This window comes from Carcharodon carcharias, chromosome 8, assembly GCF_017639515.1.
Source record: "Carcharodon carcharias isolate sCarCar2 chromosome 8, sCarCar2.pri, whole genome shotgun sequence".
In the NCBI taxonomy this organism is placed as follows: domain Eukaryota; kingdom Metazoa; phylum Chordata; class Chondrichthyes; order Lamniformes; family Lamnidae; genus Carcharodon; species Carcharodon carcharias.
This window is the reverse complement of record NC_054474.1, coordinates 46,222,971-46,511,328: the sequence shown is the minus strand read 5'-3', so window position 1 is coordinate 46,511,328 and position 288,358 is coordinate 46,222,971. Positions and strand designations below refer to the sequence as shown.

Genomic DNA, 288,358 nt, shown 5'->3' with positions numbered 1-288,358 from the left:
TGCCACTGGGCAACGGTGGTTAAGGGAGTGAATACTTGTGGATGGGGTGCCAAACAAACAGGCTGTTTTGTCCTGGACGGTGTCGCACTTCTTGAGTGTTGTTGGACCTGCACTCATCCAGGCAAATGGCAAGTATTTCATTATGCTCATGACTTATGCCTTGTAGATGGTGGACAGCTTTGGGGAGTCAGGGGGTGAGTTACTCGCTGCAGGATTCCTGGTCTGTGACCTGCTCTTGTAGCCACAGTATTTATATGGCTAACCCAGTCCAGTTTCTGGTCAAAGGTAACCCCTGGGATGTTGAAAGTTGGGGATTCAGCAATGGTAATGCCATTGAATGTCAAGGGTCGATGGTTAGACTCTCTCTTGTTGGAGATGGTCATTGCCTGGCACTTGTATGGTGTGAATCTTACTTGCCACTTGTCTGCCCAAGCCTGGATATTGTCCAGATCTTGCTGTACTTGGACATGGGCTGCTTCAGTATCTGAGGAGTTTCAAATAGTGCTGAACATTGTGTAATCATCAGCAAACATCCCCATTTCTGATCTTATGATGGAAGGAAGGTCATTGATGAAGTAGCTGAATATAGTTAGGCCTTGCACACTCCCTGAGGAACTCTTGCAGTGATGTCCTGGAACTGAGATGATTGACCTCCAACAACTACAACTATCTTCCTTTGTGCTAGTTATGACTCAAACCAGTGGAGAGTTTTCCCCCTGATTCCCTTTCACTCCAGTTTTGTGAGGGCTCCTTGATGCCACATTCATTCAAATGCTGCTTGATGTCAAGGGCAGTCACTCTCACCTCATCTCGGGAGTTCAGCTGTTTTGTGCATGTTTGTATCAAGGTTGCAATGAAGTCAGGGGCTGAGTGACCCTGGTGATCCCAAACTGAGCATCAGTGAGCAGGTTATTGCTAAGCAAGTGCCTCTTGATTGCACTGTTGATGACCCCCTCCATCGTTTTACCGGTAATCGAGAATAGACTGGTGGGGCAGTAATTAGCCAGGTTGGATTTGTTCTGCTTTTTGTGTACAAGACGTGCCCTGGGCAATTTTCCACATTGTCGGGTAGATACCAGTGTCGTAGCTGTACCGAAACAGCTTAGCTAGGGACACAACAAATTCTAGAGCACAAGTCTACAGCACTATTGCCAGAATATTGTCAGGGCTCATAGCCTTTGCACTGTCCAGTGCATTCAGCTGTTTCTTGATATCATTTTGAGTGAATCAAATTGGCTGAACACTGGCATCTGTGACACTGGGGACCTCCAGAGGAGACCGAGATGCATCACCTACTCAGCAATTCTGGCTGAAAATTGTTGCAAATGCTTCAGCCTTATCTTTTGCACTGATGTGCTGGGCTCCCCTATCATTGAGGGTGAGGATATTTGTGGAGCCTCCTCCTCCATTGAGTTTAATTGTTCACCACCATTCACTACTGGATGTGGCAGGACTTCAAAGCTTAGATCTATTACATTGGTTGTGTAACCGCTTAGCTCTGTTTATCACTTGGGGCTTTTTCCGGTTGGCACGCAAGCAGCCCTATGTAGTAGCTTCACCAGGTTGACACCCCATTTTTAGGTATGCCTGGTGTTGCTCCTGGCATGCCCTCCTGCACTCTTCATTGAACCAGGGTTGATCCCCTGGCTTGATGGTAATGGTAGAGTTGGAGATATGCTGGGTCATGAGCTATAGTTTGTGGCTGAGTACAATTCTGCTGCTGCTGATGGTCCATAGTGCCTCTTAGTTGCCAAGTCTTGAGTTGCTTGATCTGTTCGAAATCTATCCCATTTAGCAGGGTGATAGTGCCACTCAACACGATGGAGGGTATCCTCAGTGTGAGGAGGACTGTGCAGTGGTCACTCCCCCCAAGACTGCAGCAGACAGGTTGGTGAGGATGAGGTCAAGTATGTTTTTCCCTCTTGTTGGTTCCCTCATTACCAGCCGCAGCTATGTCCTTTAGGATTCAGCCAGCTCGGTCTGTGGTGGTGCTACTGAGCCAGTCTTAGTGAAGGACATTGAAGTCCTCCACCCAGAATACTTTTTGCACCCTTGCTACCCTTAGTACTTCTTCCAATTGGTTTTCAACATGGAGAAGGTTGTTGGTGGGGGTAGAGTGTTGGTGTTGTGGGAGGGACTTCATGCGGTCCAGAATCAATGTTGAGGACTCCCAGGGCAACTCCCTCCTAACTGTAAACCACTGTGCTGCCACCTCTGGTCTGGCCAGCTGGCGGGACTTTTTTTAGCAGTTTGATAGGAAGAGTGGCTTGCTAGGGCATTTCAGAGAATATTTAAGAGTCAACCACATTGTTGTCCATCAGTCTGGAGTCACATGTAGGCCAGGCCAGGTAAGGACAGTAGATTTCTTGCCCTAAAGGGGAAGTGACAATGATTTCATGGACATTATTAGACTTTTAATTCCAGGTTTTTATTGAATTCAAATTCCACCATCTGCCATGGTGGGACTCAAACCCAGGTCCCCAGATCGTTAAGATAAAAGTAAAATACTACGGATGCGGGAAATCTAGAACAAAAACAAAAATACCTGGAAAAACTCAGCAGGTCTGACAGCATCTGTGGAGAGGAAAACAGTTGACATTTCGAGTCTGTATGACCCTTCATCAGAACTAAGGAAATAAAGAAATGAGGTGAAATATAAGCTGGTAGAGGAAGGTGGGACAGGTAGAGCTCAATAGGGAGCTAGTGATAGGTCGAGGCAAAGAAGAGATTGCCAAAGATGTCATAGACAAAAGGACAAAAGGGTGGTGATATTATCTAAGGAATGTGCTAATGGGGACATTAAGGGTAGCAAGCAGGACAAGCTAGTGGCAGATGGCCCTAGTGGGGGTAGGGTGGGGGGAAGGGATCGAAATGGGCTAAAAGATGGAGATGAAACAATAGATCGAAATAAATTTAAAAATAGGTGGGAAAAGAAAAATATGTGTAAAAAAATTATAAATTATTGGAAGAAGGGGGATTGGAAAGGGGGTGGGAATGGAAGAGAGAGTTCATGATCTGAAATTGTTGAACTCAATATTAAGTCCGGAAGGCTGTAAAGTGCCTAGTCAGAAGATGAGGTGCTGTTCCTCCAGTTTGCGTTGAGCTTCACTGGAACAATGCAGCAGGCCAAGGGCAGACATGTGGGTATGAGAGCAGGGTGGTGTGTTGAAATGACAAGCGACAGGGAGGTCTGGGTCATTACTCTGGGTCTTTGGATTATTAGTCCAGTGACAATACCAATACGCCACCATCTCCCCAAGTTCAATTGCTACTTTCAAAAGAGAATTGGATAAATACTTGAAAGAGAGAAAGTTTCAGGGCTATGGGAAAACATCAAGGGAGCGAGAATAATTGTATTGCTCTTTCAAAGAACCACCACATACATGATGGGCCAGAGGGCTGCTTTGTGCGGTAAGATTCTGTGATTGTAGCAATTATCTTTGTCATTATGTAAATAAATCTTCCATATTTGGAATAATTAATGCATAAATTCCTTTTTGTCTCAGCAGCTGAAGCAGCATATCACTGCGAGTAGAATTCTAAACCTGTGTTAACCCATTTAATTTGAAGCAAACTAGCTAAATGTAAAATCATGGTGATTACTGCTTTTAGTTTTACCTTCAGCATAAAATGTTGAGAAGAGGACAGGTATTTCCCAATAGCAGAAAAATGAAATTAGACAGCAACTTGTTCCAGGTTGCTGTCAGATCTTCTAGTTGCTAGTTACAGAACCTCAAGGACAGAGGTCTACAAATTAGATCTCTCACCTCTTGGCTACGGATGCTGAATGACATGTCAGCTCTTAAAAGAATAGAAAGGGACAGAACAATTTTAAAATAGCTTTATTTTTATGTACACAAGAACAACTTGCATGTAGTTAACAAATTTAATGTAAAACATCCTGAAGTGTTTCAGAGGTGAAAAAAAACAGATACTAAGTGGTGATGGGAGAGGATTTGGGATGCTGACCAAAGGCAAGATCAAACAAATAGGTTTTGAATAGGCTTTTGAAAGGAGGAGGTGGAGTCATAAATAAGGGGAGGCTTAGTGAGAGCATTGGGTCTAAGTGGCTAGCGTTTAAAGACAAAAGATAGAGCACAGAGAATGGAAGTTACAAAGGAAGCCAGAGGTGGAAAAGCAAAGTGCAGGAACATCGATCTGAATGAGGTTACGCAGGTAGAGGATAAATTTCTGGAGAATTTAGATTCCTCGTGGTTGTGAAGGTCTCAAGGATTTTGAAATTCATGCACAGGGGCCTAAGGTAGCCAAATGAAACTGTGTGCACAGGAATAATGGAGGAATGGGTTTAAACAGACAGGATGCAGGCAGTGGAGATTTGGACAAAACTTCTTACCTTGGTTCTTCGCTCCAGATGACATGTCAGCACAATGGACCGGAGTGTATAATAAAGAATAACATTATTCTAAACAAGTTCTCAAACTTCCTTACATGCATTCCAATCACCATGACTGGGTAAAAATAAGGAATAAACGTATTCACATCAGCAGCTACTGTGTAACTGGCCATCTCATACCTTACATCCTCTGAGCATTCTTTGCAGGTTTTCTAAGAGATCAGTAGTGGTTTTCTTTATGGTCCACTGTAAATAATGCCCTGAGGACATTGACTTCAGATCTCTAGTTCGTTTGGTTGCCTTAATCCAAGGCTGTACAGCTTGCTCTTTAAGCTATTCAGCGGCGGACAGTGTGAAGCATCTTGACTCCCATCTGTGCAACACCCTATCTGTGCTCTCAAAGCCATAAACTGATCAGTGCATGCACCAAACCGCTTAGAATTTTATACTCTCAGTCAAGTAATCGGATTTTTAAATAATCTGTAACTATTTCCAGAAGTCAATCCCCTAGCATTAAAACACAAAGACCATCAAATGTCTGTTACGCTTCTGCTTATCATCCACATTCAGTACATCTTCAAGCTTGACAATTATTCCTCCATAAGTATTGAAGAGATCCTTTGTGGCTTAAATTTTTGCTATGTGCTTCAGGTGTTAAATCATTCACACCAAAAATTGCACATTTTATAATAGCAACAGGATTGACACAAGGAAATGCAACAAACTTATTCCCACTTACTAAGCCACAAGTCTTCTGGACCATTCATTTTGTCCCATTTGGAGGACTGATAACAACTGAAATGCTTTGATAAAACTATTGTCGCCCTCATTCATCAATAAAGTAATGGAAGGGGTCATCAGCAGTGCTATCAAGTGGCACTTGATTAGCAATAACCTGTTCACTGACACGCAGTTTGGGTTCCACCAGGGCCATTCAGCTCCTGACCTCATTACTGCCTTGGTTCAAACACAGACAAAAGAGCTGAACTCCCAAGGTGAGGTGAGAGAGACTGCTTTTGACATCAAGGCCGCATTTGACCGAATGTGGCATCAAGGAGCCCGAGCAAAACTGGAGTAAATGGGAATCGGGGGAAAACTCTCCATTGGTTGGAATCATACCTAACACAAAGGAAGATAGTTGTGATTGTTGGAGGTCAGTCATCTCAGCTCCGGAACATCACTTCAGGAGTTCCTCAGGGTAGTGTCCTCGGCCTAACCATCCTCAGCTGCTTCATCAATGACCTTCCATCCATCATCAGGTCAGAAGTGGGGATGTTCACTGATAATTGCACATCTGTGACTCCTCAGATACTGAAGCAGTCCCTGTCAAAATGCAGCAAGGCCTGGACAATGTCCAGGCTTGGTCTGATATGTGTCAAATAATATTCACGCCACATATGTGTCAGGCAATGACCATCTCCAACAAGAGGAAATCTATCCATCGCCCCTTGATGTTCAATGGCATTAGCATCAATGAATCCTCCACTATCATCATCCTGGGGGTTACCATTGACCAGAAGTAAAATGGATCAGCCAAATAAATACTGTGGCTACAAAGCGGGTCAGAGACTAGGAATTCTGTGATGAGTAACTCGCCTCCTGATTCCCCAAAATCTGTCTACCACCTATAAGGCACAAGTCAGGAGTGTGATGGAATACTCCCCACTTGCCTGGATGAGTGCAGCTCCCACAACTCTCAAGAAGCTTGACACCGTCCAATACAAAGCAGCCTGCTTGATTGGCACCAGATCCACAAACATTCACTCCCTCCGTCAACAACTCACAGTAGCAGCAGTGTGTACCAGCTACTAGATGCACTGCAGGAATTCACCAAGGCTGCTTTGATAGCACCTTCCAAACCAATCACCACTACCATCTAGAAGGACAAGGGCAGCAGATAGGTAGGAACACCACCAACTGGAAGTTCCCCTCCAAGCCACTCACCATCCTGACTTGGAAATACATCGCTGTTCCTTCGCTGTCGCCGGGTAAAAATCCTGGAAATCCCTCCCTAACAGCGCTGTGGGTGTGCCTATGTCACATGGACTGCAGCAGTTGAAGAAGGCAGTTCACCACCACCTTCTCAAGGGCAATTAGGGATGGGCAATAAATACTGGCCTAGCCAGTAATGCCCACATCCCATGAATGAGTAAAATACATAAGAAATGGGAACTCTTCAGGCTGTAAAGGTCTCATAGACAGAAGGTCCAAGTATTGGTCTTGGGAACATATGTTGCTTTTAATGCACATGATTTTGGAGCCCGGGGGGTAAAATTTCCACCGCTAATAATTTTAGTAAAAAGTATGTTTACCTTTTTAGTAAAATTGATGGAAGAAAGTTCATTCCCTAAGTTTGCTTGTGATATCCAAATAAAAGGTAAGCTGCATATTGAGGAAAATACAACCAGAATCAAAATGATTTAGATCTTGAACCTGTAGCTATGCTTAAATGTACAATAATTAGAGAACAAGGTGCTGAAAGAGTTACAAATAGAGCAATGATACTGTAGACTGATCAGAAAAGGGATCTAAAGATTATGGTGGATAAATCTAAGAATCTCAACACAGTGCTTGGCTGCAGTAAAAGAAAAACAGAATAATGTACTAGATTGAATTAGCAAAAGCATAAAATATCAGGCTAAATAAATTGTCAGATCATGTTTTGGGCAGGCTGCATCTGCGTTACTGTGTTCAGTTCTCAGCAGTCTTACAAAATCAAATTCCTGGTAAATGAGGCTTCATTTGAGAACACAATTTTGAAAAGTTATTCTCTGGTCAGCTATTCATAAGGAGCACAATGTCAGGAGGGTAAAAAGGTAAGCAAAATTGTCTCTGCTATCAGAAATTAAGTTATGAGGAAAATTGAAAGTAGTTGAGCTGATCTCCTTAGAGAAGAGGGAACTTGAAAGGCAACCTATTTGGATTATGCAAGATTATGAAACAAACTAACAAAACTGATCCAGCAAATTGTTCAGTACACCATATAGTTCAAATTCAAAGTATGTGATATAAAAATTTAAAAGCTAGTATTAAGAAAAGTTGGTAAAATTTACTCATGCTTTTGCCGTATTCAGGATCAGATACTGTATGTAATACTCTCATTACCAACTTCCTAATCACCATCCCACATAAACTCCAATTCATCGGGGGCTATACATTCTATCCTTTGCTACATTTTGCTCACCTATCACCCTTGTTTTCTCTTTCCCCTAATTGCTTCCCATTCCTTGGTGCATTTATTTAAACGTCCTTGCCATCACCTGTAAATCTATCCATGGACTTGTCCCACCCATCTTTTCAACCTACAGTAGCTCATTATTCCAGCTCATATCCTCTGCCTTTCCAACCCAGGCTTCTACATTTCTAAGATAAAAACAAAAAACTGCGGATGCTGGAAATCCAAAACAAAAACAGAATTACCTGGAAAAACTCAGCAGGTCTGGCAGCATCGGCGGAGAAGAAAAGAGTTGACGTTTCGAGTCCTCATGACCCTTCAACAGAATCTCTCCCTCCATCTGTTCCACCATCAGTAGTGGAGCCTTCACTCACCATGCCCAGTTTTCTGAAACTCCCTCTCTGAAGCACCCTTTTTTGCCACTTCTTCTCACTTTACAATCCTCCAACCGTCAAAAAGGCTGATGTTCATAAGCAACGGCATAGTGTACCAATTAAATTCAAAGTGATCCTACAGAACAAACATGGGATGTTTTCCAACATTTCTGATGCTTAGTTGTTTGGTAGTATGGAACTTGAATATTGCTTAAAAAAGAGACCTGCCTAAACTTTTCATCTTGCACTCATCAGGACATTTCACAAGAGTATGAACAATAAAGGGAACAATAATTTAAATGGCATGAGAAGAGAGTGCTAACGGTTGACAAGTGGACCTTGATGGCTAGAGGCATTGCTATGGAGAAGGCAGCAGGGAACAGTTAACTGCTAAGCTTTTATTCAAATTCAAAGCAGGCAGATTGGCTCTGATTGGTCACGGCAGTGCCATGAGGAATGAACCAGGGAATGGCTGGTAAAAATGATTTGCAAATATTTCTTTTTTTCTAGATTCAACAGTGAATTGGGTTCATAACTAGCATTTTGTCTAAAGTCAACTCTAATGGCAATACATTTCATAAGTGTTTCAAGATTTGAAAATATTAGATGGTATCCAAAACAAGATGAGAAATTTAGAGGTCTAAGTGAACAGTGTTGATTGGTACCACCGCTGTAGAACTGCCAGACACAAATTATCCAATCAGGATTGAGCAGCCTGCTTTGAATTTGAACAGAAGTTTAGCAGTTAACTATTCCTTGCTGCATTCTCCATGGCAATGCCTCTACCAATCAGAGTCCACTTGCCAACCAATCAGCACACTCTTCTCATGCAGTATAAATTGTTGTTCCCTTTACTGTTTGTAATCTTGCGATCTGTCCTGACGAGAGCAAGTTGAAAAGCTTAGACAGCATGTCTCTTTTTCAGCAATACTCAATTTCTAACACTGTTCAGTGAGGAATCATTGCATTGAAATCATTACATTGCATGTGAATTCAATTTGGTATTCCCCAATAAAACATACATTTAAATATGATAAAGTTGGCAAACCATTGTGTAGTACCAGGTTTAAGAAAAGTTATGTTCCAATTAGATTCAAATTCAGCAGTTGCAAAGTCACCGAATATAAAACTACCTTTTAAATATTCTGTAAAAATGATTTGAAAATATTTCTTTTTTTCTAGATTCAACAGTGAATCAGGTTCATAACTAGCATTTTGTTTAAAGTCATCCCTAACAGGAATACATTTCCTGAGTGTTTCAAGATTTGAAAATATCAGATAGTATCCAAAACAAGTTTAGAGGTCTAAATCAACAGTGTTGATTGGTACTACTGCTGTAGAACTGCCAGACACAAATTAACCAACATTCTGAAACCTACCGTTCAGCAGGTGGGAAATTTAGAATACAGTCAGCAGAGGTGGAACACAGTCTGATCATTTTAACTATTTATTGCTGTCTGAAACAACAAACTGTGCTTTCAAAAGCAGAAATTGTTCATTCGCATTTTGTTTTGAATTAATTATTCCATTATACCAACATTAGTTCATGAATAATGAAATCTTAAAATGTGCCATGATATTGTCCAATGCGATTATATCAGGTCATGCTGACACAGGCTTTTATATGTATAAAAAGAAAGACAGTTGATTTTGAACATGATTAGTTGATTTTGCTGGCTATTTATATTTGCTAACTGCAACGCTGCATCCCTGATAAAATGAACAATCTGCTAAATACTGTAGAAGGCAACATGGAAAGGTGCTTACTCTTGATCCAGTATAATTACCATTTAAAACAACTAACTGGAACTTGCGTCAAATGGAATCGAAAACAAAAATATCATACATAAAATTTGGGAATATTGAATTCTGCAGTTCATCTGCAGCTGTACTTGACCTCACTTTGTGGCCTCAGGTGTTTAAACACTCTAGGCTTTATAGTTGAACCATTATTACACTTATTCTACAGCTTGCTAGATGGCTAATATGATAAATGATCAGATGTTAAGCAATAAAGATGTCAGCTGATCTAAACATGGATAACTCTTGCCACAATTTTGTTAGAAAACCAATGTTTAAATGTCAATGTCAGGTTTGTATCCATCAACAGTAAAACGCCACAAGGTGTTAGACTTTGAAAATAAATACAGAGCGGTGAAAGAACGTTATTAATTGCATTGTTGCAAAATTTGGGTGGAACTTTCAAAATGCAGAATTCAAGATGAATAACAAATAAACACAAGTGTGTTAATGTTATAAGCAACATTCTTACTGCTCACCCTAACACAATCTTTTTCACCGGATCTGTAGTTCGAAATAAAAGGCAAGTATTGAGGATGCTGGAAATCTGAAATAAAAACAGAAAGCTCTGGAAAAACTCAGCAGGTCTAGCAGCATCTGTGGAAAGAGAAACAGGGTTAACATTTTGAGTTGAATGACTCTTCTTCGGAATTGGAATGTTACGGGTTTTACCCCAAAACCTCACTGTCCTTCCCATGGCACCTTCCCACGCAATCGCAGGAGGTGTAACACGTGCCCTTTTACCTCCTCCCTCCTCACCATCCAAGGCCCCAAAACTCTTTCCAGATGAAGCAGCAATTCACTTGTGCTTCTTTCAGTTTGGTCCACTGTATTCGCTGCTCACAATGCGGGCTCCTCTACATTGGGGAGGCCAAATGCAGACTGGGTGACTGCCTTGAGAACACCCCTCTTCCCTCCACAAGCATGGTCCCTACATACTGGTTGATTGCCATTTTAATTCACCACCTTGTTTTCATGCACAAATTTCTATCCTCAGCCTGCTGCAATGTTCCACTGAGGCTCAACACAAGCTTGAGGAGCAGCACCTCATCTAATTACGCACTTAAGCCTCTTGGCCTCAGCTTTGAGTTCAACAATTTCAGACCATGAGCTCCATCTTTGATTTTTTTTTTAAACCCACCGCCAGCCTCTGTCTTGTTTTCATGTTTTTGTTTTCAATCGGAGCTGCATTATTCTGCTATTAACACCTACTGCAGACCAGATCTTTATTTTGCCATTGACATCTACTCTGGACCAATGTTTTGTTTCTTTACTACTACCATTATCACTCCCTTTGCCTTTTGTTGCATGACATCATTGTTACTTAATCTCCCCCGCTCTCTAATTTATTCCAGACCTCCCCGATTGATCTATAATCCAAATTGGTTTTTGAACTGTAATCATTAAACTAGTTAGATTATTTCATAAAACATCAAGGGCTAGATTTAATGCAGTTCATCACAGCGAGAACAATGGCAACTGGGCCCACTTTATCATGGGAGAGGCCCCATGTCAGTCTCCATGCTATGGTAAAATCTCCTCTGATTAAATTGGAAGGGGCTGGCATGGGATTCCAATTAGGTTCATTAATACATCAATAGACACCCATTATTCCTGACCCCACTGTGATTTAGTGGATTACCGTAAAGCTTTCCTGCATCCTCGGAAGGCTATTCAGCAAATCTGAGTGGCGTACCAGGGGTGTCCCTTATAATGAAGCACTCTGTGCCCAATTGAGGGACCTAGCATCAGGTTGGCAGGGGAAGGGGGCAAGGAGTCGGGCGTGTTTGTTTGAGCAGCTAAAAGGCACACCCTGCCCTTGCCCCCAAACTCCCCTCTACTGCGACCCCCATCGCATGAACTTCATCCCGTCTTCATTCACCTTTGATCTGGGGACCCACGATAATCCTGGGCATCTGGTGGGTGCATTGCTGCCAGCTGTTAACACCCCTGCTGGCATGAGAAGCTACTGGCCTCTTGGTGCCACCAGGGACCTCAATCGATGGGAAGATCTGATTGTCACCACTTAAGTGCTTGAAGGGCACTTGCTTCCATTCGGCCACCCCTACAGAAATGATGGGATACCCCGCCAGTTCTCCAACCAGTGGGCAAGACCCCTATTGGCTGACAAAGTTCCAACCAACAGTTGCATCCTGCTATAAATAAAAACAAAGTACTGAAAATGCACCGCAAGTCAGGCAGTTTCTGTGGAGAGAAAAAGAGTTGACCTTTCAGGTCAGTGGAACTGGAAAAATTCAAGATGCAGGTTTTAAGCAAGTATAGAGGCAAGGAAAGAGAAGGGGGTGGTGGTGTGAGGAAGGAACAAATAGGAAGTGTTTCTATAGCTAGTGTTGTAAAAAAGGAGGTATATCCTCCTTCAATCCAACCCCGCTGGACTTCAACACTGATTTCAGAGAAAGCTGCTCTGCTTGGATTTCACCCAGCCTGGGTCAAAAGTTCGGGCGAGGCAGGCATGGAAGAAATTTGGCGTAGGCAAGTGGGCACTGAGTAGCCATTCCAAGGATGTTATGGCCCAAGTCTTTTGTTTTTTCTTCCTTTTGCTGCCTCTATAGTTGCTTAAAATCTGTTACATTTCTAACTTTTTCCAGTTCTGATAAAAGAACTGAAAAGTTAACCCTGTTTTCTCTCCATATATGCTGCCATATATGCTGCCTGATCAAGTGAGTACTTCTGGCATTTTCTGTTTTTGTTTTCTGATTTCCAGCATCTGCAATATTTTGCTTTTATTGTAGTTCCATATTGCTTTTCTTCACAGTTTTCTCCCAAAAAAGCAAAAACACACAGGGATAACCAGAACCCAAGAACATTTACTTTTGTTCACAATAATCGAACTTTAGCTCCCTTGGCATGAACGTTCCTGTGTCTCTATAGAGTGCATGATCAACACCATACAGGACAAAGCCGCCTGCTTGATAGACAACCTATCCACAACCTTAAGCTTTCACTCCCTCCATCACCAACAAGCACGATGTGTACCACATACTAAATGCACTGCAGCATCTCATCAAGTCTCCTTTGACAGCACCTTCCAAAACCACGAACTCTACCACCTGGAAGGACAAGGGCAGCAGACAAATAGGAACACCATCACGTGCAACTTCCCCTCCAAGCAACACACCATCCTGACTTGGAACTATATCAATCCTTCTATATCATTCTTTCACTGTTGCTGGGTCAAATTCCTGGAAATCCCTTACTAACAGCACTATGGGTGTACCTAAACCACACGAACTACAGCGGTTCAAGAAGGTGGCTCAGCACCACCTTCTCAAGGGCAATTAAGGATGGGCAACAAATGTTTGCCTAGCCAGTGATGGCCCCATACTGTGAAAGAATAAAAGAAATGATGGAGATGGGAAACTATTTTTTAGGGACTGACCAAATTGACGGCAGTTTTTTTCAGTCTTGTACTAATGTTCCTGTAATTCACATCAATCACTTACCTACTCTTCTGATGTCCATTCAACCTCTATTCCTGTATTTGTGCAGACCACAAATTATATTTGCAACATGCACCAACGAATTGCTAATTTAATGAAGACTTCCTGGTTTCTCTTCAAAGTCTTTTCATTGTGCTGATAATAGGACTAACAGTTTGATCATATTATGCCTAATCTATGTATCAGAGAGACCCAGCTTGTAATAATCAGCTGCAAACATACTTCATGTTCAAAGCTTTCTATCCTGCTTTTGTTTGCTGGTGTTTCCCGTGGTTTTCCATAATCTCAAAATCAAAGGCAAGTTTATACTCAGGAGAGCTGGGCAGTTTTTCAACCTTAGAAGCTGGAGAAAAGTGCTGGAAGACGTGTTCCTGAACTCCTATTTGCTGATGACTGTGACCTCATGGATCATTCCAGGGATGATATGTAAACAATTATAAACCACTTTGCTGGTGTATAATTTCACATGACTAACAACCTTAAAATGATACTTTTCCAACTTCCAACAAGATCCAGGCACCAATCGTAATCACTTTCAGTGACCACATGCTTCAAGGCATGGACAGATTCGCCTACCTGGGTAGCATTCCATCAAAAGAAGTTGGTCAAGAAGCATCCTGCAGAATCACCAAAGCCAGCTTAGCTTTTGGCCAACTCCATTAGCACTCTGGGACAAAGGAAACATCAACATCCAAACCAAAATATGCAGGGCTGCTTTTCTAACAACTCCACTTTGTGTGTGAAACGTGGATAACATATGCACACCTTATTAAGAAACTGAGTCACTTTCACTGAAGCTGCCTGAGAAGACTAATGCAGATCAGGTGACAAGAAAAGATCCTTACTGTTTTGATCATAAAGACATGGCTACATTGGTCAGGTCATGTGATGTGAATGTCTGATGGTTGAATCATGTTGATCTTTTATGCAGCATTAACTGAGAAGCAATCTCCTGGTAGGCAGCGAATGAAATGTAAAGAATGCATAAAAGGAATTGTGAAACTGTGCTAAGTAGATGTGCGTAAGTGGGAACAACTTGCTCAAGATAAAAAATGGTAAAAAAGAATCATCCATGAAGGCAACTCCTACTATGATTATTCTGGCTCTTCTTCAATGTCAAGAGGTCAAATGAGTACAATAAAATACATGATACAAATAGAAACCATAATCAATTATAAATAATTATTATTGTATCTTCTTTGATTCACAGTTAATCAGTATATGTAGAGATGTATTCCATCTCCCCTCAAAAGCGCAAAGTATTTACATTGACAAATTGCCAAAGTCCAGTGCAAAATCCTGGTGTCACTGTCGCGTAACTCACTGGGATAGTTGCAAAGGAAGCAAGCAGCATGTGATTACCAAAAAGTGGCATAAAAGGCTTGGCAGCATTACAGTAATTTCCAGCTAATATCCACATACTGCTTTCATATCACACTAACATACTTTGTTTGTTCAAATTAACATAGCAATGAGTCGAGTCTTGGATGGCAACACTATGAAATAACATACTTTTAAGCTGATAAAAACAAAAAGCTGCGGATGCTGGAAATCCAAAACAAAAACAGAATTACCTGGAAAAACTCAGCAGGTCTGGCAGCATCGGCGGAGAAGAAAAGAGTTGACGTTTCGAGTCCTCATGACCCTTCAGCAGAACAGGAGTTACTTTTAAAAATTTAGCAGTTTTAAAGAAACATTATCAACCAATTTACATTAATATAAACCAAAAGACTCATTAACAGGTGTAAAGTTCATTTAAATAAACCTAATTCTTTTAAAACATGACTTTGTTTATTTCAGGATGACAAAGTAACTGGACTTTAGAAGAGCACAGCTTTATCCAAAAAAAGCTCCAGCTTAATTGTTGCCTACACAGACAAACTGCCAAACACACATGCACAGAAATCTAATATCAACCCATGGTATTATTGTTAATGGCCAGTAACAAAGGGCCCATCTCTTCTCCCTCTCATAGAGATGACATTGCATAGCTCTATGGTTGAGAGCAGCTACCCTTTGCTGCTCAGCGCAGAGACTATTAATAGGCTATTTGATTCCTGGGGGGATTACATCACGTCTGAGCCTAACCTTGTCCTCACCTGATGCTCATATATGTACAGTTCCAATATGGTTACTTGTTAGCAATCAAAAGGAGCCTTGGCTATTTTCCATTCCTTCGTGGGCCAGGCATTTGAATGTGAACTGCAATTCCCTGTTGTTACTTTCACCCAGAACAACTAACTCACTGTAGACTGAAAGCAAAAGACCATACAGGGCATTCTTGATCTGTTAATATCACACAAAGTAACTTCTTCATTGGCTAGGTTATCAAGAGAGCACTTGATCACAATCTACAAAGTTTCACTTGGGCGAACTGGGGGCCCAGAACCAGAATTAAAATGGCACAATAAATATACTGGTGACAATGGAAAACCACAAATACTTGCCTGATTATAAATCTCATAATAGTTCACAGACATTGTCATAATCTGAGAATATGTGCCATGTGAATCCTGGAATGAGGCCAAAGCATTGAAAACTCTTCTATGTACCCAATATTTGTGTTCCATAGGGCAGAATTTTGCCATTGATGGGGGTGCTCGGCGGGGGCGGGCAGGGGAAGTCGGGAAGCCAATTAAGGCCCTCCCAGCATGAAATGCGAGCGGCAGTGTTGCCCTGTGCGGGCAGGGGGGGTGGGTAGTGCGAGCGGGCTGAGCGTGAACTTCACAAGTGCATGCAAGTGAGCGCTGCATAATCTCCCTGAGGCACGGAGGCTGCCTCAAGGAGATGAAGAGACATTTTTAAAAATTAATTTTAAAAAAATGTAATGAAACATGCCCCCTCATGTGGCTCTATCACATGAGCAGGGACATGTTATTAATTAAATTTTAAAACTTTTATTTTATTATTTGCTTTTGGAAACCTCATCCCACATGTGGAGGCAGTGAAAAATTTAATTTAATTGATTGTTTAATGGTCTTAACAGGCCTTTAAATTGTCGGTGGAGGGCTGCCGACTCCAGTGCGCACCCGCCAACCAAAATATCGCGCGACTGCGTGTTGACATTGGTACGCTCAACACGTGTCATTTCATGCTCGAGCGGGTCGGGCACGCACTCGCTCGCCGAGCGAAAATTTCTGCTCATAGTCTAAATGTAATAACGTCTACGCTGAACTGAAGGATCATCGACTTTGCTGTATCATTATCAGTCAATAAACTTGCAATCAGTTAATTACAATAAATATATGCTATTATAAATGTGAGTAATGATATAAAAACATTTTCTACTGGTGATAATGCTAGGCTAAATTTACTTTAGAGTTGTACTGCTGTTGATGCACATATGGACAGAATTTTCCAGTCGTGTTGTGATGGGGCAGGGCCGGAAAATGTGCTGAGCTCCATTGTCTTGGGCAGGACTGGAAGCTCCTGCCAGCGGGAGGGTTGGAAAATTCCAGTCATAGGAACATAAGAATTAGGAGTAGTCCATTCAGCCAAATCAGCCTGCTCAATCATTCAATAAGATCATGGCTGATCTGATTGTGGCCTTAACTCCATTTTCCTGTACTAAACCCCCCCAACCCCCACCCCCATAACCCGTAACCCCTTTATCAATCAAAAATTTGTCTAACTCAGACTTGAATATATTCAATGACCCAGCCTTCACTGCTCATTGGAGAAGAGAATGCCAAACACAAACGGCCCTCTGAGAGAAGAAATTCCTCCTCAACTCTATCTTAAATGGGAGACCCCTTATTGTTAAACTAGTTCTAGGTTCCCCCATGAGAGGAAACATCCTCTCAGCATCTACCCTGTCAAGCTCCCTCAGAATCTTACCTCTTTCAATGAGATCCCATTGCATTCATCTAAACTCCAGTGAGTATAGGGTCAACCTGCTCAATCTTTCCTCATAAGACAAATTCCTCATCTCAGGAATCAGCCTAGTAAATCCTCTCTGAACTGTGTCTCCTTAAATAAGGTGATCAAAACTACACAGAAATTGAGGTGTGGTCTCACCAACACGCTGTACAATTGTAGCAAGACTTCCCTACTTTAATACTCCATTCCCCTTGCACTAAAGGTCGATATTTGTTTGCCTTCCTATTTACTTGTTGTACCTATGAAACCCCTCTGTGCTGCAGCAGTCTGTAGTTACTCTTGATTGCAATAACATTCTGTTTTGCTATTCTTCCTGCCAAAGTGGACAACCTCACATTTTTCCACATAATACTTCTTCAGCCAAATTTTTGCCCACTCACTTAACCTACCTATTTATATCTCTTTGCAGATTCTTTGCATCCTCCTCATATCTATCTTTGTATCATCAGTACATTAGGTAACAATACAGTCGGTCCCTTCATCTACATCATTAATATAAATCATAAATAATTGAGGCCCCAGCACCTTTGCCACTTCACTTGTTACAGTTTTCCATCCTGAATATGACCCATTTATCCTGGCATTCCATTTCCTGTTAGTTAGCCAGTCCTCTATCCATGCTAATATATCAAACCCAATGCCACAAGCTCTCATCTTGTGTAGTAACCTTTTATGTGGCACCTTATTAAAAACCTTTGAAATGTATATAATTCTGACAGGGCTGGACAGACTGGCTGCAGGGATGATGTTTCCCCTGGCTGGGGGATCTCAGAACAAGGGGTCAAAGCCTGAGGATAGGGGTAGGCCATACAGGACTGAGATGAGGTGAAATTTCTTCACTCAGATGGCGGTGAATCTGTGGAATCCTCTGCCACAGAAAGCTGTGGAGGCCAAGCCACTGAATATATTTAAGAAGGAAATAGATACATTTCTAGTCACTAAAGGCTTCAATAGGTATGGGGAGAGAGCGGGAGATATGTTGTTGAGATAGAGGATCAGCCATGTTCATATTGAATGGCGGAGCAGGCTCCAAGGGCCAAATGGCCTACTCCTGTTCTTATTTTCTATGGGCAGAATCATTCCAGGTTTCCACAAAGTGCGGTAGCAGATGATAAAAAAGGATGCTTTTTCTGCTGGTCGTAATGGCAGGTTTTCATACCGTGTCGTCACATTCTCAACGCATCCCGCCTCATAAATTAGTGCATTCACAGGAAACACGCCAGATCACTGGCGGGCTCAGATTTGCCCGACACACTGTGACCTCAGCGCTTCCTCGCTCCGAGCATCATATTTAAAGTGCACCAGAGCGCCACCTACTTTATGTCTCCAGACCAGGACTGCCCCAGGCTACAGGTGACCCTGAAATTAAGGAAGACAGCTGCCCCCAAATTTAGTGATGCCTCTCTGGGGCACCTGCTGGACGCAATGGAAGGCTGCCGCATCATCCTCTACTCCTGCTCTGGCCACAGGAGATTCACCAAAGTCACCAATCCGGGCTGGGAGGCAGTGGCAGCAGTGATCAGTGCCACCAGAGCACAGAGGAGGTCAGCCATCCAGTGCAGGAAGAGGATGCCTGCTCTCATCCATTCCACCAGGGTAAGTCAATCACATCATCCCTCTCAACTCACACACTCACAAAACCATCACACATCCACAGGGATCTCACAGGATAGGTAATAGCTAATATCTAAGGAACAAAAGTATGCATTGCAACACTTATACATTCCATTCTGGCGCAAAAACACAACAAGAAATGTGGCCTAACCATGGCTAACAAAAGAAATAAAGGATAGTATTGGATATAAAGAGGAATCATATAAAATTGCTCAACAAAGTAGCATGCTTGAGGATTGGGAGCAGTTTAGAATTCAGTAGAGGACCAAGAGATTGATTAAGAGGGGAAAGATAGAATATGAGCGCAAACTTGCAAGGAACATAAATGCGGACTGCAAAAGCTTCTATAAGTATGTAAAAAGGTTAGTAAAGACAAATGTAGGTCCCTTACAGTCCAAAACAGGGGTATTTATAATAGGGAACAAGGAAATGACAGAGCAATTAAACTACTTCAGTTCTGTCTTCATGGAGGAAGACACAAATAAATTCTCAGAAATACAAGGGAACCAAGGGTCTAGTGAGAAGGAGGAATTGAAGGAAATTAGTATTACTAAAACAATAGTGCTGGAGAATTAATGGGACTGAAAGCAGATAAATCCCCAGGGCCTGATAATCTACATCCCAGGATACTAAAGGTGGTGCCTATGGAAATATTGGATGCATTGCTTGTCATCTTCCAAAATCCTATAGATTCTGGAGCAATCCCGGCAGATTGGAGAGAGAAAAATGTAACCCCACTATTTAAAAAAGGACGGAGGGAGAAAACAGGAAATCACAGGCCAGTTAGCCTAATATCGGTAGTATGGAAAATGCTAAAGTCTATTATAAAGGATATGATAACAGGACACTTTCAAAATATCAACGGGATCAGACAAAGTCAATATGGATTTATGAAATCATGTTTGACAAACCTGTTGGAGCTTTTTGAGGACATAACTAGCAATATAGATAAGGGGGAACCAATGGATGTGGTGCATTTAGATTTTCAGGAAACTTTTGATAAAGTCCCACCTAAGAGGTTAGTGTGTTAAGTTAAAGCACATGGAATTGGGCATAAAATATTAACATGGATTGAGAATTGGTTAGCAGACAGAAAACAATAAGTAGGAATAAATGGATCTTTGTCGAGTGGCAGGCGGTGACTAGTGGGGTATCGCAGGGATCAGTGATGGGGTCCCAGCTATTCACAATATATATCAATGATTTGGATGAGGGAACCAAAAGTAATATTTCCAAGTTTGCTGATGACACAAAACTAGGTGGGAATGTGAGTGGAGGAGGGTGTTAAGAGGCTTCAAGGTGATTTAGACAAGTTGAGTGAATGAATAAATAAAGGCATTTGCAGTATAACAAGGATAAGTGTGAAGTTATCCACTTTGGTAGGAAAAACAGAATAGCAGAGTATTATTTAAATGGTGATAAATGGGGAATTGTTGATGTACAAAGGGTCCTGGATGTCCTCATACACTAACCACTGAAAGCGAGCATGCAGGTGCAGCAAGCTGTTAAGAAGGCAAATGGTATGTTGGCCTTCATTGCGAGAGGATTCAAGTCAGGGGCAAGGATGTCTTACAGCAGCTGCACAGGGTCTTGGCGTTACCACGCCTGGGGCAGAATTTTCTGCTCGTCGGGTGGGAGCGCGCCTGATCTAAACGAGCGTAAAATGATGCGCGATGACGTCGGGCAAGCATCCCGGTGTCATTGCACACTAGCATGCTAGTTTGAACGCAAGAGTTGGCAGTGTGTCTGCCAACAATTAACAGGCCTATTAAAGCCATTAAAAATCTAATTGAATTAAATTTTTCTTTGCCCCTCCAACCTTACAGTTGGCAAGCAGGTGAAAACACCAAGTGGCCTTTGGAGTTTTTGCGAAACCTTATCCACAGGCAGGGTGAGGTTTCGATCCATCATTAAAAAAGAAATAAAAATCTTTCAAACTAATTTCTAACATGTCCCTTACTAATGTGACAGAGTCACATGATTTGGGCCAAGGGGTCAGGCCAGGGCCCTCGGGCACTCGGAGGGAGAAGGAGCGTCAGCTGGACACCCCTGGGTCATCCAGTCAGGAGTCTCAGAGGCTGTCCTCTCCCTCTAAGTCCCCTTTAACTGTGACCGCCTCAACCTCGTCCTCTGTCACTGCAGAGGGAGCAACTGGCCCATAGGAGAGCAGCCGAAGCAAGCCAGAGGCAACAGGACCAGCCATGGTGCAGGCTGTCTCCACCCCTGCTGTGGATGACCGGGCAGCACCTGGAAGAAGTGGTTGGCCTAGGAAAGTTAAGAAATTCTGATCACAAATGGCTGCATGAGTGAACTAATTTTGTCACTTTATAATCTGAAAATATATTCACTTTCACTGAATAATGTGTAATGTTGTCTTTCAGCTTCATTTATAGGCTTCACGAGTGCCCCCACTACACTCCCTCCCACCCCACACACAGTTCAGCCGCATGCAGCCGGCCCACGAGTGATTCTGGAGGGAGAGGTGTGTGTGTGTGGCAGGGCCTTTCGGAGACTTGTGCTAGCATTCTCTCATGCACACAGATCCTTCATCCATTACACTCACCTCACAGTCCTGAGCATTTCAGTGCTGCCTGCTAAGGCTCTCTCTCAGAGATAAAAACAAAAAAACTGCGGATGCTGGAAATCCAAAACAAAAACAGAATTACCTGGAAAAACTCAGCAGGTCTGGCAGCATCGGCGGAGAAGAAAAGAGTTGACGTTTCGAGTCCTCATGACCCTTCGACAGAACTGTTCTGTCGAAGGGTCATGAGGACTCGAAACGTCAACTCTTTTCTTCTCCGCCGATGCTGCCAGACCTGCTGAGTTTTTCCAGGTAATTCTGTTTTTGTTAAGGCTCTCTCTCAGTTGTCCATCTGAGCTGACCTGCATCTCCACCCACCCACTGATTGCATACCCATGCAGCACCTGTGCCTGTCACTTTTGATTTGCACAACATGGTAGTCGTTAAGTTTCTGAGCAGCTCTCCTGTCCTTCCCCCCACCCAGTCACCCATGTCCTTTCCCCCATCACTGCTGACCCCCTGCATCACCTCCACCCCCCCCACCATCACCTACCAACTCAAACCCTTGTCTTTCCAGAATGTCCAGGTGAACGTGCACATTCCTGAGAATCCCACCCCCGTCAATTTGACCTCACCAACCTCCTCCTTCCCACCCCCAGGATCTGTGTCTGCCTCCAAGTCCACACCAACCGCCCTCGCCGTTCTTTTTACCATTACATTGCACCTTCAACCTCTCACCCTTCCAGCTCACTCTGCCACCTCTCATACTCACCATTCACTCCCACCACACCTACCCTCAGTTCACTCCCCAGGAGACAGTCAGTGACTCCACAGACCTCTCCCTTATAGGTTCATCTGTACATCCCCCCCTTACTCCCTCCTCCACTCTTATTCTTTCCTCCACCTTTAATCCCTCCTCCAACATTACTGCCAAAACCCCACCACCCACCCCCCCCCAACATGTTCCTCCCCCTAGACTCTTTCCCCCTTCTGAACACCCTCACTCCGAACTCCTTCCTATCCCTGGACCCTTTCTTCCTCCTGGACTTTTTCTCCCCTCCTAACTCCTTCCTTCCCCTGAACTCCTTCCCCCCTCCGAACTTCTTTCCCCCTCCAAATTTCTTCCCCCCTCCGAACTCCTTCCCCCCTCCGAACTTCTTCACCCCTCTGAACTCCTTCCCCCCTTTGAACTCCTCCCCTTACATGCTCTTCCCCTCTTATACCTACCTCCCTCACATGCTGCATTCTCCTCCATTACAACCTCCTTCCCCTGTACTCCCTCCTCCCTCTGCCTACTTCACCTCTACCCAGACACCTTCATCCCCTTCTTCCCAACTTCACCTTTCCCCAACACCTTTGTCTCCCCACCCCCTCCAACATCACATCCCCGGTACACCTTCATCTCCCAGTCAAACCTAGCCCTTCCTCTCCCATGTGCTTGCTCACTTTTGCACTTAGCATGACTACCTGTATTTAGCTGAAATTCTGCAGAGCTGGGTCAGATACTGTTGATTCGAGAAACAAGTTTCAACCAGTGTCATGAAGCTATTAATGTATATATTATTGGAAAGTATTTCTCTTTTAAAATAGAGTTTTAGTCTGTAGTGATGTCTTGATTGGATTATAGCCCGCTAGTCTGGGTGCTTTGATGTGTACCAGTTTTAAGCTGTAAGAGAGGTAGAGCACATTTGTATTTTTTGAATAGAACATTCAAGAAGTGGGGTGAAATCTGACACCTAGTGAGCAGAGACCAAGCAATGTGTTTATATTGCTAATAAAATTGATGCTATGAAAGGTGTTTTGTTGTTAGAAGAGGCTAGTGATACAAGGATAATTTACATTCAATGGGCTGTGCTAGGTGTAACTTCAGCTGTTTTCATGAGTGCAGACCAGAGGCAATGTAAGATCAAAATAGCTGTAAACCTATAACTGTCTCCATTGGATCCAAAGTGAGGAGAACCTCATTTTTAATTTATAAGGTGAAAATGCTTTTCGCTTTGTGTCTGCTGAAAGCCTATGGGTTGCTGTTGCCTTAATGGAAATTAGTCTGGGAATTTGTTAAAAGTTATGATAGTAGTAATTTGTAGCCATGTGTATGTGTTTAATGTGTTGTAACTTAATAAAATGTTTCATTTAGTTTATTATAAAAACCTCTCGAGAACTGATGGTCTGATTCCTGAATTTAGAGCTGCATCCCAAACATACCACTTAAAATATAGGTTATGACAGTTATTTCAAGTTTTTCTCTGGGATTTTTAAATAACTCTGCTTTACCGAAAGGCTGTCTCATAACACTACCTACCTGCTTTCTTTGTATTTACTTAGTCAATTTTGGGGTGCATTCATGTGCAAATGGTACTAATACACAGGTGCCAGGTTGCCCAGACTAGCAAAGTCAAGACATGTTGTCTCACAGTAGTTCAATTGTACATTTGGATCACTATAATTCCACATCAGTGTAATGCATACTTAAAAAGTATTCAGGTGATCCTGTGACTCCTCAGAGATTTAGAAACTTCCGTTTTGATATAATGAGAAAACCTGTGTTCCTTTACCTGTTCTCACATTGAAAAGTAGCTGCCTAAAGAGCAATGCTCTAGTCACCAATCCAATCACACTTGTTCAGAGCTTCTTTACCATTAATCTCAAGTGCCATTGGCAGCAATCCAAATTTGGTGGTAGAACTCCAGCCTGCTAGTTGCACATCCTTGGCTTCTTCTGCAGACACCATAATGGTGACTCTAAGCGCAATATTATTGCAGACCTACATAAATTAATAAGTATTGAGAATAAAGTGCTGTTTAGCACTTTATTTGAGAAATTAGCAGCCGAGACAGAGTGCAATCCTGGGAATTTGGTAAGTGAGGGAGGACAAGCTGTTCTGACCTCTTACAAAAAAAGGAGCGGTTGAACAGAGTGAGCAGGAGACCAGCAGTGTCACCTGAGAGCTGAAGCCTGGAAACATTAGTTAGTTGAGCAGGTAGGTGAGTTTTAAGGTTTTTTTATGAACAGGGCAGTAGTTTAAACTGGTGCTGGGAAGGTAGAAGTGTTGCATTAAATTTATAGCTTCATTAGTTAAACCACTCCATATAACTACAGATAACCATTGAGTCATATTCCTAAACCTAATTTCTCAGATAAAACACTGTAAAGATAGCAGAGTAGGTTGTAACCATTGAAACATCCATGAGAACTGATTTACTGAGAAATAGTTCATAATAAACTACGTACAGGATGACGTGCCTGTTCAATGTCCTCAGGGTAATACCCATTTATTTTCCAGTTTAATATGGAAGTGTGTGTGTATGTGTGTGTATATATATATATATATGTATATATAATGTGCTGTATATATTCCATCATAGTTATACAAAGGTAAAGTAATGATATGATTTTAAAAAGTAATAATCTTCATTCACGTTAATGTAGTGCTAAGTTTGTGAATCGGGCTCCTTTGCTGTACCACTCTCAGTTCAAATTGTTCCAAATAGCACGGTTTAATAAAATCAGCAGGCTTAACTTACACCTTTAGCTCAGGAACTCATTTAAATTAGCAATGTCATAAAAATTATGCACATTTACATGATGTTACAAAGATAAACATAGAATAGGGAGGCGGTGTCACTCATTTAGCTGATCGAGGCAGTAAGTTCATCATCCGCACCGCTGCCAGCCACCCCTGTCCTTACGTCGAATTGGTAAACACAGAAAGCTTGCTTCACCTTCACATTTGGTGATCTTTACAAACTGTTACATACAGGGCTGAAGTGGGAAAAGACAGGGAATTATAACCATCCAGGTTCTACAGTAAACTTTGATGTTAAAATACATCGCAATGCATTTTATATAGGAACAGGAGTAGGTCATTCATTCCTTCCAGCTTGTTCTGACGTTCAATTTGATCATGGAGCTGTACCTCAGCAACATTTTGTCATGTTCACAGCAGGATTGAGCACAATTATGAACATTTAAACAAGCCTTGTGACAAAATAAATCAAATATTAAGACAATCTATACAGTCTTTATATCTCTTTTGTTGTCCAGCAAGAAGAGATTCCTCCCCAGTTATCAATACGCCATAAAGATGATCGGGGTTTATTCATCGGACATTTGTACCCCATGAGCTTCATTTACAGATATTTACTCTTACTTTCTAACTTCAGGTCTTCGAGGGCTGAGAGCGATTACACCTATCTCATAGGTTAAGATATTAAAACACGGCGAATAAAACCAAAGCAAAGAATATTTAGCATCTCTGGTACGAACAGAATATCAAAGTGCATTAATTAAATCTGAAATGTATTTCAAGTGTGAGGAGGGAGCTGGTGGTGGTTGTAACGCATGGAATTTGTTTCTGCACTTAATACCTGGGATCAATTTCATGTCCAATTGTTTTCTGTGTTCATTACCGTCAATATTGATGATCATCAAATACTACGTGGTAGTGGTAACTGTTGCCCCTAGCGTCTGCTGCCTTTTCTCTACAAGAGTCTACAGCCTTTAAAAACAATCGACCGCCAGTGATTTGTCATTTACACATGACCGCATGTACTGCAGATCCCTCTACACTAATGCAAGTCTACAGTTTACTTGTCTATAGTGTATTTCTCACTTTATCCCACTTTACCACAGGCAGGGTAGGTGTCTGACCCGTTACTTTAACAACTCTCATCGCTCATATGAGTCAAGAAGGTTTCATCTTAGTTTGACCTGGTCCTGCAAGGATCCCACCGCCGAACTAAAATGTCCTTGTCTGTCATAGCATAATTAATTGGTGACGTGAGTCCTGTCTATCAGTCGGTACCAAATCCACTCCGACCCTGTATCTCCAAAAACATTGAAAGTAAATGCAGAATGGCGATAGAGTTTGTGTGCCCACTGAATGTTTCTACCGGAAATCGATTGTTTTGGTACGAAGGTAAAATGATTACAACTATCACAGAAATGCAATCAAGTTAATTCTTTCACATCTTGGTTGTTATAAATACAAAGTGTTGCTGCATTTGATTTTTAGACAATCGATGCCATTTGGAGTGGCACAGAGGACATGCTAAATGAAAGGGGAGGTTTCTCTTCTCTGGTTATCTATCCCTTGCTGGTTTAGACTTTTTAAAATTGAATTCTCTATTTAATACGTCATCCGAGCAGAAACTCCGGTTGTGTCGGTGGTGACGTAACGAGTCCTAATTCAACGTCGCCTGGACACTCCTGGTAACTTGTTCGAGATAACAAGCGAGGCTTGAAGGAGGACCTTGGACCGCCAGTGAGAGGACAGAGCAGGCTTCAGTCAAGTTGCTGCAGATTAAAGCACAGGGCATGAGCAGCGGCAAAGCCTCTTGGTGCTTATGTCAGTCAAACTGTCAAGGAACAATGTTGTTCGAAGGAGCCACCTCAACCTGTCCGGACCTTTTCTGCAATCTGGCGACGAGCATCACCCGCCTGGTTACACATGCAGTGAGTCCCAGGATCTAGAGCAAAGCAGCGGCGACCGCTCTTTGGGACAGCAGCACATGTAAGTACTGGTGTGGGCAGCGGCTTCAGCTCAGCCTTATGAATACTGGCGGCACAGACCGAGCTTCGGTTGTGAACGGTGATGAAAGTTTGCTCTCTCGGTTGCATGCTGTTTTGATACGGCTGCTGGCAGCTTTTGCATTTGTAGTTGAGACACGCAGCATGAATTCACAGAAATCAGGGGCGAACAGAGCTGCTCCGTTTCATGTGAAGCTTTTTTCGAAAGGGAGTTGGTATAACTAGATAGACACCACTTAAAACAATAAAACTTGTTTGGTACTGTCTGTCTGGCCTTAAAAAAATGGAGACACCAAGGGCACGCTTGCATCTTAAATGAGTATAGTATATGAAGAAAACGCCTGAGATCATTGACCTGTTACTGCCGCTGATTATACATCTATCTGTCTGTATAGTTTTCATTCCATCAATATGCATAGGTCGTGTCTTATCTTTCCCTGAAAATCGTATGACTAAAATGATCATAAAACAATAAGCGCTACAATTGGTTTTCTGAGGTGAATCCTTCAATTCCAGTCACTCTGACAAGTAAAGGTAAACAGCCGCCCCCTGCTGACAACAAGCCTTGTCATTAGCTTTGATCAAGAGAGTACATTACCTCGAAATTCCTCTTTTGCCCATCTCCCCGTGTATAATAGTCACATTTGGGGTCCTGGTGTTCTGGAGCGTGCGTGTGAGGGCGCATTGGTGTAACTATGAGAATTAAAAGTATATTCCCAGTGCATATAGAATTATCTCCACGGATACAGTACAAGGATTGAACAATCGGAAACTGCACGGCCTTATGATATATTGCTGTGATATACTGAGAATAGCAGGACTTAAGCATGGGCCTACACTTAAGGAAAGTAAATCATGAGTTGGGGGAAAGCTTTGACAAGCCACAAACGTAAGTTAAAAGACTTATTAGCTGTGTGCCGGATGGGGTAAGTAAGGTTCTCTCCCGTATGAGACTATAGCGGATTTTGTGGGTTGCCTGGAATATAGGAAGCTCTGCAGAAACTGTACATCACAATAAATCAACCTGCTAAGACAAGCTATGTCACGCGGAGTGGGCGTGAACACTTATTTGAAATTAATTAAACTATACGCATGAATAGTGTAACATTAGCGACAGTATGATGTAGTTGCTGCCTCGGGGAATAGCGTGGATTGATAGCAAATGTGTGTAGTTTCAGGCTTCTACCGCACTCGAATTAAAAACCCTCTCTACTGCTATGACATTTTCATTTACCACACTTGTTGCCTTTGTGATTTCCGCTGAAAAGATGAAGGACGAGAGTCAGCAAGTCTTAGATGTGATCCTTTTTCCATATGTTTTTATGTAAAACCTGGCCACTGGGAACACGGTTCTGCCCAAGGTTCTAATTTCGTTCAGCTATCGCCGAAAATCTGGAACAACAGTTTGGCAATTAAACGTTTCAAGATAAATGAAAAGCCCCCAAACTATAACAAGCTGGAGTTGGATTTCAATTAGACTTCATGACAAAGGTTTGTTTTATGTGTTCTCCCCCTCCTTCATTTGCCTGCAGCAATGTTTGCCTCTAAAGAAACTCTTTTCTGTCAGCTGGCGAGCGCGATCCGAATCAAGGCAAATTTGAATCATATGTAATATATTTAGTATTCATGATATTTAATATCAACCTGTGATCAAATGTTGATAGATGTACTTGGCTCAAGGCAAGCAACGGAGCCACCTCCTATGATCTCCAAAATGTAACATCTAATCACATGGTCGTATATAACTCATTCTTAGCAGTAACTGGGTTGGAAGGCTGAAAATTTTTTGAGACACGATAGCTTAAAAGCCAGATGCTCGTGCTTTCCCCGATTGATTGATGCATATTTTGATGAACAAAAGTTGCAATATGTGAAAAATGAACACAACCTTTGTTAAAGGACTGTAGCTGTGAGAGGGTGGAGAGGAAACAGAGCTAACTTGGAAATTTGGTGCAGAGGGTGGGCGCTGCTTTTTACACCATTTTTCAGCTTCCAGTCACCAGTGAGCGTTTGAAGGCATTAGTTAGGTGAGCAGGTGGGTGATTGGTGAGTTTTAAGATTTCATCCCTCTAAACAGGCACAGTAGTTTAAACCAGTACTGGAGAGATACAAGCGTTGTATTAAATTTATAGATTAACTACTTAGTATAACTACATACAAAAGTTGAGTGATATTTCAAAACTTGAAACCTAATTAGTTAAATAAAACACAATAAATATGGTAGGGCAGGTAATGTGTTGCCGCTCTAGCATGTGGGAACTGGTGTGATCAGCAGCTACCACATCTGCAGCAAGTGTCTGCAGCACGAGGAACTTTGCTGATGAGCTGAAGTCCAAGCTTCGGACACTGTGATGCATCAGGGAGGGGAAAAGTTACCAGGGCAATTTGTTCCAGGAGGCAGTCACACCACATATGCTAGATACTCCTGATTTGGCCTGTGGCAGGGACAAGAGGCTGTGACTACAAGTGAGGCAGGTATGGGGACCCAAAAGGTAGCAATGGAGGAGCCTCAGCCCCTGCAATTGTCCAAAAGGCTTGAGGTTCTAGCATCTTGTATGGACGAGAGCAGGGACTGCGGGTGGATGAGCAAACTGACCATGGCACCTTGGTGCAGAGCCATTCAAGTGGGGGGAGTTAAAAGGAATGTCATTGTTGTGGGGACAGTATAGTTAGAGGGATTAATATGGTTCTCTGCAGCTCAGAGCATGAATTCCAACGGCTGTGTTGCCTGCCCTGTGCCAGGGTTAAGGACATCTCCTTGGGGCTGGAGAGCAACTTGGAGTGGGAGGGGAAGGATCCAGTTGTCATGGTGCATGTGGGTACCAAAGACAGAGGTAGGACTAAAAAAGAGGCTCTGCCAAGGGAGTATGAGCCGCTAGCGGCTAAAATTAAAACCAGAAACCAGGCCTACCTAAGCCATGAGCAAAATGGCATAGGGTAAATAATGTCAGAGAGATGGACACATGGCTCAAAGAAATAGGTTTCGATTCATGGGGCACTGTCCAGGGGAAAGAGGAGAGCTATACTGTTGGGATCGTCTTCACCTGAACTGCTTTGGGACCAGTGTCCTAGCAAATCATTTAACTAGGGATGTAGGGAGGGCTTTAAACTAAATGGTGATGGGGGGAGGACGTTTCACATGAGGAGATATTTGGAAAGTTAAAGAGAAAGGTCAAGACAATAGTGCAGGGTAGAGTTACAGCTGATGATAACCAGAGTGTGACAGGAAGTGGCAATGAGTGGTAATAAATTGGTAATGAGTAAGCCTGATATTTAGTATTGGATTTGGAAATTTAGGATATCTGAAATATCAAGTTGACTCGCTCATTGCAACTTGTCATTCAAAGCTATCTCCACTGTGCTAAAGGCAGATGCCCATCATGCAGACTTTGGACAATAGTTTCTGAAAGGAGTTACTTGGAGGCCAGTTGTGCAAGTGCACAATTATATATGATTAATCAAAAATGATATATCAATGTCAAAAATCAAAGCTGACAGGCCAGTGCATAACTGAAAGAGCTGCACTGTCAGAGGTGCCATCCTTTGGATGAGACATTAAACTGAGGTCCCATCTGCCTGCTTGGGTGGAAGTAAAAAATCCCAGGACATTATTTCGAAGAGGAGCAGTGGAGTTATCCCTGGTGTCCTGTCCAATATTTATCCCTCAATTAATATCACAAAAACACTTTATATGGTTATTATCATATTGCTGTTGTGGGCGTTTGCTATATGTAAGTTGGCTGTCATGTTTCCTACATTATAACAGTGACTACACTTCAAAAGAACTTCATTGGCTGTAAAGTGCTTTGAGATGTCCGGTTGTTGTGAAAATCACTATATAAACGCAAGTATTTCTTTTCTTTCTTTCATTGGCTTGGTTCCTCCTTTAATTGGTTGCAAGAATAAATTAAGTGCTGCTAAAGTTCTGCTCTTGAAACTAGTAGAATTTTCATTTGATTGGGATATTGTCTGTAAACATATTGTGCTTAGTAAGAGGGTGGGAGTACATTCACATGTTTTACAGTGAATTGTGTTACTTCCTATTTTGTTTATGAAGAGTTCCCAATGCTTGCTGTCTACTGAGTGAGGGTTCAGACCAATGCTTGCCAGTTGCCTAACCACCAATCAGAGACTACTCTTCTGGTTGAAGTGACCACTTTTCAAGTTGGCTTCAAGATGACATTGATGATTGAAATTAGGTCAGTTCTCTGTGAGGGAAATTGGAAATTTGATGTGTTGAAGTTAAATCTACTCTGTTCCAGAGCACAGTTGATAATTGAGTGACCTGTCGAGATAGATCAATCTCTAAGGGATAGAATTCTTCTCGCTTAGTCAGACAACCCTTCAGTTCAATATATTGATTTAATGCCAAGACCTGGTCCTACCTGAATAAGCTGTGGGAAGCTTTCTAGAGATCTGTACTATAACTTGGGTAATTTTAGTTGGTTAAACTTCCACAATGTCTTGCATACACTTGGAAATCTCTTAAGCCTTAGCTGTTATGAACCTCCACTCTCAAGTTATCTGAGCTTAGGCAACTGGGGCTTTTCACCATAGTCAAGATAAATGAAAGGTCCCCAAACCAGAACAACTGGAGTTAGATTTAAGATAGACTTGGCAAATGTTTGCTTTGTTTTCTTTTCTCCCCATCTCCTTTAATTCTCCGCAGCAATTGCTTGCCTCTGCAAAAGTCTCTTCTGTAAGTTGGGTAGCTTGATGGGTATCAAGGCAAATCTGAATCATGTGTAAAATATTTAATATTAACCATATTTAACATCATCCTTCGGAAGGTTTTGTCTTGTAGTGATAGCCTCTGAGCCAGGGGCACTGGGTTCAAGTCCCACTCCAATGCTTGATAGCCAAAACCTGGTGTTCATAACATAGTTAAACAGGTTGAGTATCAGCTTATAAATCCTTCCAACATACGCCAATGGCAAGCAGTAAGAGAGGGAGAGATTCCTGCTCAGCCATCTAATGGAAAGAAAGCTATCCATAGCTCCAAGCTACAACATATATGTAAAGGCATGTGTTGCCACAGCAATTTTGACTCCTTGGGGAACCAATTAGCTCAGTTGGCAGGACAGCCAGTGTGAATCAGATGGGAGTCAGCAGCACAGGGTTTGATCCTGTTCTGGCTGGGATGGATTCGGGACTTGCCTCCTTGCCCTGCCTGTGGTGGAGGTTGCGGCACTATAGGTCAGACCTGCCTTCAGGCAGAGACTGAAGGAGAAGACCAATATCATCCTGTGATTAGATGTTGGCAGATGTACATGCATCACAGTAAGCAATGCATTGTGAAAACAAAATAATCTGATGTGAATTTTTCAGTCATTTAGGTTTGAAGATTTAAGCATGGTAATGGATTTTCATGCATGTCAAACACCTTGCTGACTGAAAACGGACAGCACAAGTGAATAGAGTACCTGAAATTGTTCAGATTTTTTCTTGCCACTAATTTAGAAGTTGCATAAGCATATTTATTTTAGTGCCTTCACTAAAACAATGTAGAGAGAAAGTTTAAACAAATCCATTGAGCATTCGTATACTAGCCTTCCAATGTGCTTTGATTTTCATATTTCATCACAATAATGCTATGCCCCAGAATTTCCTGAAACCCTTTGTCATAATTCATTGTAAAAGTGAAATTGTGTCTTTTATCTCTTGAAGAAACTTGCGAGCAACTGATTTATACCAATTTTATGCTAAAGAACCGCCTCACGAGAATTTTTGTCACTGCGCTGCTTCTGAGAAAAGGCAACCAAACCCTTTGCCACTTATTTACATAACTCCATCCTTATGCAACAATTAAGTTTCTTGAATTTATGTGAATCAGCACTGGCAATGACCCACACCCAAATATTTAGCAGCAGCACAGACTGAAGCATCAAGTATCAGTGTAATTGAGATTTCTGGTGCGTAATAGTGATGATCTTTGTGACTTGTTTATCTTTTTTCTTCTCAAGGGAAATTAGGGATGGGCAATAAATGCTGACCTAGCCAGTGACACTCACATCCCATGAACGAATAGAAAAAAGTTTGGTTTGCCAACAATGCTCACAACCCACGAATGAATAAAACAACATTTCTTACTGAGATCTGCTCTATACTTAATCAAAGTCAGTCTTAGTGCACCCAAACATTTTTAGAACAATATGCCCCCCACCAACACACATTCAGAAGGACTAAGTAGCTGGCAATGCTTCCCCAATTGGCATATGCTTGTGCTGTAGAATAATGGAAGAACAACAACGTAGGCAAGAAGCTCTGAGAGCAAAGTGTCACAGTCAAAGACAACAGCCCATTCCCTATTGCCTCTAAGCTGCACTTGCACTTGTATTACACCAGTTTTTAACATAACATCAGCAAATGGGCCCCAGGAAGGAATTCTGCATCAATTCCTGTCAGCTAGTTCTGTGCAGAAACTGGTGCTAATTCCAGCATAATTTCTGCACAAGTGTACTTGGAACATTCAGAGTCTATTTATATCTCCAATTTCTGCTGGAAAATTGCATTTAATGGTGAGCCAAGCTTTGATGTTGCAGCTTAATGAAGTTTCAAGCAAGAACATTACCAAAAATAATTAACGTGTTTAACTATTAAAAGCTGTTCTGTCATGACAATTGTTAATTATTATTTCAGCAAATCTGATAGTCCAAAACTATAACAGGTAAAAATTTATTTATAATAATTGTTACATCTATTATTAATCTGCATTAAGTGGTGCTTATGAAACAAGAAGATCTCATGCCACAGGATCATATCGTCAGCCAGCTGATTTTAATTTCTCATTATTATGCTAATTAAATTGAAATTCTGAAAATGGGGCTCATCAAGCAATGAGTAAATATATTGTGGGTGATTTATTTGAGTGTTTAAAATTATTTGTAAAATTATATTCCATTTTCAGTATGGATAGCTCTTATTATGATCCATCCGCTACCTAAACTAAAATCAGCCATGTGACAATAGTATTTTTACAAAATGTGTATACACAATGGATGGAATCTTACCACCTTGGCCTCTGGCACAATGGTGGAACCGTTTTTAAGTCACCAACCTGACCTCCTGATTATGCGGGGCTTGTGGTTGCTGTTTACCAAACTAAACCATTTAAAAGCCCACTTCTAGGGCTCTCTGAACCATTAGGGAGGGCAGGTGGTCTAATGTCAGAGAAAGGATTTCTGTTTAACGGGATGTTCCAGAAAAGCACAGTAGGACTTGGATTTTACAGGCTTCAGTGCCCATTGGAATGGAGGGGAGACTTGTAAAGGATGCCCCCTGGGTCTCTCTGTCTTACCTGGGTGTCCAGCTGAAGTGGTGCTGTGAGCTGAGCTCTCCAAAGGACAGAGGGAGAAGTCAACCTTTCCAACCAAGCAGCTGTCTCCCAAGCATGGAAGAAAGAGAACAACCTATCCAACCAAGCAGCTGTAGAAGGAACTGGCTGAGGAAGTCAGCAGCTAGAGTGTGGTCCCTGTCATCAAGTATCCAGGACCTCAAGAGGGCATGACAAATGGAACTCACCGGCCCTGGACTGCTGGATTTGCTTCCTTTTTGTTTCCTTCACTGCCGCTACTCTGCCTTGTCATTAAGACATCGTGACTCAAAGCGTGATGCAGCTTGATAGACAAGCTGCCATCATTTTAAACGATTGGTAACAAGCTACTCTCTGGAACATTGGCCATTTGAGAGTTGAGAAAATAGGGCCTGACGGGAGAGATGCTTTTTAGCCATCTGGACACACCTCATCGGACATCCTGCCCCATGTGCCCAAAGATTGTGGGGAAAGAATTGGCCTGTTCAGTCACATGAAGACCCATGGGGAAACCCATGACCCTGAGTAGACGTCATCCTCAAATCAAGGGACAGCCAATGACAATGATATTGGGTCCCACGGTCTGACTTGTCAAGCATTCTCCTGCACAGCACACCGGAGGACACACATCTTGCAGCTCCACTCATTCCTCTTCCTGCAGGCAACTCTTATCCCATTTGAGCAGCCAACACTCATACTTACCCAATCCATTGCCATCTTGTGCCCATGCCTCACTGTCATCCTGCACAAATTGTGTTCTTTCTTCCTCTGCACAGAAGATATTAGCAGCACTCACACCTCCCTCCTTTGTCTCCTTTCACAAGAGACCACACAAATTGGCAAGAGGCAGAGACACAGGGAAGGTGGGTTTTCAGAGGCTGGGCACCTGGCCCACAGGGAGGGAGGTCCTTTTCCAGGACAATGCACATGTAGGCCGTGACCTGTCATGTGAGCCTGAGCCTCCTAAGGTGTTCATTCTCCTGTGGCTGCTCAGATCTTCTCTTTGTCTGTGGATCCTGTTTTGGGGTCTCACCTCCTTCCAGCTGCATCGCGGTGGCCATTTTCTCTACCCTGTAAAGAGGCCTGTGGCAGAAGAGAAGGCAGCTGGTGCTGCTACTGCTGCTGTAGTTACTGCTGAGGCAGTTGGCGGTGGTGAGCACCCTCTAACAGAAGGAATATTTTGAACAGTAGGCGTTCAACCTGGCATGGCTGGAGCTCTTAAGTGAAACTGATCAAAGCCTTCAAAGTTTGTCAGTTTCACTGAAAAAGCTCCCCCCCTCTCCCTCCAGTTCACTGGCTTTCTCCAACCTGCAGGATTGCAGACACAGCATGAAATTCATGTGCTGCTGGGAAAGACAGAAGTCATGCACAAATTCACTCCTAATTGCCTTCTTAATTACTTCAATTGTCTTCCTGCCTCAGCCATGGGGGTTCTTTGCTATACTCCCAACCCATCCCTGCGGAAGCTGGAAGGGAAGCAGGATCATGTCAGGATCTTGATACAAAATCATCTTCTGCAATTTTTCTGCCCCACATGTCACCAAACCTGCCTCCGCCAGCCTCGGAAAATTCCACCTAATGGCTCCAGAAGTCAAATAGTCGTGCATATTACATGCATGAAGTACAGAATTTCTAAGATAATATGATCAGAACTCACTTGCTTTTACTTTTACACTTTCTCCTCTGTCAAAAAATACAGTAGTAAAAACCCAGAGAGACCTGGAGTAAAGATAATGGTGCAAGAAGCCTGATACAAAAAATGCATATCAGTTAATATCAATTAACCCTGATGTAAACTAAATAGTTTGCTATTAGTGGGAGCTTAAAAGCACTGTGATGCACAGGCAAACTATTTTTACATGGGGAAAGCAGGTGGGGAAAGTGCTGGAATATAGCCTGTGACAGCAAGCACAGGACAGAATTGTAGCAATATTTGAGGATGGAGGTGTTAAGCTTACCTCAGAGGCTAGTGAGATCAATGGTGGGTTTGATGACTTCTATGCCTTACTATCTACCTCATGATCCCCTTCCTTCACAGAAAACATACAACCACTTTACCCATCCCTCCTCACTCAGAAAGTGATCTGGTTCCTGAACTTTTCAATCTGAGCCAGGATATCTAAACATTAATATAATGCTTCAAATCAGGAAAAGATTCAACAGCTGTCTTGTGTGTTCTACAAGATCCTATTCCTTAACTACCTTGGTGAAATATTTCCTCAATATTGAGGAAATGGACATTTCCCGGATACTTGTTAAATAGTTCTAATCACACTAATACACAACAAAGGCAAAAAAACCCACCCTCCATTCATTCTGTGGACTCCAAAACCTTGCTCAACAGCAAGTATAATATACTGACTAAAATCCAGTGAGCAGAGTAGACATTTGTCTCACCAGGTTGTATATGCAATTTCTAACATAATATCAGACAACTATAAATGTGGTATACCATAACAACATCGACAACTCCCCATCGTACTATTTTGTCTAGACAAAGGCGACTAGAGTGATGTAGGAGCTCATTCTCGTGGTAATTAGACAAATGGTCTTTGGTTAAAAAAAAATTCAAGAAGTGATTTGAAAACCTGTGCTCCAATCTCAACTGTAACACACATACCAATGACATCAGCTCCCTTCTTTCTCTCTCCAAATGGGACTGATGTCCCAACCACACTTCTTCTTTGAGCATGTCAATGTGACCCTGACAGCAATGTTAGAATGACCTCAAATGTACACTTAGTACAGGCTGAAGGATCCAAGCATGAAATGTTACTGTACACCAACAACGTATCCTATAAATCTAACCCCTACATCTCACTCCCCACATCGTATCAAAAAAAATCACAGTTTGGTTGGCTGCAAGGATATGGCTTTAATGAGTCAAAAGCTGAGGGCTCATCCCTCATCAAGGATATCACACACATATTTACAAGTCATGAAAGTTATAGAGGACCACAGGTTGCTCTCTCATTAGAGCGACACAACTGGTGGTGAGTTTACCTGAGGGTCACCTCAGGCCAGGGGCAAGGTTGAGAAAGCAGGGCCTTCATGGAAGACCTTGGCCCATATAAGAATTGAACCCATGCTGTTGGTTTACATCACAAACCAGCTGTCCAGTCAACTGAGCTAACTAGCCAGTAGGTTTAAAATCTAGGCTTAATCCTAATTCTGAAACTTGTAGGAAAGAAACTTTACCACTAACCCCGCCACCCCATCCATTAACCCCACCCATCTCATTCACTGTCCCATTCACAGGAAGTATTGTTGCTGAGCTAGACAATAACATTAATGTACTCATTTGCCTCTTCTATTTTAAATGTTGCAGGTCATGTTCCCATCACAGCAGTTCTGAGATATTGACAGGTAAACCTCCAAGTTGCTATACACAAACAATGACCTGAAAAATGCCTCCAATGCCTGCAGATCTCTAGACATGAAGAAGCACTCAGTCTTCCCAGTCTGAGGCATTACTATTAGTATTCCAGTTTCTTGAAATTAATGCCTGGAATTTAAACTGCCACACAACCCATTCAAAACAATCCATGGCACAATGTGTCCTTTGTTAGTCATCTGCAAAGGCTGACAGGCACCAGGAAACACCCTTTGAAAATAGTGATATGATCAGCTTGAAAGAAAACTTGGCTCTTTGAAAATATCCATTGATCCTGTCCCTGATCTGATTCAATTGTTAACTTCCAGACAACAACATTAACAACAACAATTTGTATTTCAAGTGCTTTAGCATAGAGAAATATCACAAGGTGCTTCACAAATTACAAATAGACCTAAGGAAACAGACACTGAGCCAGGAAGGGAGACTTTAGCAGCCCAAATATATGGCTGAAAAGAGTAGTTTGTGAGAAGGTTTATACATATAAGGAGTGAGAGAGAGGTGGAGTGTGTTAAAGTTTGGGGCTTGAATTATAGTGGAATGAAGCAGCTTGAAGGTTCTGCGACCATTGGTAAGGCAAAGGGAGATGGGATCCATAGAAATCAGAGAAGCTAAGGGCCGGATTTTCACGGAGTCAGGACAAACCTGGAGACCTTTGAAAAAGTGATGGGTGAGACTCAGATGCAGCAGTCCTGCCCCCAGATCCTATTTTTGCCAGCAGGGAGAAGTGGATGGGCATGAATCACATAGACAGGAAACCCAAGCCCAGAAGGGCGTTTTGAAATTAGTGTGAATCTCAATAGTTTTCGCTGTTCCATGGACCTTAACATGCGGTGCAGGTATCACAAATTTATGCAGAACTTGTAAATGCTCTTGAAGGACAGCTAAGGTCTGTTTAAGTATCATGTTCTGAGGTTATTTAAATTCCCAACCCTATAAAAACAAAAAAAGGCTAATGCTGTAAAAACAAAACACCGGCTGCTGGACTGCTTCGATTGACAAACCATTTGCTGCATGGCAGGAAAAAAACTTCCATCTGTTCCAGCAGTTTCAATAGAGTTCATTATTGACATTTCCCAAGGTCTAATATTACAGCTAAGGTCATTTTGAATGCTTGGCTGAGTTTCAAAAGCTCAAAAAGCACTTAGCAGAGGGCTTAGTTCACCTACTGATTGACAGGTTAAGGAGCCATTATTGGATAGATGTCTGTTTTTTTGTAACAGATTGAACACTTGAGGGGACTTGAAATCTCTGAATGATTTTCATGAATGATGGTTTTTCTCTGTATCAAATGTATATGAGTGAGAATGTTATTATATTGTTAGAAGTTTTTTTTCATTTCCGCACGACTCCTGAGGTCTGCCCATACTGGGTGAATAGCTATGGAGGTGGCAATGAATGGGGTATGTGGACAAGGCGGAGGAATGAGGGGGTGTGAGGGGTGAGGACTGCACAGCCAAACATCTTCTAAGACAACTGGAATGAACTTCTAACCAGCCCACCTCAGCATTTGCCTGCCCCTGTGGCCACCTATGATTTGTTTTTGGGGTCAGCTAGACTGGCTGTATCCCACCCCCACCTCACCAGAGTGAAAATTGGATGTAATGGGGCCCTTTAAGCCAAGACCCTTAAAAATTTTTGACTCAAACTACCTGCCTCAGTAACGAAAATCCGGCCTGAAGTATCCGTGAGGAGATATAAAGCTGCAGGAAATTTTTGAAATCGGTAGTTCAAGATCAAGGATAGATCTAAAAATAAGGACGTGAATTTTAAATTTAATATGGTGGGAGTGGCAATGAATGTAGTTCAGCTGGAGCAGAACTTGTACAGCAAAGTTTTGAGCAAGTTAGAAGTTTATGAAGGGTGCAGGATGGAAGGACACAAGGAAATCATTGGAATAGTTGAGCGTGGAAGTAGCAAAGGCATGAATAAGGGTTTTCGAGGCAGATGGCTAGAAGTAGCGATTATAATATTAAAAATAATAAAATAATCAGTCTTGCTGAACGATTGGGTGTAGGTTTGAATCTTAGCTCAGGATTTGTAAATGGTCTGGCTGAGCCCGAGACTTTGACTACATATTGGAATAGAATCGATGGCAAAGGAACAGAATTTGAATGGTTGATGGATCTGGTTTATTCAATATTGAGCTGGACAAAGATATCTTTAGACAGTCTCACAGTAGGGTGGCTGAGAGTGGTGGTAGAAAGTGGTGTCATCAGCATTTATGTGGAAAGTGATCTCATGCCTACATATATTTTCACTAAGGGGTGGTATATAGATAAGGAAAAGGAACAAATGTAAAATAAATGTTTGGAGATTCCATGCATGAGCAGGGAATAAAAGCTATTTCTGGAGTTGCACTGGCTACTGGGTGGGTATGAGGGGAACTATGGAAAGTTGTCCCACAGACCTGAATGCTGGAGTAGTGTTGGAGGATAATGGCTTGACCAACTATGATGACGGCTGTGGAATGGTTACAGATGACAAGGCGTGATAATGCACCAGAGTTGCAGAGGATATTATGGATAGAGCAATTTCAGTGCCACGGAGAGGATGACAACAGAACAGGCATGAGTCAAATAGGGAGTTGAGAGAGACACACATTCAGAATGTGAAGGTTTCAAATCTGGCATGATAAAGGTATCACTAGGCCAAGACCATAATATGACCTAGATAAATCCTCCTAATAGCTATCAGACAAATTTCATGTCACCCAACATAACTAGTGCAGCACTACTGCCTCAAAAGTGAACCCTACCTCAAGGACCCAGCCATACTGAGAAAAGATATGATGAAAGCTGAGGTCCCAAACCTAGTTTCTACATTCCCCAAAAGACCCCTGCAACCACACCTTCACAGTTGCCTCCAGTACAGAAGACAGAGTAAAATCCTGAAGCAATTCTGGGAATAAGGCCAAGGAGGCCAGAGAGGAGAATAAGAATGGAGACAGGAAGAAAAACAATCCCTCACTTACTGCAGAATTCACGAGACCCAACTCAATACATTATTTACAGCAACTGTTTCCTAAATTCCACTCCTCCCTAAGAGAAACTGTTAGAGGCACAGTGCTACATTAATTTTGTTTCCATCCCACCATAGCCTCTCATTCTCAGAGATCACAGTGGAGTGAGTGAAGACTTGTTTAGTGAGAGGGAGAGTATTAGGTGTTCATTTTGATCTTAAATTTTGCTCTTAAAATATAATCTAGCCTGTAATTAACAGTGACTGGGAAGTACCACGTAAGCAGGCGAAGTTCTTTCTTTCTTGCAATTTAGGGGAGCTGAGTAGTTAATAAGCTAACTGGGTAAATCTATTACTGTGGCCTCAGTTCAGTTTACTATAAATTCAGGGCTCTTTAGTGCAGCCTTGGCAAACGGAGTGCAGCTGAGGTAACTGACGGAAGACTGGGATGTTGGTGAGAGCGGGAGTTGTGGGAAGGTGTTTGTTTCCTTTTTCTATCTTTCTCAGCCTGTTGGTTCTTGCTCCACTAGAAGAAAAGGAGCTAGCTGTTTGGTATCTAGTAAGTGGGTAAGTTCTATTCTATTCCTAAGGCTTAAAATAGTAGACAAATTGGCGGTAAGGTTAATAAAACATATTTTAAAAAGCAACATAAATAAGTGATTAATAGAATTAAGTAATTATTTAAAACATATTAAGGATGGCAGGACAGGTTATGTGTCAAGGCTGCAGCATGTGGGCGCTCCTGGATAACATTGTGATCCAGAGCAAAGACGTCTGCAACAAGTGTTTGCAGCTTGAGGAACTTTGGCTCAAGAGTCCTTGAGCTGGAGGCTGAGCTGCAGACTCTGTGACACATCAGGGAGGGGGAAAGTTACCTGGATGCTTTGTACCAGAAAGCAGTCATGCCACTTAGGACAGGGTCTTCTGATTTGGTCACTGGCCAGGGACAGGAGGGTGTGACTGTGAGTGAGGCAGGCAAGGGGATCCAGAGGGCAGGAATGCAGGAGTGTGAACCAATGCAATTGTCCAGTAGGTTTGAGGTTCTCTCAGCTTGTTTGGATGAGAACAAGGGCTACAGGATGATGAGCAAACTAACCACGGTACAGGAAGCCATCCAAGTAGGTGGAGCAAAAGGGAATGTAGTGGTAGTAGGAGACAGTATAGTGTGAGGGATTGACATTGTTCTCTGTGTTGCCCGCACGGTGCCAGCTTCATGACATCTGCTGGGCACTGGAGAGGAACTTGCAGTCGGAGGGAGAGGATCCAGTTGTCTGGTTCATGTAGGTACCAATGACATAGGTAGAACTAAGAAAGAGGTTCCGCGTAGAGAGTATGAGGATCTAGGCACTAAACTGAAAAGCAGAACCTCAAAGTTTATAAGCTCTGGGGAAGATGTTAAGAATCGATCATAAAAGAGGTTATAGCTGGGCACTTAGAAAAGCTCAAGGTCATCGGGAATAGTCAACATGATTTTATGTAAGGGAAATCATGTTTAACCAATTTATTGGAGTTCTTTAAAGGAGTAACATTGACGATGGATAAAGGGAAGCTGACAGACATACTGGATGTCCAGAAAGTATTTGATAAAGCGCCACATCAAAGGTTATTGTGGAAAATAAAAGCTCATAGTATACGGGGTAACATATTAGCCTGGATAAAAGATTGGCTGGCTACATGGAGTATGCATAATTGGGTCTGGTTGGCAGGATGTGATGTGTGCAGTCCTGCTGGGTCTGTGGTCTGTGCTGGGCCCTCAACTTTTTACAGTTTACATCAATGACTTAGATAAGGGGAGTGAAGGCATAATAGCTAAGTTTGCAGATGTCACAATGAAAGGTCGGAAAGTATGTTGTGAGGAAGACATAAGGGGTTTGCAGGCCGATGTACATAAGTTGAGTGTGTGGTCAAAAATCTGGCAAATGATGTATAATGTGAGAAAATGTGAATTTGTTCACTTTGGCAGGAAGAATAAAAAAGCAGAATATTATTTAAATTAAGAACGGCTGCAGAATTCCGAGGTGCAGAGGCACCTAAGTGTTCTCGTGCGTGAGTCATAAAAAGTTAGTATGCAGGTACAGCATGTATTCAAGAAGGCTAATGGAATGCTATCCTTTATTGCAGGAGGAATTGAACATAAAAGTAAGGATGTTCTGCTTCAGTTGTACAGGGCATTGGTGAGACTGCACCTTGAATACTGTGTGCAGTTTTGGTCTTCTTATTAAGGAAGGATGTAAATACATTGGAGGTGGCTCAGAGAAGATTTACAAAATTGATACCTGGAATGAATGTGCTGTCTTATGAGGATAGATTGGACAGGCTGGGCTTGTTTCCACTGGAGTTTAGCAGAGTGAAGGGTGACTTGATTGAAGTACATAAGATCCTGAATGGTTTTGACTGGGTGGGCGTGGAAATGATGTTTCCTCTTGTGGGTGAGTTCAGAACTAGGGGCCACTGTTTTAAAATTAGGGATCGCCCTTATAGGACAGAGATGAAGAGAATTTTTTTCTTAGAAGGCTGTGTGGCTTTGGAGCTCTGCCTCAGAAGGCCATGGAGGCAGGGTCACTGAATATTTTTAAGGCAGAGGTAGATAGATTCTTGTTAGGCAAGGGAATCAAAAGTTATCAGGGGTAGATGGGAATGTGGAACTCAAAACACAAACATATCAGCCATGATCTTATTGAATGGCGGAGCAAGCTTGAGGGGCTGAATAGCCTACTCCTGTTCCTATTTCATATGTTGTATGATGCGACTCACGATCATTGTAAATGTAGACACTGCTGGAGACCACAGGACAATGCATTCTGCAATGCTGTGCATAACAAATATGGATGTAAGCACTGTGATGCATATGTTGGAATTTTGTAAGTACTAAAGGGACCCCTTCTTGGAGTACCCCACAGGCCGCATATCACCCCCAAGCACCAGAATGTCCCTCAGGGAGGTAGCCAAGTACCAATTTTGATCAGCACCACAAGCCAACAAAGGATTTTTTTCTCTAATACAAAAGCAATGTTCTGTAGATGGTAGAAATCGGAAATAAGAACAGAAAATGCTTGAAATACTCAGCATGTCAAGCAGCATCTTTAGAAAGCAAAACAGAGTTAACGTTTCAGGTCGATGACCTTTCTGATGAAACCTTAACTCTGTTTCTCTCTTCACAAACGCTCCCTGGCCTGCTGAATATTTCTGGCATTTGCTGTTTTTATTATTGAAACATTTTTTTTTATTTGACCAGGTGCATATATGGTATCAATTGAATCTGAAGCCCAAGGAACATCAACAATTTACCATGACTCCAGCAAAACTGTAGAGTGATTTTCTTTTTTGCTTTTCTGAATTAAAAATTGAAATTTCTGAAATACATTGCACTGTTTACAAATATTTTAATAAACTATTCAATTTGCAAATAACCGTAAAGTAGGCAAATAATGCTGTTTATGGTCCTTAGCTTCATGAATATATTCAATTAAATCACATTGTCTGGTCAACAAATATTCACCAAAAAAAATCTACACTCCAAGAGCTTTTTACAATTAGAAACTGGATCCTGGCCTTTACCAGTAATTTTCAAGGGGGCTGGGGTGAAGGGCATATTTAGCAATCAAGGGGAACTGCAATAGTCAGTATGTCAAGTGAATGGGGGCATACCTGCTACGATTATAGGGTACAGAAAGTTTTTTGTGGCAGGACAGGTGAGATGTAGCCCTTCGGCCAGAATTAAAATTAGGTGCCCCACCACCCCCTGACCCTCCCAACCACTTGACCCAGAATGAGGTTAATGGACAATCGCACAACGGCATCAAAGCCTGCTGGTTTTTGGCTGTCAAAGTCTAATATCCAGCTTTATCCCTAAAATGTAATGGGATATTGATTTTATATCAGCTTTCACAAATGATAATACTTCTCTAGTGTCTCATGATAGCTGAATATTCGAACTAGTAAAGTTGGACTTCAAAAAAATGTTGTTGCAAATATCTAGTTGATAATTCATATGTTTTAGAATATAAATTTTAGCTTTAGGAACTAAAGTGTTAAATGGAAGATAAATGGAAACACTTGGTTAAGAAACTGGTATGCATCTAATTTATATGCAAATCAAACAATTGAGTAAATTGCATTTAAAAGGTAATTTATATCTACCAAGGGTCAGAGGTAGAAATGTAAAGCTTGAACAATAAATAACCCAGCTCTGGGCGTGTAATGGAGCCAGAAGGTCTACCCTTACTTTAATAACTACAGACCCTTGTGCAATTAAGCAGATTGCACAAATGATTGAACAATTTCATTTAAATGAATGGCAGGTCAGTCTCCTTTTCTAATTCGTTATTTGAAACATCTACTTTTCTGAACTTGGGTTGTAATATCTGAATAATGTAAGGCAAAACTCTAATAAAGAATATAAATCCTCCTTAATTTGAATGCAATATCCTTGAAATTACTGTTCCTGATATGAGGGTGAAATAAGGAAAATGCCTGTATTTGAAGTCAAACATAGTTTTGATATAATTAAGAGTTGAAATGGAAGCTTTTGTTCATTATCAAGCTTCAGATCAAATGGAAATTACAATCCTGGGGCTGGATTTTCAGCCCAGGCTGCATGGGCTGGGATCCAAGGGGCAGGGCTAAAGCCAACATGGCTGGTTAAAAGCCTGCTGATCGAGGTCAATTAAAGGAGGCCAACTGGGGTTTTTCAGTCAGCCTCCAGGTTCTTTCAGGTGGTGGGGCCCAATTTAACTGCCTGGAGGTGCAGGCCCCACCCATACTGAGGGTGGAGGAGCAAGTGGGGGATGTGGGGGCAGTGCTCCAGGCAGGCCTAGAGGCCCTCTCATCCTGCCAGCCCAGGCACAGAGCAGCCACAGGCCTCCCTGTGGAGATGTTCTCCATCCCAACTGTGGTAACCTGGCTACAAGATTCATTTTTCAACTTGAAGTTATAAAAAGTTGGAGCGAGGATGTCTCCATTTTGAATCACCCTCCCCTTTCAAGTTGGAAGGCCTCCGACTGGCCCTCCAGCTTTGAGAGCCCACCCGACATCCTTAATTGAACAGCAAGCCCATTTCCAGGTTATTTAACGGGGTGACCCACAAAAATCAAGTCCTGCGATTGTTTCCCCTCTCCTTGGGGCAGATCCAGGACATGGAAATGGTCCCAAACTGTTGCCCACCCACTCCTGACCCCAGTGTAAAAAAGGCTTTTTGACCTGTAAGATATAAGTGTTAATCAAATTGTACATGGTCAAAATATTTGCAGATAAGGGAGACCTGGACCAAGTGCTAACAGTTATTCATCAGCTTCCATCAATGGAGTTCATTTTCATCTGAGCTTTTCCCAATGATGCAGTTACAGCACCAGAACAGGAGAAGCTCTGAAGAAATTCACTGCCATTGTAGCTTTGAGCTTATAATTAACTGATATCAGTGCTCAAAAGCCTTTGAATCTGATATTTCTTCAGTACCGTAGTGAATGGATCATCAGGCTGAGAAGCAACCTATCAATTGTACCACCCACATACAACATTATGTTAGAATATCTATAAAAAAACTCTCAAAACATCTTGATAATTTTTGCACTGAGCAGGAAATACATTAAATCTTTATCATTGCACACATTGTAGTTTTAGTTTCTTGCTGTTCCTTCCAAGCACATCCCATTTAGGAATATCAGAATCTCTCCTTCCCCAATTCATCAGCCATTAAAAAAAACATAAATTTACAGCAGGAAGAATAGAAAAGCTGTATGTTAGTTAACTGGAGAGAAACTCTGAGGTACAGAAGGATCTGCGGGTCCGGGTACATGAATCACAAAAAGTTAGCATGCAAGTGCAGCAAGTGATTAGGAAGGCAAATAGAATTGCTGTTTATTGCAAGAGGAGCAGAATATCAAAGTAGGGATGTTTTGCTACAGTTGTACAGGACATTGGTGAGGCTACACTGGGAGTACTGTGCACAGTTTTGGTCTGTTCATTTAAGGAAGGATATAAATGTGTTAGAAGCAGTTCAGAGAAGATTCACTCGACTGATACCTGGAAGAGTTGAGGGCGTGGTTATCTTATGAGTAAAGGTTGAATAGGCTGGGCCCTTATCCTTTGGAGTTCAGAAGAATGAGGGGTGATCTTATTGAAACATATAAGATCTGGAGCGGACCTGACAGGGGAGGTGTTGAAAGAATGTTTCCCCTTGTGGGAAAGACTACAACTAGTTTAAAAATAAGGGGTCTCTCATTTAAGATGGAGATACGGAGAAATCTTTGTCTTTCAGAGGGTCATGAGTCTTTGGAACACTCTTCCTTGGAGAGCAGCGGAGGCAGGCTCATTGAATATTCTTAAGGCAGAAGTAGATGGATTCTTGACTAACAAGGGAGTCAAAGGTTATCAGGGGTAATCGGAATGTGGAGTTGACACCACAATCAGGTTAGATCAGCCATGATCTTATTGAATGACGAAGCAGGCTCAAGGGGCAGAATAGCCTGCTCCTGCTTCTGATTCTTACATTAGTATGTAAAATGAAAAAAATCCCTCAAAATACTTGAAAGTTCATTGATTGTGCAGTTTCCCAAGTTTGTAAGAGAGAAAAACATACCTTTAGGCCTCAAAATTTGTTTTCTTCTTTCTCAGGAATGTTTCAACTAAATTTGAAATAGGTGGCCTTTGCTGCAATTGGCTGCTACCTTGTCAATCAGAAGGGCCCAATATTTCAATTTTAACTTCCAGCTAGGCTTAAATCATTTAGAAAAAAAAGTTTGAAATGCTCAAACATTTTCAATAAGAAACATAAGGGACTCATTGCTTTGCTTTCTAAATGTCAACTAAACAAAGCACAGGTGCTTTTAATCGCAGCAGTTGTCTGAGAGTTAAAGATCAAGCAGTTCATAACAAAGAACAGGCAGTTACTAATGTTTTCAATATAAAACCTGTCTGGAATAAAACTTTAAGAATATAATGTCCAGTTTGTTTCAAATGCCAGAACTTTCCATTCCCGTTGGTGGCGAGCATCATGGTGGGTGGGGGAGCAGTAGAGAATTCAGCAGGAGGGCAGAAATCGGTTCATGCAGGCATCAAATCATCATGGATCATCTGATGGTATCCGCCATGGCAGACTGCAAATCCTGCTGGAGGCCGGTGTGCGAAGGTAAGGCCAAACCTGAATCGACCACCCATGCCGGATTTACAATTACGCTGGAGGGAAGACACGCCAGCCCAGAACACGCCTGGACAAGCGTGACGTGTAGGAGTTGGGGCTTACCTTTAGGGTCTTGCTCAGATCACGGACATCCAAGGAGAAAAAGATGCTGGAGTCCGACAGCTACCTGTTGACCCTTTCCTTCTTTGAGGGTATCAACACAACGTAATGGACAAAGGTATATGTTCACAGAATCTTAATCAATTTTAACCTTTTATTTAATACTCAAATCACTTAAGACATACAAGCTTTTAATCATACACCTTTAACTGATCACTCTTATTAATCCCTGCTTACAGTAAATCACAAGACTCATGGCTTGGACTTACATGCTACCCATGTAAGATGAACTGGCCAGGCTCCCTCCGATGCGTCGTAATCTCCTCTGAGTACCGAACTCAGAGTCTCTCCTTCGTGATGGTTGTTCCCGGGTTGTCGCTGCTGAGGCTTCAAAACCTCCTATTTTTATATATTTGCTTCTGGTCTCCAGAATGTTCGAGAAGGTTACATCATCCAAGACCCCATGACCTGGAGGTCGTCCTCCAATTCAATGGTCGTTACAAACAGGATGCATCTGTTCTTTGTTGTTCCCTTTATCTGTCCTTAACTTAGCGAGCTTTACCTCCAGAGGTTTCATGTTGAGCAACCATTAGCATGAGGGCACCACCAAGCACATCTTCCCTTCACCCCCCTATCGGCATTCCATAGGGATTGCTCTCTCCGGGACACCCTGGTCCACTCCTCCATCACCCCCTACTCCTCAACCCCCTCCTATGGCACCACCCCATGCCCCGCAAAAGATGCAACACCTGCCCCTTCACTTCCTCTCTCCTCACCGTCCAAAGGCCCAAACACTCCTTTCAAGAGAAGCAGCATTTCACTTGCATTTCCCCCAACTTAGTCTACTGCATCCGTTGCTCCCACTGCGGTCTCCTCTACATTGGAGAGACCAAACGTAAACTGGACAACTGCTTTGCAGAACACCTGCAGTCTGTCCGCAAGAATGACCCAAACCTCCCTGTCGCTTGCCATTTTAACACTCCACCCTGCTCTCTTGCCCACATGTCTGTCCTTGGCTTGCTGCATTGTTCCAGTGAAGCCCAACGCAAACTGGAGGAACAACACCTCATCTTCCGACTAGGCACTTTACAGCCTTCTGGACTGAATATTGAATTCAACAACTTTAGGTCTTGAGCTCCCTCCCCCATCCCCACCCCCTTTCTGCTTCCCCCTTCCTTTTGTTTTTTTTTTCAATAAATTATATAGATTTTTCTTTTCCTGCCTATTTCAATTATTTTTAAATATTTTAAAATCTTTTATGCTCTCCCCACCCCCGCTAGAGCTATACCTTGAGTGCCCTACCATCCATTCTTAATTAGCACATTAGTTTAGATAATATCACCAACTTTAACACCTATGTGTTCTTTTGTTCTATTGTTGGTGATATCTTTTGATGATCTGCTTCTATCACTGCTTGTTTGTCCCTACAACCACACCAACCCACTCCATTTCTCTCTCTCTCTCCGCGGCCCCCCCCCCCCCGCCCCCCCTACCCCCCCCCCCCACCACCCCCCCCCCCCCACACAACTAAAACCAGCTTATATTTAAACTCTTTCTTGGCCTCGAACTCAAGTTCTGTCGAAGGGTCATGAGGACTCGAAACGTCAACTCTTTTCTTCTCCACCGATGCTGCAGACCTGCTGAGTTTTTCCAGGTAATTCTGTTTTTGTTTTGGATTTCCAGCATCCGCAGTTTTTTTGTTTTTATTACCGAGGGGTCTGCTCAGCAGATTAGTTCCTCAAGCTGCAATCTCAGTCTATTCCACAATCCTTGGTTCGTCCTCTGGAATGGCCACTTTCCCATCATGCCCTGAGGGCTTTACTTGTTAGCTATAGACCCCCTTTGATCCATTGAGCATTAGCAAACTGGATCATCAAAGAAACCTCGACCATACTCCAACTTGCACAAGCAGTCATCCAAGCCCACTCTGTGTTACAATTCTTCTTATTATACTAGATTCAGATACCATTAGCCCGCAATGTATACAATCAGTCTCAAGAGTCCCTTTATTAATAATCTCTCATTTTGTTAATACATCGCTCAGCAGTTTATCTGTTATCTTACTATCAACTTCGTCCATCATTCGTTCGCGTTTTCATACATACAGTTCCATATCCATTACTCTTTGCATTTCCACTTTCCAGCATTTAAACATAATTAAAATGTATACCTGGTATATCAAAATCAGAATCATAATAACAATTACAGCATGAGAAGCAATTCTTATCCATGAATGTATCTGTACATTTGTCCCCCAATCCCAAACATCATCCCACCAATTACTCTCCTTAATATTGCTAATATCCTTAGCTATTCCTGCGATGTTTTGTTCAACTTCTAGGTAGGTCACAAAGGTTTTAGTTAACTCCTCCTTTGTTCTCGTCAAATGTTCGGGCAATATCTTGATTTCTGTCAAATAGTTCTCCCTATAATTTTTAAGTTTCCCTTTTATTTCTTCTGTTACATTCACATCAACTTGTCTTTTATGAATGTCTACTAACTCTATCCTCTCTATCCTGGTTAAATGAAGGTATAGTCATCTAATTTGGGCTGGGCACCACTCTGGTAATTAGATCCCTGATATATTCATGATTACAGACACCAATTCATGATGTACGTTATCATATAAAACCTTTCCCGCATCTCTCAAGACCATTGTCTGGGCCCTTAGTTAGTATAGGACAAGCCTCAGGAGTTGTGAACAGAGTCTCAGTAGTTTGTTCTACCATCTGAGGTGTGGTAGTTAGCCATGAGGTGGTCTAGATTATTTTGGGCACACACCAAACAATTTTCCACATAGTGCTTCACATCCCTGTCCATGTTGGGACACCAACACAAGCTTTTAATTTGCTCAGTGGTTGTCTCTATCCCCTGGTGCCCCTGGATATCATGACATTGGCATATTACTTGATTGTGGTCTTGGGTTGGTACCATGTACCATCCGTCCTTTAGGATGATCCCTACCTTAACTTGTATCTTAACATTCCACATGTCATATGATGCAGGGCATGCTCTGTCTCGGATTTGTTTTAGGTCATTATCCATACATTGGGTCTCTACTAGGTCCTCAACCTTAGTGTGGCTGATCTTGACTGCGCTTACTTGCTCACCTACTGGGGATTGCCATGGTTTTCCTTCTCGGGTACCTAGTTTTGCCAATTCATCTGCTCATACAGTCCCATCAGGGGATGATTTATGGTAAGCTTTCACTTTGACTATACCATATTCTTGTCCTTGGGCTGTTTGGATAATGTGTTTCAAGAGGGGCGCAGATGGTAAGGGTTAACCGTCTGCTGACACAAAACCTCTCGTTTCCCAAAGAGGCAAGAAATCAGTTAAACTGCTGCATACATACATGCTGTCTGAATATACACTTATCAGTGGGGGAAAATTTTCAGGGTGGCTAACCACATATGGTACTGCTGCCAACTCTGCAATCTGAGCACTCATTTTAGCTGGCAGTTTTAGAGCTCTCTCTGCTAGCAGGGTACCTTGGTGGTCTTCTGCATAGATACCACATCCTGTTTTCCTAATTCCTCCTCCACCAAAAATTTTTAGGGTCTGACTGATGATATTGTCCCCTCCATACCCAGACATGTGTAGGACTTTCACAGCCGCCTGTAAGTTATTACATTTATCGGTCATCTCTACCGCTGCCTGACGGGCAGTATCACGTTCTCTGGTTACCAGTTCCATTTCCTGATGTGCCTTTTCATCAGCCTGGAACTGATTCAGATGTATCAGATGCATCTGATTTTTTTTGTTTCTCATCCACTACTTCCTTTTGTAATTCACATACAGTCTGTCTTCCAATTTCTAATTCTTGCATTAATGCTTTTTTCTCTTGCATTAGTGCCCTTCTCTCTATTTCTCAGTGTTTCTGTCCAGCAGATCCTGGACCCTCCAACATCTTGTCTGCGTAATCGACCCATTTGGGCCATTTAGAGTTTAGGTACTCCCCGAGCACCCTCTCCCACTCTGGCATCTTACTCGCCATTTTCTCCATTTGCCCACTACGTTGGTGGCTTGAGCACGCTGGTGACTTTAAGTCGATCACTCAATTCATGCCACCCAGGGACACTAAAAATGTTGACCCTTTTCTTCTTTGAGGGTGTCAACACAACGTAATGGACAAAGGTATATGCTCACAGAATCTTAATCAATTTTAACCTTTTTTTTAATACTCAAATCACTTAAAACATACATGCTTTTAATCATACACCTTTAACTGATCACTCTTATTCATCCATACTTACAGTAAGTCACAAGACTCATGGTCTGGATTTGGATAATACCTGTGCAAGGTGAACTGGCCAGGCTCCCTCTGATGGGTGGTAATTTTCTCTGACTACTAAACTCAGGGTCTCTCCTTCGCGATGGTTGTTCCTGGGTTGTCGCTGTTGAGGCTTCAAACCCACCTATTTTTATACATTTGCTTCTGGTCTCCAGAATGTTCGAGAAGGTTATATCATCCAAGACCCCATGACCCTGAGGTCATCCTCCAATTCAATGGTCGTTACAAACAAGATGCATCTGTTCTTTGTTGTTCCCTTTATCTGTCCTTAACTTAGCGAGCTTTACCTCCAGAGGTTTCATGTTGAGCAACCATTAGCATGAGGGGTCTGTTCAGCAGATTAGTTCATCAAGTTGCAATCTCTGTCTTTTCCACGATCCTTGGTTTGTCCTCTAGAATGGTCACCTTCCCATCATGCTCTGAGGGCTTTACTTGTCAGCCATCCAACTATATACTGGACCCTGAGGGAACACGTGAATCACATGCTGGTGGATCCTCATTTATGTGGCTACACCGCAAAGCAACTATCAGAAGCTGGGAGGTCTCCATGCAGCAGCTTCAACGTTGCTGAGACTTTGGAACTTCACGGACTTCCCACAGGCTCACACCATTTTCCACAGTCTCCATTGATGCTTTGGACCTGCTTCGGAACTTCATGGACTTCGCCATGGGTTGGTATGGATGAAGTTGGGGAGGGAAGGAGAGGAAGATCTAGGTGTGATTTGGAGAGGAAGGTGCATGGGGCAGTTGAGGTTGGGGGTTGCAAAGGTATTGGGGGGTGAAGTTGAAAGGAGGGATGCGAAGGTTTCGGGGGGGTGAGGTTGGAAGGGGAAAGGAAGGTGTGCAGGGGGAGGAGAGAATATGGGGGGATGAGGGTGTAACTGGGGAGAATGGTGTAATGGGGGAGGAAGATGTAAGAGAGGGAGCTTGAAGTGGGGAAGGTGTCCGGGATAAGGTGGGAGTTCTGAGGGGGGAAGATGTCCGTGGGGGAGAGGGACCTCGGAGGGGGGAGATGTCCAGGAGGAGGAGGAAGTTCAGAGGGGGAAGGTGTCTGTGGGAGGAGAGAGTAAGTGTCAAAGAAGCTTTAAGGGTGGTGGAAGGTACTGTGGGGGTGATGGAATGTCCAGGTAAATGTGCAAGGAAGGAGTCTGTGGAGTAATGACTGCCTCATGGGGAGCGAACACAGGGTGGGTGTGGTAGGATAGAATGGTGAGTGAGAGAGGGGGCAGAGGGAGCCAGTAGAGTGGGAGGGTGCGTCAGTACTGGTAGAAGGGGCGGCGAGGGTCGTTGGTGGTGACACGGAGGCAAACACAGACCCTGGGGGTGGAAAGGAGGAAGTCAGGGAGGTCAACGTGGTTGGGGGTGGGATTTTCAGGAAGTAGGGAACATGAATGTTCACCTGAACATTTGTGAAGGAAAAGGGTTTAGGCTGTAGGGTAACAGTGGGGAGGTCGAAGGTGATGCCAGGGATAGACTATGATAGGGGAAAGGACATGGTGAATGGGGAGGGAAAAGGACGAGGGAGCTTATCAGAAACCACTAGAACCATTTCACACAAATCGAAAGCGAGCGGAGCCTCATGTTGGACGGGCACAGGTGCTGCATGGGAGTGCGATCAGTGGGTGGGTGGAGCTGCAGTTCGGCTCAGACGGACAACTGAGAGAGAGCCCCAGCAGGCAGCACTGAAAATCCTCAGGACAGTGAGATGGGTGTGATGGAGGAAGGCTCCGCGTGCGTGGGAGAGTGCTCGCACAAGGCTCCAAAAGGCCCTGCCACACACATACTTCTCCCTCCAGATTCACTGCTGGGCTGGCTGTGTGCAGCTGAACTGCTAGAGGGGAGGGGTACAGGAGGAGGGCTCGCTTAGCCCGTAAATGAAGCTGAAAGACACCATTACACATTATTCAGTGAAAGTGAATATATTTTCAGATTATAAAGTGACAAAATCTGTGCAGCCACTTGTGATCAGAATTTCTTAACTTTTCTAGGCCTGACACTTCTTCTGGATGCTGCCCTGACATCTGCAGCAGGGGCGGAGACAGCCTGTGCTATGGTTGGCCCCGTTGCCTCTGATGACTTTGACGTGCGTCCTCTGGAGAGCTGAGGCCTTGAGGGCCCTGGCTTGCTTTAGCTGTCCTCATGTGTGCTAGCTGCCCCCTCTGTGGTGACAGAGGATGAGGTTGAGGGGGTCACAGGCAAAGGGGACTTGTAGGAGCAAACAGCTTCTGAGATCCCTGAGTGTATGACCCAGGGATGTCCAGCTGCCACTTCTCCTCCCTTTAGGTGCCGAGGGCCCTGGTCTGACTCCTTGAATGGAAGGAGCACCTGGAGGGACGTCAAGTGCCTCATTTCCCCCTCATGATGTCACTGCAGGAACTTACTCATGGCTACCGTGATGGAGTGTAGGACTGCACACATCTCCACGTTCTGTTGGACCAGGGTCTCCATGATGTCCGCCACCCTTTCCATGGAGACATCCACAAGTGCACATGTGGGCACCACTTCATCAGAGAACAGCTGGACGCAATCCTCCAAATCACGTGGCACTCTGTTGAGGGCTTCCAATAGCTCTGCGTGATGTTAACCTGCCTTCTGCTGAATCTCAAGGACGTGTTGGAAGGCCAAATCCAGAGGCTTACCATCTGACTGATGCCTGACAGATGCCTCTTCCCCAGCAGTCCTCCGAGTGCCGGGGAGCTCAGCTGAATCTGCCTCCTCCTCCTGCAGACACATGTCTGTGCGGTAACCAGCAGATTGTGAACCTGAGCCTGCTCTAGATCTAGGTCCCATCGAGGTGTGTGTCTCTGCACTGACACAGGGTGTGGGTAAGTGCTGTGACTGGTCTTCCAGACTGTTTATTTCCAGCTTTTCAATGGACTGGGCATCCTCCTGGATGGAGCTGAGGGACTGACTGGCTGAGGGTGTCAGTTCCTTGGCAGAGCTCCCTGTAAACCAAAGTAGAGATAATTAGTGCATATCAGCACAGTCAAAAACAGGAGAGTACTCACAATTGCGTTGAGAAAGGGATGATCTGGTGCAGGATCCTCATATGGGTGTTTGCCGCTGACCTCGCCATCATTACATGCACAGTCCACGTCCTCACCAGTCAATGTGATGGCACACTGTTCAGTGAGGGGCCTAATGTTGGTCACCCCACCCCAATCAGGGACCTCTCCCTCCTGTTGTGAGCCAGCTTCTCCCGCATGAAAACATATGGAGGGAGTGTGAGCAGGACGCATGCCACAGCAAATGATAAGGACGCATGAGATATTTGTGTGGTGAGTGGAGCCATGGACAGGATGAGGACGCAAGTTCAAGATGATATGAGCCTCATAGAGATGTGAAGGTGTGTGTGAGAGTTAGTGGTGTTGTCCCTTGAGGCATGAGATCCCTGTGGATGTATGATTGGTTGGGAGTGTGTGTTGAGAGCAATGAGGTAGTTGACTTACCCTGGTGGAACGGATGGGATCATTCATTCTTTTCCTGCGCTGGATGGCTGACCTCAGTGTACCATTAGTGCTGACCACCGCTGCCACTGTCTCTAGGTCGGATTGGTCTGGTGGACCCCTGGGCAGCCAGAGCGGCATTAGAGGAGTATGCGGCGGCCTTCCACTGCATCCAGTAGGCACCACAGAGTGAGGGCTGCCGTCACCTTAGACCAGACCATTTGTCGCCTGGAACAGTCCTGGTCTGTAGACATGGGGTAGAATTTTTGGGCCGGTGGACGGCCAGAATCGATGGGCCCGGGAGCAGCCTGGGAACAGGTCACCACCCATGATCAGCCCCTGACCACAATTTCACGCTGGCTGGCCAATTAACGGCCAGCTAGCATGAAAGGCGTGCTGAAAGGCTCAGCGTTATTTCATGCTTGAGTGTATCGGGCACACGCCCACATGCCAAGCAGCAAATTCTACCCATGAAGTTAGGCTATGCTCTGGTGTGATTTAAATATGGTGCCCAGAGCGAGGAAGCACTGAGGTCACGGCGTGGGAGGCAAATCCGAGCCCACCCGCCAGCGATCCAGCGCGTTTGCTATGAATACATTATTAATGAGGCGCCAGGAAGTGGATGATATGGGGCCAAAGTCCGCCATTCGAGCCAGTGGGTGAAATATCATTTTTCACACCTGCTACCGCACTTAGTGGAAATCTGGGATAATTCCGCCCATAGCCTTTTGGGAAAACCAAAGAAAACCCTTACAGCTCGGTTGACGGAAGCCATCTCTTCAACTCACAGAAACCTGCTGATGCATGTAGGGAAATCCCACAAACAGCCTTTGCTCTAAGTGCACAGATGTAAATCCCTTCAATTCTTCAATGGAAAAATGTGCAAGATCTAGTCGTTTAAAATAGGCACTGAAGTAAAAACTTCATAAGGTTATTAAATATAAAATAGAATTCACTTCAGACTGAACAGTGTTGGTATATATTGGTCTCTGGCCTGTAGATTTCTTGAGTCCTGCAAATGATGAATTTTCAAAAAAACTTAGTCATTTCATTTTGAAACATATACTTTAATATATTTAGCTTATTTAAACCCCTATCGCAGTGAGTAGAGGCTTTAGGCCATGAGGAGAAAAAAATAGCAGGTCAATTTTTCTCAAAAAGCACTTTGAGCTTTTTGATTGGCTCACCTTTCTTGTATGGATAGTTCATCCTAACTAAACGTTCATGATTTTTCACAGGTCCTAATCATTTTTCATCTGTAGTTTTCTAGTCACTTTCTGCACATTTAAATTGTGTATTATCTATCTACTCAGTTCTACTGTTTACTTTAATCCAATTATTAAATTGTGACAGTAAATTGTAACAATGTAAAAATGCAATGTCAAAAGTGGTAAAAATTATAACAGCCACAAGAGAAATTACAAACACGAAAACCTAGATTTTGCAGTCAGCAGTGAATTGACAATGCTTCCATTGATCTCGAAGAGAGCTACCCTCAAAGATCTAGCAATCTCTGTGACGTAGATTTCACCAAGTCAAGGTGATCACCCTGTACCAAGGAATAGTGATGTCATGAAGCAGGTAGCCCCGTCACCCTCTCCCCACCACCGCCCGTCTCCAAATCCTACTTCTGCAAAAATAGCTGAAAATCTAGCCCCAGCAATACACCCTATGGTGAAACATTGAATCTCTGACAGCAAGCTTTGGAATTCTGTGTTTAACTGCACATATGTGGGCTCCAGATATTGCTGCCAGTTTCTGACAGTTGCTGGCACAAATGCTGACAGTTTTTCTGTCATTACTATCACAAAATCTAGGTCAAAGATTGACAAATGTAAATTTTAAAGTCTCTAACAATGATGATATAACAGCTGTTTCAAAAAAAACACCATTTTTACATAGCATACTGGAAATCAAATAAAAACAGCAAATCATGCCTTTCAAAGGGGAATTGGATAAGCATCTAAAGAGAAATAATTTGCAAGGTGACTGGGAAATGGCATGGAAATGGGACTAGCAGAGTTGCTCTTGCAGAGAGCTGGCATAGACACAATGTGCTGAATGGCTTCCCTTTGTGCTATAACTAGTCTATGATTCTGTGATTTTATGAATGCTGGAAATACTCAGCTGGTCAGGCAGCAACTATGGGGAGAGAAACAGAGGCAATGTTTCAGGTCAGTGACAGAAAGTTAGTGACAGAATTTAAACATTTACAGAGGCAGTGAAGTGGTGGGGGGTTGGGGGGGTGCAACAGAAGGACAGAAGGCAAAAGAGATTAGATGACACAAACTGACAGTGCAAGGCAAAGAGTTTTGGTAATGGGAAAGTAAAGAAACATAAGGAAATTTAAATGGGAATAGCAAAACCATTACCAACAACTGCTTTCTGAAAAAAATGGGACAGAAATTATGATCGAAATTTTGAACTCAAGAAACTTGAGGAACAGCACCTCAGAATTCCATCGAGTTCCTACAGCCTTCTGGACTCAACTTTGAGTTCGACAATTTCAGAACGTATTTAATGGACCTGCCCACCTTAAGGCTGGTGGGCAGGCCAGGAGCCCCAATGGGAATTAGAAAAAGCATGAAACCTCATCCACGGGCAGGATGAGGTTTCATGTAGGTTTTTAAAAATTTAATTGAAGTGTTTTTAAAAGTTATGGACATGTCCCAACTCATGTGACAGTATCAAATGAGGGGACATGTCAGGGAATTTTTTTTTTCTATTTTTAATATTTTTTAATGTACCGCCGAACTGCCTGAGGCAGCACTTAGCCTCAGGGAGATGGGTGCACTCTTTTGTGCGCATGCATGAAAGAGCACACTCTTGGGTTTAGGGATTCGTCCCCCCACCCCCCCCCCCCCCCACCCCCTCCCCCCCCACCCCCACCCTACCACCCCCAGCGCACAGGGAGCGCTTAGCACTTCTGTGCGGACATCACGCTGGGCGGGCCTTAATTGACCTGCCCACATAAAATGGCAGCACGCCATCGACTGGGGGCGGTGATCTGGACCTGGGAAAATTTATTAATTTTGCTTCCCAGCATCCATAGTATTTTGCTTTTATTACTTACTCTGTGTCACTCTAACTAGTACTTGAAGTCTACAACCATTATTTTACATACAAATTACTTTTCTTCATACAATCCAAATCTTATATTTCTTTTTGTATGTGCATCTTTATGGGCAGAATTTTCCCCCGTCGGTGGGGGGGGGTTGGGGGGGGTGGGGGAGTTGAAGACCGGGCACCACAAATAGACTGTATACCATTTAGAGCAAATATAATAAGGAGGAGGATTGCATTTTAGAAGTGGAAATGATTTGGACAAGATGGAATTTCAGTCTAAAAATGTTTAATGTGAAGATAATAGTTTCAAATAAAATAAAAATGTAGCTATCTTTGAAATCACTAATAATTCTTGAGGTTTCTGCTGATTTCAATTTTTTCACATTAATTGTTTTCACAACTCCATAATCATAGAGTGTGATATGAAGCCAGCAAAGTCAGGTTACGTTGTTGACTCTGTCAGTGTTCTCACCCATTGACAGTGAAAGGCTGTGCCTGTGCACTTGGGTTCAGCTCACTGTTTCTAAATGCAGAGTTTAATTAGGAGAAAATCAGGGGAGTAAAGTGCTCTTAAAACTTAAAATATTCAAAATTACATTTTAAAATTGGGTTCACATGGGACAGCAGTTTAATCCAATATATCTGAAACCCATAACTTTCTTCTGGAATTAGTCTCACTGTTCTTTCTTTTAGAGTAGTCCTATAGTTAAATGGCTTCTGAGATCCATGAATTAAACTACTAGATTCCCATCAATGTTCACCCTTAAGTACTTTTCACTGAAATAAAAGCATTTGCGTAACTGGCCAATTATGGTATTTAAGTGCTTTGAGCCTCCTGCTGGCCAACAGATTTCTTGCCATTAATCTTTCTATTCAACTGCCTTGTATCAATGGTTAAAAGAGTCAAACTTTGAATTAGAAAAGACAGTTTTGTCTGGATGCTTTCATGGAATGTATATTGGAAACTAGTTGTGACTTATATTCTATTTTGAAATATACATTTACTGAGAGCAAAGTGAGAGCAGTTATAGCAATTGGAGGAGCTAGCCCCCTCAATAAAAGCAACCTTTCTAAATACTGGAGGAGAAGAAGATACTTTGGTACAGGTAACATTATAAATATTCTATTGAATAGCCAAAGTTCATACCTAATGGTATTCAGTTTGCTGTGTTTATTTTTTCATATGCTTTTAATTGAAAGAAATCATTTATTTCAAATGTATTTTTTTATTGCCCTGAGAGAGTCACTGCATGGAATTATCAGTAAGCTAAGAGTTGAGGGACCAAATATGTTACCTAAATTAAAACTGATCCCTTTGTTAAATTGGCCTGAGAACCAAGTGATCTGAGAAAAACCTGGCAGCACCTGATTGTTCATATTGAATGGATTGCTATAACTTGGGAGGCAGAAGGATGATGTTCATCCAAAGAGCATACTTGAAATAGACACCATGAGTAACCTTGTGGAGCCCTGAACAAAAATGGCCTCGCTGCAGACTGCAGCAACTTAACTATGGCTGGAGTCACATGGCCCAGATGGCTTTTTGGCACTGCACAAGATTGCAGGAGAATCAGATGTATTGTCATCTTCAGAAAGGACAGAATGTGCTTCTTCCACGTGACACTGCTACTTGCACAGGGTTGCACCTTAGCGCTCCCACTGCGCTGCATGAGAACAATGTAGCAGTGATATGATGTCTTGGAAACTCCTGTCCATGCTGTCCTTCAAGCCTAGTAAGCTGTAGGAGATAGTGGATCTCATAGCCTGAACAGCAACTGAACAATTGAGTGTCCATCAAAATTGCTTTTGCTACATTCATTGTAATTGAGAGACCCACTGTAATCTGCATAAAAGTGACCACACCTCCATGGCTCACTGCAATGGGTGAAATTTGCAAGAACTTCACACAAGTTGGAGGTCAGTTCCTCTACACTGTAAAAAATTATACGCAGCTCCCTGGCAGGCAGTGCAATGCAGTAAATGGTTGCCAGTTTACAGCTCTGTCAATCTCTTATTGGCAAGCTTTCATCTGTGCCATCTACAGTGGGGCTAGGATGTAAACTTGCACTCCATAAAGCTAGTTCCTGAGAACTCCTTTCCACCTCCTTTGCTCCTGCTCAGTTGTGCCCAGTGATTGACCCAAAGCTGACCCCTTCAACAAACCCTCTAAAGTACAAGGCATCCTGATTTCTGTGCATGTGTGACAGCAAGGGGCAGTGCATCTTCCAGAACAATCCTCCACATTTTCATTTTGCCAGGGCCTAGGACTCATGATGAGCCTGGAAGGAGGAGAGGGAGAGAATGAAATAGACAAGGGTTTGTACTTAGTGGCAAATGTGAGCAGTGGCAGTTGACTTATAGCACCTGGTTCTCATGCAGAATGTGTCATGGAGAAAGTTCAATGAGAGCAAAAAAGTGGGGTAAGATGGCCAAATAACCTACAGAACCTGTCCTTCAGAGTTGGCACCTGCTATGCTTCTGGCTCACCTCCTGGCCATTACATCCATAGCAGCTTAAACTCTTATCAGTCTGGCTTGTGCTAGAACCCAGATCAGGGAGTGTAAAGGAAACGACTAAGTACTTGATCTCTGCTCACCATTTCTGAATTTTAAGTAAGTTTTATTAGGAGATAACCAGAGGTGCACAACTCTGTTAAAATTTAAAATATTCTAAATGGTAATTTAAATTTGAGTCCACATGGGACAGCAGTTCAGTGCAATATATCTGAAATCTATAGCTACCTCCTGGAATTGGCTGCTGAGTCTCATGAATATGCTACAAGATTTGCATCAATGTTCATCCTAAACTACTTTTCACTGATGCAAAGCAGTTACCTAACTGCTACCTAACCTAATCTAATTATAGTACTTAAGTGTTTTTTATTGCTGGCTCACCCTATTGATTTTTTTTTCCAAAATACTAATTGTCAGGTAGGCTTGTTATTCACATCTTCTTGAAATTAGCAAATACAATACCAGTGTATTCTTTTATATCTTTTTTCTTTTGTAGTTTGGATAACAGCGACATTCAAGCCATGCATCGGAGGCACACTACACTTCGTGAGAAGGGAAGGAGACAGGCCATCCGAGGTCCAGCCTACATGTTCAATGAGAGGGGTAAAAACTTGACACCTGAAGAGGAACGCTTTCTGGATGCAGCGGAATATGGAAATATACCAGTGGTGCGCAAGATGCTGGAGGAATCAAAGACTTTGAATTTCAACTGCGTTGACTACATGGGGCAGAATGCTTTACAACTTGCAGTGGGAAATGAACATTTAGAAGTAACAGAGCTCCTTTTGAAAAAAGACAATCTTGCGAGGATCGGTGATGGGCTACTGCTGGCAATTAGCAAAGGTTATGTGAGGATAGTAGAAGCAATTTTAAATCACCCAGCCTTTGCCCATGGACATCGTTTGGCCATCAGCCCTCTTGAGCAAGAACTTCGGGATGATGATTTCTATGCCTACGATGAGGATGGTACACGTTTCTCTCAAGACATCACTCCTGTTATTCTTGCTTCTCATTGCCAGGAATATGAGATTGTACATATACTTCTGCTGAAGGGAGCACGGATTGAGAAACCCCATGACTATTTTTGCAAATGCAGCGAGTGTGCTGAGAAACAAAAACGAGATTCATTTAGCCATTCCAGGTCCAGGATGAATGCATACAAAGGATTAGCAAGTGCTGCCCATTTGTCTCTATCAAGTGAAGACCCAGTCCTTACAGCTTTGGAACTAAGTAATGAACTAGCACAATTAGCCAATATTGAGACAGAGTTTAAGGTAAACCATTTTAGTTCTTTTAAGCATCCTCCATATGTCCCATTTGGTTGCCAAATTTAAAGATTAAAAATGCTCATTGGAACATGTTTATTCAAGAGAAATTTCCATTACCGTCAATTTGCCTTGAACCTGCTGCAGCTGTAATATAGGCCTTGATTTTCACTGAGTCGGGATGACTTGGGAGCCCTTTAAAAATGATGGGCACATCTCAATTCTGTGATTCCCAACCCCATTCTAGGCTTTCCAATTTTCACCAGACCTTTTAAAAGTGCAGGCTGGGGTCAAAAGCCTGTACCCTGTACCCCTGACCTGTCCAGGTCCATTGTGGAGATAGGCATGTCCTAGTGCTCCACAATGTTCATGGAGTCAGGCCAGCTTCTCAGAGTCGTGGTTCACGGTACCTCAGAGAAAATGAACATTTGTGTAATTGACAGCAGGTGTCAGCCAAGCAATGTTTTCTCTGGGGCTCATGTGTTTAAACAGACTAATGGATTTCTGGTTCTCAGCCAAGCCACATTATGTATTCTTGGCTGAGAAATTATGAGGCTTGTTAAAGGCACTCAGTTTGAAATTTTACAGCCCAGAGTGCTTATTTGTGGCATTCACCACTTGAGAGGGAAAAGAATTTGGACCATGGCCTGGTTCAGCAAGTCTCTGTCCCTTTTGTTTTTGTTTTGAATATCTTAAAGTTCCACAACAAATGGAGACAAATGTTTTTTTTCCTCCTCAGCTTGCACAAAACCTCACTTACAGAGTGAAAAGGTGTAGCAATGTCCTTTCTACACATCCCCCACTCTGCTGAAGCAGGCACCCCTAATATGCCAAAAGTGGCACAGCTGCTTGCCCAAAATATGCTACCCTGACACAATGATTTGGGACAGTTAGGGAAAAACTCATGTGGCAGAAGTCCAAAATGCGATGGTGTAGCAGTACCCAGGGTAATACTCTTGGGACCCAGGTTCGAATCTTGCCACAGCAGATGGTGGAATTTGAATTCAATAAAAATTTGGAATTAAGAGTCTAAAGATGACTATGCAACCATTGTCGATTGTTGTAAAAACCCATCTGTCCTTAAGGGAAGGAAATCTGCTCTACTTACCTGGTCTGTCCTACATGTGACTCTAGACCCACAGCAATGTGGCTGACTCTTAAATGCCCTCTGAACAAGGGCAATTAGGGATGGGCAATAAATGCTGGCCTAGCCAGTGGTACCCACAGCCAATGAATAAAAAAAAAATCCAATGTTGATATCACTCCTGAATCTTAGTTCCCTCTCATCCAGCTAATGATTGCTGGTTTAGTCCTGTATATAAATTATTTCTTTTTTATGGTAATTTAATATCCAGATTTTAGCATTAGTATTTCAATCTCAATTAGCAATGCTCTGTATCTCTTCCCTTAACATTTGTCTACAACCGACTACTAGTAATGTATCTCCTAACTGTGTAGTATAGTGTAGTAACTTGTGTTTTGGCTGCTATTGCAGGATTTTGTAGCTTTGATGATGAACATACTTTACTAAAGGATGGTGCAGCTTACAAATTTTTCCATTGTCATTGTGCACTTGGCAGGGAGATTTTTATTTTAAATGTTCTTCTAATTTTACAATTTTCTCCTGTAAATGGTGACCCAAAATTAATTGCTGTTGTAAATGTGGCACCCATTATATTGGATAGGGCTCCTCTTGTAGGGATCCAGGGCGCATGCTAAAGTAATTTAAGACATCTGTAAAATTTTAAAATAATGATCCTATACTTGTAAGCTGTTTTTTAATGTAATTGGGCTGTCCCAGTGCCTGACTCATCACGTGATAAATTTGCTCAGCAACTTGTGGCAAGGACTCTTCAATAGTGCTATTTAAAGGGCTCCTCAACAGGTTAGTCACTGTTTTGTCCTTTTTTGGATACTGGGTAACCTCTGGATGTTTTCCGTGCTATTTTATGACTTCTACAAATTTCTGATTTCTGCTACACATGTTTTGATAGGCTGACTGCTTTTGTTTGCCTTCAAAACAGTTTTACTGGAGTCATGGGTAGGTTTGCCTTTGGGGCTGAAGGAGTCGGCGAGCAGCCAAGACCACAGAATAGAGTAGGAGCAGCTGGCAAAAGATGGAGAAACAGGTCACTGTGCAGAAAGTCATGCCCACAGCAATTCATCAAGGAGCAATCTTCTAATTTAATTTCACTGAAGAGAAATGTGTCAGATGGCCCCAGAGGAGGCCATCATCCGGCTATGTTACCTCCTGCAGCCATAACTCAAGCTTTGAATCAGGCTATAGACAGTTCCGCAAGTGACTGTAAAGTTACCGTGGCCCTTAACCTTTATGCAACATATTCCTTGCAAGCTGCAGCTGAAGACATCAGTGGCATCTTCCAATTTGCAGCTCATCATTGTATCACGGTTCTCTATGCCAGAAGGAATACCTACATCTCTTTGCCAATTTATAGAGCAAAGTAGAAGAGAGCTGTAGACTTTTCCTGTATTGCCAGGGTACAAGGTGCCATACACTACACCCACATTAATTTGGGTGCCCCCTACCACCACTCTGACATTATTTTGAATAGAAAGAGTTTCTGTTTTCTCAGCATCCAGCTGGTTTGTGAACAAATGCAGCACACCATATCTGTGCCTGGTTTCCTGGCAGCAGTCATTATTCAGTCATCATGCGCCAATCCTCTGCCACCTTTATACCAAAAAAGTTTGCAGGTCACAGGCTGGCCACTGGACACCAAGGACCACCTCCATCAGACGTGTCTCAGAACTCCTGTCAAGAGCCCAGACCTGATTCCAGAGATGGCCTACAGTGAGACCAATGCTGCTACCAGAAGGTTTATCAAGCAAATGGCTGATGCGTTGAAGCTGCACTTTGGCTGCCTGGATTGTTCAGGAGCAGTTTGACACAGCTCTCAGCTTGTGTCCGAAGTTGTGGTCGTCTACTGAATGTGGCACAAATTTGCAATAACGAAGGATCACTCATTACCACCACCAGTGTAGAAAGAACTGCAGAAAGAAAAGGAGGAGGAGAAGGAAGAGTAGTATGGAACAGGAAGAGCAGAAGGAATGTTGACCATCAGTGTTCCTTGCTGCCATAGCTTTTAGACAGCAGCTTATCCAAGAGGGCTTTAAATAAACCATCCTTCCCATCCTGGTACAACAACTGCCCCACAATTCTTATTTACTACCTTACTTACTACCACCATCCGATTGCCTTTCTGCAGTCCAGGTTTATGAGCCTTGCCCGCACTTCAATACAAATAATCAAACCAACACAAAATCTAGAACAAAACAAAGATTGTCCAGCACCTCAATTCAAACAGCGTGTGATATTTAACAGAAATAATTGATAATCATCCTTTACAACAAGTATAGCGCTCAATTGCTGTGCATGACTTATCCTAGCCTTCCTATGGAGTATACCCCAAGGCTTTGACGATGGGAAGCCATGAGCTTCTATTGAGAATACTTCAGAGGTTCCTGCTGGATGAGCAGCGCTGGACATTGAGAGCTTGGCCGTAGAATGCAGTATCTCAATCAGAGCCAGAGTTGTGTAGTCCAGTTGGCTGTGTGATACTAACAAGGGCACTGAAGGAGTAGATGGTGTGGGAGCAGGCATGCCATTATCCTGAGAGAAGATAGCGGCTGCCTCTCCCATGGCATCTTAGCACCCTGATAGCTCTGCATTAGACTGTAAATGTGATGTAATACTTGGGAGCCTCTGTCAACACTAGCACCAGAGCCAATTATGGAAGTAGTGTGAGCTGCCAGCAGATGCACCACCATAGTGGATGCCACTGTCATGTTTGTGGAGCAAACCACTTGCTCTATGTTGGACAGAATGGTCCCCATGCTCTGTGCTAAGGTCTGACACAGGTTGGAGCTGGACGCCTTCAAGCTCTGAACTATTGTATGTGTGAGCTCATTGGTAGGCTGTCCAATATACTCCTGCATTCCCATCAGCCTGGAGTTGAGTCCTCTGCAACAGAGTTGGCACATGGCCTTGTTTACTGATGCACAGACACCTGTAGCATCCTTTTTTCTTAGTTCCTCTGGTCACTCTTGTGGCTAATGATTTACCATGTGAAGACCCTTTCTTTAGTCTGCCTTCTGAAGTGTGCACGGTGTCTTGTGAGCTGATGGACATCAGATAGCTTTAGTGTGAAGGAGACCAGAGAGAGAAGTGTCTTATGAATGCAGCCGCAGTTTGTCACATAGGTCAGGATTTCATGGGACAGTGGTAGCCCCATCCGCCAAATGGAAAGTCAGGGGCAACCCTGCCTTGGCCTGAGATGGGAGCCCTGACCCAATTTTATATTATTTACAGTTAAGTAACTTGCAGCAATATGCCAAGTGGAAAAGTGAAGTTTCGAAGCAGTCCCAGCTGAGAAACTGAGATGCCAAATTAAGGCGCTACAGTGTCATCACTGGTGGGAATCTGACCCAATTTTACATGCAGCCAATTAAATGTCTGCCAGCGAGGCTCCCATCCCCCAAGAGCTGCCAGCCAATCGGAGAGCCAGCAGCTTTTCAGCCCTAACAGCACCACCTGAAGCAGTGGCAACTGTTGAGACTGTAATCAAGCAGGACCAACAATGATAGAGGAGGCCCTGGAATCCAGATGGGGTCAGACTCACTTGGGCCAGCTAGGCTGGTCAGTGAGGGTAGTGAAGGGTGCTTGGTGAGGACAGGAGAAATGTTTCCAAGGTGGCAGCCCTCCCTCTCCGAACCCACTAAGAGGCCACCAGGGTATACCTGGATGTCTACACATGTGACAATGGACCCCCACTGCCAGTAAAATCTAGCACCTAGTGGGAGGTGGCCCTTAATTGGCCACCTACTGGCCTCAGGGCTGGAGGGCCCTCCACCACCTTCCCCACCACTGGTAAAATGCTAGCGGTGGCAGGAAGACAACAGGCACGCCATTCCCTGCATCCCATCTGACATTTTGCACCCCCCCACCCCCCAACTTCCAGAAAGCTCCCTGAGGCCCTGTAAATCCCAGCTATCAGGTGTTCAGGGTGGGAGAAAAATAAAGATATAAATAGAGGATGTGTGCCACTCAACAGAATCTTGACTCTTACCCTTAATAGCTAGTATGCTTTTTTCCACAAGCGAGGATGTGCGGGCAGGCTCAGGTTCCTCTCAAGTTGTGCACAACCTTCTGCAAAAAAGATGGAAGTGTGCTCGGGACATCATGAAGAAGTTTAAGAGAATACGTCATTGTGAAATATGTAGGGTGTAAGGTGTGAGGTGGCGAGGGTTGCAGTAGTGTACATATCGTAGTGAAATAGTATATTGGTTGGGAAAGTGAGGGTTGCAACAGTGGTGAAAGTAGGAAGTAGGAGAAGGAGGAGAAGAAAGTGGAGTAAAGTGTGGTGCAATGATAGTAGGAGAGTGAGGGGAGAGCACTATTGCGAGTAGTGGGACTTCAGCTGGTCCATGAATGAGGAGAGGAATGGAGAGAAATTGAAGGGATAGGATTCTTACCTTGGCAACTCTGGTTAGATCATTGAGATTTTTTTTTTAGCACTGAATCCATGTCCTGGCAGCTACACTCCTGACATCAACCCAGCCCTGACATACTGCCCTCTGAGAGAAAAAAATCTCCATCTTCTGGTCCACCACCTAGACGAGGGCCTCCAGCACTGCATCAACAATAGTGCTGGCTATATGTCAGGCGCATAATAATGAGCTGGGAGAACTAAGTTAGCATAGTCCCTGCAAACACGTGAATAGGCAACAGCAGTGCATACCCTGCCTTCTGCATATCTGTTTTTAATCGAATCTGTTGGCCGATATCTCATATTGGCCTTTAGTTCATTGAGTAGTATTGGTCCTCTTGGTTTTCACCTTAGTTTTTGTGGAAACTTAAATAGTGGTTTCTCAAGCAAGTTGGCCAAAGGAGCCATCACAGATCATGGTGACCTTGTATTCACCTGACATCTGTGCATGACTCCTGCAGGAATCACTGGGTAAAAATCAGGAGTGGGATCCTAAATGATCTTGTCCCTCCCTTTCCTGAGATCAATTTTAGTATCCCCACAGATCGAGGTCAGGGCATGGATCGAAACTGCAGTATTTTGGTCTGTGTGGCTTAACACCACAAATGGAGAACTTACCCATAACACATTAGAAGAGATTGTATTTTACATCAAGTGCACAGCACAGAAACAGACCATTCCGCCTGACTGGCCTATGCTAGTGTTTATGCTCCACACGAGCCTCCTCATCTAACCATATCTGCATATCCTTCTCTTCCTTTCCCCCACCTGCACATATTTAGCTTCCCCTTAAATGCATTTTGCATCCTCTGCAGTGAGATGCCAGTATGTTGCATGTTTGCTTTGAATAGCAGACGCAATCACTGCAAGTTGCTTGTTCCTGTAACCCATGGTTAAATATTCCTTCAAATTTAAAATAATTTTTATTTACTTCATTCAACACTCAAAAAATTTTGTGAAAGCACCTAATGATCTAATGACAGTAATGAGCTTCAAATCATTTTAGTACTTGGCTTTGCCTCATGCCTAGGACAGTCAAACCCTAATGCGCGTACAGTTCAGTAAGTTATAGAAATGCAGGGCATAATCACACAATGACAGGCCCATAAAATTGCAACAGCTGAATTGATGTACTTGTAAATATAACCAAGTGACTGCAGTACTTGGCAGAATCAAAATTACACTTTAAAAGTGTGATTAATCTATTGGATTTCGTAATAACTCAGACGCTTAAACTGAATACCTTTTTATGCGTTGTACAAATGAGTTATTTCGATCTACATTTTCAATGAAAAGCAGACCAAGCAAGTGCAGTTCAAGATTTGTATTTAAGTGTGATCATTTGACGAAACAGTTGCATTTTTACCAATATTTATGAATAGAGCAGAATATCATGTGATAACGTTTATCAAATTTGATTTTAGTATGAAACAAATTAATTGTCAAAAATTACAGTTCACACTAATAAGAAGGTGATTTATTTTCAGAGATATCAGTCATATAATTTGCACTGCACTGAAGATTGGATTTTCTCAGGTGTTCTCCAGATTGTCTGCTGTAACTTCACCTAAAGTTTGGCAGACACCTGAGAGCAAAACGTGTTTTGTTTTAGTGAATCTTCTACCAAAGTCACAGTGGACAATTAGAAGAATTCCCCGTGGTGCTATAGAGTCATCTACCTCTTCGAAATTTAGGGAGAAATTTTTACCTCAAAAGTGGGTGTGTTTGGGTCGGTTAGAGGCTAAAGATTAAAAACTCGAATTCCAGCTGAAACCCGCCTCCAACACTCCCATTTCCAATTTTAACAAGGCCGTACGGTGGGTGGGCGATGGAACTGCTCCAAGGAGGCAAGTTAGCTCTTTAGATATTATAATGAGGCTGCGAGTCTTATTGTTACTACCCATTTTGTAATTAAGTTTGGAAGTCCAGGTTTCCTGAGCCTCAGGAAACCTTGCAGCTAAACTTTTGGTAAGGACCATCAGATCCTGTTCATTCACCTGCTGGATCCAGGGTGCCTTCCTGGACAACACCATGCAATTGAGCACTCCACCTTTCTTCTGACCTTCACTCAGTTCCACGCCACTCGACTGGAAGCTCAGCCAGTCAATCAAGCTGGCTTCCTGACAGGGAACCTTTTGGTGAAACTCCACAGCATGTGAGGAACCCCAGTGTCTGGGTTCCCAATGCTTCACTGACACCACCTTCCCCCACCCCTTCCCATCCCTTACTGGTTAGGTAAATTCAATTCCCGTCTTTAGTTACTTTTGTTGAGGTTAAAATCCAAATTCAATTCCATGCTGCAAAACCATTTGTGAATTAACTTTAAAAATAAATCATGATTCATATCAGAGGTACATTTTGCCAGTGCTAGAGACATTTTTCATCATCATCCATCAGGCTGGCTTGCAACCATTTCACAGCAAATTACAGACAACAGAGAACAAAAGAATCATGCGCACTTCCCTTGTAATTGAATGCTGCAGGAGGTGTTGGGCAAGAAATCGACTCATTACTTAAATATTAATAAAAATTCTTAAGTTGGCTCTGCAATTCTCCCATGAGAGGGCTTCAAAGCAGCCATCCAGTGAAGATATAGAAATGAGATAACAAATAGATAAATTGAATATGAGTATAGATTTACTGCCAGAAGTTGCAACCCAGGAAGAAAACACAAGAGAATAAAATCTGGCTAATAGTTCTTAAATATCCTTAAATAGATTTGATAAGTAGATTAAAATAGTAATTTTTGGCACCAAATCATTCATTTTGGAAAGGTGACCATCCAAGTCAATCTGAATGCAGGATATCATAGGACAAAAGTTGGGGCATTAATTATATTCTGCTTCTGGTGTCTTTAGCATGTGATAATGTAGAATTATACAACACAGCTAAGGAGGTCCTGTAGAGCAGTGGATAATATCCCTGCCTCTGAGTGAGAAGCTCCAGGTTTGAGTCCCACAACCCCAGGACTTGATGGCCAAGGGAGGTGTGTTCACAACATAGCCAAACAGGTTGAGTAACAACCTGAAAATCCTTCCAACACATGGCAGGCAATAAGAGTGGGAGAGATTCCTGGTCAGCGACGTGATCATGATTCATAGCTCCAGACTACAACATTCATGTAAAAAGTGCATGTTGCCACACTCAGAACTCAGACTTCCTGGGGGATCTGTAACACAGCACAGATACAGGCCATTCAGCCCAACAGGTATATGTCAGTGTTTATACTGCACAAGCCTCCTCACATCTTCTTCATTTCACCTCACCCATATAACCTTCCATTCCTTTTGCCCTCAAGCACATATCAAGCTTCCCCTTAGATGTATCTAAGTTAATTGTTTCACTCCATATGGTCACGAATTCCACTCTACATTCCCACCACTCTCTGAGTAAAGAGCTTTTCTTGAAATCATTTTCAGATTTATTAGTGACTTTCTTATATTTATGATTCCTACTTTGGATCCCTAATTTTGAACTCCCATGCATGTGAAAACAGCTTCTCTACCAAACCCCTTCACAATTTTAAAGACCTCGATCAGGTCACCTCTCAGCTTTTTTCTTTTGTAGAGTAAAGAGCTTCAGCCTGTTAAATCTTACTTGATAGTTATACCCTTGATATTCTGGTATCTGCTTTGTAAATTTTTGTTGTATTTCCTCCAGTACTTCTATTAACCTTTTGTAATATGGGCCAGAATTTTCTTGTCGGCGTGGTGGGGGGGGGAGGGGGGGGGGATGTTGGGCCCTGAACACTGACACGTAAAATGATGCACGGTGATGTCGGACGAGCGTCCCGACGTCACTGCGCACCGTCATGATATTTAGATGGGTGGGTGGGGGCGCGATGTTCTTGGATGCGCGCCCGCCATTAATTAATCATGCCTTTGAGGCAGCAATTGATGGCAATTTTTCAGGGCTGGTGAGATCTTCAGGACATTGCAACGGGCAGGCGGGTAGGAGACATTTGCATAAACCTCATCCACAGGTGGGATAAGAGGGGTGAGTGGGGTCGCGACTGGTATCTGTTAGATATTTAATTGTGAAAGTTACTGATATTTGCCTGTGTGAGCAGGAATATGTCAAAACTCTTCGCAGCTGCTTGGACAAGAGTAGCGGCCTTCAGGTCAGGACTCTACGGGGAAGATCATTTTGGGGCCTGCAGGTTTCAGAAAGCCTTCCCTTAGCCTGGGAATGGGAGTTGTGCTCTCCACTGGAGGCACCTCCTCTGAGGAGGAAGGAAGGGAGTGAGGACCAGAAGGGGGAGGAGGCCAGGAGTCCACATTCAGCCTCCAGAGGCACCACCTTTGGGAGGACAGGTGCAGGCACAAGGGATGCAGGACCAAGAGGAAGTCCAAGGCAGGAGGGGCCGCAGAAGATGCCACTATCCTGCTGCCAGGGTTTACAGGTGGCGAAGCAGCTACCTCAATATGTCTGAGGTGCAGTGCCGAAGGAGGCTCCATCTCTCAAGGGAGACAGTCACCTCCATTTGTCAGATGATTGGGCCCGGGATCTCCGCTAACTGTGTGGGTGGGCACCCCATGCCAGTCACACTGAAGGTCACGGCTGCCCTCAACTTCTCTGCCTCTGGGACTTTCTAGGGATCAGTGGGTGATCTTTGTGTAGTCTCCCAGTCAGTTGTCCACACTTGTATCAAGCAGGTGACAGATGCTCTGTTCAGGCGGGCATTGACTTTCATCAACTACTGCTGGGATGAAGCCAGCCAGACACAGCGAGCCAGAGGCTTCGCAGTGATTGCTGGCTTCCCCCACGTCCAGGGTACAATAGACTGCACACACATGGCCATCAAGGCGCCAGCGGGTGAGCCTGGTGCCTTCGTCAATTGGAAGGGCTTCCACTCCATGAATGTGCAGATAGTGTGTGACCACAGGATGCTGATTCTACAAGTCTGTGCAAGGTACCGAGGCAGCTCCCACGATGCTTACAAACTCAGACACTCGCAGGTGACAGGGCTCTTCAGTGTTCCAGCCCGGCTGGATGGATGGCTGCTGGGTGACAAGGGCTATCCCCTCAAAAGATGGCTCATGACACCTCTCCACCATCCAAGAACAGAGGCTGAGCAGCAGTACAATAGGAGACATGCTTCCTCGTGGAGACAGTTGTGGTGGAGAGAACCATCAGTCTTCTCAAGATGCGCACCCGATGCCTGGACCGTTAAGGGTGCGCACTCCAATATCCCCCAGATCGTGTGTCACTGATAATGGCTGCATGCTGCATTCTGCACAATCTGGCAGTGCAAAGGGGAGGTGCAGTGGATGAAGAAGATATAGATGCAGATGCTTTGGCTGTAGATGATGAGTCTAGCAGTGAGTCCAAGGATGAGCACACACAGGAGAATGCTGAGGGGGTAAACGCTGATCCAGGCATCCTCCAGGGAGGCAGGGACACCCAGGAGGCTTTAATCCAAAGAATCTTCAGCTAGCCCACCACAGATGGACCTCCAACACATGCCAAGGCTGCAGGATCCATACTCAATATCTGAGTGCTAAATCTGCCTGAATAGGAACATTAACCTAAGGGCCTTGTCAATAAAGCTCAATATCAAACAGCTCACTCATAACGTCATGGGTTCCCGTCCACCTGCAGAAATAAGGAATCACCCTGAGCCATGCTTACATATCAGCATTTAATGATATAACAAAATGAAGTTCAGAAACAAAAAAAAGGCGTTGCACCTCACACCAGGTGGTCATGAACTAATAGTGGGGCAGCATAAGAGCACCAGTGAGAAACTTGTGTTGTGCCTAAGGTGCCTTACCTTTACGCTTATGAATGCTACGTCTTGGTGCTCCCCCCTCGCTGGCACTGGCATCTGAGACAGCCTGCTCGCTCTGCTGTCCTGTTGGCCTCGATGACTTTGGCGGCTGTCCTCCGGCGCGTGGAGCCTTTGATGACCCTGCCTGGGAGGGAGTGGCCAGCTCCATGGTTGTCATCTCCCCAGTCACTGCAGCCTCATCGGATGCCATGGTCACTGGCAGAGGGGCGGAGGAGCTGCTGCCCTCATCCAGAATGTCATGAGAGGAGCCCACAAAGATGACAGGCAGCTGCTGCTCTGACATGAGGTCGCTTCGGACCTCTCTGCTCACCGTGGAAGGATGGGCGCCATCCCACACTGGCACTGACTAGCTGAGGTCGATGCTGCTGTGAGGGCTTGCAGATCCAAGCGCAACCCCAGGACGCCCTGATTAGTCTTCTGGAGGAGCCTCTCCACGAGAGTCGCCACTCTCTCCATGAGGCTCATTGCATTGGTGATGCTCTGTGTGGACTCTTCCAGCACGGGCACCATGCTACACATTGCCTCATGTATCTCTGCCAGATCCTCCCGCATACTCTGCTGCACTTCCAGCATTTGCGGCCTCACAGACGACCCCAGAGGCACATCATCAGCTATCGACTGAGCATGTTCCTGGTTCCCAGCAGTCCTCTGACTGCCGGCGTCATGGGCACTCTCTGTTTCCGCCCGCACCTCAAGTGAGTGTGAAGTGCCCTCACTGCTGTGCCCCGGGAGATGAACTGATGATCTAATTCCCACCGAGGTGCTAATATCTGCACTGGTGCCTGCCTGGCAGAGATGATGTGACGCTGGTGAATCAAAATGTTCGGGGCCCTCGGGCGTGAGAGGTGGCCCCACTGCCTCCTCATCCCAGCACTGCTCCGGTGAAGAACAAGGACATTTCTTTAGTTAAAGTGCAGACAATGTCAATGTGCATTCCTGTCCCCCGGATCATTATGTGCTCATCCTTCCATAATCAATGGTCAACCCACGTTGCAAATTTCAATCACTGAGCATTCAGCAGTGCTATGGCTGCTGGGACACACATGGTGACCTCAGTGCTCAGCAAATATACCTCCCCATGGCATCCCAGCCTCACCGCCACTGGTGAACCTGGGCTCATGGCGCCTCTTCAGATTCATGGCCTGCTGCTCGAATGGAGCCACGATGGCCAACTGGCCTTGGCTCCGCCAGTCCGCATCTGCTCGGCAGAATTGTGTGCAGTCTTCTCTTGAAAAGGAGAGAGGAGCATTAATTAGTCCAGCCTGTACCTGGATTCCCATCACATCCCTGTCCACCCAGCCAGAGTGGGACATTGCAGGACTCCAGTTCTTCGTCACCCCGCAGCTGCTGCACACTCACGCAAAGAAGCCAGGGCTGACCCTCTGCTTGCCCACATGCTGCCTCCATCATATTTGGCAGCACAAGGTGTAACCTTGCAAAACAAGGAGGCACAAGCATGTGGAACGCAAAGACCAGCAGATGGATTGGTGCCCCACCACCTGGAAGCTCCCCTCCCAGCATGTTAACACCCTGACTTTGACATGCTTTGCAGTTCCAGCACTCTGCCTTGGTGCAGATTCTTGAGTTTGCCCCTGAATCTATACTCTGGGTGTCAGTGTCACACATGCTGCAGGTGCAGAACCCATCTCAGCACAACCCTCTCAGGGTGAACTAGGCATGGGCAATATCTGCTGGCCCACCCAGCGAGGGAAACATGCCGTGAAGGATTCAATGCTGTAGCTGCACTCAGAGTTGTTGAGGTGGGGGCACCTTGGGGGGACAGGCTGACGGCTGCACTAAGTGACCTCTGCCAACGTGGTACTCACCCTTCCTGAGCGCAGGAGGTCATTGAATCTTTTGCAGCACTGGACCCATGTGCGTCGCACCACATCATGGGAGCTCACACTCTCGGCCACCTCCTCCCATGCACGTTTGGTCAGGTGAGGGGGCCTCTGCATCCTGGCCCTCAGAAGCAGGACCTCCTGCTGCACTGCCACCCTCTCCAGGAGGGCAGCTAGGCCTCTGGACTGGCCTGCTCACCAAAAGCCCTCTGGTGAGCCCTTCTATCTGCCACTGTGAGCAGCCTTGCAAAGGCTGCCAGCGCTTCATTTAAACAGGCCGCCGGGTCGCCATCGGACCCGATGGTCAGTGCACTCCCGCTATTGCCCGCCTACTCCCACTATCCTCAGGAGTTGGGCATTATGCTGTAAGGCCCGCCTGCGTAAAATGGTGGCGCAGACCCGATCACAGGTGGCGATCGGGTCCACACCATCCCGCGTCCACTCCCACTCGGCTGGCCCGACGGGGAAAATTCTCCTCATGGAGACAAGGACTGTGCACAGTACTTTAAGTAGGGTCTATCTAACCTTCTATTTAAGTTTAATATAACTTCTCTGCTTCTCAAGTATATTCCTCAAGAAATAAACCCCAGTGCTTTGTTTGCAGTTTTTCTGGCTTTGTTAAACTGGCCCACCTGTATCACTAGATCCCTTTACTCCTCCATCCCAGTTAGACATATTTTCCAAGGAATATGTAACCTCCTTAATCCTTTTTCCAAAATGCACCACCTAAATTGAAACTAATTTACCATTTGTACACCCATTCTACAAGTTTGTTAATGCCATCATGTATTTTGTCATAGTCCTCCTTACTACTATAGAGCCCAACTTGGTGTCATCTGCAAATTTTGAAATTATACTTCTGGTTTCAAATAATTTATGTAAATAATGACCAACTGTGGTCCCTACGCTGATCCCTGTGGAATACCATTTTCCATCTTCTGTCTGTCTAAGCAACTACCTTTAACTCCTATTCTGGTTTCTCTTTTGTAGCCAGTTTGCTATTCAGTCTGCTACTTGGCCAAACTTGTCATGAGTCCACTATGTGGTACCTTTATTCAAGATTTTTTAAAAATGTATTACTCGTCTACTCTATCTGTTTACCTCTTCATATAATGTTATTCAAGCATGATCCTCCCTATGGAAATCCATTCTTTATGATGCTCAGTCTGGGGTATTACAGAGTTGTCTAATTCTTCCATAAAATAATTTTTTCAAATCAAGATTCCCAGATGGGTAACATTTGTGAACTTGCAGACATTTCAGTCCCCGTGATTCCCAAAGAGTTCTTTAATACATTATTACACCTACAGAGAAACATATGACTTTGCAAACGTGCATATCTCTAAATCCTCTATTTATATGTTTTAGCTACAAGCTTTGAGTAATTATTGGTATAACAACATTACTGATAAAACAAATTCCAGAATAAATGAGACACAATCAAATATTTAATTAAGCTCAATTATAATTCTGTGTGGTCACTCAGTGTATGATGGCTGTTACAGTTTCAATGTCATTTATGTTGTACAAATGTTTTGTATCTTGAGACCATACAGCAAGAATACTGAAGACAGCCCAATGACTCTTGAGTGATGATGTCACAAATAGAAGTTGTTCATCACATGTGGAATTAACTGTACATTCCATTGTGTATTGCGTTGTACAATTTATACAGAATGTAATTTTGTCACCACTGATTTATTTTCCCTTTACAGATATTATATCAAGTTTCTACAAAAGCTGTATATGTGAATCAAATGCTCCCAAAATAACCCTATTGGAACAATGCAGAGTTACACTTTCCAAATCCTTAAATCAACGTTCTGCTGAAAGAACTAACCCTCGGGCAGAAATTTTTTGCTCGGCAGGTGGGCGCACGCCCGACTCGCTCAAGCATGAAATAACGCATGTTGACGTCGGCTGAGCGTGCCAACATCAACACACAGTCACGTGATAGTTCAGTCGGCGGGTGTGCACCGGAGCCAGCAGCACTCCCGCTAACAATTAGAAGGCCTGTTAAGGCCATTAAGTTATAAACTAACTTAAATTTTTCGCTGCCCATCCAACCTAATGGTTGGTGGCAGACGAAAAGGCTAAGTGGCCTTTGCACTCTTTTGGAAGCCTCATCCACGGGTGAGATGAGGTTTCCAAAAGCAAATTAAAATAAAATAAAAACTTTAATTTTTCATTAATAACATGTTCCTGCTCATGTGACAGAGTCACATGAGGGAGCATGTTTCATTCCATTTTTATTTTTTTTTCATATCTCTTCATCTCCCTCAGGCGGCTTTGTGCCTCAGGGAGATTATGGGCAGAAATTCCCCCCCGTCGGGGGAGGGGTTGTGCTGGGGCAGGCGGGGGCAGGCGTGAACCCGATCAGAGCCCCCGATCGGGTCCGCGCCGCCACTTTACTTGGGCAGGCCAATTAAGGCCTCCCCAGCATGACACATATCCGGAAGCGCTATGCACTCCCTGTGCGGGCGGTTGGGGTGGGGGGGGGGTGGGAATTCTGAGTCCGGGCCTGCTCCTGTGCATGAAAGAGTGCAGGTGGAGATTAGTTTAAGTTCTGAAAAATTTAATTAAAGAAAAAAATTTTAAGGACGTGTCCCCTCATGTGAAAGTGTCACATGAGCTGGAACATGTCCATTAATTTTTTCAAAAATTTTTTTAATAAACCCTTCACGAAACCTCATCCCGCCCATGAATGAGGTTTCATGAAAAATGCAAAGGCCGCCTGGGCTCTTCGCCTGCCCGTCAACATTAAGGTTGGACGGGCAGCATTCTTAACAACTTTAATTACTTTGTTAATGGCCTTAATAGGCCTTTGACAGTTCGGCGGGTGCGCAGCCGATGTGGCTGTGCCCCTGCCAAACTGACAACCTAAATGACGCGCGGTGACATCAGGACACACGCCCGATGTCACCGCATGTCATTTTACGTGTTGGCGAATGGACTCTGCCTCCACTCGCCAACCCGAAAATTCTGCCTTATGAAGCAATCACTTGCGCACATGCACGAAGTTTGCGCTCGGCCCGCTCGCCCTCCTCCCCTTGCCAGCACGGCAGCGCTCAGCACTGCCACTCACGGTCCGGTGCCAATCACAGGCGGCGGTTGATTTCCCGACTGTCCCCATCTGCCTCTGCCGAGCCTGCCCGCCAAGGGCAAATTTCTGCCCCCAGCATCCCTCTATTTTGTTTGCCCACAGTCTTTCTTTCCGTTCCTACAGTACAACAGTATCTATGATTCAAACATAATTCATTGGCAATAAAGCACTTTGTGGTGTCCTGTGGTCGTGGAAGGCACAATATAAGTGCAAGTCCTTCTTTCTTCTTTATTTGCTTCTTAAACTCAGCCACACAAATCCTAGGTGAAAGCGACATTCAAATTATCCCTGCAGCTCTGATACATTTTTGTGGTTATATCCTGAATTCTGCCCTTAGTATGAAGCATTCCTCCACGTTTAAGTGGGAGGGATAAAATCCCTCTGAGTAGTTAATCCAGCTAAGAAACTGAGACAAAATAAAAACGCCTTGAAATTCATATCTTTTCCCCAGTTGCTAAAATTACTTTTATCCACAAGAGGGATAAAACTTTTTTCATCAAATTAGTTATTCCAATTCAGAGAAATTAGAGGTTGATACTCAGAGTAATACCTCCTCCACCCTAAATCCATAGGATTGTTTCATTAAAGTGCTGTTGGAATTTTACTGTTACAGCTAAACTAGGCTCCAAAATTTCAGCCAGTGATTTTCTTGGGATTTTAGGCTTACTTAACAATTAGTGAAATCATCTACTTTAAAGTGTTTCTGATGTTTATTTGGTGTTTCACTGGTCTGTGCTAAAATCAGAAGCAGCTTATCTAACTGTGCTAATATTTAAGAACATGCATTTGATCTTTTCCAACCATCAAGCCAATTAAGGATACCATGATGCTTTTTCTGGTAACAGAACTGAAGTGGACTACACAAATAGGGTTAAAACCAAAACAAAAACAGAATTACCTGGAAAAACTCAGCAGGTCTGCTGACATGTTTCATGATCTTTTGACTTTCCCACTGGAAAATTTTGGAAAAAGAGTTACATTTTTATGTTGCGTTTTAAAGCAAAGTGTTTGCATACAAGTTGTGAAAAAGACTTATGATGGGTAACCAAGATGCTAATGTGATAACTTCCATGCTGTTTCCTTGTAGATTATAACAAATAATCAATCCATTTGTTAACCAGTCATGGTATTCAAAAAGCATGTCACATCCACCATATTATAAAGTGGTTGATCCCTTTTTTGGAGTCCAGACAGGAAAATAATACAGGGATACAAACATTTCCTGGATGGAAATGCTGCAAAGACAGTCAAGTTTTTAAAGAAAAAGCTGAAGGTTTACATGATGGAAGAGGTTAGGTATGCTGGCAGACGGTTAAAAATCTTCCTATTTAAGTGAAGTAAGGTGGCCTAATGATGTGGGGAAACATTGTATAAATTGTTTGTTTACAGATTGAATTTGAGTCCAAATATAATTTTTATTCTGTATGTAAAACGTTACTGTCAAAGAAAGCAGATTATCAATTCAGCTTTTTATTACCAGGGGCTTGCTTGGTCAGCCTTCCGGAGGATTGAAGAAATGCAAATAAAAATACATATATTAAATTCACTTCACAAGGGTGCACTATCGTTACAAGTAGCTATAGAGCAATGTGAGTCAATTTCCATAAACATATCACATTCATATTGCGAATAGAAAGTACTAGCACCACTCAACACAGGAAAGGATCTAGGGTAGACCTGGATTTGTAACTGTGATACTATTAGACTCCTTTCCTTCAAATATCTTTTACTAATGCAAATATTCTATGATGGCAGAATCTTGTTGTGGTGTCAGGGGTCTCGCCTGCTGGCTGGAGAGTTGGCAAGAGACTTGCAGTGCCACTTTTCAGGAAGGCCCATCGAATCACAGATCAATCAGGCAGTTGTGAGGCTACTGGCAGCCTTTGCCTGGAATAAAAAGCCTAGGGGCGGAAAGCCAGCCAATTAGAGGCCGGCAGAACTTGCATTCAATAGTGCCGCTGAGGGGGCCGTGTCTTCCAGAAATTTACCCCAACACCCCCCAACCCCCCCGGAGTCCCAGGATCATGGAGGACCCCAGGTTACAGGTAAGTAATGTGGGGGTAGCAGGATTGGAAGTAAGGGCAGGGCCTTACTCAGCACCTCCCCCACTTCCCAGTGTCCAGGATCAAGCACAATTGGAATACTGAAGACAACCCAATGACCCTTGAGTGATAACATCACAAATAGAAGTTGTTGATCACACGTGGAATTAACTGTCAATTCCATTGTGTATTATGTTGTACAATGTATAAAGAATGCAATTTTGTCACCACAATATTGATTGATGGAGTCCCCCCCCGCAACCCCCCACCCCACCCCCCCCGACCCCCCACCACCACCTTCCCCCCCCCCTCCCCCCCCCCACCCCCACCCCCCACCCACAGAGGTTCACCTATCATGCACGCCACATGGTGACAGGCCCACTTGCAGCTGGGTTAATCCCAATAGTGATGGGATGAGGCCCTTAAGTGGTCATTAATTGGCCACTTAAGAGCCTCAATTGGCAGCGTGGTAGGAAGGGCAAGTATGGGCCTTCCCATAGAACTTAACTCTGGTGGAAGCGGAAAGGTGGCAGGGTTCAGGTTCACCACTATCCTGCCTATCTAAATGCCCTTCTACCTCTGAGCTTGGTACCAGAAAGAGCAGAAGATTCTGCCAGATAAATCAACAGCTTGTTCTATACATAATTGTTTTTGAATTTTTCATTGTAAACTTGCTCAATACAATATAATCACTGCTTTAATAGGAACAAATGTGTTAACACAGGATACTTGTTATTATGAAAGGTAATTTCACCTCATTTTGAAATCATACAATCCAGGTAGGCCAGGATTTTCTGGTCCCACTGTGACGGAACCGACCATGGGGGATGCGGTGGACCAGCCAAAGGTCTATTGGGTGGCATTTTACACCATCGCATTGGGCGCAGGGCTGTAAAATGTGGTGAGCGGTTCAAAAGCCCATTGACTTCGGTGGGATCAGAAGATCCCGGCGCCAGGCGAGGCTGGAAAATCTCAGCCATGTGTTTCAATCACAATGTAGGAGGACCCATGATATTTAAAAAGAGGCACATGACACAGATATTGTAGAAAGTGTTCATTCGTCAAATGCTCTGAAAATTTGCAGTCCCTCTGCTACTTTCATATAAAATGTGAATGAAATACCATCATGGTGAAGAAAAGGCAGCATGAGAAGTAATCAATATGAAACTTTCATTCTAAATCACCGAGCAAAGCCTACGGTAAGTTTTTTACAATTTGGACTTTAACTGATTATAAGTTAAATGAATTTTAACCTTGGAAATAGTACTATAAGCAAAAAGTCTTTTTTTTTGCAGTGAAGTTACTCAGTAAAAATTTGTGCCAATAAATTTGAAAATATGCATTTATAGCTGCACAACGTTAGTTTTGTGAAATAAATAATTGACAATACAATAAAATTGTCCTTCAGAAAACAGTTTATATTTTATTCACAGCTGAATTCAGACTTCACAGCCTGAGAGCTTAGTGAAAAATCCTTTATGGGGTCAGTGGAGCCCAGATACTCCCCACAAGATTACTTTCAATTGACTCCATGGGAATCTGCTCAAGTTTGATATGTGTGAGTGTCACATAAACTATACTGAGCAACACTGCTAAGATAATCAGGAAGTATTATTGAAAAACAATTAGCAATGTATCTAGATCTGCACGCATCACTCAGCTCAAATTTGAAAGAATATGAGTTCTGACAAACAAGGATAACTTCTCCTTTGACAAATCTGTCAGAGTTTTTTGAGGCTGTAACTTGTAGGATGGTTAAGGGGAACCAGTGGATGTGATATATTTAGATTCTCAAAAAGGCATTCAATTCGGTGCCACCCAATGAATTATTATACAAAATTCGGACTCATGAGATTGGGGGTAATATATTGGTATGGATTTAGGATTGGTTAATAGCAGAAAACAGAGCAGGAATAAATGGGACATGTTCAGGTTGGCAGGCTATAACTAGCAGGGTACTTGGGATCAGCTATTTACAATCTATATCAATGACTTAGATGAGGGGACTGAGTGTAACTTATTCAGTTTGCTGATGATACAAAGTTAGATGGGAAAATAAGTGGCTCAGAGAATGCAAAGAGGCTGCAGAGTGATATAAACAGATTAGATGAGTGGGTAAAAAAATGGAAGATGGAGTACAATGTGGTGAAATGTGAAGTTTTCCACTTTAGTAGGAAAAATAAAAATATGATTTTTTTTTGAATGGCAAGAGATTTGGTGCATGCTTTCATATAGAAGAACCTGAGTGTCCTTGTATATGAATCACAGTAAGTTAGTATTCAGATACAGCAAGCAGTTAGGAAGGGAAATGGTATGTTAGCATTTGTTACAAAGCAATTGGTGTATAAGAGTAAAATAAGTGTTGCTCCCATTTTACAGGGCATTTTTTAGGCCGGATCTGGGTGCAGTTTTGGTCTCCTTACCTAAGAAGGGAGTGCAATGAAGGTTCAATAGACTGGCTCTGGGATGAGGAAATTGTTTTATGAGGAAAGATCGAGTAGATTAGGCCTATATTCCCTAGAGTTTAGAAGAATAAGAGTTGATCTAATTGAACTTATAAAATTATTAAGGGCCTTGACAGTAGGTGCTGCAATAATGTTTCCCCTGGCTGGGGAACCTAGAACACAGGTTCACAATCTCAGAATAAGGAATTAGCCATTTAAGACTGAGATGAGAAGAAATTTCTTCACCCAAGTGATTGTAAATCCTTGGCATTCTCTACCTCAGAAAGCTGTGGATACTCAGTCATTGGGTATTTTTAAAACAGAGGTCAATAGATTTTTAAGTACCAAGGGAATTAAGGTATATGAGGATAATGCAGGAAGGTGAAGTTGGGGTAGAAGTTTGGCCATGATCTTGTTGAAAGGCAGAGCAGGCTCCAAGGGCCAAATGGCCTACTCCAGCTTCTATTTCATGTTATGTTCCACCCGTGTACTTTATGGTTACATGTGATGGGTAAAACAGTAATCTTTGACTGATATGTCCCTCTCGCCTTTGATGCCGCTGTGATGGGAAACTCCGTATGCTTGTGTGCGCTCAAGAATTTACTTCCCATATGGATTTCAATTGCACAAACTTTTATTTTTACACTTTATGTCGTTTATTTCTCCTCTGAAGTCATGATTCCTTCCTGTTGTTCAAATTTTGTGGGAAAGATATGGAAAATCCATCTGTGGAGATATAAGAAAGACACGGTTTTGTTTAATTCATGTTTGATCATACATAAACTGAAGGACTACATGAATACAAAGCTTTGCAAAAAACTGAACATCAATAACTGAATGTAACAAAGCAACTGATAATAAACCAAAAATATTTCCCCGTGCTTTAAGATCTGAATTCTATATTATTGCAATGTATATTACACCATTAATAACTGCAATGATTTAAACTGTTGTAATTGAAGTAAAGTAAATGGTTTCATAAAATAATGGATGCAGCAAAGTCAGTTGTTCCACAAAATGGAACTGACATATTGTTTTGTTCCACAAATTGAGAAAGATTGTTTTTTCCTTATTTCACTTTTTTCCCTTATGGAGGCACTTCTGGCTCATTCTTTTTTGATTGAATTCTTGTCCATCCATTTGATAGTTAATGAAACGCTTCTTGCAACTTTGGAAACATTTCTTTCTTAGTTACAGTGATCTGACCACAATAACAAAGACAGATACTTTGTAAACTGCACAATGACAAGTTTAGATTTTGACTTCTGATATTTTTATGCCAGTAATAAAATAACACCTATTAGAAAATCTAGGCCTTTGAGTGCTGCATCAAAATCAATTTGCCTACACTCCATGTCTTCTTTTGGTTTTTGCTATCCAGGTGGAAAATAAGTTATTTACTCCTGTCAAATTGTTAACAAGAAATCAAGAAATATGGGTTAGGTGATACCAAGCTTGGGGTTTAAAAGGCTCCAGATTGTAAGAGGAAACAAGACTGAGGGAAGTAACTGGTTCCGCAGTCTTGAAATCCTAGGAAAGACTTTAGGACAGTAAGAACGCAGAGGAGGAAAAGCTGAGAGGATTGCATATTTGATGCTTGGGAAGACATCAAAGGAAAGTTCAGTAATGACCATAATAGTATAAATAAAATTGAGTTACAATAAAGGTTTACAAAGAGAGGAAACTTGGAGATTCTAGCTGAGTTCAGCAGCAGGAGTTCCACAGGAGTTCTCCCTCTCCTCTGTAACTTTGGCAGAATGCCCAAATATGGCACTTGTTGGACACATCCCAAGGAAACTCCTGCCACAGATATTTAATTTTCAGAAAGTATCATGGAGAATACCAGCTGCTAATTTTCCTGATTGAAAATTATCATTTCCGTCAAGTATTCCAACACATTGGAAGAGGTGAATAGCCAACAGATAGCCAGGACCTCCAGTGAGCAGTGATTTGTATTGAAATGTATCTCTTCAGCTACTGAAAACTAGCCACTTGTCCTGCAGAAATTTCATTTTTCTTTTTCTTCTCCTGCCCTTCCCAATTTTTTTCCCTTTCTATCCTAAATGAGTTGACTGAGGTAGTCGTGCAGCACCTCAACCAGCTGGCTCACATTTGAGCTCAGGCAATTTCTTTTGGATGTTCAGCTTTAGGCGGCATTACAGCCAAGTCCAATGCTGTCACCCCTGACACAGATGTGCACTTTCTATCAGTGAATAGTACTCCAGAGGAGGGACAACAGCTAATATGGTCTTAGTTAATTGATATTCAGGCCCTACCTCCCAATCAGCAGCACGGACCAGGGATCGAATCAATACTTACCTCATCTTGTGGCTTAGTATCCCACTAAAATTAATTTTCCTCATCTTAAACGAGTAATACACAGTGGAAAATAGGATCTTTTATTAGATAAAAAATACAGAACTTGAACTGGGTTAGCAACTGATTGCAAGTAAAAGCTAATGTGTGATCTAAAGCTACATATAGTACTGAAGACTATCAACTGAAATCTGGATTGAAGGGAATGGCAGGGCACTATCCAAAAATACTCGAGCGCCATTCCATCTTAAATTCACTGAGAATTATCCACAAAACCCATGAATATTTATTTCTGTTATTTGTAAACAAAGACATGTTAAATAGTTTTAGAAAACAATTCAAATTATTATCAATACTTTTGACCTTCAGTCTATTGCAAGGTAAAGCATCTGCACACTGGAGAAATGCCAATAGCAAGAAGCAATAATGCATCCAAAAAGAGAAAAAAAAAACATAATCTAAAAAAGGGTGATAATAATTTTCCACTTTCTGAAGCAATGTTCTGATATATCTTCTGATTCCTGATTCTGTTGAATGCTCAATATTAATTATCTTATGAAACCATATTCCGTTACTTCTATACAACATATTTGACTTTAGCATTGTGTAATATGCATTGCAATAATATATATGCAAGCTCTTAAAACACAGAAATTTTGGTCATTTGCTTTTTTATATGTTCAATTGTCATAATTGATGTTCAAAATTTTGTAAGGTCAGTGTGATATTGCCTTCAGTTTATGCAAAATGACCATGAATTCAACAGTTTTTTTTTCCCTCATCTCTCCACAGATAATTGTTCCACCCTTGGAGTCAACAGAATAGGACACAGTCTTTATCTTGGAGGTGACAGCTAACCAGGAACAAACTGTTAAGGCTGAAGAATGTGACCATATCTAAAATCAAGAGCAAAACACATGCAGGGAAACGGCCTTGGACTATGCAATTGCACAGCAAGTGCCAATCTATCATGTGGAAGGATCTTAAACAAGACTTTTACAGGTTGAACTCGCAAAGTGCATAGGTTCTGTCCCTCATCTTCAATACAATGTAATTAAGAAAATACTCAGTCCAATTTGCCTATTGATCTGGATAAACATATGGAGCTGTTCAATGTGTTTTAAAACAAATGTTTGAAAAGTTAGTGCATTTTAAAATGCTTTTGCTATCATAAAGGTGCAGTTGGCACAACAAGTTCTTTCTCTAACTAAAATGATGTACGTGTCTGTACAAAGCAGACAGGTATTGAGAAACATGACAGGGCTCCAGCCTGTGGTACTCCAGATGTGGAGTGAAGCTGCCATAAGAAAATTCAGCATCACCAACAGATCTATGGAAAGCTAATTCTGTTATCTGTTTTAACTGAACCAGAAGCAGCATCAGAAAAATGCAAGATACAAATATATTAGTTATGTACCCCAAAAAATGTATTTTATATTTAAAAATAGTGCTACAAAACTAGATGAGGGAATGATTATTACAAGCACTTCAAATAATCCATGTAAGCCTTCAGCTAGTACAATGCAGCTCCTGGGCTCATCTAAAATAGCTCTTTCTGATGGACAACCTAAATGCCTTCACTAGCATACAACTGTGTAATACACATATGTGATGTAATATTTAAATAAATAAATGTAGAATGTAACTGTACAATGTATCAGAGTCAAATCACTAGATATTTGTATTTATAAAGGTTGATGCAAAGATTTACAGATTTATGTAGTAAATTTTACATTTAAAAATGTTACTCTTACTAGATTTGCTGTTATTCTTTATTTGTATAAAGATGTAAGTTGTAAAATGAATTGATGTTAATTTTTATGATATTTAACATAAATATTTAAATACTCCTTTGAATGAAAGGATAGAAAAACTCCCTCACTTCATTTCCTTCATAATTTTCAAAATGATAGTATTTTTCTTTTATAGCAACAGGGCAATCTCAATGAAGCATCACAACCTGTTTTATTTTTTGGAATTATCCATCACATTCAGTCTTGCTTAAAACTCTGGGTCCTGTGCTAAATAATGTAATGTGTAACAGGTAATTTAGGGATGGGCATTAAATGCTGGCCTAGCTATAAATGAATTTTAAAAATTAAATTGTCCCATTCTACAAAAATACATCATTTGTGACACTCAACTTTCCAAATGCAAATTTTTCAAAAAAAGTCAAATATGATAAGGCAGTGTTATAATTACATTGTCAAGATTTAAGTTATGAAAAATTGATATTCAGTAATGTATTGAAAAGTCATCTGTTTACCACATAATGAAAAAATAACTTGAACACATATAATATATACATTTATAGAAATTATAAATGTACTGTTAAGTTTCAGGGAATAAGACTTTTCCTTTTTACAAACTGTGCTTTTTAAAACCGATCTGCTTAAAGGACATTTAAAATTTAGGACGAGTATCTGTTAGAAGTGTTCCCTCATTAAAATCTGGGAAATCTATTCATTTTTATACCTATTTTTTATATTACAATGCAGTTGATTTTCAGACTTTACAAAGATCCACCTTTTTAATTCTCCTTTTTCTTAGAGACATACCTTTGAAATGAGGAAGTGGCTACCTGTGTCCAGAGCAGCTCAGAATCACAGAATCCGAATTGTTACAGCACAGAAGGAGGCTATTTGACCTATCTTGTCTGCTCTGGCTCTCCAAATGAGAAATGCACCTAGGCCAGGATTTTATCGCCCCACCACAGCGTGTCTCCCCCCTGCCCCCCCGGCAAATGCAGCGAGCCATTTAAATCTCCAGTTCGGCAGGACCGTAATAACTCACCAGGTGATTGGGGCTGTAAAATCCTGGCCCTAGTGTTATTCCACACTTTCTCCCCATGACCTTGTACATTCTTCCTTTTCGGATAATAACCTAGTTCCCTCTTAGTGCATTGCATTTTCCTAATGTCTCCATTGCTTCTTTTTCCAATTACCTTAAATCTGTGCCCTCCCATTCTCAATCCTTCCACCAAAGGGAACAGTTTTCCCTATCTACTCTGTCCAGACCCCTCATGACTTTGAATATGTCTGTCAAATCTCCTCTCAAACTTGTCCAAAGAAAACAGTCCCAACTTCTCCAATCTATCTACATAACACAAGTTGTTCATCCCTGGCACCATTTTCATGAATCTTTTCTGCACTCTCTCTGATGCCTTCACTTCTTTCCTAAAATGCGTGAAATGTGTGCCCAGAATTGGATGCAATATTCCAGCAGTAAGTCTTATATAGGTTTAACATAACTTCCTTGGTCTTGTACTCTATGCCCCTATTAATAAAACCCAAGATACTGCATTCTTAATTAACCGCCGTCTCAACTTTTACCGCCACCTTCAAGGATTTATGCACATATACATCCTGGTCCCTCTGTTCCTGCACTCCCTTTAGATTTGTACCCTTTATTTTATATTGTCCCAATTCATTCCAGTAGGAATCAACACATTAGACCACCCTGGTGGCTAATCCTGAGCTACTTAATGCAGTAAAATACTTTGCTGGCTAGCCACTGTTGTATGCTCAGATGGTATTCAGGGCTTGAGTAGATCCAGCATGACTCCCAGATCACTGCAAAATGCCAGTCTCCATTGAGTACAATGGAGCCCTTCTGGGATGTACACAGTCTTTCCAATAGAGTTCTCTTAGGATGCATATACAGTCCCTATTGAGACAACGGCCCAGATTTTTGCCACAATGGGAGTCCACTACCAAGCATGACACTACCCATTTTCACAGAGGCGGGATTGGGGGTGGGTGCGTTTCACGTAAGTGCATGTTACATAGGCAGCTGGCCATTTAAATCATCAACTGCCTCCGCTGAAGTGGAAATTTGGTAGTACATGAGTGTGAAACCAGTCTAGACCTGGTAAGAGCAGGTCTGAACTTTATTGATTCATTTGGATAGCCAGGGTACCCCTTTGGATAGGTGAGATACCCCTTTGGATCTGCTCCTGAGACACCTTTGGTGGAGGTCAGGTGCCCTTTGTAATTGTTAAAATTAGGCGTAAATGTGAATAAAAAGTCCATAAATTCATCACTGCCAAGCTCAGTGGGTCCATAAAAATCGACTGTCAAAATTGGCAGAAGCACCTGCCAAGGGGAGCTGCCAAGCTGTCAGGCACTTAAAAGTCCTGTCCTCTAAACCTTTCAAAAAAAATCTGGAGTGTTAATAAATATCATTGCTGTTTCACTTTCTCTGTTGCCATAATCCTGAGGGCTTCCATAACTGAATTAGTGTTCCATGACTGATTTCACAACGATACATTATCACAGTAGGGTGCCTGTCATTTTACAGTTTGGTTGACAGCTTCAAGTAGACTCTTGATTATAGACTCTTTGATGTGGGACTGTAAATTCCAATGCTCGTTATAAGGGATTGTACACTTGAATGAAATGCTTGCCTTTATTTAGTTGAAGGAATGTAAATGTAGTAAATGGGTTTTATAAGAGTGTTTTTTCCAATATAGTGAATTCTGCAATAGACACTTAGAACTTTATCTTACAGAACTTTATTTTAAATCATCTCTGCATGTGTCCTGATGCCTGCCCATGGTGGATACTACGTGAATTTGCATGGCCAAAGGGTGGTTGGTGGAGGGGCATAGGTTGGCATAGGGGCTATGAAGGGCCATTGGGGTGGGTGCAGGGGCCTGGTTGGCATAGGAGCTACAAAGCATCATGGGGTGCAGGAGGTATAGTTTGGCATGGGGGTATGAGGGGTCATAGGAGTTGTTTAGGGGGGTATGAGGGAAAATGGGGGATGTGGGCATGAGATGGCATGGGTTGGCATGGATGAGGCATGGAGAGGGTGTGAGGGATCAGGGGCTTGAGGAATGTTTTATTTTCTTTAATATTTTGGACACAGTGCCTGAGCACCGAGAAAGGCCTTTCACCCAGCCTGCTTCCGCACCCAGCATCCTCCTCGGCTCTTCCAAAGTCACCAATCCAGCTGCCCCCTCCCCCCCACTCCCCTCACCCCCTCAACAATCCCCACCGTACCGAAAATTTGTCCGGGCAGCCATTTTAAAGGCCCAGTCACGGAGCTGGGAATTCTCCTATCTCAGTGCACCTGACCCGGGAGCTAAAGTCTGGGCCTGTCACTTGAGTGCCAGCAAAGGGGAATCTCTTTATGAAGTGTGTCTGCACTCATGCTGTGCTCTGGCTGTGGTATTGATCTTCGGCTGGGCCTGGGATCAGGTTCAGATCTGGACAAAATGTTTATGATGTTAGGGGCTCTGAAGTAAACAGCTAGCACATCAGAAGGATTTTTCTAATTTTGTTAGACGTCCAATGCTTGGCTGCTGGTCATACGAATAGAGCAGCTCAATTTTTCATATATATTTTTACTTCTGGACTGACATCAGAGTCAGATAAACATACTGTGCTTACAATTTCAGGAGTGTAAGCATCATCAACAAACATCCTTGTTCTGTGTATGTCTATGAAGTCAGCAATAGTTTTCAGGGCACCAAAGCATTAGCTCAGCTGAAGGACAGTATAACCCCAAACTATTGCAATTTGCACACCTAATAATCAGTAAGTGCAATGCAAAAGCAGACAGAATGGGATAACATAAGCGAAAATAAAAGCATACTTGCACATTTTATAAATGTTTAATTATATTAGAACTGGACAAAAATCTTGACAGATTAACAGAACAATTATATAAATATTAATTTATTATGCAAGTATATATACAGGAATGGTTGAGAAAGAAAAAATAGTGAAATATTTCTAATTTATACTGTGCTTTATAAATCACAGTAGTCGTATTTTACTTTAATTGTAGTCTGGTTTTCTGTTTTATGATGCTGATCTATAACTGAATCTGATTTACAGTTTCATGACGTACAAAATATGGAAGATAGTCTTAAACCTCAATAAAAGGTAGCTGTGGAAGTGAATAACATTGAAGGAGAGTTTTTGATGGGTGTGATGCTTCATTTCATAAATATTGATCAAGTTATAATTCCATTTTTTGTTTGACACATGTTCAAGAAGTTTTTTAATAATATAATTTTTCATTGCATCTCTCTGTACTATATGAAGTGGACCAGGTTAAATATCCCTCAAACGCCTCCTTAATTTTCCCTGAGAATCAAAGAAACTTGCAGCACAGAAGGAGGTCATCCAGAGCATCGAGTTTGTGCTGGTTCGTTGAAAGAGCAGTCGTGCTTAGTCACCTCTGTTGTGTGTGTTATAATGATATAAAAGCACCAATCGCTCAAAAGGGATTGTGCAACATGTTGGCTCATTTATTAAGGACAGGCACATGTGAACATAGATTCACCTACACTTATGTAATGGTAGCATGCTGTCTTGTAAAGATCATGCATGATCTCTTATCTTTTTTATTCTATTCCTCTCTTTATAAGGCCAAGTACACTACTTGTATTTTGAAAACATCTCATCAACTTGCCCTGCATCTCACCAACCTTATTAATTACACTAAGGACTTTTGTTTTTATTCATTCATGGGGTGTGGGAATCGCTGGCTAGGCCAGTATTTACTGCCCATCCCTAATTGCCCTTGAGAAGGCGGTGGTGAGCTGCTGCAGTCCATGAGTCATAGGAACAGCTGCAGTGCTCTTAGGAAGGAGTTCCAAGATATTGACCCAGCGAAAGTGAAAGAACAACAATATAGTCAGGATGCTGTGTGACTTGGAGGAGAACTTGCAGGTGGTGGTGTTCCCATGCATTTGCTGCCCTTTTCCTTTTAGGTGGTAGAGGTTGCGGATTTGGAAAGTGCAGTTGAAGGAGCCTTAGTGAGTTCCTGAGGTGCATTTTGCAGATTGTACATATTGCTGCCAACATGCATAGGTTGTGGAGGAAGTGAATGTTGAAGGTGGTGGAACGGGTGCCAATCAATCAGACTGCATTGTTCTGGATGGTGTCAAGATTATTGAATGTTGATATGGCACAGCTGATGGTAAATGCCGAGCTGCTCAAATCCCACAGGAAAACTTGAAACAGCTGCAACAACTGTTTTGCAATTTGTATTTTTATTCCAAGATATATGCCTTAAATTCAGTAGTAATAACTCCACCAAGTCTAAAACAACATTAAACATTTTTTAATAGAAGAAAAGATTTTAAGCACGTACATAGACCTACAAAACACTACTACAATAACTCCTAAATCTCCTAATTACTCTAGCTCCCAGTTACATCTCTGTTAAGGCAACAGTAAAACAAAATAGGTTTTAACAGACCCAGGCAAAGAACACAATGCCCTGAACAGTGATATTCCCAGTGAGTTTTCTTAGCTTCAATTCCCGTAGATAGCAATTTGCACCATAGAAGCTGGAGGCTTTTCACACTTGTGTTAGACCTTAGAATGTCTTCCTCCTTACACATAACCTCATCTCCTTTATCCATCCCTTTATAATGTAAATTCCATTGTTCCAATGTGACTTTGCAACTTTACTTTTTTCCATAATATAAATCTTCCAAAGTATTCATGTTAATAGCAACCTTTGGGAAAAATAACACACTGTTTGGCTTAACTTCTTATGGCTCGGTGTAACATTTCATCACCTCTTTGAAATTCAAACTACTCTGGTTTATCCACAAATGCAAATGTTCCTCATACCTCACATTCAAAAACTTCAGCCATATTTATGTATTTAGCATTTCAAACCTAGCTTCCCTTTTGATCATTCAAAAGCTCCAGAATAGCTGTCTCTAATCCAGTTAAATCCCTCACACATACACGGAGAAACCAATCCGAACCCCACTATTAACCTACCGTTATAATAAATCACAATAATATCACGAAAATTATTACATTTTCATGACATCCCCGCCTTACTGGAAAATGAACTGTCATAAGCTATAAAGACAGCTTTATTTTCTTAACCCATCTTATATTACCTCCTATACTTATCCATATAGTTACCCTATTACATTACCAGATGCATGCATTAACATAATATATATACAAATCCTTGGTATCAACAGGAATCATTCCAGTCCAGTGTCCAGGGGCAGAATCTTCTGTTCAGGGACCGGGGGACAGCGCCTGCTCGCCAGCAAGTCATTTAGATTTTCAGTTTGGCGGGCACGCAGCCGACTCAGCTGCGTGCCCGCCAACCTGTCAATGGTCTATTAAGGCCATTAAAAATGTAATTGAAATCATTAATGAACCTGCCCGTCCAACCTTAAGATTGGCGGGCAGGCCGGGAGCCCTGGCAGGCTTCTGAAAAAACATGAAACCTCACCCACGGGTGGGATGAGTTTTCATGAGGGATTTTAAAATTTCAGAATATCTTAAAATAAAAGTTATGGATATGTCTCAACTCTTGTGACAGTGTCACATGAGGGGACATGGCAGTGAAATTTTTTTCTCATCTTTATTTAGTGTTTCAAACCTGAGCCGATCTCCCTGAGGCAGCAATTTGCCTCAGGGAGATCTGTGCACTCTTACGCGTGCACGCGCAAAAGACCACACTCCCAGCTCAGGGAATCCACCCCCTGCCCGCACAGGGACCGCTTCGTGGCGGACGTCATGTAAAATGGTGGCGCACCCCCAACCGGGGGCACCAATCAGAAACCTGCCTGCCCACGCCCAGTCCTGCACATCCCCCCCAATAGGGGGAAAATGTTGTCCCAGGTTTTTAAACCTCCAATTTTCCCTTCTCAGCTTCTAATTCTTGACAATGCATTTGCAATCAGATTTTCTCGTCCAGTCACATGTATAATTTGTAGATTAAATGATTGCAGTAATAAACTCCATCTGTGTAGCTTTGCACTTCTGTCTCAAAATTTGCCCAGAAATTTTAAAGGATCGTGGTCTGTATAAACAATTGTTTCTGATGAATTGTTTGCAATGCAAATCTCAAAATGCTGAAATGCTAACACTAGACCCAGAATCTCCTTTTCGATCATTGAATATCTTCTCTGTTGTACATTCAACTTCCGTGAAAATTACCCTATCGGTATCTCAATTCCAGTGTCATCTTCTTTTAGCAATATGGCCCCAATGTCTATATCACTTGTGTCAACAGCCAACTTAAATTGCTTTGCCTGATTGGGTACTGCCAAAACTGATATTGTAGTCAATATGGTTTTCAAACTGTCAAATGCCTTCTGACACTGTGTCCATTGAAACTTCTTGTTAATTTTTAATAGTACGGTCAATGGAGCAACCACACTGCTAAAATTTTGTACAAATTTCTGGTAAAACCCATTCATGCCTAGAAATCTCAAAACTTCTCATTTTGTTGTAGACAACAAATAACCTTGGATTTCACATCTCTCGGAGCCACCATACCATGTCCAATAGTATGGCCTAGATATGTAACTTGCGCTTTTGCAAATTCACTTTTAGCCAAGTTCATTACCAAATTAGCTTCTTGTAATCAGCAAAACAATTCTTCCAGATGTTGTAAATGCTCCTTCCATGTTTGACTGAAAACTATCAAGTCATCAATATAAACAGCACAATTGCTCAGTCCTGCAATTACTTTGTTTGCCAGTCTTTGAAATATTGCAGGAACATTAAGCATACCAAACAGCATGACTTTAAACTGATATAGTCCATCTGGCATCACAAAAGCCTATATCTCCTTTGCTCTCTCCAATAACGGTACTTGCCAATATCCTCTTAGCAAGTCAATCTTTGTGATAAATTTTGATTGTCCCACTTTCTCAATGCAATCTTCAAATTGTGGTATAGGACCTGAATCTGTTTTTTTCCACTGCATTCACCTTTCGACAGTCCACACACAGTCTTTGTGTTCTATCCCGTTTTGGTACTAGCACAATAGACAAACTCTAGTTACTGAAACTAGACTCAATGTTGTCAATTTGAAGCATGAATACAATTTCTTTCTGTATTTCTGATAACTTTTCTGGATTTAATCTATAAGGATGTTGCCTTATTGAAGTTGAAACTTCTACAGACACAAACCATGCAAAGCTAAATTTGTCCTCCCCAGCTTATTCCCACAAATAGCTTTGTGTGACTTCAATAGCTTCTTCAAATCACTTTGACACTTATCTGGAAGGTAACTGAATATTATATTTAAATTTTCAAATACTCTCTCATTATCCAATTTGATTAAAGGAAAATCAATTTCAGAGTCCTGCAATTTCTACTTTTCTATCACCACTAATACCTCTTTTCAATCCTCTTCCCTGTCATAGTATTTTTAAGCATATTTACATGACACAGCCTCTGTTTCTTTCTTCTATCTGGAGTATTTATTAAATAATTCACTTCACTCAGCTTTTCAATCCTGTAAGGCCCTCTAAACCTTGCCTTTAACAAGTCACCCAGTACTGGTAGCAGAACTAGCACTTTTCCCCCAGCAACAAAACTATGAGCTGTGGCTTTCCTGTCTACCTTCACTTTCATCACTTGCTGTGATATCTTTAAATGTTCCCTAGTCAATTCTGATGCTCTGTCGAATCTCTCTCTCTGAAGTTTGATACATAATCCAGGACAGTAGTTTCCGAATTTTGACCTATCAATTTCTCATGAATCAATTTCATTGGTCCCCTTTCCTCATAACTATAAACTAGTTCGAAAGGACTAAAACCAGTTGATACATTAGGAGCATCCCTAGTAGCAAATAACAAGAATGGAATTCCCCTATCCTAATTCTGTGGATAGTCCTGACTATACGCCCTCATCATAGTTTTTAAAGTTTGATGACATCTTTCCAAAGCCCCTTGTGACTCAAGATGGTAAGCTGTTGAGTTAAACTGTTTTATCACCAAACTGTTCTTTACTTCCTTAAACAGTTGAAATTTGAACCTTGATCCGATTGTATTTCTTTACATAACCCGTATCTTGTAAAAAATTTACACAATTCTCTTTGTTGTAATATTTCTCAAAGGCATTGCTTCAGGAAACCTGGTAGACACAACTATTGTCGGTAAGTACGGATTTCCACTTTTAGTCTTAGGGAGGGGCCCTACACAATCAATTATGACCCTAGTAAAAGGTTCTTCAAATGCTGGAATTGGAATTAAAGTGCTGGCTTAATCACTGCTTGTGGTTTCCCTACCACCTGACATGTGTGGCATGTTCTAGAGAATTTGGCCACATCTCTATACAATCGAGGCCAACAAAAATACTTCTGTATTTTTGCCTGTGCCTTTCTAATTCCTAAATTCCCACCCACCCACCCCCACCCCCACATTGGAATTTCATGAGCTATTTTTAGGATCTCATTTCTATATCCAAATGGTATAATAATCTGATGTACTTCCTTCCAGCTTTCATTTGTTGAAACATGATAAGACTACAATTTTCTCATTAAAACATTACCCTTAAGGTAATAACATTCTAGAATACATTCTGCCTCTGTTTCTGAGTAAGCTGTCTGATATAAATGTCCTATTTGCATATCCTTTTCCTGTAATTCTACCAACTGCCTTGAGCTAAATACCTCAGCTGCAGTATCCTCCATTCTTTCTTCCTAAACAAACTTATCAAAAACAGTGTCAGCTAATTGGACTTCCATGCCTTCTCCCTGCCTTGTAACTTCCTGTTCTTCCTGTTTTAACCTGTGAGCCCATGATCTTGTTATCACACAATCTGGAAACAATCCAGATGCTCTCTCTGTAACACTTCTGTGGAGAACACATCTACAAGCTGCTCAACTACCAGAGGTGTCACCCACATCTGGGACCCAGCTCTATCATTACCTAAAATAAATTGAACTGCTACAATGGACAATTTTTTCACTACTCCAACAATTACCTCACCTGTTTTCCACTTAGTCTTTAAATTTACCTTCCACAACAGAATAGGTTTAGCATCTCCATGAACCCCACTTATTGTCACCTGTTCCTGCAATACTCCCTCTCGACAACAAATATCACTATCCCACAACATTAGGGATTGACTAGCCCCTGTGTCTCTTAAAATTTTAACATTTTACCTATGTTTACCTGTGTACACGTGGAAAGACTTTCCCTTCACATACAAAATCTTTAAACATTTCTACAACCTGCTCCTCAGAACTCCCTTGGGTAAATTGTGAACACATTCCCACTTCTTTAGCTATTGCTGATTCTTCCTGTTTTACCTGTACACAAAGTATTGGTTTTTCCTGTGCCTGAACCTCAGAACCCACAGTACTTTTACTTCCAGAACTTTTCTGCACCCCAATAATCCCAAAAGGTTTTCCCTGTAATTTCCAACTCACTGACTTTGTGTGTCCAACTTTATTACAATGAAAATACCTCAATTTTTGAGTGCCACTTCTGCCCTCAGCACCTTCCTTTTCATCCTCAGAAAAAAACTTCCTGGGAATTTCCACCTACTCCTTCTCTTCCCTGAGTACTCACCTTCCTTTCACCTTCCCACTTTCTATCCTTCTCTGATTTAAAAGGGTGACAAAAATGGTTTATCTCTATGAACTAACTCATAATCATCAGTTATCTCTGTTGCTTGTCTTACCATTTCAACCCTCTGTTCCCCCACATGAGTTCTCAACACTGAAGGAATTGAGTCTTTAAATTCTTCCAGAAGAATTATTTCGAAGAAATGCATTGTTGTCTCTGTCTTCAATGCCCGTATCCACTGGTCAAAATACTTTGTTTTACTCTCTCAAACTCAGTATAAGTTTGCCCAGGCTGTTTTCTCATATTCCTAAATTTCTGCCAGTATGCCTCAGGAACCAACTCATAGACACTCAAAATAGGCTTTTTTTTACCACATCATAGTTCACCGACATTTCTTCTAACAGTGAAGCATAAACCTCATGTGCTCTACCCACCAACCTAGATTGTAACAACAAATGTCCAGTTTTCCTGTGGCCATTTCATTTGTTTAGCTATCTTCTCAAATGAAATAGAGAATGCTTCAACATCTCTTTCTTCAAACTTTGGAAGAGCTACAAATTTAAATGTCTCCCTACAGGGTTCTGATCTGGAAATAAGTCCTTTCACACCTTCTGGTGGCTCTTTTTTAACTGTCAAAGTTTAGGTTGGAATTCTCTTTCTCTCTCTCTCTCTCTTTCTACTGCCTCTAGTTCCAGTTTTCTCATTTTGAATTCATTTTCCTTTTCTTCCAATTCAATCTTTATCACTTGCAATTGAATTTGAGCCCATTTCAATGATCATCCCTCGGAGAACTCAGTCTTTCGGGTCTCCTCCAATTTCAAATGCTGCGCTATTCCTTCAGTTATGTCTGAGTAATCCTAATTGTGACTTATCTGCCAATTCCATTAACATAGCTTTATTTTCATTTTGTAAACAAGCCAAAGTTGTAACTTCAACTCCCAGACAAGTCTTAACAACTGCCAAAACCATATTGCAGTCTCACTGCTTCAAAAAAAACCTCACACCAACTCCTGAATTCAAAGTGCTTCTCGTACTCATGATCTTAAGATTCAACAACTCAAAACCAATCAAGGAATTTCAAATATATCCCGCAAAGAACCCTCAATTTTGTTATGGCACAGCGGATGTTAACTGCCGAGCTGCTGAAAACCCAGCAGGGAACTTGAAACAGCTGCCACAGCTGTTTTGCAATTTGTATTTTTATTTCAAGATGCATGCCTTGAATGCAGTAATAGTAAGTCCACCAAATCTTAGAGGTTTTTTACAAAACTACATTAAACATTTGTTAGTAGAAGAAAAAAATGTAAGGACACACATAGGCCTACAAAACACGACTATAATACACCTAAATTCCCTAATTACTCTAGCTCCTAGTTACACCTCTGTTAAGGCAACAGTAAAACAAAATAGATTTCAACAGACCCAAAGAAAGCACACAATACCATGGACAGTGATATTCACAGTATGTTTTCTTAGCTTCAGTTCTTGTAGTCAGCAGCTTGAAGCAGAGAAGCTGGAGGCTTTTCACACTTGTGTTAGATATTAGAATGCCTTCCTCCTTACACATAACCTCATCTCCTTTAGACATGTTTATCCCTTTTTAATGTAAATTTCATTGTTTGAATATGTCTTTGCAACTTTATTTTTTCCATAATATAAATCTTCCATCGTACTCATATTATCAGTTACCTTTGGGAAAAATAACACACTGTTTGGCTTAACCTCATATGGCTAAGTGTAACACCTCATCATCTCTTTGAAATTCAAACAACTATGGTTTATCTAAAAATGCAAATATTCCTCACACCTCACATTCAAAACCTTTAGCCATGTTTACGTATTTAGCATTTCAAACCTATCTTCTCTTCTGATCATTCAGAAGCTCCAGGCTAGCTGTCTCTAATTCAATGAAATCTCTCACACACACACATAAACACACAGGGCAGAATTAACCTCGATGGGCTGGCGGGCCCCACCAGCTCAGCGGCAGGCAGGCAGCCGAACTCCACTGCCAAAACGGACACTGCCGCCATTTTGAGTGAGCAGGCCAATTAAGGCCCGCCCAGTGGCCTGCCCAACTATGCCCTTCCTGTGCGAAGCTGGGGAGGGATTCCCCAACTGTCAAAGTGTGCTCTTTCACGCATGCGTGCGAAAGAGCGCTCTGCTCCCTGAGACTAAGTGCTGTCTCAGGTAGATCAGTGAAAGTCTAAAAAACATCAAAAATAGCAAAATAAAAAAATTATTAACATGTCCCCCTCATGTGACAATGTCACACAAGATGGGACATGTTAATAAATATTACTTAAACTTTATTAAAGATTTTTTAAACAGACATGAAACCTCATCCCGCTGGTGGATGAGGTTTCATGTTTTTTCTCCTTCCCGCCAGGGCTCCTGGCCTGCCTGCCAGCCTTAAGGTTGGACGGGCAGGACCTTTAATTAGCTTAATTATCCTGTCAATGGCCTCAATTGGCCATTAACAGCTCGGCGGGCGGACAACTGATTTTGCTGTCTGCTCGCCTTCCTGAATATTTAAATGAGGCAGGATGACGTCAGGGGTCCCGCCCCCCAAATCACCAACAGAAAATTTCTGGCCACAGAGAAACTAATCCAAGCCCCACTATTAAACACCTTTACAATAAAACACAGTAATATTATGGAAATTATTACATTTTCATGACAGAGTATTCCATCATACTCCTGACTTGTGCCTTATAGATGGTGGACAGGCTTTGGGGAGTCAGGAGGTGAGTTACCCGCCACAAAATTCCTAGCCTCTGACCTGCTCTTGTAGCCACAGTATTTATATGGCTAGTCCAGTTCAGTTTCTGGCCAATAGGAAACCCCAGGATGTTGATAGTGGGGCATTCAGCGATGATAATGCTATTGAATGTCAAGGGGTGACGGTTAGATTCTCTCTTGTTGGACCTAGTCAAAGCTTGGCCTAGATCTAGGTGCATGTGGCCATGGATTGCTTCAGCATCTGAGGAGTCATGAAAGGTGCTAAACATTGTGCAATCTTTCACAAACATCCCCACTTCTGACCTTATGATGGAGGGAAGGCCAATTATGAAACAGCTAAAGTTGGTTGGGCAAAGGACATTACCTTCTCCTGCAATGATGTCCTGGAACTGAGATGACTGACCTCCAACAACCACAACCATCTTCCTTTGTGCTGATATGATTCCAACCAGTGGAGAGCTTTCCCCGATTCCCATTGACTTCAGCTTTGCTAGGGCTACTTGATGCCAAGGCCTGTCATTCTTACCTCACCTCTTGAGTTCAGCTCTTTTGCCCATGTTTGGACCAAGGCTACAATAAGGTCAGGATCTGAATGGCCCTGGTGGAACCCAAACTGAGCAGTTTAATACTGAGTAAGTGCTGTTTCATAGCACTGTCGATGATAGCACTTTCCATCACTTTGCTGATCGAGAGTAGACCGATGGGGTGATAATTGGCCGGGTTGGATTTGTCCTACTTTTTCTGTACAGGACGTAACTGGGCAATTTTCCACATAGCCAGGTAGATGTCAATGTTGTAGCTGTACTGGAACAGCTTGGCTAGGGACGCAGCAAGTTCTGGAGCACAAGTCTTCAATTCTATTAGCAGAATGTTATTAGGGCCCACAGCCTTTGCAGCATCCAGTTCCTTAAGCCATTTCTTGATATCACGTGGAGTGAATCAAATTGGCTGAAGACTGACATCTGTGATGCTGAGGACCTCAGGAGGAGGCTGAGATGGATCACCCACTCAGCACTTCTGGCTGAAGATGGCTGCAAATGCTTCACCTTATCTTTTGTGCTGATGTGCTAGTCTCCCCCATTATTGAGTATGGGGGTATTTGTGGAGCTTCCTCTTCCAATGAGTTGTTTAATTGTCCCCCACCATTCACGACTGAATATGGCAGGACTACAGAGCTTAGATCTGATCTATTGGTTGTGGGATTGCTTAGCTTTGTCTATCACATGCTTCTTCCACTGTTTGGCATGCAAGTAGCTCTGTGTTGTAGCTTCACCGGGTGGACCCCTCATTTTTAGGTATGCCTGGTGCTGCTCCTGGAATTCCCTCCTGCACTCTTCATTGAACTAGGGTGGATCCTCTGGCTTGATGATAATGGTAGATGGGAGATATGACTGGCCATGAGGTTTCAGATTGTGGTGGCATACATTCTGCTGCTGCTAATGGCCCACAGTACCTCATGGATGTCCAATTTTGAGCTGTTAGATCTGCTCGAAATCTATCCCATGTAGCATGGTGGTAGCACCTCATAACACGAGGAGGGTATCCACAATGATTGTGCTGTGGTCACTCCTACTAATACTGTCATGGACAGATGAATCTATGACATGTAGATCGGTGAGGTCAAGGTCAAGTATATTTTTCCATCTTGTTGGTTCCCTCACACCTGGCGTAGACCCAGTCTAGCAGCTGTGTCCTTTAGGACTTGGTCAACTCAGTCAATAGTGGTGCTACCAAACCACGCATGGTGTTGGACATTGATGTCCCCACCCAGAATGTATTCTCTGCCCTTGCTACCCTCAGTTCTTCCAATTGGTGTTCAACATGGAGGGATACTGTATCATCAAATGAGGGGGAATGGTAAGTGGTAATCAGCAGGACGTTTCCTTGCCCATGTTTGACCTGATGCCATGAGATATCATGGGTCTGGAGTCGATATTGAGGACACCCAGGCAACTCCCTTCTGACTGTATACCACTGAGCCATTACCTCTGCTGGGTTTGTCCTGTCCCACCAACAGGACAGGGATGGTGATGGTGGTGTCTGAGACATTATCTATAAAGTATGATTCAATGAGTATGACTATATCAGGCTGCTTCTTGACTAGTCCGTGAGACAGCTCTTCCAGTTTTGGTACAAGCCCACAAATGTTCGGAAGGTGGACTTTGCAGGGTTGACAGGGCTGGGTGTACAGTTGTCATTTCCAGTGCCTAAGTCGATGCCAGATGGTCTGTCCTGTTTCATTCCTATTTTTTAGACTCCATGGCATTTACAACTGAGCTTGCTAGGCCATTGCAGAGGGCAATTTTGAGTGAACCACGTTCTAGTGTCACATGTAGGCCAGAACAGGTAAGCATGGCAGATTTATTTCCCCAAAGGACATTAGTGAATTGGATTGATTTTTACAACAATTGACAATGATTTTGTGCTCACCATTAGACCAGCTTTTGGTTCCAGGTTTACCAATTGAACTCAAATTCCACTAGCGGGATTTGAACCCATCTTCCCAAATCATTAGCCTGGGCCTCTGGATTATCCTGCAGTCACCTCCTATAATTGACATACTTACGATTTAACATCTCCTTTTAGACTTTTACTGTTTTTGCTGTTGATTGCTGCAAGTTGTGGGATATTGCTGTTTATAACTCTCCATCCTCTGACTTCGTTTCAGCTTCCTTCTACTATGTTAGGTTTCCCTTCCCCCTGCCAAATTAACTAAACCCCTCACCAAAAGCACAACCTCTCAGCAAGGACACAGATTATGGCTAATTCACATCAACAAAGAAAATTACTCGAAATCTGATATATTACAGGACTCCCATACAGAAAATAATTTATAGCCTTGAGGCAATTTGTCTTTTTGTTCATAAACTTTCAAATATAAAAATATTAATAAAACTGCTAAGTTTGTTTTTCTGTGCACTGCACATTTTCCCCTGACATGTTTGCAGGTTTTGTCCTATAGACCAGGGAGATTTCAAGCTGGATGCTTCCTGATCTCAGCTAAACCAAGAATGAAGTCACTATAATTAGCATCAATGATTCTGGGGAGGGACAGGAGGGTAACTACACCTGATTTTTGTCAGCTAGACCTTTTGGAAGGTACATGGGTTTGCTGATTGAGGACAAGGTTGGATTTGATTATGAGGTTACACTGGGTTGACAGTTATTGTATAAGTTCACTCATGGAGATTTAGGTGAGATACTGAAGGGTTGTGGGCTTGGGCTTGGAAACCTGCCCAACCATGAGTATATGATTCCACAAAAGGAAGGAGAAAGGTGTTTAAACATAGACTTACTTCAACCCTTGTAAGAAGGAGGATAGTGCAGATAAATGGCTGGAGAGATGGTGCAGGAAGAAGAGCTTTAGATTCCTGGAGAGGTGGAAATTATACAAGATGGACAGGTTGCAACTGAGCAAGGCTGGGACCAATATCATCACGGGGAGGTTTGTTAGCGGCTTTGGGAAGGATTTAAACTAACTTAGCAGGGAAATGAGAACCTGAGCCGAAACTCAAAAGGGAGAGGAGCAGAATTGGAAATGGAAGGCAGAAAATTAATAGACAAGTATGGAAGACACAGTAAACAAAGGCTGGAAAATAGACAATAACCAGCAGTTCTTGATGGTGAATCCTTCAATGAAAGGGGTCTAGTGAATAAGGCGGAGAGCTGAGAGTACAAATAAACAATTGGCAGCATAATATTGTAGCTACTGCGAAAGCATGGCTGCAAGAAGGGCAGAAATGTCAGCTCAGCAGTCCTGGTTACAGGGTTTTCAAATGGAGAGGGGACATCTTTAATATTGGTTAAAAAAACATTACAGATGTGAAGAGGAATGATATGTCAGAAGGATCATCAAATAAAGCCATATGAGTGGACTGAAGAACGCAAAACGGGTAATCACATTGTTGTGAGAATTTTCTTATAAGTTCAAAAATGAATGGGCAGTAATAGTAGGGGGTAACAACCACCCTAAGAGAAACTGGGATAGGATCAGTGTAAAAATATCTTGTGGTCAGCGGAGGAGCAGGAACACTAACTGCAATTTAAATTGCCCACTTACCTCTTTATGCTGGAGCCTTAGGACCTCTGGTCCTGGCTCCAGTTTGAGTTCAGTGACAAGGTAAGTTGGGAGGCCTAGTGGTGAAGTGTAATTCCAGCAAATCACCACCCCTTTTTCTCCATGAACTGAAGACCTGTGCCTTAAGGTCTGCCTTCAGTTCCCTGGTATGGGTTTTCATCAGGAGTCAAGTGCGCAGAGTCGGGTGAATTCCCAGCTCCATGAACCTCACTTTTACAAATTGCTGCCCAAACTTCTGATTTGCGGTCCAGGGAGGTGAGATAGATAAGGAGTCAGGATGGGCAACCCTGAAAGTGGTGAGGGATCAGAGGTGGGCCTGGCATGTGTTGAGCAACTCAGGCGCAGATAAAAAGCGGGCCCTCAGAAAGACCCTTTGAGAGGCTGGTTGTCAATTATAAACTTCCTGAGCCTGTCGGAGATGTTGTTGCTTTGTCAGGTAAGTGTCAAAGCTGTAAATGTTGTCCAACTGTTGTCCTGGAACAGATGGCCCATCATGGGTTTTCCCAATGGGAGAATTGTCATTGATGCTGCCTATTCAAAGTGTACACCACTGAAGCACTGAAAGCATAGAGTGGATTTTCAAGACACAGCCTTGGAAATGGCATTGTCTTGCCACCATCATCTGGTACAGATTTTATGCAGCCATGTAGTTAGCTGCCAAGACTCAGGGGGTGGATGAATGATGAACAGTGCCATGTTCATTATCCCATTCACTTACCCTTGCCACCCATCTATCATGATGTGCCCACGCTGTTGATCCCTGACCAGGTCCCTCCCAGCTGCATACTGTCACGGTAAAACAATGTGACCAAGAGGGAGTAGACCAGTAGGCCTGTCAATGGTCGTGGAGCACAACATGCTATCTTGGTGTCACAGCTGCAACATACATGGCACCAAGCATGTGCACAGAGCCAATTTCTCCACCAAACCTTACCAGTAATCATTGATAATATAGTGAAAATAGTTAGTGCATGTAAGCACACAAACATGAATGAAAGCATCATAATCACAACCCTTTTCGCCTTACATTTTTATTGCTAGAATGTCACACAAGAGAGACACAAGGGGAAGGGTTGGGTTCAGCTGCCAAGCGCTTTTCTGATCAGGGCCTTCAATTTCTAATGAAGAGGTCCAGAGGACGACACCAGTTCCATACCCTGCTTGTCAGCATAATCCACCAGCAACAACCAAGAAGGACTAGATTCAAATTGCAGCTGCAGTGAGCACAGCAGAAGATCTTCAGTGCCCATGGATTCAGTGCAGGAAACAGTTCAATGGCCCACTGCATTCCACCAACATGAATAGCTTGATTCTTCCACACAGAGCTCCAAGGGAAGGGTCATGTCTGCATGCTGAAGCTAGGGTGCAAGACACGCACATAACTCTGCCTCGGCATTGAGAATTGTAGCTACAGAGTTGGTGAAACAGATTAAAGGTCACCGTTCCAGAGTGCAGGAGGAGGTGTCAGACCTGTGCACAGCCCATCTCAGGAGGAAGGAGGAAAATTACAATGATGTTCCAGAGGGCAGAATCATAGAATGTCAGGAGGCATTTTTGGGGCACAGTATTTAGATAATCAGCAGCAGATGTGTGGACACCTGACAGAGTTCCAAGAGGAAATGGGAGCGCTAGGAATGTGAGTGGAGGAGTCCATCGCCTTCATAAGCTCCACATTGTCCCGGGGCTCAGCCGCATGAACTCTGACAACGAGAGATTGGCCAATCTCATGGAGAGACACGTGCAGCAACACTTGGTGTGGATGCATGATCAGCATCTTGGCCAGGAAAGGGTGCAGGCCTCCCACAGTAGCCTGGATTAATCTGCTCAGAGTATTAGTGCTGGCATCCATGGAATACATGAGGAGCTGTGTACCCTTAACAGGATGGCTGCCCTGTTGGCTCAGCAGCCGCTGAAACAGACAACTGCTGTGCACCAGCAGCCAGCACCATCAACCTCACCTGAAGACCAGTCCAGGGCTGTGCAGGTCATTGAGGAGTGTGAAGTTACCGAAAAGTCCTCAGCACCTTCATCTTCCTCCACCTCCCCTTGAAGCCCTTGTCTGCTCCACAAGTGCCAGTGACCACAGTTGCCCATGAAGAGATGCAGAGGCCACAGTCTAAAGGATAACGCCAATGGGTGCCTGCACAATGAGGCAGGCCAGCACACTCCTCATTGCTGTTTAGACTAAGCAGAGAGCAGCCTGCCCCCGCCTCCTGTGAGGCAACATGGGGGGCACTTCGTAGGAGTGTGTGCGAGCGCAAGGCGCCATCTCAGCTACAGCACTAATGGTTACCGTGGTTACACTTTTCACATTGTATATAGCGCATTTGAGCATTTCTTGAATATATTTATTTACACTTGTACATGACTCAGTGTGTGTTTGCATACTGGAGAGCTCAAAAAAGTGGCAACATTATGATGGCAGTTCTTACCAGTAATAATGAGGGCGGCATGCTGAGGTCCATGTCAACATGCTATCAACAGGAGCAAAGTTGTTGGATGATTTGAAGGGCTTCTTCCAGCTCTGCTGTATCACATAAGAATCCAGAAGTCAAAGTTCAAGCACTGAGATGCTCCTTGCATCTTACATTGTCCATCTAAGCTTGGCTTGAAGGGAAGCTCAATGATCAGACTCCACGAACAGATGCTGGGCAGCAGGTGCATCTCAAGAATGAATGTTGGGTACAAGGCATTCATCTGCACTACAGTGTTACACATTGTCCTCGGTATAGGCATCACAGTTCTGAAGGCCATGTATCATCTAGGTAATATTGGTTGTCTGCTGTGCCCAATACTTTGGCTGCATTTGTATTCCAGGTGTCACAGGTTGTGTTGGTATGGTAAGCAGAGGTAAATTTACAGCACAGAAGGAGTTCAGTGCAGTCAAGGAAGAGCTATCCAGCCTAATCCCACTTTCCAGCACTTCAGGTGCATATCCAAATACTTTTTAAATTTGATGAGGGTTTCTGCCTCTGCTGCCCTTTCAGACAGTGAGTTCCAGACCCCAACCACCCTCAGGGTGAAAAAGATATTTCCCAATCTTAATTCATCTGACCAGTCCATTGATATCTTGTTGTAATCTACAACTTTCTTCCACACTATCCATCACTACAGATTAGACCTGGTAAGGGCAGGTCTGAACTTAGTGTAGTCGTTTGGATAGCCAGGGGACCCCAGAGGTAAGGTACCTTGTGGAATTTGCTTTAAAATTTTATTCACTGCCCCAGAAGTGTCATAAAATCAATTCCAACTGTCTTCCCTTAACCCAAGGGAGTAGGAGGGTGAGGCTTCTGGTCTTGCAGGGCAATTCTTTTTTGCCCCTACTGACTTGTGCGCATGGGTGCCAGGAAGAACTTTGTGTTGGAGGAGGGCACAGAGTGCTTCTGTGGAAGGAAGATAGAAAATGGGCAAAACACTCTCACACATAAAGGACATGAACAGCCAAAGGCCAGAGGGAGGGCAGAAGGTCAGGAGGAAGAGGCAGTGCCACGCACACCAGGAAGGAGGATGAGGAGTGGCAGGACAACCAGGTACTACCCTGTGGGAAGGTTGTACAGACTTAGGACATCATTCCTCAATATGACAGACAACCAGTGTTGAAGGCAACTGAAGCTAAGCTGTGAGGTGGTGACAGGTGTATGCCGCACGGTCCAGCAGCAATTCAAGCCATGATCCATCGACCCGTATGTCCTGCCAGTGGCTGTAAAGGTAACTGTCGCTCTCAACTTCTATGCCTAAAAATCATCCCAGGGCTCATCAGGAGACCTGATACATATATCCTAGTCAGGAGCACACGGCTGCATTGAGACTATAACTAATGCCCTGCTTGTGTGGGGGATCATATTAATTTCATTTTAGATTTGGCATGCCAAATGCAGAAAGCCACGGCCTTTTCCCAATCAGCAGGCTTCCCTCAGGTAGATGTTATTGATTGCACCCATATTGCTATAAAGGCCTCAACTCAATACTGGGACACCTTTGTCAATCGGAATTCTTCCACCCAATCAATGTCCAGGTGGCTTGTGAGCATAACAAGGGCTTCCTTCATATGTGTGCAAGGTTCCCTGGCAGCTGCCATGACTCCTTCAAACTAAAGAGTTCCCAGCTCCTTCAGCTATTTCAGCCACCAATGCAGATCCATGATTGGCTTCCAGGGGACAAGTATTTAACACCTGAAGTGTTATAAAAGAGCTGGAAAGTGGGGTGAGGCTAGATAGCTCTTTCTTGGCTGCAGTGAACAGAATGGTTTCCTTCTGTGCTGTAAATTTCTATGATTCACTGAAATACAAATGTAGAACTTAACTTTAATGATGTTAACATAATGTACTTGTATCAACTTTCTCTGAGGTATCTCAATAAAATAAAAACTTGGTTGCATTAAGCATTTCTATGGTAGCATCACCAATAGTAATTTCTACCTTTCTCTCTTTATTTTATCTCAATGACAACCTGATCATTAAAAATTAAAATCTAATTTCATGTCCTTTTTCCCTGATGTTGCATATACAGAACATAAAAAAACCCAGACTACTGAGTGTCTTTAGGAAACCTGCACTCGTAACTCCCAAAGAACAGGTTTACTAGTTGCATGCGGTATATCAAATGGGGATTTTTTTTCTTTCAAAAGAAAGGGAAAGCAATCAATGTGAGCATAATTAGACCAGTGCCCCAAGCTTGTTTAATTTTTCTTATTAGAAAACTACATCCCTAAAGCACTCCTCACTGAGGCAAAATTTTGAATATTTGTTACACAGGAGTTGTGACTTATATAATATTTCATATTTTCAGGCTGGGAATTACATTTTTAGCATATTTTAGAGGTACTACTTTGTAAAATGCTAATTGATGTCCAAATTATAAGTCTGATATGTGCAAATTCCTCATGTAAATAAATGTGAACCAAGTCCCATTTGATCTCTACTAAACGCACCAGAAGATGAACTTTTACATATCTGAAATTTTTCATATAATAGGATGACACCTGGAAATTGAATGCTGCGCAGGTCAAAATATGCATTCATTAAAGATGCTGGCTAGAAGCTTCTAAATTTAGAAATGTGTTGCTCAGCTGTCAGAAAAAACTAAGTGGTGGGGCGGGGATCAGGGGAAAAGAGTGTAGTCCATTTAATTTGGAAGCTATTATAAACTAGGAATATAGAGCTGGTTTCTTGTAAGAAACAGTAAACTTTATTTACAAACTCTTGATGCAGCTACATGCTTGTTCCAAGGCCAAGGCTAGAAATCTGTGCCCCTAAGTTTCCCTGCACTTAGGGCTGATTTGTCTGTTGATCCCCACATGATCACATGATCCCCATAACAGTAAGAAAAGGTTTAACTTGCAATTATTACATTTGTCTCCCTTTAATTTTGTTTTACCTTTCTTATTTACAAAAATATCTTAACCCATACCAAATACAAATATATACAGTTCATGCAATTAGAGATTTAGTCTTAATATATACAGTTCATGCAATTAGAGATTTAGTCTTTGAGGAGGTTTGCAGATTTGAGTAGAGCAATGCTTCTCTACAACTGGAGGTTCTTCCACTGGGTTGACTTGACCAGGAACTGCAGTGTCTGGGATATCTTTAGGCAAAGGCAGTTTAGAACTATTTACTTCAACAGAAACATCAGGTATGTTTATTCTTTGTAAATCTGGCACCTCAGGGATCGAAGGTTCAACTTCGATTTCAGGTGGATTAATTGGTTGTTGGAGTATGTCTTGACTTCTGAGATGATCAACGTGTTTCCTAACAATCCTGTTTTCCACTTCTACTTGAGTCATGAAGTATGCTGGGAGGGCCTTAATTGGCCACGCACTTGCGATCGGTTCCACGCCTGCTCCCGGTCCACCCCCCCACCACCCTCCAACCCACCCCCTCCACCCCCCACCCCCACCCCACCAACCAGAAAATTCAACCCATGGACTCTTGATAAAATTGGATCCCAGTTTGTCCAATTCTTTACCTGTCTCCCGCAGACTGGTGAGGAGTCCAGGAAATTAAACACAAGTACTACCTCTTGAAGTACTGGACCATGTGTAATGCTATCTGGCAAAGGGAGATGACTGAGGGAGACTGCATTTGCTATATGCACACCCAGACGGTGCATAAAAGTGTACTCATATGCCTACAAAATTAAAGCCAATCTTTGAATTCTAGCAGAAGCTATCGGTGGGATTGCCTTTTCTTCACTAAACAATCCCAACAGTGGTTTGTGATCTGGCACTCTGGTGAAGTGTCGACTGTGCAAATATTAGTGGAACTTCTTTACTCCATATACGATAGATAAGCCCTCTTTTTTCAATTTAACCTCTCTCAGCTGCAGAAAGAGTTCTGGATAAATATCCTAACGGTCTTTCAGATTCATCCTACATTTTGTGTGACAATACTGCTCCCACTCTGAAGGGAAATGCATCACAAGTGAGTATCAATCCCTTAGACGGGTCATGGCGCATAAGCAGAAATGACGAGTGTAAAAGCTTCTTGATTCTTATGAAGACTTCCTCTTGTTGTGTCTTCCAGGACCATCTGTGGTCCTTCTTCAATAATAAGTGTAAAGGGGCTAACGCTGTAGATAGATTAGGCAAGAAGCAACCGTAATAGTTTACCATACCCAAAAAAGACTTGAGTTCATTGACACAGTCAAGAGAGGGCACCTCCTTGATTGCCCTGATTTTCTCCTCTAATGGATGCAACCCTTGGACATCCACTTGATAACCCAAACATGTGACTTCCTTTGGAAAGTGCACTTTCCTTTTTTTAAATGAATGCCAGCCTCCAAAAATCTCTTCAGAACCTCTTCAAGGTTAGCCAAATGTTCTGCTTCTGTGGATCCTGTGATCAGGACATCGTCCAGGTACACTATAACTCGGGGCAGTCCTTGTAGTAAGCTTTCCATGGTTCTTTGGAAAATTGCACAGGCAGTTGACACACCGAACAGTAGGCATGTATTTTGGTACAGGCCATTGTGCATGCTTATGGTGACTTAACCGCTTGATGTGTTGTCCAGCTCTAGTTGCTGGTAAGCATAGCTCATGTCCAGTTTAGTGTAGGATCTTCCTCCTGCAAGTTTAGTATACAGATCTTCAATCCTTAGGATTGGGTATTTGTCTAATTTTGCAGCCTTGTTCACAATTAATTTATAATGTCCATAGATGCGAATGGTTTGATCTTGTTTTATCACAGGGTCTTTGGATGTTGCCCATTCTGAAAATTGGACTGGCTGGATTATTCCTAATTTTTCCAAATGACATAATCCTACATCCACCTTTTCCTTTGGAGCATAAGGCACAGTCTTGCCTTAAAAAACCAGGTTGTTCCTTCAGAGTCCACATATATTTTAGCTTGTAGATCTTTTATTTTCCCCAACTCATCTCAGAATACTCTGTCATACTTTTTTAACAACTCAAGAATTCCTCCTGTTCTGGCCTGAAAGATTTCTGACCAGTTTAGTTTAATTTCTTTAAACTAATCGCAGCCCAGAAGGCTAGGTCCTTCTCCTGTTACAACAATTACTGGCAGCTGGACTGTCTGTTGCCTGTAAAACACAAGTACAGAGGCAACGCCTTTCACCTGTATTGCCTCTCCAGTATACGTTTTTAGCTGAGCCGTGGTTTACTGCAAACTCAATGGCTGGATAACTTCTCTGAGGTATATAAAGATGTGTTCTCCCACCACTGTGATCGATCCTCCTGTGTCAACCTCCATGACTAGAGGATTCCCATTTACTTGAAAGGTAATAATTATTGGTTCAGTTTTCCTTGCATTTAGATTGAGAGGGAAATAAATGCAGTATCGGCCTAAATGCAATATCAATGTAAACTGGGCGACCACTTTGCAGAACACCTGCAGTCTGTCCGCAAGAATGACCCAAACCTCCCTGTCGTTTACCATTTTAACACTCCACCCTGCTCTCTTGCCCACATGTCTGTCCTTGGCTTGCTGCATTGTTCCAGTGAAGCCCAACGCAAACTGGAGGAACAGCACCTCATCTTCCGACTAGGCACGTTACAGCCTTCTGGACTGAATATTGAATGCAACAACTTTAGGTCTTGAACTCCCTCCTCCATCCCCAACCCCTTTCTGTTTCTTCCCCCTTCCTTTTGTTTTTCCAATAATATATATAGATTTTTCTTTTCCCACCTATTTCCATTATTTTTAAATCTTTTATGCCCCCCACCCCCGCTAGAGCTGTACCTTGAATGCCCTACCATCCATTCTTAATTAGCACATTCGTTTAGATAATATCACCAACTTCAACACCTCTGTGTTCTTTTGTTCTTTTGTCTGTGACATCTTTTGATTATCTGCTCCTATCACTGCTTGCTTGTCCCTGCAACAACCCCCCCCTCCACTTCTCTCCCCCCACCCAACCACCCCCCGCCCCCCCCCACCTTAAACCAGCTTATATTTCACCCCTCTCCTTGGATTCACCTAGTTCTGTTGAAGGGTCATGAGGACTCGAAACGTCAACTCTTTTCTTCTCCGCCGATGCTGCCAGACCTGCTGAGTTTTTCCAGGTAATTATGTTTGTGTTTTGGATTTCCAGCATCCGCAGTTTTTTGTTTTTGTCAGTATCAGCCACTTCTGGTTCATCTACATTGTGCATTTCATTTAACATGGCCTACTGTCTGAATGGCTGTCTTGATCTAGCCCTGCATTGTTTAACAGCATACCGTGTCTCATGACAGTAGTGGCATTCTACCTCTTTAAATCTGCAGGTTTCAGGCATATGATTTTCCCCACATGGGTACCACTTGAACTTCTAGATTACTGGTGAGATGCTTCCAGTATTTCTTTTTGTTTTTCTAACTGTAGGGACCGTGTCCCGCCTGGTCTTCGCGCCATGCCCAAAGTCAGGTTCCCACCCTAACTGAAGAACGGTGCCATGTTGCACACTCTGCAAAGCCTGCGAGTCCCTCTCAGCACTCTCCATTGCTAGTGCTATCTCCATGGTGCGCTTCAGGTCTATATTAACTTTTGCAAGCAAATGGTGCTGAATGGCATCGCCGTTTATGCTGCAAACCAAAAGATCTCGCAACATGTCATTTAAAGTATTAACAAAGTCACAGTGCTCCATTAACTGTTTTAACTTCGCGATGTATGTTGCGATCAACTCACCGGGGGCTCTTACTCGGGAGTTGAACTTGAATCTTTGCATGATCACCGAAGGTTTAGACTGGAAATGTCCCTTCATGAAACCTACTAGCTCGGTGAAGGATCTGGAATTTGGCGCGTTCTGAGCCGTCAAATTACAGATTAGGTTACACGTTCTGCTCCTGCAGACACTTAGGAAAATGACCTTCTGTTTCTCCTCCGTCATTATTTCATGAGCCACAAAGTAGAAACCTAGGCACTCTATGTAGTGACTCCAGTCCTCGATGGATGAGTCGTACGGGTCAATCCTGGTGAAGAGAGGCATTGCTGGTGAGTATACTTTTTTCTTTCTTCCATTAAAAATCGAAATACTCACAGTTGGGAGGCAAGGTTTTATGTCGGTGCTATTTATACTCATCACCAGTTGTAATAAACTTGGAATGCAGGGCTGGTTTCTTGTAAGAAACAGTAAACTTTATTTACAGACTCCTGATGAAGCTACATGCTTGTTCCAAGACCAAGGCTAGAAAACTCCACCCCTAAGATTCCCCATTATTAGGGCTGATTCATGTGTAGGAGATGGTTTTTTTGTGTGGGCGAGATGGTTTTTTTGTGTGTATGAAATGGTTTTTTAGTCCAGTATGTCGAGAAACCAAGTAGGGAAAAGGCTATCCTAGATTTTGTTTTGTGCAATGAGAAGGGGTTAATTAATAATCTTGTTGTGCGAGGTCCTTTAGGGACCAGTGACCATAACATGATAGATTCCTTCCTTAGATTGGAAAGTGAAGTAGTCTAATCTGAAACTAGGATCCTAAGTCTAAACAAAGGAAACTACAAAGATATGAGGCATGAATTGGCTAAGATAGATCATTAAAAGATATGATGATGGATGGGTAATGGTTAATATTTAAGGAATGAATATATGCATTGCAACATTTACATATTTCTTTCTGCCACAAATACACAACAGGAAAAGTGGCCCAACCATGGTTAACAAAAGAAATAAAGGGTAGTATTCGATCCAAAGAGGAGTCATATAAAGTTGTTAGACAAAGTAGCAAGCCTGAGGATTGGGAGCAATTGAGAATTCAGCAAAGGAGGACCAAGAGATTGATTAAGAGGGGGAAAACAGAGTATGAGAGTAAACATGCGAGGAATATAAAAGAGGCCTGTAAAAGCTTCTATAAGTATGTAAGAAGAAAAAGAGTGGTAAAGACAAATGTAGGGCCCTTACAGTCCAAAACGGGAGAATTTATAATAGAGAACAAGAAAATGGGAGAGCAATTCAACAATTATTTTAGTTCTGTCTTCATGGAGGAATAACTCCAATAACAAATAACTTCCCAGAAATACTAGGGATTCGAGGGCCTAGTGAGAAGGAGGAATTGAAGAAAATTAGTATTAATAAAAAACAGATCTGAAGAAATTAATGGGACTGAAAGCCAATAAATGCCCAGGGCCTGATAATCTACATTCCAGGGTAATAAATATGGCAGCCATGGAAATAATGGATGCGTTGGTTGTCATCTTCCAAAATTCTGTAGATTCTTGAACAGTCCTACCAGATTAGAGGGTGGTAAATGTAATCCCACTATTTAAAAAATGAAGGCGGAAAAAAACAGGGAATTACAGGCCTGTTAGCCTAACATCAGTGGTAGGGAAAATGCTAGAGTCCATTATAAATGATGTGATAACAGAACACATAGAAAACATCAGTAGGATTGGCCAAAGTCAACATGGATCTATGAAAGGGAAATCATGTGTGACAAACCTACTGGAGTTTTTTGAGAATGTAACTAGCAGAATAGAAAGGGGGAACCAGTGGATGTGGCATATTTGAATTTTCAGAAAGTTTTTACTAAAGTCCAACATAAGAGGTTAGTGTGAAAAATTAAAGCACATGGGATTAGGGGGCAATATTTAGGCATGGACTGAGAATTAGGTAGCAGACAGGAAACAGAGAGTAGGAATAAATGGGTCTTTTTCAGAATGGCAGGTAGTTACTAGTGGGGTAATACAGGGATCAGTGCTTGAACCCCAGCTATTCACAAAATATAACAATGATTTGGATAAAGGAACCAAACATAATATTCCAAGCTTGTTGATGTCACAAAATTAGATGGGAATGTGAATGGTGAGGAGGATGTTAAAAGGCTTCAAGGCAATTTAGACAATTTGAGTAAATGGGCAAATAAATGGCAGGTGGAGTATAGCGTGAATAAGTGTGAAATTATCCACTTGGTAGGAAAAGCAATGGCAGAGCATTATTTAAATGGTGATAGATTTGGAAATGTTGATGTACAAAGGGACCTAGGTATCCTTGTACACCAATCACTGAAAGCAAGCGTGCAGGTGCAGCAAGCAGTTAAGAAGGCAAATGGTGCTTTGGCCTTCAATGCAAGAGAACTTGAGTACAGGAGCAAGGATGTCTTACTGCAGCTGTACAGGGCCTTGATGAGACCACAACTGTGCAGTTGTGTGCAGTTTTGGTCTCCTTACCTGAGAAAAGGGAATAGAGAGAAGCAGGATAAAGAGAAAGAAAGAAGGATGCGGAGCATGATGCAATCAAGCAATCAAGCAGCATGAAGTTTCCACCCTTCCTGCCTCAACACGCCATAGAGGGAGTGCAGCAAAGGTTCACCAGACTGATTCCTGGGATGAGGGGAGATTGGGCCTACTAGGCCTGTATTCACTGGAGTTTAGAAGAATGAGAGGGGATCTAACTGAAACATATAAAATTCTGACAGGGCTGGACAGACTGGATGCAGGGATGATGTTTCCTCTGGCTGGGGCTTCTAGAACAAGGGGTCACAGACTCAGGATACGGGGTAGGCCATGTAGGATTGAGATGAGGAGAAATTTCTTCACTCAGAGGTGATGAACCTGTGGAATTCTCTACCACAGGGAGCTGTGGAGGCCAAGTCACTGAATATATTTAAGAAGGAAATAGATAGATTTCTAGACTCTCAAGGCATCAAGGGGTTTGGGGAGAGCGTGGGAGTATGGTGTTGAGGGTCAGCAATGATCTTATTGAATGGCAGAGCAGGTTCAAAAAGTCAAATGACCTACTCCTGCTCCTATTTTCTAGGCTTCTACCCTGTACAGTCACATGATCCCTATGATAGTAAGAAAAGGTTAAACTTACAATTACTGCAGAAGCTTACATGTTTAAAAAGCCTGAGGACATGTGACCTTGAGGCTCAACTCAGAGTAAGGGAACTAGGGCCGAAATTTTCCACTCTCATTGGCAGGGGCGTCATGGAGGGCAGGGGGGGAGAGGATTCAGTGGGAGGGGCAAAAATCGGTTTCTCGCTAGCATGAGATCACAGCGGGATCACCTGATGGTATCTGCCATGTCAGATCGTGAATACCGCTGGAGGCTGGTGTGAACCCAATTTACATCCCGCTGATGGGATGCAAAGTAAGGCCCGACTGGAATCACCTCTCCCCCCCTTCCCCCATCATGCTGATTTAACGTTACACCGGCGGGAAAACACATTGGCCCAGAACAAGCCTGGACAAGAGTGACGTGCAGAGGTCGGGACCTATCTTTAGGGCTTTGTTGAGATTGCGGACATCCGAGGAGATGATGGCACTAGAGTCCCACAGCTACCAGACCCTAGAGGAATATGTGCATCACATGGCTCTGTCGCGAAGCAGCCCTCGGAAGGTGGGAAGTCTCCACGCAGCAGCTTCAACTTGGCTGAGGCTTTGGAAATTCACGGACTTCGCCTTGGGCTCACACCATCATCCATGGTCTCTATTGATGCTTCAAATTTGCTTCAGTACTTCACGGGCTTTGCCATGGGCTGATACAGATGATTGATGAAGGGTGAGGGCCTGGGTGGGTGGTTCGAGGAAGGTCTTGGTGTGATTGGGAGAGGAAAGTGTGCCAGGGGGTGCTGAGGTTGGAAGAGGGGGGTGGCGACAGTGTCGGCAGTGGGGGAGGGAGTGAAGTTGGTGGGGGGGGGGCATGTAGATGTTGTGGGGTAAGGTTGGGAGGGGATGGAAGAAGGTGTCGGGGATGAGGTTGGGAGAAGGGACAAAGGTGCCGGGGTGTAAAGTTGGGAAGGGGAAGGAAGGTGTGAGGGGGGAGGAGGGAGTACGGAGGGAAGAGGGTGTAATGGTGGAGAATGATGCAAGTGAGAAGGCAGATGTAAGGGGGGAGGAAGGTGTAATGGAAGGAGTTCTGAGGGGGAAGTTTTCCGGCAGGAGGGGAGGGTTCAGAGGGGGGAAGGTGTCTGGTGGGGGAGGAGGGAGTAAGGATAGAGGAAGGAGTAAGGGTGGAGGAAGGATTAAGAGTGGAGGTGAAATGTCCAGGTGAACATGCAGGGGAGGGGTCTGTGGAGTGAATGACTGCCTCCTGGGGGAGGGTGTTAGGGTGCGATAGTGTGAGAGGGCCAGAGAGGGCCAGTAGGAGGGAGGATGAGGGTTCGACAGTAGCAGTAGAAGGGACGGCGAGGGTGATTGTTGGGAACATGGAGGCAAACACGGACCCTGGGGTTGGGAAGGAGGTGGTCAGGGAGGTCGATGTGGATGAGAGTGGGATTTTCAGGAAGGAAGGGAACATGCATGTTCACCTGGACATCCAGGAATGACAAGGGTTTGAGCTGTACGGTAACAGTGGGGAGATAGAGAAAAGCAGGATAAAGAGAAAGAAAGAAGGATGCAGAGCATGATGCAATCAAGCAATCAAGCAGCATGAAGTTTCCACCCTTCCTGCCTCAACATGACAGGGTGCAGAGTAATAGCACATCAAGGTCCTTTAGCCCAGTAACAGACCTAAACCAACTCTTCCCCCATCTGAGGTAAAGGTTCTTTATTCTGATTAGTTGGAGAGACACTCAGTTGCTTGCCCTCTTCGCACATGCTTCTAAAAGGTCCTACTGAAAAAGATTTCTAAATTGGGCGTGCATCCTGACATCACTGCGTGTCATTTAGATTGTCAGTTCAGCAGGCACATAGCCGGCCATCAAGAAAGTAATTAAAGTTGTTAAGAATGCTGCTCGTCCAACCTTAAGATTGGCGGATAGGCGAAGAGACCAGGCACCCTTCACATTTTTCATGAAACCTCATCCACGGGCGGGATGAGGTTTCATGAAGGGTTTATTAATTAAATAAAAAGTTTTGAAAAAATTATTGGACATATCTCAGCTCATGTGACAGTTTCACGTCCTTAAATTTTTTTTTAACCATTCTTCAATATTTAATAAGTGAAAGTAATCTTGAGGCCCCTCCGTGCCTGAGCGAGATTCCTGCGCTATTTTGCGCGCATGCACGAAAGAGCGCAGGCCCCGACTCCCCACCCCACCTGCACAGGGAGCGCTCAGCACTTCCGGGTGTGCATCACGCTGGGCGGGCCTTAGTTGACCCGCCCACGTAAAACGGCGGTGCCCGCCCCGCCCACCCCTGCACAAGCCCCGCAATGGGAGGAAGTTTCTGCCCCAGAAGCTGTTGCTTAAAAACCCATGAAGAGCTGTAACTGTGATTAGTGCGAGTGCCATTCCTCACTGATGACCATAAAACCTGGGCCAAGAATCATCAACCTTGGCTAAGTCTGCCTTCCTCCCTTTCTCACAACAACTGTCACAAGAAATAAACTTACCATTATCCTGTGTCTTACCATGAGTAGATGTAAAAGGAGGAATACAGACAAAGCTGACAATATATACAAATTGTGTTCTTTAGGTATGTAAAATGTGAAGCTCCTTTTTTATTCATTCATGGGATGTGGGCTTTGCATGCTGTACCAGCGTCATTGTCCATCCCTAGTTGCCCTTGAGAAGGTGGGGATGAGCTGCCTTCTTGAACCGTTGCAGTCCATGTGGTGTAGGTACAGCCACAGTGCTGTTAGGAAGGGAGTTCCAGGATTTTGACCCAGCGACAGTGAAGGAACAGTGATATATTTCCAAGTCAGGATGGTGACTGACTTGGAGGGCAACTTCCAGGTGGTGGTATTCCCATCCATCTGCTGCCCTTGTCCTTCTGGGTGGTAGTGATCGTGAGTTTGGAAGGTGCTGTCTAAGGAGCCTTGGTGAATTCCTGCAGTGCATCTTGTAGATGGTACACACTGCTGCTACTGTGCGCCGGTGGTGGAAGGAGTGAATGTTTGTGGATGTGGTGCCAATCAAGCGGACTGCTTTGTCCTGGACAGTGTCCAACTTTTTCAGTGTTGTGGGAGCTGCACTCATCCCGGCAAGTGGGGATTATTCCATCACATTCCTGATTTGTGACTTGTAGGGAGTCAGGAGGTGAGTTACTCGTCAAAGGATTCTTAGCCTCTGGCCTGCTCTTGTAGCCACAGTATTTATATGGCTAGTCCAGTTTAGTTTCTGGTCAATGGTTACCCCCAGGATGTTGATACTGGGGGATTCAGTGATGGTAATGCCATTGAACATCAAGGGGTGATAGTTGAATTCTCTCTTGTTGGAGGATGGGGATAATTGTGGAGCCACCTCCTCCAGTAAGTTGTTTAATTGTCCACCACCATTCATGACTGGATGTGGCAGGACTGCAGAGCTAAGACCTGATCCGTTGGTTGTGGGATCACTTAACTCTGTCTATCACTTGCTGCTTATGCTGTTTGGCATGCAAGTAGTCCTGTTTTATAGCTTCACCAGGTTGACATCTCAATTATAGGTATGCCTGGTGCTGCTCCTGGCATGCCCTCCTGCACTCTTCATTGAACGAGGGTTGATCCCTTGGCTTGATGTTAATGATAAAGTGGGGGATATGCCCGGCCGTGAGGTTACAAATTGTGTTCGTGTACAATTCCGCTGCTGCTGATGGCCCACAGCGCCTCATGGTTGCCCAGTCTTGAGTTGCTAGATCTGTTCGAATTCTATCCCATTTAGCAGGGTGGTAGTGCCACAAAACACAATGGAGGGTATCCTCAATGTGAAGCAGGACTACACAATGACTGTGCAGTGGTGTCTCCTACCAATACTGTCATGAGCAGGCAGTTCGGTGAGGATGAAGTCAATTATGTTCTTCCCTCTTGTTGGTTCCCTCACCACCTGCAGACCCAGTCTAGCAGCTATGTAATTTAGGACTCAGTCAGTAGTGCTGCTACTAAGCCACTCTTGCTGATGGACATTGAAGTCCCCCACCCAGAGTATATTCTGCACCTTTGCCACCCTCAATGCTTCCTCCAAGTGATGTTCAACATGGAGGAGCACTGATTCATCAGCTGAGGGAGGATGGTATGTGATAATCAGCAGGAGGTTTCCTTTCCCATGTTTGACCTGATGCCATGAGGCTTCATTGGGTCCAGAGTCAATGTTGAGGACTCCCAGGGCAACTTCCTCCCAACTGTATACCACAGTGCCACCACCTCTGCTGGGTCTGTCCTGTCAATGGGACACACCCAGGGATGGTGATCTGTAAGGTATGATTCCATGAGGATGACTATGTCAGGCAGTTGCTTGACTAGTCTGTGAGACAGCTCTCCCAATTTTGGCACTAGCCCCCAGATGTTAGAAAGGAGGTCTTTGCAGGGTCTACAGGGTTGAGATTGCCATTATCGTTTCCAGTGCCTAGGCCAAGTGGTCCATCCAGTTTCAATCCTTTTTGTGCCTTTGTAGCAGTTTGCTACAACTGAGTAGCTTGCTAGGCTATTTCAGAGGGCACTTAAGAGTCAACAACATTGATGTGGGTCTGGAGTCACATGTAGACCAGACTTCCCTAAAGGGTGTAGTGAACCAGATGGGTTTTTACAACAGTTAGCAATGGTTTCATGGTCATCATTGGACTTTTAATTCCAGATTTTTATTGAATTCAAATTCCACCATCTGCTGTGGGATTCAAACCAGTGTCCCCAGAGCATTACCCTGGGTCGCTAGATTACTAGTCCAGCGACAATACCACTACACCATCGCCTGACTGGGAAACCAGGAGGCAGGTGGAGTATAATGTGAGAAAGTGTGAGGTCATTCACTTTGGTAGTAAGAATAGAAAATCAGAATATGTTTAAAAGGTGTAATCCATGCAAATGTTCATGTTCAAACACACTCGGGGCTCCTCATACAAAGAACACAGAAATTTAACATGCAGGTACAACAAGCAATTAGGAAGGCAAATACCATGTTGGCCTTTATTGTAGGGGGATTGGAGTACAAGAGGAAGGAAGTTTTTCTCTAATTGTACAGTGCTTTGATGGATGGGGTGCATATCAAGTAGGCTTCTTAAACCTGGATGGTGTCAGGCTTCTTGAGTATTGTTGGGGCTGCGCTTTTCCAGTCAAGTGGAGAGTATTTAATCACACCCCTTGTGTCTTGTTGATGGTAGAAAGGCTTTGGGGAGTCAGGATGTGAGGTTTTTTTTTCCATGGAATACTCAGCCACAGAATACCCATGCTCTTGCAACGTACTATTTATGTAGTTGGTACAGTTTCCCTCTTAGTGGCTTGCGATCCATTCCTTATTTGTGCTGCAAACCTGCCCCCCTCTCCTTGCATCTTGATCATCTTCTTCTATTCCCTTGTATGTGGTTCTCCATCTCTCATACCTTCCCTCCCTACCTTCTGATCTCTGACTTCCACCTCTGCAATTCCATATTTCTCAAACCTTCTTTTCCTGATTCCCAACCTGCCCTTCCCTCTCTCTGGAGATGAAGACATTGAGGTCAGGTGTTTTAATTGTGGCAGCATAGTCCATAAAGTGAACTGCAACTGGGCTTTTAGAAACCGTGCAATGCAAACTAGAAAGTTGCATGAATTTGTAACACATGAGATGGCCAGTGGAAAAGGAAATTAAGCGGTTTTTGAATAACCCATAACACCAATTTTACTCCCAACTGTAAGATGAAAATTACTCCCCTGGGATAATGTAGGATTGAAAGCCATGATGCGTGTGGCTTTTGCGAGCAAACATAAGGGAACCACTTGGGGTGATGGAGATATTTCTAATTTCAAAAAGTTTTGAGCACTTTTCCACAAAAAATTTAGAAAAGAAATTTATTTCAAATTTTGTTGTAAAAATATAGGCCAGAATTTTTCACTCAGCGTGCAGGTGCACGCCCGACACACCTGAGCACAAACTAGCGCACGATGATCCCAACATCATTGCTCACTCGTGATATTTCAGTCGGTAGGCGCACGAGAGAATCGCCAGCGCACACACCAACAATTAAGGGGGCTATTAAATCCATTAATAGCACAATTAACTGGGATTTTTTTGCTGCCCATCCAACATTACAGTTGGTGGGAGGGCGAATCGGCAAGGCAGATTTGCATTGTTCAGGAAACCTCATACAAGGGGTTTCAGAGGTTAATTTTTAAAAAGTTAAAAATATTTGGACATGAATTTCAGCATCCATATGTTTAGATGACTCATTCTGATGCGTTGGCATGTTGTCCAGATTTTAAAATCTGTTTTTATTGAATTTAAATTCTTCAGCTCTTTGAGGCAGCTCTCTGCCTTCAGGGAGTTTTCATTCTACGCTCCCCCCCCACACTCACACTGACTTCAGCGCTCACCCTCCTCTCGCCCCCACCCTGGCAGCTCTGAGCATTTCAGCACGCATTTCACACTGGCTGGCAGACAGCCTGAAATCACAGTCGGGAGGCCAATCCCGTGCGGCAGTCCGTTTCCCAGCTGCTCCCGGGCCCGCCAATCGCTGCCGCCCACCAACCCAAAAATCCTGCCCATAGCATTTTATGGCAAACATGAAAGAAGGGTTGAAAAGGTAGGTCGTTCAAATGCTAATGAGCTAGTCTTCATAATTTATGAACACAAAAATTTAGTGGCATGCCTCTTTAATTAATAAAGACCTCACACCCACTGTGTTGAAAAGTTTTTGATCTCTCACTGTGAACAGTCAAGAATAAAGCAGAATGTTAGTTAGACATGTTAAAACTTGCCCAGCTTTTCCAACAGAAGCTGCACCTGAAGCCAAATAGCCTTAGAAAAGGCAACCTCAAAAAATCAAATAAGATGATCGGCTGAAGTGAAATAGCATAGCTTATTCATTATTTTCGTTTTACAATATGGAAGTAAGTCATATTCATTGAATGAATTGAATTGGATCCTAACTATCACTCTGTAGATTCATATTTCTGTGAAATAAAGCAGCTTAAAGCTTCAAACCAGGCCTTGTATCATCTAGTGTTACCCAGCACTATCTCTGAGACATTGAAGAGGTACACAGGGAAATGGCACAGATATCCAGCTCAGGTTGTAAGGAGTTCCATCTTTACACCCTTCTTATTCTTCGATCATACAATTAAATACAGAGCAGTATGCCACAAGCGCAAGGCATCCAGTCTTCTTACAGGATCAAGTGATGTCACTGAACCCAAGAAGGTACCTATGACTTATCCAAATTTGTAACATTAATCTTTGCAACTAGACATTTAAAAAGAGTTGCAAAGCTAGATATTTCATCCTGGGTTCTGACTGAGAGTTTGAATGGGTGTGTACCATGGCTCAGTGAGTAGCACTCATCTCTCAGTCAGGAGGGTCTGGGGTCAAAAACCATTCCAGAAATTTGAGCACAAAATTCTTGGCTGCCACTCCAATGCATCACTGAGAGAGCACTGCACTATCGTGGGTGCCATCTTTCAGTTGAGACATTGGACAGAATTTAGTCCTTGTCAGGCAGGTGGGGCCAGAAGGCAATTTCACACGGGTGGGACAATTAAGGCCTGCCCAGCATGAAATGCAAGCGGCAGCGCTCAGTGCTGCCTGTGCAAGTGGAGGGAGGAGGGTGAGCAGGGCAAGCGTGAACTTTGCACTGCACCTGAATATATGCTTTAGAATCTTCCTGAGGCACAGAACTGCCTCAAGGAGATGAAGAGCTTTTAAAAAAATAATAAAGAAATGAAAAATGTTCTAAAACATGTGACTCTGTCATATGAGCAGGGGCATAGAACCACAGAAAAGTTACAGCACAAAAGGAGGTCATTCGGCCCATCTTGTCCATGCCAGCCTGAGGACACCCAGGTGCCCTTTCTAATCCCATCTCCCTGCACCTGGCCCATAGCCCTGCAGCTTACAGCACTTAAGGTGCAGATCCAGGTACATTTTAAAAGAGTTTAGACTTTCTGCCTATACCACCAACTTGGGCAGCGAATTCCAGACACCCACTACCCCCTGCATAAAAAAGTTCTTCCTCGTGTCCCCACTACATCTTCTGCCACTTACCTTGAATCTAAGTCCCCTGGTTCTAGAATTCTCCACCAAGGGAAACAATTTTATCCTGTCCACTCTATCTATTCCCCTCATAATTTTGTACATCTCAATCAAGTCACCTCTCAGCCTTCTTTGTTCTAAGGAAAATAACCCCAACCTATCCAATCTCTCCTCATAGCTACATTTTGCTAACCCTGGCAACATTCTTGTAAATCTCTGCACTCTCTCCAGAGCTATTACGTCCTTCCTGTAATGTGTTGACCAGAACTGCACACAATACTCCAGTTGTGGCCTGACCAGTGTTTTATACAATTCCAACATTACATCCTTACTTTTATATTCTATACCTTTGCCAATGAAGGAGAGCATTCTATATGTCTTCTTTACAACCTTGTCTACTTGAACCGCTGCCTTCAGGGACCTGTGTACTTGTATGCCAAGATCTCTCACTTCATCTACCCCTCTTAGTATATGTGTAATCCCTGCAACTATTTGACCTCCCTAAATATGACCTCACACTTCTCTATGTTAAAATCCATCTGCCACTTTACTGCCCACTCCACCAACCCACCTATATCATTTTGGAGATTATGGCTATCCTCTACACTATCCACTACTCGGCCAATCTTTGTGTCATCTGCAAATTTCCCAATTGTGCCCCCTTCGTCCATGTCCAAATCATTAATATATAACACAAACAGCAAGGGTCCCAATACTGAGCCCTGTGGAACACCACTTGAGACAACTTTCCATTCGCAAGGGCATCCATCGATCATTACCCTTTGTTTCCTGTTACAAAGCTAACCTTTTAACCAGTTTGCCACATTACCCTGAATCCCATTGGCTTTTACTTTCCTGACCAATCTGCCATGTGGGACGTTGTCAAATGCCTTGCTAAAATTCATGTACACAACATCCACTGCACTACCTTCATCAACCCTTCTTGTCACTTCCTCAAAGAATTCAATCAAATTTGTGAGGCAAGACCTTCCTTTAACAAATCCCTGCTGACCATCCTTGACTAGTCTATGCCTTTCCACGTGACAGTTAATCCTATCTCAGGATTGATTCTACTAATTTGCTCACCCCTCTTGTAAGACTAACTGGCCTATAATTGTTTAGCATTTCCTTTGATCCCTTTTTAAACAATGGAACTATATTTGCATTTCTCCAGTCCTCCAGTACCTCCCCTGTATCTAGTGAAGATTGGAAAATCAGCCTCAGAGCATCTGCTATCTCCTCCCTGACTTCCTTCAGCAGCCTCAGAAACAATCCATCTGGCCCTGGTGACTTATCAATCTTCAAGGATTGCAACCTTTTGAGTACTTCCTCTCTCTTTATGACTATCCCGTCCAATATCTCGCAGTGTTCCTCCTGGACTACTCTATCTACATCCTCCCTTTCCTCTGTAAACACGGAGACAAAATATTCATTCAAAACCCTTCCCACAGCCTCTGCACCTACACACAAGTTTCCATCTTCATCCCTGATAGGTCCCACTTTTTCCTTAACTAACCTTTTAGCATTAATTTATTGGTAAAACATCTTTGGGTTATCTTTAACTTTATTTGCTAATCTTTTTTCATGCCCTCTCTTTGATTTCCTTATTTCCTTTTTTACTTCGTCCCTGCACTTCCTATATTCATCTAGGTTATCTGTGGTGCTTAGTTCTTTGTGCCTATCGTACGCTTTCTTTTTCCGTTTGATCTTCCCCAGTATTCCTCTAGACAACCGGGGGGTTGCATGTATTAATTAAATTTTACAATTGTTATTTTATTTTTATTTGCTTTAGGAAACCTCATCCCACCTGTGGATGAGGTTTCCTAAAAAGTGAAAAGGCCTTTGCGCTTGCCTGCCTACTGTAAGGTTGGACGGGCAGCGAAAAATGTCAGTTAATTGAGAATTTTACGGCCTTAACAGGCCTTTTAATTGTCGGCGGGTGTGCTGCCGATTCCTGCATTCATCCACCAGCCAAAATATCACGCAACTGCGCGTTGACATCTGGATGCTCACCCGGCGTCAACACGCGCCATTTTACACTGCCCACCCGCCAAGGTAAAATTTTGCCCATTAAACTGAAGTCTCAACTTTCCTCTCAGATGGACACAAAAGTTCCCATGGCACAATTTCAAAGAACAGCAGGAGAGTTACCCTCTTGTGCCCTGGCCACATTTATCCCTGAACCAACCACTAAAACAGCAAAATGAACCATTATCAGATTGCTGTTTGTGAGATCTTGCTGTGCATAAATTGGCTGCTGTGTGTCTTACATTAGAACAATGGCTACATTTCAAAAGCACTTAGTTTGACTGTAAAGTATTTTGGGGGATCCTCGGGTCATAAATGTTGCTCATGTTAATCTTTTTTTCAGGACTTCGTGGCATTGATGATGAAAAAAGTCATTTAACACACTACAAATGTATATTTTGTTTGACTGGGCTGCCTACACATATCAGTGGTGCCTTCCTCCTCAGGCAAGGACAGGTACTGGACTTGTGTTGATCAAACTAACATTTGGTTCATGGCTAAATCCAACCTATGGACCGAGATGAAAATAGATTTGCAACCTATAGAACAATTAAATTCTGATTGACCTCAATCTGCATGGTTCCCTTGCTAAATTATCAAACTCTGGGTGACCTGAAGATTTATTTACCTAACACTTAGGGGACACTTAAGTTGCACTTAACTTTTACAGCTCCAACAAAACTTTCCTGGAGGGTTGTGCACACTGTTACCAGTTTCATGACTGCATTTCTTTCTGTTGACTGTTCTTCTGTCTAGTTTTTTAATGAGATGGGTTAATGACTGCAGTAACTCTTAGCAGGTGTCATTTTCTTCTGTTCAGAATGATTATAGGAAGTTATCTATGCAATGCAAGGATTTTGCTGTTGGTGTGCTTGACCTTTGCCGGGACACAGAGGAAGTGGAAGCCATTCTTAATGGAGATGTGGATTTTGAGCCTCAGGGTGATCACCATAGGCCATCCCTGAGCAGAGTGAAACTTGCCATTAAGTATGAAGTTAAAAAGGTAAATATATCTATGGATTTATAATGCTAATGGATTTAAATTATTACAGCATACTGTTTGCATGTTGCTCTTGAAACATAGTTCACTTAAGCTTGAGGTACATTTTTGTATTATGTGTGAAGTGTAACACGTTGAATTTTCTCAATATTCTGATTAAGATTGCTCAAATTGACTTCATTGCACAAAATGTCATTTTTTAAAAATGAGGCCCCTATATAATGCAGCTGATCTGCTGGTGCAGTGTCCCATTAAGTGGCAAGATGCGGGGTTGCTGTGTCTTTTCAGATGGTGAGCTACTGCTCACAACTGGGTGAACAGGAAAGCTGCCAAACAGAGGTGAGGAACACGTCTATAAGTAAAGCAGAAGTATATAGGCATGAGTAACAGTTCATAAGGCCATAAGATACAGGAGCAGAGGTAGACCATTCAGCCCATTGAGTCTGCTCTGCCATTCAGTGAGATCATGGCTGATCTGATAATCCTCAATTCCACTTTCCTGCCTTTTCCCCATAACCCCCGATTCCCTTACTGATTAAAAATCTGTCTATCTCAGCTTTGAATATACTTAACGACCCAGCCTCTACAGCCCTCTGCAGTAAAGAATTCCACAGATTGACTACACTCTGAGAGAAGAAATTCCTCCTCATCTCTGTCTTAAATGGGCAACCCCTCACTCTGAGATTATGCACTCTGGTCCTAGACTCTCCCACAAGGGGAAACAGCCTCTCAGCATCCACCCTGTCAAGCCCCCTACGATTCTTCTATGTTTCAATAAGGTTGCCTCTCATTCTTCTAAACTTCAATGAGTGCAGGCTCAACCTGCTAGACCTCTCCTCATAAGAAAATCCCTTCATCCCTGGGACCAACCTACTGAACCTTCTCTGGACTGCATCCAATGCCAATATATCTTTCCTTAGATAATGGGATCAAAACTGTTCACAGTATTCTAGGTGTGGTCTAAATAGTGCCTTGTATAGTTTTAACAAGACTTCCCTATTTTTATACTCCATTCCCTTTGAAATAAAGGCCAACATTCTATTTGCCTTCCCTATTACCTGCTGAACTTATATGCTAGCTTTTTGTGATTCATGCACAAGGACCCTCAACTCCCTCTGTGCCACAGCTTTCTGCAGTCTTTCTCCATTTAAATAATATTCAGCTCCTCTATTCTTCCTGCCAAAGTGAATAACCTCACATTTTCACAAGTTATGTTCCATTTGCCAAGTTTTTGCCCACTCACTTAACTTGTCTATATCCTTGTGTAGACTCCTTGTGTCATCCTCACCACTTGCCTTCCCACCTATGCCTGGAAACAAATAGCTTGTCTGCCCTCTTAATCAATGTGGCATGGGGTTATTAAAGAAAATAAATTAAAGGAGGGGGATGGAGAACATGTCAGGATGCAAATTTTATCAGAGATACTTGAAGAATTAATGTGAACATTTTTAAAGTTCTACAAACATGTAAAGTTTTGTCTCGAAACCACAGAAATATCTTTCAGGCTTTCAACTGCATGGAAATATGAGTTTGGATAGAAATGACTGGTGCTATTAGATTATCGTCCATACAGAAGTTTCAGGCAAATGGAGTACCATTGTGCCACAATTCAAAGAGCACTAATGGTACAATGCAAGTTTAATCCACTGTGCTGCTCAGTTCTCAATCTCAGCTACCATGTTGCAATGATAGCCCTTTAATAAGCTTTGAGACACAAGGAAAGAGTAATAAGCAAGTAATTCAATGTAAAGTGGAACATTTTCAGTTCCCTTATATCACTTTATTATCCAATATAAGCAATGTCTTCAGTTTAATCTGCCTTTCATTTCCAGAAGGTTTAATAGAGATATTTCAAAGCTGTGACTTTAGAAAATTGTTTGCTTATTGATTACAAATAAATGTAAGCATAAGAGATTAATTATTTCTTTTGCAGAAAGCATAACAGTGTGCAGTAGGGGAGGCGGTGGTGTCGTTGTATTGTCACTAGTCTAGTAATCCAGATGAATGTTAAGCTAATTGGCCTATAGTTTACTGCTTTCTGTCACCCTCCTTCCTTGAATAAAGGTGTTTCATTTGCTATTTTCCAATCCACTGGAATCTTTCCAGAACCTAAGGAATTTTGGAAGATTTTAACCAATGCCTCTACTATCTTTGCAGCCACTTCTTTTAAGACCATAAGGTGCAGACCATCTGGGCCTGGGGACTTGTCAGCCTTTAGGTCTGATCATTTTCCCAGCACCTTGTCCCTGCTGATGGTGATTATTTTAAACCCCTCCCTCCTTTCACCTGAACAAAATACCTGTTCAATGCATCTTCCATTTTCTTGTTTTCCATTATCAGCTCCCTAGGCTTGCTCTCTAGAAAGCCAACACTTGTTTTAGTTATAAAATAAAAACACAAAGTGCTTGAAAATCTCACCAAGTCTGGCAGCATTTGTGGAGAGAGTAAAAGAGTTAATGTTTTGAGTCCCATATGACTCTTCTATGGAACTGACTTTAGCTTTAGTCAATAAAGCTTTACTAAGTAATGTAAAACTTTACTTGCTTTAGTTAATTCTTTCCTCTTTAAATACCTTTTTCTCTGGGTTTCTCTCATACTTTACTTTCTCCCTCTTTATTATCTTTTCAGTCATTCTTTGCAGGTTCTTAAAATCTGTCCAATCTTCTGATCTACTACTAATCTCTGCAAATTTATACAGTGTTTCTTTCAATTTAATACAATATTTAACTTCCTTATTTGGCCATGGATGATGCATCCTTTTCAAAGAGTCTTTCTTTCTTACTGGGATAAATCTTTATTAAGTTATTAAATATCTCCTTCAAAGTCTGCCACTGCATTTCTACTATCCTACCTTCTAGCTTGTTTCCCAGTTCACTTTAGCTAGCTCTGCCTTCATATCCTTGTAATTACCTTTATTTAGATTTAAAACACTAGTCTTAGACCCACACATCTCCCCTTCAAATTGAACGTGAAATTCTATTATGTTTGAACACTGTTGCCTAGAGACACCTTTGCCATGAGGTTATTGATTAATTCTGTCTCATTGCACATTGCCAGGTCTAGAATAGCCTGCTCCCTGGTTGGCTCTAGAATTACTGCTCTAAGAACTTGTCCTGAATACACTCAACAAACTCATTTTCCAGGCTATTTTTGTCAATCTGATTCGCCCAATCTACATGTAGATTAAAGTAACCCATGATTACTGTGATGCCTTTCTTACGTGCCCCATTTATTTCTTTCTATATGCTCTATCCTACGATGTAGCTACTGTTAGGGGGCCCCAAAACTACTCCCATAAGGGACCTCTTACCTTTGCTATTTCTTATCTCCACCCAAACCGATTCTACATTTGCTCTTTCAAGCTAAGGTCATCTCTCACAAATGTACTAATGACATCCTAAATTAACGGAGCTGCCCAACCACCCTTTCCCCTAGCTTCCTGTCTTTTCAAGATGCAAAATACCCTTCAATATTCAGGTCACCTTGTAACAATGTCTCTGGAATGGCTATCAAGTCATACACATTTATTTCTATCTGTGTTAACAATTCATCCATTTTGTTATGAATGTTGCGCACATTCATATACTGAGCCTTTAATTCTCTCTTTTTACCATTTTTGCAATCTCTGACCTTATCTGCTGGTGCACCCTTAAGTTTGTACACCCTGTCCCTTCCTAACACAACAGGTTATCATGACCTAAATCACTACCCTGCTCAATGACCTCATTCTTCCCTTTGATTCACCACATCTCTCACATGAGCCCTTCACACCCCAGCACCCCCACCCCAACCCACCCCACATTCACTCTTCCCTAACTTCTCTTCTTGCAGGAGAAGAGAGTATACAATCTAGTGAGACGCAGAGATGAATGGTGAAGAGAAGTGGGGAGGGGGATACCACTGATGTCAAAAACACTTTAATCACAGAAAATAGTTAATCTTCAAGGACTAAGGACATTCAGGAAGAATTTGTATTTTACAAGATCCTATCCCTTAAAGGGTTAATGTAGGACTCTGATCACTATTCCTAGAAAAAGCATTCTTTTACAAGAAAGAGTAATTAAGCAGTAGTAAAAGAACTGTAAACTCTTGACCCTGGTGGACTGTGTACAAAGGGGGTCCCATGGGTTTTATGGCTCTGAAAAAAAACATGCCTGGAACTGTTTTTTAAAAAAAGTGGGTTTTGATTTTGCTTTGAGAACAGAAGGGCTAAATGCTTGAGAAGGAAGACAGCAGCCTTTCTGCAGTTCAGAGCCAGTCCACAGCTGGATGTGAATATAAGCTGCACCTTAGTTGCCACGTGCTGGGTTAGCACGTATTCCTTGAGTCCGCCTAAAAAACAGTGCCAGAGTCACTGATTGTTTCGTGGATCAGTGTTGAGTGACTAACCATATAACCCGGACACCATTTCAATGACTCCACCATCTATCCTTTGCCTTTGAACCATTGACTTTTAACTTTTGGCAGAGTTCCTCCTTTTTTATTTTTATTTCATTTTATATGTGTGTATGCGTGTGTCTGTGTGTGTGTGTTTGTATGTCTGTTTGTGTGTGTCTGTCTGTGCATGTGTGTGTCTGTGTGTGTATATCTGTGTGTGTGTGTCTGCCTGTGCATGTCTGTCTGTCCGTGTGTGTGTTTGTCTGTGTGTGTGTGTATGTCTGTCTTTGTGTCTGTGTTTGTCTGTGTATGTCTATCTGTGCCTGTGTGTGTCTGTGTGTGAGATAGAGAGAGAGAGACTTGGCTTTCTTGAAAGAGTAATTAGTATGATTTTATATTCCATACTGCGTGTTGATAAACTTTGCCTTTCTATTCGACAAGACCGGTTTTATAATAAACTAATAAGTTTGTTGCTTTTTGAAAGAAGCCTAGTTAAAGTCTCTTTTATTCTGGGTAACAGTAATGAAGGCAAATAATTGGCCATTTTGGTGATTGAACAGATGAACTAATGTTGTGACCTGTAGTGTAGTGAGGCTAGATCAACTGTGCACTCCTCCTATCCCGGTCATTTCGCTGACAACGCATGCCCACCTGGTGCACTGGGAAGGCATTCTGGCACCATGAGGCGGTAGATGTCAGCTGTGACTTTGTGACTTGCCACGAGAGCCTGAGCCCTGAGGCATTGGTGCTCAGACATGTCAGGAGAGCTGATCCTCTACCTGATGACTCCTAAATGAGGGTCTCACCTCCTTCCATCTCGATGGCCATCCTGTCTTCCCTGCAGAGGAATGTGTGGCTGAGTGGGAGATAGATGGTGCTTCTGCTGGTGTTGCTCCTACTGCAGCTGGACCATGTAGCAGTGGAAAGCCCCTCAGCACAGGTCAAAGGTGTATAAACATAAGCTGCTTTGAAGGCTGGCAGCGGCAAAGTGCAGGTGAAGGTGAAGGTGGGTGAGGTGCTGGTCAGGTGAAGTCCCTTCCAAGGAGCTGGAAATTACCTGTCATGGAGTGATAGAACACTGACAGAAGGAGTGCTTTGCAAAGCAGCCTTTCATCTGGCCATGTCCACAGATCTTCTGTGTAATTGATCAAAGCCTTCACAGCTTGTCAGTTACATTGAAGCAGTCCCTCCCACTGTGCTGTCACCTTCTCCAGCCTGCAAAGTTGCAGACACTGGGTGGAACTGATCTCTTGTTGGGAAAGAGAAAATTGATGTCCAAAATTCCCCTTAATTGCTTAACAACTTTAATTGCATTTTTGCCTCAGTCATGGAATTCCCAAGTTCACTCCCTACCTGCCCCTGGGAAAGATGGAAGGAGGCAGAAGCACCTTGGGATACTGGTCCAATAACATTTTTGCAAGTTTCCAAATCCCCCACCCCCTGTCCCCAAATCCGCCTCCATTGGACTGGGAAAATTCTCCCCATGGTTCTATTCCTAAATAAGAATCATCAGAAATTGCAGCTTTGAAACAAGTGTGTAGCACGCACACAAATATGAATATGGAAATTACCTTGAACAACATTATGTCAAATTCTCCTCTTTGCTATTTTAGCTGAGGCTTGAATACATTTAATATAAAAGTTAATGGTAATTATTATACAATAGCATGGCTCACAGTACTTTTCAGGCTATACAGGTAATGCAACTTTTCACAGGTTGAAATAAAGAGGTATTTTATTTTCTTCTATGAGTGCAGAACAGGTGATACTGGGTCGACTGCCAACTTCTCCTTTTAACTGAAGTGTTGAAGTTGGAGGTCCCACACCACAGTGAGCTGGGTTTCACCAGCCCTCTGGTGATGGATTGGGAGGTGGGGAAGCATGGAAAATGGCAAGAGAAGGTGGGGGGGAGTGCCTGCTACATTCCTGCTGCCATGCCATTTTACCAGAAGCAGACAAGGTGGAGAACAGGCCTCCTGCCTAGAGGCCAACTGAGTCACTATGTGGCCAATTAAGGGCCTCTTCCCAACACCACTGGCATTTTACCAGCAGCGGCTAGGCTCTTCACCTCGTGAGAAGTCTCCCCGTGGACTCAGGGGAGGCCCTCCTTTTCAGGCATTTTTTGGGCTACAGAGGGGCCCACCAGTGGCAATGACATTGCCTGCCCTCACACATTCCCCGTCGCACCCACCCTCCCCCTCCCCACCACCATTTACCAAGGCCTGCCTAACTTTCCCCAGCACCCAACCCCCTCCCTGACCTTTGCCAGACCCTCTACTGGTTGGGAAGGAAACATCTTTCCACGGCGTCCTCTTCTTCCAGGTGCAGTTCCAGCAGTGGCCACCATTCCTGGTGGCACTGTTCAGACAGCTGAGCTGCCATTCCTCATGGATGCAGCTCCTGGGAGAGGTGGCCATCCTTTAGAAGGACAGAAGTCCAGGCTGCAAATTATTAATTGCTTGACCCCCGTAAAATGCGGCCAGAGGTCTTGCAAACAGTCAAGGCACAATCGTCTTCAGCTTTTGAGCCCTTTACCACCCCATAATAAAATTTTGGCTGGGTCTCTTTTAAATGGTTTTTCAATTATTTACCTTTTCATTATATTTACCTTGACTTTGCTATTGACATTGAGGCAAAAATATAATTCATACAAACATTAGACTTTTAATAGTATTTGAAATATGTATTACATTCTTTTTCTTCATGACTTTGCTCTGTTGTTAATTTTTTGAAAAATTCAGGAACCTCCTCAGAGCTGCTGTTGCTCCTCTGCTGTAATTTGTGCCTCTATAGGTTATTACCCTCTGGTGGCTGGGAGCCCTGGTTCCCTCGTGGGCATGGCCATATTGTCTCATTGCATTGTTCTGTTGTTTGGTGGCTGCATTAGAAGTTCGACGTTTTCACCTCAACACTGTATTGTGATTCAGTGTATGTGCCAATCTGAATGAAAACAAAGCCTACTGGCACTGAGTGTAAGTGGGTTTAAAATTCCTTTCATGCACAAAAATGGGGCTTTCGCTATATCTCTAATGAAGTTATGGCAACAGTGGGAACAGCTTGCTAGATTGTTTTCTAAAGGAGATAGGAAAACGCATTTACTGATCTGATTCAAGCTACGTTCTTTGAAATGCTGTTTTTTCTCCCAGAAGCCCTGCCTAATGCATTCAAGGCATGACACTGACTGAAATATTTATTTTATTCCCATTAGTTTGTTGCTCATCCTAACTGCCAGCAGCAATTGCTTACAATTTGGTATGAAAATCTCTCAGGCTTACGTCAGCGGTCAATAGCTGTGAAGTGTCTGGCTGTGTTTGGGGTCACCCTAGGCCTTCCATTCCTTGCAATCGGATACTGGTTTGCCCCATGCAGCAAGGTACAGATTTTTCTTTCAAACGTTTATTTTAAGAGCTGTTAAATTGATTTGTGCAATCAATTCATGTGTAGATTTTTAAGTAGGGCTTCTTTCTTTTTGAAATTTGTGCATACTCAGTTACCTACAATGAGGAAATTTTATTCCCAAAAAAATGGGCAGGTTTCAGTCAGGTGTGGTGGAGTTGGGGGGCAGGGGGCAGGTAGGTTAAAATGTTAAAAGTCAGAATCCTAATACCAACCCAACTACTTCTGGTTTTAACACTCCACGGAGGCAGTTGAAATATTATAATGAGGCTCCATAACTCATTTATATTCACCAATTGAAATTTAATGTGGCATGGCTGAATTTCCTGGGCTTCAGGAAACCCACAGCTAAACTGAGGTGATGGACTGCAGGTTTAGGAGCTTTACCACCTACCTACTAGATTCAGTGTGCCCACCTAGCCAACCACCCATGATCGGACACACTCCCCCAAACTCTTCCAACTCACACCCTATGAGGCCTCCAACATACCCTCCAATCCCACCACCCCACCCCACCAAATGTCTCCGGTCTTCCCCGGCTGAGATTTCTGATACCCCCTCTCCCATTTTCCCCCACAAATCCTCCAACCTCGCCCAAGTCCTCTGATCTCCCTCACAGGCTTCAGTTCCCCGCCCCTCCCCCCAAGGTTTCCAATTAACCATTCGTTCCCCCTCACTGCCTGGACATTGTCCAAATAATTATCATAGCAGTTTCATTAAAATGGTTTCATTTTGATCATTTAATTAATGAGGAAAAGATAAGTGTTAAAAAGTCAATTTAAGAAGCATATTATAACATATTACAACCCAAAGACCTAGGAAAAAGATCTCTGAGTAAACAATGCTTGAAGGGCAGGACCCATGATCATTACGGTACTGTACTGGACTTGCAATTCAAAGATCATTAGTTCAAATCCCATTTGTCAATCTGCACTCAGCTACCAGAAAACTGACCAAGAAAACTGCTGGGTTCTTGTAAGAACCCAGTTGGTTCAACAATGCCTTCCCTATCTGAAATAGCCAACACACAACCCCATTCCAACACCTGACTATCTCTTTTAAGTAAGCCACTCAAACAAAACAGGAGCTACCCAGGGCAGCCAAAAAAATGGTGCCTTGCCAATGTTGCCCACATTCAAGAATAAAATAAATATTGACTCTGGCCTTGTCTCAACTTTAATTGTGGCTTGTGTCAACTTGGAATATTCCTGCTCAAAATGTAAGCAAAACATGGGGAGCAAGAGCAAAAAAAGACTCAGTTAAAAAATAAGAAGCCGTGAGCTAATCTGAATTGAGGAACAATTTCCTCACCTTTATAGATTTATTAAATAAACTGCCAACAGAGCACAACAATTGCAAAACTCTAATGGCTGATTTTGCGTTTGTCGGGCAGGTGGGCCCGACCGAATCGGCAGCGGGTGGGGAGCCAATCCCCGCAGCCAAAATGGGCTGCGCCGCCATTTTGCGCAGGCTGGCCAGTTAAGGCCCGCCCAGCGTGTTTCAGACTCCCGTGTTCAGTGGGAAAATTAAATCAGTGGCGGGCGTGTTCACACTGCCGGTTCCAATGGGGAACCGGCAGTCTGTATCAAGAACGGCCAGGCAGCCTCTTTAAGGCTGTTGACCATGGCCAGCGACCGGGCACCAGAAGAAGTGAGGGCAAAGGAGGAGGAGGGGAGCAGACTGCAGGGTAGGCTAGCAGGGGGCCACTGTGCCCATTGGTTCTCCGATGCCTGCCTTGCTGTCCTCCTAAAAGAGGTGTCAAACCATCAGGAGATGTTGTTTCCGGAGGATGGGAGGAGGAGGTCCCCCCACATGACCAGGCAGGCGTGGCAAGAGGTGATGGAGGCTGTTAGTTCTCAAGATGCTGTGCGACGCACAGGAACCCAGTACCGCAAGCGCTTCGATGATTTGTTGCGCTCTGAAAGGGTGAGTACCATGTCAGCCTTGGCCATTTTACCCAACAGGCCGCCTTAGCCTTTGAGGCCCCCTCCCCCCATGTGTTAGTGCCATTACTGCATTGGGCATTTGGCGCACGCTGGGTGGGCAAACAGATCGTGACCATGCTTTCATCAGCCTTAGTGGTTGAGGAGAAAATGGGTTCTCCCCGCAGCATGTGTTGGTGTTTGTCGCATTTGAGTAGTCTGGGGGCAACCTGTAGGGGAGGCATCTAGACACACACTCAGAACTCCAACACACGTCTTATTGATGAAAATAGTGGAAGGGGAGCCTCAAGGTGTCATGGCCAAGCACCATCTGCTGGCCTCGTGCCGCACCTAGTTGCGCCTTCTTGCCATGGGCGCTAAGGCCCGTGTGTTATTCAAAGTGATGGATGCTGAATGTGTCCAAGGTGGCCCTTGGGGGAGGGGGTTGGGAGCAGCCGTACTAACTTCTGGGGACTGATCACCAGTAATGTGGACAGGAGCCACTGGAGGCCAGGTCAGCAGGTGTTGGCAAGGCTGGGGTGCAGCAGCCAGGTACTTGAGGGCCACAGTCCCATTCACTCTGCCTCCCCACCATCCAAAGCACTGATGATTGCTGCAATCGTTACTGCATCAACACTGCTCATTCACAGACTGATACAGTCAGAGGTGTCGGTCATACACAAAGGTTCCTTGGCCCCTTGAGGACGCGCGTCTCTAGCACCTTCCAAAGTCACCTTATCCCATTTGTGACCACTATCCCCATGGCCTAACATGCCATGGCATCACTGCTGCACATCCAAATGCTTATTGCATCTTAGGAGGGTTTGTACCTCCACCACCCTTTCAGCCAGTGCAATCCACATTACTCTGTCCAAAAGGTCCTCAGCACATCACCTGTCAACCTCATGGCACTCAACTTAAATAAATGCCACTATGTTAGTCATCCCTGCATCAAGGGCAAACGTTGCCTTCTGTCCACCCATTCTATACCCCTCATAATGATATGAAGGTCAATAATGTGACCTGTCATCTCCTGTGCTCCATGGCAAATGTCGCAAGTGTTTGCAATGTTTCCTCAACACTCCAACTCTCCAGGCCAGCATGCATCCAGGTCAGGAATCTCTGCACTTTCCCCACTCCAATGCCATCCCTCCCATGAAGCGCAGGTCACAACTGTACGCAGAAGTGCAGATGTGGCCTCGACAGCGTTTTCTGCACTTGCAACGTGACCTCCCTTTTCCTACATTCTATTCTTTGGCTAATAAAGGCAAGTCTGGCTTTGACCTTTTTAAACGCCCTATGTTCCTGTTCTGCTACATTAACAGGTCTGCCCAGGAAGGTCCCTGTAATCGTCGTGACTTCCCACGGTCCTATATATTCCCGTACCTTGCTTGTCTTGCCCAAGTGCTTAACCGCACACTTATCCACATAACATTCCATGTGGTATTCCTTAGGCCATCTGACCAGCCTGTCTGTATGCGCATGTAATGTTGGGGCCTCCTCTTGACTATTTACCACCCCAGCAATGTTCGTCTCCTTAGGTTCTTCAAGGGTGAGCGACTTATGAGGCTTGGGGGGAAAGGGATGAAAGGTGTTACTGACCGAACGCTAACTGATGCACTGTCCTGTTGTTAATTTCAGCATCACCACCACATGGCCACCTCCAACACATCCAGAGCCCCCCCTCCACACCTGAGGGCCAACACTTGCAACTTGCGTCACATCCTTTCAGCGAGCCAGGCACCAGCGCAGCGACTACCACATCGGTGGGGATTATGATGTTGGCTAATGTCCCGGGGCACAGTGGAGAGGGCACTTCACAATCGCTGGAGGAGATGGCATGGACAGAGAGTGCTGATGGTGCCAGCAGCTGGAGGACTGCAGGGGACCAAGCACTTGCTGAGTCCGGCAGTGATGATGTGCCTCTGGAGATGTCAGCCATGCAGCAGCTGCAGGACAAGTGGCAGGGTGCATGGGAGCATCTGGCAGGGTTGCATGAGGGTGTGCTTCACTTGGTCTCTGTGGTGTAGGAATCCAGACAGAGTGTCAGTGACCTCAGGACAGAGCTTCAGGCTTCCTCCATTGAAAGATTGGCGACTCTCGTGTAGAGGGGCTTCAGTCGGATTGAGAATCTTCTGATTGGGTTACGCTTTGACCTGCAAGCCCTCACAGAGCTAATGGCCACAGGAGGTCATTCGCAATCTGGGAGATGTTCTGGGCACCAAGTGTCCCAGCTCGGTGCCCATCCATCTGCGGTGAGCAGAGAGGTCCAATGTGACCTCACATCGGCGCAGCAGCTACCTGTTATTGCTGCGAGCTCCTCTCAGGTCGCTCCAGATGAGAGTAGCAGCTCCTCTGCTCCTCTGCCAGTGACCGTTGTATCCGTTGAGGCTGCAACAACTGGGGAGGTGTCAGTTCTGGAACTGGCCACTCCCTCCCAGGCAGGGCCATCACAGGTTCCACGGGCCAGAGGACGCCCGCCAATGTCATCGACGCCAGCAGGACAGCAGAGTCAGCAGGCTGTCTCACAAGCCACTCTGAGCAATGGGACGACGTAGCAAGATGTAGCACCCGCAAACAAAAGCATAAGGCACGTTAGGCACTCCACGGGTTTGTCTCTGGTGATTTTGTGTTGATTAGGGAATATATCATTATGTACTTCAGAGTGACATTTGTTGTTTATTTTGGTGGCAATAAAGTCCACATTTGTGACCATGGCTGAGGATGTTTCCCTTGTGCTGCATTTGTATGTTTCACAGACATACCATGAGTGTTTGAGTGGATATTGATGTTTCTGTACTAAGCCCTTAGTTGCAGCTGATGAGGTGGAAGATGTAGCACCTAAGTGCCACATGTGGAAGTGCCAGGCAATGCTGGTCCTGCAGATCCATGTGTGTGGAGCTAGCTGAAGGTTCATTAGATTAAAGTGTCCCGAATGTCCCTGCCTCCTTGGTGTAGTAGCGGGTCAGCATGCTACCCCTCACCATTGCCCTGTGCTTCCTCATCCTCTGAGCCACTGCTGGATTCATCATGTGCAGCCTCAACAACTGTGTCAAGGTCTTCATCGTCAATTGCATCCCCCCTTTCCAGCGCAAGATTGTGCAGAGCGCAGCATGCTACCACTATCACAGAGACGCGATCTGGGGGGTCTGGCGTGCAACCCCTGAGCAGTCCAGGCAACAGAAGCGCATCTTGAGAAGACTGATGCCTCTCTCCACCACAGCCCTTGTGGTACCCTGGCTCCTATTGTACCGCTGCTCAGCTTCTGTTCTTGGATGGCGGAGAGGCGTCATGAGCTACCTTCGCAGCAGATAGCCCTTGTCACCCAGCAGCCATCCATCCAGCCAGGCTGGAGCACTGAAGAGCCCCAGCACCTGGGAGTGTCTGAGAATGTAGGCTTCGTGGGAGCTGCCTGGTACCTTGCACAAACTTGCAGAATCAGCATCCTGTGATCACACACTATCTGCACGTTCATGAAGTGGAAGCCCATCCTGTTGACGAAGGCACCGGGCTCACCTGCTGGTGCCTTGATGGCCACATGTGTACAGTCTATTGCAGCCTGGATGTGGGGGAAGCCAACAATGGCCGCAAAGCCTCTGGCTCCCTGTGCCTGACTTGGCTGGTCGCAGCGGAAGTGGATGAAGGTCAATGCCCGTCTGAACAGAGTGTCTTTAACCTGTTTGACACAAGTGTGGACAGCTGATTGGGAGACACCGCAAAGATCACCCACCGAGCCCTGGAAGGAGCTAGTGGTATAGAAGTGGAGGGCAACTGTGACCTTCAGAGCCGCTGGCATGGGGTGCCCACCCACACAGTTAGGGAAGATCTCAGGGGCAATCATCCAACAGATATAGTTCACTGTCCCCCTTGAGAGTCGGAGCCTCATTCAGCAGTGCACCTCAGTCATACTGAGGTAGCTGCTTCACCGCCTGTAAACCCTGGCAACAGGATAGTGGAGTCTTCTGAGGCCCCTTCCACCTTGGACAACCTCTTGGCCCTGCCCCCCTTGTGCCTACGCCTGGCATCCCAAAGGTGGCTCCCCTGGAGGCTGATTGTCCACTCCTGGCCTCCTCCTTATTCTATCCCTCCCTTCCTCCTCAGAGGAGCTGCTTCCAGTGGAGATGTCAGAACCCATACCCAGGCTAAATGGAGGCCTCCAGAAAGCTGCAGGCCCGATAAAGATTACTGTCTGCAGACTGCTGAGCTGAAGCTTCAAAGTACAGAGAAAGCTATTGGAAATCGATCTGAACTGGTAACAATCACACAGGCAAGTTTAGAACACTTTCTGCATTAAATACTTCAGATAAACATTAACAAACCCTCTGAGCCCACATATCCTGCCCGTGGATGAGGTTTGTTAAAAAATCAGTTACCCGCCTGCCCGTTGGGCCCGTGCGCCGAGGCGAAGATCGCACGGGCTCCTCAAAATCGGCTTCAGTTGCTGAGTTAAGGGCCTCAACAAGGCCTTTAATTAATGGCGAGCGTGCATCGCGCTTCATAGCGCACCCGCCCAACTAAATATCACGATGCCGCGCGCTGACGTCGGAACGCTCGCCCAACGACAGCGCACGACATTTTAAGCACTGACGTGAGGGCTCCGCCACCCGCACATTAGCCATAAAATTCCGCCCTAAATCTTTTGAAAGGGTGCTTCTTAATTCATGGAAAATACAAAGAAAAAGAACATAATTGTTAGTGACGTAGTTTGACATGGCAATGTCTGTCTGGAGCTCAAATTTAGCATACAGACCAACAAACTGATGGACCTGGACATAGATTCTGATATTCAATTTTAAATTGATTGGTTTCCCTGTCCAGCTGCTCTTTGCATTATTAAAATAAATCAAAACTGTTGATTTTCTTTTTACAAGGTGAAGTTATTTCTTGATAGATTTTCTCTATGCTATGACATTTTTAGTGATCCAGTCTTTATCTCTTTCATCTATTCCCTTTTTTTCTCTTAAGTAATAAATTAGCTCTCTTTTGTTCAATTTCAGCACTTTAACGCAAGATAAAAACAAATAAAGATTCTCCAATTGCTGCCTGTTTCTTGTCTGAAGCCCAAGCGACTGGTATTTGAAAGTCTGGTGGGGACCTTGTGCATCTTTGTGCAAAAGTGTTTCTGCAGGTCCCACAAAAAACCAAGTCCTTCTCTTTGTCCCTGAAACCCCTCCCTACCAACTGGCTTACTGCCCTGTGCAGCACTTGAAAATAATTCAACACCTGATAATAGGAAGCATGTATTGCTTTCTCATGGCATTCTTTTCACCGTTTTAGCTTTTTTATCTCTGTGAAGGGGTAAAACTAATTTCCATTGCAAAACAATGAAAAATCCATCTTGCTGTTTCTCTTGCATGTCTAATTTCTCTAATATGTAAGTGGTAACTAGTATGGTTCAAATGTCAGCAAGGGAACGGCAGTGGCTCAGTGAGTAGCCCTCCTGCCGGGGTTCAGGTCCTAGTCCAGAGCTTGGTGACTACGAAAGGACCCAACCACTGGTGCAGGCAAGCCAGCATGCATGTGTGTCAGTCCCCAACCTGAATAAATGGGGGTGGGTTGACGGCAGGAAGAGCATCCAGCTGGAAAACCACTCACCAAATCCAAAACAAAAATGATGATTGACATGAAGGTGATCAACCAGCATTGTGCTGACATCACGTCACATGTGAAAAGCCAAAAGAGGAAGGAAGGGTCGTTTGAATGGCAATTATCATTGAAATCACGTTCACAAGTTATTTCAAAGAATTCTATCTTCTATGCCTACTATCTTACATTCTTGATGCTTCTATGTTTTCAGCTGGGACAAATTTTAAGAAGTCCGTTTATGAAGTTTGTAGCACACGCAGTTTCATTCACCATCTTTCTAGGACTACTGGTGTTAAATGCATCAGACAGATTTGAAGGTGTAAAGACTTTGCCCAATGAAACTATCACAGATAGTCCAAAGCAGATCTTCAGAGTGAAAACGACTAAATTTACATGGACTGAATTATTAATAATGAAATGGATACTAGGTAAGGACCTGCATTTATCTTTAAATGAAAAATGCAAATTACCATGTTTAAAATATTTCCAGACAGTTTTTACATTTAATTTTCCTTGTGCGCATTCATTGTTACTATGTATATAGTACAAGTGACAGACGCATTCATTCATTCAGACCTGTATTAGCATTGCAAGAAAACTGAGCAAGATACATGGTATCTAAATCAACACAAAATATTAAATCAAAATACAAAATTACTATATAATCCAGTAAAATTGTGTTGACTTTTCACATGATATTGTACTCCTTCAGGCCTTATGCCATGTTATCTAAGTTTCACAGCCTCCCACTCAGGACAGCCAGTGTAAAATGGCAACAAAATTAAGGTCATGCTAAATGTATTCAGCTGAATTATATAAATTGACAAATAGCTGGATGCTAGTTAAGAGCTATAATTTAGTTGTGCTGCTTAAGTGACGTTCATAGTAGACTGCTCAGGCTTTACACTAATGGTTTCTCGTATCATTTAGGTGCCTTGATTGAATTACAGTCTGTGCTGTGAACACAATTCTTTATAACAGGTGGTCAAGGTTGATAGTTTATCCTTCGGTCCATGGCTATCTCCCATTATTCCAGTGCCAAATCGCATTGATTAAACTCGGAAACTGATCTTTTTAATAACAAGAGAATTGCCTGTCCCTATTTAGTCCTCATAATCTTTGGTGTTACTATTGAGGTTATAAACTCCACCAGCAAAATGTTGAATGATTTAAATTATTCTTCAACATTAAGTTCTCCAGATTGTACCAAGTTCACTTCAGGCCTATTGTAATTAAACATTAATCTTCTTTATTCATCATACTGGGAGGAATGGAAAGTTCATATGGATTGTCCATTCAGCATAACGCTAACAAATAATTTTCTTTTTTAGTACATGTGTTGATAATATATAAAAACAGCTGTATTATTTTAATTTAAATGGACAGATAACATCGGAAAGCCAGCACCCAAATTTATACTTGGCCTAGCCAGTGGATGAGGTTCCCTGCTAGTGGCACAAACTTAAAAAGCTATGACTTAGATGCCATTGGTCTGTTATCACATTGTGGGTCTTAGATAAGTTGTTTGTGGTCTGCATTTATAGATAATGCTGGAGGCAAGGCTATGCTTAAACTTTACCTTTTATTGAATATCATTATGTACAGTACTGGCTTAGCACGAGGCTCTACATAGAATTATCTCTCAGCAAACTCTATTGTCATGTGATCTCACACCACTGATGATGCAGACTATATATTTACATATTTAACATTAACCCTTTACACTACAGTTGAGTTAGCCTGGTTGTATGTGTTCACCCAGGTATGTTCAAGAAATCTCAACATACTTTTTCTTTCACTTCTGTATCATTCTTCATTTAGTCCCTTTGTTCTTGCTGGCACTTAGGTTTTCACGAGCCTTTGTGCTAATAGGTGCAAGTTGTTTTGCATTTTTAATCAGTACATTACTAGAACTAATGGGAATCCCCTTATTTGATACGTCTGGAAGAAGAGAAGACCAATAGAGTGATGCTAGGCAAGTCAGGCTGCATGGGGTAGTCTGGGCCCATTCATTGGTAATTACATATGCAGACAGAAGTGCACAATTTGATCGATCATTAGTGCCGAACGAAGCTTTAACTCTCAACTAAGCTCTCACATCAGGTTTGACGGTACAGATGTGTGTTATAATCCAACTAACTGTCATGCTATACATGTTTTAAAAAGTACTAAAAGTCACAGCTTGTCATGCTTTGCTTGACACAACATGAAAAAAAGCGTGTCAGGGTGATTGTCCTCACCCACAAGATACGACCAATCCTATTTGTAGCTATTATGATACCTGTTTATTAAGGTGAGGAACTAACTTACAAGGTTCAGTTCAGTAGAGAGCCAAATGGAGAAATATGGCATCCACTGGAAGAACACCAGGTGCTAACCTGCACATAAGGCACAGAAAGTGACTGAAAAATTCGATTGCAGCTGTCCCATTGTACAGATGGAGAAGGAGGAGGAGACAAGCACTATGGAAGATTCCATACCCACAGTGGGTCTTCAGGGAATACTTGTACTTTAAGTTCACTGAGGAGCATGGTGTCAGACATCTCCATTTCACAATGAAGGCTATCATCGAGTCACCAGCTTCAGCCACAACTCGAGCCTCGAACCAAGGCATGCACAACACAGCATTGGCATTCAAGGTCACCATGGCCCTTAACTTTTATGCCATGTGGTCATTCCAGGCTATAGCAGGTTGGTGTTCACCATTGCATAAGAGAGGCAACCAAGGTTACCTACACAAGAAGGAACATAGAGAAACATAGAAACTAGGAGCAGGAGTAGGTCAATTGGCCCTTCGAGCCTGCTCTGCCATTCAATATGATCATGGCTGATCCTCTATCTCAATGCCATATTCCTGCTTTCTCTCCATACCCCCTGATGCCCCTAATATCCAAAAAATTATCAATTTCTTTCTTGAATATACTCAGTGACCAGGCCTTCTGTGGTAGAGAATTTCACAGGTTGACCACTCTCTGAGTGAAGAAATCTTTCCTCATCTCAGTCCTAAATGGCCTGCCCCAAATCCAGAAACTGTGGCCCCTTCTTCTGGAATCCCCAGCCAGGGAAACATCCTCCTTGCATCTAGTCTGTCTAACTCTGTTAGAATTTTATAAGTTTCAATCAGATCCCCTCTCATTCTTCTAAACTCTAATGAATACAGGCCCAGTCGAACCAATCTCTCCTCATATGACAGTCCTGCCATCCCTGGTATCAGTCTAGTGAGCCTTCGCTGCACTCCCTCTATGGCAAGTATATCCTTTCTTAGATGGGGAGACCAAAACTACATGCAATTCTCCAGGTGTGGTCTCACCCAGGTCTTGTATAACTGCAGTAAAACACCCCTACTTCTAAACTCAAATCCTCTTGCAATGAAGGCCAACATACCATTTGCCTTCCTAATTGCTTGCTGCACCTGCCTGTTTACTTTCATTGACTTGTATACAAGGACACACAGAACCCTTTGTACATCCACATTTCCCAATATATCACCATTTAAATAATACTCAGCCTTTCTGTTTTTCACACCAAAGCATATAACTTCACATTTATCCATGTTATACTGCATCTGTCATGTGTTTGTCCACACACACAACTTGTCTAAATCGCCCTGAAGCCTCCTTGCAACCTCCGCACATCCCTGCCCAGTTTTGTGTCGTCAGCAAACTTGGAAATACTGCATTTGGTTTCCTCTTCCAGGTCATTTATATATATCCTGAATAGCTGGGGCTCAAGCACTGATCCCTGCGGTATACCATAGTCACCGCTTGCCATCTGGAAAAAGGCCCATTTATTCCCATTCTCTGTTTCCGGTATGTCAACCAATTCTCAATCCATGTCATTATATTACCCCTGATCCCATGTGCTTTAATTTTGCCCACTAGCCTCTTATATGGGACCTTATCAAAAGCCTTCTTGAAATACAAATACACCACATCCACTGGCACTCCCTTATCTATTCTTCTAGTTACAAAAAAAACTCCAGTAGATTAGTTAAGCATAATTTCCCTTTCATAAACCCATGATGACTTTGTCTAATCCTGTTAATGTTTTCCAAGTGTTCTGTTACCACATCTTTTATAATAGTCCCCACTTTTCCCCATTTTCCTCACTACCAATGTTAGGCTAACTGGTCTTTAATTCTCTGCTTTTTCTCTCCCACTTTTTTTAAATAGTGAGGTTACATTTGCCACCCTCCAATCTGTAGGAACTGCTCCAGAGTCTATAGAACTTTGGAAGATGCATTCAATATTTCCAGGGCCACTTCCTTTAATACTCTGGGATGCAGGTTATCAGGCCCTGGGGATTTTTCAGCCTTTAACCCCATTAATTTTTCTAGCACCATTTTTTTTACTAATACTGATTTTCTTCAATTCCTGCCTTTCACTAGACCCTTTGTTCCCTAACATTTCTGGGAAATTATTTGTGTCCTCTTTTGTGAAGACAGAACCAAAATATGTGTTCAATTCTTCTGCCATTTCTTTGTTCCCCATTATGATTTCCCCGTTTCTGAATGTAAGGGACCTACATTTGTCTTTGCTAATCTTTTTCTCTTCACATATTTATAGAAGCTTTTACAGTCAGTTTTTATGTTCCCTGCAAGTTTACTCTCATACTCCACTTACCCCTTCTTGATCAATCTTTTTGTCCACTTTTGCTGAATTCTAAACTGCTCCCAATCCTCAGGCTTGCTGCTTTTTCTAGCAACTTTATATGTCTCCTCTTTGGATCTAATACTATCCCTAATTTCTTTTGTAATCCGTAGTTGAGCCACCTTAGCTGTTTCTTTTTTGCACCAGACAGGAATGAATAATTGTTGTAATTCGTGGATACGTTCCTTAAATATTAGCCATTGCCTATCCACCGTCAACGTTTTAAGTAAGGTTCCCTAAACCATCATTGCCAACTCGCACCTCATACCCTCATAGTTCACTTTATTTAGATTCAGGGTCCTAGTTTCAGATTCAACTTCTTCACTCTCCATCTTAATGGATAATTCTATCATTTTATGGTCGCTTTTCACCAAGAGACCCTGAACAACAAGATTGTTAATTAATCCTTTCTCATTGCACAATATCCAGTCTAGGATAGCCTGCCTTCTAGTTGGTTTCTCAATGCATTGGTATAAAAAAACCATCACGTACACAGTCCAGGAAATCCTCCCCCTCCTCTGTCTCCCTGCTCAGGCTTCCAACCTCCTGCCATACTAGTTTAATCCCTCCCCCGCAGCTCAAGCAAACAACCACCCCCCCCCCCCCCCCCCCCCCCCCCCCAACCCCCCACCTCGTCCGCCCCAGGACATCAGTCCCGGTCCTGCCCAGATAAACCCATCCTGTTTGTACTAGTCCCACCTTCCCCAGAGCCAGTCCCAATGTCCCGGGAATCTGAATCCCTCCCCTCTACACCTTTTCTTCAGCCACGTATTCATCCTGTTATTTCTATTCTTGCTAACAAGTGGCACTGCTAATTATCCTGAGATTAATACCTTTGAGGTCCTACTTTTTAATTTACATCCTAACTCCCTATCTTCAGCTTGTAGGGCCTCATCCTTTTTTTCACCTATATTGTTGGTACCAATATGTACCACGACCACTGGCTGTTCGCCCTACCCCTTAAGAATACCCTGCAGCCTCTCTGAGACATCCTTGACCTTGGCACCAGGGAGGCAACATACCATCCTGGAGTCTCTTTTGCAGCCGCAGAAATGCCTGTCTGTTCCCCTTGCTATTGAATCCCTTATCACTATAACCCTGCCACTCTTCTTGGCTTCTGCTGCTTTCCCCTGATGTAGAGTAGTTGCAATAAACATTGCTATTTGTGTCATTTCACCACACTATCCCCTCAGGAAGTCATCTCCCCCAACAGTATCCCAAACAATATATCTGTTAGAGAGGGGGACGGCCACAGGGGACTCCTGCACTACCTGCCTTCCTCTACTCTGCCTGGGGGTCACCCAGCCCTTTTCCACCTGTTCAGTCTTTAAGTGCGATGTGACCACCTCACTGAACGTGCTGTCCATGATAATCTCAGCATCGCAGATGCTCCACAGTGAATTGACCCACAGCTCCAGCTCTGAAATGCAATTAACCAATAGCCACAGCTGGACACACTTCCTGCACACATGGTCGCCAGGAACACTGGAAGTGTCCATGACTTCCCACATAATGCAGGAGAAGCATATCACGGGAGCGAGCTCTGCTGCCATGACTTCCCTTTAGATTAAGCTTATTAGTTACTCCCTTTAAAGAATACTAACTACACTAGGGGCCTTACTTCATTCCAAAGACTCTCACTACAGTCCAAAGCCCTCACCTTATTTTGTTTAAGCTAATGGATTGCAGCAGTTTAATTAGTAGAAAAGATAGAAGTAGACCCTACTTACCAATCAGCTGCCTCCCCTGCATTGCAACACTTTTTGAATCATGACGTCACTTCGACCTCCACCGCCTGAAGGTCCTGAGGGTACGCCTCTCCTCTCCGGTCTCGTCCTCTGTTTCTTGCACCCTTTTATACCATTCTCACTGGCCTCTCCTCTCTGGTCTAAAACTCACCTTCTTCCAACCCTAACAGCAACCTTTTAATTAATTGCTAAATTAGAGAAAGACTAGACTTTAGATAGAATTTAACCCTTAAACTCCCTCAGTCACCAATCTCCAACTGAAGCTCTCTGCTGCAGTCAAACACAACACTCCTGTGCAGACAATACCTGCAACTCTATTCCTATTGATAGGGTAAAGCAGGATAAGAATTAGATTTGCCCACATTGCTGCCTTCCCCAAGAAGACAGGTATCATAGACTACATGCACATTGCCAACCTGGCATCTTTCTTAATAGAAAGGAATTTCCCTCCCCTAACATCTAGTTTGTTGTGAACACAGGCAAAGAATGATGGCTAGTTGCTGGCAGCAGTCATGATTTATTTATCCTATGCCAGTCCTCTGTGCCACCTTTAATGCAACTGGGGCATCACATCACAGGCTGGTTTTTAGGCGACAAAGTGTGTAAGTTTTTCAGTGTGGAAGAGTGAGGGTTGCACTAATGTTGACTGTAGGAAGTGCAGTATATAAGAATAGGAGGAGAATGGATGAGTGTACTGCCTGTGATTGTACAAAAAATGAAGGGATGCGGGGAGGGGAGTATGAGAAAAAATGGGGCTGTAGATGGTAGAACTGTGAGCAAATTTCTAGGCCTACCAGTTGGCTGCAGCCATTAGCTTGCTACCACCTCCTGAAGGAACAGTGTGGTGAAATGGCACAAATAACAATGTTTATTGCAACCTCTCTACGTCCAGGAGCTGTACCTCCATTTCAGTAGCCAAACAGGCATCATATATTGGGCTGCTCCATCATTTGCCAACAGGCACATGACTACACCTTGTAACCTTTCTCTTCATTTCTGCTTGTGACTTCTTATTCTCTGCTTTCTTCAGCCTCAGCAAAGCTTTTGAGTCTTTCTGAAGGTTCCCCGAAATACTGTCATTCTGATGTGATGTTTCCCTTTATCCTCCTGACTTTAATTGACATTGATTAACTTACCTCTTGGGCCTCATTTCACATGCCGCCAATTAGATACCCACATGAAATGGGCAGAAAGGGTCAGCTGGGCACAGGGGAGAAGTGGAAATTCCAAGCAGGTGGCCAGAGGTAGCAGACAGCTTACCAGGAAGCAGCTATATTGTGGGAAGGCGGGGGAGAGGGTTCAGTGGGATCTCCAGACCAAACAGAGGAGTCCAGGAAAGGAGGGAAGTTGCAGCTTACTTCATGAGGCTCACAGGGTCACCCCTGCTCTTTCTGCCCCCACAAAAGAAAGTCTGACACTTACCTTGGAGGACCTCCCCATCCTCCTGTCAGCTGCTGACCTGTTTCAGCTTGGCTGGAAACTTGTGGCAGCTTCCCCCAATCAGATCCAAGTTAAAATCTAGTCAGGTCTAATTGACAAAAGGTGGTGCTAATTTACATAACTTGTGAGACCTCACTTTGCTAGCGGTGGGTGCCCCAACACCTAACTGCAGATACAGTTAAGATGGTGGTCAATGCGATTATACCATGAAGAGGGCAGTACAGCTAAACTCTCCACTTTAAAGGCCTCCACCACCACCTCGCCCACTCTCCCCCAGGGTATAATGGGTTAAAATTCTCTCTGCAGTTTTGTTTTAAACTATTATTCATCACTCAAGCTAAAGTTATGAAAGGCAACTTGATGTAATTTAAAGAAAGGATGAGATTATTGCAATAATATATCCTATTGAATGCTGTTTGGTACTTTCATTTCCTAGGTTACAGTTTAGTAATAGCAGGATATTTTTGAGCAATGAATTGCTGGGATATGCATGATATATTATAATATGCTATGAGATGCACATGTTGCATGAATTATGCAGTAGTAATAAATTACTTTAGCTTGTCATGTATCATAACACATGATAACAACTTCAGTCAGGCCCCAAAGATGTCACTTTTGTCATAAAAACAAAAATTCCACAAAATCTAATATGTTAAATAATCCTCCTAACATAGAGGGCAAAATTTTTATCTCAGTGGGTGGGCAGCGCCCGACCCGCTCGAGCATAAAATGACACAAGTTGATGTCGGGTGAGCGTCCTGACGTTAACCCACAGTCTCGTGATATTTCAGTTGACGGGTGCACGCGGGAATTGGCAGCGCACTCGCGATACTTAAAAGGCCTGTTAAGGCTATTAAAGTCTCAATTAAGTTACATTTTTCACTGCCCATCCAACCTTACGGTTGGCAGACAGACGAAATGGCCGAGCAGCCTTTACACTTTTTAGGAAACTTCATCCACGGGCAGGATGAGGCTTCCAACAGCAAATAAAAATAAAACAAAAAATTTTACATCTCATTTATAACACGTCCCTGCTCATGTGACAGAGTCACCTGAGGGGATAAAAACAAAAAAACTGTGGATGCTGGAAATCCAAAACAAAAACAGAATTACCTGGAAAAACTCCGCAGGTCTGGCAGCATCGGGGGAGAAGAAAAGAGTTGACGTTTCGAGTCCTCATGACCCTTCGACAGAACTTGAGTTCAAGTCCAAGAAAGAGTTGAAATATAAGCTGGTTTAAGGTGTGGCGGCGGTGGGGGGCGGTGGTTGGGGGGAGAGAGAAAGAGAGAGAGAGAGAAGTGGAGGGGGTGGTGTGGTTGTAGGCAAAAGCAGTGATAGAAGCAGATCATCAAAAGATGTCACAAACAACAGGACAAAAGAACACATAGGTATTAAAGTTGGTGATATTATCTAAACGAATGTGCTAATTAAGAATGGATGGTAGGGCACTCAAGGTATAGCTCTAGTGGGGGTGGGGAAAGCACAAAAGATTTAAAAATATTTAAAAATAATGGAAATAGGTGGGAAAAGAAAAATCTATATAATTTATTGGAAAAAACAAAAGGAAGGGGGAAGAAACAGAAAGGGGGTGGGGATGGAGGAGGGAGCTCAAGACCTAAAGTTGTTGAATTCAATATTCAGTCCGGAAGGCTGTAAAGTGCCTAGTCGGAAGATGAGATGTTGTTCCTCCAGTTTGCGTTGGGCTTCACTGGAGGTGACATGTTTTATTACATCCTGAAATCTTTATTTTAGATTCAGAAAAATGTTCATCTCCCTGAGGCATCTCTGTGCCTCAAGGAAAACTTGCAAGTGTGCACTCACGCTCGCATTTCCCCCTGCCTATACAGGCAGTGCTGCCGCTCACATTTCACGCTGGGTGGGCCTTAATTGGCCCACCAGTGTGAAATCGCAGTCCGGTCCCGGTCACAGGTGGTGATCAGCTTCCTGGCCGCCCCTGCCAAGCCCACCCGACAAGGGCTAAATTCTCCCCTGAGACTAGGATGGGGATTTCAGAGCAGATCCTCAACCAGTAGGCCTAAGACCAACCTAAGATTAAGGGCCAGATTTTCATTGAGGAGATGGGTTTCAGGAATCGGGAAATTGCCTGACTCCACCATCCCAGAGGGGCCCGGCTGCCTTATTTTCATGTTGGGGAGGTGGATATGGGCTGAAGGCAGGCCTGCCACCTCCAGAGGCAAGCCGAAGGCAGCAATGGAGGCAGCCAGATGATGAAGCTGGCAAGTTAAAAGGCCCGCCTCCATTTACTGAGATATCAACCCAGTTGTAATTATAATTGTTGGGCCCATTCACCACATGGGGTCTGCTCTGTGTAGGTTTGTTTAAACTCCCACACATCTTCGAACACAACCCACATCACCTACTTGATCCTTTGTGCCCAGTTATAAAGTACCAGTAATTGATACATGCATTTGTGGTGTGAAAAATTAATGCGGGTATAGCATGTCATGACTGAAAAGTGGGTTGCCTTATAGGCTGGATAAATGCAAAGGCATATGATTTTGTAGCCGGAAAAATGGCGTCATGTTATATGCTGGGTGGACTTACATGTTGCAATCTGCAGTACACTTTTGTCAGGGCTTTCTAATAAAGAGAAATTTCTTGCTCTCAGGTATGATATGGACAGAATGCAAAGAATTGTGGGCAGAAGGACCCAAAGAATACGTTATGCATCTGTGGAATATTCTAGATTTCGGGATGTTGTCGATCTTTGTTGCCTCATTCACTGCAAGGTTTATGGCATTTCTAAAGGCTTCTGAAGCACAACTGTATGTAGATATGTATGTAAAAGCCAGTGATCTCACCAAGGCATCACTGCCCCCAGAGGTTGCATACTTCACTTATGGTAAGTTGAATTTCTGGTTTATTTTACTTGCTGCATTCCTTTGGCATGGAGCATGATAAAAGGTATACTTTTTGATTTGCCTAAAATCTCAAAACTATATAAAGTAAATGATTCCTATGATTCAATTTTAATTCATTTCCATACAAGATAGCTTAATCTCACTTATATGGCAACTTCTATCCAACTCCATGGATTCTGTCACAGACCATATATGCTTATAGGGTGCCACCTTGTGGTATAATCCATCTTTGTGATGACACATTAAACTAAGGCCCGTGCAGTGACATTAAAGAATCCATGGGCAGAACACACGCCCAACCCTCTCAAGCATCAAATAGCGCACGATGATGGCAGGATGGCGCACTTGTGCAATATTTCGGTTGGCGCGAGAGTCGGAAGTGTGCCCGCCAACAGTTAAGATTTCGTTTAAGGCCACTAAAGTGGTAATGAACTGAGATTTCTCGTTGCCCGTCCAACATTACAGTTGGCAGGTGGGCGAATTGGCCAGGTGGCCTTTGCATTTTTCAGGAAACCTCATCCACAGGCGGGATGGAGTTCCGATACTAATTTTTTTTTAATTTAAAATGTTTGGATAGGATTGATTCTGATGTGGGGGTTTTTGTTTTGGAATTTTAAAATCTTTTTTTATTGCCTTTAAATTCTTCAGCTCCTTGAAGCAGCTCTCTGCCTTCAGGGAGCTTTCATTCCGTGCTCAGCGTTCGCCCTCCTTCCACCCTCACCCCGGCAGCGCTGAGCCTTTCAGCACGTGTTTCACGCTGGCTGGCCATTAATTGGCCAGCCAGCGTGAAATCACAGTCGGGGGTCCGTTCTCCGGCCACTCCCAGGCCCGCCAATCGCAGGCACCCACCAACCTAAAACTCCTGCCCCTCGTGCCCTGAACAACTTTTCTAGGTAAACAATTGCCATCACGCAGACCCACCATCTATCCAGTCCACAAGAGCAAAGTACAGCGGATGCTATAAATCTGAAATAAAACCAGAACATGTTGGAAATACGCAGCAGGTCTGGGAGCACTGTGGAGAGAGAAACAGAGTTAACATTTCTAATATTGTAATAAGACATGACAAAAGATCATTGCCCTGAAATGCTAACTCTATCTGATCAGTCATTCATTTGTTGAACTTTAGTGTGTACAAATTGGCTGCTGTATTTACCTGCTGTACAGCAGATTGAAAATAAACAACGCATGTATTCTGTGAACTCTGTTGAAATGGCAATGGATGAAATAGAAAAAGACACAGGAGTGTCTTAGCAAGCTTGATGCTTGTCCAACAAATGCAAAGTAGCATTCAACCATGTTAATAGAATGCGTAGCCAAAAGTAGTTGGATATGTCAGAGAAAGTCATGGTCATACTATACTGTACAGTTGTCAGAATACAGTTTGAATACTGTGTCTCATTCTTCTGGACAAGAAACAAGAGGGACATTTAGGTGCTGGAGGCAATGCACAGAAAAGTCATGAAGCTGATCCCAAATGTCAGGGTCTGAAGTAAGAAGATAGGAAGATAGGAACAGGGGAAGGCCATTCAGCCCGTCGAGCCTGCTCCACCATTCAATACGATCATGACTGATTGAACACTTCAAAGCCTTTTACCCACATTATCCCTATAATTCTTTACATTATTAATCAGAAATCTATCAATCTCTATCTTAAACATACGCAATGACTGAGCTCCCACGGCCCTCTGGGGTAGAGAATTCCAAAGGTCCACAACCCTCTGAGTAAAGAAATTTCTCCTCATCTCGGTCCTAAGTGGCTTCCCCCTTATTTTGAAATTGTGTCCCCTGGTTCTAGACTCCCCAACCAGGGAAAATATCTTACCTGCATCTACCCTGTCTATCCCTTTAAGTATTTTGTAGGTTTCAATGAGATCACCTCTCATTCTTCAAAATTCCGGAGAACACAGGCCCAGTTTCCCCAATCTCTCTTCATAAGACAGTCCTGCCATCCCCAGAACAAGTCTAGTTAACCTTCATCGCACTCCCTCCAAAGCAATAATATCCTTTCTGAGGTATGGGGGCCAAAACTGCAGGCAGTGCTCCAGGTCCGGTCTAACCAAGCTTCTATACAATTGAAGCAAGACTTCGCTATTCCTGTACTCAAATTATCTTGTGATAAAGGCTAACATTCTAATTGCCTGCTGCACCTGCATGTTAGCTTTCAGTGACTTATGGACAAGGACACCCAGGTCCCTTTGTACATCTACACTTTCTAATCTCTTACCGTTTAGGAAATACTCTGCACATCTGTTCCTTCTAACAAACTGGATAACCTCACATTTCTCCACATTATATTCCATCTGCCATGTTCTTGCCCACTCACTAAGTCTGTCTAAATCCTCCCGTAGCCGCTTTACATCTTCCTCACAACATACATTCCCACCAGCATTGTATCATCACAAACTTGGAAATATTACATTTGGTCCCTACATCCAAATCATTGACATATATTGTGAATAGCTGGGGTCCAAGTACTGATACTTGCAGTGCCCCACTAGTCACAGCCTGCCAACGCGAGAATGACCCGTTTATTCCTACTCTCTGTTTTCTGCCTGTTAGCCAATCCTTAATCCATGCCAGTATATTGCCTCCTATCCCATGTGCTTTTATTTTGCTAATCCCCGGATTAGCAAAATAAAAGCACATGGGATAGGAGCAGTAGATAGATGGGGACACCGCCACCTGGAAGTTCCCCTCCAAGTCACTCATCATCCTGACTTGAAAATATATTGTCGTTCCTTCACTGTCACTGGGTCAAAATCCTGGAACTCCCTTCCTAACAGCACCGTGAGTGTACCTACACTACATGGACTGCAGCAGTTCAAGAAGGCAGCTCACCACCACCTTCTCAAGGGCAATTAGGGATGGGCAATAAATGCTGACCCAGCAGTGAAATCCACATCCCATGAATGAATTTTAAAAAATCAACCTCCTGTGGGGGAGTTTATCAATAGCCTTCTGAAAATCCAAGTATACTACGTCCATCAACTCTCCTTTATCAATTTTATGAGTGGCATCCCCAAAAAACTCCAACAAGTTCGTCAAACATGATTTCCCATTCACAAATCGATGCTGACTATGCCCATATGATCATGATTATCCAAGTATCCATTTATCACATCCTTTATAATAGATTCTAGGATTTTCCCTTCTATTGATGTAAGTCTAACAGGTCTGTAGTTCCCTGTATTCTCTCTCTCCCTTCTTAAATTGTGGGGTGAGATTTGCTACCCTCCAATCTTCAGGAACCATTCCAGAATCTATAGAGTTTTGGAAAATGATCATCCAAAAATCCACTATGAGGGAAGATTTATGAAACTTAGACTCTTCAAACCAGATGGAGGCGTCGGAGAGGTGATTTTTGGGTTGGATTTTCAAAGCGGGTCTGCTACCTGACACCTGGATGAATTCCGTCTGTGTCCCAATGCTGTGCCTCAACAGTGTCACTCTTGCAGCACTATTTCTAAATTCAAATGCCCGAATAGGGCAGGAAGCAAGTTCAGCAGCCAGTCAGTGGCGCTGAGTGCCTCCAGTAAGTGGGAGTATAGCTTGGCTGACCCCACCGACAAAGGCAAACAGCAAGCATGTTGGGGGCTACCGCTGCCTTGCCAGAGACAGCAGGCAGCTCATCAGAAGACCAGGAGCTGGAACATGGAGGAAAATGGCCTTGCAAACACAGAAAAGGTACAGCACTGGACCCGGCCCTTGTTGGCCCATCAAAAATTAGTCTTACATAAAGTCAAGTGAACTTTCCGATGTTCCCAACAGCTAGGCACCAACGTGCACCAACCTGTTCATGTTCATTGAAACTAAGATTAAAAATCACATTCTGCACCAGCTAAGCTTAGGCAGCTCATGAGCCATTTTTTGACAACAAGCAGATTTCCCATTCCCAAACCCCGCGAGCCCTTTGAAATTTTCAAACTGCCCCAGAGGTGTCGGGATGCTCGACCTCAGGGACTACGATTTTGGAATACTATTGCACCAGATCTCAAACCTGCGGGCATTTGAACATCTGGCCTTTTAGATCAGTATACAGAATAGTAAATGGTGTGGAACTGGTATATCAGGAATATTACTTTCAATCATATTGCGGAAATAGGACAAGGGAACACAGGTTCAAAGTAGTGAAAGGTAACCTTGGTGTGTTATATTCCAGAAAGCCCATTGAAGGATAGAACTGGAGCTAATATTTGCACACTTTTATAAGTATTTACTTATAGAGATACACATTACATGCATATACTTCCTAACAACCACAGTTCAGTTTTTGTGTTATTCAATCATGTGAGACATCACATCAGTGTCTAACCTCGTTCTTATCCATTGCCATCAGAGATCAATAAAGAATATTTCATTTTGAATGCAGTTTTAAGTCTGTATATAAATGATGAATTTTCTTCAATCTGAGCATATGAATGAGCTGATGAAAATTTACCAAAGATCCTGTGAGAAAAGAAGAGCCCCATGTATGAGAAAGGGAGAGAAAAAGGGAGAGAAAAAGAAAATAGTAAGACAACTGAGCTTTTTTCAATTCATTCACGGAATGTGGGCAGCGCTAGCTAGGTCAACATTTATTGCCTATCCCTAATTGCCCTTAAGGTGATAGTAAGCTGCCTTCTTGAACTGCTGCAGTTCATGTGGTGTAGGTACACCCACAGTGCTGTTAGGGAGAGAGTGCCAGGGTTTTGACCCAGTGACAGTGAAGGAACAGCGATATATTCCCATGTCAGGATGGTGAGTGACTTGGAGGGGAACTTCCAAGTGGTGATGTTCCCATGTGTGCTGCCCTTGTCTTTCTAGGTGGTAGTGTTCGTGGGTTTGGAAGGTGCTGTCTAAGGACCTTGGTGAGTTCTTGCAGTGCATCTTGTAGATGGTACACACTGCTACCACTGTGCGTTGATGGTGGAGGGAGTGAATGTTTGTGGGTGGGGTGCCAATCAAGCGGGTTGCTTTGTCCTGTCTTGAGTGTTGTGGGAGCTGCACTCATCCAGGCAAGTGCAGGAAGGCCTGACTTGTGCCTTGCAGATGGTGGACAGGCTTTGGGGAGTCAGGAAGTGAGTTACTTGCCACAGGATACCTAGCCTCTGACCTGCTCTTGTAGTCACAGTATTTACATGGCTAGTCCAGTTCAGTTTCTGATCAATGATAACCCCCAGGATGTTGATAGGGGGGGATTCAGTGATAGTAGTGCAATTCAATGTCAAGGGGTGACAGTTAAATTCTCCCTTATTGGAGATGGTCATTGCATGATACTTGTGTACCGCACATGTTACTTGCCACTTGTCAGTCCAAGCCTGGATATTGTCCAGGTCTTGCTGCTTTTGGACATGGACTGCTTGAGTATCTGAGCAGTTGCGATTGGTGCTGAACATTGTGTAATCATCAGCGAACATCCCCACTTCTGACCTTATGATGGAAGGAACGTTATTACTGAAGCAGCCGAAGATGGTTGGGCATAGGACACTACCCTGAGAAACTTTTGCAATTATGTCCTGGAACTGAGATGATTGACCTCCAACAACCACAACCATCTTCCTTTGTGCTAGGTATGACAGCAACCAGTGAAGAATTTTCCCCCTGATTTCCATTAGCTTCAGTTTTGCTAGGGCTCCTTGATGCCACACTCGGTCAAATGTTGCCTTGATATCAAGGGCAGTCATTCTCACCTCACCTCCAGAGTTCAGCTCTTTTGTCCATGTTTTAACCAAGGCTGTAATGAGGTCAATAGCTGAGTGACCCTGGGTAACCCAAACTGGGCGTCAGTGAGCAGGTTATTGCTAAGCAAGTGCCACTTGATAGCACTGTTGACGGCCCCTTCCATCACTTTACTGATGATCGAAAGTTGACTGATGGAGTAGTAATTGGCCTAGTTGGATTTGTCCTGCTTTTTGTGTACAGGACAGAACTGGGCAATTTTTCACATTACCAGGTAGATGCCAATGTTGTAGCTGTACTGGAACAGCTTGGCTAGGGGTGTGGCAAGTACTGGAGCGCAAGTCGTCAATACTATTGCTGGAATGTTGTCAGGTCCCATAGCCTTTACAGTATCCAATTTTTCAACTATTTCTTGATATCACTTGGAGTGAATCAAATTGCTGAAGACTGGCATGTGTGTTGCTGGGGTCCTCCGGAGGAGACCGAAATGGATCATCCACTCGGCACTTTCGGCTGATTGTTGCAAATGCTTCAGCCTTATCTTTTTCACTTGTGTACTGGGCTCCCCCATCATTGAGGGTGGGGATGGTTGTGGAGCCTCCTCCTCCAGAAAGTTAATTGTCCACCACCATTCGCGACTGGATGTGGCAGGACTGCAGAGCTTAGATCTGATCCGTTAGTTGGGGAATCACTTAGCTCTGTCTATCACTTGTTGTTTATGCTCATGCAAGCAGTCCTGTGTTGTAGCTTCACCAGCTTGACACCTCATTTTAGGTGTGCTTGGTGCTGCTACTGGCAGGCCTTCCTGCACTCTTCATTAAACCAGGGTTGATCCCCTGTCTTGGTGGTAATGGTAGAGTGGGGGATATGCCAGGCCATGAGGTTACAGATTCTGGTTGAGTACAATTCTGCTGCTGCTGATGGCCCACAGCGCCTCATGGATGCCCAGATGAGTTGCTAGATCTGTTTGAAATCTATCCCATTTAGCAAGGCAGTATTGCCACACAACATGATGGAGGGTATCCTCAGTGTAAGACAGGACTTCGTCTCCACGGGGACAGAGGTGGTCACTCCTACTGATACTGTCGTGGACAGATGCATCTGCGGCAGGCAGGTTGGTAAGGATGAGGTCAAGTATGTTTTTTCCTCTTGATGGTTCCCTCACCACCTGCTGCAGACCCAGCCTAGCAGCTATGTCCTTTAGGACTTGGCCAGCTCAGTCGGTAGTGCTGCTACCGAGCCATTCTTGGTGAAGGACATTGAAGTCCCCCACCCAGAGTATATTCAGCACCCTTGTCACCCTCAGTGCTTCCTCCTAGTGATGTTCAACATGGAGGAGCACTGATTCATCTACTGACAGGGACGGTACGTGGTAATCGGCAGGTGATTTCTTTGCCCATATTTGACCTAATGCCATGAGACTTCATGGGGTCTGGAGTCAAAGCTGAGGACCCCCAGGGCAACTCCCTCCCGACTGTGTACCACTGTGCCACCACCTCTGCTGGATCTGTCCTGCCAGTGGGACAGGACATACCCAGGGATGGTGATGGTGGTGTCAGGGACATTACAAGGTATGATTCCGTGAGGATGTCTATGTCAGGCTGTTGTTTAACTAGTCTGTGAGACAGCTCCCCCAATTTTGGCACTAGCCCCCAGATGTTAGTAAGGAGGACTTTGCACGGCCGACAGGGCTGAGTTTGCCATTTTTGTATCCGGTGCGTAGGTCGATGCCAGGTAGTCTGTCCAGTTCCATTCTTTTAGATTATAGGCCAAGTCTCACCACCTGAGTTCTTAGTGAAAAATGACACAGTAGAGAGATGAAAATCACTGCAATAATTGAGAGAAGTGTCTGCATTCTCCAGATCCCTTATATTTGTTCGATCAGAGTCTGGTTCACTAATCCATTCCATGCAACAACTTTCTGATTGACTGCTCGAAGTGACATTTCATAAAATATTATTACTAATGTGTTTTCAAATGTATTAGTATTATGGTCAATGGCACAAATTGACACAGCATAACAACAGTATACACCACAGCTCAACAAATAAAAGATGATCCCTAAGTCGGCAAACTTTGATTTTCCAGCACGTGGGATATATTTCATAAACTAAGAAAATCTCTTCCATGACTAAGTATAGAGATACTAATATTGATTCAATATAAATTTACTAAGAAGAAATGGATTCAGGAACAGTTCTACTATGTTATTAATCTTTTCCACATTAATAATGAAATATGCAGTGTTCATTGGCATAACTTTGTCTAACCTACATATTTATTTCTTTGTCAGCTCCAGGATTTATTTCTCAGTAGATATGTGTTTTCTCCCCCACTTTCTCCCAGCTAGGAACAAGTGGCTTCCATCTGATCCACAAATCATATCAGAAGGACTTTATGCAATCGCTGTTGTGTTAAGTTTCTCCCGAATTGCTTACATTCTACCAGCAAATGAAAGCTTTGGTCCTCTGCAGATCTCCCTTGGAAGGACAGTGAAAGACATTTTCAAGTTCATGGTCATATTCATTATGGTATTTGTTGCGTTCATGATTGGAATGTTCAATCTTTATTCCTACTATCTGGGAGCAAAGTATAATCCAGCCTTTACAACGTAAGTAAATGCATTGTTCTCATTTCATAATATAAAAATTAATATTTTATACAGATTTTATACAGAAGCAGATTTTATGCAATAATATGATAAACACTGGCATAAGCATTTTTTGCTATATTCTATGCAAATTTGCTCCACAAAAAAGCAGCCAACATTTCAATAAGGCAAATGAAATTCCAGTTTACCTCTACATTTATTAAAATTCAGACATTGTTGCTTGTCACATGCTGGTATTCATTAAACTGCATATTTGCATATGACCTATTGTAGAAACGACTATTTTGTGGGCACTAGCAAGTATAAAGAAAAAGAATCTATTCACAACCAAAGTTTCTGACTGCCGGTAGCTCCCAGTCCTGTAAAACTAGGGAAGATTACGTCCCTCTCCTCCCACTCTAATAGGCGGGGATTTTCTGGCCCCGTTGTGGCGGGACCTACCGGAGGATATTTGGCGGCCCAGCCAAAGATCCATTGACTTTTCGGCGGGACCGGATGATGTTGACAGTAGGCGGGGCCAGAAAATCCTGCCCTAAGAGTAATTGCCATGTTCGTAAAATACTAACAACACCATGAAGAGAAAAAATGTTACAAAAGTCTTGATGGACATAATATTAATCATTTTACTGTTGCAAAGAAAAATCCAATGACTACAAATATCTATTAGCAATACAAAAATATTTAATAAAAAACCATTCAGCCCCTTGAACGCATTCATGATAGACTAATGACACCTCACTCTGACATCTCCTGAGAAAGCATTCCACAAAGTTTCCCCATGCAACACAGGCTAAGTTGAGGAAAACTCTAGAATACTGACCTAACCTTGCATCATTTTCATATATCATTCATTTTGTTGCCTCATTTATTAGGTTTTCTCCATAGTTTCAGCAGCTGAGGGGCCATCAGGATCAACACAAGACATAGGGTGAATCGTCCCAAATTTGCATCAAGTGCGGTAGCGGGCGTAAAAAAGTGTTTTACCCATCAGCCGCAATGGCGGATTTTTGCCCCATATCGTCCCCTTCCCGGCGCATCCTACCTCATTAATAACGCAATTACAGGAAACATGCCGGATCGCTGGTGGGCGGGCTCAGGTTTGCCCTCAGCGCTTCCTCGCCCCGGGCACCATAATTAAAGCACATCAGAGAGCAGCCTACTTCACGTCTACAGACCAGGACTGCTCCAAGCAACAGACGGTCCCAAAAGCAAAGGTCACAGCAGCCCCAAATTTAGTGACGCCTCTCTGGGGCGCCTGCTGGACACAGTGGGTGGCCACCGCGAAATCCTCTACATCTGCTTTGACCAGAGGAGGTCCACCAGAGTCACCAATCCAGCCTGGGAGGTGGTGGCAACGGCAGTCAGCGCTAATGGAGCACAGAGGAGGTCAGGCATCCAGTGCACAAAGAGGATGAATGGTCTCATCCGTCCCGCCAGGATAAGTTAACCACCTCATCACTCTCAACACACACTCCTAAACCCATCACACATCCACAGGGACCTCACGTTTCAAGGACAACACCACTAACTCTCACACACACTTTCACATCTCAATCAGCCTCATATCCTCTCAAGCTTGCGTCCTCATCCTGTCCATAGTTCTGGTCACCATAGAAACATTCTATGCCAAGCGTCCTGCTCTCACTCTCTCCATCCGTTTTCAGGCAGAAGCTGGCTGACAACAGGAGAAAGAGGTCCCAGACTGGGAGTGGAGTGGCTGACATTAAGCACCTCACTCACTTTGAGGAGCATGCCATGGCACTGGCTGGTGAGGAAGTGGACCATGCCTGCAGTGATGGTGAGGTCAGCGGTGAACACCCACGTGAGGATCTTGCACCACATCATCCCTCTCAATGCAGCTGTGAGTGCTCTCTCTCTCTCCTGCTTTTGGCTCTGTTCCCATGCACTAGTTATCTCTACTTTGGTTCACAGGGAGCTTTGCCAAGCGACCGACACCCTCAGCCAGCCAGTCTCTCAGCTTCATCCAGCTCCTCACCTCCATCAAAAAGTACTCCTCCTCCATTGAAGAGCTGGAAATAAGCAGCCTGGAAGAGGTGAAAATAAACAGCTTGGAAGACCCATCACAGCACTTACCCACACCCTCCACCAGCGCAGAGACACGCACCTCGGTGGGACCTAGATCTAGGGCAGGCTTGGGTTCAAAATCTGGTGGTCACCGCACAAACACATGTCCGCTGCAGGAGGAGGTAGGTTCAGCCAAGCTCCCAGCACTAAGAGTACTTCTGGGGAAGGGTCATCTGTGGGGCTTATCGTGGAGACTCAGCAGAAGGCAGGGGCACATCACACAAAGCTGTCGGAAGCCCTAATGGAGTGGCATGCGAGTTGGAGGACTGCATCTACCTGCTCTCTGATGAAGTGGTGCCCACATGTGCATGCATGGAGGTCTCCATGGGAAGGATGGCGGATGCCATGGAGGCCCTGGTCCAGCAGAATGCAGAGATGCATTCTACTGCGGTAGCCAAAAGTGAGTTCCTGCAGTGGCAACGCAAGAGGAAAACGGGGCACCTCGATGTCCCTTCAGGTGTTCCTTCCCCTCAAGGAATCAGGCGAGGGCCCTCAGGCGCCCAAAGGGAGGAGGAGCAGCAGCCGGATGCCCCTCGGTCATCCACTGAGGAATCTCAGAGGCTTTTCCGCTCCCTCCAAGTCCTTTTGCCTGTGACCCTCTCAACCTCAACCTCTGCCACCGCAGAGGGAGCAACTGGCCCACAGGAGGACAACTAAAGCACTCGAGGGCCCTCAAGGCCTCGGCTCACCAGAGGACGCACACTGAAGTCATCAGAGGCAACAGGGCCAACCATTGCACAGGCTATCTCCACCCCTGCTGCGGATGTCAGGGCAGCACTTAGAAGAAATGGTATGCCTAGAAGAGTTAAGAAATTCTGATCACAGTTGATTGCATAGGTGAACACATTTGGTCACTTTATAATCTGCAAATACATTCACTTTTACTGAATAATGTGCAATGTTGACTTTCAGCTTCATTTACAGGCTTCGTGAGTCCTCCCCCTATATCCCCCCATCCCCTCACTAGCACTTCAGATGCATGCAGCTGGACCAAGAGTGAATCTGGAGGGAGAAGGGTGTGTGCAGCAGGGCCTTTTAGAGCCTTGTGCAAACACTCTGCCACACACGCAGAGCCTTCATCCATCACACTCAGCCCGAGCATTTTCAATGCTGCCTGACGTGCTTTCCTGCCAGCGTAACGGTAAATTGGGCATGGGGGGACGATTCCAGTCTGGCCTTACTTTGCATCCCATTATTATCACCGCTGTAGCAGACATCATCGGATGATCCCACTGTGATTTCATGCTATGGCATGAAACTGATTTCTGCCCCCCTGTCGAATTCCAACCCCCCACCCCCCACCCCCCAAACCCCCAACCCCCAACCCTCCATGATGCCCGCGGCCAACAGGAGCAGAAAATTCCAGCCTTCAACATCCCCATCTGTAACCAACTTTTTAACTCTGAGTCACATTCATAACTTAGATATTCATTCAGCTCTTGTTTGCTGAGGGTGTATTCATAATCGTCACTGCGTGAAAAATTCCTTTCAATTTGAAATTATTCTTGAGATCTCTTAATTTGATACACTCACACTCCCTAATTTTGTGCTCACAGTTTAATGTTACATAATCTACTTTTAGCTATATTAGCATTCCTCTCAACATTTACAAAATTTTAAACATCTCTCTTAATCTTTGTTTTTTCATTGAAAATAAAATAATTTATGGGCATCTTTCTTCAATACTTAGAGCAGAGTTTTCCTATCCTGCCCACTGCAGGTTTCATGGGGAGCAGGAGCGGAGAATCCAGCAGTAAGCAAAAAGTCGGAAATCCGCCGGTGTAAAAACAGCTTGCAATTCTCCCGATGCTGGGTTTATGGTAGGTCAGTTATCCCGCCGACTAGAGCTGTGAACGCAATTTGCATTCAGTAACATCTCATGAATGCTCATTAAAACAGCTGCTCGCCAGAATCTTGTCACGCCAGAAGGAAATTACATCTGCCTCAAACCCATTTGAAAAGGAGTGGTGTGCACAAGTCGGACCTCAGTTTGCTCGTAACATACATATCCTACCTGCTACAGCACTGTGCCGGTCTTGTTGAGATAGGGCTGTGGGCTTGGTCTGCTCCTCTTTACCGGCATTGTCCCGAAGAACACCACTGTGCTGTGGTGCTCATGCAGGCCTCCACTTTCAGACCAGTACTGCAGCCAGGGTTGGGGAGTGCAGGGGTCTTCTACTCCCAGTGGCTGAGATCGTTGTCCACAAGAACACCACTGTAGAGTGGTAGTCAGGCAGAACTCCACTTTCAGAAAATAGCACTTCAACCAGGGGTGGGCTGTGAGGCGAGGATGGGGATGACAAACACAAGGTGGGCAATGGAAGGAAGGCTGTGGAATGGCAGTGAGGGAGAAGGGGGAACACAAGTAGTCACTCTCCAACCTCTTGTTGCTGCCAGTTAGCATTGTTAAAGGGCTGCTCAGAACTCAGTGGCTTCACATCACAGTCACTGCATCTCAAGAGTAGCACATGGGAATGTAGAATTTGGGAATGTAGGCAGTACTGAAGGAGATACAGCTGTATTATACATGGCATTCCATCAATGAAGGCCTGATACGTGTTCACCAGATTTGACATTCCTAATAGGCCAAAGGGCATCCACTCATTGACCATGAGCAACTGATTGGCCACAATCCAGACTGGAACACAGAGCGAGGTTGGGTCACTCATCTCACTTAAACTTTAGTATCCCACACAGGGCTCAAGATCTTACATATCTGCGATAGCATCTTTGTCACCTCAATGTGTGTTCTAGTGTCTCAGGGACAAGACAGCATCAGCCACCATGCAAGTAGGGCAGGAAATAATATGGACCCTTCCAGTTTCCAAACATGTCATCTTCTGAGCTTCACTTTCTTGCCCCTTGAATCATTAATGGGCCATAACTTCCAACTAGAGTAGGAAAGAGATGGCCCGCAGGAATTACTATAAGTACATACTTAACTGGTCTTAAAAATTACATTGACACTTCCATTCACCAGAGCTGCTTGGGGCCTGCAGCGAAGTGCAGCTCCAGCGGATTCAACAAGGCTACACCCCTTTTTTTAACGGCACACTGCCATAAAGCAGGTAAGTTTAAAGGGCCAGGGAAATTGACAGGCCAGGGGGAAGTTAAAGTGTCTAAGGTAAGTGGGAGGGTGGAGGGGTTCGGATGGTGGGTGGAGGGGGTCAGATGTCAGGGGTTGGGGGTAGGTAATCAGGGATGGAGGAATCAGAGGTTAGGGGGTTGGGGGTGTCAGAGGTCAGGGTGGTGCAGGGGTGTTGGAGGTCCAGGGGGCTGGGGGTCGATCGGAGATCCGGAGTGATGGGGCAGTGGGGCTTCAGAAATCCGGGGGCGGGTGGGGGGGGATCAGATGTCAGGGGATGGGGGTGTTGGAGGTCCGGGCATGGGGGTGGGGGGGGGGGGGGGGTGCGTTGGGGGGGGGGGGGGGGGGGGGCGGGTGGGGTGGTGTTGGGGGGGTCAGATGCCGGGGGAAGGGGGTCAAGAGTTTGGGAATCAGAGGTCGGGGTGGGGGTGTTGGAGGTTGGGGGTGGGAGGTCGAGGGGGTGACGGGTGAGATGTTCAGAGGGTGGAGTTCAGGGGTGTGGGGGGGATGTCCCGTGGGGGGATCAGGGGTATGGATGGAGTCCCGTGGGGTCAGTCTGGGTGTCTACAATAGAGGTTTTAATTCTTCTAACTTTTTCTAAGTAACCATTCGTGCAACCATGGCGGAACCATCCAAAGTTTGCGATTTAAATTGCATTTTCAGATTTTTTTATTCATTCATGGGATGTTGGCTTCGCTGGCTGGGCTGGGATTTATTGTCCATCCCTAATTGCCCTTGACAAGTCGATGGTGAGCTGCCTTCCTGAACCACTGCAGTCCATGTGGTGTAGGTACACCCACAGTGCTGTTAGGAAGTTCCAGGATTTTGATCCAGCAACAGAGAAGGAACGGCGATATATTTCCAAGACAGGATGGTGAGAGTGAGTGACCTGGAGAGGAACTTCCTGGTGTTGGTGTTCCTAGCTATCTGCTGCCCTTGTCCTTCTAGATGGTAGTGATTGTGGGTTTGAAAGGTGCTGTCTAAGGGTCCTAGGTGAGTTTCTGCAGTGCATCTTGTAGATGGCACACACTGCTGCCACTGTACATTGATGTTGGAGGGAGTGAATGTTTGTGGATGTAGTGCTGATCAAATGGGTTGCCTTGTTTTGTCTTGGTGTCAAGCTTCTTGAGTGTTGTGGGAGCTGCACTCATCCAGGCAAGTGGAGAGTATTCCATCACACTGCTGACTTGTGCCTTGTAGATGGTGGACAGGCTTTGGGGAATTAGGATGTGAGTTACCCATCGCAGGATTCCTAGCCTCTGACCTGCTCTTGTAGCCACAGTATCTATATGGCTAGTCCAGATCAGTTTCTGGTCAATGGTAACCCCCAGGATGTTGATAGTGGGGGATTCAGTAATGGTAATGCTATTGAACGTCAAGGGGTGATGGCTAGATTCTCTCTTGTTGGAGATGGTGATTGTCTGGCACGAATGTTACTTGCCACTTGTCAGTCCAAGCCTGGATATTGTCCACGTCTTGCTGCATTTGGACATAGACTGCTTCAGTATCTGAGGAATCGCGAATGGTGCTGAATATTGTGCAATCGTCAGCGAATATTTCCACTTCTGACCTTATGATGGAAGAAAGGTCATTGATGAAGCAGCTGAAGATGGTTGGGCTGAGGACACTATCCTGAGGAACTCCTGTAGTGATATCCTGGAACTGAGATGACTGACCTCCAACAACCACAACCATCTTCCTTTGTGCTAGGTATGACTCCAACCAGCGGAGACTTTTTCCCCTTGATTCCCATTGGCTTCAGTTTTGCTAGGGGGCCTTGATGCCCCACTGTGATGGTTCCCAGTGCAGGGCAATTATCCAGAGGAACTGCCACTTCTGGGTAATTGCTGTTCAAACCCTTACCTGTGAAGTTCTCAGAGGGATTCCTCAGCGCATCTTTGCACTACCCCCAAATCCTACACTGGGGAGCTTGGAGGTTAGGGCCCATTGTTTTTAATGTTCCCTTTCAAAGAGAACACAAAAGCAGATATGGATCCAGGGCTCAATACTGCCTTTGTCAGGATCCTAATGCAATGGAAGAGGTGAAGGAGGGCAATGCGACTCCACATGCAGTTCCAGCAGGAGGGATATGGTCAAACTGAGCCAGAGCATGAACAGGAGGGTCAGGAGGAGAGACCCAGACAATGGAGGTGAATTGCCAGACCTAGGGCTGGATTTTACCATCGGCGAGCAGAGGTGGGGCTCCTTGACGCATAAAATGACACGCGGTGACATCGGGCAGAACTCCCAACGTCACCATGCCCCATTTAAATTTTCAGGAAGGTGGGGGCGCAGCAAAATCGGCTGCATGCCTGCCAACCTGTCAATGGCCAATTGAGGCCATTGACAGAGCAATTAAAGTAATTAGTGGACCTGCCCATCCAACCTTAAGGTTGGCGGGCAGGCCAAGAGCCCCGGTGGGAAGTAGAAAAAATATGAAACGTCATCCACAGACGGGAAGAGGTTTCATGTAGGGTTTTAAAAATTTTAAGAAAGTTTTTTTGGAAATCATGAACATGTCCCAACTCATGTGACAATGTCACATGAGGGGACATGTAAGGGAATTTTCTTTTCTATTTTTAATATTTTTGAAAGTAGAGATGATCTCCCTGAGGCTGCACTTAGCCTCAGGGAGATGAGTGTGCTTTTCGTGCACATGCGCGAAAGAGTACACTCTCAATTTTAGGCATTCCCCCCCACCCCCCCCACACAGGAAGTGCATGGCGCTTCCCTGCTGACATCACGCTGGGTGGGTCTTAATTGGCCCACCCACCCAAAATGGTGCGCCGCCCACCCATCAACCTCCTCCCCCTGACAGGGGGAAAATTCAGTCCCTAGAGTTACCGTAGAAGAGTCTCCTATTTACAAATGAGTGAGAGGCAATGCTGTGCATGTCTGTGCTTGTCCTGAGCTCTGGTACATCACATATACCACATTCTTCATGAAGACCTCAGGGAACCGATAGCGTAGTGGTATTGTCACTGGTCTAGTAAGCCAGAGACCCAGGGTAATGCTCTGGGGACCAGGGTTTGAATCCTGCCATGGCAGATAGTGGAATTAGAATTCAATAAAAATCTGGAATTAAAAGTCCAATGATGGCCGTGTCGATTGTTGTAAAACCCATCTGGTTCACTAATGTTCTTTAGGGAACAAAATCTGTTGTCCTTACCGGGTCTGGCCTACATGTGACTCCAAGCCCACAGCAAAGTGTTTGACTCTTAAATGCCCTCTGAAATGGTCTAGCAAACCACTCAGTTGTAACAAACCACTACAAAGACACATAAAAGAAATGAAACTGGATGGATCACCCAGCAGCGACCTAGGCACCAGAAATGGAGCCCTGTCAACCCTTGTTACTAACATCTGGGGACTAGTGTCAAAATTGGGAGAGCTGTCTCACAGACTGGTTGAACAACAGCCTGACGTAGTCAACCTCACGAATCATACTTTACAGGAAAATGTCCCAGACTCCACCATCACCATCCCTGGGTATGTCCTATCCCAATGGCAGGGCAGAGGTGGTGGCATAGTCATATACAGTTGGGAGGGAGTTGTCCTGGGAGTCCTGAACATCAACTCCGGACCCCTTGAAGTCTCATGGCATCAGGTCAAACATGGGAAAGGAAATCTCCTGCTGATTACGACATACTGCCCTCCCTCAGCTGATGGAGGAACTTGGAGGAAACACTGAGGGTTGCAAGGGTGCAGAATGTTCTCTGGGTGGGGGACTTCAATGTACACCACGAAGAGTGGCTCAGCAGCACCACTACTGGCCAAGTCCTAAATGACATAGCTGTTAGACTGGGTCTGTGACAGGTGGTGAGGGAACCAACATTTGACCTCTTCCTCACGAATCTGCCTGGCGCAGATGCATCTGTCCATGACAGTATCAGTAGGAGTGACCACCGCACAGTCATTGTGGAGACGAAGTCCTGTCTTCACATTGAGTATACCCTCAATCATGTTGTGTGGCACTACTACTATGCTAAATGGGATAGATTTATAACAGGTCTAGCAACTCAAGACTGGGCATCCATGAGGCGCTGTGGGCCATCAGCAGCAGCAGAATTGTACTCAAACACAATCTGTAACCTCATGGCTGGCATATCCCCCACTCTGTCATTCCCATCAAGCCAGGGGATCAACCCTAGTTCAAAGATTGCAGGAGGGCATGCCAGGAGCAACACCAAGCATACCTAAAAATGAGGTGTCAAGCTGATGAAGCTACAAAACAGGACTACTTGCATGCCAAACAGCATAAGCAGCAAGTGATAGACAGAATTAAGCGATCCCACAACCAACAGATCAGAGCTAAGCTCTGCAATCCTGCCACATCCAGTCATGAATGGTGGTGGACAATTAAACCACTCACTGGAAGAGGTGGCTCCACAAATATCTCCATCCTCAATGATGGAGGAGCCCAGCACATCAGTGCAAAAGACAAGGCTGAAGCATTCGCGACAATCTTCAGCCAGAAGTGCCAAGTGGATGATCCATCTCAGCCTCCTCCGGAGGTCCCCAGCATCACTGATGCCAGTCTTCAGCCAATTCAATTCATTCCACGTGATATCAAGAAACAGCTGAAGGCACTGGATACTGCAAAGGCTATGGGCCCTCACAACATTCCAGCAATAGTATTTGTGCTCCAGAACTTGCGACGGCCCTAGTCAAGCTCTTCCAGTACAGCTACAACACTGGCATCTACCCGGCTATGTGGAAAATTGCCCAGGTATATCCTATATACAAAAAGCAGGACAAATCCAACCAAGCCAATTACAGTCTCATCCATCTACTCTCCAACATCAGTAAAGTAATGGAAGGTGTCATCAACAGTGCTATCAAGCAGCACTTGTTTAGCAATAACCTGCTCACAGACGCCCAGTTTGGGTTACCCAGGACCATGGACAAAAGAGCTGAACTCCCGAGGCGAGGTGAAAATGATTGCCCTTGACATCAATGCAGCATTTGACCGAGTGTGGCATCAAGGAGCCCTAGAAAAACTGGGGCCAATGGGAATCAGGGGGAAAACTCTCTGCTGGTTGGAGTTATACCTAGCATGAAGGAAGATGGTTGTGGTTGTTGGAAGTCAGTGATCTCAGCTCCAGGACATCACTGCAGGAGTTCCTCAGGGTAGTGACCTAGACCTAACCATCTTCAGCTGCTTCATCATTGACCTTCCTTCCATCATAAGTGGGGATGTTCGCTGATGACTACACAATGTTCAGGACCATTCATGACTCCTCAGATACTGAAGCAGTCTATGTCCAAATGCAGCAAGACCTGGACAATATCCAGGCTTGGGCTGGCAAGTGGCAAGTAACATTCGTGCCACACAAGTGTCAGGCAATGACCATCTCCAATAAGAGAGAATCTAACCATTGCCCCTTGATGTTCAATGGCATTACCTTCATTGAATCCCACACTATCAACATCTTGGGGGTTACCACTGACCAGAAACTGAACTGGACTAGCCTAATAAATACTGTAGCTACAAGAACAGGACAGAGGCTAGGAATTGTGTGATGAGTCACTCGCCTCCTGGCTCCCCAAAGCCTGTCCACCATCTACAAGGCACAAGTCAGAAGTGTGGTGGAATACTCCCCACTTGCTTGGATGAGTGTAACTCCTACAACACTGAAGAAGCTGGACACTGTACAGGACAAAGCAGCCTGCTTCATTGGCACCACATCCACAAACATTCACTCCCTCCACCACCGACGTACAGTAGCAGCAGTGTGTACCATCTACAAGATACAATGCAGGAATTCACCAAGGCTCCTACGACAGCACCTTCCAAACCCATGACCACTACCATCTAGAAGGACAAGGGCAGCAGATAGATGGGAACACCACCACCTAGAAATTCCCCTCCATGTCACTCCCATCCTGACTTGGAAATACATTGCCGTTCCTTCCCTGTTGCTGGGTCAAAATCCTAGAATTCCCTTCCCAACATCACTGTGGTTTTATCTACACCACATGGACTGTAACGGTTCAAGAAGTCAGCTCACCATCACCTTCTCAAGGGCAACGAGGGATGGGCAATAAATGTTGGCCTAGCAGTGAAGCCCACATCCCGTGAATGATTAAAAAAAAAGTTGGATGCCATCCCCTGCAAGTGGCTTTGAAAGTAATCACAGCCCTCAATTTCTTTGCCCCTGGGTCTTTCCAGGGATCAACAGGGCACCTGTGTGGCGTCTCTCAGTCTGTAACACATCGATGCATAAAGGGGGTCACAGATGCCCTTTACAGGAAGGTCCATCATTATGTCAGGTTTGCTCTGGATGAAGATAGCCAGGCTACAAGATTCACTGGCTTTGCCGCCATCTCAGGCTTCCCAAGAGCGCAGGGTGCAATAGACTGCACTCATATGATTATACGGGCTCCATGGCAGCAGCCCCTAATGTTTACAAAACCTCAAGGGCTATCATTCTGTCAACGTACAACTGGTGTGTGATCACCGGAAGCACATACTGACGTTTGTGCACAGCGACCTGGGAGTTGACATGACTCCTACTTCCTGAGTCACTCCCAGGTGCCTGAGATTTCCGAGGGGCCATTACGTCTGCAGGGATGGCTGCTTGGGGATAAGGAGTACTCACTGAAATGCTGGCAAATGACACCGGTGCATCGCCCTCAGAGTTGTTCTGAGGAGAGGTACAACACTGCTCGGAGCTCCATACGCTCCCTTATAGACCATCGGGCTTCTAAAGATGCACTTCAAATGCTTGGACCGCTCAGGTGGCTCACTCCAGTACACTCCCAACAAGGTTTTCCGCATCATCGCAGTTTGCTGTGCCCTTCACAATCTGGAACTGCAAAGAGGTGAACCCCTGCCAGAGGATGACCTGAAGGAGGGTGAGAGCTCATTGGAGGATAAAGATCCTGAGGCCCAGGAACCTCAGGAGGCTGTTAAGGGTCAGTATGAGCGTGATCACGCCATGGAGGAAGGAAGACGTGGGAGACATGCCCATGATACTTTAATTGCTGACAGGTTCCAGGAAGACTAAAGTTAAGTGAGGGAATATGGCCACATCTTTCCTCGCCCTCAATGCCATTCCCCTTCAACTCAGAGGATATCCACCCACTTGCAGCAAGAACGAGTCATGCATTGACACTTGCACATTCTGACCTTATGAATCACCAGACCCTGATCTCTGCTTTGGTCCGTGGGCCCTGTGAGTGAGCTCACTCTGGGAACTGAGAGCCCGATGTGAGAGAAGACTTGAAGCCTTCGCCGCCATCTAATAATGCAAACACTGCTGCGACTGAGATGTGGACATGCCTAGGGATCTCCTTCTCCTGTGCATGTCCTGTCTTCTGCCACTACCACTGAGGAGACACAAATGCTGCTAGAATATCAATGCTGATAAGCTGCCCTCACTCAATGATGTTCCTTAAGGAAGTAGGGTTAGAAATTCATACATCACACACTTCGAATAATGATTTAAACATATCTCCCTGACATCACACAAGGGGTGCAGATACTAGTTCAACTGAGGTTGACATCACAGGAATGTTAATCTCACAGCGGGACACTATCACTGAGGGGGAGGAAGGCTAAACCTCGACGGAAGAGGATTCCAGTTTACAAATTCACAACACTCTCAGCTGAACAAAACATTCACATAATCATGGAATGTATTAGCAAAAGTGCAATTTCTTTACATGTATAGCATGATCCAAAAGAGACATCAAATATTCTTAACTTTTCTAACTCCACCACTACGCCTGGCTGCAGCCCCGACAGCAGCAGCAGAGGTGGAGGAAGCCTGCTGACTGCTACATCCTGATGTCTGTGATAACCTTGGTGGATGTCCTCTGGTGGCCTGGGGCCTGGAGGGCCCTGGCCTGATAAGGGTCACCTGCTCCGGGGTACAAGCGCCCTCGGTGGCCTGAGCTGCTGGAGTGGATGGGGTCATAGGCAGATGGGGCTGTTAGTGACTGCACACCCTCAGAGTGTCCTGAGAGGAGGCCCCCAGGGTGTCGGGCTGATGCTCATCCTCCCTGTGGGTGCTGAAGGGCCCCGTACTGACTCCTGCAGATGATGGTTCATCTGGAGAGAGGTCGAGGTGTCTCATCCCCACGTTGCCTACATCCTGATGGTGCCCACCAGGGTGTGTGGCCATATAGAGTGCAAGGCCGATCGCAAATCCATCTAGACCTGCTGGACCAAGATCTCCATGATGGTTGCCAACCTTCCCACGGTGACCTTGAGGTGCTCGCACGTTGGAGCCACATCGGACAGAACGAGGATGGACTCCTCCATCGTTCACTCTAGCCTGCTGAATGATTGTCAAATCTCTGCCTGATGTTCCATCGCCTGTCGTTGCATCTCCAGCATTGAATTGGCAGCCCCTTCCAGAGGCTCATCATCTGACTCAGACCAAGCAGGTGGCTGGTCTCCAACAGCTCTCCAAGTGCCGGAGACCTGGGCTGTCCCTGCCTCTGACTGCTGCAGGAAATGTCATTGAGGTGTTCTCCAGAAAGTGAGCCCGAGCCTAATCTACAGCCCTGCCCCACTGACGTGTGTGTCTCTGAGTTGGTGGAGTGTGCGTGTGAGTGCTGTGATGGTTCTTCCAGAGCTTCCTCTTCGGACATGGTCTGGGGCCTCAGACTGGTGCTCGACTGCCTTGTAGGCCTTGATCTGCTGGTGCCTAGGAAATAGAAAATAGAGTTTCAGTTAATGAGCATGAGCTATATAAGACCACATGTGACTCACTGTGAATGTCAGGATTTAATGAAGTGATGGAACTGTGATCCATACCAGCTGGGAGAGGACGATCTCCCCTTCCCCACAGGAGCTATTCCTCCCCAGCCAGCTCGGGTGCAGCCTCCTCAGACTTACTGAGGGCAACAATGTTGGCCATTCCTCCCTTAGTCTGTGACCTTTCGTGCCTGTTGTACGCCAGCTTGGCCTGTACGAAGAAGAAAGAAAGGCATGTGATGAGAAGGGATGGAGCAAAGGTTGGGTGAGATGCATGTTCCCTGTGTGTGGTGAGCCCACCCCAGAAGGGCCAGAGGATGGAGCGTGAGCAACATAATAGACGGGAGGTGGTGATGTGAAAGTCTCCATGAGAGAACGAGTATTGATATATGTCCCCTGCTAATGGTTGCATGAGATCTCTGAAGACAATAGCCATTTGAGTGCATGCTGCCATGATGAGAGTTTGATACTGAAGGGAGCTGAAGGATCACTTACCCTGGAGGGGCGGATGTGATCATTCAAACTCTTCCTGCACTGGATGGCATTTTGGATGCGGCTGCCAGCTGCACTGCCCTGCTCTGCAATGGCCTCCCAAGGCTGGAGTCATGAGGCTGCTGTGTTTCCTGGAGCCATCCCTGGGATACAGGACATGTCTGTGCGCCTGCACTCCTCTGATCAAGGCCACAAGGGCCTGGTAGGTGAAGCGGGCTGCTGCCTTCTTCATGAGGCTTTCGGCCTTCTTCTTGTGGCTGGGAGACATCTCTGCACGTGTCCTGAGGATAAGTGGGTTGGAGAGAGTGAGATGTATGCGTTGCACCAGGGTTTAAATGCGGCACCCAGACCTTTGACCCCACCAGCTGCACAGCAGGTGGCGAATCAGCTCCCGACCCGCGAGGTGATTCGTCCCAATACTCGCCTGTGCATAATTAATGAACTTCCAAGTGCAGAATTGGGCGTGGGTTCCGGTCATTCCAGCCAGGTGGGTGGGCACCACTAAAACCATCTGCCACCGCACTTAGTTTCATAAATGGAAAATTCCACCTTTAGTGTCCACGTCCTGAAATCACATTTTCATTTTTCATTGAAATATTTCCAATTGATCATTGCATTTTCATAATATTATAAATGCAGACTTACGAGTATTCCAGTGTCCTATACAAAGTCAGAATATTAATAATTGAGTCATGAAGGATTATTGCCTTGCTTTACAAAACATCAAATTATTGAAAATGAGGAGGTGTTTGTTTAAACAGAAATACAAATATCTGTCCAACATCAAAGATGCTGTTTAGCAATTTTTTTGTTACATTAAACTAAATTAGACCATTCGACTCATGTCATCATCTCTAAAGCATACTAAAATCTCATTAGGATTTCTGTGCCCGTTCAAATATTGAATTGAATTACCTGCTGTGTGTATTTTGATTCCAAGAACAGAAAGTGCCAAGGTGTATATCATTTGATGCTTAGCAACTTATAAGAAATATATGAATGCTCAACTGCTAAAAGGAATATGAACAGATTTTTATTGATGTTTCTTACAATGTAACTAATTTTTTACAAATACCAATACTGCACCCTCTATTAATTTTAACAGAGCAAAATTCAAATTGCCCAACTTTTTAAATGCTCCAAGTCAGTAGACCTTTTCCCCCACCAAAGGAATTAATAACTTTGTGAGATTGATTAAATGTAGATGATTGGGGGCAGAGAAGGCTCTGGGTGGGAGGGTAGTGGTGCTGGAGGGGTGGGTGGTAGAAGAATGAGTTTAAAAAGCAGTCCATCGGTTGGAAGCAAGCACAACATTTATGATGGGCAATATCTAAAAAAAAACAGATCAAGTTCAATTTCCTCACAGAATCACAGAATTGTTACAGCTTAGAAGGAGGCCATTTGGCCCATCGTGTCTGCACCAGCTCTCTGAGCATTTTAACTTAGTGCTAATCTTCTGCCTTTTCCCCTTATCCCTGCACATTGTTTCTATTTAAGTAATCATCCAATGCCCTCTTGAATGCCTCAATTGAACCTGCCTCCACCACACTTCCAGGCAGTGCATTCCAAACCCTAACTACTCGCTGTGTGAAAATAAAATTTCTCACCTCGCATTTGCTTTTCTAAGTTTTTTTTTTCTTTTTAACTATTTATTTCAAATAAAAAAAATACATGACTTTTTCCAAGACTTTGTTTTCTTTGTGCAATAAACATGATGTGAAGCTTGCAAATTTTATAGGGTTAAATCATACTTCCTGGATCTATTAATATTTTCTGCTTTCTTTACACCAAAAGTTTTACATTTATAAAAGTTTTACATGATACCAAAAACAATTAGGCATGACTTTCAATATGCTGACAGTCAATATATCTAATGGTTGTCAAGAATGGCAACTGCTTTTTCATGATTGGGGATATTAAGAAAATAAATTGCCTAAGTTAAAAGCTACCAGTTTTTTTAAAAAACTTAAAATAGTTGCTAGCTTGTATCCTACAAGGGACCCAAACCAACAAATGCACTTCTAATCCAGAAGCTGAAAACTTACTCCTCAGTAAACATACCCACATTAGCAGTAAAATGAAAAGTGCAGAGAGCTTGGCAAATGTTTGCACCAGGAAACTATCCATCGCAAACCTACCATTTGCTGTTTCATGGTGCTAAATCAGAAGTTGTGACAAATTAAACCTTGAACAAATCTAAGAAATTGGTACATGTGGTTAGTACAAGTTATATTAATAAACTAAAAATATTCAGCATGTTTCAGCTATCTTCATGTACAGTATAAAATCCATTAGCAACTGGATAAATAAATTGAGTCAGAACATCTTAAGAGTTGGTAACTGGCAGCTTTGCAGATCTCTGAAGGTTATATCCTTTTGATGTCTGTCAGTCATTACATTTTTACATTTCCTCCTTTCTGAAGCTCTGTATATGACACTAGGATTAACCATTAGATTGGAATACTTCAGGCTGTTAATATTAGAATGGACAGTAAACACACTGGGACTGAAAATCCAGATCCCTTCTATAACTACAGTAGGACTGCAATTGAGGTCCCACAAATTAGGTGGAACCTGAATATGCAGGATCTCAGCTTTTTGTCTGTGTTTCTGAATGGCCTTCTAATACTCAGGACCTTTCTCCAAACCAAATACATAGGAGGCCATGGGGATATTAGGTTTGATGTTCTTTTTCCCCTGGCTTGGGGAATTGATAGGCCAGTGGGCTAAGTGAAACCAGCCGTCCTGGCCTGTCAACTGATGGACATGGGGTCTATCCGAGAATCCAGGTCTACTCACTGCTCTGGGACTCTTGGTCTCCTTCAGCAGGTTGATGAATAAGATGCACCCTGAGTTTATAAGGGCATCCACCCAAGATGTTAAGAGTAATAGGCTATCACAACTCTTTTGCAGAGTCTTAGATGACCATATCCCTGTACTTATACTGGAGTATCAGCCCCATGGGTTTTCAGCTTCATTTAATACAGAAGCTTAACATGATTCAAGTGAATGTAATTCAAATGGCATCTGAATAGAGCTGACTGCTCTATTTCAATACTGCACAATTTTTCACACAGTGCCATTGGTTAAAACAATAAATTTATACTTTATTGCTTAACGGTTCACTCACCAAAACGGCTGTGCTCTGATGTCTAACAAAATGCCACAAGTTATATTTTCTGTTCAAATTGTGGGTCAAGTTCTTATGTTAAAAAATGTAATATAGCAACCAATCATGCTTTCAAAGACAGAATTATATTGAAATGATTTAAGTTATATTGAATCATCTGTTCAGTGTTCTCTTCTATTCTTTTAGAGTTGAAGAGAGTTTCAAAACCTTATTCTGGTCGATATTTGGCTTGTCAGAAGTGATATCTGTTGTTCTCAAGTATGATCACAAGTTCATTGAAAACATAGGGTACATTTTGTATGGAGTGTACAATGTTACGATGGTGGTGGTGCTGCTTAATATGCTAATAGCCATGATCAACAGCTCATATCAAGAAATTGAGGTATGGTTTTAGAGCATTTTCTTTAGAAAATAAAGCTTCAACGTTATGGGATGTTTAAAAACTTAATTCAAATATCAGTACACATGTGCTCACATTCAGTACCAAGTGTACAGTGCAACAATTGGATAGCTTCCCTTCATATAATGGTCATATAAAGTGTAACTGAAACAACTAGTCATTTGAGTATTGCTGAAAAAAGACATGTTGTCAAAGCTTTTCGTCTTGCACCCATCAGGACAATTCACAAGAATACCAAATGTAAAGGGAACAACATTTTATACATCATGAGAAGAAAGTGCTGATTGGTTGGCAAATAGACTCTGATTGGTAGAGGCGTTGCCAAAAGCTTCGACAACATGTGTCTTTTTTCAGCAATACTCAAATTCTGTAACTGAAACATTAAATTATCATAAGCATAATGCCAGATATTTCTCCAATTGCATAAAAATTAATGGCAATACAGAGAGGTCAGTTCAATACTTATAAGAAAAACAAAAGGTCATTAGAATTATCAATTACCAGAAGTAAGTTGAGACTCCTTCTAAAAAAAAAGACTGACCAGAGGCAAATTAAGGAATTTTAGGAAATCCTCTCACCCAGGTTAGTTAGCAAGATAAAATGTGACTGATCCAGACCAGAACATCCCAGATTTAATTGCCAGTCTATATTAACGTAGCTAATCGCATCTGGGTGTAGCAGTAGAGATGCTAATGCTGGCCTTGGTGCTTATGGCTTAATGAATGAACTGCAGAACTTTTTACACTGCTACTTTTTTGGTTGCATCATTGGAACCTGGCATCCATGCATCAGTTCCCAAAGTCTATATTATTAAATGTGGCTCTACTTTCCAGCAGCAGGATGGTGGAATAAATGCACACGCAGATCTCCCATGGTCCATATTGAACAGATAACAGCATAAAGGCACTTAAAATCTCCCAATGTTTCTACTTCTGATGATTATCCAGCAACACATATTGGAACCAGGCAATGTGTAAATGTTGGGGGAATTGTGGATCAATCTTCTCAATGATATTCCAATAGTGGAATAACCTGCAAAACTCACTGTTAAGCTTCTATATGAAGAATAGAACCTGAGTGAAATGTCAGATGGCCAGTACTCATGACAGTGTGGTCCAGCAAGGATCCACTCGATTAAGGGAGGAGGAAAGAAAATGGGCAAAGAAAACGTGGCAAATGGAGAAGCTCATTAAGCTTGTCAATCCTGTGTTACAATCTCTATGGAGACTGATAACTTTAAAATAAGTCAAACTTCCAATTCATAGCTAAAAGAATGACACAACAGGATTTCACATTTTAAAACATATTATAACAAATTACTAAAAAAAACCCTATTTTCTTTTTCTAGGCAACTTCCAGGCAACTACAGAAAGGAATATTCCCCTTTTATACTTATCACCTATCGCATTCCCCACAGCATTACAATCTTTATAGCAAACAATCCACAGTCAACTCCAACTTCCAATGGGTTCACATTTCCCTCTTTCACTGAGTGGTAACTTCAAGCGACCGTCTCAACGCACTTCCCTTAACTTTCGGAGCATTTCCTAAATCCACTTTCAGCAGTAAAGCTGTCCCAATGATTCTTCCCCTCTGGCCATGCCAAGATGAACCTCCCAGAATCCTTAGCGATGCATCCTGCAGCCATCATTGACTGGAGATCATCTCCATCCTGCATCTGCCTATGGTTGTTCACAAAGCCAAGCAGTCCTGCTGACCACACAAAACTGCTGTCTCTCTGTGACATTCATTGATTTGTAGGGAAGCCTGTAATCTGATCTCAAAAATAGCTTCCTCTGCACTCTGCCCCATGGCAAGGTGAAACACATTGCATCTAGGTAGAAATGCTGATTAGCTGTTATTGACCCCAACTCTGTTTTATCTTAGAAGTAAATTGACAGCTTACAGCACAACCGTTTACAGCCTGATTATTTTCAATACCTTTCTGGTACTTTGGGAGATTCAGAGAATACCCATTCTGAATTCAGAGACTGCTGCCATTGTCTCCAACCATTAACACCTTACGCCATCACCCCAGTAACACAAAGTTGGCCTCCATGTGACCTTTAATTGCCCCAGGCTTGTTGTCAAGCAGACTTCTGAACAGGTCACATGACCCCCTTCCATTTTACCTTAAATTAAAAACATGGTTCTGAAACATAACAATCCTATAAACCTCATAATTATAACACCTGTGTATTTGTGATAGATATCTCTTCAGCAGACTTCTTCCAAACAAAACCTATCGATCCCTTTCCTATTCGAAAATACACTGTTGCTTTTTGAGCCCATTCACATTGCTCATTTAATTTCCTTCTGGTAAATTATGACAAATCTTTAATCATTTGTGGGAAAAAAAAGCTCTTCCTTACTTTTCTGTCAGCTCCTAACTTTCTAGTTATTAACTTGTGTCTCTTGTATTTGAAGCTGCAATTGTGATCTATTTGCCTAAATCAACTTATCTTTCACATTCTTGATATAATGTAAGAGAATTTTAATTGAAAGAATAGCCTTCAGATTACTATATTCTGAGCATCAAATTAATTAATATGTGCATCTTTTACAACTGTTAGACATGCTGAAAACTATTTGCTCAATCTTCATACTGAGTGGTAACAGAGTTTTCATTCATAAGTTTGGCAAATCAGGTGGTAATGATATTCTTCCTGCCTTCATACAATCATGTTTTTTTTAAACTGTTTTAATACTTATATTCCATGATGATAATGCATAAATGATGCTCCCAGCATACAATGCACTCTTTGCTTTGGGAACACTATTTTTACTTGGCTCCCAAATTCAATTTGCATTACCCACTGTTTAGCAGATTTAAAATGGTCACCATTTTTACCCCAGTTAATTAGTTGAAGGAATTCAAAAGAGCAGCTCTCACTGAGTCTGCTGTTCATAGGAGGTCCTGCTATCAATCAATTTCAATAAATGAATAATTGCTAGGATTTGTATGATTAAATTGAGTGCTTCTCAAACTTGGAAACAGTGTGTCCTATCCAGGTGGAACATACTGAAAGGGTGGGGGGGGGGGTTGTCAGGAACAGTTCTAAATAACAACATCTTTAAGTTTGCAAACCATCTTGCTAAATACTGTGAACCAGACCCTCAAGACACCATTATTATAGATACTCCTGGTATGGACAAGCTGGAAAATCTTACTTGAAGAATGGGAGAACTAGCCAAACTGCAATAAAAATTGAGTGCACAAGCAATGATTCATTCAATATTTCAGATGAGATGAAGTGGAGAAATAAATTAGCTTATGATATGAAAATAACTTGAGTCTTTCGTACAGTAACTTGCATCCAAAGGGAAGATCCTTTCACTATCCTATACAATTAGTAACACGGGTACAGTTTTCTTAAATTAGCTTCATATACCACAGTTCCCTCAATAATACATTATTTTTGCTTAGGTCTCTGAGAGTATCATCATGTTGAGGTAGAATTATACATAGAATTATATGTGATACTTTGAAGCAAATATAAACTTGGCTTCATAGCTTTAAGCAAGGTACTGCACTGGCACTGAATGAAAGAAGTCTGAAAAACAAGATGAACATACACAGTTGATTATTATGTTATGTACTATTTACTCATCGTAACTGGAGCCAGAGTAATAGTAATGTTGAGAAATAATACAGCCAATTCATTGTATCATCTACAATTTAACTGCAAGATATTTATCAAACTGCCATTATTTATTCATACAGGAGGATGCAGACGTTGAGTGGAAATTTGCTCGAGCTAAGCTCTGGCTATCTTACTTCGATGAAGGAAGAACCTTACCTGCTCCGTTTAACCTTATGCCTAGCCCAAAATCAGTTTATTACTTTATATTAAAAATAAAAACCTGCCTTATAAATTTGTGTAAATCCAAGGTGCAAAGATCTGAGGGTGACCTTGAAATGGGCATGCTGAATTCAAAGGTAATGTCTGCAATTTTTTCGTGTATTTGAAAATATTTGTAAATGAAGGAAAATTATGTGCTTTCTAAACTGGCTCCTTTTCACAAATTGAAATTATTGCTACTCAACCTATGAACAAAATATTTTAATTCCAAACCTATTTCCGGTTTTCTGCTCTAAGTAAGTTATGGGAAGCATATATTTTTATGGTGCCTTATCATGCAATTAAGGACATCTCAAGGTTCCTGACATCCAACTAATTGTTTTTTGAAATGTAGACACTTTGATTATGTAAGAAAAATTTCGTAATGACAAAACAAATTTGCATTCAATTCCATTCCAGCCAGGTCACCATTATAAATCTAATGCTAGAGGTTCAGAAGGTTGTGGTCTGAAAAAGCCTATTAGCAATCCAACGAGATATCAGGTTAGTAACTGTCATACTGTACTATAGATTTACCCATTGTTCGCACTTTCCTCTAGAGGGAGACATTAGATTGGACTTCACATTTCATTTGGTAAAATACAAGAATCAAAACCAATTATTTTTAATTAATTGAAAACATCTAAAGCACAATCCCTTGTGCTGTATGCATTAATGGAATAATAAAACACAATGACCTTGCTTGAATTTGCCCTATCCTTTGTTTAAATAAATACTTGCATGTGTTTAATGCCTTATTACACCATACAAGTTGTCTCAAAATGCTTCAGACGCATAAAACTAAGAAGTGAAGTGATGGTGATTGTATAGGCAAAAACAGCTGAAAAATGATATTCCACAAACAGTAATTAGATGAGTGACTGCTTAATCTGTTGTTGTTGCTGTTAAAGAATGTTAGCTCAGGCACATGGGGCAGAACTTTACCCTTGGCGTGCGGGATTGGCGGGTGCAGTCGGGAATCTGACCACTGCCTGCAATCGGCAGCGCTCTGCGATTTTATGTGGGTGGGCCAATTAAGGCCCGCCCAACTCAATACGCAGCCTGGAATGTGCGTGAAGGGGACAGCGGGGGCAGGGGCATGATTCCACTGTGTCCAATAGCAACCCGACGGCCAATTCAAATGCTGCCAATGGAGACCACAGTGGGTGGACATGGCAGGCGAGAGGGCAGGCTGGCGGGGATTTTTTTGCATGAGTGCCTCGCAACCCACCTGGAGAAGGTGGCAGCGAGGAGAGAAACCCTTGTCCCCAGGGACCAGAGAAGGAGGGCCTCCCCACCTCACCAAAAAAGCCTGGGAGGAGGTGCTATCCAGGGTGAGCAGCCACAATATGGTGAGGCGCACATGGATGCAGTTCCAGAAGCGCTTCAACGATCTCCTGTGATCGGGAAGGGTGAGTACCGTGTTGGCATGAGCCACTTTGCAGAGCAGTTAAGAGCTGCCCATCCCCCCCCCGCCGTGGACTTCAGAGTTGTTAGAGTGTGAGTGTCAAACGTCAATGAGGCACGAGCTGGCCAAGGGGATGAGCCCTGGCTTCTTGGACTGAGTGCCTTGCGGCTCCAGGGTCATGAATCGGCTGAGCCCTGCCAGGTGTTCCTCAGGTGGGATTGGCCAGGCTGCAATGGCGCTGCTGTAGAGAGTGGACTAATCAATGCTCCTCTGCCTTTCAGGAGAAAACATCCCATAACAATGCAGAGACTGCGGACAGGCGGGGGACCCCTCATCTTGTTATCCTCTCGTGATACAAGTGGGAGGCCCTGGAGCTGGAGAGGCGCCATGCATCTCAGTCAGGTTGGGGTGTCAGAGGAAGGTAAGAGCGCAGTGCACTGAGGTGAGAATGTTGGTTATGACTACCATTACAATGTAGTCTCTATATTGACGTGAGCCTCAAACCTGGAATCCCCATTGATAATCAAAAGAAGAGGGCACCATGATGCAAATCTCTGTCTCATCAGGGTGCCAGGCATGCACAGTGACAGTGCCATGTCTTAAACTAATGACATGTCCTTCTTCTCCCTTTTAGGCTCACCAGCAATTCAGTATGAAGAGTGTGAAGGCCCACCCCTGACTCTTGAGGACCATCATGCTCACCACGCACCTGCATCATACCCTCTCTGTCATGCAGGCACCAGTGCAGGTACCAGCACCTCAGTGGGCATAACATCGCCACGTAGTCTATCAGTGCACATTGGTGAGGGCACTTCACACTCGCTTGAGGTGCAGGCAGAAGCAGAGAGTGCCCAGGGCATCGGCAGTCAGAGAACTGCCGGGGACTAGGAACATGCTCAGTTGATGGCTGATGATGAGCTTCTGGAGTCGTCCCTGAGGCAGCAGATGCTGGATGTCCAGCAGGGTGTGCAGGAGGATCTGGCAGATACATGAGGGAATAAGTACCATGTTCTCCATTGTTGAGGTCCATGTGGAGCATAAGCACTGCATTGACCCTCATGGCCGAGCGCACTGCCTGCTCCATGGAGAGAGTGGTGACTCTCATGAAGAGTCCTCCAGGGACTCAGTCAGAGGTTCCTGGGGATGCACTTGGACCTGCAAGCCCTCACACCAGCAATGACCTCAGCTGGTCAGTATCTGTGTGGGAAATGGATTGGGCACCCAGTATCCCAGCTAGGTGCCCGTCCATCAATGGCGAGCAGGGAGGTCCAAAGCAACATGACTTTGGCACACGAGCTGCCTGTCATCTCTGAGGGCTCCTTTCAGGGCACTCCGGATGGTGGCAGCAGCTCCTCCACCCCTCTGCCAGTGACCGTGGCATCTGATGAGTCTGCAGCGACTGGGGAGATGCCAGTCATGCCACAGGCTGCTCCCTCCCAGGCGGGGCCAGCACAGGTTCCACAGGCCAGAAGACACCCGTCAAGGTCATCAAGGCCAACAAAACAGCAGTATCCAATGCCAGTGCCAGCGAGGGGGGAGCACCTAGACATAGCACCCACAAGCGAAAGCTTAAACCACCTTATGCACAACATGGCCTGACCACGGGTGATATTTGGTACCCCCATCTTTCTTCATTTTTTGATGATATGGTAGAAAAAACTAGTTCATGTTAATTTCTGTGACTTTTAACATTCACAAGTAAATGAGATGTTATTTTGTGCCATTGGTCTATGTATGTTTCATTTGTTCTGTAGATGCAGGATAAGCCATGATGTTATGATGGGCATGTGTCTCCTGAAACTTTATTGAAATGGCACATAGTTTACGTTGTTGACCAAGGAAATGGTCCTGTCAGGGATCGAGTATGGAGCTTGCAGCCCTGGCATGTGGTGATGGTTCTTGCTTGGTAGTCTAGCTGAAGGAGCATTGGATCAAAACATCCCAGGTGTCCCTGCCTCCCTGGACGTTACCCAGGTCAGCATCTATCCCCTCAGTGTTCCCCTCACCATGCTCGTCCTCGGATTCACTACTAGACTCATCATCTGTCACCTGTTCAACTGTGTCAAGATCTTCCTCCACTGCGTTCCCCTTTCCAGTGCCAGATTGTGGAGAGCGCAGCATGCAACCACTATCAGTGGCGCACAATCTGGGGGGATTGGAGTGCACCACCTAAACGGTCCAGGCATCGGAAAGGCATCTTGAAAAGACCTATGGTTCTCTCTACAACAGCCCATGTGGTGCCGTGGCTCCTATTGTACCACTGCTCAGCCTCTGTTCTTGGGTAGTGGAGAGGCATCATGAGCCATCTTTTGAGGGGTTAGCCCTTGTCATCCAGCAGCCATCCATCCAGCCAGGCTAGAGCACTGATGAGCTTTGGCACCTGGAGATGCTTCAGGATGTAAGCGTCATGAGAGCTGCCAAGGTACCTTGCACACACTTGCAGAATCTGCATCATGTGATCACACACTATCTGCACGTTCATGGAGTGGAATCCGTTCCTGTTGATGAAGGCACCGGGCTCACCTGCTGGTGCCTTGAAGGCCACATGTGTGCAGTCTATTGCACCTTGGACGCAGGGGATCCCAGCAATCACTGCAAAACTCTGGCTCGCTCTGCCTGGCTGGCCTCGTCCATACGGAAATGAATGAAAGTCAATGCATGCCTGAACAGAACATCTGTCACTAGTTTGGCGCAACTGTGGACAGCTAATTGGGACGCTCCACAAAGATCCCCACTGAACCCTGGAAAGAGCCGGAGGCATAGAAGTTGAGGGCCACTGTGACCTTCAGCGCCACTGGCATGGGGTGTCCACCCACAGTCGGAGCTGATCTCAGGGCCGATCCTCTGACAGATGGAGGTCACTGTATCCTGTGAAAAACAGAGCCTCCATTGGCATTGCACCTCAGGCATATTGAGGTAGCTGCTTCACCACCTTTAAATCCTGGCAACAGGATATTGGCTTCTTCTGTGGCCCCTTCCAACTTGGACTTCCTGTTGCTGCTGTGCCCCTTGTGCCTGCACCTCTCCTCCTACAAGTCACTACCCTGGAAGCTGAAGAGGGAAACCTGGCCTCCTCCCCCTCCTAGCCCTCTCTTCCTCCTCAGAAGAGGTACCTCCAGCGGAGACCACAATCTCATTCCCAGGGAAGGCTGTCTGATACATGGAAGGCCCCACACAGTATGAATCCTCCGGAGCCCTGGAAAACAACAGTTAAATCCTAAACTGAAACCTCTAAAATATCTGAATATGTAGCTCTGAAGTGAAATGAAGGTGTACTGTTCACAATTGCAGCCAGCAGCAAGTGATATCCAAAACTCTCACTAATCACATTGACAAGGCCGCTGACCCCTCTTATCTTGCCCGTGGATAAGGTTTTGCAAATTGTGGCCTGCCTGCCTTGTCTGTGCGTTGGCCTAAAAATCACACGGGCTATGCAAAGTCGGAGACAATTGGTGTCCCAAGGGCCTTAACTGGCCACTTAATTAATGGCGGGCGCACATCCATCCTCATTGCATGACCGCCTAGCAAAATATTGTGAGTGTGCGTGTTGACATCGGCACGCTTGGGCGAAGTCAATGCGCTTTATTTAATGCTCAAGCGGGTCAGGTGCGCGCCTGCCTGCCAAGCTAAAAATTCTGCCCATGGAGAACAAACTTCGTTAAATGGTGTCATAGGATCTTTAGCAATTATTTGAACCACAACTGGCAGATAGGGGCCTTGGTTTAATGTCTCATCCAAAGGATGCGAACTCTGATAGTGTATCATTTTTTCAGTTCTGCACTGAATTGTCTGCTTAATTTTGCATGTTTAACTGTTTGAGTGGGGCTTCAACTCACCACCTTCTGACTGGCAAGAGAGCTTCCAACTACATCTTATAATACAACATCATTTGACTATCCCACACAGATAGCGCCTCCAATTCTGCAGTTTCCCTCCCTAACCCTGGCCAAAGACTAGCAGAACTCCCACCAGAATTTCAGGGCCATGAGTTCTCCCTGAAAAGATGAACAATTTCTCAATCTGGTTGTTTGAAGGATTGCCAAGAACTTGAAAAATAAATCTCATAATCACAATCCAGCGAGGCCTTTAGGAAGCGTACTCCAGGGCATTCTTGCCCTTTCTTAAGGAAGTATTTCACCATGTATCTGCCACGAACCAGTGATAATAATATGGTGACTAATTATATGATTGAGCGCACCCATGGATTGGAAGGCCTTAGGCCTGTTTCTTACCCAAAATGAGGTGTGATCACTTTGTTAAGTCCTCATTATCATTTTAAAAAAATAGTTTTTGACTTTTGTGCTCATCAAGGTATCTTAGCTGGGAAATGCAAAATTTTTTCCCCATTTTGGCTGTCCGTGCAAACAAAAACACACTTTTAAATCAGATGCAACAAGGTCAGATCCTTCCATCTACTCTGCAGAAATTCAAGAGACTATTCCTTGTTACACTAAGGAAGCTTTCCATTTCTTACACTATTATTTTACCCAATGTGAAATTGTCAATCTTTACCATATAATGGTCAGTTTTGTGTAGTAGGTCTAAGTCCAGAAGATACCTTATTTGGCATAAAAACAGAAAATGCTGGGAATACTAGCAGGTCTGGCAACATTTGCAGAGAGAAACAGAATTAATGTTTCAGGTTGTGACCTTTCATGAGAACTAATCAAAAGTCAGAACCTGAAATGTTAATTCTTCCTCTCCACAGGTGGTGCCAACACTGCTAAGTATTTCAAGTTTTGGTTTTTATTTCAGTTTTCCAGCATCCACAGTATTTTGCTTCTCATTTGGCATATGATCCTTTAGATCTCCTTGTAGGAAGACATTTTCTTCCTTGAGGCTAGTTAAATTCAAGTTGGGTTGCTAAGGCGAAATCTTGTTCTAGTCTACTGCATCATTCAACATTAAAAAATTATTTTCATCTCCATTTTATGTAGGGCCTTACTGTTTATTAAAGATATTAATAAAATGTGTCAGCTGAGATATTTCATGAGTGACAGAGGATGCATGTAGTTCAACTTTGAATTGTAGATAAAGAATGTTGATCAGGGTCATCAGAAGTTATAATCAGGTATTTATCAACCATTACTTGACAAGAATATGTTAAAATGTCAAGCATTTACAGGTCTGTAGATGTAGAAGTAGCATCGTAGTACGCTGTAATGTTTTCTTTAATATTTTGCAGAGAATAATGAAACGATTGATAAAGCGATATGTGCTTAAAGCACAAGTTGATAGAGGAAATGATGAAGTCAATGAAGGCAAGTAGTTCTAAATGCTGTAGTGCTTCAACATTAAAAAACTGAGTGCTTGCTTTAGCCTTCCACTTAATGATGCAACATCAAAAAATAGGGACAATGTATAGTAGGTATACACAACCATGCGTTTGAGCATGAAAATGCCTGTTTATTCCGGGAAAGATATAGGATTACCAATCATATTTAACATCTGCAGGAAAGTAGGCAACATATACAAGAGTCAACCCAACATGGAATGATCCTATAGAGCCTGAAAATCATTCAAATGTTAATGACTTCTTTATTGTTTCTTTTGAGGTAGTTTTAAATGATTTTATAATGGGCATGTATTGTATGGGGTAAATCAGGTACACCATCGGGAGCTGCTGGTGGGGAGTCTTGCCCAATAGCAATGCAATCCAGGCATCTGATTGCACAGTCATGAGTTTTGTTAATCCTGCACTTCAAAGTTAAAACATAGATTGCATCTCTATAGTGACAGAAATTTCAGGCAACAGAATTTAATGCATTGTGTCTTCTTTTCAAGGCAATGCATTTTCTATATTTCTATAGACATTCTGATACAACTGAATTTTCAGAAACCACTTTCCTAATATTTTATTTGTATTTCAGGGGAACTTAAGGAAATCAAACAGGACATTTCCAGTCTTCGTTATGAGCTCCTGGAGGAAAAGTCACAAGCAACAGGGGAGTTAGCACAACTCATTCAGCAACTCAGTGACAAATTTGGCAAAAACTTGAAAAAATAATTGAAATAAATGGGAAATAAAACATAACAATTAATTTCAGTAAATTTTAAGGAAATTGGATGTTTGGCAATTTATTTGAGAAGAGGTGAGAAGTGGATTACTTTCTACCATGGGACTTCAGACAGGCAGTTTATTTCATTGTGCATAATTAGATGATCCTGAAAGATAAGCCAACAATGTGAGAGAGAATGAAAATGGGCTGAAATTCAACTAGAGAGGGTAAGGTATTATGAGGACTGAAGCAAACAGAATGTGCAACGCTGGTACATGCAGTGGAGCTCTGCATCCAGTGCAGAGTATGAAATAGCTATCCACACCCACATATTGTAGGCCTTTCTCAACAACTGCTACTGGTCTCATGCTCAAAACATGCTATTACAACTAAAGCATGAGACTTTTAACATAGGTTGGCAACAAAGACTGATCCACAGTATTTTATTTCAAACTGTAAAAGGAATGTGCCCCTAACATGCTAGAGTTAACTGGAAACTGGTAGCAAGCCAATAAATGCCACCGATGCCTAAGATTTGCACTGATTCTATTTTGGACAGTAATGTTGAAAACAATTCAAAAAATACAAATAGCTATCAAAAGTCCTGAATTTAAAACAATTTTTTAAAATCACTTTCATCTGTGGATTATGACATGAAGTGCATGTTATTAAAACCTTCAACAAACTTTCATCAGCAAAGTGAACATTAGGACACAAATCATGATCCCAGCTTTGCCCTGTCTCTAACTCACCCTTTGTTCAGATTTGGATTTAGCAAAAGGTGCCAACTCGACTGATAATGCATCCATTGTTCTCTCTGTTTAAATGCTGATTTACATAACTTATGGCTAGATCCATCATATCGAATTGGTTTCACAATCACACAGGGCTTCCTTTTGTTCATCCAATACTGTTCAAAGCTCATAAACAATTTATAAATTCTATAAGGGTGTCACTATCAGAAAAAATAGACAGGATTTAAAAGTTATTTGAAAAGTTAGAGTATTAAGGTCTAGGCTGACATTTTTCAACTTTATAGCTGTTTCAATAGTCGTCATTAATACAAAAATTGTACAAGTAGCTAGCAGAGTTTTAAAAAAACATTGTTTGAGTACACCAATAGTTAACTGGTTAATGTTGAAAGTCTCTTGTACATTGTATTATTTTTAACCTGAATAAAAGTAGCCTTTGGAGTGATTTACCACCATCACTGGACATATCAATATGTACAATCCCTCAAATAAAAACAACTTGTATTTATATTTAAAAAAAACTTGCATTTAAGTAGCACCTTTCACAACTTCAAGCCATCTCAAAGCACTTTACAACCTTTGAAATACTTCCGACAGGTAGTCACTATTGTAATGTAGGAAACGCAGCAGCAAATTTGCAGCCAGCAAACTCCTACAAACAGCAATATGATAATGACCAGTTTTTGTGGTGTTAATCGAGGAATAAATATTGGCCAGGACACCAAGTATGACTCACTGGATCGTCTTCAAAGTATTGCCATGGGATCTTTTATGGCCACTTTTGAAAGTAGATAAGGCTGGGTTTAACATCTCATCTGAAAGATGGCTCCTCTGACAGCACAGCACTCCTTCAGTACTGCACTGGAATATCAGTGATTTTGTGCTCAAGTGTCTGGTGTGCGGCATAACACCTTTAATATAATATGTCCCGAGGCACTTCACAGAGCCATTATAAAACAAAATTTGACACTGAGCCACAAAGCTTGGTTAAAGATGTAGGTTTTAAGCAGCAACCTGAAGGAGGAAAGAGAGGGAGAAGAGTTTAGGAGGGAGCATAGAGCTTTGGCACCTGAAGACACAGCCACGGCCATCAATTATGGAGCGATTAAAATTAGGAATGCTGAAGTGTTAAGTGTCAAGTTAAGGGAACAGAGATATCTCGCCAGGTTGTGGGGCTGGAGGTGATTAGAAATAGGGAAAGGCAAGACCATGGAGGGATTCGTAAACAAGGATGAGAATCTAATACTTGGTAAACTAACCATGTTTAGTTTTAACATATTCAAACACCTCTGTATCATGGTGTAGCCAAACAGACCAAAGAATGGGAATGGGAATACTACAGCATGGATTGAAAGTTGCAGTGGGAGGTAATGTGACTTGTCTAAAGCCCCAGCATTTAAAGCACAGAATGCAATGGGAACAAGAGCCCACATCCATCTCTATCCAGGATAGTCATACCTCCAATGCGCTACTACAGTATGTGGTGATTCAAGTAAAGTTCTGATCTACAAGAAAAGCAAGTTACAGCTGAGGGCACACATATCCCATACTGCATAATGTTCAGTCAGCACTGTGATGGAATACTCTCCACTTGCCTGGATGAGAGCAGCTCCAACAACACTCAAGAAGCTTGACGCTATCCAGGACAGAGCAGCCTGCTTGATTGGCACCCCATTCACCATCTTAGACATTCATTCTCTCTACCACCGATGCACAGTGGCAACAGGGTGTACCATTTACAAGATGCACTGTAGAAATTCACCAAGGATCCTTAGACAGCACCTTCCAAACCCACGACCACTAACATCTAGAAGGGCAAGGGTAGTAGATGCATGGGAACACCACCTTCTGCAAGTTACCCTCCAAGCTACTCACCATCCTGACTTGGAAATATATTGCCGTTCCTTCACTGTCACTGGGTCAAACCCCTGGAACTCACTCCCTAACAGCAATGTGGGTTACCTACACCACAGATACAGCAGTGGTTCAAGGCAGCTCTCCACCACCTTCTCAAGGGCAATTAGAGACGGACAATAAATGTTGGCCTAGCCAACAACGCCCACATCCCATAAACAAGTTTAAGAAAATGAATTAAAAGATGTAATGGTAGATAAGTAATGACAACCATTTAAAGAAATAATTAATAATTCTCAATTAAAGCATAAGTACTCCACTGAAAAAGTGGTACAGTCATGGCTAACAAGAGAAGTTGAAGATAGTATTATGTTAAATGAAAACAGCAACGCAGTGTTGCCATAAAATAATAAGCCTGATGATTGGGAGGGTTTTAAAGAAATCAGCAAAGTATGACCAAGAAATTGTTAAAGAGGTAGAATATGAGAGGAAACTAGCAATAAACATAAAAAGATGGTAAAGAGTTTTAACAAGTTCATAAAAAGGAAGAGATTAGTGAAAGTAAATATAGGTCCCATACAGACAAAAGCAGAAGAAATTATAATAGGGAATAAAGAAATGGCAGAGATGTTAAACAAATATTTTCTGTCTGTCTTCACAGTAGAAGAAACAAAGAACATTCTGGAAATTGTGGAGAACGAAGGATCTAATGGGAGTGAGGAACTTAAAATAAAGTAATTACCATTATTAAAGAGTAGTGGGAAAATTACTGGGACTAAAAGCTGACAAATATCCTTGACCTGATGGCTGACACCATAGAATTTTAAATGAGGTGGCTGCAGAGTTAGTGGATATAGCATTACTTGCTAATCTCTCATATTCTACCCTCTTTAAACTTGAGGTCATCCAAAGATGTGTTGCCTGTGACTTAACTCACAGTAAGTCCTATTTCCCTATCACCCCTGTTATGTATTCACTGGTTTGCTGTATATTTTAGATGTCTGAATTATCTCAGTCAAGAATACATAATGAGGTTTGGATGAGAGCCCAGACATCCATTAGAGTGTTGAAACAGCTGCGCCCCAGAGAAAAGATTGCTTGATTGACAGCTCTGGTTCTCAGATCCATTCTATCAATTTCACAATATTTATGCAAGTTGAAGAGGTTTCAAGTGCTTGCAGAATGGCTGATTTTTAAAGCTTTTTTAACACATCCTATTATCACTATAGGGTTCATTGGTTCTATACAGTGTGTATAGTGAGAATGGAAGTGGCTGACCTTGGCATAGAGAGTATGAGGGCCATGGGGGGTGGGGTGGAGGGCATAGCTTGGCATGGAGGGTAGGAGGGGCTCTGGAGGATGATTGGAGGACATGAATGGAGGTGGCTTGGATGGGGCATGGGGAGTCTGTAGGGGATTGAGGCGTAAGAGCTAAAGGGCTTTACTATTTTTATTATAACTAGGACAAAGTCCCAAAGCATCATGGTGGGCCTTATAAACAGCCCACCTCGACAATCAGGAACCTCCGTGCCTGCCACCGAACTCTTTCTGGGGGCAGCGTGCCTGACACCTGTTGGCAAACCTCCTCCCCAAACCACCAGAACAAAAATCCTGTCTTTGCGGGCACTTAATCCCTGACTACCGATACCACCTTGAAGATGAAAATCCAGCCCAATGTAGGTTTGCTAGCTCCAACTGGACATGTTCCTGGAGAAGTCAGAGGGAGTGATGTCACGGAAGCCCAGCGGTGTGACATTAGCGGGTAAGCCCATCCAGAGGGGACAAAGTCCAAAGACCTGGACACTAGCCTGTGAACCTAGGCAATGAGTGCGGGCAGTACTGTGACTATAGTCTAGCTGAATCTATTTCTCACTTGGCATTTAAGCATGGACTTTCCACTTCATTCCTTGATCATTACCAGCTTTTTAAATATTTTATTTTAATCAGGCACTGGGGTGCCCAGTCACCTGCTGGAACTGCAATCAAATGGCAGCCCTTTAACGCAGCCACTGCTGAATTGTCATGCCCTCTCCCCCCCACTCCAATCTCAGACTCCAGTCTCTCTCCCTGCCCCCAGTATACATAGTATATTTGAATTTTTAAAAGGCATTCGATCAGTTACCAATCTTCCCTGGATGAGAGGGAGGTGCCAGAGGATTGGAGAATGGCAAATATGATGCCCTTATTCAAGAAAGGGTGTAAGGACATTTCTAGCAACCATAGGCCAGTCAGCTTTAATATCTGTGTTGGATATGGTTTTAGAGACAATAATCAGGGAAAAAAATCAACAGGCACTTGGAGAGGTTTGATTTCATTAACTAGAGCTAACACAGATTTAGAAAAGGCAGATCATGCTTGACTAGCCTACCTGAATTTTTTGATGAAGTAACAGAGGAGGTTGATGAAGAGAGTGCAATGGATGGTGTTTATATGGGCTTTAAGAAAGCCTTTGCCAAAGTACCACATAAAAGGCTGGTTAACAAAACTGAGGCTCATGGGATAGGATGGTCAGTTTCAGCTTGGATTAAAAATAATTGATTAAAGGATAGAAAGCAACAAGTTGTGGTAAATTATGGCTTTTCAGGCTGGAGGATGGTGAACAGTGGTGTTCCCCAAGGTCAGTGTTAGGACTGCTGCTTTTTTGATATAAATAAATAACTTGGAATAAAGAGTAAAATTTCAAATTTTGCCAATGATACCAAACTTGGAGGTGTGACAGTGGGGATGATACCAATCGACTGCAACTGTACATAGAAAGGCTAGCAGAATGGGCAGACAAGTGGCAAATGAAAGTTAAGTGTGAGTTGATGCATTTTGGCAGAAGGGTTAGGGAGAGGAAATATAGATTAAGTGGCACAGTTCAAAGAAGTGTGCAAGGAGAGGGTTCTCGTTCATAGATCTTTGAAGGCACAGGACATATTGAGAGAGTAGTTAGCAAAACAATGTGGGACCTTGGATTTCATGAAAAGAGCTTTTGAGTAGAAAAGCAAGGAGGTCATGCTAAATCTGAATAAGACTCTGGTTAGGCCATAACTAGAGTACCAGGTCCAGTGCTGGTCAACACACTTTAGGAAGGGTGCAAGGGTCCTTAAGGAAGAATAAAAGCAAAATGCGGATAAATAAAATATAAATAAAGTACAAAAAAGCAAATGCTGGAAATCTGAAATAAAAACAGGTTTTGAGAAACAAGTCATTTTCAGGATGGCATAATGTAATTAGTGGAGTGTTACATGGATCAGTGCTTAGACTTCAGCTATTTATAATAGATATCAATGACTAAGATAAGGGGGTCAAGTGTAATGAATGCAAGTTTTCTGATGATACAAAACTAGGTGGGAAATCAAGCTCTCAGGAAGAAACAAAGTGGCTGCAAAGGGATTATAGACCGATTAAGTGAATGGGCAAGAAGGTGGCAGATGGAGTACCATGTGGGGGAGTTTGAAATTATCCACTTTGGTAGGAAGAATAGAAAAGCAGATTTATTTTCTTTAAAAAAAAGTGAGAAACCAGTAAAAGTGGGTATGCAGAGAGAATTAGGACTCCTTGTACAAGAAACACAAAAAGTTAAGATGCAAGTACAGCATGCAATCAGCAAGGCAAATGATATGTTAGCCTTTACTGTAAGGGGCTTGGAGTATGAAAGTAACAAAACCTTGCTGCAATTAATCAGAATTGGTCTCCTTACCCTGGAAGGAGCGCAACAACGGTCCATTAGATATATTTCTGGAATGAGAGGACTGCCTTAAGAAGAGAGATGATCTCATTGAAACACAGGCTAGATTCTGAGAAACCTTTCCCACAGCTGAAGATTCTAGACCTAGCAGGCATAATCTCAGGATTTAGGGCTTAGTTATTTAGGACTGAGATAAGGAGAACTTTCTTCACAGGCCTGCACTGGAGTGCTGCTTTGGGCTGCAGTAGAGTGCTTAAGTTGGAGATCGGTGCCTGAGGGAGCTCGGTGAGGAGGGAAGGAGGTGATTCTTTGAGTACCGTGAGTACGATTGGGTAAGTATTTATTAATTTTATCGCTTATAGTTTTTAAGGTCTTATTTTGTGGTTCATCATTTGTAAGGGCTATATTCTGTAACAGCGAGGAGCAGGGAAGAAGGGCCTTAGACTAATTGATATAATTTGATATTAAATAACTTCCAAAAGGTTTAATTTAATTTAAAGGGGTAAGTCATGGCAGGAGGCTTCAAAGCCGTGGTGTGCTCCTCTTGCTCTGTGTGAGAAGCCATTGTCTGGGGCCAGAATGTGTGCAGGAAGTGTCTCCAGCTGCAGCTCCTGGAAGCCCGGGTTTTGGAGCTGTGGAGGCGGCTGGGGGCACTGTGGAGCATCCGCGAGGTGGAGAGTATCGTGGATAGCATATATAGAGAGATGGTCACACCGCAGACTAAGAGTCCACAGGTAGGAAGGGAATGGGTGACCAGAGCAAGAGTCACTAAGCAGGCAGTGCAGGAATCTCCTGTGGCTTTTCCCCTGCAAAACAGATATACTGCTTTGAATACTGTTGGGGGAATGGCCTCTCAGGGGAAAGTAACAACAGCCAAATTCGTTGCATCATGGTTGGCTCTGCTGCACAGGGGAGGAGTAAAAAGTGTGGAGTGCAATAGTCATAGGGGATTCAATTGTAAGGGGAATAGATAGGCATTCCTGTGGCTGCAAATGAGACTCCAGGATGGTATGTTGCCTCCCTGTGCCAGGGTCAAGGATGTCTCAGAGTGGCTACAGGATATTCTGAACAGCCAGTGGTCGTGGTACATATTGGTACAAACGACATAGGTAAACAAAGGAATGAGGTCCTAAAAGCAGAATATAGGGAATTAGGAAGTAAGTTGAAAAGTAGGACCTCAAAGGTAGTGATCTCAGGTTTACTACCAGCGCCACGTGCTAGTCAGAGTAGAAATAGCAGGATATATCGGATGAATAAATGGCTGAAGATATGGTGTGAAGGGAGGGTTTCAGATTCCTGGGATATTGGGACCGGTTTGGGGGAGTTGGGACCAGTACAAATTGGACAGGTTACACCTGGGCAGGACTGAGACCGAGCCCTAGGGGGAATACTTGCTCAAGTGGTTGGGGAGGGTTTAAACTAAAATGGCAGGGGTATGGGAACCTATTCAAGGAGTCAGAGGAGGGGGAATCAAGGACAAGGACAAAAGACTGAAAGGGGAATAAGAAAAGTGATAAGCAGAGAAATCAAAGGCAAGAATCAAACAGGGCCTCAGTGAAAAATAGTGGGAATGGGACAAGTAATGTTAAAAAGACAAACCTTCAGGCTTTGTGCCTTAACGCGAGAAGCATTTGCAATAAAGTGGATGAATTAACCACACAAATAGATGCAAACAGGTATAATATAGTTGGGATTACGGAGACGTGGCTGCAGGGTGACCAGGGATGGGAACTGAACTTCCAGGGGTATTCAGTATTTAGGAAGGACAGACAAAAAGGAAAAGGCGATGGAGTTGCATTGCTGGTTAAAGAGGAAATTAAGCAATAGCAAGGAAAGATATTAGCTCCGACGATGTGGAATCTGTATAGGTAGAGCTGAGAAACACTAAGGGGCAAAAAAACGTTAGTGAGGGTTGTATATAGACCCCTAAACTGTAGTAGTGATGCTGGGAATGGCATCAAACAGGAAATTAGAGACGCATGCAATAAAGGAACATCTGTAAATGGGTGACTTTAATCTGCATATAGATTGGGCAAAGTAAATTAGTAACAATACCGTAGAGGAGGAATTCTTGGAGTTTATACGGAATGGTTTTCTGGACCAATACATTGAGGAACCAACTAGAGAACAGGCCATCCTAGACTGGGTATTGTGTAATGAGAAAGGAATAATTGGAAATCTAGTTGTGCGAGGCCCCTTGGGGATGAGTGACCATAATATGAAAGAATTCTTCATCAAGATGGAGAGTGATGTAGTTGATTCTGAGACTGCAGTCCTGAATCTTAATAAAGGAAACTGCGATGGTATGAGGCGCGAGTTGGATATGATGGATTGGGAAATGTTACTTAAAGGGGTGATGGTGGATAGGCAATGGCAAACATTCAAAGAGCGCATGGGTGAACTACAACAATTGTTTATTCCTGTCTGGCGCAAAAGTAAAACAGGAAAGGTGGCCAAACCATGGCTTATAAGGGAAATTAGAGATAGTATTAGATCCAAGGAAGAGGCTTACAAATTGGTCGGAAAAAACAACAGACCTGAGGATTGGGAACAATTTAGAATTCAGCAAAGGAGGACCAAGGGATCGATTAAGAAGGAGAAAATAGAGTACGGGAGTAAGCTTGCGGGAACATAAAAACTGCCTGTAAAAGTTTCTATAGGTATGTGAACAGAAAAAGATTGGTGACGACAAATGTAGGTCCCTTACAGTCAGAAACAGGGGAATTTATAATGGGGAACAAAGAAATTGCTGACCAACTAAATACATACTTTGGTTCTGACTCCACAAAGGAGGACACAAATAACATACCAGAAATGTTGGGGAACACAGAGTTGAGTGAGAGGGAGGAACTGAAAGAAATCAGTATTAGTAGGGAAATGGTGTTGGGGGAATTTATGGGGTTGAAGGCCAATAAATCCCCAGGGCCTGATAATCTACATCCCAGAGTACTAAAGGAAGTGGCCCTTGAAATAGTGGATGCATTTGTGGTCATCTTCTGAGATTCTATAGACTCTGGAACAGTTCCTACAGATTGGAGGGTAGCTAATGTAACCCCGCTATTTAAAAAGGGAGGTAGAGAGAAAACAGGGAATTATAGACCAGTCAGCCTGACATTGGTAGTGGGGAAAATTCTGGAGTCCATTATAAAAGATCTAATAGCTGAGTACTTGAAAAACAGTGGCAGAATCAGTCAGCATGGATTTACGAAAGGGAAATCATGCTTGACAAATCTACTGGAATTTTTTGAGGATGTAACTAGTAGAGTTGATGAGGGGGAGCCAGTGGATGTAGTTTATTTGGACTTTCAGAAGGCTTTCGACAAAGTCCCACGTAAGATATTATCATGTAAAATTAAAGCACATGGGATTGGGGGTAGTGTACTGAGATGGATAGAAAACTGGTTGGCAGACAGGAAAAGCGAAGAGTAGGAATAAACTGATCTTTTTCTGAATGGCAGGCAGTGACTAGTGGGGTCGGTGCTGGGACTCCAGCTATTCACAATATATTTAGATGAGGGAACTAAATGTGATATCACCAAATTTGCAGATGACACAAAGCTGGGTGGGAGGGTGAGCTGTGAGGAGGATGCAGAGATGCTTCAGTGTGATTTGGACAAGCTGAGTGAGTGGGCAAATGCATGGCAGATGCAATATAATGTGGATAAATGTGAGGTTATCCACTCTGGTAGCAAAAACAGGAAGGCAGATTATTATCTGAATGGCTATAAATTGAGAGAGGGGAATGTGCAACGAGACCTGGGTGTCCTCGTATGCCAGTCGCTGAAGGTCAGCATGCAGGTGCAGCTGGCTGTAAAGAAGGCAAATCATATGTTGGCCTTCTTAGCGAGAAGATTCGAGTACAGGAGCAGGGATGTCTTGCTGCAATTATACAGGGCCTTGGTGAGACCATATCTGGAATATTGTATGCAGTTTTGGTCTCCTTATCTGAGGAAGGGTGTTTTTGCTATAGAGGGAGTGCAGTGAAGGTTTACCAGACTGATTCCTGGGATGGCGGGACATATGAGGTGAGATTGAGTCGGTTAGGATTATATTCGCTGGAGTTCAGAAGAATGGGGCCGATCTTGTGGAAACCTATAAAATTCTAACAGGGCTAGACAGGGTAGATGCAGGAAGGATGTTCCTGATGGTGGGGGAGTCCAGAACCAGGGGTCACAGTCTGAGGATATGGAGTAGACCATTTAGGAAGGAGATGAGAAGAAAGTTCTTCACCCAGAGAGTGGTGAGCCTGTGGAAATCACTACCACAGAAAGTAGTTGAGGCCAAAACATTGTATGTTTTCAAGAAGGAGTTAGATACAGCTCTTGAGGCGAAAGAGATCAAACGATATGGGGAGAAAGCAGGAGTGGGCTATTGAGTTGGATGATCAGCCATGATCATAATGAATGGTGGAGCAGACTCAAGGGGCCAAATGGCTTACTCCTGCTCCTATTTTCTATGTTTTTATGTTTCACTCAGGGAGCTGTGAATCTTTGAAATTCTCTACCTGTAAGGGTTCTGGATGCTCAGCAGATGATTATAGTCAAGAGTGAAATTGATGGTGTTTTGGACATAAGGGGAATTAAAGGAAATGGGGATAGGGCAGGAAAGTGGAGTTTATGAAGAACTTCTGCCATAATTTTATTGATGGTGGAGCAGGTTTGAGTGGCCTATTTCTAATGTTCTGAGGATACAGTGAGGATAATGAATGAAGGAGTGCTACACAAATAAAAAAAACGGCAAGTGACATACCTTAACTGCCCTATGGTCAGAACCTTCCACAGAACGCATACCACTGTTTAGCAGATTTGGCCTGACCTTGGCCAGTTCTTGCTGCTCAATTATCTCCATTAGGAGTGCATTTAGGTAAGACTTCCTGAAGTCTGTTGCTCTTCTTTTAGTTCTGTTATCTTTCTTGGACAGATTGCTTGCTTCCTCGTATACAACTTACCCATTTAAACAACAGCAAATACTTATACACTGCTATTTTCCATACTGCCAACCCACCAACTGCCCCGCCTTTCTTGTCTGGTAATCACACCTCTTCCCATTTTATTCTGCCATGGCGCTCATTGAGTATATTTATTTATCTTTTCGGGTCACCTCCAGATTGGTCAAGCAATTTTTGTGCCAGGCCCTCAAATAATGTGTTTATGGATGCAATCTCACAACAATATTTTCTTGTGAGATTAAGCATTTTTAATACTTCCAATGCAATTGAATTCTCTTCTGCCTCTCCCTACAAACGTTTTTTTTTTATTGCTAGCGTTTCTGCTAATTTATTAATCCTCCCCCGTCCCTTTCACATACAAGCGGCGGTTTACATTCTTTCAATGTAGTATACTGTATTTGCTGCACATATTACGGTGTCCTCCACACTGTGGAGTGGGGGGGTGGTGGTGGTGGGGGGGGGTCCGAACGCAGATGGGTGAGCCTGAGCTTCCGGTTGTCTGCCATTTTAATTCTCCTCCTTGTTCTCACACGGACGTTCCATCCTAGCCTGCTGCAGTGTTCCAATAAAGCTCAATGCAAGATCGAGTAACAGCACCTCACATCTTTCGATTCGGCACTTTACAGCCTCTTAGATTCATTGACTTCAACAATTAGAGATCGTAAATTCTTTTTCCCCACCCCCCACAACCATCTATTTTGCTTTTGTTTCTTTTATGTGTCAGTCTTTTCGTGTTTTTCAGACATAGCTGTTCATTATTCTGCCATTCAAGCCCATTCTAGACAAATCTTTTGTTTTTTTACTACAACCATTACCACTCCCTTTGCCTTTTATGCCATGCAATCTTTTGTCACATAAAATCTCTTACCATCTACCTGATCACAGACCTACTCCTTTGTTCTTCCTGCTCCCTCCCTCTTTCACTTGTACAAAACCAATTACACTTCTGTCTTCCTTCAGTTCTGAAGAAAGGTCCTTGACCTGAAACAGTTTGTTTCTTTCTCCATAGATGCTGCCAGACATGTTGAGTATTTCCAGCATTTTGTTTTATTGACGTTGAGTGAGCTTTTGTTTATTGTGATTCTGCTTTATCAGTTGTCTAGATATCTACATATTTTTCAGGGATTGCTGAACTGACCAGGATGCTGGGCTTGATGGAGTTAACTGTAGTATCCTATACCATTCCCTGACTAAGATTGTTTAACTCAGTCATTTTTGTGTTGCGCAGTTAAAATATCCTGCATGAATCACAAAAATCACAGTGATAAAACTTCTAGTGAATTGGTTCCTGAAAACAGCAGAGCAATAAACATTTTAAAATTATCTCATTAGTAACCTTATCTTGCATGGGTTTTACCTTTCGATCTACAGTTGGATTTCATGAACATTTTTGGAATCTGCATTCCCAAATCACTTTTCAAAATTAAAAAATCTTGCATCAACTATATTTTTTCCTTGCATTAGCTCCCATAGTGCTGCACTGAAGTGTCAGCAAAGATTCTGTATTCAGGTCGAAGATTAGTGCAAATTGACCTTCAGTGTATACTCCTGAGCTGTGACATAAGCAAGCATCACCTTTAATGCCAACATGTTCTTGCATGGCACAGTATTGGATGCTTTTCAAAGTGAAAAGAAATACCTTATCATCATGATCTAAGTATCATAACAAATGGCAGAGATGACCATGGTCCTCCAAATGTTCCAATCATAGCAACAGTAGATGACCTCGTTGTTGGGAGTTCTAATTAGGCCAGTCTTTAATGTTGTCTAGCTTCTTCCTTCATTGCCAACCTCATGCTCTTCATCAGTTAATCCTTCTGATGGTGGTTAGGCACTCCAGCTCTTCGGGTCCATTTGTCTTCTTGTGGAATTATTTAAGACTCCTAGAAAAACTCAGCAGGTCTGACAGCATCTGTGGAGAGGAACACAGTTGACTTTGAGTCTGGATAACCCTTCTTCAGAACTAAGACATATAGAAATGAGATTAAATATAAGTTGGAAGAAGGGGGTGGGACAGGAGAGCTCGATAGAGAGCCAGTGATAGGTGGAGGCCAAGAAGAGACTGCCAAAGATGTCACAGACAAGAGGACAAAGAAGTGTTGATGGTGGTGGTATTATCTAAAAGATATGCTAATGGGGACATTGAGGGTAGCAAACAGGACAAGCTAGTGGCAGATGGCTCTAGTGCAGGCGGGGTGGGGGGAAGGGATCGGAATGGGCTAAAAGGTGGAGATGAAGCAATAGATCCAAATAAATTTAAAAATAGGAGGGAAAAGAAAAAAGTGTGTAAAAAAAAATTACAATAAAAAAAACTATAAATTATTGGAAAAAGGGGGGGATTGGAAAAGGGGTGGGGATGGAGGAGAGTGTTCATGATCTGAAATTGTTGAACTCAATATTAAGTCCAGAAGGCTGCAAAGTGCCTAGTCGGAAGATGAGGTGCGTTGAGCTTCACTGGAACATTGCAGCAGGCCAAGGACGGACATGTGGGCATGAGATCAGGGTGGTGTGATGAAATGGCAAGCAACAGGGAGGTCTGGGTCATGCTTGCGGACAGACCGAAGGTGTTCCGCAAAGCGGTCACCCAGTCTGCATTTGATCTCTCCAATGTAGAGGAGACCACATTGGGAGCAGCGAATGTAATAGACTAAATTGAGGGAAGTGCAAGTGAAGTGCTGCTTCACTTGAAAGGAGTGTTTGGGCCCTTGAGGAGGGGGGAAGTAAAGGGGCAGGTGTTGCACCTTCTGCGGTTGCATGGGATGGGGGTTGAGGTGTAGGGGGTGATGGAGAAGTGGACCAGGGTGTGCTCAAGGGAACGATCCCTGCAGAAAGCCGCAAGGGAGGGTGAAGGGAAGGTGTCTGGTAGTGTCATCAAGCTGGAGTTGGCGGAAATAGCGGATGATGATCCTTTGAACGTGGAGGCTGGTGGGGTGATATGTGAGGACAAAGGGGACCCTATCATGGTTCTGGGAGGGAGAGGAAGGTGTGAGGGCGGATGATTGAGATGGGCCGGACACGGCTGAGGGCTCTGTCAACCACCGTGGGTGGAAAACCTCGGTTAAGGAAGAAGGAAGACATGTCAGAGGAACTGTTTTGGAAAGTGGCATCATCAGAACAGATGCGATGGAGGCGAAGGAACTGAGAGAATGGGATGGAGTCCTTACAGGAAGTGAATTGTGAAGAGCTGTAGTCAAGGTAGCTGTGGGAGTCGGTAGGCTTGTAATGAATACTGGTGGACAGTCTATCATCAGAAATTGAGACTGAGAGGTCAAGGAAGAGAAGGAAAGTGTCAGTGATGGAGCACGTGAAAATGATGGAGGGGTGGAAATTGGAAGCAAAATTAATAAATTTTTCCAGATCCAGATGAAAGCATGAAGCAGCACCGAAGCACACTATTTTTTCTTTTCCCTATTTTTTAATTTATTTCAATCTATTATTTCATCTCCACCTTTTAGCCCATTCCGATCCCTTCCTCCCACCCTGCCCGCACTAGAGCCATCTGCACTAGCTTGTCCTGTTTGCTACCCTCAATGTCCCCATTAGCACATCTTTTAGATAATACCACCACCATCAACACCTTTGTCCTCTTGTCTGTGACATCTTTGGCAGTCTCTTCTTGGCCTCCATCTATCACTGGCCCTCTATCGAGCTCTCCTGTCCCACCCCCTTCTTCCAACTTATATTTCATCTCATTTCTATATGTCTTAGTTCTGATGAAGGGTTATCCAGACTCGAAAAGTCAACTGTGTCCCTCTCCACAGATGCTGTCAGGCCTGCTGAGTTTTTCCAGGTATTTTTGTTTTTGTTGTAGATTTCCAACATCTGCAGTATTTTGCTTTTACTTAAGACTCCTGTTCTTCCGGCCTCATTCATTACTTCTTCATTAGCTCTTTTCTCCACCCAGCTTGCCCTTAAGATCCTTCTTAAGCACCACATTTTGAAATTGTTGATTTTCTATTCTTCCTCTTTCTCAATGCTCCAGACATAGCGTTTTAGTGCATGGAGAACACCTTAGGAAACACATCATGAGACATTAATTCATGTCAGACTCCCTAAACCTCTCTGCCCTTCTATCCTCTTTTAAGACACACACTTTGATTATCTGCCCCAAAATCTCTTTTTCAGTTTAGTAAGTCTTACAAGTCTTGGAAGTCTTATTACACTGAAGTGCTAAACAGGAGGTTGTTGATGTGTACAAAATATAGCTCAAATTTTCAGAATATCTTGAGCAGAGAAATAGCATAGCTCAATGTAAGGACTTGGTTTGCTTAGATTATTAACTGCTACAACTCATCCCACTCAATAGGAAAAAAAAACAACTGATATAGTGGCTGTATGGAAGTCAAACTAGTTTTGTAGACTACTATTGGAAATCAGAAATCATTCATAATTACAATTATAGGGAGTAACCTCAATTCCAATTTGCCAGGTTTAAGCTGTTGTACTTTACTACTTTGTACTCATTGACTTGGCAAACCAGTTGCATGCAGGGATGAACTTAGAAATCACATGCTAGCTGAAGTGTTTTTTCATCTTTTCCTTAATTGTCCCTCCCCTTTTAAGAAAGAAATGAGGGTGCATATGGATTTGGAGAAGCATTCCTCTCACAGAGATAAATAGGATTACATATGACACAACCAGTCCATGCTGGTGTTTATGCTCCACTCAAGACTCCTCCCACCTCTCCTCATCTAAATATACCAGCATAAACCTCTAATCCTTTCTCCCTCATACACTTGTCTAATTTTACCTTAAATGCATCTATATAATTCATTTCACACATTCCTTGGTGTGGTGAGTTCCACATTCTTGCCACTCTTCCTCTGAATTCCATTCCACTTAAAGATGATTATATGACTTGTAATTACAATAAACGTACTGATGTCTTGTAGAGTAATTATTTACCTATCCAGTTTCTTACCAAAGCAACTGTAGCCAGAGGATCTCAACCAATGGCTTCTTTTTCCAACCTAAATTCTCCACCCACCCTTTTACCTTAGAGCCCTCCCAAGAATCCATCTTCTTCCTTGTCCACATACTGCCATTTGGTGACATCATCCAAACATGCTGGTACCACCAAGCACTAGTACTCAATTAGTACTCGCAACTTCTGCAATGCCTCTATGTCGTACTTGTCCAATGTCTGCTCCACAGGCTGGATGTAACAAATGAAGCCCCCCAAATGTGGGCCCCAGGTACAGTTTTCAATGTGCCAGCAAGCGTAGTGGAAAATTCTTAAAGAAACCGCTCCTCCAATCACAGGCTGCTTCTCTCCCACATTTGCTGCTGATAGGCGAGTGAGTCTATCAGCAGCTATCGTGGGAGAGAAGCAGACTTATTGGAGGAATAGTAACAATGGCAGCAGCAGGTGGGTTCTGGAGACAGAGTTTTTGGGGAGAAAGCTAGACTCAGGATGTGAAAAGAGGTGGTTTGCACCAGGCTAGAAGAGGCTGGATGCACTGGGGTGGCGAGTGGGGTGGGGGTGTGTGTGTGTGGAGGGGATGGAAAGACTCACTGCCCAGGAGAGTGGGAACGAAGGGGGGTGGTGGTGAGAAAATGTGAACGAGTGTGTCAGGGAGGAGGGTGGGGAGAGAATGAGCCGGGGGGGGGGTGGGGGGGGGGAAAAGAGAGTGAATGTAGGGAGGGGGCAGTGTGTGGGGGAAGAAGAGTGCGGGAGAATGTGTGGGGTGGGAAGAGAGTTGAGTGTGGGGGTTTGGAGAAATGTGGGGAGAGGATGACTGTGGGTGGAGAGAAGAGTGTAGGGAGGAGTGTGGGAGGGGAGTGTGTGTGGGACATGTGTGTGTTAGGGGAGAGGGGTGAATGTGGCTCACTCACCCTCACCCCCATCTTATACCAACACACCCACTCACATGGTGGTTGAGGATCAGCCAAAGTGAAGACACTGGGAGTGAGCCAGGCAAACAGACTCTGTCTGGTGATCTTTGTTAATTACCCTTTAATTATCAATGTATTGCTTTGACATTGCTTTTTGCTCAGCAAGTTACTTATTTTTTCATACCTGTTTTATTTTCAAATTCACGTTTAATGTTGTGCCAAACTTTATCTCCCTGAAATTTCCTCATCGGCCCCATGAGTGAGAAGTCAGACATTGTCATACCTAGCACAAAGGAAGATGGTTGTGATTGTTGGAGGTCAATCACCTCAGCTCAGGATGTCACCGCAGGAGTTCCTCAGGGTAGCATCCTCGGCCCAAACATCTTCAGCTGCTTCATCAATGACCTTCCTTCCATCATAAGGTCAGAAGTAGGGATGTTTGCTGACAATTGCACAATGCTCAGCACCATTTGCGGTGATACTAAAGCAGTCCATGTCCAAATGCAGCAAGGCCCGGACAATATCCAGGCTTGTGCTGACAAGTTGCAAGTAACATTCCTGCCACACAAGTGCCAGGCAATTACGATCGCCAACAAGGGAGAATCTAACCATCACCCCTTGACATTCAATGGCTTTACCACCAGTGAATCCCGATCAGCAGCCTGGGGGTTACCATTGGCCAGAAACTGAACTGGGCTAGCCATACAAATAATAAGATAAAAGCAAAATACTGTGGAAATCCAAAACAGAAACAAAAATAGCTGGAAAAACTCAGCAAGTCTGACAGCATCTGTGGAGAAGAATTCAGTTAACGTTTCAGGTCCGTATGGCTCACTAGCCCTCCATCCAGCTCTACCTGTCCCACCCCCCTCAACCGGCTTATATTTCACCTCATTTCTATTTTTCCTTAGTTCTGATGAAGAGTCATACGGACTCAAAATGTTAACTGTATTCTTCTCCACAGATGCTGTCAGACCTGCTGTGTTTTTCCAGCTACTTTTACTTTTGAGCTATATAAATACTGTGGCTACAAGAGCAGGTCAGAGGCTAGGAATCTTGCAGCAAGTAACTTACCTCTTGACTTCCCAAAGCCTGTCCACCAACTACAAGGCACATGTCAGGAGTGTGATAGAATACCCTTCACTTGCCTGAATTAAGTGCAGCTCCAACAACACTCAAGAACTTGACACCATCCAGGAAAAAGAAGCTCGTTTGATCAGCATCCCTTCCACAAACATTCAGTCCCTCCACCACCGATGCACAGTAACAGCAGTGTGTACCATCTACAAGATGCACTGCAGAAACTCACCAAGGCTCCTTAAGACAGCATCTTTCAAACCCACAACCACTACCATCTAAAAGGAAAAGAGCAAGATACCTAGGAACACCACCACGTGAAAGTTCTCCTCCAAGCCACTCATCATCGTTTCTTTCAGTCGCTGGGTCAAAATCCTGGAATTACCTTCCTAACAGTATTGGGTGTACCTACACCACAGAGACTGCAGCAGTTCAAGACAGCAGCTCACCACCACCTTCTCAAGGGCAATTAGGGATGGCCTAGCCAGCGACACCCACATCCTGTAAATCAATAAAAGATTGGAAATGAGCCCCCCTGCCACACCTAAGTGAAAAAGTTGGACAAGCCTGTTCTATGCTGTGATACTATTTGACCGTTTTGGATGAGCCACAATTTCTTCCAGCCATAGTCTTCGGTCCACACACATTTTATTCTCTGCTCCACCACCTCAAGCTGAACCAATTCTTTTCCCTCATCCCTCAGCCTCTGACTGAACACACATCCATAATCAAATCACCTCCAGGCTTGACTATTCCACTACTTTCCTGGCCACTTCTCACCCCTCACCGATTCCCTCACACCTTGGCCTCCTGTGCATTCTCCCCTCTCACATCCCAACAGTGGTGACCATCTCCACAGCCTCCTTAAACCTATAATGTGATATTGTATTCATTTTAAATATATATAGTCAATTAAGCATGGCTTAGAAATAACTTTAATATCTTCCAAGCAGAAGATTGTTTAACAATGAAAGCAAGATTGCAAGCAAGATAAAGACATACTATTTCTTAATAATGCAGTCGATCAAGAGTGAAAACATCTCTATTTACAATTGCATTTACCTTTCATTTTGATTGTTATATGATGCATATTATTCCCTAATCAAGCAGCATTATAGTATTGTGTATCACAGCAATTCAATTATCTGAGCAGATTGGTCTGTGGTTAAAATAATTCTATTGTAAAATACTGAAGGAAAGACCAAGGAGGAAGAAAAGGATGCAGCATTTGGACCATCTGAATGAGAGATTGCATGGGGAATTGAAGCGAAGCACAAGGTAGAGTTGTTTAGACAAGGGAGATTGAGCCAGAACCTACAATAGGCAAACAGTAAAATTCTACATTAAACTTAAAAATAATTCCTTGTGAGGTTTAAAGGCTAATCTATTACTTTTTCAGTTTGCTTTGCATTTCAACTGTTCCATATTTATTTTATGCACCTGAACATTTGTAAGAATATTACTGTACATCATGCTTATATATACTCTGTAGTGGTATCTCAGTATTCAACCACCTTAGCTTCTCTGTTCCTTACTCCTCAGTCAACTGCCTACCAAAAATAATCTCTTCCTCCAAGGCTCAGTATCCATTTTCCTATTTCCATTTGAGTGAGCTGGACCATGTATGTTACAGTACCATATAATTGTAAATTGGTATAGTGAGTAAATTAACTAGTTTCTGAATAAACACCACTTCACAGAAAATGATAACGATATCATTAATAGACATTGTCTTTATTTGAGAAATTTGGCAGTACACAGAAATATCCATGCTCTGTGGACTCAATGTTCAAACCTTCCCACTGTGCGTGTGCGTAAAAGAGTAAGCAATGACATTCACAAATATAAAAATGCAGATGTTCATGAATAAGCAAAGCAATTAGCACTGCCAAACAAGTTCAGACATCAAAAATGAAAAGTTAGCAAAGAATGGCAAAATCCTCTTTTAATTAGGATATGGTCAATCTCACTTATCCCCCTAGCTTCTAACAAATTGCAATTTATTAAGCAAGGGTGTGGGGTGAAATGAAAGGTGCACTTAAATACTTTTAGCATTTACTTTCCAGCTATTAATGACCATTTTTCATATTTCCATCATTAAACAAAAAAGCTAACTTTACAAGAACAGAATGTCACATCCTCCAATTCATTATTCAACAAACAGTATTTTATATTAGTACTGTTAGATTCTATTCAGCATTTGCTTAACAAATGTGGATGTCCAAAAAAAATGGAGAACACCTTAAGAGATACATGGACAATTCCCAATATATTTCACAAAGTTACCAAGTCCCTTCTGAACCAAACAATTTTGTCCAAGGGTTTGTGGTTTAGAAAGCATTTTGCAATTCCTGAACATAACCTAAACATAATTATTGAAATACAGTAAATAAAAATACAACTGCCACTATTTAGTATACAAATACACAATGCATAGCCCCATTATGCAGGATTTACCAGTTTATGTTATGCAGTTGGCATTTTCACTGCCGTTAATGCTGATAATTCAAGCACCTCGAAAGGAAAAATGAGAGAGCAAAACATGATTCAGACAACTTAAAAAGAGGTACTCCTGGTTCCACAAAGATCCAAGCACCCAACAGATACAAACTTTATGCTGAGTTCCTGCCTGCAGCAATAATCTATGGGAAATACTACTTGTGAAAGGAATGCCCTAGCTTGCAACAAGATACTTTCCATTTCTTTTTTTTTTGCTGCTTTTTAGTGAAATATCTCTTCCAAATGTCAAAGTGATGAGTATTTATAATGCAGTCTTACTCCAGATTATCTTGGCAAATTAATATATACATACCAGATTACAATCCCACTTTCCTAACCTACAGTTCATGTAATTATCAGGTACTCAGGCATTACAAAAAGAAGCAAATAACATTGTCTTATTTGGTACAGAATGAACTCCAAATTAGGCTGCTGCTCATTTGACTTAAGCTATTGATCTACACTAAAGTCAATTTTATCTTACATTCTCTATTGTTAGGAATAGGCAGGTAAAGAAATGTATTAAAACAAAAACTTAAAGCTTTTAATGCATGCAAGTTTGAAAGCTGGCTGCATCTGCACAGCAGCAGAAATGCTTGCATTTATAGATAGTCATGATGCAATGAACACACACTGCACTATAAACTGTATTCTTAGGTCCACCAGCAGTTTTCTTGCTCTAAGGATCAATTAAGTCCTACAGTAGCACAAATAGATTATCATTAGCTACAGATAGGCTCATTATGAAGCCTATTGACCAATGAATTCTACTTACTATCATACAATTTGAAGAAACTCATGAGGAATATATAATACAAAACTTAAGACTTGTTCCAATACTTAATGCAATTTACATCTATAAGATGACAAACAGCAATGCTTTTCTACAAACACAGACAGCACAATGTTCCAAAAAAAATGCTCAGAACAGGTTCAGATTACTGCATTTCTGAGAAAATGGCCGTGTTCATCAAGACAAAAGTGAGAAACCATGTTCTGAACTGATAAGCTTTTTGATCAGAAACTTCACTAATGCTTAGTTTCCCTGGAATAGTAATGTTCATGACAAGAACAGTTTAAAAAAAATACATTTTTGTAAGATGTAAGAAAAGAAACATCTCATTAGCATCATCGTGCTACAATTTAAGATTCTAGTTTTCCTGCCCACAATTAGCCACCTAAAAATGTTCGTAACAGCTCATTCAATATAGTTGGACTTCACACCAAAGCAAAATGTTGGAAGCATTCAAATCAGTTTGAAAGTATCACAGATTCTAAAGACATCCATCAATGGTTTTGTAATGTTAGCAGCTACATATAAGCAGATGACAAAAAACTATAAATACAACTCAATATATAATTAGAGAGTATGGTGAAGCAATCGATGATCGATCATAAAATCTGAAAGATTGCCATTTGAAGTTTTTTTTTTGAACTGCTCTTCGTCCAGTATATCTTTCACAGTGTCCAGTTTAAATAAAGATCCCCCCTCTGGTGTTTTCCACAGCCTGTAGATCATATTTTACTGTTAAGATACAGATGAGATAGGATTATGAGGAGAGCCCATCTGGGTAAGAACTTTGTCCAGCCACTGAAGTGGACCATGAAGATGAATTTCTATCCAACATGGTGTGCTAGTTACATCTTGTCGGTGATATTCTGCACCCCAGCCCTGTAGAAACAAGGAGCAAAATAGTAAACAATAATTTAGATTAACAAGAAGAGTCATTGGTGCCACAAGCTAATTAAAAACACTAAACTCTTAAAAGCTTCCATGAATATGCAACTTTTCAAGCCATAGTCTTCAACTTGAAGAAGTCTCAGAACAGAACATACGAACATGAAGGAGACCTTCAAGCTTGCTCTACTATTCAATAAGATCATGGCTCATCTGATTGTAATCTTCCGCCTACCCCCGATAACCTTTCACCCCCTTAGTTAATCAAGAATCTTTCTAGCTCTGCCTTAAAAATTATTCAAAGGCTTTGCTTCCACTGCCTTTTGAGGAAGAGAGAGTTCCAAAGACGCACGACCCTCGGAGAAAAACTCTCTCATCTGTCTTAAATGGGTGATCCCTTATTTTTAAACCGTGACTCCTAGTTTTAGATTCTCCCACAAGAAGAAACATCCTCTCCACATCCACTCTGTCAAAACCCTCAGGATCTTAAAGGTTTCGATCAAATCACCTCGTACTCTTCTAAACTCCAGTGGATACAAGTTTAACCTGTCCAATATTTCCTCATAAGATAAGCCACCCATTCCTGGTATTAGCCCACCCATTCCTGGTATTAGCCAAATAAACTTCTTCTGAACAGCTTCTCACGCATTTACGTCTCCCCATGATTATCTTCTGTACCTTTCTGACAAGCTCCGACTATCTCTTCTTTTATACTCTATCCTACCATGGTAGTTACAATTAGGGGCCCTGTACACCACTCTAAGCGACGTTTTGCCTTTATCATTTGTCACCTCAACCCAAACTGCTTCTACATTCTAGTTTCCTGAACTTAGGTCAACAGGGAGGAGGAAATTATACGAACAAGGAGTAGGTGGCCATTTGGCCCCTTGAGCCTGCTCTGCTATTTAATAAGATAATGGCTGATCTGATAGTAACCTCAAATCTGCAATATGCCTACCCCCTTATCACCCCCTTGCTTACTAAGAATCTATCCACCTCTGCCTTAAAAATGTTCAAAGACTCTACTTCTTTCAACTTTTCAGGAAGAGAGGTCCAAAGACTCACGACCCTCTGGGAAAAAAATTCACCTCATCTCCATTTTAAATGGACAATCCCTTATTTTTAAACAGTGACCAGTAGTTCTAGATTCTTCCACAAGAGGAAACATCCTCTCCACATCCAACCTGTCAAGACTCCTCAGGATCTTGTGTTTCAATCAAATCGCCTCTTACTCTTCTAAACTCCAGTGGATAGAAGCCTAGCCTGTCCAATTTTTCCTCATAAGACAACCCACCCATTCCAGGTATTAGTTTGGTAATAGGTCCCAGCACTGATCCCTGTGGCATACCACTAGTTACATTTTGCCAACCTGAAAAAGGCCAATTAATGCCGCTAATTGCATTCCCGTTAGCCAGCCAATCTTCTATCCATGCCAAAATGTTACACCCTATAACATGAGTTTCCATTTTCCGCAATACCTTTGATGTGGCACTTTATCAAATGCCTTCTGGAAATCTAAGTACAGACATCCACAGGTTCCCCTTTATCCACAGTACATGTTACTTCCTCAAAGAACTCCAATAAGCTGGTTAAACATGATTTCCCTTGCAAAAAACCATGTTGACTCCGCTTGATTACCTTGAACTTATTCATGTGCCCTGCTATAGCTTATTTAATAATAGCTTCTAATATTTTCCCTATGACAGATATTAAGCTAACTGGCCTGTAGTTTCCTGCTTTCTCCCTCCCTTTTTGAATAATGGAGTTACATTTGCTATCTTCCAATCTAATGGGACCTTCCCCGAATCTAGGGAGTTTCAGAAAATTAAAATCAATGTATCAACTATCTCACGAGCTACTTCTTTGAAGACCCTAGGACAAAGTCCATCAGGATCTGAGGCACTTGTCAGCCTGCAGCTCCAACAATTTACTCAGTAGCACTTCTCTGGTGATTGGAATTTTCCCGAATTCCTCCCTCCCTTCCATTTCCTGATTTATAGCTGCTGCTGGGATGTTACTTGTATCCTCTATGGTGAAGACTGATGCAAAACACCTGTTCAATTCATCTGCCATTTCCTTGTTTTCCATTATCAATTCTCCAGACTCACTTTCTATAGGACCAACACTCACTTTGTTAACTCATTTCTTATTTTTAAGTATTTATAGAAACTCTATTTGTTTTTTATATTTCTGGCTAGCTTTCTCTCGTACTCTAATTTTTCTCTCCTTATTAATCTTTTAGTTATCCTATGCTGTTCCTTATACTCTGTCCAATCTTCTGGCCTTTCACCTATATTTGCACAGTTATATACTTTTTCTTAAAGTTTGATACCATCTTTAACCTTTCTAATTAACCATGGATGGTGTGTCCGTTCCTTGGGCTTTTTCTTACTTGTGGCAATGTATTTATTCTGTACATTCTGAAATATTCCCTTAAATGTTTGCCACTGCATCTCTATTGAACTATCCCTTAATCTAATTTGCTACTTCACTGTAACAAACTCAGCTTTCATGCCCTCATAATTGCCTCTATTTAATTTTAAAAACACGGTCTCAGACCCACTCCTCTCTCCCTCAAACTGAATATAAAATTCAATCATATTATGATCGGTTCTACTTAGGGGCACCTTCACTATGAGATCATTAATTGACCCCCATCTTGCTGGATAATACCAGGTCTAGGCATACTCTCTGGTTGGCTCCAGAACATTATGTTTCAAGAAACTATACTAGAAACATCTATGAACTCAGCTAGGCTAACTTTGTCTATCTAGCTTTTCCAGTCTATATGTAGATTAAAATCTCCCATGATTATCGCTGTGGCTTTCTGACAAGCTCCCATTATTTCTTCCTTTATGCTCCACCCTACCATGTGGTTGGTATTAGGGGACCTGTACACAACTCCCACAAGTGACTTCTTACTGTTACCTTTTCTCATCTCTACCCAAATCGTTTCCACATCCTGGTTCCCTGAACTTAAGTCACCCCTCTCTATTGTGCTAATACCATCATTAACTAACAAAGCCACCCCTCCACCTTTTGCTTGCTTCTTGTCCTTTCTAAGAGTCCTATACCCTTTAATACTCAGGTCCCAATCCATGTCCCCCTGCAGCCATGTCTCTGTAATGGCTATCAAATTGTACTTATTTATTTCGATGTGCGCTCTCAGTTCATCTGTTTTGTATCAAATGCTTCCATGCATTCAGATACAGATCCTTTTTTTTTTATCATTTTCTTTTTAATCTCTAAACTCCGCTGTTGATTTACAGTTAGATTTGTACACTCTAATCCTTCCTGTCAGTCTGTTTTTCATTTCCTGTAATAATAACTCTCTTTGTCTTGTCTATTCTTTGATTTACCAGATCTTCCCAAATTTTATATCCGTGCCCCCACTACTTTTCTAGTTATGTGGCTCACAAGAACACCGGTCCCAGCATGGTTCAGGTGCAGACAATCCCAATGGTCCAGATCCCACTTTCCCCAGTAATGGTGCCAGTGCCCCACGAACCAGAACCCACTTCTGTCACAGAAGGCACTGAGCCACACATTCATAAGAACTAGGAGCAGGAGTAGGCAATTCAGCTCCTCGAGCCTGCCTCACCATTCAATACAATCATGGCTGATCTCATTTCAGCCTCAACTCCAATTTCCTGCCCTCTCCCTATAACCTTCCAACCCATTACTTATTAAAAATCTGTCTATCTCCTCCTTAAATTTATTCAGCGCCCTGGCATCCACTGCACTCTGAGGTAGTGAATTCCACAGATTCACAACCCTTTGAGAAAAGTAATTCCTCCTCATCTCAGATTTAAATCTACCACCCCTTAGCCTAAAACTATGGCTTCTCGTTCTAGAATGCCCCACAAGGGGAAACATCCGCTCCACATCTACTTTGTCTACCCCCTTTAGCATCTTATATACCTCAATTAGATTTCCTCTCATCCTTCTAAAATCTAGCCAGTATAGGCCTAAACTGCTCAATCTCTCTTCATAAGTCAAGCCCTGCATCTCTGGATTCAATCTAGTGAACCTCCTCTGAACCGTCTCCAATGCAACTACATCCTTCCTCAAGTAAGGGGACCAAAATTGTGCACAGTACTCCAGGTGCGGTCTCACCAGTGCCTTGTACAGTTGCAACAACACTTCCCTATTTTTATACTCTACTCCTTTAGAAATAAATGTCAAAATTCCATTTGCCTTCCTTATTACTTGCTGTACCTGTATACTAACTTTCAGCGATTCATGCACAAGGACAATGAGATCTCTCTGCACTGAAGCATTCCAAAGTTTCTCTCCATTTTAATAAGTCACCTTTTTATTCTTCCAACCAAAATGGATAACCTCACACTTATCCACGTTAAACTCCATCTGCCAGATTTTGACCCATTCACCTGTCCATATCCATTTGTAAATTTTTTATTCCTTCACTTGCAACTTACTTTCCCACCTATTTTCGTGTCATCTGTAAATTTAGCTATAGTATCTTCTATCTCTGAATCCAAGTCATTAATATAGATTGTAAGTAGCTGGGGCCCTAGGACCGAACCCTGTGGCACCCTACTAGTTACAGCTTGCCACCCAGAAAAAGACCCATTTATCCTGACACTCCGCTTTCTGTTGGTTAGCCAATCCTCTATCCAAGCTAATATATTACCCCTAATTACATGTGATCTTATCTTGTGCAACATCTTATCAAAGGCCTTCTGGAAGTCCAGACATACTACATCCTCATTACCCACTTTGCTTGTCACATCTTCAAAGAACTCTAGCAAATTAATCAAACACGAATTACTCTTCATAAAACCGTGCTGGCTCTGATGGATTGTATTTTGACTTTCTAAATACCCCATTACTACTTCCTTAATAATGGATTCCAACAATTTCCCAATGACAGACTGGTCTATAGTTTCCTACTTTCTGCCTCCCTCCTTTCTAAATAAAGGTGCTATATTAGCAGTTTTCCAATCCACTGGAACCTTTCCAGAATCCACGGTATTTTGGAATATTATAGCCACTATCTCCGCTGCCATTTCCTTTAAGACCCTGGGATATAGGACATCAAGTCCTAGGGACTTGTCACACTTTAAGTACAGTAGTTTGTTCAGTTCTTTTGCTCTAGTGATGGTGATTGTTCTAAGTTCCTCCTTCTTTATACCCTCTGCACACCTGTTACTATTGGAGTGGTATCAGTGACTTCCACTGTGAAAACTGAGGCAAAATATTGATTAGGTGTCTCTGCCATTTCTGCATTCCCCACTATTAACTCCCCAGACTCATCTTCCAAGGGACTAACATTCACTTTAGCTGCACTCTTTCCTTTTTTATACTTGTAGAAGCTTTTGCTATCAGTTTTTACATTTTGCACTAGTTTTCTTTCATAATTTACCTTTGCTCCTTTTATATTTTTAGTAACCCTTTGTTGATCTTTAAAAGTTTCATCTCCATAATCTGATTTGTCCTGTACCAATTTGTACGTGGCCCAGGTAATAATCTAGAGATTATGACCTTTGAGGTTTTGCTTCTTAATCTGGTGCCAAGCTCCTCATATTGACTATGCAGAACTTCCTTCTTTGTCCTACCTATGTTTACTTTCCATGTGGGCCTAATGAGGAACACAGCATGCTTTGCCTTAAGCCTCAAGTAATATCCCTGTATCTTTTAAAGTGAGGTTTTGTGGACAAGGTGAAGAATGTAGCTTCACCTGTTTGCATGTTCTGTTAGCAGCACATATGCCAAAGTCAGATTCAGAGTAAAGCTGCCCAGCCACAAAAAGTAAACCCACTATACCGATATTTTTATTTCCCACAGCAACCATCTCTTGGTCTTCATAATTTCATGCCAAATATGGTATGATTTTCTAAAGGGCCCAAGCCTAACTAAAACTGGGCTGAAATGGCCAAACTTATTTCATTCTGGATCCTTTACACCAAATTAGAGCACAGGCTTGCAGGGTTATGTGGAACTAAATGGAAAGAATCCCAGTCCCAATGTCAGGCTTATCTGTCGAACGCTTAAGGATTTCTAACACTTTGCCTAATTGTGAATGAATCCATTGTTTGCCTGACCCAAACCAAAGTATAATTCACTGCTGAACATGCAGTCTCCTTTAATGAAGATTCTCTGCAAGATTATGCCTTTCACCACTTGCCCTGCCCAAATAGCCTTAGTTGTGGTGTACATCTATCTGCATCACACTTGGCTTCTCTACCTATATCATTTCTCCCCCTTCAAAGGCCTACCCTGCAAGCTCCCTTAACAAGTCAGTTGACCATCAAGAGTGCAATTGATTACTACAGGTCTGTCTTTTGGATTACCAAGTAATTCAGCTACTGGCATCTACAAAATGCACTGCAGGATTTCACCAAGGCTTCTTCCAAACCCACGACCTGTACCATCTAGAAGGACAAGGGCAGCAGATGGATAGGAACACCACCACCTGGAAGATCCCCTCCAAGTTACTCACCACCCTGACTTGGAAATATATCGACGTTCCTTCACAGTTGCTGGGTCAAAATCCTGGAACTCCCTTCCTAACAGCACTGTGCGTGTACCAACACCACCAGTCCTGGACTGCAGCAGTTCAAGAAGGCAGCTCACCACCACCTTCTCAAGGGCAACTAGGGATGGGCAATAAATGCTGGCTCAGCTATTGAAGCCCATATCCCTTAAATGGATAAAAAACCCAGCTTCATACCAAAAAAACTGTACTTACCCTTCCTTCTGTCCTTTCCCCACACCTCAACATTTCTGATAAGGGAGATTGAATTAACATGTCGACAAGGAGAGAGGGCACAGACGTCAGGAGAAACAGATGGAGATTATGAGATGAATGATCAAGGACAAAAAGACAGTGCTAAGGTTAAGGGAGGATACCTCAGTCAATGTCAGTGCAGGGCTAAGAAGGGAGATACACATGGATTTTGAATGCAAAATAGCAGGATAGAGCAGAGTGAGGTGCAGGGCAAGTCGTGATGGTATAACCAGGTAAAGATGCTTTGGTGAGGGAGGTGGAATTATCATCAGTAAGTCATGATTTGGTGAGTGTCTAAATGTTAATGGGTTTGTCTCAAGAGATGCTCAATAGTTTTTTTTTAAACAATTAGATGGATATTGTCACAACCTCTTATCCTCGCCTCCATTTATCTTATAATGGAATTGAAAAGCAAACGAAGATGATAAACAATGTTTACTGACCAGCAGTTATTAATATTTCCCCTTGTGAGAATCTATGAATCAACAGATCATTTGAATTGTTGCAATACTGTCACTCATAATCTGGCTCACAAAAGGTACAGAAAAGCCAAGTGACTTTAGTATAAGTAGCCCTTGTATATTTCCTCCCTCTGAGAAGGTCTTCCTTCAGGATTACACTGTCTGCCCAGTTGATTTCAAGGCTTCGTTCTGTAGGGACCTACATCCAAAAACTTTGCAGCAATGTACTTTTGCACCACTTTCCCAAACTCAGTAGATGCAATGTTAGTTGTCAAATAAAACATTTCTCATCAGCATTAGACAATAGATTTTTCACTTTTTTTAAAAAAGAAACACCAAAGTGCTAATTTAAAATTAATAACTTTCTGAACTCATGGTTCAACTTTTGGACCTTTTTCCTCACCTTAACAAAGCTCATGCGAATGGTGCACATTTTGGTGAGTTCATAGACTGCTTCAAAGCCATGATTTACAGACTGAGCTAGAAGCTGGGCAAACTCTTGGTTGTTAAATATCTTTAAGCTGCAACCACTAGGTATTTTACAAACAGTAGTTGGATGAAAGCCATGGTGATAATTGCAATTTCTACTTTGGACAAAAATGCTGCTGTCACTAAGGCATTCAGCATAGACTTCACCTCCCACATAGTATAGGTGGACACCTGCAAAAAAAATTGTAAGAGAATATTTATCATTTTAATAGTTATATGTATCACATAAAAAGCTCAGTCTCTACATATACATGAACTGTCATTATCCCTTACATGGGCCAAGCTGGTGGTGCGGGGTGGGAGCAAGGGAGTAGGGGAGCAGGTGGGAAAGCCGGAAAGCAGGTGGAGACGAGGGTGGGAGACGCTCTTCTTTCAGCTAAGATGCTGGTTGTTTTAAATGCGAAAACTCTCAATGAGGTAGGCCATACTTCTGTCAGTAATTCAGATTTTTCCATCATTCATTGCCTTTTCAATTATACTAATGCACTGGAACTTAAATTGCTAGTAGAATCTCAAATGCAGTAGAACACTTGTCATCCTGATACACTAAAATGTTTAATTGTGCTTCATGAGAGCATATAAAACATTCTGGGTAGTTGCAATACAAGCAGCATTGAAGGAAACTCGTAACATGTTTTCAAGCTGTTGCCACAAAAGGGAACTAGCTCCAATTCTTATGGTGGATGTTGCCTTGCAAGTGAGCAACATACATTAACACATTCTCTGACTTCATTTTCTTAAATATTTTTGGACTAAAAGGAGCTAAGTGTTTTTTAAAAGGTATGCAACAAACTATCACTGATAAACTGTGGGGGCTCACATAAACAAAGACTTTGCATATATTTAATTCAAGAACTAGAAATAATTCTGGTTAATGACAATACAAGTTAATACTGTAACATTTTGGGATTGCTGGTTTAGTTGCGTTGAAAATTAAGCATACCTTTACCAATGTGCCGCCTGGTGTTCTCAATGGTGGAGTTGCGATTTACGTTGGAAAGAAGGCCAAGACAGAAACGGTTTTTGTTGTTAGATGGATCAGTAAAACCATCCACTAAAACACTGGTAGAGGAAGCATGGAAGGCCTCTCCAACTCTATTATTTAACTCATAGTACACAATGGAGCACCAGTGCTTAGGCTCTTCATAAGCAACAGGTTGAACATCTGAAATAAAGTTACAGCAGATTAAATTAAGTTAATGTGTTTTGTATTGCAAGATATTTTCCTCTCTCTCCTTTTTCTCTAAAAGTAACTCAATGTAATCTTACTTTTAAACTATAGTGCATAGAAAGGGAAAAAGGAATTTTAGAATTCATAACTAGGAAACATAACTACGCTTAGGTATCATTTTTGAAGCAGCTTTATGGAATATACTCCAAAACTATCTTTGTTTAACAAAGAAATGATTGCATTAAAGTTCAACTGCTAATATTAAACAATTGCTCTTGTTGAAAAATTCTCAAATTCATAACTTACATTCAACAGATGACTGCAAGCCACAAACTAGATTGTTCATTATCTTTATAACTTGCACAGTACACGCCTGTAGTCTTTACCAGATATTCTGGTGGCACCTATCTAGCAACATCTACTCTAAGGAATGAAGTAAAACTCTATTTGTCACTCATCTTTTCTTCAAATCTGGTTTTATTCAAGCACTTGCAATCTATTTGAATATGAATAGAGCACCACATTAAACCTAAACAAGGGAAACCATGCAAGCAGCTCATCGCTATAAAATTAAATACTGAACTTCATTCCAACCTTAAAGTGGAACACCACTATTTTCTTTCAGTACGATAACCTAATAGCTAAAACTAAAGATTATTCTATTCATTACACTTATCAAAGTCATTTTCTCATTCCAGTCTCGGGAGAATTAACACGCTTAAATGCTAATAGTAGGCCACCAGTGTGCTTTCTAATCTTGCTTTTATTGGCTACCCTTTAGATAGTACCCATTACTCTCCAAAGCAGATTTCTAGAGTAAGGGAAGACCACTTTAACAGAGACCAATGTAACAATGGTAATTTTCAGGTTTCTGCTGGCAATGGTTACAGAATGGTTTCAGCACAGGAGGCAGCCTTCGGCCCATCAAGTTAGTGTTGACTCTCTGCAAGAGCAATTTGTCTAATGCCATTCCCCCACAGCTCTACAAATTTTCTCTCTTCAGATAATGATCCAAATATGTTTTGAACGCCTCGGTTGAATCTTCCTCCACCGCACTCTCAGGCAGGGCATTTAAGAAACTAACCACTTGCTGCGTTTTTCATGTCACTATTGCTTCTTTTGCCAATTACTTTAGTTCAGTGTCCTCTTGTTCTCGATCCTTCCACCAACGGGAACAGTTTTCCCCTATCTACTCTGTCCAGGCCCCTCATGATTTAAGCACGGTATCTTCCTATAAATGTTGTTCTCTAACACATTAAAAGTAAATTCAGTTTGTGGCTACAGACATTTCAAACTTAAGCCCAAGAGGAGATACTTTCTGCCATTAAATACATTCCATCAAACATCCAACAACTTTACTTTGATAGGATGACGTATTTTATCTTCATAGGAACCAAATGTTTAACTTAAGTGTACCTGAGCGGCAAGGGAGAAACTGCAATAAACTATTTATAATATCCAGCACACAACTGAAGTTAGATTTGAATATTAGCCTGTACTTTCAATATGCTGTTACAATTCTGTTGTGCTGTTCCAAGAGTCTATAGTTTGTTGTCAAATGGTGTGCAATGTGTTGTCAGAAAAGCATTTCACCAGATTGCTGAACATTACAGAGTAGCCATTCTAGCCAGATTGTTTTCATGTTACTCTGGAAAAGGGCATGACATTTAAAATTTGGAAACAAAAAAAGACAGCTTAATTTGGTACCAGTGTCCAATTTCTTCTGTCAGGTGCACTGGAAATGTTTGGATGCGGGGGTGTTTTATGGGAGACGGTCAAAACAAGAACTGGGAACAGGCAGAGGAAGATATCCAGTTGGGGTGGCTCACAGTTCTGCTGCTTCCTTTTGCACCAATATTGTCAACTTTGGAGTTAAGGTAAATCAGCCATGAACCAGAGTACTAGCTGCAAAATTGCTCTTAAAACCATCAACTAAACAAACATCCCTTGTGGGACTACCTTTGGTTGTGAGAAGAGCCAATGGCTATAGTTTATAATTGTTAACTTTGTTAGTTGAAGAGATAGAAATGATATTGTATGTACTGAAAATATCCATTTTAAAATAATATTTTTGAAATTTTAGTTGGTTATGAACATGGCTATCATAAACAATCAAGCTGGATCACTAAATTTTATCCCTGCAGTCAGGAAGGTACGAACGCAATCTTAAAACCAAAGAATGGCAGTGAAGTGCAATCAGCAACAGAATGTACAATTGAGGCTGCTTACAATATAACAGAATTCTATTCCCCAAAAAGTTGAGTTTTATAATTTCCTAAATTTAGCTGTTGAAACAACTGAATGCAAATTTGATGTGTATACTGTTAAACATTATCTATCTCTGTGTAATCATGTCAAACTAAGGGGCATAAATGCTTTACATGTATTTTCTTTAAAGGAGGTAACATTTTAAATGTTATTTGAATGTGAGCTCTACAATGACTCCTATTGTAGTTCCACAAAAACTGCATGTTAGCATTAACATGCTTTATTTTACTATGCATTTAACACACTTCTTTCAATTATGGGAGAGGCATTTTAAGATTTAACAAGTGTGAGAAGCCTCTGGCTGCTGTCTGCAAGGACCCAGAGCTGAAAGAAACTCATTTTGAATGTGAAGAGCATGGGGACTGCTGTATAAAGTAATGTAAATAGTAATCTAAATGACTAGCTAGAGATACTAACGCTCAGCGTCTACATAATCTCTGGCAAAAGTAATTTTGTATGACAAGCATGATGCAAGTGCTGCAACAATAACTTGTATTTATATAGCACCTTTAACATAATAAAATGTCCCAATACATTTCACAAGAACGCTATGGAGCAAAATTGGACACTTCGTTACATAAGGCGATACTAGGGCAAAGTTATGCCAGAGGTAGAATTTAAGGAGCATCGTAAAGAAAGAGTGGTAGAGAAGCAGCAAAGTTTGGATATAATGACACAGTCGATTGTAAAAGCTGAGTTGTTCAAATCCCAGAAACAACTGTCATAACCCATTTCTGCAATTTGTATGTTTTGAGATTCAGTAGTAATAAGACCACTGAGTCTCGGGAGGTTTTTTTCCTAAAACTAAATTAAACATGTATTAAGCAAGAAAAATTGTAAACATAATGCAAAATTACTACTATAACTACAAAAATCCCCTAATTAATCTGACTCTCAGTTACACCTCAGTTTACATAACAGTAAATCTCAGATTTAAAGAGACACCTAGCAAAGCACAATCTGGACAGTCACATTCAAAATGAGTTTCTTTCAGCTCTGGATCCTTGCAGATAGCAGCCAGAGGCTTCTCACACTTGTTAAATCTTAAAATGCCTCTCCTATACTCAATCTCCTTTCTCCTTTATAGATATATTTCTCTTTGAATGTACATTTTCCATTGTATCACTAGGCTTTTAATTTTGCCCCTTCTAACAATAACATCCTTTGATTTCGCCAATTTTATTGGAAGCTGAAAAAAATAAACATTGCTTGGCGTCTTCTAGCTGGGTGCAAGATTTCACCCATTCTTTTGAATGGTTTCTTTAAAAATGCAAATTGCCCCCTTGACACATATGTTTTTAAATTTCCCTGTGTTTATCTAGTTACCATTTCAAAACCTACTTCTTTCGACACATCAAAGCCTCTAGACCAGCTGGTTTTAACCCAATTAAGACACACACCCACATAGGCACAGACACCACTAAACTCTTAAATAATTTCCAACAACATTATGGACATTAATCTCTTCGTAAGATAAGAAATAGGAGATGTATGCCATTCGGCCCCTCGAGCCTGCTCTGCCATTTAACAAAATCATGGGTGATATGTTGTGGCCTTAACTCCATCTTCCTGCCTGTCCACCGTAATACTTGACTCTCTTATAGATCAAAAAGCGATTTAACTCAACCTTGAATATATTCAATCACCCAGCCTCCACATCTCTGGTAGAGAATTCCAAAGATAAACAACCCTTTGAGAGAAAAAATGGCTCATCTGTCTTAAATGGGAGACCCCTTATTTTTAAACTGTGTCCCCTTGTTCTAGATTCCTCCATGAGAGGAAACATCCTCTCAGCATCCACCCTGTCAAGTCCCCTCAGAATCTTATGTTTCAATATCACCTCTCATTCTTCTAAACTCCAATGAGTACAGGCCCAAATTGCTCAACCTTTCCTCATAAGACAATCCCTTCACCCTAGGAATCAGCTGAGCGCTGCTTCCAGTGCAATTAGATCCTTAAGTAAGGAGGCCAAACTGCATAGGATACTCCAGATGCGGTCTCATTAAGGCCCTGTACAGTTGCAGCAAAATCACCCTACTTTAATATTCCATTCCCCTTGCAATAAAGGCCAACATTCCATTTGCTTTCCCAATCATTTACTGCACCTGCAGGCTGTTCTTTTTTGTGATTCATTTACCGGGACACCCTGATCCTTCTGTACTGCAGATTTCTGTAGTCTCTCCATTTAAATAGTATACTGCTTTTCTATTCTCCCTGCCAAAGTGGACAAGTTCACATTTTCCCCCATTATACTCCATCTGCCAAATTTTTGCCCATTCACTTAACCTATCTATAGCTCTTTGTAGGCTCCTTATGTCCTCTTCACAACTTGCTTTCCTACCTGTCTTTTAGTGTCATCAGAAAATTTAGCTACCGTACCCCTCGGTGCCTTCATTCAATTTATTAATTATATTGTTATTAATATAGATTGTAAATAGTTGAGGCCCCAACACTAATCCCTGTGGCACTCCACTAGTTACAACTTGCCAACCCAGAAACAGTCCATTTATCCCAACTCCCTGCTTCCCGTTAGCTAACTAATCCTCCATACATGCTAATATGTTACCCCCCCAACACGATGAGCTCTTATCCTGTGTAGTAACCTTTTACGTGGCACCTTATCAAATGCCTTTTGGAAATCCAAATGAACCACATCTACTGGTCATCCATCCTGCTTATTATTTTTCTTCAAATAGCTCCAATAAATTAACCAAACACAATTTCCCTTCCATCATATCATATTGGTTTTGCCTAATTTTATTGTGATTTTCTCAATGTCTTGCTATTACCTCCTCATTAATGAATTCAAGCATTTCCCCATGACAGATGTTAGGCTAACTGGCCTGTAGTTTCCTGCTTTCTGTCTCCTTCCTTTCTTCAATAAAAGATGTTACATTTGCGGTTTTTCAATCCGCTGGGGCCTTTCCAGAATCTAGGGAATTTTGGAAGATTACAACAAATGCATTCACCATCTCTGCAGCCACTTCAAGACCAGTGGATGCATAGAATTTTATCTGTCACATGTCCATCCATTCCACCAACTTGTCCATATGCCTTTGAATTTCTACACTATCCTCCTAACAATGCTTCCAAGTTTTGTATTTTCCACAAACTTTGAGATTGTGCTCTGTACACAGGTCATTAACATACATCAGGTAAAGCAAGGTTCCCAGCACTGACCCCTGGGGAACTCCACTACAAACTTTCCTCTAGCCTGAAAAACATCCATTAACCACTACTGTTTCCTGTCGCTCAGCCAATTCCGTATCCATGTTGCTGCACCCCTTTTATACCATGAACTTTAACTTGGCTCACGTCTATTATGCAGCACTGTATCAAACGACTCTTGCAAGTCCGTATACGCATCAGCAGCATTGCCCTCATCATCCCTCTCTGTTAGCTCTTCAAAAAAACCCCAGCAAGCTAGTTAAACATGTTTTTCCTTTAAAAAAATCCATGCTGGCTTTCCTTAATTAACTTGCATTTGTCCATGTGACTATCAGTTTGTCCTGAATTATTGTTCTTAGAAGTTTCCCACCACTGAAATTAAACTGATGGCCTGCAGCTGCTGGGCTCATCTTTACAACCTTTTTAGAACAAGGGTGTAACATTTGCAATTCTCCAGTCCCACCCCTGAGTCTTCCTTAGACTAAAATATTATGGCCAGTACTTCTGCAATTTCCATTCTCACTTCCCTCAGTATATGGTCCTGATGCCTTATCAAATAACTTATCCAATACCACTTACTTTTCAATTTTAAACCCATCTAGTGTCTGAATTACCTCTTCTTTTACCATGGCCTGGGTAGCATCATCTTCCTTCGTAAAAATGGATGCATAGTATTTATTTAGTACTTCAGCGATGCCCCCTGCACCTATGTGCAAATCCCTTTTTTGGTCCCTAATGGGCCCTACTCCTCCTCTTACCACCTTTTTACTATTTATATGCCAATTGTGGGATTCCCTTTTATGTTGACTGCCAGTCTCTTTTCATACTCCCTCTTTGCTTCTCTTATTTGCTTCTTCACCTCTCCTCTAAACCTTTTATATTCAGCTTGGTTTTCAATTGTATTTTCTACCCGACACCTGTAATAAGCACACTGTCTTCTTTATCTTAATTTCTATCTCTTTTGTCATCCAGCGAAAGAAGTTCTGGATTTGTTTGCACTACTTTTTCCTTGAGGAAATATACTTTGACTGTGCCTGAATCATTTCCTCTTTGAAGGCAAGCCATTGATTAGATACTGTTTTTCCTGCCAATCTTAGACTCCAACTTATTCTGCCCAGATCTGTTCTTACACCACTGAAATTGGGTTGTCCGCAGTTAATTTTCCTTGCTCTGAACTGTTGTTTGCCCTTTTCCAGTCAGCCTAAACATATGATACAATGATCACTGTCCCCTAAACGTTCGCCTATTGACACTTGATCTACTCGGCCCACTTCATTTCCAAGAACCAGGTCTAGCAATGCCTCCTTCTTCACTGGACTGGAAACAGTTAAAAAAAATTTTCCCAAACACATTCTAGGAACTCTTGTCCCTCCCTGCCCTTTACACTACTACTATCCTGGTCTGTATTTGGATAATTGAAATGGCCCATTATAAGTACTCTATAATTTTTACACCTCTTTGTAATTTCTTTACAAATTTGCTTCTCTCCATCCTTTCCATTAGTTGGTGGCCTATAGACTGCAAAGAATGTAATCACACCTCTTTTGTTCCTAAGCTCTAGCCAAATAGATTCTTTGATCCCTGTGGGATATTCTCTTTCTCCATCACTGCAATGGTCTCCTTAATCAATACTGCCACCCCTCCCCTTTCTCGTTCTTTCCTATCTTTCCTAAACACCTGGTATCCAGGGATATTTAACACGCAGTCCCGCCCTTCTTTGAGCAAGGTCTCTGTATTGCCATAATATATTTCCATATGGCAATCTGCGCCTGTAACTCACCAATCTTATTTGCCAAAAGGATCAAGCCTGCATTTAACTCTCTGAATGATGACATCAGAAATAGACCAATAGTTCAGTAGCACTAATTGAGGCTGATTATTTATTAGCTCTGGGATCTTACCTCTGGTGGAGATAATGGGCAGATTGGGTATGCTGGAAGTCATCATGACATTCCCAGTATCCATAGGTTGTGTACTGTCCTGATTCATCTGCTCTTCTGGTGGCATGTAAGCAGGTGGAGGCGTATCAGCTGTATGGAAGAGAGCATTTATGATTTAACAGCATGCCAGGGCTCAAAATAAGCTTAAGGACCGCCAAGTCAGCACCAGCAACAGCTCAAAATTTACTGGCATATTAAGTCACATGTCTTATGCACATCTGTCACACCCCAGACACCATCAAGGATGCAAAGCAATCTCCAAAATAAAAGCATGCAATTTCATTCTGCTCGTTTATGTAATTCATTTTTTGTGAATTGGAGTTGAAATTGAGGCAGCTAAATATCACAAATGTCCATTGCCACAGAAGATCCACTCAGTTTATAACAAAAATTAAAGTTTTTTTAAAAACGTGCATACTTTGCAAACTGACATCAACATATACTCTTGCATGTTCAAAGATTCTAAACAAACATCTGAGAATTAAAGCATATTGCAACAGGCATGACTTCAGAAGTTGCTCCAACTGTGCAATCACATGTATTACCATTGTACTGTATTGGTCTCTCCCTGGCACATCAGTGTTTATTCTGGACCCTAACATGAACAATGTACCTCATAAGGCACTGAGCTGACTGACAGCAATTCTAATTTAGTTAAATAAATATAAAGCAACAATTCCCTTCAGCCAAAGGATAGATAAAAAAACACTCTGCAATCACATTCATGTTTAACAGGTGAACAAAGGAAAAATAGGGCAGTTATGCTTCAGTTATATAGGGCACTGGTGAGACCACATCTGGAGTACTGTGTACAGTATTATTCTCCTTATTTAGGAAAGATGTAAATGTGTGAGAAGCAGTTCAGAGAAAATTTACAAGGCTAACACCAGGAATGGGCAGGTTGTCTTATGAGGAAAGGTTGGGACAGTTCAGGCTTGTAATCTTTGTATTCACTTACGGGATGTGGGCATCGCTGGCTAGGCCAGCATTTATTGCCCATCCCTAATTGTCCTTGAGAAGGTGGTGGTGAGCTGCCTTCTTAAACCACTGCAGTCCACATGGCATAGGTACACTCACAGTGCTGTTAGGGAGGAAGTTCCAGGATTTGGACCCAGCGACAATGAAGGAGCAGCAATATATTTCCAAGTCAGGATGGTGAGCGGCTTGGAGAGAAACTTTCAGTTGGCGGTGTTCCCATGTATCTGCTAATGGAAACGGTCGTGGGTTTGGAAGATGCTGTCTAAGGAGCCTTGTCGAGTTTCTGCAGTGCACCTTGCAGATGGTACACACTGCTGCCACTGTTCATCGGTGGTGGAGGGAATGAATGTTTATGGATGGAGTGATGATCAAGCGGCTGCTTTGACCTGGATGACGTCAAGCCTCGAGTGTTGTTGGAGCTGCATTCATCCAGCCAAGCAGAGAGTATTCCATCACATTCCTGGACTTGTGCCTTGTAGATGGTGGATAGGCTTTGGGGAGTCAGGAGGTGAGTTACTCGCCGCTGGAATCCTAGGCTCTGACCTGCTCTTGTAGCCACAGTATTTATATGGCTAGTCCAGTTCAGTTTCTGGTTAATGGTAACCCTCAGGACGTTGATAGTTGGGGATTCAGCAATAGTAATGCTATTGAATGTCAAGGGCAGATGGTTAGGTTCTTTCTTGTTGGAGATGTTACTTGCCACTTGTCAGCTCAGGCCTGGATATTGTCCAGTCTTGCTTCACTGGAGCTTAGAAGAGTCAGAGGGGACTTGATCAAAACCTTTAAGATCCTGTGGGATCTTGACAAGAGTGATGCGGAGAGGATACTTCCTCTTGTGGGAGAATCTAGAACTAGGGGTCATGATTTAAAAATAAGGGATCACTCATTTCAGACAGAGATGAGATTTTTTTCTCTGAGGGTCGTGAGTCGTTGGAACTTCCCTCCTTAAAAATATTTAAATACCCAGTTCCCACTGCCTTTTAAGGCAGAACTAGATAGATTCTTGATTAACAAGGGGGTGAAAGGTTATCCGGGGTAGGCGGAAGGTTACAATCAGATCAGCCATGATCTTATTGAATAGTGGAGTAGGCTTGAATGGCCGTTAGAAACTAGGAGCAGGGGTAGGCCTATGTTCATATGTATGATCAGCTGAAAGCATAACACAAAGTTTCATATGTTTGCTGTTGACACCCAACTCTGTCTCACCGCTACCTCTTTCGACTCCTCCATTATTGCTAAATTATCAAACGGCTTTTATGACATCCAGTAGTGGATGGGCAGATATTTACCCCAATTAAATACTGAGAAGGCTGAAGCTATTGTCTTTGGTTTCCATTCCCTAGCTACCCACTCCATTCCTCTCTGGCAACATTTGGAGACTAAACCAGACTGTTCACAACCTTGGTGTTACATCTGACCTCAAGCTGAGCTTCCAACCAGGTGATCACTATTAACAAGACCGCATATTTCCACCTCTGTAACAATGCCTGACTTCGTACCTGTCTCAGCTTGTCTGCCTCTGAATCTCTCATTCATGCCTTTGTTACCTCTAGTTTTGACGATTTCAATGCACTCCTGTCTGGTCTCCCACATTCTGCCCTCTGTAAACTTGGGAGTCATCCAAAACTCTGCATCCACATTTTAACATGCAAGTCTCATTCCCCTGCAGTGAAGGAGTTCCATGAGGGGTCGAGGGGGTTGGGGGGTCAGTCGTATAGTTATCCAGAAGTTAGAAGTGATTTTAATTTTTCCTTTTTTGGGTAGCAATTAATGAAAGACAGAACCATCCAAAGTTTGCAATTTATATCATGCTTTAGGATGGTTCCCAGTGCAGGGCAATTGCCAACTGCTTTAGACTTCCCAGGCAATCATCATGCAATCCTTACCTAGGGACTTGCCCGGGAGTTTGGGGGGGGGGGGGGGGGGGGGGTCTCCAGTGCATCTTTGAGGTAGCCCCACAGCTCAGAAGTCAGGGCCAATATCTAAGAAACTGATCTGTTCCAAAGCAGTTCCAGCAGTAGGAATTAGATATTGAAAAATTCCAAGGTCAATTCTCTGACTCTACATCAGGCAACACAAGAATTCTCTAATATTCAAAGAACTATGATTACACTGTATGATACAGAGCTCCAGGATATGGTGAAGGAATCAAATTCTCAATGTGTTTCAATTTCAGGATTCCAGGATTGACTGTGAAACTCTCAAAGATTTATTTCTCTATTGGTGTTTGTGCAATCATTCTCAATTTCCAATATTGTGCACTTCTGCATGGACTGGATTGGTGATTTACAGTTCAAAGCTAAAGGTCATCCTAGCTCACTCCTTAGTCACCCCCAATAATCCCCTGCTTCCCACGGCACCTTTCCATGCAAAGGCAAGAAAAGTAACACCTGCCCTTTAACCTCCTCTTTTCTCATCACCCAAGGTCTCAAGCAATCCTTCCAGGTGACTCAGCGATTTACGTGCACTTCTTTCAATCTAGTCTACTGTATTTATGACTGACAACGTGGTGTTCTCTACATTGGGGGAGGACAAACACAGACCTCCGTTCAATCCACAAGCATGACCCCAAGCTTTAGGTGGCCTGCCATTTTAATTCTCAACCTTACTCTCACTGTGACATTTTTGACCTTGGCATACTGCACTGCACTGTTCCTGTGAAGCTCAACGTAAACTTGCAGAACACCATCTCATTTTTTAATTGGTATTAACAGCCTTCAGGACTCAACATTGAGTTCAGCAATTCTATTTTGTTTCCTTTTTTTAAATTCATTTACGGGGTGTGGGCGTTGCTGGCTAGGCCAACATTTATTACCCCTCCCTAAATGCCCTCGAAAAGGTGGTGGTGGGCTGCCTTCTTCAACTGCTGCAGCTCATATGGTGTAGATACACCCACAATGCTGTTAGGGACGGAGTTCCACGATTTGGGCCCAGCAGTGAAGGAACAGTGATATATTTCCAAGTCAGGATGGTGAGTGGCTTGGAGGGGAACTTCCAGGTGGTGGTGTTCTCATCTATCTGCTGCCCTGGTCCTTCTAGATGGCTGCAGTCGTGGGCTTGGAAGGCGCTGCCTAAGCAGTCTTGGTGATTTTCTGCAGTGCATCTTGTAGATGGTACACACTACTGCTGCTGTGTGTCAGTGGTGGAGAGAGTGAATGTTGGTGGATGGGGTGTCAATCAAGCTGGCTGCTTTGTCCTGAATGGTGTCAAGCTTCTTGACTGTTGTTGGAGCTGCACCCACCCAAGCAAGTGGAAAGCATTCCATCACACTCCTGCCCTGCACCTTATAGATGGTGGGCAGGCTTTGGGGAGTCAGGGTGACGGGTTACTCATCGCAGGATTCCTAGGCTCTGATCTGCTCTCCTAGCCACAGTATTTATATGGCTAGTCCAGTTCAGTTTCTGCTCAATGGCTGAAGACGGTTGGGCCTAGGACACTACCCTGAGGAACTACTGTGGTAATGTCCTGGAAATGAGATAATTGGCCTCCAACATCCACAAACATCTTCCTTTGTGCTAGGTATGATTCCAACCAGCAGAGAGTTTTCCCCCTGGATTCCCATTGACTCCAGTTTTGCTAGGGCCCCTTGATGCCACAATCAGTCAAATGCTGTCTTGATATCAAGGGCAGTCACTCTCACCTCACCTCCGGAGTTCAGCTCTTTTGTCCATGTTTGAACCAAGGCTGAATGAGGTCAGAAGCTGAGTGACCCTGGTGGAACGCAAACCATGTATCAGTGAGTGGTCTATTGCTAAGTAAGTGCCGCTGATAGCACTGTTGATGACCCCTCCCATCACTTTACTGATGACCGAGAGTAGACTGATGAGGCGGCAATCAGCCGGATTGGATTTGTCCTACTGTGTGTGTATAGGACATAGCTGGGCAATTTTCAACATAGCCAGATAGATGCCAGCATTGCAGGCAATTTTCCACATAGCCAGGTAAATGCCAGTGTTGCAGCTGTAGTGGAAGAACTTTGCTAGGGACGCACCAACTTCTAGAACACAAGTCTTCAGTACTATTGCTGGAATGTTGTCAGGGCCAATAGCCTTTGCAGCATCCAGTGCCTTCAGCCGCTTCTCAATATCACATGGAGTGAATCTAATTGACTGAAGACTGGCACCCGTGAGGCTGGAGACCTCCAGAGGAGGCAGAGAAAGACCATCCACTCAGCACTGCTGGCTGAAGATTGATGCAAATGCTTCAGCCTTATCTTTTGCACTGCTGTGCTGGACTCCCCCATCATTGAGGATGGGATATTTCTGGAGCCTCCTTCTCCAGTGAGTTGTTTAATTGTCCACTACCTTTCACAGCTGGATGTGGCATGACTTCAGAGCTTAGATCTGGTTGCGAAATCGCTTAGCTCTGTCTATCACTCGCTGTGTACACTGTTTGGCACTCAAGTAGTCCTGTGTTGTAGCTTCACCAGGTTGACGCCTGATTTTTAGGTATTTTTAGAGATGCTGCTCCTGGCATGCCCTCCTGCACTTTTCATTGAACCAGGGTTGATCACCTGGCTTGATGATAATGGTAGAGTGGTGGATATGCTGGGCCATGAGGATACAGATTGTGATCAAGTACAATTCTGCTGCTGATGTCCCACAGCATCTCATGGATGCCCAGTCTTGAGTTGCTAGATCTGTTCGAAATCTATCCCATTTAGCACGGTGGTAGTGTCACACAACACAATGGAGGGTGAAGATGGTGCTTCATGTCCACAAGGACTGTGCAGTGGTCACTGCTACCGATGCTATCATGGACAGATGCATCTGCGGCAGGCAGGTTGGTGAGAATGCGATCAAATACGTTTTTCCCTCTCATTGGTTCCCTCACCACCTGCCGTAGACCCAGTCTAGCAGCTACGTCCTTTAGGACTATGCCAGCTCAGTCAGTGGTGGTGCTGAGCCAGTCTTGGTGGTGGACATTGAAGTCCCCCACCCAGAGTACAATCTGTGCGCTTGCCAACCTCAATAATTCCTCCAAGTGGTGTTCAACATGGAGGAGCACTGATTCATCAGCTGAGGGGTGGAGGTGGTAATCAGCAGGAGGTTTCCTTGCCCATGTTTGACCTGATGGTATGGGAGACTTCATGGGGGCCAGAGTCGATGTTGAGAACTCCTCAAGCCTGGTTTAATTGGTTCTGGAAGATATGAGATTGAAAATGCACATAAAAGTATCAATTGAGCACAAAACAAATGAGGCTGAAGAATAAAAATATTCTGCCAGAAGAGCTCAGTGGATGATTATTTCCGGCTGTCTCCTGAGGTCCTCATCATTACAAGCTGTTCAGCCAATTTGATTCATTAAATATGCCACCAAGAAGCAATAGATTTCAATTGGAAGATTGCTTCTAGTTAAGCTGTTCTTGAAAGCTAAGGCACAGGCATCCAATCAATTCTGTGAAAAATTACCCAGATACATCTTTTCCACAAAACATAGGACAAGTTCAACTTGACCAATTACCATCCTATCAGCCTACTCTTAATCATCAGCCAAGTGATGGAAGATGTCCACTGCGCTATCAAAGGCACTTAAGCTTGGCCTAAATAGCCAAGTGGTTATGGTACTGGGTTTGTAACCCCATGATCAAGAGTTCAAATCTCACAATGGCAAACTATGAAACAATGTAACTTCATCTGAAACAGATGGAAACAGGTTTACTCAAAAAGAGTATCAAAGGCACTTATCAATAATTAGTCCAGACAAAGAATTCCAGAGGTGAGGTAAGAGTCATTGCCCTGAACATCAAGGCAGCATTTGACGGCAGGGCACCAAGGAACCTTAGTAAGTATAGTGACTATGGATATCAGAGGAAAACTTTGCTGTGGTTGGAGTTATACCTGGCACAAAGGAAGACAGTTGTGATTGGCTTGCAATCTCAGCCTCAGGAGATCATTGCAGGGGTTCCTTAGGGCAGCATTCTTGGCCTAACTGTTCAGCTGTTTCATCAAATCGCCTTTCCACGATCACAAACCCAAACAGGACTGGTTGTTAATGATTGCTAAATATTCAGCTCAATTCATAACACCCTAGAAAAAGCAGTTCCATCTCCATTTGCACGAGACCTGGACAACATCCAGGCTTGGGTTGACATGCATTGTCAGGCAATGATGGCTTCCAGCAAGAGAAAGCTTTACCATCTACCAAACATTCAAAGACATTACCATCCTCCAGTTCCCATCATCAACATCTATCGAATAGAAACTCACACCCCAAACACCGTGGTTTCTAGCGCAAGTCAAAAGCTGGACAAACTGTAGAGAGTGGCTCAACTTACAATCTCCCTAAGCCTCCCCAGCATTTAATACAACATGTTATGAAAGTCATCAAATATTCACTGGCTGCTGCTGAGCTTACAAAACCAGCTTTACAGCATTTCTTTTTAAATACAGTGCCACAAGAAAGATAGCAATTAGCTTTTACTTAAAAAACAAGTCTCTAGTAAAAAATAACACTGATGTTTCAAGCTCCAGCATGGAAACTTGAAAGAGAAAAGAACAAGAAGTGTGCTAACAAAAAATCTAATTAAACACACAGGCCGTGAAAACTAAGGGGTCAACTAAGATAACTTGCAAACTGTGGTAAAATTGAAGTTAAAGGGATGATTTGATTCAACACTGAAAAACATGCTGTTGGGAATGCAGAACACAATCTTCTAGCTGAGAGAAAGTAAATTAAATGCTGTTGCAGAGATACTGGGGCTTTACAGAAGTTGGCAGCAGCATTCACCACAGCACATTTCAGACATCATATCAAATTATATGCATGCTAAAACTTGCATCTGTAAAGCATCTTTAAACACAGAGAAAGGTCCCACATTACTTCAAGAGATGTAAAAATACATTTTCCCTAGAACCAAAGCTATTAATTCCAATGGTGTCAGGAGCACACTGAACAAAGAATGACAGGATTTCCTCAAAATAGTTTTGAACTTCAACACAAGCATTTGAAACTCAATGAAAATCCTAATCACAGTTCCATTTATGAAAAGAGCTTCCTTGAAATTGCTTAAAAATCAAATTTAACCCACAATTTAAAAATAAACTGATGCAAACTATTGTTCGGGGATAGTACCTATCACTCTCACCTATTATTCCTGGCACGTTTCTTCTGATATTTTCATGTGACTTTAATTTTATTGCAGAATCAGTATGCTTCAAAATAAGTTTTACTATGAAGAAACAAATAATGCTTCATAATGAAATAGGCATTTCCACAATAGAAGCATAGAAAAAAGGAGTAGGTCATTTAGCCCTTTGCATCTGCTCTGCTATTCAATATGATCATGGCTGATCCTCTACCTTAAAGTCATAGTCCCGCTCTCTCCCCATACCCCTTGTCACCTTTAGACTCCAAAAATCTATTTCCTTCTTAGATATATTCAGTGACTTGGCAGAGAATTCCACAAGTTCAGCACCCTCTGAGTGAAAAAGTTTCTCCTTATCTCAGTCCTAAATGGCCTACCCTGTATCCTGAGGCTGTGGCCCTTTGTTCTAGAACGTCCCCCCAGCCAGAGGAAACATTATCCCTGCATCCAGAGTGTCCAGCCCTGTCAGAATTTTATAAGTTAATGAGATCCCCTCTCATTTTTCTAAACTCCAGTGAATATAGGCCTAGTCACCCCAATCTCTCCTCATATGACAATCCTGCCATCCCAGGAATCAGTTTGATGAACCTTCACTGCACTCCCTCTATGGCAAGTATATCCTTTCTTAGGTAAGGAGACCAAAACTGCACACAATATTCCAGGTGTGGTCTCAACAAGGCTCTGTGCATATGCAGTAGGACATCTTTGCTCCTGTACTCAAGACCTCACGCAATGAAGGCCAACATACCATTTACCTTCTTAACTGCTTGCTGCACCTGCATGCTTGGTGTACAAGGACACCCAGGTCCCGTTGTACATCAACATTTTCCAATCTATCACCATTTAAATAATGTTCTGCCATTCTGTTTTTCCTACCAAAGTGGATAACTTCACACTGATCCACATTATACTGCTTCTACCATGTATTTGCCGACTCACTCAACCCGTCTAAATCGTCTTGAAGCCTCTTAACACCCTCCTCACTGCTCACATTCCCAAGTTTCATGTCATCAGCAAACTTGGAAATATTACATTTGGTTCCCTCATTCAAATCATTGATATATATCGTGAATAGCTGGGGCCCAAGTACTAATCCCTGCAGTACACCACTAGTTACTGCATGACACTCTGAAAAAGGCCCATTTATTCCTACTCTGCTTCCTGTCTGCTAACCAATTCTCAACCCATGCCAATATATTACCCCCAATCCCACATGCTTTAATTTTACATGCTAACCTCTTATGTGGGACTTTATCAAAAATTTTCTGAAACTCCAAATATTCCACATCCACTGGTTCTTCATCTATTCTGCTAGTTACTTCCTCAAAAAGACTCCAGTAGGTTTGTCAAACATGATTTCCCTTTCATAAATCTATGTTGACATTGTCTAATTCCATGACATTTTCAAAGGGTCCTGTTATTACATCCTATATAGTAGACTCACTTCCCGACAGCTGATGTTAGGCTAACCAGTCTGAGATTCCTTGCTTTCTCCCTCCCTTTTTAAATAGTGGGGTTACATTTACCACCCTCCAATCTGCCGAGACTGTTCCAGAATCTACAGAATTTTGGAAAATGACAACCAACGCATCCACTATTTCCATGGCCACCTCCTTTAGAGCCTTGGGATGTAGATTATCAGGTCCTGGAGAGTTAGCGGCTTTCAGTCCCATTAATCTCTCCAGCACTTTTTTTTTTAAAGCAATACTAATTTCCTTCAAATCCTCCTTCTCACTAGACCCTTGGTTCCCCAGCATTTCTGGTAAGTTATTTGTGTCTTCCTCCATGAAGACAGCAGAACTAACATAGCTGTTTAATTGCTCTGCCATTTCTTTGTTCTCTATTATAAATTCTCTCATTTCGGACTGTAGGGGGATCTACATTTGTCTTCATTCATCCCTTTCTTTTCACATACTTATAGAAGATTTTACAGTACACTTTGCAAGTTTACTCTGATACTCTATTTTTACCCTCTTAATCAATCTCTTGGTCCTCCTTTGCTGAATTCTAAACTGCTCCCAATCCTCAGGCTTGCTACTTTTTCTGGCAACTTTATATGACTTCTGTCTGAATCTAGCATTTCTAAAAAAGAAATTAATTTAGTCCTTACCTGGCAGCTGGAAAGGACTGCTTGGTCCAGAACTGGCTGGAGAGCTGGGGTAGGTGCTGCTGGCAGGCGATGGAGGATATGGGCTATTTGGTGAAATAGGAAATGGATTGCTATTTGGCTGTTGGAAAGAATCTGGAAACGTGGCATTGTGTGGCATATGGGGTTCATTATGACTCAAATTCCTGAACTGGACTAGAAGGCTGTGCTGTGGGTTAAATTCACTGTGTCTTGGAACCAAAACTGGAGGCAGAACTACAATAAAAAAAAGGTAGACATATTACTTGTGTTGATTATATTTTTACCACAGTCCAGAAACATGCACATCTGATCATTTAGTTGACTTAAATGAGAAGATATTAACATATGCATAAATGCAAACTACTTGAGACATTTGGTTCTTTGTATAATCTACATGTTGAAACATGACAAATTAGTGAACACATCAGTCAAAATAACATGGTGGAAAGTACATTGGACTCCCATTTATGCCTCAGATGCAGATTCATTGTGCAGGTCAGCACAAACATCTGCTCGCTACTTTTATTTCTTCCTTTCTGCAGTCCTTGCTGCCTTTCTCCTTCAGCACCATCTCTAGTCCAATGTTGTACATCATGCATAATCCTGATCGTAGTGATTCCCGTATTTCCAGGCATTTGCTTTGCCAAAACTTTATTTAGCAAAATGTGGATAATCTTTAATCTTAAGGAGGTCACATTTAAAGGGTGCCAACACTGTACCAGTTTAATTACCTTCAATTATACCAAGGTATAGGAATACTAGCTTTCCTCTTCACCCTTAAAAACCTTCCCAAAAAGCAGTATCAATACAGATAATATGTGTCACTTCCTTCCAAGAGGAATGTGACTCAATGTGAATGAGAATTTAAAATAGGTCCTTGCAAAAATTGAAAATGATAAAAATTTTAATCTTTGCTAAGAAAATAGAGATCAGATTGTTTCAAGAAATATGGTATTTTGAGGCACTGGAATCTATGCTTAACCAGAGGATGTTCTACTGCTACAGGATTGACAAAGTATAATGAAACTCCTATTTAGAACTTACTCAATCACAATCAGAAAAAAAAAGCAACTAACAGCTTGTGACAGAAAATCTTATTGATTCTATTATTGGGAATCATTATATAGTCAGATAAAATGCCTTATTCTAACCTATGATGAAGAGAAACAGCAACTTTAAAATCTGTTTTAAAAAACAGACCTCAAGTTTCAGGAATGGCTATTTGTCTATTCAGAGCAGACCAACAGTGGGAATTTGTACAAGTCTGTGCAGGTAATGAACTGATTTTGAAGAAACTGCACCATCTAAATAACAATACAAATGTTTGCTCAGTAATAATGCCTCTTTTCAAATAACACAGAGCAAGAGCTCGGGCAGGCGTGTGCCGGGGTGGGCGACACGTGAATGGGAGCTGGGGGCACAGGGGAAGTAGGGCGTGTGAGCCTAGGCGGAGTGGGGGCTCCCAAGCGAGCGAGCATGTGTACACGCATGCCTGGCAGGGTTGAAGAGAAAAGAGGAAGGACAGAAAAATCCAAGCCTAGAAAACAAGGTATTATGGTTGCAGCCAATTATGACTACCAACACAGAACCTTAGGTTTTAGAAGGCTATCAACAGCTGCAGCTCTGGGTAGCAGTGTTAATCAAAGGTGACCCCGATAATTTCTTGATAGCTGAGCCATTCATGAGTTAAGACCCATGTCCTTGCCAAGAGCACCCATAGTGATGTCAAACTACATAGCAAAACAGGTAATATTTGGGTTCACAAGAGGTGCAAGGAAAATCATGCTGACTGGTGTCAGGGGATACAATAGCAATTTCAAGGTTAAATTGTGCTCAAAAATCACCATCTTAAGGTATTAGGTAAAGATTATTTATCTAATAGAAGAATGAAGAGCGACAAACGAAGAGTACAATCTTTTTCCCAGTTATCCAAACCACTTAACTCTCAGAAGTGGTAATTTGCCTTTATTAATTCTATTTATTAATTTGTGTTGCATGAGTACGATTTTAATTGCTCCAATGGAGAAAACCATTTTCTGACAATTCCTTAAAGTCTAATCACATGAATGAACCTCCATCCAGCATCAGTCTAATTGTGTTTCACTTTAGATCTTCATTTTAGTCAGTTTAGTTGGTGGTTGCTTAGCAGATAAGGTCAAGATCATCCAACAAGACAAATGAAAAGATAATGTCCCTTCAATTGGGCTTGGCTGCGAAGCTTTCCAAAGCTGCAGACCAGAGGAATCAAGCAGTTTTCACTCATGGGTGAAGAATAATGTTCAGAAACATGCACATTCCTACAGATATCACTAGATAATGCTCAAAGCAAGAAGCATAGTCAATACTCTGTGGCCCAAGACTGACATTCCCCAAAAACAGCAACAGCACCTAAGCTGAAATTAGCTAATTTTGCAAAGACCAGCATCAAACACAAGACCATACTGATTTGTATGAAACCACATCACATTACGCATTTTCCTACTGGAGCTCCAAACATCATTTATTTGCAAAATGTCAAATAATATTCATGTATACTGAACTGGATTAATCTTGCAATTATTAGTGCGTAATGGCAAATGTATTCTGCACTTACTAAGTGTGCGTACATCACATATGCACAGGAAAATGTACGCTTGAATGTGCAAATCAATTTTAAAAATAATGCAGTAATATGGAAAATTGAATATCGAAACAGAAATAAATCCCAACACTCAAAAGCATCTGCTTACTATTCCAAGGATCTTTCCATGTGAATCATGCTTGGTACTTATTCACAAAATTTCTATAATTTTAAAATGTCTACTCAATGTGTTATATGAACACACTGGATAAACAAAATGGGAGGGAACAAGACCTATTTTTTTTTAGTCAAACAAGCACCATTAACACTGGACATTGCATTTTAAAAAAATCTACCAGATCAAAATATACAGTTCTAAAACAACCAACGAGACCATCTCACTCCACCGCAAATTAACAGCATTGTTATTTTACTTCCAGTCCAACAATACTACAAATTCAATCTTAAATAACCAAAATGTATCAGAAATTGTGGTATATTTTAAATACATACCGGGACTTTCCACTCGCTTATAATGATAAGGATTGATGCAAACTTCCTTCTGTTTCGATCCAAATGGAAATTCGCATATGTCTAATGGCTTCAGCTCATGATGACTTTGAAGATCAGGCCAGCGCCACACCCGGCAGTAAATAACATGGGGCAGGCCTTTCCTATGCGATACCTGAAGCCGCCCATCTAAAGATCGTGGGATGGTAACACATCTGCTGGGCTGACCAGGGCTGCTCAATGCCTTTTCCAAATCCTCCATGGCCCCCTTTTTCTTCTTCAACTTTTTTACTAAAGCATCAACTGCTTTCTCTGCCCATTTCTCTTCCTCATCCCCTTGCTTCCAGCCCAACAGGCGTTTTACAGCTGGGCTGGTAAATGAGAACAAGCTTGCCATCGTCATTCTGAAAAAATTAATGGCACAAACACAAGCATGCAGGAGTTTGTTTCCAAAGCAAGGTCAGCAGCTGCAAGCAGCAACGAACTGATTCAAAAGATGACCTCTTCTGTTTTAGCAAAAGGACACCTCAAACCTATGAAGCTGCATGAGCAAGTATTCTTTTTTGAGCCTTCACAATATTCCTTCTACCAGGTTACAAATTAAAATCACGGCATCCTCAGTCTTGGCCTCCAGGTTGCTTCCTCAGACTACGGCACCTGTAAATAAAAAGTCCATCTGTAAGAATGTCAAATGGCAAAAAAAAAATGTTAGTCTGAAAAAATAAACAAAGATCAAATGCACTTTACAGATACTAAGCAATACTTTCGGCAACCACCTGCAAGCAGCCAGATATTATAGAATTCCACAACACTTCCCAAAATAAGACTTCAGAGAAGCAGACGGCTACATGGAAAGCCATCCACTTGAGTTTTGATTACCTCATGTTCAAAGTGAAGACTGTCTTGCAAGTCTGGGTTTTTGCCTAAATTTAGTCAGCTATAATACATTGTTTGGCAGATCAAAAGAAGAAAATGAACACAAATTTATCCAATGCTTATGTTTGTTTTTATTTGCAGAACTAAAACCTGGAATTTTGCAGGGGAATTTCATGTTCTGTTTTTAAGAGGCAAACAAAACAGCAGAAAAATCAGAGTGGAAATTGGACCTTGAAATGTGACCACCAAAAACTCAAAATCAAAGGACTTAAGTTTTATTGATGTATGGTGCAAGATGTCTACTTGAACATACTGACCAATCACTTGAGCTAATGCAATGGTATGAAATTCCTCGTTAGAGTTTTTATGTATGTTTTAATATTCTAGAACTATGGATGCAAAGCCTTCATTTAAGTTACTCCAGTAACTGTTTTTCTGTGATAACTAATCTGATGCTAGCTTGGTTTTCTTTCAAAAATATTTCTTAAAGTTCCATTGATTTAAAAAAAGATTTATGAAAAGTTTTCCCCAAGTTTGGGTTCTTTCCTAAGTTACTTCACATTATGATGTTGTAGATCCCATAGTTCTGAGTTGCAGAAAATTATCCAAAAGATACCAAAAAAGGTATGAGACTACATTAAAATGTCAACAGACAGATACAGATGAAATACAGTCTACATGCAATCTGCCAAGCAAAATGATACAGGTTCCCTTAAAATAAATACAAATTTCTTCAGTGACATCACCACCCATATGCCTACAACTTAGCAGCAGATCTCAAATCTTATTTAAAAAGAGGAATAAACCACTATCCAAACAATGTCAGCAAACAAACAGCTTCCTTAACTAATTACAGAGAATACTTTGTAATTATTTCCTTTAAAATAACATTGACATTGATCTGTCCAGCCTTCAATAATTCCAACCTGTTGTAACAAACTCCGTCACCTTATGTCCTGCAGTGGCTGCAGTGCAAATCCAGGATGATTTTTGTCCAGCATGTTTTTTTCAAAAAATGTTTTTTTTTAAATAAGTGGTTGGGATCCCGATTCTAGCTGCAATCTTTCGGAAAGTGAAACCCAACTCAGACCAGGAATTGTTATCTTGGAGACATGAGTCGGTGGCAGAAACAAAGGGGGAATAAATTACAAAAGAAATCTAAAATGAAACGGAGAAAAACAACTGTGATGGCAAGCAGCAAAACAGACAGAAGAGTGAAACTGCAATTTTCTGTAAAAAAATACTCTCTCAATAAAAGGGAAGGCGATGCTGTTAGCTCAAGAACACAAGCTTTCAACAGAGGCGGTGGAACAAACAGCAGGTGCTTCCATTTTGGTCAAGCATGGTGGTGACCATGCTAATCAACAAAATCTTCTTAATTTCTTCAGAAAAAGCCCTACTCCATTCTATCAGAAAGCAAAAGAATCAGTAAGCGTGCCCTGAATGAGAACACTTATGGAAGGCACGTTGATTGTGGGTGGAGAATTACATTATACCCACCAGTGGAAGGCCTCCACATTCAATTGTTCATTCTCAGTGCACTACAATTGGTTATAAAGGTCCTGCAACAGAGCAAGGCCCAGATGGTGGTTCTCTAAAGCCCTACAGCCTTTCCCATTGAAACTCTTATTCTGTACTTGAGACAAAACTATCTTCCCAGACAGCCAAGTCCAGCACAATTAACCTTAATACAGCAGAGAGGCAAGAACCCCACCCAGTGAATGTCAGTTCCCGAAATTGCTAAATTATGACGAAAACACGGGCCAAGATCCTATCTTCCAGACTAAATGCAGTCATCCTGGGGCTGATAGGGGGAGGTGGTGGCATAGTGGATTGTTACTGGACTGGTAACCCAGAGATCCAGGGTAACACTCTGGAGACCTGGGTTTGAATCCCACCACAGCAGATGGTGGAATTTGAATTCAATAAAAATCTGGAATTAAAAGTCTGATGATGACCATAAATCCATTACCAATTATCGTAAAAACCGATATGGCACATTAAAGTCCCTTAGGGAAGGAAATGCTGTCCTTACCTGGTCTGGCCTACATGTGACTCTCAAATGCACTCTAACAAGGGCAATTAGGGATGCCTGTAACACCCACATCCTATGAACGAATAAAAAAAAAATCCTCACTGATCAAAGAGGTGTTGGAGTCCATGTCTAAAGGGAGAACATTAGGTGCCTGTTCAATAGGGTGCATCACTGCAACATCACCAGTACAGCTGGCCTCATACTCACTCTTGACTAAGTTGAGGGGAAATTCCTTCTTAAAAAAACTTCAGAAAATGGGATGTGCAAACTCATTCAAGAGGTGGACTATATATTTTATCCTGCAGACATCATGCAGTCAGGATGCAAGAACATACAAAAGAAAGGAAAATAAAAATTGAGAAATACATGCTTCAGGGTTTACCAAAATTATAACTGTCCATTATAAAATGAACGGCAGAAGTTAAAAGGATTTCAAACTGAATTATTTTACGACAATGCTATTGTCATTCGAGGGGAGAAAAGCACCCTCATAGCCACCTGTAACATCTTTTATCACTTCATAGTTTCACGATATAACTAACATTAATTTTGAAATATAATAGTGATCAGTGATTTAAGACTTCTCAGAATGACTGTGCTTAAGAAAAGCCAATTTAGAAACAGCGATAAAATCCTGTCATTCGTCACTCAGAGTTAACCTTTCAAATGTAGGATAAGTTAAAATACACTAATTATGAAGCAGGCTAATAATATGTAACAAAATGGATTCCAATACTAGATTTCTTTATAGTGCTTGATAATTGGCTGTTTATTGTGATGTTAGCCAAAATAAGACAACTTTGCTAGAAAGTTATGATCTTGGATGACTTTAGTAGGTCATTCACCTAGCATTTTTCTTTCTCAAATACAAGCTCTATCAACATATTGACAGCCTAACCACTTATTATAAATTAGATGCAGCTGGAAGCCAAGACAAAAGCTCAAATCAATATCAGGAAAAAATGCAAGATGAGTGAATGTTCATTTTATTTTTCTATTTTTAAATTACCCCATGCCACCAACCAATCTTCCTCCTTTCTTCCTCCCTATTGCTTCTGAAGATGATTGCTACTTTCACAGTTCCACAAATACCAGTGTTCTCCCATATCTAGCCAAGTGGCTATCCTTCATGTTGAAGTCAGTAAATTATTAAAACCAAATCAAACTGCCTCAGTAAATAGAAAATGAATAGATACATATCAAAAACTAATTAGGAGCAGGATACACCACTTGTAGTAAAACTTTAGTTTCCTTTTTAAACCAATTTCAGGAATAACATTGGAAAAATGGTGAAGCCAACAAATTCTAAATAACAACTTCAGAAAAATATTTGCACTATTGTAGGACTGTCAATGCATAAAGCAACATTACTGTTTAAAATATAAAAGCTACCTGCAGTTCCTTGTACTTCAAAATGTCAGCTTTTAAGCAAAGTTTGTTTAGAAAGAGAATATCATCTCCCTCATTATTCAAACTAGCCAAATGAAAATTTACTGCAGAATTTATTGGGGGTTATACAGCTTTACAAATATTTAACTTTATTTTTTAAGTAACTTATGCTCCTATTGTCTTATTGAAACTCCCTACCAAATGCAACAACTTAAACTAATTAAACTCTGAACTCTCAGGCCTTCATTTTTATTAGCTTGGGTTTTAACAGACATTAGTTTTTGACCAAATTCTTTGTGCTCTGCTGAACACATTCTCAAGAAACAATATGCAGTACATCTACAGGTCACTAATTTAAGGGAGGGTGTTATGGTGATAAAACGGAAGCAATGTGCCGTGCCACTGCGTTGATAAGCAATGGTAAAATCTGATCCAGATTCCCTTGTGAATGGTTGCACAAGCAAGTATGAACAATTAAAAGCTGGCAGAAGGCACATGTGGAACTTGGCAAGAGGATGTCTGCTGTAAAGATGTTTCCTTTGTTGTTGCTCGAGCTGACAAACAACATTGTTCCCACAATTAATATCCTTACCTTTTCTCAGCTGTTCAGTAGTTTTGAAAAAAAGGCTGATAATTTTCCCACATTCAGCTGTGTCACTTGAACGAAAAACATGACCATATCAAAAACTCATATTTTTTAAGATTTAATGCTACCTTAATAGTCCTTCATGTCAAAAACCACACACAGCTATTTTACAATACTTGAGTAAACCTGGAGTTTAGGCCATGCTGGAATTCAGTTAATCATCATTTCCTTCCTAAACTCCCTCCACCTACAAAGTTCATCACAAAAGGGAACAAACCTTTCACAGCCTTGGGTTGTTCCAAAGCACTTGATAGTCAATGAATTATTCTGATTTGTGGTCACTGTTATGTAGGGAATTTACAAAGGTTTCACAAATAGCAATGAGGTAAATGAGCAATGCTAAGAAGGATAATGGGAATTCTTACCCGAATATGTAATAGAAAGCATTTAGAAACTGAAAATATAATTGTCCACACAAATTTCTAACAGAAGATTACACCTGGCCAACCTTACTGAACTCCTTGAGGCAACAGCAAAGGCAGACAAAGGTAATGTAATAGATGCAATATATTGAGATGCAATATATTGCACCACATGGTAGACTAATAACAAAGATCAGAGCATGTGAAGTCAGGAGACAAGTAGTACATTAGAGAACAAGCTACATACGAAAGAGAAACCAGAGCTCTGAAGAAGGGTCGTATGGACTCGAAACGTTAACTGTTTCTCTCTCCACAGGTGCTGCTAGACCTGCTGAGTTTTTCCAGCATTTTCTGTTTTTGTTCCACATTCTGCCCACTCTTTGGGTAAAGAATTATATCCAATAGGGAATTCAGGAGATTTTAGTGACTATCTTTAGTTCATCACTGCAAATTCTGGTCTCTCCTGCAAGTGGAAACATCTTCTCTATGACTATCCTATCAAATCTTTTCATAATTGTAAAGACCTCTATCAGGTTACCTTTCAATTTATCTTCTGGAGAAAAGAGCAACAGCCTATTCAATCTTTCCTGATGGATATAACTTCTCAGTTCTGCTTTCATGATAGTTAATCTTTTTGGCAAATTCTCCAGTGCCATATATAAATACCCAAATCACAAAGTAACGACATAGGTTAATAAGCCCAGAAAACAAAAGCAAACAAGGAATTAGGGTTAATTTTTAGAAGAATATAATTGAAAAACAGTTATGTTAAGCTTGTATAGATCATTGGTTAGACCACACTTACGAGTACTGTGCACAATTCTGACCTACATATAATAAAAGATTATAGGAGCAAAGGGAAAGGTGGAAATAAGATTTACCAGAATATCAGAAGTGAGAGAGGTATACCCTCAGGAAAGATTAAATAGACTTCTGCTCTTCTCTGTAGAAAAGAAAAGACAGGGGTGGTGAGCTGATGGGTAAACATGGTGAAGATGTCACCATTTACAGGGGTGACCATAACTAGGGGTTATAAATATACATGTCACAAATACATCTAAATGGGGATTTAGGAGAGAAGTCATCACCCAGAGTGCTTAGATTGTAGAACTCATTACAAGTAATTGAGGTGACGAGCATAGATATATTTAAAGGGGAAGCTAAGTAAACACAAGGGTAAAGGAATGGAAAGATATGTATATAGGGTTGGATGAAGGGTGGAGGGAGGCTCATGTGGAGCATAAACAGTCTTTTGGACAAAATGATCTGTTTTTGGTATTGTAAAACCATGTAATCTGTATTTGGTGATGTTGGGTGAGGAATAAGTTGGCCAAGACACCAGAAAATTCCCTATTGCAAATTGCACTGTGAGAATGTGTGTCCATGTGAGGAGACAAATGGGATCTCAGTTTAACATCTCTGATAGGATTGTGCCAAGTATTAATGTAGGTTATATGGTCTATTTGGAAACATGCCATGGACTTTCTAACTCAGAGGTGACTGCCACTGGAGTCAAAGCTGACACTTGTATTCAAAAGAAGTGTATCTGTACATTTAGTGTATTCATACTACAAGCAATTTCAATTCTGCATTGGTGCTGAACTGGAGTATTTAAAATATACACAATATGAACTCCAAAGCGAAGAGAGTGAGACCATTGTCCCTTCAGGCCCCAATGTTGGATTCGGGCTGTATTCAAAATACAGCAGCTGCGGTTGTAGCATGAATGCACACTTACTCAGTACTCTCAATCTTTTACACTTCAAACTAGTCATCAAAGGCAGTTCAGGAATGTGAGAGAATTTACTCTTTAGAAATATGAAGGGGCAAAATAGTTCTACTCAGGATGTTCATGGAGCAGACATATCACTTCAAAATTATACACAACATTTTTCGCCCAGACTGTCTGCATTGTGAATCAGAATATGTCAGATCAGCAGACTGACAACTAAACTGCCTTCTAATAATTAGTAGTATAAAGTGATCAAAGTTGACAGGCAATTCTTAAGTAAGTCATCTAAAATAAGCTCCTAACATTATCAAATATCTATAAATTAGATATTACTCCCGAGTAAAATTAGCGACTGGCTCCTACACAAACTAAAAACCTCAGTAATGTTCACAAAATTCCAGTGAGAAAAATGAAATCACAAACTTCCATATAAATGAGAAAATGTTGAAATGTGAACCTTTAGGTCACATTCACAAGTTTGCAGAGCGATTCAAAAGACTACTTCAATGCTTGTGCATCTGACGACAAATAAATTAATGGCCTAGATTTTGTGGTCAGCAGCGAAGGCATGCCACTTGCCATTTACCTCAAAAAAGATTTGGCAGCCACCAGAGAATTTATTACCTCTATTCTGGTGTCAGTTTGAAAGTGGTGCCTTGATCATATTGAAAAATTTGCAGACAGCGAAGTAGTAAAAAATAAAGATTTGCATTTATATAGAGCTCTTTATGACCACCAGACGTCTCAAAACACTTCACAGCCAATTTTGTAGTTATTGTTATATTACAAGAAGTATGGCAGCCAATTTGTGCACAGCAAACCCCCACAAATAGCACTGTGATAATGACCAGATGATGTTGATTGAAGGATAAACATTGGCCAGGACACCAGGAGTAAGTCCCCTGCTCTTCTTTGAAATTGAGCAATGGCGCCTCAGTTTAATACCTCATTTCAAAAGATAGTACATCCAACAAGGCAGCACCCCCTCAGTACTGCACTGGAGTTTCAGCCCTGTAGTGGAACTTGAACCCAGAACCTAAACAGAGATTTTAACTTGCACAGTTATTGCACAGAAATATTGCACAGAAAACAAAATAAAAATTGGGACAGCCTGCACACATGGGATTAAGGGAGAAACGGAAATGTCAAAAGTTAAAAAAAAATTAAAATCAACCATTTTTAAATACTCAGAGGAAATGAGAATCCAAACTTGTAAAATTAGTTTTCCAAGGCCAAGAGGTTGTTCAGCAGTAAACATAACTTAGTACAACATTAAAAACTCTTTTGCACTTGGTGGAGCAAGTCTTAACATTTCAACTGGCTTTCACAGCAAAAATAGTGCATAAAAAGTTGAAATGGACATCAAACCACTGATTCTGTGATTGTACCTAAAAATAGTATACCATGTAAAGGAGCAGCGTATCAATGACAGCAACTTCCGGATTTCCACTTTTAACAGCACACCAAGATGCCAGAAATCAAAGTCAGTTTTACAGAGTGTCTCCTGTTTATTTACCTTTTCTATATTCCACTTTACTACCTGAAATTAGGTGGACCGCAGTTACTTTGTGCCAGCAGAGATTTAAGTTGGCAGCAACAAGTCAAAAGTCAGGTAGGGTATTATAACCCGATCTGCATCCATGGTAAATACATTGTTACTGGTTGCAAACACTTGCTGTCAGTTGCAACAAAGGTTCAGGGATCTTGCACCAAGAGAAACATTCAATCTTTTCAAAAGAAAATTTACATTTGGAGGTGATGAATTTAGTCACATTCAGTCTGGGGCTTGGGCCATTTTTGAAGGCATTGTTTGCAAGAAGAAAGCATGCACAGTTCTTCCAGCATATGCACCTTTCCCCTAATACGCTACAGGCAATTGCACCATCATCACCTGAGTTGAGGTCAGCTAAGTTAGGACAGGCCAGAGATCAAATGGAAGTGAGAAACACCAGAAGACTGCACACTTTAGCCATAGCAATTCAGCTGGACAGGAGCTTTATTTCTATAAATATTACTTGTGGTACATGATTTTTGATGAGTTTAGCGCTGGAGGGAGTTCAGGCTACCTATATTTATGTGAGACAGAGAGGGATGGAGCAGAGGCTGAAAGCACAGGAAGAGAGAGACCGAGCGGTAGTTTCACTCAGTCAGCACGAATAGCGGGAGCTGAAAGTGCAGAGAGGGAGAGAGAGCGAGCGTTCACTCCGAGAGTTGGTGAGAACAGTGGGAGCTGACCTCAAACTAGATTCCACATTCTGAAACAAAAATCAAGGTGTGTCATCACAAGGGAACAGTTAGGTGATTGCTTGGTGAGTATCCATTGCCTTTGCTTTGACTGTCTTTCAAATTGGTCATTTATTTGTAATTGTAAGGCTTTATTAGTATTAGTAAGGTTTATAAATAGTAGTAAGCTTATCCTGAGTAGTAGGATTTGTTAATTATAAAGTAACTTAAGAAAAATAATTAAATTAATTAATACATAATAAAAGAGCGCGAGAGGAGCCGGGTGTTCAAAAGGAGCTAGTTGTGGTACTGGTGGTGGGTCTCAGTGGACTGACCAGATTTGGAGAAAATCAATCATAAAGTCATTGGGAACTAGAGAGGAGCCCAGGAGATAAAAGAACGCGAGAGGGAGAGAGCAGCAGGATTTCATAAAGAAGTGCAAGGGGGAGAAGAGGAGACAATTGGTGAGTGATTTTAAAGGCATGTCAGTGCAACTTGGCCATGTGGAATGTGCATCTTGTGGATTATGGGAAGTCATGCAGGCACAAAGTGCCCTCGATGACTACATCTGCAGGAAATGTCATCAGCTGCAGAAACTTGAGTGGTGGCTGGAGTCACTGTAGTGCATCTGCAAGGCTGAGGATTATGTGAACAGCATGTTTAGAGAGGTGGTCACAATGCAGCTAAGTAGTACACAGGGAGAGATGGACTAGGTGACCGCCAGAGTATCTAAGGGGAACAGGCAGGTAGTGCAGGAATCCCCTGAAGCTATCTCGCTCTCTAATGGCTTTTCCATTCTGGATAATGGTGAGCGAGATGACTCCTCAGAGAACTGCAAAATACCAAGTTTGTAGCACCACGGGTGGCTCAGCTGCACAGGAAGGGAAGCGGAAGAATGGAAGTGCTATAATGGTAGGGGATTCCATTGCTTTAGGAGCAGAGAGGCATTTCTGTGGCCATAGACATGACTCCAGGATGGTATGTTGCCTCCCTGGTGCCAGGGTCAAGGTTGTCACAGAGCAGCTGCAGAACATTCTTTTGGGGGGGGGCGAGCAGCCAGAGGTCATGGTCCACATTGGGACCAATGTGTTGGGTAGGAAAAGGGACGAGGTCCTGAAAGCAGATTTTAAGGAGTTAGGTAGGGAATTAAGAAGGATCTCAAGAGCAGTGATCTCAGGATTACTCCCAGTGCCACGTGCAAGTGAATATAAGGAAAGGAAGATTCAGTTCACCACGTGGCTGGAGAAATGGAGTAAGGAGGGAGGGTTTTACATTTGAGGCATTGGGATCAGCTCTGGGGCAGGTGACCTATACAAAGAGGACAGATTATACCTTATTAAGACTTGGACTATGTCCTCGCGGGGAGGTTTGCTGTTTTGGGGGGTTAAACTAGATTGGCAGGGGGGTGGGAATCTGAGGGGATATTCAGAGCGCAGAGAAAAAAAACTGGCAGTGGGAAGTATTAAGTATCAACTGATAACGAGGATATATCAGACAATAGTATCAAGGTAGATAGAGTACTTGGAGAGTTTGACAAAATTAGCGTAGGCAATAGTAAGTCATTAGATGGGGTCAGGATAAAGAGATAAGTAAAAAGCCTAAATCAGGGCTAATATACATGGAATGTGGTTAAGATTGGTGAACTACAGGCACAGGTTGACAAATGGAATTATTATTGCTATAACAGAGACCTGGGTCAAAGAAGGGCAGGGCTGGGCATTAAATATTCCTGGGTACAAGGTGTTTAGGAGAGACTGGAAAGGAAGTAAAGGTGGAGGGAGTGGCAATATGGATTAAAGATGATATTACAATACTGGAGAGAAAGGATGTTCCAGGGGGGTCAAGGACGTAATCTCTCTGGCTAGAGGTAAAGAACGAAAAAGGTGCAATGCAATAACACTGACTGATGTAGTACATAGACCACCAACTACAGGAAGGGATGTGCAGAAACAAATTTGCAAATAAATTACAGAGAGGTACAAGAATTACAGAGTAATCATAATGGGGGATAATTGTCCAAACACAGACTGGGATAGGAATAGTACAAAGGAACAAGATGGGCGAGAGTTCCTGGAATGTGTTCAAGATAATTTTCTGCAGAAGTACGTTTCCAGTCCAATGAGAGGGCATGCACTTTTTGACCTGATTCTAGGGAATGAGTTGGCCCAAGTGGATCAAATATCAGTGGGAGAGCCTCTAGGGGACAGTGACCACTGTATCATAAGGTTTAGGTTAATCATGGAATAGGACAGGGAAAAATCCAGAGCAGGGAGAATTAACTGGGGAAAAGCCAACTTCAATGGAATGAGAATGCTTCTGAGTTGAGTGAGTTAGAATCAAATGTTGGCAGAAAAGATGGTGGCTTAATAATAAGCCACCTTCAAAAGAAAAGGAATTGCAGGCAACGTCAAGGTATATTCTCTTGAAGCAGAAAAATAGGGCAAATAAATCCAGAGTGCCCTGCATGATGAGAGAGATAGAGGTAAAGATGAAAAGGAAGAAATGTACATAGGACAGATGTCAAGTAGAAAATACAACGCAGAATCAGACTGAATATAGAAGGACCAGAGAGGAAGTGAACAAACTAATAAGTAAAGCAAGGTGAGAGCATGAAAAGAGACTTGCAACAAAAATTAAACAGTTTGACAGAATCTTGACAGCAAGAATAGATAATGACAGGGCATTCCATAACCTTGTGTGTCAGCCCCCACTGGTAATTATGGTATTAGATTAAAAAGGAAAACTGACCACCTGAAACTGCATTCAGGAAGTTGTAGCCCACCAGTACAACACACAGGGTGATGCTGGTGGTGCATTCTGGAAAGCTGTTACTTGATTAAGCCTCTTCTCTCAGAGAAGACAATACACAGTGAAGTCTCAGGAACTCTGAAAATCAAATCCAGCTTCGGAAAAAGTGACAAGTTTACATGAGTGAAACTTGTTAGCCATGCTTGCAACATGTAACAGCTAACTTTATAGGTAAACTTAGTGTACAACCCACAAGACTCTCTCTCTCATTCTCCTCTTCCTCCCCCCCCCCCCCAATCATAGGCTTTTTATGATTAGTATTTATATAACACATTTAAAGTAATAAAATGTCCCAAGGCGCTTCACAGCAGCGTTATAAAGCAAAATTGAACACCAAGCCACACAGAACGATATTCGGGCCAATGGCTAAAAGCTCAGTCAAAGAGGCAGGTTTTAAGGAGTTTCTTGAATGAAGAAGGTGAGGTAGAGGGTTGGAAAGGATTAGAGGGGGAATTTAATATTACAATTGTTTTTAAAGAAAAATGGTTGTCGTGAAAATACATAAACAGCAGCTTGATAGGATGCAGCTCCACTGGAACCACTGGAGTGGTTGTCTTTTGTAGAATCTGTACTGATCTATATATTAGCAAATCAATTTGTCTAAGCTGCTTATTTTATAAGAGCAAGTGTTGACATGACATGCAATGGATAAGATTTAATGCGTTGCCCACAGATTTAATGCTTTCAACTTTACACGCATGACTTTAAATTATGCATAGATTGAAAATAAACAGCAAACTTATTACAAGTTTTTTTTAAATGGAGATCACAAGGGCAGTGGATCTCACTGGGGTGCTAAATCAGCAAGCTAAAATGCACCAAAAGTGAGAATCTGCTCCACCCTTCAGCAACAATAAGCTTGCTTGGTCAACACAATAACTTTGGCAAACTGATCAGGAGTTCACCTTTTTATATTGCAGTTTAACACTGAATTTCACTTCATTTAATGTTAGTTCTCTAAACATGATACAATATTTGTAAATAAAATGGATGTTAGAGTTCAATATTAATCATCACTTCAATGCAAAACGTCACACATTAAACAAGGAAACAGAGCACATTGCCATGAAATCCATTTTTATCTGTCTCCATGTGCTAAATCGGCAGTCTGTGGAGATTATAACATTTAAGGTACAGGATGTTCCCATGCTTGTTACATTGGTTCCTGCCTAGTTAGAAGGGTGGGACCCTCTTGGAGTGTTGTGATAGGTCACCAGATCAGTTCAAGCATCAGTGAACCACACTTCAGAGGCAGTCAGTTTTGGGGAGTCAGCCGGCAAATGTGACCGAGACATGGACAGGCAGAGGTCCCAGTTAAGTTAAATTAAAGATAGAGCTGTGGAGAACAGACTTTGAATGAAGACAGCCGCTAGGACAAAGGCACCCCTTTGGAGCAGTGGTGTTCTGCTTGGCACAACTCGAAGACCCTAAAGTGTGCTTGGAAGGTGAAGCTTGAGTTTACTTGTATGCAATGGATAGATTGGCGGTCCAAGGGAAAAGGAATCTCAAAGAGGACAAGATTGATAGCCTGCGAGGTGGGCCATTGTTGAAGCCATCAAAATGGGAGTGACTTTTGGAAGGAATTCCAAGGACAGATCTTCATGTGTGGAGAATGGAAACCCTTGTGAGAAAGACAACATTTCAGTGAGATTGGATGGCTCACAATTTGGACCAACACCTGGGTGAGTTGTTGAGAAATCCACGGAATCTGTTTTGGGTGCACCTATCACTTACTGTGTAGTGTGGTGCGTCTGACCATGTTTCATCTATTAATTCACGTGTATCTCATACTTACCCTGAATGTTAAGAGTACAAGACAGTTCTAGTAAACTATTTGATCTTTCTGAACTTGTAAAGTTTTGTTGTTTGTTTGTTCAAAAACCTGTGAAATCTGTGGCTTTATTCTAAAGGCAGGTGTCTTGAATCTCAAACTTTGACTACTTTAAACGTTATTGGTCCCTAACTGGATCCTACCAACAACAGTGGGGGTGGGTGGGTTGGTTGGGGGGAGGGGTCTGGTCAAGGATCATTACAATACGTAAACATAACAAGTATAATTTCCACAAACTAAGTAAGCCACATAGTTCAAGGACACACAGGAGGAGCTAAACAAAATTGTTACTCTTCAAAGCTTTATACTTCACATTACTCACACAGCAACCAAAAATGCAATATGAAAATGTATAAAATAAAATAGAATGTTCTATGTACAATTTCATATTTGGCATAAGAGCATAGCAATTTATTCTCAATTTGAGTATTATTCAGAGACACACTTTGGAAGTATGGCCACCACTGTAAATGACAAGATGAATTGCTCAATAAAATGAATATACATGGCAAAACATAACAATGCTGTTCATATGTGGAGATTGGAAAGCCTCGTGAGAAAGACAAAGTTTCAGTGAGATTGGTTGACTATTATGCATACATAAATTATACACTTTAAAAGCTGACAACCTCAAATCAAATATCAAAGCATTCTACTACAAACCAGTGCCATCAGAAGAAATATATTTAAAGTACGACACTGCCATTACTATTAAACTGTCAGATTGTCTGGGCCAGCTATGTTAAACATGACATTTGAAGTCGATGTGAATGTACTTGGCTCATAATAAACTACTTGTGAATGTTTTCAAATCCATGAACCAACTGGACAGAGAGTCAGGCAACAATACAATAAAAGGCACTATAACCAAAACTGGCAGTGAAAAATCCTCTTGCAAAAGAACACAGAGTTTAAGATAAAAGCAAAATACTGTGGATGCTGGAAATCTGAAACAAAAACAGAAAATGCTGGGGTGGGGTGGGGGGGGTGAAATCAACAGGTCCAGCAGAGAGAAATGGAGTTAACGTTTCGAGTCTGTATGACCCTTCTTCAGGTTTTCTACAAAGATTTTCTTCATGCACAAGAAAAATTTTTTTTTATTTTATTTTTTATAGTTACTTCATAATTCTCCCTTTTTACAATAAGTTAGAGCAGCTCTGCTCCTTTGCCATGCCTTCCAAGCACATGAATTATTCAGCTATCTTACAACAAATATGATCAGACTTCCTGAATCATACTAACGGGAAACAAAGTTTCATTTTCCATCAAGCAAGCCTTCGCTACAAAATCAATACAAGATTTCCATAGGTCAGAAAATACCAGAATTTTTCTTTTTACTATCACACCTCCAGAGAGATCATATTTAGAGAATAAGTGCATTATTTATAAAGGTTAAAAATTACATCGCCATTTGGGCTTTTAGCATGTGCTACATGCAGATCTCAACATCTTTAGATCACAAAAAAAAATTTGCTTCAAATATTAGTTTACTTATTCTCTGCCTATAGTCAAATGTCAGTCAACACAAAACTAATAATTACCACTTTTACATATTTTGCTCAATTGTACATTTCTAGGTTAAATTATTTGATTCTTGCTCACAAAGCCATGTTTCATTAAACTGTATTGAGAAAGGCTGCACTTTGCCCGTCATGCATTCTGCCATTGAATGATGCAACAGATTTGTGTCGGCGCTTTCCCACAGAGCAAGTTACTAGTTCCCCATGGAAATTAAAAGATACAGATTAAAGACCAACATGTAAATCTTGCATAGACATTAACAGTTAAATTTGAATGACGCATGCAAAAGTTTGGAAATGCTGCTCATCTAGGCCAAGAAACAGTGTGCATTAGAAAATCTAAAGAGGGAGGGAAAATAGTCCAATTGACCCACTTCTTTTTAAAAAGTTGGGGTGGGGGTGGAGTTGCAGAGAGAGGGAGTCATTAGTGAAAAGGTACAGGTTACAGGTTAATACAACTTTGAACTGAAAGCTGTAAAATGCAAAGCTCGGATCTAAAGCCGCAATGTCAAAAATTAATCACAGCAAGAAAGGCACACTGAAATCTGCCACAAGACATCAGCACATATTTAGCTATGATGGACTGTGGATATGAAGTCATTCAAGTGGCACTCTAGAGAAGTTGCCTCTCACATTTTGATTGTGCTAATGCACAACTATTTCAAAAAAGGAGTACAGATCAAAATTTGTATTTAAAACTAGATAGTAAAAAATGCTTTAAAAAAAATTTATTTCCAGAAGCCAGATGCAGGAACACTTAACTTCTTTCAATGATCAGTGAACAACGGAGATGTTAGGTTAGGTTAAAGCTAAAAGCACAAAACTGCAGATGCTGGAAATCCAAAACAAAAACAAAAATACCTGGAAAAACTCAGCAAGTCTGGCAGCATCTGCGGAGAGGAACACAGCTAATGTTCCGAGTCCGTATGGCTCTTAGGTTAGGTAGTGAGGTGTTTAACATGAGGCTGGACTTTACAGCCACAAAACAGGCAGGCTGCCGCCGCCAGCCAGCCACCAACACCCCCCCCCCCCCCCCCCCCCCCCCCCCCCCCCCCCCCCCTTCATGAAGGAAATTAATTTTGGATTTGGTGCAGATGGGGAAGAAACTTTGAAGCATGGGATAATGGAACCAGAAGGGTGCAGGGAATTGAAATTGTTGAATAGACAGCAAACAAAAAAAGGAAATTAAAATGTCAAATAAAAAATAGTAGGGAAGGAAATAGGGATGATGAAATGACTAGAATGTTACTAATAAAACTATCTTCACATCCAAGTGGTCGTCGTCTTAGGCTGCCCCTCAGGATCGAGGGCTACTTGCTTCCACTCCAGTTCCACTCCAAAATGGCTGATAAGTCCAATGCACAATCTGCAGACTCTTGCTACATGTGGAGCAGGTGGTGCACCAAGAGTTGGGTTGTTTGGAGGTGTGTGTGCTCCCTCTGATACCTTGACTTTGCTTCTGCATGGTCCCGAAGTCCCTCAATGTGTTCGGTGCCTTCCCAAATGAGCCTTTGCCAGCTTAGTCAGTCACAAACCAGGGTGTCCCACGAGTTGGCAGGTATGTTTGACCCCCTTCAGGGATACTTTGAGGAAATCTCTAAAGCATTCCCACTGCTCTCCTGGGATTCTCTTTCTGCGACCAAGTTCAAAGTAGAGCAACTGCTTCGGGAGCCAGGTGTCAGCATACAAGCAACATGTCCTTCCAGCAGAGCTAGTTTCAAGTGAACAGTGCCTTGACGTTGGTTTGGGAAAGAACACTGCCAATGGACCAATTATCTTTCTGAAATGATTTGGAGGATCTTGCAAAGGCACTGCTGGTGGTATTAGGTTGTCCAAGTCTCTGAAACATCCAGCAGCGCAGGAATCACTGCTGTCCAGTAAACCATGACCTTAGTCTCAGATTTGCAATCCTGGTCCTCAAATTCCCTGTGGCTAAGGGACTCCTTCCAGTCAAATCCGAGTGACTTTATCATTTTAATACTGTGTTTATTTTATGGTGAGCGCTGAAAACTTTCAAAACAATTTGGTCCCAGGAGATCACAACTTCTTGGCACTTGTAAGCAATATGTGTAAAAATGAAATGTCCCTGATGACTTATGCATTTAGAGTGTACTAAATAGAGAAGTGATCCAAACCATCTGTTCAACCTGAGATGAGTGAAAATCTTCAACTCAGATATGAAGAACATTGAAAAGCAGCTGACAACTGTGGCTAACCATCATATAAAGGAAGACAGAGATCCTCTACTAAGCACCACCAAATTCTGTCTATGCCCCACCTACTATAACTATCAAATGACAGCTTGAAAGCTGTAGATAACTCTACCTTTCTTGGAAGCAGTCTCCAGAAACATTTGCATTGGCAGCAAGGTGGCAAATAGAATTTCCAAAGCAAGCTCAGCTTTTGCTGGTTTACGCAAGAGACTGTGGAGGAAACAAGGTATCAAAACTTACAACAAAACTTGCTGTGTACAAAGCTGTGGTAATAACTACCCTCATATATGCCTGGGAGACACAGACTACCTCCTCCAGATAAATTAAGAAGCTGAACAGATTCCTCATGAGATGCATTCAGAACATCATGATCACTAAATAGGGCAACAAAATGCCCAATACGGAGGTACTTCAAAGAGCAGAAATGCTTGGAATTGAAGCACTCATCACAGCACTCAGCTCAGATGGCGTAGTCATGCAGCATATGTCACTGACAACAAAATCCCCAAGACGATCATATATTCACAATTTAGGGGCAACACATGCGAGGAAGGCCAAGATTAAGGTTCAAGGACTCCTTGAAGACGAACCTCAGGAAATGTGGCATGTCCAAAGAGGAGGAGAGAAATGCACAACAAAGAACTACCTAGGGAGCAATCTCAAGTAGTGACGTGGTTTCATTTGAACACCAAAAATACAGGCAGCTAAGGACAAAAGGCAAACTAGAAAGACCAGGCTATCCCAAATATAATCAGATAATTCATCCTTGCCTACACTCTGGAAAGCCATGCAGGTGCGTAACTGAGCTCCACATTCATGTTAGAATGCACATCAAATTGCTCTATGCGCACAAGAAACTACCATCTTCAATAACAAAGGGAAACTAACAGGGGATCCAAATAGAATCTCTATGGAGAGCTGAGAAGCAGTAGGGATCAGGGACGTTGGTGAGAGTACCATAGCACAAACAGCAGAAAGTCGAATGCAAAACCTAAAAATAAGTTACAGGGGTTTGTTTTAACAATAGAGTTATATGGAGGAATTTTGATTATCCAAAAATAGACTGGAATAGAGAAAATTATTTTGGTTCCTATGGCTTTTTTTTTCAATGTATCCAGGATTGTTTCTCAACCAATATGTTGCTACTCCAAAAAGGAAGGAAGCACTCAATGAACAAGTATACAAACTAAAAATAGGGAAACAGTAACCAAAATATAATTGTAATAGAAAGGAAAAAAATGTCAAAAAAACAAATTATTGGGAGATAAAGGCACGTTGCTCAAAATTACATGGCAGGAAAAACCAGCAAATTGAATGCTGAATCAGGAATTGGGAATATGCAAAGAGGAGACAGAAGGATACAAATAAAATATATTGCTGGCTGGAATCCATGGAAGAATGGATCAAATTTGGAACAAAAAAGTATTTAATGTTTAGATACTGTAAAATGCAGAAAGTACATAAGAAAACTATATAAATGAAACATAGGAAAGCATAGAGAGTAATGTGAGAACTTGCATTATATAGCATCTTTCAGAGCCTCAGGTTAGGCTTCACAGCCAATGAAGTACTTTTGAAGTGTAGTGACTGCTGTAATGTGGACAAATGCAGCAGCCAATTTGCACAGAGCATGGTCCTACAAAGAGCAATGAGATAAAAGTAGGTGGTAATGCATTTTAGTGGTGTTGGTTAATGGATAATTATTGGCCAGAATACCAGGAGACCATGCTGAAGCATCAGCTTAGATTACATGATACAGATTCTCTGGAGTGAAGCATGAACCCATCATGCCCTTTTGACTCACAGGTGGGAATCTACCATTTAGCTGAGGCTGACACACTAAAAGGCCAGAGGGAACCAGAAAGAAATTTTGCCAAAAAAAAAATAAAAAGGAGTGGTTTTTACATAAGCGTATTAGCAGTAAGAGTATTCAAGTAGCGTTAAAAGTAAAAAGGTAAAGCTTTTAGCTGAATGGCAGAAATATTGAATACGTGCTTTGCTGCCATTTCCACAGAAGAGGTGAATATTCACATTATAGCACTACTACCAATTATTTGTAGATTATTTAAAGAATAATTTATAATTTAAAGAATAAACCCCAACTGCAGATAGATAAACCATTCAGACCAGATGACTTACATCAGAAATCCTTATGCCAAGTAGGGAACAAACAGCTGCTCTAATTATAATTATACCAGAGGACTGCAGGGTAGTGTCAAATGTGACTATTCCCGATACAAAAAGAATACAACAAGACAATTAACAGGGCTTAAATTGTTAAATTACTACAGCCTGTACCATCAAATAAAATGAATAAACATTTTATAAACAGCAGCTCATTAAAACTGATCAGCACACATTTCTAAAAGGCAAATGTTTGACCAACTCAAGAATTACTTAAAAAAAAAGTTATTTAAAAATGCAGTGAATGTTTTCTATATAAATTTGAAAATACATTTGTAAAGCTATTATAACAAAGATACGGGACAGGAATTTAAGAGGCATGTAACCACCTGGACAGAGATTGTTGAAGAACAAGTGAATGGTTTATCAAAGAAGCCCCTATTGGGGCCACTCTACTATATTATCTATGCACATACACACACAAATAACCTGGATTAAGGAAATTCAAAGTTTGCTGATTATACCAAATTGAGGGATTATGGCAAATTGTGCTGAAAAAATGAGCAGCTGGTAGGAGCATTTTGCAGGATAGGCAGACAAGAGGGTTTGGGGGCAGCAGATGCAGTTCAAGTTAGAAAAATTGTGAAGCAATGAAATTTGCAAGTTTTAGGGGAAGTAAATGCACATCCAATCATAAGATTTTAAACAAAGTAGAGAAGCAGGGTGACCTTGCTCTTCAGCTATACACATCAAAAAGGTGCCTGTATGGGTAGATAAATCCATATAAAAGAATTCTTGATTTTTTTTTATGTCAAGGCATAGAACTCAAAAAATCATGTGGCACCGTGAGCATGTACAGGATCTTAGTGAGGGTCCAGTTGAGTTACTGGGTAAGGTTTGGGCACCTCAATACAGAAAGAATGGAAATGATGCAGTATAGATTCATTGTTATCCTGGGATGCAAAGATAGCTCCTGACTTATTTTCTTTACTGCAAATCATCTTCTTTAAACCTTCCCCTCTCCACCTTACCAACGAGCGCAAGGAGCCCAGGGACATCTTTGTTACAAAGATCAAGACAATTTAATCAGCTGCCTCTGCCACATCCCTCCCTTCCACTAGTCCACCTGGCTAAACATCCTTGAGTGCACTCTTCTTCCACCTAGCTCTGAGCTCACACCTTTCTCTAGGTTTCTCTATCTCTGATCATACCCTCGCCAAGCTCATCTCGTCCATGAGATCCACCTCCTGTTCCCTCTATCCAATTCTGACTAAACTGATCACCCAACTTCCCTAAGATAAAAGCAAAATACTGTGGATGCTCAGCAACTTTAGATCCTGAGCTCTCTCCTCCATCCCCAACCCCTTTCCGATCCCCTTTTCCAATAATTTATAATTTTTATATATTATTTAATATATTTTTCTTTTCCCACCTATTTCCATTATTTTTAAATGTATTTCCATCCATTGTTTTATCTCTACTTTTTAGCCTATTTCGATCCCTTCCCCCCCACCCCACCCCCACTGTCACTTGCACGTCCTGCTTTCTATCCTTAATGTCATCATTAGCACATTCCTCAACTAATATCACCACCGTCAACACCCCTTTGTTCTTTTGTCTATGACATCTTTGGCAATCTCTTCTTTGCCTCCACCTATCACTGGCCCTCTATCCAGCTCTATCCCACCCCCCTTCAACCAGCTTATATTCCACCTCATTTCTATATTTCTTAGTGCTGATGAAGAGTCATACAGACTTGAAACATTAATTGTATTCCTCTCCACAGATGCTGTCAGACCTGCTGACTTTTTCTAGGTATTTTTGTTTTTCACCCAACTTCCCTTCCTGGCCCCTAGGTTAGCTGATATTGTAAACTGTTCTCTCTCTTCAGGTGTCACCCCTCCCTCCTTTAAATCTTTCGTTATCACCCCTCTCCTCGAAAAAAACCCTCGACAACCATCATCCCATCACCAAACTAATTTTCCTCTTCAAAGTCCTTGAATGTGTTATCACTCCCATCTTCATTCAAATTCATTCCCATCTTTCCAGGAACTCCATGTTTAAATCTCTCCAATTACATTTCTGCCCCACCACAATATCATAAAAACTCTCATCAAAAATCACAAATGACATCCTATTTGACTGTGACAAAGGTAAACTATCCCTCTTCAGTCTTCTCAACCTGTTGGCATCCTTTGACACAAGTGACCATACCACGCCTCTCCAATACTTCTTTACTGTCATTCAACTGGGTGGGACTGCTCTCATCTGGTTCCGTTCTTATCTATCCAAACATAGCCAAAGAATCACTTAATGGTTTCCCTTCCTGCTGTCATATGGCTACTAATGTTCCCTGAAGATCTATCCTTGTTCCCCTGTTTCTCATCTACATGCTGACCTCAGCTGCATCATCTGAAGGCACAGCATTAGCTTTCACACGCGCTGGTGACACCCCAGTTCTACCTCTACCACTGCTCTCAACTCCTCCACTGTTGCTAAATTATCAGACATCCAGTACTAGATGAGCAGAAATTTCCTCCAATTAAATATTAGAAAGACTGAAGCCATTGTTTTTGGTCCCCACTCCAAACTCTGTTCCCTAGATACTGGCGACATCCTTCTCCCTGACAAGAGTCTGAAATTAAGCCAGCCAGTTTGCAATTTTGGTGTCATATTTGATAGAGGAGATGAGCTTCCAACCTCAAACATGCCATCACTAAGGCCGCCTGTTTCCACCTCCGTAACATCACCCAACTTTATCTGCTGCTGAAACCCTCATTCATGCCTTAGTTACCTCTCACCCAATTATTCCAACAACTATTCTCTCCTAAAAAAACTCAGGTCTGACAGCATCTGCGGAGAGGGTTACAGTTGATGTTTCAAGTCCATATGACCCTTCATCTGAACTAAAAAATATAGAAAATGAGATGAAATATAAGCAGGTAGAGGGGGATGGGACAGGAGCTCGATAGGGCTCATTTCTATATTTTTTAATTCTGATGAAGGACTCGAAACGTCAACTGTATCCCTCTCCACCGATGCTGTCAGGCCTGCTGAGTTTTTCCAGATATTTTTGTTTTTATTCTAGATTTCCAGCATCCGCGGTATCTTGCTTTTAACTGTTCTCTCCTGGCTGGTCTTGAGCTCCCCCAAAACTCTGTTGCCCATGCCTTAAATAGCAGCAAGTCCTGTTCACTTGTCACCCCTATGCTTGCTAACAGACAATGCTTGACCAGGAGCCAAAGCCTGATTTTAAAATTCTTATCCTTGTTTTCAAATCCCTTCATGGTCTCATACATCTCTATCTCTGTAATCTCCTCCAGTTTCACAACCCTCATATCTGTGCACCTCTTATTCTGGTATCTTATGCATCCCCAATATTAATTGCTCCACTAGTAATAGCCGTGCTTTCAATTGCCTCGGCCCCAAGCTCTGGAATATCAGCCCTAATCCTGTCTGCCTCTCTACCTCACTTTCCTCCTTCAAAAAGCTCCTTAAAACCTACCTCCTAGAACAAGCTTTTTGTTATCTGACCTAGTATCTCATCATACTTTGTTTTATAATGCTTTTGTGAAGCAACTTGGCATGTTTCATTATGTTAAAGGCATTTACATCAATATAAATTGTTGTTACCACCAAAGGTGAAGGGCTGAATGTTATAGAGACAAATTTGGAACAGAATGCGGTCCACCACCAACAGCCAATCCCACCATCAATCCCCCTCACCCCAACTGGAGTAAAAGCATTTTAGAGATGATTTAATGGAGGTTTAAGATTACACAGGATTATGATAAAAGTTGCCTGCAACAGATTGTTTCACGTGGCTGATGAAACAGTAACAAAGAGGCATGAAACTAAATTACCAAAATGATTAAAGGGAAAGTTAGGAAACAGTGCTTTGATGGGGGGAGTGGGGGTGGTGGTGGTGGTGGAGGAATGGAGTGTGGGACGGCACTGTGAAATTCTTTAACACAAACGATTGCTTAGCTCACATAAGGAAAAAAAATGGGCTTGATGATCTGAATCATCTGTTTCTGTGTTGTAACATTCAGTAATTCTCAAATATAGTAGACATGATGTATTATGTACATACTGAGGTCTCAGCTTAATTTAGCAGATCATTAAAAATCAGGTAAATTTAACAGCATTGATGAACAAATAAAATTTAAAAGAAGAATGAAACTTCTTCCCACAGAATTATAAGGCAATGGAATTCACTTCCATGGTTATAGGTTGAGGCAGAAACTCAGGCAACACAAACTTAGATTCAACAGACAGATCTAGTAAAAAGGGTTCAATGTATATGGGAACAGAGTAGCTAAGCATGATTAAAACTATCTGCTTGTATAGAGGACAAATGCCCAACAAACACAGGTTTGTTGGTCCAAGCTTTCTGTTTCAATGTTTGGATTTATACAAGAAATATTGTAGATTTAGGTAAAATATAAGACTGTAGTGTTCAGTAGTTTCTGACAAATAGTAATCTGAATAAAAATATCAAGCAATAGTTTCTACAGATACAGAATTTAAACAGTTCAAATGGAGATAGTTAGACTACATGAGTTTATTTTTAAAAACTTGTATGATCACACACTACTGCCTGCCATAAGTACCAACATACATTTTAAACTTTCATGGAGTGTTGTTTGTTGAAAATTTATTGAAATTCATCAGAAAGTTCCTTGCATATTTTAGCATTACAAAATTCTAAGTCATCCAAATGATTCACTTTACACAAGAATAAATTATTTTTTTCATAATTTCAGTTCTACTTCATGCTTATGCAACTTCATTTTACGTTGTTATGCGTGTCCGCATAATAAAAAAAATTAAAATATTCCAAAGTGTTTTAACTATTGCTAATTACAGGTCATATACTACATAATTTGCATTGACAAAAGCAGCTTTGGTTTTATTACAACACAAATTATGCAGTCTAACTTGGATATGGAGTCATCTGAGAGCTAAACAAAAACACCAACTTTGCACCAGCTGGAAATTTGTATTTTAAAGATTTCCCAGACAGCCTGTAAATAACCTGGGTACTTTTAGGTTTCATTGTAATCCACTTAGTTTAAGAAAAAATATAACAGTCCTTTCGCACTTTTAAAATTAAGCAGAATTTAAGTAAGTGCCAGTGGGAGAACATCTGCACATGCTTCATCGTAAGCACGGAACTCAGTTTTCCTGAAGGACCAATGCAAAGCCAACAGTATTAATGTACCTAACTGCCGTTTGTCAGTCTATGCAAGCAACTGTAGTATAACAGTGCCCAGTAACAAAGGCGCTAATAATTTACCATCTAAAGTGAAGTAAGGTGTCGTTGACGGTGCTATCAAGCAGCACTTCCACAGCAATAACGTGCTCAGATCGGGGCTGGGAATTCTGAAGTGACTAACACTGCCTGACTCCACGAAACCTCTCCACCATTTGCAAAACAGAAATCAGTGATGTGATGGAATACTCTCCACTTGGCTGGGTGAATGTAGCTCCAACAGGATTCAAGCTCAACATCATCCAAAACGAAGAAGCCTGCTTGACTGGCACTCCATCCACCACTGACGCACAGTGGCAGCAATGTGTGCCATCTACACTATGCACTACAGCAACTCACCAAGGCTCCTGCAAAAGCATTTTCCAAACCCTCAATCTCTACTACCTAGAAGAACAAGGGCAGCAGATGCATTGGAACACCACCACCAAATTCCACTCCAAGCCACACATCATCCTAACTTGGAGCTTTATCACCATTTCTTCACTGTCACTGGATCAAAATCCTGGAACTACCTTCCTAACACCAGAGTGTGTATTTACATGGCATGGACTGTTGCGATTCAAGGCAGCAACTTACCATCACCCTCTCAAGGGCAACAACACCTACATCCCATGAAAGAATCAAAAATCTTAATCTTTAGCTCACTGCATAAATTACAGAGTAACTCTTTCGAGTACAAACACGTTTCCATCTGTTCCTATTCAGATGAAGTTACATTGTTTCATAGTTTACCATTGTGAGATTTGAACTCTTGATCTTGGGGTTACAAGCCCAGTACCATAACCACTTGGCTACGTCAACATAATTATCCCCACTACTGAATAATTTCACCTGTTAGTCTGTAAACAATATGTCTCAAAAACTAATGGACAGATTCCAATGACACTTGGTACACAAAGAGGATATGGTCCAAGGAAGAACTCTGCGGTTTTTGGCGAAGAAGCGAATCTGGACCCTGGAATTTTTTTTTAAGGATCCGTTATCAGTGGGAGATAGGGCAAAGTGACTTTTTTTAAATGTTGTGGCTTGTTTCATTTAGAATGTTATGCTTGTTTTAGAAAGTCGTGGATTGTCTCAGCTGTGAGTTTGTCAGAGCTGTCAAAATATGAGCAAAGAGTTTTCAGAGCAAGTTGTTGATGCAGATTGGCCTGAAGTCTGCTTTTTTTTCAGCTTTGTAGTTACAGGCCATCAAGGCAGAGTTGTTTATCCTGATACAGTCTGAGACTTGAGTGCTTAGACATGTTGGCAATGAAATCCAGTCCATCTAATATATTTATGCAAAAACTCACCACAAATTCAACTTACTTGCAACAGAACATGGACACAGAGTTTGCAAATTGGCACAGAGAGAGCATCAGCAGAAAGAGAAAACCAAAGACGACTTAGGAAGAGGCCATTCGGCTCATCATGTCTGTGCCAGCCAGAAAAAGATGAAAAGGAAACTAGCCACTCATTTTAATCCCACTTTCCAGCACCTGGTCCGTAGCTTTGCAGGTTACAGGGCTTTTGGTGCAGATCCAAGTACCTTATCAATGAGAGGGCTTGGCCTAAATAGCCAAGTGGTTATGGTACTGGGTTTGTAACCCTAAGATCAAGAGTTCAAATCTCACAATGGTTAAAATCATGAAACAATGTAATTTTTGGGCTTGGCCTAAATGGCCAAGTGGTTATGGTACTGGGTTTATAACCCCAAGATCAAGAGTTCAAATCTCATAATGGCAAACTATGAAACAATGTAACTTCATCTGAAACAGATGGAAACATGTTTAAGCTTGGCCTGAATAGCCAAGCGGTTATGGTACTGGGTTTGTAACCCCAAGATCAAGAGTTCAAATCTCACAATGGCAAACTATGAAACAATGTAACTTCATCTGAAACAGATGGAAACAGGTTTACTCAAAAGAGTATCAAGAGTTCAAATCTCACAATGGCAAACTATGAAACAATGTAACTTCATCTGAAACAGATGGAAACGGGTTTGTACTCGAAAGAGTTACCTTATAAATGAGTTGAACGTTTCACCCTCAACCGATTTAGGCAGTGAATTACAGACACCCACCTGGGTGAAAAAGAATTTCATGTCCTCTCTAATCTTTCTACCAATCACCTTAAACCCTTTGGTAATTGACCCCCTCGAATAGGGGAAACAAGTCATTACTGTCTACCTTATGCAGGCCCCTCAAAACCGAGTGTACTGAGAGGAGACATGTACAATGAGCATGTAAAGCATAGATGATGCATCAAGTCAATGGACAAAAATAAAATGGGGAGCAGAGGAGAAATAAAAAAGATGGTTGCCAAGGAGTAAAAACAGAAGTGGTGATTGATGAGCAGGAAAAGGCAAGGGAGGATGATGGTCACCGCAGTAGAAGGGATAGGTAGATCATATGTAATAAGCACAGAAAAATTCATGGAAATAATTGCAGTGCAAAACAAGCGTAAGAGGGTAAGACTATGGAAAAGAGGATCTACACACTGGTCTGTAGGATAAGAGACAAGTGAGCCTACTATGGTATGGAAAGGGAGAAAATGAAACACATGGGCGAGGGGGAAATTCGCATACGAGATGGAATACATGGTAGATGAAGAGAATGCAACAGAAAGGGCATATACTATTTGAGGACATACAGTTATTTGGTGTTGCAACTTAGACCCACTGCTCCATTTAATCAACTTGTGATTGAGAGTCACCACAAAACCTTGTTGGCAATCAAAATGGCTTGCAACATGAACATTACAATTACTTCTGAAAATTGCCTTGAACAAATTACGTACAATTACTTAAAGAAGCAAAATGTGAAGGCATCAAAAACCCAGAATTCACATGCACCCACTCTGCTGTAGGACAGGGCATAAAGGAAAATAACTAGACAACTATTTAAAATACTAATTGTGCTAATAAAAACATATCTGGACTGCATAAGTGCAATACAATTAGCTCAAATTAAGTGTGCAATAAAATACCCACAATTACAACTGTAGATGGGACACTTTTTTACAAAACTTGCCTTCTGAAAATTTTGAAGAATATCCCCCTCCAAAGCACAAATATTGCAACTTGTCACTAAACCTTAATTTTTCCTCTCCCTCCAAAACAACAGAATTAAATTTCTTTACTTATGTTTTAAATTCCAAGACTTGGTTGTATCCAGTACAATGATTCCAGTGGAAAAGAAATTCTTACATAATTTCTAGCAGCTTTAAGATACTATTTTTAAAATGGACAACAATGCAGCAGTCCCTATACACATGTATATCTTCAATTTGTTGTTGCTTTTTATTTCGCAGTGGCGTAACTTTGTAGTGTGACTTACTTAGAATCAGCATTTAGCACATTCATGATCTTATCTTTTGCCAGAAGGCATAACTTTCAAGAAATTTACCACAAAAATGATCGATTTCTGTCCTTGTCCATTACCCCACACGTATAAACAATTCAGGGTACATACACATACAAATGTTACGGGTTACAAGAATCACAAATCATATTGCCTTTGAAAAATAAACTCGGATACAACAAAATAACATATTCTATCCCAAAACTGTTTCTTTAATTATTACGCCCTGAAAAGGTCGACGTACATCCGCTTTATTACATCTAAGTATGTAAATCAAATCACCATAACACTGATTAAATCTAAAACTGCTTTAACATCTGCGAAATGTCCCGTCCCGAGTTTGGCAGAATCTGGGTGTCGCTCAACGCTCCAGCAGCTGCCTTTCTCGTGTCGAGAACAGAACCCAACATTCATCTGCCTCTCCCCCACCCCCACAACCCACTATCATGAGATCAGCTTTCGTGTAAATCACTGACAACCACTTCCCGGGATTCCACTTTTTCAGTCTAGGAACAGACAGGGCTCGGGAGGTAAAGGTTTCATCTTTTGTTCTTCAAAACCAAAATCATGATTTCGACCCCCCACCCCCACCCCCACCCCCCACTTTCCTTCCTTCTTTCTTTCTCTCTTCTGCAAAGTGCGCAATAAAACACAACTCTGGATGGGACACGTTTCCCTTTGACAAAACTTTCCTTGCAAACGTTACTGGAAATATATCCCCCACCCCCTCCACTTCCCTCCTCCAAAACAAAAATGCAGGAGTTTTGCAGCCATTCCCCTCCCAGTGCCTGGAGCTTCCCACCGAAGCCATACGGCGAATACAAGTTCTGAGGCGCGGCGGTTTCACCAACCCCCACCCCGGGGTCCCGAGGTCCCGGCCCGGGCCGCAGACACTCTCAGTAAATCACAGTCCCAATAAAGGCGGCTAATCAACGGCCAGGAAGGAAAAAGGGGGGAGCAGAAGGGAAAAGGGTGGAGAGGAGACTGGAAGCGGTCGAATTAAATCAATCCTGAGGTTTGACCGAAGTTTTAAACTCCGAACACCCGGTTCCCTCCCTCCCCGAGACTGAACCTACCCGGGAAGGAGGGAGGGAGGCGGCTGTGAATCCGCTCCGGCCCGGGCCGGGCCCCGGGGCTGACGCCATGTCAGAGACTCACTGGAAAACTTCACCCAAGCGGCTCCGAGCTGCGCCCCCCCCCCCCCCGAGTCCACCCGCCCGGACAGCCGCACTCCAAACCGCCCCCCCCCCCAACGGGCGCAAAGCCGCCCCTTTTTACCTTTTATTCCGCCTTTTGTCCTCTTTGCTCGGCTCGCTCCTTCTCTCTCTCTCTCTCTCTTTTCCCCGCTCCTCCCTCAACTTTCCTCCGACTCCCAGTGAAAAAAAACTGGCGACACTCAGACTGGAGGCGGAGCACGGGAGAGAGTATCCCTCCGCGGGGTGGGGGAGGGGGCACTGAGGGCGGTTATCACCAGGGGGAAGGGGAACTGGGAGCGGTGGGGTATTACCAGAGCGTGGGAGGGGGCAACAGGGAATGGAGGGGCATTATCACAATGCAGGAGGGGGTAATTTCGAATGGAGGGGGATTATCAGCAGGGAGGGACACCTGGGAATGGAAGGGGGGATTATTATAGCAGGGGCTGTAACTGGGGGGGGGAGGGGGGGTGGTTTAACAGAGGGTGGGACGGGGTATCTGCAAATGCAGGGGGATTAATCCCCAGTTGGGGGTAATTGGGAATGGAGGTGGATTATCAACCGGGGGCAGGGGTAACTGGGAAAAGAGGCGGATTATCACAGCAGGGGAGGGGGCAACTGGGAATGGAGGGGGATTATCACAGCAGTGCAGGGGGCAACTGGGAATGGAGGGGGATTGTCAACCAGGGGACGGTGTAAATGGGAATGGACGGGGATCCTCACAACGGGCGGGGGTAACTCGGAATGGAGGTGGATTATCAATCCGGGGAGGGGGCAACTGGGAACGGAGGGGGGATTACCACAGCGGGGCAGGGCCAACCGGGAATGGAGGGGGATTATCAACCGGGGAAGTGGGTAATTGGGAATGGAGGGGGATTATCACAGTGGGGAGGGGGTAACTTGGAATGGAGGGGGATTGTCACAGCAGGGCAGAGGATAATTGGGAATGGAGGGGGGATGATCAGACAGGGGAGGGGGCAACTGGGAATGGAAGGGGATTGTCAACCAGGGGACAGCGTAAATGGGAATGGACGGGGATCCTCACAACGGGAGGGAGTAACTCGGAATAGAGGTGAATTATCAACTGGGAATGGAGAGGGGATTATCAACCGGGGAAGTGGGTAATTGGGAATGGAGGGGGATTATCACAGTGGGGAGGGGGTAACTGGGAACAGAGGGGGATTATCAACTCAGGAAGGGGGTAACTGGGAATGGAGGGGGATTGTCACAGCAGGGCAGAGGATAATTGGGAATGGAGGGGGAATGATCAGACAGGGGAGGGGTTAACTGGGAATGGAGGGGGCTTATCAAAACAGGGGAGGGGTAACTGTGAATGGGGATATTACCAGAGGTTTGGAGGGGGTAACTGCAAATGCAGAGGGATTATCCGCCGGGTGGGGGTAATTGGGAATGGAGGTGGATTATCACAGCGGGGCAGGGGGTAACTCGGAATGGAGGGAGATTATCAACCGGGGGATGGTGTAAATGGGAATGGAGGGGGATCATCACAATGGGGAAGGGGTAACTAGGAAGGGAGTGGGATTATCAATCAGGGAAGATGGTAACTGGGAATGGAGGGGAATTATCAGAGCAAGGGTGGGTGTAACTGGGAATGGAAGGGGATCATCACAACGGGTAGGGAGTAACTAGGAATGGAGGCGGATTATCAACTGGAGGAGGGGGAACTGGGAATGCAGGGGGATTATCACAGCAGGGAAGGGGGTAACTGGGAATAGAGGGGATCATCACAGTGGGAGAGGGGATAACTGGGAATGGAGGGGGTTCTTCACAACGTGGGAGGGGGTAACTGGGAATGGAGTGGGATTATCAACTGGGGAAGGGGGTAACTGGGAATGGAGGGGGACTATCTGAGTGAGAGTGGGGTAACTGGGAATGGAGGGGTATTATCAGCTGGGAGGGGTTAATTGGGAATGAAAGGGTATTAACACAGCAAGGCAGGAGGTAACTGGGAATGGAGGGAGATTATCACAGTGGGGTTGAGGGGAAACTGGAAAAGGAGGGGGATTATCAAAGCACGGGAGGGAGTAACGTGGAAAGGAAGGGGATTATCGCAGCGAAGGAGGGGTAACTGGAAATGATGAACAGGTGGTAATTGCAAATGGAGTGGGATTAGCAACCCAGGGAGGGGTAACTGGGAATTGGTTGGGATTAACACAGTGGGGGAGGGTTAAGTATGAATGGTGGGTATTAGTGTGGGAGGGGTAACTGCAAATGGAGGGGGATTATAACAGTGGGGGAGGGGCTAACAGGGAATGGAGTGGATTATCACAGCAGAGGAGGGGGTAATTCGGAATGGAGGGGGGATTTCACAGTGGTACACAGCCAACTGGGTACGGAGGGGGATTATCAACCGGGGAAGGGGGTAACAGAGAATGGAGAGGGATTATCAACAGGGAGGGGGTAATTGGGAATGGAAGGGTGTTAACACAGCAGGGCAGGGGATAACTGGGAATGGGATTATCAAGGGGGAAGGGGCAACTGGCAATGGAGGAGATTTTCGCATCGGGGAGGGGGTAGTTGGGAATGGAGGGGGTGTATCAGAGGGTGAGGGGGTAATTGGGAATGTAGGGGGATCATCACAGCTGGGGAGGGGTAACTAGGAATGGAGGATGATTATCATAGTGGGGGCTGTAACTGGGAACGGAGGGGGAGTATCAAAGGGGGAGGGGTTAACTGGGAATGGAGGGCAATTATCAAAACAGCGTATGGTAACTGTGAATGGGGGGGTATTACCAGAAGGTGGGAGGAGCAAACTGCAAATGCAGGGGGATTATCCACCAGGTGAGAGAAATTGGGAATGGAGGGGTATTATCACAGCACGGCAGGGCCAATCGGGGAACGGAGGGGTATTATCACTGCGAGGAAGGGGGTAACTGGAAATGGAGGGGGATTATCAGCTGGGAGGGGGTAATTAGGAATGGGATGGTATTAACAATGCAGGGCAGGGGATAACTGGGAATGGAGGGGGGAATATCTACCGGAGGAGAGTGTAAACTGGAGATGGAAGGGTATTATCACAGCTGGGGAGGGAGCAACTTGGAATGGAGGGTGATTATTGCAGTGGGGGAGGGAGCAACTGGGAATAGAGGAAGATTATCACAGCCTAGGAGGGGGTAACTGTGAATGGAGGGGGATTATCAGAACGTGGGAGGGGGTAATTTCAAATGGATGGGGATTATCACAGCGGGGGAGAGGGTAACAGGGAATGGAGGGGGATTATCAGCGGGGAGGGGATAATTGGGAATGGAGGTGGATTATCACAGCAGGGCGGGGGTAACTGGCAATGGAGAGAGATTATCATAGCGGGAGCTGTAACTGTGAATGGAGGGGGATTATTACAATGGGGGAGGGGACAACTGGGATTGGAGGGGGATTATTAATTGGTGAAGGGAGTAACTGAGAATGGAAGAGGATTATCACAATGGGGAAGGGGGGTAACTAGGAATTGGTGTGGAACTATCGCAGTGAGGGAGGCGGTAATTGGGAATGGAGTGGGATCACCAGCTAGGAGGGGGTAATTGGGAATGGAGCGGGATTATCACAATGGGGGAGGGGGCAAGTGGGATTGGAGGAGGGTTATCAAAGTGGGAGAGGGGGCAACTTGGATTGGAGGGGGAATTATCAACCGGGGAAGAGAATAACTGGGAGTAGAGGGGGGATTAACACAGCGGAGAGGGGGTTACTGGGAATAGAGTGGGATTATCAACCGGGATTGGGTAACGGTCAATGAAGGGGGATTATCACAGTGGGGAATGTGGTAACTAGGAATGGAAGGGGATTATCAAAGTGATGGAGTGGGCATCTTGGAATGGAGGGCTATTATCAACCAGGTGAAGTCGGTAATTGGGAATGGAGGGGGATTATCGCAATGGGGGAGGGTAACTGGGAATGGAGGGTTGAATTATCACAGCAAGGGTGGGCTAATTGGGAATGTAGGGAGATTATTACAACATGGGAGGAGTGAATGCGAATGGATGGGGTGTATCAACCGGGGGAGGGGGCAACTGGGAATGGAGAGGGATTATCAACCAGAGCAGGGGGTAACTAGGAATGGTTGGGGATTATCAGCAGGGAGCGGGTAATTGGGAATGGAGGGGGATTATCACAGCAGGGCAGGGGGTAACTGGGAATGGAGGGGGATTATCACAACGGTGGAGCTAGTAACCAGGAACGAAGGGGGATTATCACAGTGGGGGAGCGGGCAACTAGGAAGGGAGGGGCATTATCGACCAACAGAGGAGGTAACTGGACATGGAGGGGGATTATCACAACGGGGGAGGTGTAACTGTGAAAGTTGGGGTATTACCAGAGTGTGGGAGGGGGTAACTGCAAATGGTGGGGGATTATAACAGTGGGGGAGTGCGTAACATGGAATGGAGGGGGATTACCAGTGGGGAGGGTGTAATTGGGAATGGCGATGGAATATCTCAGCAGGGCAGGCATTAACTGGCAATGGAGGGGAATTATCGTAACGGGAGATGGTGTAACAGGGAATGGAGGGGGATTATCATAGTCGGGGAGGGGTAAACTTGGAATGGAGGAGGATTATCAACTGGGGCAGGGGGCAGCTGGGCATGGAAGAGGATTATCAGCAGAGAGGGGGAACCTTGGAATGAAAGGGAATTATCAACTGGGGGAGGGGGAAACTTGCATTGGAGGGGATTTATCACAGTGGGAGAGGGGGTAACTTGGAATGGAGGGGGATTATTACAGCGGGGGAGAGGGTAACTGGGACTAGAGGCAGATTATCACAGCAGGGGAGGGGGTAACAGAACAGAGGGGGAGTATTAACCAGGGGAGCGGCTAACTTGAAATGGAGGGGAGTTATCACAGTGGGGGATGGTTAACAGAATGGATCGGGATTTTCAACCTGGGGAGGGGTTAACTGGGAATAGAGGGGGATTATCATAGCGTGGGAGGGGGTAACTGGGAATGGTGGGGGATTATCAACCAGCAGACGGAGCAGCTGGGAATGGAGGGGTATTATTAAACTGTGGGAGGGGGTAATTCGGAATGGAGGGAGATTATCACAACGGGGCAGGGGTATCTAGGAATGGAGGGGGATAATCAACCGGGGAAGGGGGCAACTGGGAATTGAGGGGAATATCACAGCAGGGTGGGGATAACTGGGAATGGGGGGAGGAATTATCATTGTGGTGTAAGAGTAATTGGGAATTTAGGGTAATTATCACTGCAGAGGAGGGCTAATTGGGAATGTAGGGGGATTATCACAGTGGGGAACGGCATGGGACAGCCATGATCATATTGAATGGTGGAGTAGGCTCAAAGGGTCAAATGACCTACCCCTGCTTCTATGTTTCTATGTTCCCATACTGGGAATCAAAAGCGATTTACACAGCAGTAGAAGTTAACGGGGGTGAAGGGGAATTATTATAGCGGCGCAGTAGGTATTAGGGAGTGAAGGAGGATTTTCATGGCGGGGAGAGGAATAACTGGGAACAAAGGGCATAATCACAGTGGTAATCGAAGGTGGTAATGTGGAATGAAGGGGTATTATCACAGTGGGGAAGGGCTAACTAGGAATGAAGGGGGATTATCACAGATGGGGAGAGGGTAACTGGGAAATGAAGGCATTTATCACAGTGGGGGAGGGAGTAACTGGGAATGTAGGGGGATTATCACAGCAGGGAAGGGGTAACTGGGGAATGAAGGAGGATTATCATAGATGGGGAGAGGCCCAACTAGGAATGAAAGGCGATTAGCACAGCGGGTGAGCAGGTTAACTGGGAATGAAGGATTATTATTGTAGGTTGTTGATTACCTTTTACAGTCAGAAGAAATCTTCATAGCCATACATAGGTTAACTTTATTGTCTCTTAGAACTATTTACAAATATACAGTGAAGGGTACAAGCTAAGAGCCGTCTCCATGCTTGCTGGTACACACGGCTCTGTCCAACACTTAACCAACCCTGGGTGTGGGTCATGTGTTCTCTTACATCACTGTGTGGGCAGAACTGTACTCAGTCCCACATTAACCCTATATGTGCCAGATCCTTATACTACACCTCTCCCCAAGACTTTACCCAATGTATTATAGTTTACCTTATTTTTACATTGTTATTACTATCATAGATATTCAATGTCATTATAACAGTATCACTACCACATCTCCCCCTTCAAACCCTTGAATTCAAAGGTTCAGTCAGTCTGGAGGCCTTTTAACCCTTGCATATCTTGTTTGTACGGCTGCCAGAGGAGTGGTAGGCTCTGTCGCTGCTGGTTCTGTAGGTTTGGAGAATGTCTGGCACCTGAGTATGTTCCTTGATATCTCTCTTCAAGTTTCTCCTGACTGTGCCCTCTGAGGTGCCAACCAGGTAGAAGCGAGGTTGATCCTCGTTCTTTCTAATAACAGTACCTTCTCTCTCTCGAGGTCTTGAATCCAGACCTTGTCACCTTCCTGTAATTGTGGCAAGTGTCTTGTACGGTACCTTCTGTTGGAGGCGGAAGCTTGCTTCTACCTGTGGGGCTGCTCCCATGCTTGGATGTCCTGCTAACCCTTGGTTAAGAACCCTGTTATGAGTGTTTCTTCAGCAGGGTTGGTCTTGCATGTGCATTGCACACACCTGGCAATTTGCAATGGTGTTTTCAACTGCACATTGGAAATGCCTGGCCACCTGCACTTGGTGATGCCCAGGTGGCCCTGGTGTAATTTTTAAAGGATCTTTGGCCGCAGGGAGACTGGGATGACCAGCCACTCATCGTAGATTAGGAGGTCATCTATAATTGTAAAGTGTTTTTGTTGTTCTAACCATGTTTCCATGGTCCCTCCATTTGCTCTCTGCTGAGGTCACCCTTACTGGCAGTTTCTGTGAATGTGGGCAGACTCCTCATCGCGCATTTGTTCCTGACGGATCTTTTGGAGTTTACTTGTGGTTGATGGCAGGTGTCACCTTGACAGTGGGGAGTATGCTTCCAGTCATTGAGGGTGATTGATATTCTGTTTTGTTGGGAATCCCACTGTAGCCCTTGAAAGTGTGTCTGCTGTTATCTGGTTTTTACCTTGGACATATACCATTTCATAGGCAAATCTCATGAGGCACAGGCGAAACCTCTGGATTCTGGGAGGCATCTTTGCTAGCTTCTTCTCGTCCAATATGGAGACTAGTAGCTTGTGGTCTATTTTGACTGTAATCTTGAGGCCGATGATATAGTCTGAAAACTTCTTGCGTGCCCATGAGAAAGCGAGAGCTTCTTTTTCTGTGACAGCGTATCTTGCCTCCATAATATAAAAGCAAAAAAACTGTGGATGCTGGAAATCTGAAACAGTGAATGCAGGAGACTAAATTGAGGGATGTGCAAGTGAAATGCTGCTTCACTTTGCCACTTTCAAAAACAGTTCCTCTGACATGTCTTCCTTCTTCCTTAACCAAGGTTTTCCAGGGCCCTCAACTGTGTCCAGCCCATCTCCCACGCATCCGCCCTCATACCTTCCTCTCCCTCCCAGAACCATGATATGGTCCCCCTTGTCCTCACTTATCACCCCACCAGCCTCTGCATTCAAAGGATCATACTTCGCCATTTCCACCAACTCCAGCATGATGCCACCACCAAACACATCATCCCTACACCACCCCCGGCGGCATTCTGCAGGGACCGTTCCTTCTGGGACACCCTGGTCCACTCCTCCAGCACCCCCTACACCTTAACCCCCTCCTACGGCACCTTCCCATGCAACTGCAGAAGGTGCATCATCTGTCCCTTTACTTCCACCCTCCTCACCGTCCAAGGGCCCAAACATTCCTTTCAAGTGAATCAGCACTTCACTTGCACTTCCCTCAATTTAGTCTACTGCATTCGCTGCTCCCAATACCATTTCCTCTGCATTGGAGAGACCAAACGCAGACTGGGTGACCGCTTTGTGGAACACCTTTGGTCTATCCGCAAGCATGACCCAGACCTCCCTGTCGCTTGCCATTTCAACACTCCACCCTGCTGTCATGCCCACATGTCTGTCCTTGGCCTGCTGCATTGTTCCAGTGAAGCTCAACGCAAAATGGAGGAACAGCACCTCATCTTCCGACTAGGCACTTTACAGCCTTCCGGACTTAATATTGATTTCAACAACTTCAGATCATGAACTCTCTCCTCTATCCCCACACCCTTTCTGATCCCCCTTTTTCCAGTAATTTATATATATTTTTCTTTTCCCACCTATTTCCATTATTTTTAAATGTATTTCCATCCATTGTTTTATCTCTACCTTTTAGCCTATTTCGATCCCTTCCTCCCACCCCACCCCCACTAGGGCTATCTGTCCCTTGGTCGTTCTGCTTTCTACCCTTAATGTCACCATTAGCACATTTCTTAGCTAATATCACCACCATCAACACCCCTTTGTCTTTTTGTCTATGACATCTCTTGGCAATCTCTTCTTTGCCTCCACCTATCACTGGCCCTCTATCCCGCTCTACCTGTCCCACCCCACCCCCCCCCCCACCCCCTTCAACCAGCTTATATTTCACCTCTTTTCTATCTTTCCTTAGTTCTGATGAACAGTCATACGGACTCGAAACGCTAACTATATTCCTCTCCGCAGATGCTGTCAGACCTGCTGACTTTTTCCAGGTATTTTTAACTTGTCTCCATGTCTGACAGCCCACTGATTGTGTAGTACACAGGTCAGCAACTTCCATCCAGTTGTTCCTGGTAGAGGACCACTCCCAGGCCTGTATATGAAGAATCGTCTGCTATGATGGTGGCTACGACTGGCTTGTAGTCAGCTAGAATGTCCTTTGGACAGCAGCATCACTTTGATGTGAGCGAATGCTTGCTCTTGATGTGAGTCCTAGCACCATGCATGGTCATTCTTAAGTCGATGTCTCAAGGTTTCTGTGATCTGTGCCAAATTCAGTAATAATTTTTCCAGCTGGTTCACCATCCCCAAGAATTGCTGGAAGTCTGGAATTAAGGATGGGGTTGGGAACTCATTGATAACCTTGTATTTTTGTGGGTGTGCTGGGATGCCTTTATTGCTGATGATGTAGCCCAGGAATTGAATTGATGTTTTGAAAAACTCACATTTGTCATTCAGCATCAGTCCTGCTTCCTGCATGTGCTCAAAGGCTGCTATGAATCTCTTGTCCCACCCACCATTGCGCTGTGAACTAACATATCGCCCATCTGGCAAATGACCCCCTGAAGGCCCTGCAAACTGGCCAACATTATATGTTGGCATATTTCTGGTGCAGCTGTGATTCCAAATGGCAGACGGGTAAAGCAGAATCTGCCGAAGAGGGCAATAACTAGTCTCATCAGCCTGGACTCTTCAACAAGAGGGAGTTGCCAAAAGCTGCTGTTTGCATTCAGTTTTGAAAAACTGTGCTCCTTAAGAGTTTAGTCAGGATTTTGTCCACTGAGGACATGGGATGTACTTTGCTGGCTAGAACTTTATTGAGCAGTGTCAGGTCAACGCAGATAATATGGACCTATTCGGTTTTAGGTCTGGGACCAACCCAGGACAACATATATTTGGTTGTGTGGCTGGGAAGATGACTCCCATGTTTGTCATCTCGTCCAGCTGCTGCTGCACTGCTTCGTGAGTGAGTGGTGGATCTAATGTGGTTTGAATGAGCTCACAGGTTTAGCATCCCCTCTCAATGTGATCCTGCGCGCGTTTTTCAGTCACCCCGGTCCTGTGAAGAGTTTCGAGATCTCACCTTTGTACTTGGAGCCAGGTGCTTGCTGGCTAACTTCATCAATCTTCTGTAACAGGTCAAGTTTAACACAGGCTTTGTGACTTAGTAATGAACAGTCCTGTTGTGGGTCACAAAGAGGATCTCACGCATTGTTTTATTCTTGTGTCTCAATGTCACCTGCAGGATGCCTTTCACCAGGAGCTTGAAGCCTCCTGCCCCATATAAGTGTGTTGTCAGCAGCATCAGCCGCTGGGTCACCAGCCCTGGTTCTTTGTCTGACAGGACTGTTACACTGGCTCCTATGTTTAATTTAAAATTTATTAAATGCCCATTGACTGAAATGCCCGCATTACAAAATGAGAAACCAAGATCTTTGACCTCACCCAAGAGCATTGCTTTTGTCTTTTCTGGGCTTGCAGTCTCAATTTCATGGATAATCTTTGGGCCTTCTGTGTGTTACAGAGTTTTTGCCTTTCGGAGTTTGCCATATGTCCAATCCCGTTGCACTGAAAGTGTTGGGCTGAAATTGCAAGACATTGATCTCGTCTGTGAGAGCATTAGCATGGCCGATTTGGGTATTGCTTCCCATGGCCTGGAGTGTCCCTGTGTCTTACTAGCTGAACTGTGCGTTGGTCTCTGCACCATGGTTCATTTTCTCCCCCTAAAATGGTTCTGTGTTGCTCATGGAGTTCCGACTGCCTAACTATCTGGATTGCCTTTTCCAGGGTTAGATTTTCCTTTGCTTGCATGAAGTCAGAGAGTGTGTCATCCACTACTCCTACCACTATTCTTTCTCTGATAAATTCAGATTTTAAGTCCCTATATTTGCAATCTTCTTCCATCCTGAAAAGGTCATTGATGAATGAATTGACAGGTTCTCCTGGCTGCGGGACTCACTTGTTAAATTTAGCTCTTTTGAGTATTTCATTGCTTCTTAGATTAAAATAAATGTCGAATAATGTTAGTACTTCTTCAAACCTACCAAACTATAACCAACACTCTACAACATGGTGGCAGCTTGTGAAAAAACCCAAAATCTCACAGAAGATTCATTGATTCCCTGTTTTGCAATAATGCCGTCTGCAATCGGGCCTAATGAGTAAAGCGATGTGTTAACCTGCTCTACTTCTGACTTTTTATCCAAACAAGAAGCAATGCTGTATCTTAGGAATCTTTTCCTCCAAATCCCCCAATTATTTGATTGATCTGAGCTTTGGTTTAGTCCGGGTTGACATGAAAGTGTGGAATTCTGATCCACGGTTACATTTTTTGAAAGTGTAGGTTCTACTTTAAGAGATTTCAGAATTTCTGGATGGTGTCGCCATTCACCTGCAGACAAAGGGATTTAATGTGCCCGCCAGTTATGGCAGGCTCCACTACAATGGTGTTCATGCTCAGTTTGACAATAAATTTCAACAATGGCTGCCTGGACCGACTGCCTGCAGAGTTCTCTTGCTCAGCATTTTACTTTAAAGTGACAAATTTATTGAATCCTGGCGTTTGCTTGCTGAGTTTAGAACTCGTGATTCTCCCGGATGTTTAAATTAATTATTTTTTCTGTTTTGAAGCAAGCACACCAACTTGGGGATCAGGCTTTAGTGACAAGTTTCTTCAAAATCACTTCAGAGTATGAATTATTCAGACTCTGTAGATTTGTCTGGAATTTTTAAAGATTTAGCTCAACTCTGCTTGGACTGCTGACTCTGCACTCCGGGATTTAAAGCAGGAGTTCCAAAGGAAAGTCAATGGGGTCTTCTGCTGCAGTAAGGAATTTTCAATTTCTGCCTTCAGCTTCTAAGCCTTTCTTTGGAGCTCTTTCTAGGTGAGTTTCCCAATGTGCCTCTGCTTCTGTAGCTTCTTTTCAAGTCAGAATGTTTGGTTAAATTTTTTTCTCAGTCTTCCAGCATTATAGTTTTTCTCTGCATTTTCTGTGAGGTTTTGGGTTTTTCCACAAGCTGCCACCATGTTTTAGAGTGTTGGTTATAGTTCGGTAGGTCTGAAGAGGATTTTGTAGTCAAATATAGGTTAACGGTAAGTCTTTATTGCCTCTTAGAACTACTTATAAATATACAGTAAATAGTACAAGTTACGAGCTGTCTCCATGCTTGCTGGTACACACAGCTCTGTCCAATGCTCAAAAGACCCTGGGTGCTCTTACATCACTGTGTGAGTAGTACTGTACTTAGTCCTACGTTAATCCTATGTGTGCCAGACCCTTATACTACAATTATCACAGCAGGGGAGGGGGTACCTGGGAATTAAGGAGGATTAACTCAGCAGGAGGGGTGCTAATTGGGAATGGAGTGGGATTATCACAGGGGGAGGGAAGTAAACTGTAATGAAGGGGGATTATCACAGTGGGGGAGGGAGTAAATAGGAATGAAGGGGATTAACATAGTTGGGGAAGGAGTAACTGGAAATTAAGGGGTTAACTCTGTGGGGAAGAGGGTAACTGGAAATTAAGGGGAATTATCACACTGGGGGAGGTGGTAAAGTGGAATGAAGGGACTATCACAGCGGGGGAGGGGGTAACTGGGGAATGGAGGGGATTATCACAGCAGGGAGGGGATTATCACAATGGGGGAGGTGGTAAAGGGGAGTGAAAGGGGATTATCACAACAGGGGAGGCAGTAACTCGGAATTAAGGGGATTAATAGTTGGGGAGGGGAATAATGTGGAATGAAGGGGGATTATCAGTGGGGAGGGGGTAACTGGAAATTAAGGGTGATTATCACAACAGGGAAGGAGTAACGGATGAAGGGGAGCTGCCACAGAGGAGGAGGTCGTAACTGGGAATGAAGAGGGATTATCACAGTGGCGGGGGGCATAATGGGGAATGAAGGAGTATTATCACAGTGGAGGAGGGGTAACTGGGAATGAAGGGGTTTATCACAGCGGGGAAGGGGTTTCTGGAGAAATCGAGCCCTCACTCCATACGGCAGCCGTATTATATGAAGATGAGCTGGAGGGCTTGTTTCCCCGAGGTTGTTAGCTATTCATTGAATCAATTAAAGATTAGGAGGAGCCGCTTCGGGCCCACTCGCCAAGATTTCGAAAGTTCAGCCTTCCACCGCTCTCCAACAATCTCCAACTGCGCAGCCGCAAACGCAGACCCGCCCTGGATGTCGGAAGTGACGCGCACGTCAATCACCCTTTGTGTGTGGAATATATAGAGGGCTTTCTGAGAAACGTCACAATCAATGGTTGTCGTCCGCCATTGTAGTGAGGATGCTGCCTCGAGTTTATTATCTTCACATCAGGGTTTCAATGCAGGAGTAAGAGGCTCATGGCGTCCAGCTTGATTCCATTCTATGTTGACTTTTGGAAGGAATTTGTGGGAATGTGGGACTAAGCACGACTGCTCTTTCAATAAGTCAGCATATGCACGATGGGCAGAATGGCCTCCTTCCATGCTATGAGTCTTGTATTTATATCTATAAAATACGACCGTCTGACCATTTCGGAAGTACGACACCACAGATAAGCATATAAACAGACACCGAGAATATTGGACAATAAGTTTATATGAGATTAATTTACGAAACATTTTGAATTTGTTTCTTGTAATTGCTTTGATAATGAATCTAGCACTTCAGCAATGGTTGGCATAGGGCCTGTAAAAGAAAGAACTTGCTTCTCACGGCGTCACAGCGCTTTCGGAAACTTTTGAAGTGCAGTCATTGTTGCAAGGAACGAGGAATTCTGGAAGAACCCTTAAATGTAAAATTGTAATCTTACATTTGTAATCCGTTTATTTTTCTGATGGCATCTGATTTTACTGTTGAAATTTAATATCCTAAATCATCTATTCGATGTGATCAATTGATTCTTTTTCTACATTTCTAATGTAGAGTTTAAAGTAACCTTGTGCTGTGGAGTATTGAAAATCGCCCAACCATTTTTTTTCCTGAATTCATAGCTCCAATCAACAAAATCTCCGCAAAACCTAAAACAGCTTGATAGTGTTCAGCAATATTACGTTTGAAGATTTAGATAAATCATTAAATGTATTGGACAATTTTTTTTTAAAATATACGTGTTACATCAAAAGTAAGGCTACGAGGAGCAAGGTTCCAAGTTTGTAAAAACACTACAAATTATTGATTTTTCCTTTTGTGCCACTTAATAGGCTGTATGAATGTTGACCTAAAAATTACATTTAGGTTTTAAAAAATGATTAATGCAGGAATTCGGTGTCACCTCAAAGAGATTAACCCTTTCTACACATTTCCGGGACTCGTTGCGTTACTTTTCTCAGAAAGCACTCATAGAGTGACTGAACGAGAATGGTTGATTCAGGAATTCTCCAATCAAATCGTTCTATAACGTGTAGTCATGAAAATAGATCAATAAAAGGAAGCAAGTAGCCCATAGTGCATGCTTTTTTATTTGTTTTGCATAATTTTGACTGGTGAACTCAACTTTTTTTTTTGAAGTAATCATACTATCGCGGGCTTAATTCTGGAAACACTGAATCAGGCAAATTTCAATGCTGGTTATACGTCAATTAAAACAATCGAGAACGAATGCTCATTTAAAAAAAACTAATTTCCTGATAATATATCAACGTATGGCGATCTTGCTTTTCTTTTTTTGTCTCCCTACTTGCTGTGGCGGATGTAGCCCTTAGAATTGAGTTTTCTGCTCATTCCAGGTCTCTGATTGGGCTCTTTGTTTTTGGCCCAGTGGCTACATGACGTTGTCGAGACTGGCGACGCGAAGTCTGTGATTCAAAGTCCGTGCGATCTTCTCACATCGCCGCAAAACGATACAAAATCTGGAGTTTGCACAGGAAATTTCAAGGTGATTCAGTCGTAATTTAAAGTCGCTCGTTAATGTAACTTTTAAAACGTTAAATTCATGCAAGCGCGGAAAAGAAGCTATTTTGCGCACAACTTATAGAAGGGATCTAAATATGATTGGTAAGAGGCACTACACAGGAGTTTTCGTAAATAGAATTAACCACTCGATAATCCATATCTTTTAAGATTTCAGTTTTTAGGAAGTTTCTTTATTTGCACACCGTTCGCATTTAGTTTTTTTTTAGTTCCAATGCAGATATATCAATGTGTTTACTTTAAAAAAATGAATACCCATTATTTAATGTTTTGTATGTTAAATACGTTGGCATATAACTGAATTACCTTGAACAATTAATATTAAATATTGTTGCATTTTTCGTTTTTTTTCTGTGAGCACATTTGGATATTGCAGTAAGACTTGAATTAACACATTTTGAAGGGCTATCTCTGAGTTGGACATTTCTGATCTCACATGCTGCCTGGTTTACATCAGAGAGATCAAGGCGGTAAATTTCCTTGGGTCTTTTCAAGCCAGCAGCCCCAGCATCATTACCCGGATTGAAATACAATGCTGTGGTCTTCACCTGTCACTGTAATAATGAGAATCCGCTGGTTCGAACAGGGATTTTTATTTCCTGAGAAAGTAATGCGGTATTGCAACACTGCCCTTGTAACTGTGTTAACTCCATTATGTCTTGTTTCAAATGAAATATCACCTGGAGCAGTGCTTCTCAAACTTTTTCCTGGTGTGGCCCCATTTTAATACCTCAGACTTCGTGAGGCCCCCGGGCTGTTGAGCAAGGGAGAGGAGGAGTTGAGTATACACCATCTCCCCCTCCTTCACCTCCCTATCTCCCTTGTTTGGGGGGGCGGGCGGTGGGGTTAGTTGATGAAAAGGCAAAGCTTCTCCAAAGAGAAACAAACAACTAAGTATTCACAAGGTGTTATAGAGTTGAGTTTCCCAGCAACTTTTCTTGGTGGAAACTTTAACTTTATTTACAAGACAGCAGCAGCGGCTACATGTGTGCATCAAACTCTATAACTAAAGAACTTTCTCCTGGAAGTTCTCAGCGCTGCTAACTCATTGGTTTACACAGATCATGTGATCTTACAACAGGACTATTCTTAAAGCTACAGTCCTACATTTATCAAAACCATAATCACTACATTCCTCCCCTTTAACTTTTCTGTACATTTTGTATTTACAAGGATATTTATCTCATGACATTTCAATATTTAGACAGGTCCTAATTATAAGGTTAGTCTTTCAGGTGGTTTCCTGATCCATGTGGAACATTGTAGCTCCACAACTTCCAATTCTTTGACAGGAACCATGTTCTCTGGAACCACATTAACATCAGGTACCTCATTAGGCACAGGCATTCAGTGTCTTCCACTCTAACAGAGACATCAGGCATGTCTATCCTTGGTTGAGCAACTTCAACAG

At 42.9% G+C, this 288,358-nt stretch overlaps 2 protein-coding genes across 2 annotated transcripts; one reads left to right on the top strand and one right to left on the bottom strand.

Moving 5' to 3' along the window:
- Nucleotides 1-61,439: 61,439 nt before the first annotated feature.
- LOC121281187 (short transient receptor potential channel 7) lies at nt 61,440-191,046 on the top strand. Its single transcript, XM_041193949.1, has 11 exons — nt 61,440-62,204; nt 127,436-127,618; nt 135,201-135,365; nt 143,108-143,324; nt 153,366-153,599; nt 161,626-161,890; nt 179,576-179,771; nt 183,514-183,729; nt 184,052-184,135; nt 190,225-190,300; nt 190,910-191,046. The coding sequence occupies exons 1-11, from the start codon at nt 61,452-61,454 to the stop codon at nt 191,044-191,046; spliced, it is 2,526 nt and encodes an 841-aa protein (XP_041049883.1). The 5' UTR covers nt 61,440-61,451.
- A 19,838-nt stretch (nt 191,047-210,884) lies between these two features.
- LOC121281041 (mothers against decapentaplegic homolog 5) lies at nt 210,885-272,624 on the bottom strand. The gene is made up of 7 exons (XM_041193634.1): nt 272,516-272,624; nt 242,869-243,522; nt 239,778-240,029; nt 229,564-229,692; nt 221,999-222,220; nt 220,970-221,226; nt 210,885-213,348 (listed from the first exon to the last, which is right to left on the bottom strand). Exons 2-7 carry the CDS (start codon nt 243,266-243,268, stop codon nt 213,205-213,207), a joined length of 1,404 nt encoding a protein of 467 aa, XP_041049568.1. The 5' UTR covers nt 243,269-243,522; nt 272,516-272,624; the 3' UTR covers nt 210,885-213,204.
- Nucleotides 272,625-288,358: the final 15,734 nt, after the last annotated feature.

Bases quoted from the DNA above. Each gene is read 5' to 3' on its own strand.
- LOC121281187 (XM_041193949.1), top strand. From the start codon at position 61,452: ATGCATCGGAGGCACACTACACTTCGTGAGAAGGGAAGGAGACAGGCC. The intron at 127,619-135,200 runs GTAAATATATCT...TATTCCCATTAG, and splicing joins TTAAGTATGAAGTTAAAAAG to TTTGTTGCTCATCCTAACTG. The intron at 143,325-153,365 runs GTAAGGACCTGC...TCTTGCTCTCAG, and splicing joins AATAATGAAATGGATACTAG to GTATGATATGGACAGAATGC.
- LOC121281041 (XM_041193634.1), bottom strand. From the start codon at position 243,268: ATGACGATGGCAAGCTTGTTCTCATTTACCAGCCCAGCTGTAAAACGC. The intron at 222,221-229,563 runs GTAAGATCCCAG...ACTTTATTTCAG, and splicing joins GCCCATTATCTCCACCAGAG to ATGTTCAACCTGTTGCTTAT. The intron at 221,227-221,998 runs GTATGCTTAATT...TTTTTTTTGCAG, and splicing joins CAGGCGGCACATTGGTAAAG to GTGTCCACCTATACTATGTG.